The 288,358-nt window shown below is 26.1% G+C and overlaps 2 protein-coding genes, 2 long non-coding RNA genes and 2 other non-coding genes across 6 annotated transcripts; 2 read left to right on the top strand and 4 right to left on the bottom strand.

Annotated features, from left to right (window-relative positions):
• Positions 1 to 85,418: 85,418 nt before the first annotated feature.
• Positions 85,419 to 88,384, bottom strand: LOC129615326 (uncharacterized). The gene is made up of 3 exons (XR_008697449.1): positions 88,189 to 88,384; positions 88,007 to 88,133; positions 85,419 to 85,747 (listed from the first exon to the last, which is right to left on the bottom strand). It is a non-coding gene; the product is annotated as an uncharacterized LOC129615326 (long non-coding RNA).
• LOC129615508 (small nucleolar RNA psi18S-1377) lies at positions 85,940 to 86,037 on the bottom strand. Its single transcript, XR_008697463.1, has one exon. It is a non-coding gene; the product is annotated as a small nucleolar RNA psi18S-1377 (small nucleolar RNA).
• LOC129615509 (small nucleolar RNA psi18S-1377) lies at positions 87,724 to 87,835 on the bottom strand. The gene has a single exon (XR_008697464.1). It is a non-coding gene; the product is annotated as a small nucleolar RNA psi18S-1377 (small nucleolar RNA).
• Positions 88,385 to 92,545: 4,161 nt separating the features above from the next.
• LOC129615240 (uncharacterized) lies at positions 92,546 to 94,448 on the bottom strand. Its single transcript, XR_008697440.1, has 3 exons — positions 94,279 to 94,448; positions 94,043 to 94,224; positions 92,546 to 93,988 (listed from the first exon to the last, which is right to left on the bottom strand). It is a non-coding gene; the product is annotated as an uncharacterized LOC129615240 (long non-coding RNA).
• A 4,406-nt stretch (positions 94,449 to 98,854) lies between these two features.
• On the top strand, positions 98,855 to 247,037 carry LOC129615112 (out at first protein). The gene is made up of 7 exons (XM_055530187.1): positions 98,855 to 98,886; positions 112,201 to 112,365; positions 112,449 to 112,556; positions 186,233 to 186,266; positions 243,202 to 243,315; positions 243,898 to 244,216; positions 245,020 to 247,037. The coding sequence occupies exons 1-7, from the start codon at positions 98,855 to 98,857 to the stop codon at positions 245,307 to 245,309; spliced, it is 1,062 nt and encodes a 353-aa protein (XP_055386162.1). The 3' UTR covers positions 245,310 to 247,037.
• Positions 247,038 to 268,792: 21,755 nt separating this feature from the next.
• Positions 268,793 to 271,325, top strand: LOC129615268 (protein sly1 homolog). Its single transcript, XM_055530389.1, has 5 exons — positions 268,793 to 268,969; positions 269,043 to 269,202; positions 269,257 to 270,014; positions 270,077 to 270,720; positions 270,792 to 271,325. Exons 1-5 carry the CDS (start codon positions 268,942 to 268,944, stop codon positions 271,119 to 271,121), a joined length of 1,920 nt encoding a protein of 639 aa, XP_055386364.1. The 5' UTR covers positions 268,793 to 268,941; the 3' UTR covers positions 271,122 to 271,325.
• The last annotated feature ends 17,033 nt before the right edge of the window (positions 271,326 to 288,358 follow it).

Below are 288,358 nucleotides of genomic sequence, written 5' to 3'. Positions count from 1 at the left end.
GCCAACTTGAAGTTTTCTTCAAAATGTTTCTTAGCTAGAGTTACTTTGAAGAAGAATTAATTATAAATTTCAGTCCCAATTCCGACGCTATTATAAAAATATTAAAAAAATTCAAAATCTGATTTGTCATTCTTCGACCCTTACTTTACTCCGCAGTTCTAGTTGCAACTTTTACTTCCATGAATGTTTAAAAACGCGTTGAGAATAAATAAATCGTAGGTCTACACTATGACGAATTCTTACAATAGTTCTTAATTCATATATACTATACAATGATAAATGATAAATTGGTATTACATAAATGTTACAAATTCATTAATACCGTTATAATAAGTCCAATTTAATTGCTCTAATAATGGCTCTAAAAGAATTTTCGCGGATACCTCATACGTAAATGATTCGTATATAGAAGTGTAAAAAATTACACATTTTCCATTACAAAAAAAAAAATCTGATGTGGTCAGCACATAACCGACCGCATTGTGTATTGTCTAGTTAAATGAAAGTGTTACAGAATATTATAAAAATGTCTGTTAAATACTTTTTTCCAATTTTTAGGACATTAGTAAGCTTATAGTTAACATACTTAGAAAAATGTAAATTTGGCTCTTAGTAGAGTTTCGCTTTGTGCTACCCGAATTCCCTGAAATGCTCGCCAGTTATTTTCAGTAGCAACCAGAATTCAAATATCAAATTTCAAGAAATAAATTCTTTCCGTAGATATGGTGCAAAATGTAAAATCGGCCTGCAAATCGGTTTTCGTGCCCCGATCTTTCCAAAAAATTTACATGTTCATTGTTTTAATACGGGGAATTCATATATTAAATTTCAATGAAATCGGTTGATTATTTCTCTTTATATACACAAAAATGTATATTTGGCCCGTAGTAAACGTCTAGTTCCCGACGCCTGATTTCCTTTAAAACATAGGAATTTTCGCGGACGGTCGAGCAAAGCTTATATATGAAATTTGCAAGTAAATCGGTTGAATATTTTCTTCAAAATGTTCAAAAATGTAAAACAGGCCCGCTAAAAAGTGCAGTTCCCGAGGCCTGATATATACCAAAAGTTGATCGATCCATGCCATGGTGGAAACAAACTTACATATAAAACTTCATCAAAATCGGTTCAGCCGAACTTGAGATACACGCGTGCACACACAGACCGACAGACCGACAGACGGACAGACCGACAGACCGACAGATTGCTAAAAATAGTTTATTTACACTTCCCTACTATGGAGAAGTACGTTCCCACCGAAAACTCGATATGCAAAATTTGTTGCCATCACATAACCTACCTATTGTTTACACAATACGGTCGATAATAAACAAATACCATAATTTTATCAAATTATTTTTGCCTATATATGGTTTTCACGGAAAATTTGGTTTGCTAATTTATATTTTTGAAAACAAACCACATAAATGTGAATTATTTTTGGTTAGGTGTAAGTGACATATCAGCGTAATTTTCGAAAAACCAACAATTTAAATTTTTATCTCCTACATTTTGCTTTAAACTAGCAGTTGAGAAGTCGTTATATATAATACTTTCAAGATAGTAGGTTTTTGATTATTATTATTAATATTGCAATTGACGCTGTCGTTATCATTTCATATTTCTACGCCATATCTCAATGTGTTAGCAAATATTATAACTAGAATCCAATTATAACATTTGATATAGTCTAAAAATCTTTACAAATATTTGCATTTCTTTACATTTACAATTTTGCTTGAATGGACATGAAATTAAAATTTCGAGAAAAGTTTCATAACACGAACTATAGTGAGTATATATACATATATTACAACAACAATAATTCTTTTCTCCTTCTTTCCCAAGGATTAACCCTCGATTTTATACCATAATTCCACCTCAATCGTACTGTGCTAGCACGACGTAAGATATGCAATTTTTAATTCTAATATTACGGTGTTTACCTGAACCAAAGGAAATATGTTGTCAAATACTTAATAAAATGTTAAGTAATTCGGGAAATTCGACTATAAAATTTTCTATTTGTTCTCATATTTTCCATAAAAACAAATGCCTACATAATGCGTGATTTTCTGTGTTTTTTATGTTTTTTTTTCACATATCTAAATATAGTTTAAATAGAACGAAAAATTTTTATTTTAACAAAAAAAAATTCAATAAAATAATTTCCCTAACAAAACCAAACAATTTTCAGTTTCCAATATTTTAATACAAATAATAGACTAAAATATTATATAATATATAAAAAATAAATTAATAACCGCAGTGTAGTGTTGCATTGGCACGAAAAAGTACCAAAACCGTTAACATAATTATTATTTTTCATAAAGTAAAAATATTTTTGCCAAAATAATATGAAAAATTTCAGAATAATAGCAAAAATAACAAAACAAATGTTTGCAGGACAATAATTTCTTTTTCATTTATTACCATTCGAACAAAAAAAGAGGAAAAATTTAAAACTAGAAATTGAATAGTCATATTGTAGCCACATTGTAAACACAACAATTCTATAAAATAAATTCTAAATTATTTTTTTCCCCAAAACATTTATTGCATAATATATAAATATTTTTGTAACATATTAATATGTGTGTATATGCAAAATAATACATCTGTTATTTAAAAAAGATACACATACTAAAAGCGAATTTTTGGAATTTTAATGAAAATTTAATTTAATTCATATTTTGTATTTTGCATAAAGTTTGGGTAAAAAAGTATGAAAACTAAAGAATTTTAATTGCCAATCTAATTATGAAAAATAAAAATTAGGCTGTTAGTGAAATCAGAAAACCTGTTTCAAAAAATTACGGTTTTATTAAGATTTTTCACGAAAAACCTTAAAGTACAAGAGGAAAAAAACAAATAAGCCAATTTTAAAGTTTGATTAATGTGTTCTTTGCTGGATAAACTTACAAGTAAATTTGTATTAAGACTAGTGAATTGTTTTAAGCAAAAACTACATCTGTTTTTTTATAATAAAAAGCATTCACTTCTATTTTTAACTCTGTAAAAATACAAATATAATTTTTCAGGTCGGGGTTGTTGACGTTTCATTATCAAATATCTAAGCAATTCTGAAAAAAATGTTAATAGCACCAAGTTCCCCTTTTACTTTTTAACTTATACATAAATGCTTTTCCTCAGTCTGCAAATATAATATTGCAATAAGATCTTATTCAATAAAGATAGTATGAAGTTATAATTTTGTGCATATATTTGCCTTTTATTGAGCACATAATTTTAAAATTACGTCGTTTGCTTTTTTTTTATAGAATCGACAAATCACCAGTTTAAGTAACTTTGATATAACTGATAATAGATTCATTATAAAACAATTACATGTGGATCTTGCTTTGATTAGCAGAGATGATTAATGCAAACCCGAAACTTTTTATATCAAAAAACTTAAATAAAAAATTCAATCAAACATAAACTTTAACTTAAAACCATATAAATAACTACAAAATATTAACTATTTTTATCTGGGTAATTCCAAAACCTGATTGTTACAAAAAGATGATATAATGAAATTAATTAGAAGTGCTAAAACGAAAATTTAAAATATTTTTTAATATTTTTAACTTTAAAGTTAAATTTTTCAACATTGTCATTTAAATTTGAACTTTAAATATTTTATAAAAACTTCTATTTAAATTCACTTTCACTTGTTCTAATAAAATATAGCTTTTATATAACCTAAAATTATTTCAACTTAAACCGTTTAGTATATGAAACTTAGAACCGTTTAGTATGTGAAACTCTTTTTTTGTCAATTTGAGTCAACTCGTTCATATTGTGAAATTTCCTTTTAGAGGAGCTCGTCATTTAATTTCGTAACAATAAATTTAAAAATTGTAATAAAAAACAACAACAAAATCCTTATTTATATCAATGTACCTGGTACACAATTTCCTTTCTTGCCAATTTTAATGTAATTAAAAGATGTTCAAAAATTCTAATTATTTTATAAAACCCGTTCATAGGCATAACTTAAGTGTAACAATACTAGTTAATAATATACATTTATACGTAAGAAAAGTTCGAAAACAAATCACATGCTTTGCTTTTGCAATGATCTTTCAAAATCCATAAATTTTAGCAATCTCTTTCTTTGTAGCTGTTGGTTATTATAAACAACACGTTTGGAAATAAAATAAAAAACATAACTTTAGTTGAATTTATATCTGTGACTCTGTTTACAATTTCTTTACAATTTTGGAAAATCAAAACTAGACTTAAAAGCATAATAAAGTTAGGTCAAGCAATGGTTTGTATCGTAGCACTTTTTCCTTTAACAATTGAAATGCCACTTCTAAAAACAATTTAGATATATGTACCTTCTACACTATTAAAATTACTTTTAACATATTCATACATGAGACTATTTCTAGGATTGCATATATTTAGGATGAACGATTTATGCAGTCTTTGAAATGAAGCAAAAATAAATTTCAAGAGGTGCTAACATAAGCTCGATTTTAAGGATTGCGTGTGGTACGAAAAAAAGTTATATTTTTTAATGGCATGGAAATTACGGTTAGCTCTTTGCGTTTATATAAATTTAAAAAAGCTTGTGGTTTTGGAAATATAACGTGTCAAAAATTCAAATTTTACAAGTTTCGAGGGACTTGAGAGGGGGTATGGGTGGGGAAAATTTTTTCTAACAAAATAAACTACAAGTGTCTAAAAGCTGTTAAAATTTCAGAATTTTACAACCTGGGGTCTAAAAGAAGAAGAACTTCAAAAATTTAGATCAAATGGATTTTAGATAACGGTAAATTTTAACAGGCATTTTGTTTTTTATACTCTGCACTTCGTCAAGGGGTAGCTGCCATACAACTAAAAGAGGTTTTTTATATATTTCAAAAAGTAACAGAGATATTAATATCAAATTTGGCAAAGATGTGTTTTTCCAATGATGTGATTACATTCACACATATGTTTTGAAAATTATGGAATCGCCGTACTGGTTCGAGTAGCTGCCATACAACTCCGAAAGTTAATTTTAAATGTTTCAAAAAATATTAAAGCTAGATTCATGAAGCTATTCGGTAGTCGTGTATCCAATTACTGGTCAGACATAGTATCGGTGAAGTTTCTATTAAGTGGTTTGACAGGTTCAAGTAATTGCCATTTAGCAATCAAAGTTATTTCTAAATATTTCAAAAACAAAGTTTTAAACTCAGATTGTCAAAGTGCAGGGTATTATTCAGTCGGTTTATACGTTTTTACTTGTTTAGAGTTCAAATATAGTATGCTATGGTAGAAGAAGGAAGCCACTACATTTTTGCGTTTGCAAAATTTAAGAAAGGCTTTTGGTTTCACTGCAATAAGTGGTAAAGTGATTTTAGGATTTTAAGGGGGTATAACTTTTAGACTGGGAGACAAATAAAAATTTTATTCTAATTAAAGATCTATGTACACATAAAATTTCGATCTTCAAGAGAGTAGAAGTTTTGTAAACATGTCCACGGATTGATGGACAAAGTGAAACTAGGAAGCACTTTTTTTCAAAAATTTTTTGGAAAAATGCTTAATAAAAGAAACAACGCTTTCGCAAAGTTTCATTATTCTACTATACTTGTATATTATATCTAAGCAAAATTTCTAAAAACTAAAATAAAACATTTAGTAAAAAATAGTTGTTTTGGGCGAATTTTCTGACAACTTTTCATGATTTCATGAAATTGAAAAGATTTTGAAATTCATATATTATCCGTGACTTCAATAATGCTTTAAAAAAGATTTAAGTACGGTATTAATACGGTATTAGTACCGTCTCAGAGCTTTCAATACCTTTACAATGTAAAAAAAACTACTAAAGCTTTTGATACATTTTGGAATACAATTTTTACCATATCAATACAACTTTGACATTTGTTTGAAAATTTCAATTTAAAGTTCTGTGCAAATGTTAATTTTAAACAAGTAAAAACGTTTCAGTCAGTATAAACCGATTGAATTATACCCTGCACCTTTCGTAATTGTGTAGCAATTACTCGAACCTGTGAGATCATTATATAGAAACTTCACGGACATGTCTGACCTATCATTGGACATCCGACTGCCAAGTTTCATCAATCTGACCTTATAATTTTTCAAAATATTTCAAATTAGCTTTTGGAGTTGTATGGTAAGTACCTAAACCTGTCAAGCAATTTCATCAAAACTTCACAAATATATCTGATCTATAATCGGACACACAACTGCCAAGTTTCATGAATCTGACTTTATTATTTTTCCAAATATTAAGAATAAGCTTTTAGACTTGTATGGGATCTACTCGAACCTGTTAAGCAATTCCACCACAACTTCAGAAATATGTCTGACCCATAATTGGACACATGACTGCCAAGTTTCATGAATCTGACTTTATTATTTTTCCAAATATTAAGAATAAGCTTTTAGACTTGTATGGGAGCTACTCGAACCTGTCAAGCAATCGCATCAAAACTTAAGAGATATGTCTGAGCCATAATTGGACACACGACTGCCAAGTCTCATGAATTTGACTTTATTATTTTTCCAAATATTTAAAATAAGTTTTTGGGGTTGTATGGCAAGTACCCGAACCTGTCAAGCACTTCCACTAAAACTTCACAAATATATCTGATCTATAATCGGACACACAACTGCCAAGTTTCATGAATCTAACTTTATTATTTTTCCAAATATTTAAAATTAGCTTCTGGAGTTGTATGGCAGGTACCCGAACCTGTCAAGCAATTCCTCCAAAACTTCGGAAATATATTTGACCTATAATTGGACACATGACTGCCAAGTTTCATGAATCTGACTTTATTATTTTGCCGAGTATAAAAAATTTGCTGTTGGAGTTGTATGGCAGCCACCCGAACCGGTGCAGCTATCCCATTATAATTTTTAGAGCATGTGTAGAATATAATTGGACACATGTATACAAAATTTTATATTTATAGCTTTATTAGTTTTTGAAATATTTAAAATAAACTCTTGGAGTTGTATGGCAGCTACCCGAACCCGTTGTCCGACTTAGTCCAATAACAATAGGGTTCGTCCTTGGCACAAAAGGAAAAACTTGTGAAAGTTTGGTGTCGATTGCATTATTCGTTTTTGAGTTATCGTGCGATCGGACGGACGGACGGACGGACGGACGGACGGACGGACGGACATGTCTAAATCGACTCAGAATTTTACGCTGAGCAAGAATATATATATATGTCCATACCGCAGATGACTCCTTCAAGTAGTTACAAACTCCATACCAAAGTTAATATACCCTTCACGAAGTGCAGGGTATAAAAAATGAATGTGTTCGCAAATATTGTTGTAAATAATTCAATTGAATTGAATGGGAAATCCGGTTCTACTTCAAGGATATCATTATATATTTTGTTCCATAACGTGGATTTTTTAAAACGTTTTGATACGAATTCACTTTCGTATTTCAGCCTCACTGTAATCAATAATTTTTTCCTATCCACGGTCCATTTCTTATTATGTACTGCAAAAATTAAATGTTAAATCAATATTACATTTAATGAATTAAGGTATAACTTACTTCTCTTTTTCCATTTTTTTTTCAAATTTTAAAAATAACATATACGTGAAGGTTTAAAAAAACTTTTTTGTTTATGAATTTGAAATATGACAAATGACACTAAATTTTGTATAACTAACAAACGTTACCACACCACTGGAAAAATAACATTCTTATGCTTTATTTTGGAAAAAACTTGATAGCTATCACTTTATTGCTGAAAATATATGCTAGTTTATTTTATCGGTTATTTCTGGTAACATTTATATGACAAGGTATAAGAAAAGCGTGCTCGATTTTTTCGATACCCGATTTACTTTTATTTTACGTCTCCATTATATAAAACGCATTTTGGAAAAGTGTACAATGTCAAGAGCTTTTAGTAAACTTTTTGGAATTTGATACTTTGTAAAATTTTACGTCTTAAGCGCATTATTGAAGTCACGGTATGTTTTTTCCTCTCGCACCAAAAAAACCATGAATTTAACTTAATCCACCTCGTTTTATGGACTTAGTTGAATAAGTTTCTTATAGTTAAAATAAAATTCACAAAGAGTAAAATAAAACATTCTGCGTTATTTAGAATAAATTTTCAGAATTTCACTTTTGTTTTTCCAAAGCTTTGGTTTTTAATTTAATTCAGCAAGTTTTAGTTTTTGACTACAAAATTATGTTCAACACATATGTAATTTATTGAATTTAAATCGGTAGGTGCTTTTATATTTAGGTAGAAAACTACTCAATTATTACTTACCTTTAAAAAAAACATATTCCAACTAAAATTACCACCACACAATTTTCATATTACAGTTTGATGAAGGTCGTCCGAATCACAACACTTTATGTATGATTGTTTCTACATCTATATATATGATTGTATGATTGTTTTTATAGTTATTGAAAATTTTATTAATGTAAAATTTTTATTTGCTCTGCACCGCGAAAATGCTCCAATGTAATTGTAATTTTCATTATAATTTCAAATTTTCTGTATTATCTTTAATACATATGGGATTTTTATGCATAGGAAACAGGAAACACTTTGCTAAAAATATGAATTTTAAGTTGCGCCATAAAATTTGTTAGCGTCGCTATTATTGCATACGTACACATATGTATACGTAATTTTTTTCGGATTATAACTCAACCAAAAAAATTCATATTTATAAAGGCTTTATAAAAATTCAGATATTGTGCATGAGAAAATATCCAAATATTAGAAAAACACAAAAACAAATTTGAAATTTTAACAAAACTTTTAGGCTCCTTCATTATTTTTCTTTCGTTGCTCAATTTATTTGTACGTATGAAATTAAATATAATTAATTTTGTAAAATTAATTATTAGCATCTTTTCATTGACCATCAATGTCATTTTACAATACATATTTTACTTGTAATTAACACATACCATAATGTTCACATTTTTCCCATTTTAATTTCAACAGAATGGGAAAATGTGTATAAATTAGAAATGTAACATTTTCAATCTCTCAATTATCGTCATATCTTTTTTAATTTTCACTAAATTTAAATAATTCTTTAAAATTTTTATTGAATAAAGTGCTAAAATAAAATGAAAACTTTTTAAAGGTGAAGAAAAAAAACATCAAAAAAGAATAAAATGAACAGTCAATTGATATAAAGTTACCCAAGGATGTTATGCATTTAAATAAATACAAATAAGTGAAAAATAAATAACAAGTGTAAATGAATGAAACAACAACAATAAACAGAAAGAAACACATAGAATAAAAATTAGAACAAAACACATACATAATAGCAGGAAAATCAAATAAACTTTCCAGCTTATCTTCAGTAACGCACCTGCTTAAAAAGTCATTAAAATCCCGTTACTCATAAAACTTTTTTTGTTTGTTGTTTTTTTTTTATACGTAAATAATAAAACGTATGAACTAAGGTTACCAGGGTATATTAAATTCATGTCTTCATTTGTAACAATATTGACGAGAAATGCCATAATTTATACGAGTACAGGTACTTTCTAATTACTAAAAAATTACAAAAATGAAAAAAATTTTAACACACGCAAACAAAAATGACACTCTTATATACTTAAATAAATTCGAATAAACTCTACAAATTTTTATCTTTAAGCAAAATACTTTAAGCAAAATTTCTATAAGTCAGACGAGCCAACCTTTCAGCAGTGACAACAGCTTACGAGTAACATTGTGAAATACTTAAACTAATTTTTTTTATAATTAAAGTAAAGTGAAAGACTATCGTGAACTATCGTTCGAATATCGTGAACAAATTTTAAAACTTAAAGGATGTGTTTCCACATACCCAATTTGATGAACATAATTTCAATGATAATTATCTTGTAATTATTGTAAATTGGTCATAATTACCTTATAATTATTGTAAATTGGAATATTTCTATATAAAAATTTTGGTACAGAAACTATGTATACGTATATAGAAAAAACCTTTCTAGGAATTCGTTTTGTAAGTTTCCTGCTGTGAATCTAATATCCCAGTCCATCAATAAATTTGAAAATAATCGTGGTACTTGTTAAATAACTTGGTCAACTAAAACTTTTATCTTTTTACTCGCCTTTTATACTTTTTCATATTTTAAGGATTCTATACATTAAAACAAATAAATTTTCGTAAAGTTAACGTTTTCAAAAACAAAAATCCAAAACTAAAAAATAATAATAGGCAAAATTACGAATTAACTGTAGATTTCTTTAGGAAATATATACTTGTTCACTCATATTTTATATTCGCATTTATTTTCATTCGAAAAAATTTACCGGAACAAGTAAACAGGAATCTTTATTGTGTACATATACGCAGACTATATGCCATATATAATACATTACATATAAACTTGATAATTAAGCAGAAAAATGGAGTTGATCACGTCAACTCTGTGATATTCGTACGAATTTCTTATCCTATATACGAGTAAATATGCCATAGCTGACAATGGGACAGACTTTGACTTTAAGTTGCAACATTACCATATTAATTTATGCAAAATTTCAGAACTGTGATTTCAATATTTTCTAAGATATGGCAAAGCAACTATTTAAGTTGTATGGCAGCTACCACAAGCCCTTAAGAAATTTAAACGATTTTATCACACAAAACATCTCTAATAAGACATTTGTTTTCACGAAATTTCTGCATTATAGCTAAAATATTTTTTGAGATAATCCCAAATAATTATGAAATTGGAGTTGTATGACAGCTATCACAAGCACTCATGAGATCTCAACAACTTTTATTGAAGTAGCTGTTATTTTAGCATATTTTATTTTGCTAAATTGCATTACTGCGGGTTGAACAGTTTTTAAGATATAGCCACATAACTCGCTTGTGCGAAATTTCAATACTATAACATTTATAATTTCTAACACATAGCCCAAAAAATTTTAAAGTTGTATGGCAGCTACCCAAAACAGTATTTTCTGGCATTTACTGTAATAAATCATTTGTGAAAATTTGGTGAACTTAGCTCAACAGACAAACAGACAAACGGACAGAAGGGCAGACAAAGCTAAATCAATTCAGAATTCGACGCTGATGAAAAACGTATACTTGAATCTACTTATATCTCAAACCCTTATTTCTTAAATTTACAATCGGTAAGGCAAATTTAGTATACCCTTCGAGTATACGTTCGTACAGTTATAAAAATTATAAAAGGCTCTTTAGAAGCAACGAGAAAAAATAGAGTTGACCTTGTCAACTCTGTGATACCCGTACGAATTGGTTATCCTTTGTGCGAATAAATAAGCCATAACTGACTATGGAACAGACAATGACTTTAAGTTGCCGTATTACCATATTAATTCATGCAAAATTTTAGTACTGTGTTTTTCAAAATACTGTGTGTGCCAAACTACTATTGAAGTTGTAGGGCAGCTACCAGAAAGAGCCAAGATATTTTAACGAATTTTTTAAAGCACATCGGCCTTATTAATATATTCGCTTGTGTAAAATATCAATATTACAGCTTTTATAGTTTCTGAGATATAGTCAAATAACTTTTGAAGTTGTATGGCAAGTACCAGAAGGAGCCAAGTAATTTCAACGACTTTTATCAGACATATTGGCCCTACTAATATATTTGTTTGTGCGAAATTTCAATACCACAGCTTTTATAGGTTCTGAGATATAGCCAAATAAATTTTGAAGTTGTATGGCAGCTAGTCGAACCGGTACCCCGATCATGTCCAATTTAAATAGGGTTCTGGCACTTACTACAATAAATCATTTGTGAAAATTTGGTGAACTTAGCTTAATTAGTTTTTGAGTTGTCGTTGGGACGGACGGACAGACAAAGCTAAATCAACTCAGAATTCGACGCTGATCAAAAACATACACTTGAGTCTATGACCGTTATTTCTCAACGTTACAAACGGTAAGGCAAATTTAGTGTACCCTTCGAACATACGTTCGTACGGGTATAAAAAAGGAAAAATAACATAAAATTTGCTCGCACGAGTTACAATTACAGCACTTTCACATCTGCATTGTATATTAAAAATCGAGTTGTTGAAATAAATGAAGAGTGAAAAACAAACTATATGAGAGTATAAGTGATTTTAAACGTTACAATCGAATTTTAAAAAAGAAATAGAAAGTAGTGAAGCAAAGATTACTAATAAATACATTTGGCTATGGAAAAAAATATGTACGCACTGTACATTTATTGTTTATATGGAGAACCAATAAACAATATTGAAAAGGAAAGAACAAGAATTAGTAACAGCCATCAAAAACTTGCAGTATGTAATCGAATTGTATGTATACTCATTAATGGAAAATACGACACATTAATTTATTGATTTTGAAAATTTTAAACTTTTTGAAATTAATAGTTTAGATTTTTTGAAATTAAAAATATAGAAGATTGTCATAGAGATTTCTAAAGATTTTAAAATATTAATATTACAATAACGATCACTGCAGCGTTATGATTTGTTCTGCTTCTCGAGTCCAACACCTGAAAATCTTGTTTCTGTATATTGTGAACTCCTTATTTTTATTGAAAGACATTTGATTTGAAAATTTATATTTTATTTGGTGCATTTAGTATTTTCTGAAATTAAATACATTACTCAATTACTGATACCATGTTTCCAAAAATTTCTAATCAACCAACCAAAAGCTTTTATGTTTATTGTAATATTCTACTACTTTTAATTTTACCTTTCTTTTCCGATTTTTTTGCAAGTAAATTTAATTAAAAAGGGGTTGATTTTAATTTTTATTTATTAACCTTTCTTCTATTTTTCTTTGCCCTTTCTACAGTTCAAGGTTATAAGTAATTGAAACATTTTTATATTATACACGCACACACCCTCATACCAAACAATTATAATATTAAAAATCCATTAAAGTACCCAAATTAGTATAGGTAAAGTAAAATTAATTGAGATTTAAGAAAAAATATATAAGGGAGTATAAATGAGTGAGGAATATTGATGAAAGGAGAAAGGATTATATACCATAATGATTAACGTTTTTAACAAAATAAAATTTCTATTTTAACAAAAACCAATTTATTTTATTTCTAACATATGGTCCTATAGAAATAAATGAATTGAATTTTATATTCGAATAAATTAAAAAACATGTTTATTTTTTACACATTGACATTTAAATTTACCAAATTAAACCATTCTATTGATAACGAAGATATCGTAGATAAATTTTTATACAAACATATAAAAGCAAAGCTGTTTTATTGCGTGCAAAGCGTCTAATTTACTTGTATTTTGTGTACATACATTTAGAAAAATATCAAAAGAAAGCAAAAATTGTGTTAATTTCAAATTTAATTGTTAATAGGAAATTATTTAATTTGATGGGCTTTAAAATGTCGATTATATATACGTCATTTACACACGTACTCGTTTACCATTATAATATGAATTTAAATATCGCACACATATCCATATGTATCTAATGTATGCGCACATTATGTAGTTATATATAATTTCTATAAATTTGTGTGGAAAAATATAATGTAATTATTTTATTACTGCTTTTTTATTATTTAACAAAACATTTTTTCTATTCAATTATTTTCACATTGTAAATTTAACCTTTTAATTAATAAAACAGAGAAGGAATATTGTAACATGACTTTAATTAAATTGTTTTCCTCTCTTTATATGTACACGTATAGCAAACAGTACCTACATATACAAGTATGTTTATATTATAAAGAGTAGAACAAAAAATGAAATTGTAAGGTCGTAGTTTTCACAAGGCTCTAAATAATTTAATTATTGTGTGATATTGTGGATTTTAAAATAACAATGAGGATGTACGCAAAGCGGCAAAAAATAAAGCAAAGTTTAATAAAAACAGTATGTAACAGTGTTCATAGTACGTAAACGACTTACATATAAATATGTGTAAAATATAAATTTTATTTTTAGAAAAATCAATAAATACATAAATACATATTATTGAAAAATATTTAAAAAAAAAAACAGTTTAATAGGTTTTTTTATTGTACAAAGGCACTAAAGAATAAACATATTAAATAAACTTTTTTAAAACAAAAATTAATAACAGAAAAATTATATGTACATACATATGCATGTATTGAAATTTTGGATAATAAAAAAAAGTTTAACAACTAAAACAATAGATCTGATTTAAAATCTCTACGCTTAAATCGATTTCCAATAATTGATCCAATATCAATGATCTATAGTTCAACGAAAGAATGTTTGACTAGTAATAATTCTGTATAGAATTTTTAATTAAAACGCTAATTTCTATAATTTTCAGTTTAAAAGAAAAGTAAATTCTAGATAATATTTACAGTTTTAGAAATGGAACTTTCATTTGATCAAATTATATTTCCAATTCATCTTAAGTTTTTCTAAATTTAAGAGTTTTTTAAACGCAAACAATAAAGTTAAACAATAACTGCGAAACGCAATAGCAAAAATATATGTATTATGCATGCTAATTTCGCTATATTGTGAAAATTTAGCAATGTTTGTGAACGAATTAGGTTAGCAATATGTATTTATTTATGAAGGTGAAGATAGCGCAGTTATCTCTAAACGTGGTTTTATTCGAATATCTTTTGCTTTTAAAAAAAAATTATTTTCTTACACACTTACAAACATATCTTTTCATAAGAGATTAAGCTTAACTCTACTTTTTTTCGGAGTCAAAAGAAATTTTATAATATTAATTATAATATTAAAATAAGAAAAATCTGATGTGCTCAGCACATAACCGACCGCAATGTATATTGTCTACTTAAGTGAAAGTGTTACAGAATATTATAAAAATGTCTGTTAAATACTTCTTTTCAATTTTTAGGGCGTTAGTAAGCTTATAGTTAACATAACTAGAAAAATGTAAATTTGGCTCTTAGTAGAGTTTCGCTTTGTGCTACCCGAATTCACTAAAATGCTCCTCAGTTAGTTTCGGTAAAAGCCAGAATTCAAAAATCAAATTTCAATAAATTCCATCAATTCGTTCCGTAGATATAGTAAAAAATGTAAAATCGGCCCCCAGATCAATTTTCGAGCTCTGATTCACATTTGTTAGGTATGTTAACTAAGAGCTTATTAGTGTCCTTAAAATTGTAAAGAAGTGTTTAATACACATTTTCATAATCTTCTGAAATACTTTTACTAATTTAGACAACATACATTGCGGTCGGTTATGTGCTGGACCACATCCGATTTTTACCGACCGTATTGTGAATTAAATAGGTAGGTTATGTGATGGCAACAATTTTGCATGTTCAGTTTTCGATGTGAATACACTTCTCCATAGTAGGGAAGTGTAAATAAATTATTTTTAGCAACCTGTCGGTCTGTCGGTCTGTGTGTGCACGCGTGTATCTCAAGTTCGGCTCAACGGATTTCAATGAAATTTTACGTGTAAGTTTATTTCGGCTGTGGCACGGATTGATCAACTTTTGTGATATATCAGGCCTCAGGAACTTCACTTTTTAATGGGCCTGTTTTTTACATTTTTGACCATTTTGAAGAAAATATTCAACCGATTTACTTGAAAGTTCATATATAAGCTTTGCTCGATCGCCCGCGAAAGTTCCTAACTTTCGGAAGAAATCAGATGTCAGCAACTGGATGTTTACTACGGGCCAAATATACAATTTAGCGTATATAAAGAGAAGTAATCAGCCGATTTCATTGGAATTTCACACTTAAATTTTTCGTATTAAAACAATGAACACATATTAAAACATATAAATTTTTTTGAAAGATCAGGGCTCGAAAACTGATCTGCGGACCGATTTTACATTTTTAATCATATTTGCGGAACGGATTGATGGAATTTCTTTAAATTTGATATTTGAGTTCTGGTTTTTACAAAAATTAACTGGCGAACTAATTTCAGGGAATTCATGTAGCACAAAGCGAAACTCTACTAAGAGCCAAATTTACATTTTTTCTAGGTATGTTAACTATAAGCTTACTAATGCCCTAAAAATTGGAAAGAAGTATTTAACAGTCATTTTTATAATATTCCGTCACTCACCTAACTAGACAATACACATTGCAGTCGATTATGTGCTGACCACATCAGATTTTTTTTATTTATGTAATTTGCTTCATTATACCCGTACGAACGTATGTTCGAAAGGTATACCAAACTTACCTTACCGTTTGTAACGCTAAGAAATAATGGTCTGAGATATAGACTTAAGTGTATGTTTTTGATCAGCGTCGAATTCTAAGTCGACTTAGCTTTGTCTGTCCGTTTGCCCGTCCGTCCGTCCGTCCATCCCAACGATAACTCAAAAACTAATTAAGCTAAGTTCACCAAATTTTCAATGATTTATTGAAATGATTTATTGTAGCAAATGCCAGAACCCTATTTAAATTGGATGTGATCGGGGTTCGGGCTCGGATAGCTGCCACAAAACGTTAAAATTTATTTGACTATATCTTGGAAACTATAAAAGCTGTGATACTGAAATTTCGCACAAGTAAATATACAGGGTGATTCAGAAAGGTATACAACAACATATACCATTGGTTAGAGGGTCGAAAATGGGTAAAACTTTTATTCTGGAGTAGGTGCGAAATCTCAAGGGTTTTCGAGATACAGGGATTTTAAAGAATTTTCACGAAATTTCTAGTTATCTAAGCTTTTTTGATTATAACTTCCGTTCCGAAAAAGGTAGGAGCTTCAAACAAACAGTTTCTGAAACGTCTAGTGAAGAGCTTAAAATAAGCACCTTACTCGATTATATATTTTGTGTACTTTCGGAAGACCAATAGTTCGAACTTTAGGAAAAGTCAAATTTTTCCCCTTTTTTATTTTTTCAGTTTTTTCTAATCAGATAATTTCGTTCGAAAATTTTTTGAAACTTTGAATTTTTTTTTAAACAATTTTGGCCACTTTCCCCAGCTTTAATTTAAGCCACTAAGTGTTGAAAAATTTTTTATGGTACAGAAGATATAGCACGAAAACCTTTTCTAGGTCAAGATTTTAAATGCCCCAATAAAATCTAAAAAGCCAAATAATTTCACTATTTTTGATTTTATTGATTACGTTAAAATCCCTGTATCTCGAGATTTCGAACCTAGTTCGAAACAAAAGTTTTACCCATTTTCGACCCTCTAACCAATGGTATATGTTGTTGTATACCTTTCTGAATCACCCTGTATAAGTAAGACCTATATGTTTGACAAAAATCGTTGAAATTGCTTGGCTCCTTCTGGTAGCTGCCATACAACATCAAAAGTTATTTGGCTAAATCTTAGAAACTATTAAGTTTCTGATATTGCAATTTCACGCAAGCGAATAATATATTAATAGGAATTGATAAAAGGCGTTGAAATTGCTTGGCTCTTTCTGGTACAACTTCAATAGTAGTTTGACCATATCTAAGAAAATATTGAAAACACAGTACTGAAATTTTGCAAAAATTGAAAAGTATTACCTAACAACTTTATTAGTTTAATAATTTTCTCTAAATTAATTTTTCGAAAAACCGTTGGAAATTATTTGTTTGCCATACCATACCATACTTTATTGTCAAGCATTTACAATTAAATTTTAATAATAATTCATTTAAAATAATAAATATTCGTATTCTAAATAAATTTATATTATGTTAAACACAAATATTCATTTAATTAAGACAGCTCTAGAACTCCCATATTCAATGGGGAATATTTGATATTTGTAATTTTTAATTTATTATCAATTGTATCTCTGCAAGCAAAGAAGATGGTTTTCGTCATAAATTATAATATTGGATATAAAAACTTTTTAAAATATTAATTGCAAATAAATTAAAAATTGTAAAAATTGTATATTATTCCCATAAAATTTTACATATTTCCGTGAACATATCCAAAAAATTTTAAATTCCTGTCATACACTTTTTGAATCCAATGTCGAAAGCAGATTAATAATTTTTTAATCCAAGATCGAAACCGTTTTTTTACAATAAGTATTATGTAGGCATAAGAACTGTATTATAAATAATTTGATTTATTTTACTTGCAATAAAAAGCAGAATATAAAGCTTTAATCAATTTCAGAATCAGATTATACTTAAACCCAAAATTTCCTAATTATTTTAGTTTATTTTCATGAATTTATACGAATAATGCAATTTTCATATGCGATAACTGAACAAATAATATCCTGCTTGTTTACAGAATATAAATTAAACCCATACATATAATTATACTAATCAATCTAACATGGGAAAATGCGGATTGTATGAAATATAAAAATACATATAGACGTATTCAACATTTATATTTGTAGACATCATATTTACGCAAATGTATATCTTGCCTGGTGTGTATTATTAGAAAATTCAATTGAATTAACACTTAAATTTTGTACCAATTTTTTGGCAGAGTTTTCAATCCATATATTTTTAATATACTTACACTATTACACTGAAAAAAATGTTAGTTTGTAGAAAATTAACTTTCCTATATAGCATATTTTAATATTTCATATTTAAATAGTTTAAGCAATAAGAAGGCACCTTTTAAAAAAATAGCACCTTTTTAAAGTAATTCATGGCGTTTAATGTTTTCTTAGATGAAATTTATTGCAATCACCACCATTTTCGACACCTACAGAGCAATCATTCGCTTATACATTTAAAGTAACAATTTTTTAATTTATAATAAAACAAATCAATAATGAAATAAAATGTTTTGATATTTAAAAGGTTATAAAGATTATAATCTTTCATATTTTAGTGTAAATACTTTGATAAAAGTTGCCTTAAAAAAGAAAAATAAAAAAAATAATGTTGGGTCAACAAATGGAAATAACGATTTTAAAAGCTACATTTTATTTAGTTTCAATAATGTGATATATAAAATTATATATTGTCGCATACATTTAGGATGAGCAGAAAAAGAATTGGGAGCATCATCAATATCATGATTAAATTGGATGATTAAAGAAGATGAAACCTTAAAGTTTTTGATATGTCGTTAGCCGTTTGTAGAAATTTGAAAAAGCTTTCAGTTTTGAAAATGTAACGAGCCGAAAATTTAAATGAAAAGAAGTTCGAGAAACGATAACTTGTGAGGGGGGGGGATTGAGGTAGAAAAAATTTTTTTAAGGAAAATGATGTTAAAATTTCAAACTCCTACAACTTATCGTCTAGAAAAAAAAACGGTATCAAAAATTTGAAAAAAAACGGATTCTTTCTAATTTAAAGAACGTAAAACTTTTGAAAACATGTGTGATATGTGTAAAAATTTAAAGGCAATTGATTTTTAAAATAAAATTTTTTATCTATCAACTATAGCATTCTGATTATGAGAATATTTTATAGTGTATGCATTCAAATATCCAAAACAGATATCTTCCTATAAACAAGAAGCCGTACATCCGTTTACATATTCATTATTTAAATGAATATGTAAAATAGTTATTGGAATATTTGATTAAAAATATTGTTTATTTAATTGTAAATATCTGATTAATCCATTCTAATTTATAAAATTTAGAAATACAATTTTACATATTTTAAATTCAGTAATAATTAAAAAAGGCAGGTGATACTTGAGTCAAATTTAGTTATAAAAAAAAAATCTGTTGAATTAAATCTAAGTTCATTTTAAGATCAGTTAATACAATTCAGTTGCTTTCGAATTTAATTGTTAAAGTAAATTTCGGCAATTTTCCGAAAATAAATGTAAAATTCAAAATAACTACCCGCAAAACAACTTTTAAATTTATAACTTAATTTTAATGAACTATATGAACCTATGGCAATTATAATTTTGAACTGAAATATTTTACAGGATTCAAAAATTTGTAAGATAAACCAAATATTTTGTAAACTAAATATATGTAATTAAAAAGTTTTATATTCCTTTGTTACTTCAATGATCGACCAACTTAATAATTATTATACGATTCAATAAACTTTATAAAAAAAACTCTTCCACGATTTATTAACAAAAAAAATATAATCTTCTTAGATATTTATATACGAGTATAAAGATTTAAAATAAATGATTTACATTATGATGGCATCATTCCTGTTAATATTTGCACATACATAAATATTATCCAAATCCTTTTCAATATTTCTTTTTATATTTTCGTGTCATCCTTACGTTATAAATTAAAGTAAAATTTAAATCTATTTACTAATGATATAAAATATAGAAATAAATGTTCTTATCCTTGAAATATTTATGTTAAAATATATATACATATTACATTTGGTTTATAAGTGCCTCTATTAGAGCTTATACCAATAATAATTCATTCATTTATATGATTTGCAATGCAAGTAAATTACTTCACCTTGCTATAAAGTGAAATTTAAAAAGTCCCGTACCTCTTTGTGCACATATTGAAAAAAGTATATAAAATAACTTATGCATTTATACATTTGCACATAAAAGGTTCATATCCACATACAAATACAATTTTTCTCGTACAAGAGACTATATATAAAAACATTGATATCAAATTAAAGTCCTTAAATAATCCATTTAATTCATGGTTACTCCATTTGCACAATTGAAGATGATGATTTAAAACTTATGTTTTTAAAATATATATACATACACACTTATACATTTTCACTATTTTTCTTGTCTTAGATACTTGATTTTTTTATCTCCTTTTTTTTTTTTGAAAAGATTTGAAAGATGTAGAGGTTAACTATCATTATTTATGATCTTCCATGCGCTTGTATAATGCTATACACAAACATATACAAATATCTACATTGCATGTAACATGCGAGAATTATTGAAAGAGTGAGATTAAGTGACAAAATTAATTACATTTTTACTTGCACATTCAATTTTGTATATGTACCAACTTTTTTTTAGATTATTTTATACTTTACTTATTTTATTAAGTTTTTGTTGTCTTAGTGAATTCAAAACAATTTACCAGTTTTAGCATGAGATTATCGTTGCAACGTTTGCAAATAAAGGCAGTCAAGTAATTTTTAAACTTGATCTGAATTAATTAGGCCAGAGATTTATTTAGGGACTTGATTTGCTGAAATCGTTATCTCATAAAATAATTATTTCTAATAACTTAATTAAAAGAAAAAACAATATAATTTAATTTGTTATTATTTGTGCGACATTTATAAAGAATAAGCTATTCTTTATTTCAAACTTTTAGTTGCTATCAAAATGTTTTTCCTTAACAGTTTCTGCCTTCGATATTTTGTTAAACTAAAGTTTGACTACACGTATAATAATTTGCCTCTGACAAACAATGCAGCAGCAAAATTTAAATTTTTCTTTTTTTTTCCGTCTTGTTACATCAGTTTCTCATTACTTGTATGAATTATACATTAATAAATAATACTTTGAGTTTGCAAAAGCATGTTTAGTTTTAAACGGTTTATTTATTTGTGCAAAAAACAATCTGATTCAATACAGAATAACAGATATCAAACTTAATACCTCCAGGTTCATACTTAATGTAACATGTAGGTAAAATTAAAATGCTCTTCTTTCATATCCTGAATAAACCATCCTATTCAAACACACAAGTTAATCTAAAAGTAAACTATAAAAATATAAACATTATCGATATGCTTTCGCAAAAATAAGTTGCAGTTTGATTGCTTTTTTTATTAGGATTGAAATCAGGTTTTTATACCTGTGCCAACGTATGTTCGAAGGTTATACTAAATTTGCCTTACCGTTTGTAACGCTAAGAAAAGTTATTTGGTTAAATCTTTTAAACTATTCAACACACCCCACTCAACATACCCCAAGCATTTTCCACTGGGTCAAAAATTAGTCACACATCCGGTGTTTGTTACTTTAATGTCTAATTCAAAGTCACGAAAACTTTTTTGACACAAAAAAAAGGCCGAAAACGTAGCGAATACTAAAATTTGCGACCACGTAGTAAGAAAAAGGAAATAAAAAAAATTGGCTCTATGTAGTGAATATTAAGGAAATAATAACGTCTTTACTACCTTTAATAGCTACTTTCTCGACATAGTGATTTTCATCACATCACAGAACGTCGCAGTAAGCATAATAATTTTGTCATTCAGTACGTCGCTGTTTAAGTTCCAAAAACTAATTTTGGAACCACTACCACCTAACTTTTAATAAAAAAAAGTTTATCGTCCCAAAAACCTTTTGAATCTACTGCAAAGTACCCATTATTTAAGCAGAAGCTACTTGGAGTTCCAAAGCAGTTTTGGCTACGATAATGTTATTTTTCACAAAAACTCATTTGTATTTGTTCACACGAAACATTGCTTGGAAATTACATTATATCAATATTTTTTAAAATTAATTCTCTAATACTTAATTCCAAAAAAAAGAAAATAAAAATACATTGAATTTAATGCGCTTGTACTGATACAAAATAAAAACATAAACAATAATTTTTAAGTGTGAATCAAAATTTAATATGCATTCTCCCGCTTGCTCCAAGTATGCTTTCCTTTTTCAACTTTAGGTGGCGAAGTGGGTCAATGTGATACTAAAAACTTTTTAGTGACATATCATACCACGTTGCAGAGACTTTCCTTATGCACTTTGCCACATTGTAGTACCAAAGATTGGTTTTGGTTACCATGAAGTTGCAAAAGTTGAAGTACACATACTTCATAGATTTATGCTACAGAATATAATATAATCTTAAAATTTTTTTCCAAATTTTAGTGTATAAACATATTTTATATGCATATTGTATGAATGTATTACAATTGTACGTTTAAACAATAATCAAAAATCGCTAAATAAAAAAAAATTAGAATCGTTTATTTAATTATAAGTAGGTTAATCAAAAATATAAATTTATTTTTCAAAGCATTTTTTAGCTATTATGTTATTAACAAATATAAACTATGCAAAAACTCAAGTTTACAAAAAAACTTTGATGCTACCAATGATTGAACCATTTTTTATATTGAGCGAACGGCAACCTTTTATATCAAAAAAATGTTTGAAATTTTTTTGTTAAAAATAATTATTTCTGGATGGCGTTTGTTTTTTGGAAGTTTTATGATCATATTTATCACTAAAATTTTCTTCACAGTAGAAAAATTTGAGGAATGTCTGAGAAATAAATTTCTAAAAACCTATAATATTTATTTTACAAAATATAATACTAGTTAGACATAACTTTTTCTGACTTTTTATATTTTTAATTATACATCATAAGAGAAAAGAGTAGCTTTTTTCAAAAAATTAAAATGAATTTTTGTAATAAATATCTTTCCCTTTCATTCCTATTAGAGGTATTGCTTTTTATAAAAAATTTACATGTGTGTTTAAAGTGCCGAAAACCACCCAAAAAAGAAACAAAAACGTTTATTTTACTCATACGGGCACGTTATTTTGTAGCAGAAAGGCATTTAAAATCTGTGCCCATTTTGGTACCTGGCACGTAGCTGCTGAGTACCCGCTGAGTAGCAATAACATATCGCAATTACTTTATAGTTCCAAATTTAGTGCCAGTTTACATTCCAGTCTACAAAAATGCTGCTTGGGACAGTACTGAAATTTTGAAAAATAAAAAACGAAATTTTGAAAAATTAAATGGCTGCTATATTCATTAAAACTTGTTAAGATCTCATGTCACACTTTAAAAATCGTTGAAATTTCTTGGCTCCTTGTGGTAGCTGCCATGTAGCTTCAATGGTAGTTTGGCCATATCTGAAAAATTGAGAGTTATTGAAAACGAAGTACTGAAATTTTGTCACAGTCTTAATTTTAAATAAGACTAGTTTTAAAATAATTAAATTTTGTCATAGAACTTAAATTCATAGCCTGTTTTATAGTCAGCTATGGCATATTTACTCTCACATAGGATAACAAATTCGTAAGGGTATTATAGAGTTGACACGGTAAACTCAAATTTTTCTCGTTTGCACATAAAATTACTTTTAGACATCACAAAAGTTTTGAAAAAATATTTTAAAATAAGAAATTTCATTTAAAAACTATAAGAATAGCTATAGCATTTTTTAATTGTTTTGCTAAATAATTTAGCTAAAGCTAAATTACAACGCATTCTTAGTAAAAATTAGAAGCATTGCAATACACCTGTTTTTTAAGGGATTCTATGGAACCAATTGTATTACAAAATCATGAAAACGAAAAAATTTATTTTGCATATTTTGAGTTAATAAGTTCAATCAAAGTTATAAGAACATTTAAAAACAAGAAGTAAACCAAACATAATGTAAAATGCAGAAAAAGTTAAAGCAACAAGTTTTTCTTATTAATTTCACAACTATGATGTTGCATTAGTAAAATTCATAAAGCAACAATTTTTTTTTTGATAAGTGAATCTAACTAAATGAAAAAGAGCATGAATTGGATCAGAAAAGCCTAGAAAAAACAAAAATTTTTCTTGTAAATACTCAACTGTATCTTTATTGTACTACAATCACATGACATAATTTTTATACCCGTACGAAAGTATTTTCGAAGGATATACTAAATTTGCCTTACCGTTTGTAATGCAAATGTTTGTTTTTGATCAGCGTCGAATTCTGAGTCGATTTAGCTTTGTTTGCCAGTCCCTTCGTCTGTCCCAACGATAGCTCAAAAACTAATTGAGCTAAGTTCACCAAATTTTCACAAATGATTTATTATAGTAAATGCCAGAACCCTATAAATTGGATATGATCGGCGTACTGTTTCAGGTAGCTGCCATACAACTCCAAAATTTATTTGGATATATCTCAGAAACTATAAAAGCTGCGATATTGAAATTTCACACAAACAAATATATTAGCAGGGCCAATGTGTCTAATAAAAGTCGTTGAAATTGTTTGGTTCCTTCTGGTAACTGCCATACAACTTTAACAGTAGTTTAACCATATCTAAGAAAATATTGAAAACATTGTACTGAAATTTGCATAAATTAATATGGTGTATGGCAACTTAAAGTCATAGTCTGTTTTATAGTCAGCTAGGACATACTTATTTACACATAGGATAACAATACGTACGGGTATCGCAGAGTTGACACGGTCAACTCTACTTTTTCTGGTTTGATTTGAAAACATTAGTTTTATGTTAAAAATGTGTTTTTAATAAGAATCAAAATTTATAAGCTCTATTTTAATAACGTAAATTTATTCTTAACTGAAAATGTATTCCTTTAAAGCTTATTCACTTTATATCTAAAATTCGTCTTAAGGCTTTATAATTTTTTTAATTCAATTTTCGCAATATATTCTAAAACACTTCACCTAAGATTCAATTCAACATTAATAAAAATTAAGTTTAAACAAGTAAACACGTTTCAGTCGGTATGAACCGATTGAATTATACCCTGCACCTTTCATTGTTGTATAGCAATTACTCAAACCTGTGAAACCATTCTATAGAAACTTCACGGATATGTCTGATCTATAACTGAACACATAACTACCAAGTTTCGTGAATCTGACTTTATTATTTTTCCAAATATTTAAAATTAGCTTTTGGAGTTGTATGGCAGGTACCCGAACCTGCCAAGCAATTCCACTAAAACTTCGCTAATATATCTGATCTATAATTGGACACACAACTGCCAAGTTTCATGAATCTAACTTTATTACTTTTCCAAATATTTAAAATAAGCTTTTGGACTTGTATGGGAGCCACTCGAACCTGTCAAGCAATTCCACCAAAACTTCAGAAATATCTTTGACCTATAATTGGACACACAACTGCCAAGTTTCATGAATCTGTCTTTATTACTTTTCCAAATATTTAAAATAAGCTTTTGGACTTGTATGGGAGCCACTCGAACCTGTCAAGCAATTCCACCAAAACTTCAGAAATATCTTTGACCTATAATTGGACACACAACTGCCAAGTTTCATTAATCTGACTTTATTATTTTGCCGAATATTTAAAATAAGCTTTTGGATTTGTATGGGAGCCACTCGAACCTGTCATGCAATTCCACCAAAACTTCAGAAATATTTTTGACCTATAATTGGACACACAACTGCCAAGTTTCATGAATCTGTCTTTATTACTTTTCCAAATATTTAAAATAAGCTTTTGGACTTGTATGGGAGCCACTCGAACCTGTCAAGCAATTCCACCAAAACTTCAGAAATATCTTTGACCTATAATTGGACACACAACTGCCAAGTTTCATTAATCTGACTTTATTATTTTGCCGAATATTTAAAATTAGTTTCTGGAGTTGTATGGCAGGTACCCGAACCTGTCAAGCAATTCCATCAAAACTTCAGAAATATATTTGACCTATAATTGGACACACGACTGCCAAGTTTCATGAATCTGACTTTATTATTTTGCCGAATATAAAAAATTTGCTTTTGGAGTTGTATGGCAGCCACCCGAACCGGTGCAGCTATCTCATTAAAATTTTTAGAGCATATGTAGAATATAATTGGACACATGTATACAAAATTCTATATTTGTACCTTTATTAGTTTTTGAAATAATTAAAATAAACTCTTTGAGTTGTATGGCAGCTACCCGAACCCGTTGTCCGAATTGGTCCAATAACAATAGGGTTCGTCCTTGGCACAAAAGAAGCAACTTGTGAAAGTTTGGTGTCGATTGCATTGTTCGTTTTTGAGTTATCGTGCGATCGGACGGACGGACGGACGGACGGACGGACGGACGGACGGACGGACGGACATGTCTAAATCAACGCAGAATTTTACGCTGAGCAAGAATATATATATATGTCCATACCCCAGATGACTCCTTCAAGTAGTTACAAACTCCATACCAAAGTTAATATACCCTTCACGAAGTGCAGGGTATAAAAATCTTATTACCTAACAGTACAAGAATTTAAAATACAATAATAAAAAATTTTATATACTTTACACACCCACTTCGTGCACGAACTTGAACACAATGTACAAAAGACGAAAATTTATGTGATCACATGCTTTATAAAAGATTTTCGTTAATAATTCAATAGCTACTTGTACGTTATTACATTTCAAACATATTTATGTAGATATTTATGTACAGTTATGCGTATACACGTAACAAAGTAAACAAGTTATACACTTTGTATGTGTCGCTGCTGTAAACGGTAAAAAATTCCATAAATCTTTAATGCAATTAGTCTACAAAGGAAGGATGTATTTTAGTCGGCGAATATTTTAATTTTCTTCCAAATTGCGGTATTTCATAAAGAAAAGTATACATATATGTGTGTATTTTTATTAAATTTTGAATTTTTAAAATATATTGCGTGCGTGCATTCAAATTTCTAAATATATTTATTTACACCTGTATTTCCAACAAAATTTTCAATAAATGGATCGGATTATATGGTATTATAGCACAACTATGAAACAAAATTTAAAAGTTTGCAATATTAAAATTCGCAATATTTTAAAAAGGTGTTAATTTTTTGAAAATGCTAGATAATTAAAATGCAGCGGGACTCAATTAAAACTTGAGTGTAGACAATTTATTCAATTATATAATCAGTCCAGAGACCATATGTAAACGCATAATATATTAATATAATCAATGATAACATATTTTTTTATACAAATAAAACAACGATTTTGTATTTTTGTAATTGTCTAAACATTAATAAAGGTTAAGTTTAAAAAAATTTATTTTTTTTAATTTATCAACAGGATTGGAGTTTGATTTATTCGAGGAGGAGCTTTTCCCAATTAAAAATGGCGTGTTTTCGAAGAAAAAGGAGTACACACTTATATATACTCAAGGAATATAAAAGTTTATTTTGTTGATGTGATTGCTTCCAATCATTAAATATAATAACATACATATGTATATGTGGTTCTTATGAGACATAATAAATTCGAAAATAGTTTTCAACACCCTCTTAAACTTCAAGGGAATAAAATAATTTCTATTAGGTTTTAGTTTTCATTTATAATTTTCGTCTGATACTGATTTAAAATTTTCTATTTTCTTTTGAGTGTTTGAAAAAGTCTCTTCACAATCATTTTATCATCTGGATGACGCGATTCTTACCATTTACGTCTAGCCCTTCTTTTTTATACTATTAAATCAGTTATATCCTTAGGATAATTTGGTACAGGTTTTAATTAAGAAAATCTTTTACTTTTTCAGGCAGCTTTCTGTATCAATTTGATAAAATCCTCCACTTTAAAATCTAGTTGATCTCTAGTCTGTAGCTCAGCATTAAGACTTATTTCAGACTTATATTTATAATAACATCATATCAGAAGCTTACCCAATCCATGGTTTTGTTGGCTAAAGTGGGTACATTCCGTTTGTTAGCTATTTTCTCACTGAGGGTTAACATAACAGCAGAGTGATCGGAATTTAAATTAAAATCATCTTCCAAGTTCAAAAAATTTGCTACAATCCTTTTAGATAGAAAAAAATCAATAAAATCCAGGATTTTGTTAGCATCCGTAGACCAATAAATCGGACTGTCAGTAGAATGATAGAAACATCCAAACTCCCGAATGGCTTTCCTTAGTTCTCTACCTCTAGTTGAGGTCAATCTATAGAACCAAATACATTTAAATACTTCTCCAAGTGTGTTTCTGACAAGAGACATACATCGAAATTCTTAGGTCTGAGAAAAACCTCCAATTCATGCTTTGTACTTGAAACGTTATCAGCGTTCCACGTACAAATTCGTATTTTTTCGAAAATCGCTTCGGGGTTGCTAGATATAAGTAAGTATATCTATCAATTTTTCATAGTAGTTAGCCTAATTGAGATCCCATCAATTCTTTTTAGAACGTCTTACATCATTTGCATTATTCTACCTTCAATTTCTCTATTTTTCATGCCTTTTTTAGGTCTTTTATCTATATAATTTTGTGCAATTTTGGAAGCCACTTGCATACTCGCAATAACACCATTTTTTACCTTTTTTTATGTAAACGCATTAATCGTTTTTGGGGTCCCTTCATAATCACCTAGGATAAATTTAAGCCGATTCCTTTTCATTCCCCTTTTTTCTAATTCTTTAGTTGCTAAACAGCCTAGGTAACTAACAGAGTGTGCCTCAATTTGCACAACTTCAGGAGGAACATGCAAAGATCTTTAAGAGCTTATAAAGAGATATTTATGACATTTTACTCTGGGGTGGTATTCGCGAAAATGAATATAAAAAACGTTTACAAAAATATAAACATATAGTTATTTATAATATATATATTTATTTAGCTCTCATAAGAAGGATTAAATTCGAAAAAGAAATTTTATGTAGATAATAATTAAAAGATTTTCGGAATGTTGTTTTATAAAATATATGTACGTGTGTAGTACTAAGCATAAATTTTCACTAAATGCCACAATTTAATTCAGAAAGTGACAAATATGTGGATGTATATGGACGTATCAACTTGTGGAAAAATACGGGATGCACTTGTGATTTTCATATTTATGTACGAAATATCCTAGAAACTAAATGCAACTTTGTTTTCCAATTAAATTAAATATTTTGAATGACCTTAAATATTTTCTTTCATTCAAGGATATTTTTATTTATTTTTTGTATATGCATATACCGGAATCATATTAACATTTTTTTTAAATAGAAATTATAAAATCCTCCAAATATAAGTTTTTTCATTTTATTTTTTTTTCAAAAAATGATTTATTTGCAACTGATTTTAAGAAGAAAATTTAAACTTCCCCTAAAAAATGTATAAAAATGATTTCCACAACTTAGCAGCATTATTAAAGCAACATTCATATAATATATCAACACATTTTAATGAATATTTTTTACGATTTTGATTCTATAACGAATTGCTATGATTTTGATTTCATACCAATTAATTTATGCTTATAATTCTAATTTAAGTTAAATTTGAAAAGCAATTTGAGAAACGAAAACTGAGATCAAGGACCAAAATTAAGTATAAGATGATTTAATTTATGTCATGATTATAATATTATAAGACTTATTATAATTATAGCCGAAAATTCTGCTTAACCCTATTACGTATTTCGAAATTACTCAAGGAAACTGTTATATATTAAATAGTAAAAAAGAAAAATTTTCAATACTACACATATTAACTACCACTACTGCATCCATTTTTTGGGAATAAATTCGTTTTCCTCTACAACTGACATAATTTTTTAACATGCTTGCGTAATACATAATTGACCTTCCTAAAATTTAAAGCTTTTCGTATGCTTTTCTACATTAAAATTTAATGTCGTTTAAATATATCAAAAAGTTTTCTACTACAGTAAAAACCGGCCGAATTATACGATGCACGTTAGCAATCTGAGTTTAAAATTTGTTTTTGAAATATCTAAAATTAGCTCTCATTGTTATATACCAAGTATTCGAACCTGGCAAAACACTCTATAGCAACTGCATTGATATGTGTGACTTATAATTGGACACGCAATTGCCAAGTTTCATGAATCTAACTCTATTATTTTTTTGAATATTTTAAATTAGCTTTTGAAGTTCCATGGCAGCTACTCAAACCTGTTAGGCCATTCCATCAAAACTTCAAGGACTGATATTGGACACACGTATGTCAAGTTTCATGAATGTAACTCTTTTATTTTCCCAAATCATTAAACTTTGCTTGTTGTATGGCAACTATCCGAATCTGTCAAGTCATTCCAATAAAACTTCAGGAATATATCTGACTAACAATTGGACACACGACTACCAAATTTCATGAATCTGACTTTATTATTTTTCCAAATATTTAAAACTAGCTTTTAGAGTTCTGTGGCAGTTACCCGAACCTGTCAAGCCATTTCACCAAAATTTCAGGGTCATATCTGACCTGAAATTGGACACACGTTTTCCGAGTTTCACGAATATACCTCTATATTTTTCCAAATATTTAAAATTAACTTTCGGAGTTGTATGGCAGCTACCCGAACCAGTCAAGTTACATCTCCAAAATTTTAGGGATATGTGTGACCTATAATTACACACACGACTGATCAATATTAAGTCAATATTAAGACTGTAATTCAATATTAAGTGAAACTTCCAAAAAAGTTTTTTAGTTTTATTTTGAAACCCCTCCACTAAACATTTTTTTTCCTTAAAAAGAAAATAGATTTAACTAATGGAAAAGGTATATCTATAACATTTAAAAACAAAGAAGAAGTCAAACTCGAAAAGCTTAAACACAAAAGTCGACAGTTAAGAAAAAAGCATAGAAATAAAAGTTAAATCATTTACCATAGGAACGAATAACACGTATGATTTCGGGTTATTTTTCATATAATGCTTTTTTTTTTTATATTTTTACCCATCTTAGACATAAAAACTTTATGAATGCATTATTGACTCTGATTATTATTGACAATTTATTTATTGCATAACAGTAAAGAAAGTAAAGCAATTACTTTATTACATTAAAAAAAACGCACATACTTATGCGTGAACCTAGAATATAAAAGTATAGTGCACAGCTTATACAAAATATCCTTGTTATATAATATCCTTGTTGTGTCTCCAAAATATACGCAAACATGCATACAACATGCATATGTGTATGTAATGACACTTTTGCTATGTGAAAAATGAAAATTACATTAAAATTCTTTTAATATAGAGTAAAATTGGTCTATCTACAATTAATGAAAAGTCAATTCTAGTTATTTTGTTTTTCTATACTTCCAATTTGTGTTAAAAGCACGCAATACGTAAGTGTAGATGCTTTTGGTATAAAATTTTTCCTTTCATGTTCGTAATATTCTAAGACGTAGAATTAACAAAGAATTATGCGTTTATAAAGGGAAACTAATTTTTCAAAAATAACATTTTAACATTCCACAAATATTTCATACGAACTTTGCAATCAATGATGCAAATGATCTTTTTATTGGCAGACACATTATTGTTCTTTTTTATTTCACTAGGTGTTAGTCTTTTTACTTTGTATAGTTTCAAGAACAATATTATATTTTTTATGTTATCATATTTCTTACAATTTTCAATGAGTAGAATTATGACCATCACCATTGGCCATCGTTTATTAATGACGATCAGGGGAACTATTTTCTATATTTTTATATTTATATGTGTAATTTGACATTAATAAACTAAACACAATTGTAAGATTAGAAGTATCTTTAACGTTTAACATTAATTTTTATCGTAAAGACAAATATTTTTTATTAAATTTATCGGTTTGTTTACATAAAGAACATGAATAGATTACTGGAATATTATACTGCTACTAATGCATATAAAACCACTTTATCTCTAAGAAATTTATTGATAAATCATTGCTGCAAAAATTTATTGAAACATACGGAATAATGAAAATGTATACCTATGATAATTTTTGAATCCGCATGATTAGTCATTCTTCGATCTCGTAAAATGACAATATAGATTTTGGCGGAGGCTTTCTCAAAACATCCGGAAGAGAGCAGTTCTGTTATTGTTAATCGCAGTCTTTAGGAAAAATATTATAAATTTTTTTCCTTTTTCTCCGGAAAATTTATCCCATTAATTTTATCATGATTGGCAAGTCTTCGCTTGATTTTATCAATAAAAATGCACAAATTTTTATAGGTTTTTGTAATAATAGTTTTTTATAGCACACCCGACCGTGAAAGTGTTACAGAAGATTATAAAAGTGTCATTTTGAACACTTCTTTCCAATTTTTAGGGTGTTAGTGAGCTTTTAGTTAGCATACCTAAACAAATGTAAATTTGGTAGAATTTCCGTTTGTGACATCCGAATTCTCTGAAAAGCTCGCCAATTAGTTTCGGAAACAACCGAAGCTCAAATATGAAATTTCAAGAAATCCCATTAATCCGTTCCGTAGATATGGTAAAAAATGTAACATCGACCTCCCGTTTGGTTTCCGAGCCACAATCATTCCAAAAAATTTATATGTTTCTTGTTTTAACAATAACAAGCTTAAAAAGAAACAAAAGAAATAATTTTTATATAAACAAGTTTACATTAAATCAGCAGTCCTCGTCAAAGACATGGGGCTGTATTAATGAAATTCTTTATGGTAATAACATGCAAAAGAATAATGTTGATTTGTTAAAAGGTTTAACTGATTCACAGGCTATTATACACCGTCAAAAACAAGAAACACATATGAATTTCAACTAATTACAGAAGGGCAAGTATTCAATACTATTAAATCACTAAACAACTCAAACTCAGTCGATTCTTTAAATATGTCCGCAAATATGTTGAAAGCATGTAATGAAGCACTATGTAGCCAAATTTGTAATATTATTAATAAATCTTTTGTTGAGCGTGTTTTTCCAGATATGCTAAAAATTTCCAGAGCGGTCCCCATTTTTAAGTCGGGCAATAAGGATGACCTAAACAACTATAGACCAATTTGTATTGCGCCGGTACTGTCTAAAGTTATGGAGAAAATAGTCAACGGACAGTTGTCATTTTTTCTTGAAAGGCTTGGTTTGTTGTCAAAGAGGCAAAAAAAAGTCCAGTACCGAATCTGCTTTAGTCGACATGTTATCTTATGTTCAAAAATTTAAAGATAATAAAAGAATGGTGGCTATTGTATTCTTGGATCTGACGAGAGCATTTGGCACTGTTGACTATGACATATTACTGAAAAAATTACATAGCTTTGGAATTCGCGGAACAAGTCATAAGTGGTTTCATTAATATCTAAATAATCGCATCCAATTTTGTCAAATAGGGACTACAAAAAGCCAGAATGAGTCAATTTCTTATGGAGTACCGCAGGGTAGTGTTCTAGGGCCTTTGTTGTTTTCAATTTATATGGAGGGAATAGATCAAGTTGGCATAAATGCAGAAATATTCCTTTTCGCTGATGACGTATGTTTGGTGTTTAATGATATCAAGTATTACAGCTTAAAGAAAATCAACGAAAACCTATCAAAGTTAGTAGTTTGGATACAAAATCATAAATTGACACTCAATATAAAGAAAACGAAATATATGATTATCAGTCCCACTGCCCCACCATTAAAAATCGTTATTTCTGATGAAATTTTAGAACAAGTGGAAAATTTTAAATATCTTGGCCTATGGATTGATTCGGCACTTAACTGGAAAACACATACAACATTTTTATTTAAAAAACTGTCGTCCGTTGCTGGCGTTTCAAAAGAATTGCATACTTTTTGCCTAACAATGTGAAGACGTCCGCCTTTTATTCACTTTTCCACAGTCACGTGAGCTATGCTTTAATACTATGGAGTGTTTTCTCCAAAGAAAACAGCTACAAGCTTCAAGTCATTCAAAACAAAGCGTTAAAGAACTTGTTTTTCTATAATAGGCTTGAGCATACCGAATTTATTCATAGCCAGAATAGGATATTATTGGTACAAGATTTTATTAAATACAAACTGATCTTGTATATTCACGATATCTCTAATGGCGAATTACATTCTACCACTCAACTTACGACAAGAAGTGATCATCATGAAATCAATACAAGAAGCAAACAACTGATTCATCTCGCCAAAAAAAACACAACAAAATTTGGAACATCAACATCAATCTATAAGGCAATTAAATTATATAATGACATTCCTGAAAATATGAAGACACTCGATAATTATAAACTAAAAACGAGAAAAAAAATAGAGTTGACCTTGTCAACTCTGTGATACCCGTACGAATTTGTTATCCTATGTGTAAATAAAGATGCCATAACTGACTAAGGGACACATTAATTTATGCAAAATTTCAATACTGTCTGTTTTTCAAAATACTGTGTGTGCCAAACTACTATTTAAGTTGTATGGCAGCTACCAGCAAAAGCTAAGAAATTTTAACAAATTTTATCAAAAACATTGGCCCTAGTAATATATTCGTTTGTGTGAAATTTCAATACCATAACTTTTATAGTTTCTGAGATATAGCCAAATAACTTTTGAAGTTGTATGGCAGGTACCAGAAGGAGCCAAATAATTCCAACACCTTTTATCAAACACATTGGCCTTATTAATATATTCATTTGTGTGAAATTTCAATACCATAGCTTTTATAGTTTCTGAGATATAGCCAAATAACTTTTGAAGTTGTATGGCAGGTACCAGAAGGAGCCAAGTAATTTCAACGACTTTTATCATACACATTGGCCCTACTAGTGTATTCGTTTGTGTGAAATTTCAATACCATAGCTTATATAGTTTTTGAGATATAGCCAAATAACTTTTGAAGTTGTATGGCAGGTACCAGAAGGAGCCAAGTAATTTCAACGACTTTCATGAAACACATTGGCCCTACTAATATATTCGTTTGTGTGAAATTTCAATACCACAACTTTTATAGTTTCTGAGATATAGCCAAATAAATTTTGAAGTTGTATGGCAGCTACCCGAACCGGTACCCCGATCATGTCCAATTTAAATAGGGTTCTGGCACTTACTACAATAAATCATTTGTGAAAATTTGGTGAACTTAGCTCAATTAGTTTTTGAGTTATCGTGGGGACGGACGGACAGACGGACGGACAGACAAAGCTAAATCAACTCAGAATTTGACGCTGATCAAAAACATACACTTGAGTCTATATCTAAGACCGTTATTTCTTAGCGTTACAAACGGTAAGGCAAATTTAGTATACCCTTCGAACATACGTTCGTACGGGTATAAAGAATCTTCGAGAAACATATTAATAATTATAGTAGAGTATATATTAACTATCTGACCATTGGTGCAGTGGTTATGGCACCGGTCCTTTAACCGAAGGGTCTCGGGTTCAAACCCCGGTCAGGTCACTATAAAAATTATATTCAATATTATTATAACTTAATATACAATACTAATAAATATTATACAAGTAATTTTCAAAATATTCGTAATATTCGATATTAAAAAAAAAACTAAGAAAAATAAACAGTAAATATTAATAACCTCAAATAATTTATATACATAAATAAAAACTACGGCAGGCTAGTCACCTACCTAGTTAAACTCTATGACGCTATGAAACTATTGCATGAGAAATCATGCACTAGTCCTATGCTCCTTCTAGGAGTGAACAAAGGAAAAAAAAAATATATTAACTAATTTCTATTAAAACTAATAATTAAATTTAAGATTAGCTTTTTTTGAAAAAAAATTTTATAACTAAATTAACTTGAGCAAAGTCTAATTTTTTTTTCTCTTTTCTTTGCACTTTTGTTTGATACTTAAAAGTAAATGAAGTTTTTGTAGACTTTATATTGTTTTCATAAAGCTTTTTTATGAGACTTGTCTCTTTAGGCATTTTTGTAGTTGAAAAAAAAAATAAAATAAAAATAACACTCCCAATTGAAATATTAATTTAAAAAAGGTGGTTGATTATATCTCTTTTTATGATCAAAAATCTAAAATTGGCGCGCAAAAAAGTCTAGATCCCAAAGCCTGGTGTACTCCAAAAGTCCGTGACATAGCCAAAAATTTCATGAAAATCGGTTCCCCGAACTTTAGATACACGCATACAAAGACAGACAGACCGACACCTCTCATAAAGCATAAAAATTGTTTATTTGCGCTTCCCTACTTTGGAGAAGTGCGTTTCCAACGAAAACTCGATATGCAAAATTTGTTGCCATCACATAACCTCCCTTATGGTATGCAATGCGGTCAGTACAAATTTTTAATATATATATTTTTAGCTGAAATCTGGCAGTTTGCCCACCTGCTAAATATTGCATCTTTTGTTCGAATACATCAAATTTCAAAAAAATTTAAGTTTTAGTTTATTTTTCTGAATACAGATCTACTTTTAAGACATGCAAATTGTTTCAGTAGCTGAGTTGTAATCGTTTTTAAGAAAGTAAAAAAATATTTTATCGAAATTTTATGTAAAGCTCGGGCGGAAAAAATAATTTTTAGTTCCATTTTGGAAAGAATAGTATAATTTAACTTCTGTTAAAAACGGAATTCAGAAAAAATCTCTAAAAAGAGCTTATTTTAAATTTTTACACTTTTATAGTTTTTATAATGCCTTAATATCTAACAAGTCCCAATACTCAATTATTTTTTACGAAATATTACGAATTTTTGCCTTCGTTCCTGTTTTTTTTTCTTTAAATGCCACTGATCGTGTCATATTTCATATTATTTTTTTCTTTTTTTTACGTAAAAAGTTAGTTTAATATTTTAAAAAATCTCAGGATATAATACACAATTTTTAAAAAGCTTCCCATTTAAATTCTATTGAATGAAAAAGAAAGAAAAAATGAAAAAAAATTTCAAATTTATATTTCAGTATGGTTTCAAATGTTAATGAGGAGGGATGTACGATTTTTCATGTACATTTTTTATTTCCCAATAAAGTAAGTTGGGTAGTGTCGGCTAACAAATAATGTTAATAAAAATAATATCACACTACATTAATTTGAGTTATCTCATTTCGGTTATTCATACTTATAGAATTGTTTCAAATAATTTCAATTAGTTTTTGAATTATTAAAAATAAATATGCTTTTACCTACTTCCAATCAACTTTTTTTGTAGATAATTATTTTACATGTTATATTGAGTGCTTCAAAAATTTCTTTCATATTTTATTAACAGCTAAACAAGACTAATATATTTATAAAATGACCCTGCCTCTGTATGGATCTTAATAGTAAATGCAAACGACAAAAATTTACATGAGTACCTACTACCTGTCATTATACATTTGGAATTTTTGAGTCATTTGCTAAGATACTATTTATTTCAAAAATAAAAAAAATATTCAAATCCGGTCATAAAAATATATAATTGGCTTTTCCAAAACGTTTTAAATATTTTTTTACTCAGGTGATATATTAAGTTTTAAAAAATTTTAGAATAAATAAAAATAGAGGTAAAATTTTGAAGTTTATAAAAAATTTGTATTTAACAAATAATATATGATTGTATTTTAGATATCATTTTCTAATTCCCTCTTCAAATTTTTTCTTTACTATGTATTTATATCAATATTTAAGAATTATCTTTCATTAATTATATTTTCAACTTGACACTACAGTTACTTCCCATATCTTGAGTTAACTTACCCTATGAGAAAAAAAAGCTGTTCACTTAAAAATAATATAGTGCTTTCAGTACCATATAAAACGTTGAAGGCGAAGGTTGTGCTTGCTAAAAAAATTACATAGCTTTGGAACTCGCGGAAAAATATTACCCGCTTTTTTGTATGCATTTTAAGAGTTTTCAAATAATTGTGAATGAAAATATTAATATATTTAATTGATTTTTTAAATATATTTTGGAATTTTATCTGCTTTATAATAAGTGTGAATTTATTTTAATACTTCTTCAAAAAATAGCAACTTCGATTTAAAAAAACCCATATAAAATAAGGTCGAGCTGTCAAGTTTCTCTCATAACATTGGGACTTGTTAGATATAAAGACATTAGTTTTTAGCACTTTTCCAAAAATTTTTTGAAACAAAGTGCTTATTAGTTTCACTCTGTCCGTCCGTCCGTTCGTCCGTCAATCCGTCCGTGGACACTTTTTTTGTTTACAAAACTTCTACACCTTTGAAGATAGAAAGCTGAAATTTAATACGTACATAGACCTTTAATAGAAACTTATTTCCGTAGAACAAAACTTTTACCTATCTCCCCCCCTCTAGAAGTTATACCCCTCCAAAACCTTAAATATAGCCTTTTTTAACTATTTGTTGCAATGAAACCATAAGCACTTTTGAAATTTTGCAAACGCAGAAAGGCAGCGGCTTCCTTCCCCTATCGCGGTATACTATAGTTAAACTTTAGAAAAACCAAATGGCTGTTCAAATTTACCGTTATCTAAAGTCCCTCTTTCCAATTTTTTGATTTCGTTTTTCTTCTAGACCCCAGCTTCTAGAAACTTGAAATTTTAGGAATTGTTAACTTATAGACATTAACAAATAGTTCATTTTGTTAGAAGAAAATTTTTTTCCATCTCCACCCCCTCTCAAGTTATCGCCTCTTGAAATTTGTAAAATTTGAATTTTTGACACCTTATATTTCCGAACACGCAAGCTTTTTCAAATTTCTATAAACGCTAAAAGCTAACGGTAAATTCCATGACATTAAAAAATATAATTATTTTTCTTAACTCACACAATTAAACCTTAAAATCGAGCATTATATTAACCCCACTTTTTATTAATTTTTGCTTTATTTCAAAGACTGCATACATGCATCATCCTAAATATATGCAATCCTAGAAATAGTTTCATATATGAATGAAAATAATTTTTAATGTGTGGTGGATATACATAGACTGTATTTAAAAGCAGAATTTTCACTTGTTGAAGGGAAAAGTGCTTCAATACAAACCATTGGTTTGACCCAACTTTATTAAATCAACCGACAATTTTGTGAGCCAAGTTACATGAAAATTGTTCATTTATATATGTATGTTGTTATATTATTGAACCAAATTAGTCCCTAAATTTCTCGTGTCAAAATATTGTGATTCGTCTACAGATTTATTAAGCGGGGTAAAATTTTAAAAAACCAGTATCTAATTTATCCCACTGCACATAAATTAGAGATGTTTTAGAAAACATTAACAATATGACTTTTCTTTGGATAAAAGATACGGCTAATTGAATACCAGAAGAAAGCTAAATTTTCAAAAAAAAGCACGCTTTTTTGCTATTTTCTCACCATATCTTTTTTTTCAGCTATTTATGTACCTGTAATTTCATTTTACTCTTATTTCGTATAAAGAGGTCAATAACTTCAGGTATGATTCTTTGATCAATTTTCAGAAAAAAATTTAATGGGTGTAGGGTGGTAATGTTGTAAACAGGATTTTTATTTTGGTTAGTTAGCTATTAACACTCAACCATGGACATATGTTTTAAATTGTTTCATATACGCCATTTTTATTTTGCTTAAAACGAGTGGTAGTTCGTCAAACTAGTTGTTCGTCAAGTTTTTTTTTAATGAGGACATGCGATCCCAGAACACAGTAAGAATAGAAGTAACTAACCAAAATATTGCGACGATTGCGATCCCTCACGCCCATCATTCCCAACTTCAAAATCACCGCTTTTACTGTCATTTCCGCTAAAGGTTGCGGAATTAGTCCCAAAATCACCCCAATCTTCTTCACTTTGATTCATTTGATTTATACAACTTAAAATCTCAAAAATTAATTCAAAGTTTACAGTGTTCGTAATAAACGACGAGTCACTAATTATTGATACTTTGAGAAATGTATCATATAATTTAAGTTCAATGTATTCTTGTTGTATAATCTTATTATTCCGTTATTTCGTTGTTACATGAAAATTAAAACATAAATTTAAAAACATTTTGATATGAAAAATTCCACAATTTATTTAATATAACGATTTTCATTCAAGGTAATACATTAAAAAATTATATGTAAAAATCAAAAAATATTTTTGTATGTAGGTTTCCAATCGAATTTCCAATGAAAATAATAACATTGACAATTGAACAAATGTCCATTAAAAATCAAAATAATTAATTTAATTAGATTCTTAATCAGGTAATAATAGTAATATAATGATAATCCAATTTTCCCCTCTGATAATATCATTATTTTGGCTAATATTTATTATTATTATATATAGATATTGTATCCAAAGGATTAATTATTACCACAATTACGTAACACATTGAAATGGTATTCCATTGAAAATTTTGTTACAAGGAAGTATAATAATTTTGCTTGCATCGCAAAATTTTCTGTTACTTTTTTACTAATATAATTATATAGAAATAAAACAACATAATTATAGTACTAAACAATTCTCAATACACACGCACAATAGCAACTACAAAATGTGAAATCCAATTAAAATTAATATAATATTTTATTATACTATTATAATAAAATAATAATAATAGTATTAATAACAAAAATAATTTTCACATTCTCCTCTTTATTTTAGCGTAATAATTTAATAAATAATAGCAAGCTAACAAGCTATATTTTTTTTTATTAAATTACAAGATTTTAAAATTAAAATCAATAATGTATCCTGAAAGTGTACAATTATGTTTATTAATTTTTAAACATTTTCTTCTATAAGTTAGCAAGCTACATATATCATTTAACATATTTTTACATAAAAACTAGCTAGATATTTTAAATTATCAGAAAATGAATTTAAAATAAAATTATTTTCAATAATGTACACTTATTACGAATGCGAACACATTTTTGCAAATTTGTTGATAGTGAAATCAGAAATGGTATTACTTTTAAGGTATATTATTACCGACCGTTTGCAAACATTAAAGGAGATTGTGTAGAAATGTCCTCTTCCACTGTAGAGTAACGTAAATAAACTATTTTATATATTTAAAAAATTTATTTAAATTTAGAAACGAAACTATAATGTGCAATGAGAAACCATGATATACAATGAAACCATAATATACAAAGGAATGTGAAATATGTAAGAATCATATTCTTAGTCATAATATTTTGGAGCACCATGTTAACTATGCATTATATAATCAGACGAATTGCTTAGGCCAAGCATTAATTATCATGCAAATTAATATTGCACGAAAGAGCTAAAACAATCATCATTTAGGCCACAAAAAACATATTTTCGACTAAGTCCCGTAAAACTTAAAACAAACAACAAATAGCAAAAACAAAGAAGAGTCCAGTCACAATACTACTGATATCTAACCCACAGTTAATAATAAGCTATCTTCATGCAGCGGTAACCTGAGAGGATCGGACCAACCTAAACCACGCAATGCAAAACGAAAAAATCTTTTCTGAACGAACTCGATTCTAGAAGTATAAATAGAAAGATAAGACGCCCAAACCTGACACGTTAATACACAAAGATACTTCCCAACGTACGGATCAGCAAATTCCTTTGCCCACCTCATAAGGAAACCTATTTTAGATTTCCCTTTATTTATAACCATGCTAAGGTGGGCCTGAAAGTGCGGCCTCTGGTCTAACATGACGCTAAGATCACTTATAAGACTAACCCACCTCAGAACTCTTCTCCGAATCCAAGCGGTACATTAGAGAAACTTAGTATATATAACTCGCTTTTATGAGAAACTTAGTATATATAACACTTATCAACCAGTTATAAACCATTACTGCGAAACCACGAATTAAAACGGTTCAAGTATAACGATAACAATCACTCTCAGAAAAAAACTTCTTACTAAGTTTTGTTAGTCTTACTAAAACTTCTTACTACAGTGTTCTCTTCACTGACGGTTCCAAGGATGGGAATGGGGTCGGTGCTGGAGTATTTTCGGAGACTCAGAACATATCGGAGTCATATCGCCTTCCCAACGGATCGAGCGTGTTCCAGGCGGAAGTATTCGCCATATGGAAGGCATGCGAAATCCTGGGAAGGGATTTGGTTGTGGCCCGGGAGGTCGCAATTGTGACGGATAGTCGGGCTGCGATTCTGGCTCTAAATTCGCCAAAGATATTCTCAAAGTTGGTAGGGCTTTGCTACGATGAGCTGACGAGATTGTGCAGTCATCATAGTATCACCTTACTCTGGGTTCCGGGACATAGGAACATACCAGGAAACGAGCGGGCTGACGAGCTGGCCAGATTTGGGTCGGCATTGGACGGCTCCAGGGCCGAGCGAGTTCTTGTCCCTATAAACACCATCAAAACTGATATATACCGCTTCCAAGTGGCATGTGCGGACCGCAGGTGGAGGGGCCTGAGCACATGTGCAACGGCTAGGAAGACGTGGCCGAAATACGACCATAAGAAATCAATGAGCCTCCTGGCGATGCCTCGACCGGACATAGCTAAATTAGTGGCTGTGTACACGGGGCATTGGCCTGTGGGGGATCATGCAGCTAGGCTGGGAATTCCCTTTAATACGTCATGCCGCAGTTGTCGGGAGATAGACAAAAAAGAGACGCTTTTTCACTATCTCTGCGAGTGTCCGGCTCTTCAAAGGGCCAGGTTGTTGTCATTTGGGGAAACGGACATAATGGAACTGGGGAACATTTCTAATAAAAGTATCGGGGACGTAAATAAGTTCCTTAAAAGAACGGGGTGGCTCTGATCGCTGGCCCTGGACCAACGTACTTTGACAACCGGGTTTCACGAGGCGGTGGTAGCAAAACGGCACGTCGGTGCTAATTGGGGTGTTGGCCAGTCGGGTCGCACCGGCCACTCTAACCAACCAACCAACCAAGTTTTGTGTTATCTGCCAAATTTCTCAGTCTACAGTCCATCGTTTGTCGATACAATGAAAATCAGTGGACCCAAATGGCTACCCTGCGGAACGCCAAAGACACTTGATACTCCCTATTACGACCAAACCCATCTTGAACTACGAATATCGAAATTTTTCAATTTCAACAAAATTACCCTATGAGGAATTCTTCAATGTAAATAGTAAATGATACGACGATTGTGTACAAATAGATTCTGCAAAACAAAAACCACCTACTTGCATTATTACTCAAATAAATATATATACAAAATGTCAAATCTGAAGGTATTGAATATTTTATGGTTAAATTGATTAGAAGACATTATAATCATAGAATTTTAAAGGAGATCTAACATTTCGTGAAAACGAATTGATTTGAAAAGTATACAATATTAGGTATGTAAAGCAATCTGAACACTACATTCATACTCCTGAACAGAACTAAATGGATTTTGAAGGCTTTATTCCCAATGCAGATCATTTACTCTGTTATATGAGTACAACAAAAAATCTACATATTTAAGTATCGACTATAACTCACCTGATCCGTCTGAAGTAGGAGTAAAAAATTAATTGCTTAAATTTAATAATGTAACTTTATTTTTATAAATTAATTTTTTATTGGATGTGAGAAAAAAAGTTGTTTTTAAGAAATTTTCTACTAAATTATTAAAAAAATAAAGTTTTGTCAAACCAATGGTTTGCAATGGTGTCAAAATACTGTGACAACCCGACAACCTTCAGCAAGTGAAAATTCTGTCTTTAAATACAATCTGCATAATATATTAGATTTTAAATACATCTTTTATTCATATACGAATATATCTCAAAGATTGCATATATTTAGGATGAGTAATATCTTTAAAATAAAACAAAAAATTTGAAGGAGTCTAAATTTAAACTTAAATTAGCTCGAATATAAGGGTTGGTTGCATGAATTAACAAAAATAATTATATTTTGCAACCGGAGGTCTAGAATAAAAACCATATTAAAAATTTGAAAAAAACTGATTTTAGATAACGGTAAATTTTACCGGTCATTTTGTTTATTAAAGTTCAAGTGTGGTGCGCCGCGGTTGAAAAAGCTAGCCTCTATTTTTTTTGTGTTTACAAAATTTGAAAAATGCTTATGGTTTCACTGCAATAAATAGTTGCAAAATGGTACTTTTAAATGGGAGGGAGATAGATAAAAATCTTCTTTTACTGAAATAAGTTTCTAGTAAAGCTCTATGTACAAATTTAAGCGTTCTATCTTTAAAGATGTGGAAGTTTTGTATACATGTCCACGGACAAAGTGAAACTGATAAGCACTTTTTTAAAATTTTTTTGGAAAAGTGCTAAAAATAATAAAAACAAATCTGATGTGGTCAGCACATAACCGAGCGCAATGTGAATTGTCTAGTTAAGTGAAAGCGTTAGAGAATATTATAAAAATGTCTGCTAAATACTTCTTCCAAATTTTTAAGACATTAGTAAGCTTATAGTTAGCACACCTAGAAAAATGTAGATTTTGCCCTTAGTAGAGTTTCGTTTTCTGCTACCCTAATTCCTTGAAAAGCTCGCCAGTTAATTTGGGTAACAACCAGAACTCAAATATCAAATTTCAAGAAATTCATTTATTCGTTCCGTAGACATGGAGACACATGTAAAATAGGCCCGCAGATCAATTTTCAAGCCCTGATCTTTCCAAAAAATTAATATGTTCATTGTTTTAATATACGAAGAAAATAAATATTAAATTTCAACGAAAGCGGCTGATTATTTCTCTTAATATACGCAAAAATGTATATTTGACTCTTAGTAAACGTCCAGTTGCTGATGCCTGATTTCTTCCAGAGGTTAGGAGGTTTCGCGGACAGTCGAGCGAAGCTTATATATGAAATTTCAAGTAAATCGGTTGAATATTTTCTTCATAATAATCAAAAATGTAAAACAGGCCCGCTAAAAAGTGCAGTTCCCGAGACCCAATATATCCCAAAAGTTGATCAATCTGTGCCACAATCGAAATAAAAATGCCTATAAAATTTCATCAAAATCGGTTCAGCCGAAGTTGAGATACAGGCGTGCACACACAGACCGACAGACTGATAGGATGCTGAAAATAGTTTTTTTACACTTCCCTACTATGGAGAAGTGCGTTTCCATCGAAATCTCGAAATGCAAAATTTGTTGCCATCACATGGCCTACATTGTATACACAATACGGTCGGTAATAAAATTTTGAATCCATTTTGCTTAAAGCTAGTATAATAAATACTTAAAGCTTATTGGATAATAAAACATATTTCATTACATATGGATGTGCGCATCTAAATTATACAAATTTTTTTAATACTTTCGACGTTACATCTTCGGAGTATTTCTCTTTATATAAACGTAATCCAATGTATTATTATTATTCTATTTTATTTAAATATGCATACAATAAAAACTTTAAAAAATAGACCAAATCTTATCAATTTATTAAGCAGTTTTTCTTTTTAAATAAACTTTAGTATTTCAAAAGCACCTTTATTATACCCGTACGAACGTATGTTCGAAGGGTACACCAAATTTGTCCATTTAAATTGGACATGATCGAGGTACTGGTTCGGGTAGCTGCCATACAACTTCAAAATTTTTTTAGCTATATCTCAGAAACTGTAAGAGCCGTATATTGAAATTTCGCACAAACGAATATATTAGTAGGGCAAATGTGTTTGATAAATATTGTTGAAATTGCTTGGCTCTTTCTGGTAGCAGCCATACAAGCTCAAAAGTTATTTGGCATTATCTCAGAAGTTATTGAAATTATAATATAGAAATCTCGTGAAAACAAGTGCGTTATTAGTGCTGTTATGTGTGATAAAAGTCGCTAAAATTTCAAATAGTACTCAACTTTTACGTAAATTAATGTGGTAATACGGCAACTTAAAGTCATAGTCTGTCCAATAGTCATCTATGGCCAGCCCCGGATTTATCATACATGCAAAGTATGCATTTGCAATGGGCGATAAAAAATAGGGGCGCCATTGAAAACTTAAAAAACCCCTAAATTTAAAAAAAAAAAATTTTCACCCAAAAAAAAAGGATTCCAAGTTTTTTTTTATACATCAATTTATAGCGAAATTAACTTAATAAAATCTACCTACATGCAAACATAATATTTTGTTCCTACACATATTTTCTATTTGCACCATATAACAAAAAATGTTCATAGAATTAAAATTACTCATACATTTCTTTACTCTACACTACTCTTTCATTCTTATTTTTTATGTACTGTATATGCCTATAAACACAGAATATTATTTCACACAGCTGTATACATTCAAACGTTCATATATATAAGTGAAATCGTCTCATATAATATACATACATATATAGAAGCAATGTACGCAACAAATAAAAATATTCAAAAATACACATGTACACATAATTTATATTGTCTAATATGAATAAGATCAACACTCATGCGTACACATATAATTATCTCATAAAGCAAAATTTTTATTTTGCTGAGATTGCTCCCTATCAACACTCGCTCGTACACATATAATTATATCACAAAGCAATGTTTTTATTATGCTTAGTGGCTACACTCGTTCGTACACATTATATTTAAATTGTTTCATACATGCAAAATTTTATTTTTGCTTAGTTGGCGCCCACTCACCAAACAAACAAACACATTATTATAATGTATTACTTTTCTGTATACTATTGCATTAGTAAACAACAAGAACAAAACAAAAAAAACACAAATTAAGAATGAGAATAGAAAGAAATTAGAAAAAGAGAATGAGAGCAATATTCTTAAATGATGGAAAGCATAGCTTGATATTGAGATTGTGTATACCAATATTTTGTTTTTGTTTAACAACAAAAAATTTTGAATGAATTTTAAAATTACATGATCGTTATGAATTTCTACTACTATGTTCTGCTTTCGTTTTTGAAAAAACTGTTATCAATCACAGAATTAAATTTTAATTGATAAAATCTACTACTTATATTGAATTGAAAAAATGTTGTTTAATAATCAAGTGAATGTTAAGAATTTTTATGCTGAATTGATGTAGTGTAAGTCATCCAAAAAATAAGAGTAAAATGAAATGGCGCATAATTTGCTTCACACATTTATCTCCAAAATTAAAACAGTTAAGCAAAACGACATTCTGAAATTTCAAAACCACGAGCCTATAAATACCAGTAAATGCATTTATTTTAATAAAATCTAAAAAATATAATGAACAGTATAAAAGCTTATAGCTATGTACATGAAAAGCTTAGTTTTTAAGTCACAAATTTTAGAAGGAAACTTTGATTTTCCTTAAATTTTTGAATGCAAGTCGAAACTTTTTTTATACGCTGCTTCATTTCTCAGGCGATTTGTGAAATAAAAAGCCAAATTTTACGAATAAAAATAAAAATAATTATAAAAATAAAAATAAAATTACGAATAAAAATAAAAATAATTTTTTACTTTTTTTCATATTCAAATAAGCTGTGAAAAAGTTCATTTGATATAATTTTCATAGAACCTTTTACAATAAGTTTTACTTACGTCAAAAAGTAAATTTTTTGGTTGTTAAAATCAAAAAATCAAGTTTAAGTGATTGATATAAATCTGATCATAACTTCATAAAAAAACGTACAGTTAAATAAATTACCTTGTTTTTGAATTTATAAAACAAAAAATTGAAAGTTTAGTTCCAGACTTTAATTCTATAATTCAGCACAATAAGGTTACAAGAAACTGCTTTATGATGCACAATGTGCAATGCCTATTAAATTTTGTTCACAGTAATAAAATAGATGAAAAGGTTGAAGGGGGGGGGGGGGGGGGGGGCGCACTTTTTAGGAACCGCTTAGGGCGACGAATACATCAGAACCGCGCCTGTCTATGGCATATATATTCGCACATAGCATAACAAAGTCGTAAAGGTATCACAGAGTTGACACGGTCAACTCTATTTTTTCTTGTTTTAAACTGAATATTACGAACAAAAGTCAAAATTTAATTAATATATGTAAATTATATATCATTATTTTATTTTTTGTAATTATAAATCTTCATTTAATAACACAAATAATAAATATAAGCATTCACTAAATTTTTTTACCATTTAGCGATTCTGTTATTATTACTTACATATATAAGAACTGGACCTGGATAACGAAAGACACAAGAAGTAACACTATTGATAATTCATAATTAGCTATTTTGAAAAATTAAAAAACTTGTTATTATCAAAAAAGTAGTTTCTGCGTTTTACCGACCAGATTGCATACAATAAAGGGGGTATGTGATGGCAACAAATTTTGCATATCGAGTTTTCGCTGGGAACGCACTTCTCCGTGGTAGAGAAGGATAAATAAACTATTAGTAACCTGTCGGTATGTCTGTTTGTGTGTACACGCGTGTATCTTGTATTTTAAATACCTTTGATTTAATTCAATTGGCTTTGAAGCAAAGTTTTATGTAAAATTTCAGATTTTTAAACATAAATAACACTATACAAACCATAAATTTGCATGAATACTTATTTTAGTCTACTATTTACCTCATAGTACAAATTATTAACTATTCTAACTATAATAAATACATTTCACACAGTTTGTCGTTCGCCCAAAAAAATTTCATCCCAACAACTTATTTTCTTTTTTTTATGCAATTTTAAGTACAAAAATGTCGAACAATTGAATTTTTATCAATATAAAAACCCTTTAATTTCAATAAAAAAATTGATTTTTTTGTGTTTTTAATAAAAGTTAGTTATTTTCTTATTGATTTAAAAAAAAGTAGGTCATATAACCCCAACCTCAGTTATCCCATGTGAATGCCTATGTATATTTACATGATCGTAATAAATTCATTTAAAAAATTGAAATTGTGTCACAAAAATTTATAGATATAAATCAAAATCAACCACAATATGTACCTCTCTGCAATAATTTTTATTTACACAACCTTAAAATATAAAATTAACATACACAAAAAAAAAATCACTACTTTTACAATTTTATTTTCAAAGTCTACAATCCCACTTTTAAAAATTTTATCTATAGTTTATTAAACTGGAACAAAATTGTTTCGAATATTATGTTTTTGAAATTTTTGTTTATCTAAGTGGTCTTATCAAACATTTCAATTTTGTCCCATATTGCATATAAATGTAACACATTTTTGGTTTAATATAAATATAATTATTATACATAAATATACATACGTATATAATAATATATAATATACAAATACGTATGCTTAGTTATGTTTAATATATATTTAATAATATTTAAATTATCTTTATACAATGGTAAGGCAGATTAACAGAAAATCAAATATATTTTATAAAATATTTAATTTGTCACTTTTTGTGGTATTTATATTTACGAAAAGATTTCCATTTTAGATTATTCTTTCAAGAACAAAATAAACCGAAAATTTTTGGAAAAATATTATTAATTTACCTTAAAAAAGCTTAAGTTTAAAAATGAAAATAATTATATTGTCATAGTCGTTATTATTTTATGGAATAACTGCCTTTTTAACACATTTTGTGTTAAAAAGTTTTCAGGTATTCCATAATTTCAGATGTATTGTTTCTATACTCGTATTCAAAAGCCAGGAAGAATATTTCAAATGTATGTTTCAATGATACTCTTTCGTACGTCCTTTTGCGTGTCTGTTTATGAAACTTCAACATTCAACAAAGTAGAAAACCAACAATTTATATTTTTTGAGAAACCTAAAATTAAGTGATGAAGACAGGTAAAATTTTTAAAAAACTAAACCTGGCACTATTTGAAATATTTTTGTATTGAAAGCACAACACTTTGAATAACGAAAACCCGAAAATATTTTTCTTTTAGAATATAGTTTTACATTTTCCCGGATATAAAGAGAAATTATCAACCAATTTCCCTGAAGTTCAATATTTCAATCAATTATTAATTATCAATTAATCAATTATTAAAAACAATGAATCTATAAATTTTAGATTTTAATTTTTTAGAAAGATCAGGGCTCGGCATCCGAACCGGGGGTCGATTTTCACTTTTTACCATATCTACGAAACGGACTTATGGATTTTCTTCAAATTTCGTGAAGGGTATATTAACTTTGGTATGGAGTTTGTAACTGCTTAAAGGAGTCATCTGCGGTATGTCCGTCCGTCCGTCATTAAACTTTCACAAGTTGTTTCTTTTTTGCCAAGGACGAACCCTATTTTAAGTGGACTAATTTGGACAACGGGTACGGGTGGTTGCCATACAACAAAAAAATTTTATTTTTAATATTTTAAAAACTAATAAAGGTATAAATATAAAATTATATACATATGTCCAATTATATTCCACACATGCTCTGAAAATTTTAATAGGATAGCTGCACCGGTTCGGGTGGCAGCCATACAACTCCAAAAGCAAATTTTTTATATTCGGAAAAATAATAAAGTCAGATTCATGAAACTTGGCAGTCATGTGTCCATTTATAGGTCAGAAATATTTTTGAAGTTTTAGTTGAATTGCTTAACAGGTTCGGGTACCTGCCATACAACTCCAGAAGCAAATTTTAAATATCTGGAAAAATAATAAAGTGGATTCATGAAACTTGGCAGTTGTGTGTCCAGTTATAGGTCAGACATATCCGTGAAGTTTCTATAGAATGGTTTCACAGATTTGAGTAATTGCTGTACAACAACGAAAGATGCAGGGTATAATTAAATCGGTTTATACCAGCTGAAACGTTTTTACTTATTTATATTTGGTATTGCTACGCACTCACATTATATTTCAAAATAGTTTATTTAAGTTATTGTAATATAACACTTAAATGTATCAAGCTTTTTTTAAACGGTCTATAGTTAAAACATTCACCGCATTCGAATGCAATTTCTATAAAAACAATATTTTATTACCCAAAAAAAATGCATATTTTTTAATTTTAAAATTTCATTCATAGGAAATGTTTCAAAAAGCATTTAATTTTAGTCTTTCATATCGCAACGGACAGTCGAATTGAAAACATACTATATTGTACAAAATCTTTAATTTTTAGGATCGAATATTTATTCCAATGCCATTCAAAATATTTAGATAAACATTAAATTAATTTTGAAAATGAACTCTAATAGAATTTTTATTCATTTTAGTAAAATCTAAAAGACATACACGAAATTGTAATGAGATCAAATGGTCATATTTTATGTTACTTTGCGTATAGCTTGTATATATTACAGTATAGCCTTAAAATAACATTCTAGATTCATTGGAATTTTTCTTTTGTAGTAAAAATTATCTTGTCTCAAAGAATTTCTTATATAAGATGTTTTGTTTTTTACCTAACCGAAGTCAAATACATTTTTTTGAAATAATGGTATACTAGTAGAGGTTGTAAACTAAACGTGGCTGTTTGAATATACTTGTAACTTATATGAAAGGGATTTTTTTTAAATAGAGCAGATGCGATAAATAAACAGTCTCATAATTTTTTACGTTTTTTTTTAAATCACTTAAGTTTTAGCTCTTTCGTGTATAACGCCAATATTTGACGCAGAACCCATCGTTTCGAAAATGAAGCAAATGAAGAAGGTATGTAAAGTACCAAGTATGGGAAAATACTTTAATTCCAAAATAAAATTAAGTACTCATTAATTTATAATTAAAATTAAGATAAAAGTTTATTTGTATTGATAATAGACTAATAATAACATACCTTGTAAAACTAGTAAATAATTTTCTAGTACGGACATCCAAGGCGAGCAGCCCTAATTAAAGGAATACGTACATAATTTCATATATCTTCTAAACCTGGAATGTTGAAAATTATGAAGAAAATTTCATTTAATTTGATATTCCATACCTTACTAATAAATTCAAAAATAAAACAAATTATTTATTTTACGCCATCCTGTACAATATAAATATAGCAATAAATTAAAAAATACTTATTACATTTAAAATCTAATTAATATTCTACAATTGATGCAAAAGAAATTAAAGTTTAATGTTTATTGAAGTTTTTTTTAAATATCCTATTAAAATTCAAGCACATTAGTTACGAGAACAAGTATAAGGAAAAAGCATTTCTTTCTTATTTTTGTTTTCAATGTCAATTAAATGATGGACCTTTTTTAAAAAATCCCAAAAATGAAGATTATTTTTTTTCCTTATTCTTATGATTGTTTGTTAATTATATTAATATTTAAATGTATATAATTATATTAACTAAATGAAATTGTAAATTTCTGTTACTTTTATTTATTTTTTGCAATTTTGCTTTTAAATACTTGCTCTATTAGAATTTTTCATTTAACATTCAAACGTACAAGATCCATAAATATTGTTATGTTATATATACATACGAGTATCAATATTTAGTGTGTATATTCTATATTACATTATAATATCCTTGATCCTGAATATTAAATTGAAAATCATTTCGTTTTATAAATTTTAAACAACCTAATTAAAGGAATTGATGTTCTTCATTAAATTTTCTATCATAGTAACAACGAAAAAGAAAAAGTAAAGAACGAAAAGAAATACAAAACATTTAAGATAAAAAAAGAGAGTATGAGAGATAAGGGATAAAAATTAAGATAAAAAAAGAGAGTATGAAGAGGAAGGGCAAAAAAAAACAAGATATTAAATTAAGAACTGAGAATAAAAAAAAACAAAGTTCCTTATTTAATATTTGGGTCGTGTTTTCAATGGCTAGTCACATTCAAAGAAAAACCACTAAATTCGATTTTGTGTTGAAATTTTAAAATTGTTAGAATATCTTTTGTCCTTTCATTTCAAATATATTTCTATTTTTTCTTATGAAATATTTTTATTGTATATTAAGACTTGTGTATTATCCTTTTAATGATCGAATATTTGAAATTTTTTATTTTTCTGTATATATATAATATTCGATATATTATATATATAACTTTTGTATATATGTATATTATTTTTTTATATGTGTATGTTTTGTGATTTGTATATGTGTGTAAAGTATAAAGATAAAGAGAAAATATGAACTGGGAGAAATATTTTTGTTATTTTTTTTGCAGTTATTGTTGCTAAATTAAATGTTATTTGAGCACGTAATTGTAATAAAATGGATTAACAATATAATATCCTTGACTTTTGAGGTTAAAAAAGAACGAAAAGCTTTTATATTCTCGTTTTCTGTTTTAGTTGCCAAATACGAGTATGTATGAAAATACATATTTTTGTTTGAGTTTTTGACTAACAATATAAGGGAACAGCACGTAATTCTCTATTTTCAAACTACGTTGTGCAAATCCCTTTGCACAACGTAGTATCTATCTAATATATAAAATGTTCGGGCGAGATAAAGCCCCTGCTTAATGTAGTTTTGATATGTTACTCATTAAGGTAATCTATACGGCATCTGATTCAAGTAAGTGCTCTAGTATCGTGTTTTCAAATCAATTTTAATTATAAAATTATAAAATTGCCGATTTTACCTCTCTGTAATTTTATAATTTTATAATGTTTTTCTAAACAATAAAAGCTTTATTACTTTACGAAATTGTATTCTTAATTTGTTTGATCTATATATATATTTTCTGATGCCTTTATTACAAAACTTTTCCAATTTCTTCTAATGTTTTTCAAAAGATTATCTTAATCTGTATTTCTAAAAAGTATTGTTTTGTATTTTTCAGCGTCGGCTTTTAAGACTCATATTTTACAAGAATCGCTTACTATAGATTCTGGAAGGCCAAGTTCTAGTAACCTATAAATTAAACCCTCCATTCATACGCTGTCAAAAGTTTTTCAAAATCAACTAAACATGCTCCCACCCCAAATTTTTTATTGATACTCCAATAAAACATATTTAAAATGACAGCAAAATAAGACATTTTTAATTTTTATTATCAACCTGAAATTTTTCACTAGAGTTTAGTTTAACTAAAAAATTTTAGTAAAATTCACTTATCAGTTTGACTAAAAATTGAAAATTTAATCTAAAATTTGAACACCCTTTTCAATAATTTTCAAAAACAAATATTTACCTACATAAATATTCTTGCTAAGCTATGTTTCTAATTTTCACATAAATATGCAAGGAACTAACAACATTTTTGTTAAATTATTATGAATACATCTGTACATTTAAATATTTATAGGTGGATGCCAGTTTTGTCTCCATAAAAATTTAACCAATTTTAAAAAATGAATACTGAATACAAAATTAATTTTAATCAATAAATTCAATATGAACTTTCCAAAGCAAAAAAAAGGAATATTCCTTTTTTTTTTCATTTCAATATTTTCTAAATTTAATTAGTGAAACTTATTCGCAAAATATCTTAAGATTTTACAGAGTATTCGGTACTCAATGGTATTACTGCGTTATCAACGCAGAATACCAGAACGGGGCTCAATGCATAATACTGCGGAATAAAGATTAAAAAAATTTCTTTTCGTTTGAAATTCGTTTTGTACTTTGTTTAAATCAATATTTTAAAGTTTTGACCTCAGTTTTTCGCCTGACAGACATGTTATTTTTAAAATTTTTCCTACATTATGTTACATCAAAATGAAGGTCAGAATACAGGCCTCTTTTTCCTGTAAAAAAAAACCGATAAGTTAATGACGTGGAATTATGAGTAAATGACGATTAAATAAAAATTTGATGGAAAAATTTTTGAAAATTTTGACTTTGCACCTAAATATCTCTGAAACCTTTGAGTTTGAAACTTTGAAAAGTCGTTGTAATCACTGGCATTAGCTTTAAAATGAGTAAACACAAAGTTGGACTTATCTGTCATATTTCCCGAGGCATATGCAAATTAAACGGTTTTCGAATATTGCAATTTTGAGACCCCATAACTCGGGAACCAAAAGAAAAATGTCACTAGGTGTTTTTTGTTCATCTGAAGTAATTTTATTACCCTTCTTCGGGAATACCATTGAGTCGCGGACACCCTCTATATTGAATTGACTCTATATATGAACTTCCAAGCGCGAATTACACTAAGTTCAAATATGTTCAGAAATATTGAAACAAAATTAAAAGATGGATGTAGCACCCTACGTCATTGAAGGTAGGAAGAAAAATTCAAAATTAAGTCAGGTTGCCTTCAACTTCCAAAATATAAAAATTCACTGGTTCAGACTTACAGTTTCGAAATTAGAACTATCCCCAAACACAAAAATTTGAATTGAAAAACTGAAAATTTTTCAAAAGACGTTAATTTATTATTTTAAAAGTCCGTTATTTTTACCGACCGCAGCGTATACATTGAGGTAGGTTTTATGATAACACCAAATTTTGGATGTCGAGTTTTCGACGGGAACGCACTTCTCCCTATGCATAGTAGGGAAGCGTAAATAAACTACTTGAAGGGAAATCTCGGTCTGTGTGTGCAATCGTGTATCTCAATTCGATTAAATCGATTTTTATGAAATTTTATGTGTGAGTTTATTTTGGCTATGGCATATATTGATCAACTTATGGAATGTATCAGACCTCGATAACTGGAGTTTTTTGCGTGCCTATTTTACATTTTTGCATACATAAAGAGAAATAATCAACCAATTTTCTTGAAATATAATATTTTAACTCGTTGTGTTAAAACAACCAATCTATAAATTATTTCGAAAAATCAGGGCTCGGAAATCGAACTGGGAGCCGATTTTACATTTTTTTACCATATCTACGAAACGAATTGATGGAATTTCTTGAAATTTATTATTTGAGCTCTGGTTGTTGCCAGAATTTACTGACGAACTTTTCGTATAATTCGCACAGCACAAAATGAAACTCAACTAAGGTCCAAATTCACATTTTTTAGGTATGTTAACTAAAAGCTTATTAATGTCCTTAAAGTTGTAAAGAAGTGTGTAAAACGCATTTTCATAATCTTCTGTAATGCTTTCATTAAACTAGGCAATATACATCGCGGTCGTTTATATGCTGACCACATCCAATTATTTTTTCGGTCGATACGCTACATCTACTTCTACAACTTTGTTGTACATAAATTTAATAGCACGCGTGCCGTGTTTCAAGCAAGGTGATATTTAATTTAATTGATATTCGTCGGTCATAATTTTCTCATTTCGATTTATTAACCAAAAGGGTAATAAGGTTTTGCAGATTAATAAATTAGGAGGGGGAACGTCGAAAGGAACCATAGTCGCCTCTCCTTCACCAATGGGACTTTTTCCAGAACAGCTCCAACAAATCCCGAGAACTTGGACCAGACTAGCCTATATTTATTTCTTTAAAATGTTAAAAAAGTGTGAATTTTGTTGCGTCAGATAAACAAATAATCTATTGGATCTATTACGCATAGTACGTAGGTATGTTTTCCTTTTTTTGAAAAGTATTTTCTGGCTACTTAAGTTCACGAGTAACTTTTTTGGCTACTTAAGTTCGCTAGTAGTAAAAAAAAAAATAAAAAAAATCACTCTGCTCTCACCTTTTAGTATACCCTTATCTCATACGCGTTAATTATGATTAATTTTCGAATCAAATAAATATTTTCTTGCTGATTTTATTAAGTTTACAGAAAATTTCTAATAACAGCCCTTTTTATAAACGCAGTATGTATATCCCGACATATTGCGGGAACTGTTGTCAAATGTTGCTAATCAAGTTTGTTCATAAACATTGCTAGCCTATCACAAAAATATTTAAATATTCTTTAAATAAGCTGTACTTTGTTTTTACTAGTTTTTGCAGTTTTTTTTAGGAATTCGTCTGTTAATTGTTGTTCTTTAAAATAACAAAATTTCTTTTTGCTTCAGTTTTCTTTTTTTGTTTTTCTTAATTTTTATTATCACATTAATTTTTTATGTATTACATTATTGTTTCGCAATATTGTGTTTATGAAAATGTCTAACTTTAAAACAATATTAAGTAATAATAGTTGCTCATCCTAAATTATGCAATCTTTGAAATATATTCATATATTTTGTTCCAACTCCGGAACAAAAGTTTTACCCATTTTCGACCCTCTAACCAATGGTATATGTTGTTGTATACCTTTTCTGAATCACCCTGTATATGACTCGACACTCATAAATGTCATAAGCCTGCCGTATAATACAATAAAATTAAAATATTAGCGGATACTCTGAGATTCTTGTTTTAGAAATGGAAGTTAGTTTTGACAATATTGGCAACATAACGTATCTGGGTCATCACACTGAAAATAAAAATATCAGCTTTAACTTTAGACTAATGGTGAAATTAACTTTATTTAGCGAAACGACGATTAAAGAAAAAAATTTTTATAAATTTTTACTTTTCAACCAATATCATAGTTCAAAGTACCATCAGCTTCAATTATTCTTAACACGAAATTCCATAGATTTTAACTCGAAAAAGACATGTTTGCTATTATTAGCCGACTATGACTTTAAATTGTGGTATAACCATATTTATGCAAAATTTCAGTACTGTGTTTTGAATATTTTCTGAGATATGGCCAAACTACTATTGAAGTTGTACGGCAGCTACTACAAAAATCAAGAAATTTCAACGATTTTTATCACACATAGCGGCCTTTATAATACCCTTGTATTCTAAATTATAGCTCCTTTTTTTCTATACATATATAATAATTTCTGAAATAATGCCAAAAAACTTTTGGAGTTGTATGGCAGCTATCACAAGTGCTCATAAGATCGCAACAACTTTTAATGAATATAGCTGCCATATTTATCATATTTTATGTTGCAAAATTTAGTAGAGGGTTGAACAGTTTTTAAGATATGCCATACCTAAGGCATATACAATAAAAAAAATTTGCGAAAATTTAGTGAACTTAGCTCAATTAGTTTTTGAGTAATCGTTGGCACGGGCAGGCGGACAGGTGGACAGACATAGTAAATCGACTCAGAATTCGACGCTGATCAAAAACGGAATAAAATATTTTTTATTTTTGCTAACACATTTCGTGCACTACATACACACTTTATCAAAGCTGATTTTCTTCTGAAGAAGATAAAATATTATATTATATAATAAAAAAAATATTTTATTCCGAATAAAAGGGAGTTTTCTTTTCATACACCTAAAAAAAAAATTATATTCGGAAAAATTATCAACCATTGAAGAAATTTTTTGAACATTATACTTGAGTCCCTATCTCAGACCAATATTTCTCAGCGTTACAAACGGTAAGGCAAATTTAGTATACCCTTCGAAAATATGTTCATATTTGTATAATAACAAAAAACTTGCCTTCCACCTTTTTTTTTCAGAAATATTCTTAATAAGTCAAAACACGTGTTATGTTCCCGCACTACTGTGTACATTTATTTATAGTCTTTGTATTTAATTATCATATTCTAAAGCGTGAAAAATTTTACACACAAATATACATTTTATATAGAAATAATATTACTGTACTTAGATACATAAATTCGTATATTCAAAACACTTTATAAACAGCAAGTAAATATAATATTGTTCAATATTGTATAGCAATCACCTATTCTATCACTGATTGTATAATACGAGGATTATATTAAATAATTATTTCCTAAATAATTTTATTCTATTACATAATTATATTGTAAATATTATCAAATCTATTAAAAATTATATTAAAACATCACTGTAATAAGAAACTCAAAAATTAATTTTTCATTTGAAAAATTAATTGAACTGTTCAAGATAAATTTCATTAAATCAAAATGTTAACATTTTATTAAAAAAAAATTGAAATTATTAAAATGATTTCAATTGCTATTATTATAATATATTTAAAATTTTTATCGATTTTATAGTTGAACAAAATTAATTAAAAACAGTAAAAGTTAACTTGTTTTAAATTTGTTGAAAGTTTGTATTTCAGTTCTCTTTATACACATTTATTTGAATAATTATATAATTTGCTCAAAGGAATAACAACATAATTTTTAATGATTCGTAATCATACAAATATTTGCTACATTGTTACTCTTCATAGTTTAAAAAAAAAAAAAACAAACCGAAATAATTAATTAAAATAAAACAAGAATTTACTCGTATAGTAGTAAACATAAAACTGAAATATTCACAGTTGGGATACAAAGACAAATCTAGCTATCTACATAGCTTATAAAATTAGAATGTAAATAAAAGCATTATGGAAATTACACTGAAGGAAGTTGACTCATAGACCGTATGCAAGAAAATCCACACCTAATCATCATGAGGGATGTTAGGGATATTGTGTTAAATTTAAGAAATAATAAAGCTCCTCTTCTAGGGAATATATCAAATTTAGTAATTAAATAACTACCCAATTCTGGCTTTATTAATTATGTTACTTTTCTAAACAATGAAAACTAATTAAGCCCATTTGAAAACCTAATAAGCCTATGCAGCTAAATGCTAAGTGATTAAGGCTAAAATTGAAAAACATTTAAAAAATAATTTTACATTACCAAATCAATAATTTAATTTTAGGGAACATCATTATACGTCCTTTATTCAGATTGAAAAAGAATGAAGGATACTACTATCTTTGAGAGTAGTTCTTTAGCTAATACTCGTAAAATAATATCTAAACTACAACACTTTTTAAATAAAAAATTAAAAAATCTGCTTAACAAATGGATAATAAAAATAGAACATACTAAGTTCCAGGAAATTCTTATACCCGGTAGGAAAAAACCATATTCTCTTCTTCAAACAAATTTAAGGTAGGAGCATAGTTAAATTGAATGGTACAATAAAATTAAGTATCTTGGCATTATACAATTCTTAATAAATTTAATATTCCAATCAAGATCTTATACCTTGTCTTCTCAATAGAAAATCAAAATTTAGTAAGGAAAATAAACTACTAATTTATAAAGTTGTTTTTCAGGCTATTTTACTTTATGGGATACCTGTGTTGGAGACGCAGTGCAGTTTTTTACTTCAAGAAAAGTTCAAGTTAAGCAGAATAATTTACTTTAAATCATGCTTCATTTGCCTTTGCGGTAGTCTTCTTCTTCCTTGCAAGATGTGCCTTAAACAATTTAATGATCTCGTAAGTACCATAACGAAAAACCTATAGTTTAAGTCTAGATTTAGAATTTTAGTTTATAAAACATTAGTTTTAAGTTTTTATTTAAATTATAAAAAAAAATGTTTAGTAGGTTTTTCCTTAATATTTTCCCTAAAATTTTCATGAATTAAATAATTAAATAATTCACATTCTTTTTTGTCAGAAATGAACGATATGTGCAAAACTATTTGCACTATAGTGATGCAAGTCAGTTTGACCAATTTTAGAAGTTTATGGCCATCCAGATGCGTTGGGTTAAAGTACTGCACTGTTGATAGGTCTGATGATAATTTGGGTTCGACTATCTTTATCTTTCGATAATTTTTAACACCTATATTTAAAAAAGAATGATTTATTTTATTGAAATGGTTATAAAATTTCACAAATAATACAAAATTATCTCTTAATGAGAAAAACATAAATTGTTTTTAAAATCAAGAGAAAATTTCTCTAATTTATTTTTCGTTCTTTTTTTTCATAAAAAAATTTAATTTATTTTAATTGAAAAATACCTTTTATGTCATCATCGTCTTCATTCTCTTCGTCATCGTATAGTTTTGATAGTCCTCTTTAATTAATTAGTTTTCAAAACTTTCTTTACTTTTCTCATTCGATTCTACAATGATTGACAATTAAATAAATTTTGTAGTCGAATTTACTCTTCCCTTTTCAATAATATTTATTTAAACATATTATCATATATTTTAATAAATATAAAATTTATATAATTAAAATATATAGAGAGCATCTAAGAAGGTTAGTTTTAGCAATTTAATATATTGTAAGAAAATATCGACAACACTAAAATTGATCCATATACTGAAAATCACAAACCGCAATTAAAAATGTAATTTACTCCGTAAATAGTTCTGTAGAAGCTATAAAAGTTCTCAGCTCTCACATTCGCCTAACACTTATGCTACCGAAAAAGTATTTGACGAGTTTGGTTATAACTTTCATGTCGATAGGTAGTTTCAATATTTTAAACTAGTATTTATACTATTATGTAACATAATTTTACCTCTGAATAACGAAAACCTCTGATTGAATTTGTAAGTTAATCTTATTTATAATTTTGAATAAAAAAAACCAATCTCACAATCTTTATTGTATAACTTACTATACATAATTTTTATAATGTAGATAGTCTATTTTAAAATGATAAATATAAAATTATTCAATAGAGTATAGTCATGTTACTTCGAACATTTTGTATTGGATTTCTCCCCAATTTAAGCGAAATTAAATGAGATTTAAACCCATTTCTAAATAAGTATAAATTGATAAATAATAAAATAGGTCAAACTAATGATAGCATTTTTCCCTTCAACAAAAGAAAATATTGTTTTTAAAAGCAATCTACGTATACCTACGACACTATTAAAATTATTTTCGTTCATATGCGAAAATATTTCTAGGATTGCATATATTAAGGATGAACGACTTATGCAGCCTTTGAAATAAAGCAAAAATTAATTAAGAGGGGCTAACACAATACTAGATTTTAAGTGTTAATTACAAATTTACTATAACTTTTTGGGGGGGGGGGGGAGATTATTTAAAATTATGTTCAACGAAAATTAGTTTCTAGTAAAGATCTATGTACATATAAAATTTCAGGTTTTTATCTTCAAGGGTGTAGAAGTTTTGTAAACAGACACACAGACGGACGGACGGACAGAGTGGAACTAATAAGCATTTTTTTTCAAAATTTTTTTGGAAAAGTGCTAAAATTTATTAATTAAATTTCATTTAAGATTGAATTTATTTATTTAAGGTTGAATTTGCTATAGATATCACAAAATTATTAAATTTAATAGAATTCAAGTTCAGCTCCAAATGCAGTGATTAATTATATTATAAGGCAAGGTGCTCATTAAATAATAATTATATACGTAGCCTAAACAAAAGTTCTACATTGTTAGATTAAATGAATTGCATCCTTTCAGGTTCTTAAACAAATTTTATGTATTTTTATAATGGAATGTATTCGTATTTCAAAAAATTACTGTTTGAAAAACAAAAACAAATTCCAAACTATTTTCCACTTTAGATTAGGTTTGTTTTCCTTTTTTTATTCATCATTTTCTTGTTTTTATATACTTTGGAATAGACGAATACTTTCGAACTGAATGACACTTTTTATTTAAATAAATGTCATTCAAATGCTTAAGGCGAATTCTGTCTTCTGTGTCCTCTTCTTTTTCAAAAAAAATATATCTCTTACTTTTTCATTTAATATTTTGTTTATTTTATTTTCCGAAAACAAAAAAGAAACAAAAAAATACTCTTCTTTCTCCTTTCATTCTCTTTTGTTATCCTGTGCATAAATAATACGAAAAGCATTGTTTTTTTGTATTTCTGTTTCTGTTACTTCGTCTCCTTTTTTCAAATATGAGTTGCTCATCCCTAATATTTTCATTTTTATTTTTCGAAATTTTACTGTTGAAATCTGTTAGTATATTGTCCATATCCTTCAAATAAAAAATAAAAAAAAAACCAAAAAATAAATAAAAAAATAAAACAAAAAATAAGAAATTGATTGAAATTTAGACAGCATTTAAAAAAGGACTAATATCATTAAGGGCATCGATGTTTTGTATTTTGGGGTATTAGAAGAAAAAATGGCAAAACAAAGAAAAACATAAAATAAAATAAAATAAAAATTCTTTTGACCTTTCAGCCAAGACTAATCAAACAAAAGAATAGAAAGACAATAAAAATAAAACGAAAATATCAAGGAAAAACAACCAAGCTTAATAAAAAAAGGATACAATATAATAATAAAGTTGGATCAAACTAATGGTTTGTAATGTAGCAGTTTCCAATTTAACTAGTGAAAATGCTTCTTTCAAAAACAAACTATGTATACCACATTATTAAGATTAATTTTATTCATAATCGAATAAATTTCAATAGTTGCATACATTTAGGATTCAATCTTTTAAATAAAGCAAAAAAAAATGGAGTTGAAAAAAAATTTTCTTCTAATGAAATGTACTATTCATTAATATTTAAAAGTTGCTAAAGTTTCAGACTCTTACAACCTGCAGTCTAGAAGAATAGCGATATCAAAAATTTGGAAAAAAACCGATTTAGAGGGGGGAGATAGGTAAAAATTTTTTTCTGTGGAAATAAATTTCTATTAAAGATCTAGGTATACATGAAATTTCAGCTTTCTATCTTCAAGGGTACAGAAGTTTTGTAAACATGTCATCGAAAGGGCGGACGGACGAATGGCCGGACAGAGTGAACTAATAGCATTTTTTTTCGAATTTTTTTTTTGTAGCCATGTAGAAAAGAGTTCGATTTTTACTGGTTTTTCATCCCTTTTCTATACACATATGTATCTATGCAATAACGAATGTTTTTTTTCTACGAAAAAAAAATTTTTAGGGTTACAATATTGATGTTTATCGTATTGAAGATGATGATATTAACGATGTTATACTGATGATAACGGAGATAGTGAAGAAAGTAATTTTAAAACACGAATACTCGTATAATACAGCGCTCTTCTCTCTTAATTCTATTCGTTTTTTTTTTTGAAAGATCTTTCACGAACCAAATTAAAAAAAATTATTAAATCGATAAATCGTTCGCAATGTAATTCATAAAACTTGTTTCCTATAGAGCAACTAATTCCTATATTATATGAGAAAAAATGTAAATCCATCAGCCAATCTGTTTAAAAAACTTCTACTAAAACAAAATAATTCATTTCATGGATTTTGTTAAATGTACGCACTTTAATAACAAAAACCCCTATTATAAGTTTAATGAAATTTAATAAAATATTTATACAAAACTGATACAAAATTTTAGTTTAGAGCTGACAGAATAAAATTGTTGAAATTTTCGAAAATAACTTGGCTAATTAAGATAAAATCATGTTTTAAGTAACTTTTTTATTTAACGTCTTTTACTTTTATTCAAACTTTCTCCATTTGTTTGTGAAAAATTGTAATGAACGAAAAAACTATAAAATATTAACATTTCAATTGATTTTTAAAAATAAACTCGAGAAAACAGGTTTACGAATTAATTTTAGAGTTCGAGATCGACTTCTAAAAAGAGTTATTCTTATAATTTGGATATTAACAAGACTTTGAAAGAAGTAATTAATAAGACGTGACTGTATATAAAATTATTGCATGCTTATTTACTCATTTGATCAGTTAAAATTATTTTATTATAATAGAAATTAAAATTCAAAATATCCTGCGTTATATTTCACTAAGTATCCTACTTCATTACTATACATTTTTATTAAATATGCACTGGATAGTGAAACTATACTAAAAAGTGTACATACTTTGCATTCGTTTTAGGCATTTTTCCTTTTTCCCATTTAAGAAATATGAGCTAATACAATTCTGTTTTTTATTAAGAATATTTAATATAAAAATACAAAGTAACTCAAAATTGGTGAAATCATATAAAAATTGAAAAACCTTTGCTATCGTTATTTTCTTGGTAGGTTTCAAAATGCACATATACACATACATCATAACATACATACATAGAGAAATTAATAAAGATTAATGAAGGAAACTGATGTTTTAAAATCCTTTAAGTTTTTCCCTTATGTTATGCTGATTTTAATTTTTGCTTTTCTTATTTTATAACAAAATATCCTGATCCTTTAAAAGACAATTTCATTTATAATGTATTGAAAGAAAATAAAAAACAAAAATGAAAATGAATTTTTGAATTTATTTTTTTTTAAGCGCAGGAATATTTTTAAAATTTATTTCAGTGTCGGTTTTTTAGCACTTTTTCAAAAAGATTTTAAAAGTGCTTATTAGCTCCACTCTGTCCTTCCGTTCATCCGTTTGTCCGTTAGTCGGTATGTCCGTGTGACTGTTTACAAAGCTTAAATTATAAAGCTGGAAATACATCTTCACTAGAAACTAATTTCTGTAGAAGAAAATTTTTACTTGTCTACCCCCCTCTAAAAGTTATAACAATTCAAATTCCTTAAAAGCTATTTTTAACCACAAAAATTTTTTAAATTATGCAAACATAAGAAAGTATTGGTGAGCTTCTTCTATCACTGCTTTGTTAACCTTAAAAAATAAATTTGCCGTTACAATTAACCCCTATCTAAAATCCGTTTTTTTTTTACATCGTTTTTCTTCTAGACGATAAGCTCATCCTAAATGTATGCAGTAGTTTTATATATAATTTGTTGTATCAAGTGCTTCTTCACAAAACATTGGTTTGACCTATTTTTATTCTTGTTTTATTTATCTCCAAAAGAAAGTTATACATTACATTTCCTAAAAAGATAATAGTAAATGATTTTTAAACATAAAAAGATTAAGATTTTTCAAGAAATGTATAATGTCCTTTAGTCTTGATTTAATTTTTTTTGTCCGCTCTTAAATATAGTTTTTTAATGAAATAATGTTTAAATTCATTGAATGAAATCAAACAATAAGAAATCGAAAATGCAGAAAATTGATTTACGAAATTTCTTCAATAAATATTACTACGTTATTACTATTATTACACAATAAATTAGATAACTTCTCTATGAAAAGCAAAAAGTCTTATTTTGGAAATTGGAACACATTATTAAAAGCGAATATTAGCTTGAAGTTAATTTTTATATCTTTGCGAATAAATATTCGAAGATTAAATAAATTTAACCCCTTATTTGCTAGAAAATAGAGATAGACATATTGCGCAGTAAAATCAAATGATATTTAAAGTGAGCGCAAATCATTTCACAGATCATTTTTTTGCTTTGCAAATAAAATATTTGATAACTCGTAATATTTTAACTCAAAGTAGAAATAATTTTTATCTTTTTATAACACAAACATATTTCAATACTTCTTATAGTAAAAGGCGCTAAAATTATTTCAATATGGCTGTATGGATAAAATAAAACTACAAGGAATATAATATAGCAATTTCTTTGACAATTAAATTATGATATATGAATGTGTAATAAAAGTATATAATTGGCTTTTTTGCCAATAGCTCTTTTTGGTTTTTCAAAATAAAATATAGCTGAATAAAATGTGTTTTAATAGATACACGTTTATCGGCATTCGTATAAAAACATTACCAAATGAGAAAGAATTTATTTGTAATGTGCTATGAATATTTTTCAATTCGAAAATATTTTGAAATTTAACTATAAAGTGTGGTTGTCGTGATTTCGGATATAATTTGTATCTGTTCTGTTTAAGAAAAATATCATTAATTTGCAAAAAACTTTTCTCAGTACGTGATATTAAGAGATATCTTATAACCTTTTGACAGCGCGACATTTTCCTATGGTCCTGTTTTGAGAACATTTTACATATCAATGTTTTTATGGTACTAGAATTTAAAAAACCGGAAACCAATCTAAACTATATAAAACTTAAATTTCACTCGAACTAGTTTAATTGGCAACTCGTTCACTTAACTTCATTTTTCTTCGTTTAAATTGCGGGTGCAATTTGATTGTTCGTTTTTATTATGTAATACATACTTATGAGACCACCAAACTCAGAGAGTAAATTAAAAATAAATTCTAAATTTGTATGGAATCTATATGGAAGTGGTGTCGGAAATTATTTGTGTGAAAGAAAGTGAATAATATTTTTAGCTTTACTGATTTTACATACTTTTAATGGCATGGAATTTATCGTTAGCTCTCTGCGTTTATAGAAATTTGAAAAATCTTACGGTTTCGAAAATATAAGGTACCAAAAATTCAAATTTTACAAATTTCAGGAGGCGATAACTTGGCAAGGATGGAGGTGGGAAAAAATTTTCTTCTAACAAAGTGAACTATTTATTAGTGTCTAAAAGCTGTTAAAATTTCAAACTTTTACAACCTGTGATTAAAAGTATGCGGTAGTTGAACAAGCCAGCCACTATATTTCTGCGTTTAAAAAATTTGCGCAATGCTTATGGTTTCAATAGTTGAAAAATGGCATTTTTAGGGTTTTAGGGAAGTATAACTTTTAAAGGGGAGGAAATAAGTACAAATTTTTTCTACGGAAATAAGTTTCTAGCACCATATAAAATGATTTATACATATAAAATTTCAGCTTTTTATCTTCAATGGTGTAGCAGTTTTGTAAACATCTCCACGAACGGACAGACGGACGAATGTAGTGAAACTAGTAAGCACTTTTTTTTTTTAATTTTTTGTAAAAGCTATTAAAAATTATGGTAAACACACATACTCCGATAATTTCATATATGAAATATGAAAAAAAAAAATTAAAAAAGCAAACATTAAAACAAAAATAATTTTTTTCCATTTATGTATTCATTATTTATCTCACTTTTTATATAACAATATTACCCAACCTTTCCAATTATGTTAAATAGGTATGTAAGTATATTCATTTGCCAACTTTTTATTGTTATATTCATTTGATTTCTAAACAATTTTCCAAAAGTACAATATAAAAGGTACACATAAACATAGCTAAAATAAAAAATAAGCAAAAAAAAAAAAACAACTTTTTAATTTCTGAGAAAAGCAAGAAAAAGCACATTATAAAGAGCAAAAGTTAAAAGACAATGTTGAAAAAGTTTTAATTAACCTAGGTTGAATTATTACCACAAAGCCAATTATAATTTCCAGAAATGAGTTCAAGAATAAAAACGAAAGGAGTTTTTTATATAATATACAAATTACAATTATACTAATATACATATTTATGTAGACATTATCTGTACACAAATAAATTTTATATCTAAACTGTATGTCATACAATGTATTATGTGACCCATATAAAATTATAAATATATATATGTATATAAATTTACAAAAATTATTCAATACAATTTAAAATATGCAACAAAAATTAATTCCAACAATTTCGAAAATTTCAAATGAATAAAGATGTTATGTATACATATTTATTAGCTATATTCCTATATCATGTATAGAAACAAATCTTAAAAAAGGATATTTTAATAAATCACCAATAAAATTATCAATATAAAATAACATTTTCGTTTTTAATCAAATGTCAGTTTTGATAATTTTTCAAATCAACAACCATACGAGTATATATGAATAAGAAATATTTGTTTCGGATATGAGCTGCCAAATATTGTAATAACCTAAGGAATAAAAAAAATTTTTTTCTCTTTTACTGAGCATTAAAATTTCAAATATTATATTACTGTTATACTGTTATAAAAAAAAACCATATTTTCACTCTCTTTCTCTTCCTGACTGAATATACATGTATTTATATATTTTTTCATCCTGTATAACAAATTTCAATGCTTGTAAATTAATATATTCTTGCAATATTAAGAACGGAGTTTTTTTAAGTATAAAAATTTTACAAAACCAAAGGAGACAAAGACGAATTCAGCTATTATTTTATAATAAAAAATTCTTGATTAACCAGCTTTATACAATTTTAATTCACAATTTTTTTTTGTTTGAGAGGGAAAAATTCCCCTTTTCCTCTACAAGTTTTTTTCAATCACTGCAATTTGCAAAATAAGGCGAATTCATAAATTAAGAGAAAATTCAATAACATTTTCAAAGAGAGGAACAATTTTAACTCACATTTTCCATCATTAGGGTGACTTTCAAAAACAAAAGAAAAATGAGAGAATTAATTTTTTTTGAGATATCAGAATTTCTTTAAAGAGAATTTATAGTCCTGCGCAAATTAAATTAAATCCCAGCCGAAAGCGTGATGTTATAATTTTATTTTTCTCGTTTATTTTATTTTTTATTTATTTATGTACACACAATCATTGTGCATATAAAACACAAGTTTATATTAAAATATGTCCTTATATTAATACATAATTATACATACTTATATATATATATTATTTGTAATTGGAAAAGGGGTATAAATTTTATTTCAGATTTATATTTATATGTGTATTAAATAAAAATTTTATTATTCTTATTCATTCCTTTTTCTTTCTCTTCATAAATGAATTAGGAAAAAACGAATATCGAAATGATTAAAATAAAAGAAATTAAAAAAAAATATTGACTTTTAAATATTCAAGATTAAAGTGCGAAAAAAAACTGCACGTATGTTTACATATATAAATATATTATATTCTGCAATCTAATTTAGAGGGCCGGGTGTGAAAGGAAATTAAAGTCATAAGTAAAGGGAATTAAGAGAAAAAAAATGTTCTCAATAAAGAAAAAATACGATAAAAAATTATTACAAAAAATTAACATTTTATTAAAGGTGAACAAAGAAAGCATAAAATAACAAATAATCAAAAATTTCAAATTTATTTGGAGAGCAATCCGATTCGTACATTAACATAAATAGAAATGTGTACATTTTTATAATAATAAGGTCATAATAAAAATAAAAAACGTAAAGGAAAATGCAAAATAAAAATTATATTTAAAAATTTAATTCATTTTCTAGACTAATTGTTTTTTATTTAGTATAATATAACCTTATTTTCCTAGATAGTAAAACTAATTGAAAAAGAAAAAAATCACCTTCAACCAGATTTTGTAAAATTGTCTAAGTCTTTACAATGCAAAATTTTTTTAAAAGATAAGAAATAAATAAAATCGTTATAAATAACTGAAAGTATCTTATATATTGACAGATGAAAATGGAATATAATCAAAAAAATGTTTAAAATATGTTTCTACTTAATTAACGGGTCCGTAGGATACTATACAGTTTGTAGTCTACATGTACGTACAAATATATATGTTTACGCGTGCTTCATTACAGTTGTCTACGCCAAACTTCATATCCATCATGAACAAGTACACATTAATTATGTACAAACAAAATATATGTAGATTATGTACAAACAAAAATCCTGTAATCAGTAAATCGCCATTCAAAGTGTTATGGTTAATGAACCATAAAATAACTTGCCCAAAATCCTTTTATTTACCAAACAATTATTTTTAATGACTTAAATAAGTAAAATTTCAATATTTTCTCTTGTAAACAAGATTACTACAAGACTTGTTGATAGATAGACATAGATGGAACTAAACATAATACCAAATGGAAAAAAGTGAGATCTATCACAACATTATACGGGTATTAAATTACGCAATTCAAATTTTAAACTTAACAAAAAAAATGGTTTTCAACCGACTCTATATTTATGGTAAGAAACACATTAAATATTAAAAAAAATCATCGGATGTGTTCAGCACATAACCGACCGAGAGAAGTGCGTTCCCACATAATTAAAAATAATTATTATTAAAGTTACTGATGCTCATGCTTATAAATATATTATTTTTTGTCTTGAACTCTGATTTTAGGACTTTGTGATTTAACTTTTAAACTGCTATAAACTAAAATAAACTAAAAAATGTTACGATCAATAATAATGAAAACATAATAAATATTGCAAACTTTACGGGAATGCAATATGAGTAAATTATAAAAATATTTTCATTTATTGCGGATTTATCGAATACTCACGATATAAAATACAAAAGAAAATATTTTAAAATTAAGAATGATACTCACTGGACCATAATGGGTAACTTTATATTACTTTTTTACGGTTGTTCACCTACCTCGTAAACTCAATGACGTTATTCATGAAACTATTTCATACTTAGTTCAAACATTTACAATTACTTGACTTACATATGTACGTACAATTACTTAACTTAATTTAGAAATTAGATAAAACGAGAAAAAAATAGAGTTGACCTTGTCAACTCTGTGATACCCGTACGAATTTGTTATCCTATGTGCAAATAAAGATGCCTTAACTGACTATGCGACAGACGATGACTTTAAGTTGCCGTATTACAATATTAATGTATGCAAAATTTCAGTACTATGTGTTTTTCAAAATACTGTGTGTGCCAAACTACTATTTAAGTTGTATGGCAGGTACCAGAAGGAGCCAAGTAATTTCAACGATTCTTATCATACACATTGGCCCTACTAATATATTTGTTTGTGTGAAATTTCAATACCACAACTTTTATAGTTTCTGAGATATAGCAAAATAAATTTTTAAGTTGTATGGCAGGTACCAGAAGGAGCCAAGTAATTTCAACGACTTTTATGAGACACATTGGCCCTACTAATATATTCGTTTGTGTGAAATTTCAATACCATAGCTTATATAGTTTCTGAGATACAGCCAAATAACTCTTGAAGTTGTATGGCAGGTACCAGAAGGAGCCAAGTAATTTCAACGACTTTTATGAGACACATTGGCCCTACTAATATATTCGTTTGTGTGAAATTTCAATACCACAGCTTTTATAGTTTCTGAGATATAGCAAAATAAATTTTTAAGTTGTATGGCAGCTACCCGAACCGGTGCCCCGATCATGTCCAATTTAAATAGGGTTCTGGCACTTACTACAATAAATCATATGTGAAAATTTGGTGAACTTAGCTCAATTAGTTTTTGAGTTATCGTTGGGACGGACGGACGAACGGACGGACGGACGGACGGACGGACGGACGGACGGACGGACGGACGGACGGACGGACGGACAGACAAAGTTAAATCAACTCAGAATTTGACGCTGATCAAAAACATACACTTGAGTCTATATCTAACACCGTTATTTCTTAGCGTTACAAACGGTAAGGCAAATTTAGTATACCCTTCGAACCTACGTTCGTACGGGTATAAAAATTTAGTATACCCTTCGAACCTACGTTCGTACGGGTATAAATATAATACATTTCATATTTATATTATCTTAATTTACTTAAAAATAATTAAATAAAAAGATGCTTAGTTGGCAAAAAGTTTAACTCAAAAATACTTAAGAAAAACAAAAAAAAAACATTGCAAAGTCAGTAAATTATTAATGTAGGTCAGTAAATTATTCAAATATATAAAATATTATATAATATATATTATATTTACATCTATAATAAATATTATATTAAAAGCTAATGACCTTACAAACTGTACAGCTAATGTTATTTTGTGAAAAGGGTGCTCTTAAGTTGGACTTTCGTTAACGCTAACGCTTCCCGCGAAATGTATTCGTTTACAACAGTTAACATTCTAGAAATAGGTTCATTCTTCCCAGGCAGATTGAAAATTGTATTATTCCGAAAACGCCTAACACAGTTTAAGAGAGAGTTTAAGATATTTTTAGCATACTCAAAGTTTATATGCGATTTAAAAACACCTGTAAAATAAACAAAATATCTGCAAGAATTCTTCGACTTTCTAGCGTTTTCATTTGAAGTAATAACAATCTGTTTCGGTATGATGGGAGAATAAGAGGCTTTATCTACAATATCATGAACCAGTCTAATCTTCCTCACAAGAGCAAAGCAAGATAAAAAAAAAATATTACATTTTTATAGTATCTTATTAAGCAAATTTAAATACATAGTAACTCTAACAGTAACTATACAATATTACTGTTAAAGTTGTTAGAACTACTAATTTTTTTTGAAAACGCAAATTTTGATTTAAAACAAATAAAAGAGAAAAATTATCTTGCCGGGATTTTTCTTATCGATTTTATGTCATAAAAGCTTAAGGAAAAATAAGCATCGTTAATAATGAACTTTAAGGTTAATTAAATATGTTGTTTAAATAAATGTGAAAATAACAAAATTTAGCTTCAAGTATTTTATAAAAAATTTACGCATGTTTCTTGACGATATAGAATATTTTTAGACTGAAAAACAAGCACATTTTATGTGTAAACATATACGGTCCTTCGTAGATATAACTTAAACCTTCATTTCAACTTTATGCACTTGATTTCATTTGTTTTAGATGGGCATGAATCACGTTTTTCTTTGATTAATTAAAATTTAAAAGCAACGTACATATGTAATCTTTTATATTTAATTCTGAATTTATTCAAAGACTGAAAATCTCTTTGATATTACAATTTACAGTTTGGCTACTTAATAAAGTACTTACATAAAGTTATTCATTGATAACGTAGAATTTAAAGTGTGGGCTTTTTAGAAAATTGTAAAAATTAAAAAACATCTTGGTATTCAATAAAATAGAAAAGGTGCTTTTGGTTTAACGAATATCTAGTTTTTCGTATGTAGTTTAAGTTTTCAAGTGGGTTCAATACATTATTAAAAGTCTCGACATATACGACACTGTCTCGACACAGTGCATTTCGATTTACATATATACATACATGATTAAATTTTTAAAAAGTATTTCGACTTTTTATAATTATAAATTTACATTATATATGAATTATTCACATTATGTATATTCATATTATATGAATATATTTCAAACTAGTTTATTGATATTTTTTACTACTCGCTTATAATTAACCTTTAAATATAGATTTTAGAATTTTGATTTGAATAAAAAATACTTAAAAAAATTTGTTCTTGAATCTGTCTTGTTTATTGCGTCTCTTATCTTTCAGTCGAATTGACTAATTTCTTTCTCACGCAGATTTCAGATATCCTCCAAAGTCATTTAACTGAAATAGAAAATTAAAAATTTTACTTTCTAAATGCATTGCTCCTTTGTAAACTAACCTTACAAAAATGAAAATATTGAACAAATAAAACAAACACTTAATCAAAAGCAACTTGTGCTTTCTCATTAATACAATGCGTTTTTAAGTGAACGGTATTTATTTGATGAAAGTAATAAGCAGAAAAAAAAGGAATGTTAAATCAATGTATAACAGTATTTAATTTGAGTATAACAAGAAATGGTATAAATATATAATAAACATATATTTTGCGAAACCGAATATATTTGATAGGTATGTACAGCCTCAATTCATTATTCTTTCAAAAATTATTACTGCCTAAAGATTTTTATTTTACTTTTTATTTTTATATAATGATTATTCTTGTACATATAAATTATACGCATGTACTCATATTAATATATTTTCACATCTACACAAAAATATGTGGCCACTGGAAAAATTTGCGGTCCGTTACCATTTTTGAAAATTGTGAAATTTAATTCTTATAATTTTGTTACAAATATTGATTTAGATAAGTAAGGAAGTTTTAAAACTAGAGTGAAAGTTCTGCGGAGGTTTGTAGCACATCCAAAAACAAAACTTATGGCTATGCGAAAAATGCACAATTTCGAGAAGATAAAAGCGACTGTTTAATAAATCAAACACTTATATTTTATTTGTACTAGTTTAATTTTCTTATATTTGTAAGCAGTAGACCAGTGAAGTAAGTTTGAAATTTTCTGAATAGTCTAGTTAGAATAAATTATTAAAAATCGAATTTTAAAAAAGATGTTTAGATTTTAATAGATGTCAAAATGAATTTAACTTATTTATTTTTCCATTTTCTGTTGATATTTAAACACGTGATTCAAATTTACAATTTAAATCGAAATGCTGTGCGATTCTGTACTAAAAATAAAAGTTTAGAGAAGTGGAAATTACAAAATTTTATTATTATTTACCTATAAATCAATTAACCGTGTTTTTGCCATGTTCGAAAGCACATATTTATGTGAACAATTATTTTCGATATTAAAAAATAATAAAACGGCTGAAAGATCAAGATTAACAGATCAACATGTTCAATCATAATATTAAAAATATTAAAAATTACCAAATAGCGAAATGAATTCAACCAAATTTTGAAGGTTTAATATCTGTTATTGCTAAATTTCTTTAAAAATATGATTTTGTATTTTTTTGTATGACTGTATTATTTGTATATTTTATATTTTTTTATATTGATAATTAAAATCAAAAATAATTGAGTATAATTTAGTAGTTTAAGTTTTTTTATTGTGGGGCCCGAAGCAATATGCGGAAACCCTAAATTTGCCCGTGATGATAAATCAGTTTGATATGCTTGGTGTAGATGGTTGTAGGAATAATAACAAAATCAGCATAATATCTCTTAGACTCAATGATTTAATAAATTTCATAGTTAATTTTTGACAAGGGACGCATTATGACTTTAAATTCTAACTGAGAGATGCAATGACTGAAAAGGACGTTTTAATCGTCCTTTTTGATTTTTCTTAGGCGGCAAAACTAATTTATTTTCAAAAAATTAATTGGTTTTGCCGGGTCGGTTTCAATAGCTCTTGTGGGACTTTTGTATGCAATTTTTGTAAACAGTTATTATTTTTTTAAGAGAAGTTTCAAAAGACACTGAGGTTAGTACAGCTTATTGCAGTTGATTGAGAATGCGTATAGAATGAATTACATAAAAATTTGAAAATCGAAACAAAAACATCTATTTATGTCGCTATTAATGAACGCTTATTCAAAATTCTAAATGAAGCCAAATTATCTTTTTACTGCATTACTTAGGGCTACATAAACTTCACCTTTATAGGAAATATAGCATTGTTTTTGTTGAACTGAAAAAGCCTCTGCTTCTGTATTCTGTAAAAATATTATATTGTATATTATAAAAATTAGCTTACACTTATCCTGACTTTACATATTCATACAATGCAATGTATAGTGAGTCACACAATATTATTATATGTAGAAATGCTTTAAAGAGTTAAAATTTTCTCGCTTATACGTGAAAAGTGTATAATTAAGCTTTCATAAAAAGAAAAATTTATTTATATTTTGAATTTTTACAAATCAAATACTTTTAACTTTAACGTAAAAGAAAGCGAAAAACGTTATTTAGAAAATGTTCAAGTTCAAATATATTTGTTTGCTTAGAATCTTACATTTGTAAGACTGTTACAAATTAATTTCAAGAATTTTTATGATTTAATATATGCAACACACTGACTTTATAATCTTTTAAAAATGTAAGAACTAACTAGAAAAAAAACTATAAAAACCTATTTGTAAGCGCATATAAAATGTAATATAACTGTGATTAAAGTATTATAAATTCGTTTTCATTAATATTACAATCAAATTAATAATTTTAATATTAAACCTAATAATTCTCTTGTGAATTATCTATTAATGACTACAGTGTAGAGTCTAGACTATAATGGTACTTCGTACAGATTACAATATCAAACAAATGAAATCAATACACAAAAGATAATTTTGATAATTTATTCACAATGCCTAAGCTATATCGTATTGGTAATAAAAAAATAACAATAATAATTATACAATAACTTCAAAATGTATTTTTTTATATTTCACAGAATCTTAATCGAACTATACATAACAATATATGGATTTATCTATTTCAGTATTATTATACGAGTAGTAACTTCCTTTTCTTCACTTAGTCCTATATAATTTCACAGTAGAAAATTAAATACAAATTTACTTTTTATATGTATACTTTTATCATCTTCAATCATTTTCATTGCATGTATATATTTTTGTACCGTGCAATAAAAATCAGTATTATAGTATACACAACTTAAATTGCAAAATAATTATTTCAAATTAAACTTCATAGCACTGGTTTCTTTTCTATTTTCTATTTTTTTAAGTTATACATAATTGTACATATATAAATATGTATGTGTATGGACTCATAATACCATATTATTATGTCGTATATGTATATCAGTAAAAATACATTTGAAAATCCAAAATAAAGAACAGAAAAAAAAATTAGAAAATTTAAAAGAAATATTACGATCGAACTTGATTCAAAGTAAATAAATTTTCTTTGGCTTTAGTTTTTCCAAAAACAAAAATTAACAAAAACATTGCAATTTTCAACATAACGGCAATCTCATCCATATCATACCACAAAAATTATTTCAAATATACAGAAAAAGAACAAGAAGTAATCTGGTAAAATATAAAAGGCAACATTATTTTTTTGTCTCAACACACTACAAAAGAAATCATTTACAACATAATATAAAACGTATATTTACATGCATATTTATGTAGTTACATAAACGTACTAAAATATTAAAAAATAAAAAGAAATGCCTATAGATACAAAATAGGGGATATTTCAAAAACAGGTAAAAGATTATAAATCCCCATATAATATGATCGTAGTATATTTTACCTGTACAAGTAATCAGGGTCCTTTTAGGATTTTAAGCTCTGAGTATCGATTTCATCAAAGAAAAATGTAACAAAAAAAAGTTAAAGAAATTTTAAAGGAATACAAAAATTATAGAAACAAAAGACTAGAAAATTTTTTTCTCTTTTTTTTTTTTTTTTTTTTATTAAACATTATTTACACACAAGAAACAAAGAAAAGATAGGTATTCCAGACAAAAAAGGATGCTCAATATTTGGGTAACAATATTTATTATTTTAAAGCTTTCTCTTATCAGGATACTAATAATCCATATACTTTACTATTTTTTGGAATATATACGCGTATATGTATGTAAATATGGGTATTTTTGATAATGCAATGCTCTCTCGCATTTTTACCTTAGAACTTAAATAAGTTAATAAAATATATAAATTGCACTATTTTATTATTTCTAGTTCACTGAAATATACAAAGAAACTTATTCAATTTAATCTTGGCACTCCGACATTATTTTTTTTTAGTACAAAATAGTTTCCGCAGCAGTAAAACCAAAACTAAGTAGTTGCGCGTATATTTTAAAAATTTTAACATGCGTTATACTTATAAAACAAACTGCAAAAATAGTACCGGATTATTAAAACACATTTTTATGACACATTTTACTTGAAGTACTTTATTATTAAACATGGGACACATTAAGTACTAAGTTAGAACTAAATTTATTATCAAAAACGTAGTATACATAATATATACTTATAATGACGTACCTATTTATCTTACATAAAGAGAGCGCACGCAAATAACGATGTCACTTTTTTATAAAACGGAAAAACTTGCATTTTGAAGTTTCTAGGCTCTAAGATCTTCTACAGATGTTATAAAAATCATGAAAAATGAGGGTGTTGGAATATTAGATCGGTCTAGTATAAAACTAAAAATAACTTTAAAAATAGACAACAATGACGTTATTTTTCCCAAAAAAAAAAAACATTCTTATTTCAGACACCAAACCGAAAGTTGAAAAAACCTTATAAATATCTAAAGTGATAAACATAAAATTTTAAAATTTTTATCAAACATAAAAAAATATCTTTTGGTTATAAAAAACTGGAAATTTTAATTTTGGATTATAAAATAATGAAATTTAGAAAAAACCATTTGTTAATTTATTTTGTTTATTTTATTTTTAATTAAAAAAATTTTGAAAAAAAAATTATTGTTAATGAAAAACTTTTTTTTGAAAAATAAACCTTTTGACATAACCAAGAAAAACATATGTCTTGACAGCTTTAAGATTTTAAAAGTTTTTCAAACAAATTTTACTTTACAAACTTGGAAAAACTTGGGAAAATGAAAACGTCATCATTTTCTCTCATTTTTGTTCAAAACGTAATATAACAGACGCTTTACATACAAAAACTTTATGAAAGTTTTTTCAAGTTCTATAAAGTTTTTAAAAACTGTGTCGTACTAGACCAGTGATTTCCAAAATCGTCTATATAGACCCAGAGGGGTCTATAAAGACCAGCTAGGGGTGTACGAATGTAAAAAAAAATTGGGGGTCTATCATCTTCATACCTTGTAGAAAAGAGTTTCACCAAAGTTATGAATCCCATAACAAAAAAAATAAACGCCCTCGACATTATTAACCGAAGGGGTTTGAGGTTAAACCTCACTAAGTTAATGCCAAACGTTGATAATTTATTATCAAACTATCAAATTCATCCATCCTATTCATAATATTGACTGAAAAAGGAAGTTATATGTATAAGATTGAATTTATTTTTTGTTTAGTTTTGTTCATGCAAGAATTACTTTACTTTTATTTAAATATGATATTAAATGAAATTAATGAAATTTATCAAATTTATTAAAAATTATCAATTTAATTAAATAAGTTAGCATTGAGAAACAACTATCTATTTCAACTATATGCATGTATGTATATAACTAGTTTAAAACAATAAAGGTAAAATAAAAAATGTAATACTTAATTTATATCTTTCAATTGACATAAAAAAATTTATCATCCTTTTCAAATATTGAATTTAAAACGGCTATATAGCTCATTAAAAAAGTGCTGTGCTTCTTCCTTGCAAAAATTTTTAAAAACACGTGAATCCTTGTATGTACTTCGCTAAGGAAATTTGAATTAAGAATTGTAAGATCACTGAAGTTCATAACTAATGTTATTACCAAGCGGATCACGAATTATATAAGACTCAAACAATCCATTGTTATCAATACGTTGTTATTTATACATTGTTCTTATATGTAGAGTAGGTTGTTTTTATTCCTGCTGTAGTTATTATTTATGTATGTGAATTTCCGAAATTGTCCTTGGAAAATAAAGATTTCTATTTGTAGTTTAAATCCGCAAAATATTTTACTCATTTTTTAATAGTATATCCTGTTGGCTTTCAATAACATTAAAAGGCGATGGTTCAGTTCTAGAGGATCTAACGAGTTCATTCAACTCATTCGGCAGTTCAACACCGACGTCCTGTTTTATCAGTCCCATATTTTTGTCTCATTGCGTGTAACCATGGCCTCGGACAGGATAGATTAGTTTAATTGAATCAAATCTTTTAATAACATTTACAACGGAATGTAAATATCTTTTGACTTTTGCTTCAGCTTAACCAAATATAAACCCGTTTAAAATTTAGCCCCGTTAAAATAAAATAAACAAAACTAAACATGATGAAGGATTTTTTTTATATTCTATTTATTGAAATTGATTGTTTTTTTCTACAACAATTTGATATCGATCGTTTTTTTGCGTTTTTCGATCATTTGGTTTATATAAGATGAAAGGTCTCGTGCTAATCTTTCAGATGACACCAAAATGCAATTTAAAAAAAAAGTTTCATGTTGGCTTTTTTCCTTCATAGAAATTTGGAAAACATGGCAAATCGAAAATTTAATTTTTATAATAATTTTCCTTATAACAAAATTTTCAATCAAAAATTGGAAAAATACTGGCTAGAAATAACAGTTGATTTTAACAATCATTTTGTCATTTTAATGTTTGACTATGCGATTTTGTAGAAGAGAAGTAAGTTGTTATTTTTTTTCTTTTTCGGAATTGTGAAAAAGTTGGAAACAACATTTAAAATAAAGTTAGTTCAAACCCATAGTTTGTAATGTTTTAGAGGGGAGGAAATGAGAAAACATTTTCTCCTACGGAAATTAGTTTCTAGTAAAGATCTATATATACATACGTATGAAACTTCAAGGAATAAAAGTTTCGTTAACAGACACAAGCTAAAAAGCACTTTTTTCTTCAATTTTTTTTTGGAAAAGTGCTAAAAATAGCATTTTTAGAATTTTTAAGGATGAGTACAACTTTTAGAGAACCAATCTCGAAATCAAATTTTCAATTTTGTCTTTTAAAGAGTACATGTTTTGTAAGCGCTAATTTATAAACTTTAAATATATGTTACATGCATACATACATACTAATGTCTTTATATCTAACAAGTCCCAATACTCAATTTTTTTTACGAAATATTACGAATTTTTGGCTTCGTTGCTGGTTTTTTCTTTAAATGCCACTGATCGTGTCATATTTTTTATTATTTTTTTCTTTTTTTTTTAAGTAAAAAAGGGTTTAATATTTTAAAAAATCTCAGGATATTATACACATTTTTTGAAAAGCTTTCCATTTAAATTCTATTGCACGAAAAAGAAGGAAAGGTAGGAGGAAAGAAAAAATGAAAAAAAATTTCAAATTCATATTTCAGTATGGTTTCAAATGTTGATAAATAATTATTTTAAAACTATTTCAAACATGTTATATTAAGTGCTTCAAAAATTTTGCTGTGCTCTTTTTTCATATTTTATTAGCAGGTAAACAAGAGCAATCTATTTATAAAATGTCCCTGCGTGTGTATGTATGACCTATCTTAATTCTAAACGGAAAGAATTTTAAAATACCTGAACAAAAATTTTAAAATACCTGTTATTTTACAGTCGGAATTTTTGAGTTTGAGTTTGACTTTCAGTAATTATATTTTCAACTTGACACTAAAATTTTTTCCCATATCTTGAGTTAACTTCCCCTATGAGAAAAAAAAAAAGCTGTTCACTTACTCGTAAAAATAATGAAATGCTTTCAGTAACATATAAAACATTGAAGGCGATGGTTGTGCTTGTTGTTTTTCCGCTGTTTCAAGAATTTTAAAATAATTCTGAATGAAAATATTAATATATTTTCTTGATTTTTCAAATATATTTTTAGAATTTTACCTGCTTTATAATAAGTGTAAATTTATTTTAATATTTCTTCTCAAAAAATAGCCACTTCGATTTAAAAAAAAACCATATAAAAGGTCGTGCTTTCAAGTTTCTCTCTGAGCATTGGGACTTGTTAGATATAAAGACATTATACATACATACAAATGTACATCGAAACAAGGACAGTAAACTTTAATGCAACTAAAATATTTCATTAAAAATAGATATTAAAGGTAGGCCAGGTACCTGATACACATTCGTAAATATACAGTGGCGACCAGAAGTGTTCAAATAATTAAAAAAAAATTTTTTTATTTAATTTTTTTTTTATTTTAATAACAAATTCAATTTCATTACATAACATAAATTTTACTTCAATATTAATCTAATAATACATAAAATAAAAAATAACAATTCACTAAAAACAAGAACAAATAAAGTTGGGTCAAACCAATGGTTTGTATTGTAGCACTTTTCCCTTCAACAAGTGAAAATTCTGCTTTTAAATACAGTCTATGTATAGCTATCAGACTATTAAAATTATTTTCATTCATATACAAAACTCTTTCTAGGATTGCATATATTTAGGATGACGCATATATGCAGTCTTTGAAATAAAGCAAAAATTAATATAAAAAGGGGTTAACATAATGCTCGATTTTAAGGGTTAATTGTGTGAGTTAAGAAAAATAATTATATTTTTTAATGTCACGGAGTTTACCGCTAGCTTTTTATGTTTATAGAAAGTTGAAAACGTTTGCGGTTTTGGAAATATAAGGCCCCAAAAATTCAAATTTTACAAATTTCAAGAGGCGATAACTTGAGAGGGGGTGGAGATGGAAAAAAATTTTCTTCTAACGAAATGAACTATTTGTTAATGTGTATAAGCCCCTAATTTCAAGATTCTACAGGCTGGGGTCTAGAAGAAAAACGAAATCAAAAATTTGGAAAAAAAAACTTTAGATAACGGTAAATTTGAACGGCCATTTTGTTTTTCTAAAGTTTAGCTATAGTATATCGCGCTAGGGGAAGCAAGCCGCTGCCTTTCTGCGTTTGCAAAATTTCAAAAATGCTTATGGTTTCATTGCAACAAATAGTTAAAAATGGCCATTTTTAAGGTTTTGGGGGGGTATAACTTCTAGAGGGGGGGAGATAGGTAAAAATTTTGTTCTACGAAAATAAGTTTCTAGTAAAGATCTATGTACGTATTAAATTTCAGCTTTCTATCTTCAAAGGTGTAGAAGTTTTGTAAACAGACACACGGACAGACGGACGGACGGACGGACAGAGTGAAACTAATAAGCACTTTTTTCAAAAAATTTTTTGGAAAAGTGCTAAAAACAGTTAAAAATTCATAAAAGTCCCATTTGAACAGTTTTGCACGTTTTTGCATGTTTGAAAATTTTATGAAAAAAAAACCGGTTCAAGTCCGGTCTTTTAAAGCTGCATCATTAGGAACAGTATTATTTAGATTTAAACAGTGTAAAACCTTTGTCTAGATGTAAATTTCTTTATTTTCCGGAAAGAATTTCATTAAAATTTGCAAAATGAAAAAGATTTCTATAGAAACCGAAAATAATATAGTTTCCATGATAAAGCAGGGCTATTCAACAAGGAAAATTGCCGGATTATTAGAAGTGTCTCTTGGGACTGTTTCTAACATAAGAAAAAAAAAGAATTTAAATGAATTAAAAAATGTAGGAGGTCGAAAAAGTTTATTATCTGACGCGGATGCTCGCTTGATGTATCGCTCTCTGAAAAATAACAAAGTTAAAACCCCGAACGAGGCAGCTAACAGGTTGGGAAAAGATGTCAGCGAGTGGACAGCTCGAAGAGCTTTGCATAAAATTGGTTTAAAAGCTGGAATCAAAAAGAAAAAACCTGCGATTTCTGAGAAAAACAGAATAGCCCGCTTGAATTTTTGCCAACAACGCCAGCACTCGAACGTAGAGCACTGGAAGCGTATAATTTGATCCGACGTAACAAAGGTAAATAGATTTCAGTCCGATGGAAAGTCATATTACTGGCATCGCTCAAATGAAAAAAAGCTTCAAAGGCATCAAATTCAAGAGACTATGAAACACGGCGCCGGAAACATTATGGTATGGGGTTGTTTTACGTGGTGGCACATAGGCCCATCTGTGAAAATAAATAAAATAATGACAAAAGAGTTATATCTGGAACTCTTTCAAACTTATTTGCCTACATTTGTAGAAGAATGTGCTTATCCGGTCGAAGAAATAATTTTTCAGCAAGACAACGACCCCAAGCATATGGCAAAAATCGTTCAAAGTTGGCTGAAAGATCAAGATTTTTCCATGCTAAATTGGCCAGCGCAGAGCCCGGACCTCAATCCTATTGAGAATCTTTGGGCTATTGTGAAAAAACGTTTACATAATTATGCAGAGTCTCCCAAAAACATAAATGAGCTATGGGAACGATTTTTGAAGGAATGGCAAAACTTAGACAAGGAAGTAATTCAAAATCTCGTTGAAAGTATGCCGCGGAGGATAAAGAGCGTCATTAAGAACAAAGGCCTATGGTCAAAGTACAAAAACCGCATTTATATTAAAATTTCGTTTAAAATTTCCAAACGTGCAAAACTGTTCAAATGGGACTTTTATGAATTTTTAACTGTTTTTTGTTCTTGTTCTTAATGAATTGTTATTTTTTATTTTATGAATTAGTAGATTAATATTGAAGTAAAATTTATGTTATGTAATGAAATTGAATTTGTTATAAAAATAAAAAAAAAATTAAATATAAAAAAACTTTTTTAATTATTTGAACACTTCTGCTCGCCGGTCTTTATATTATAATATACATATGAAAAACTTCCGTTGAAAGTACATACATATAAGTACGTACATATATTCACTATGTACGAGTATAAGTGCTGTTTTTACAATATGAAGAGAATCGGTTATGAAGAAAATCAGTTCCTGATTTTTGCAATCTACATACATACATTAACAGCTCTATTTATTTTTACAATTTCACGAAATTTTAGGACGTCCATATGTATGTATGTATGTCAGTTAGAAGCTTATTTGTTTTCTTAAATTTAAAATTATGAGTAAAAGAAACCGCAAATTCTTTAACGTCAAAATTTTGTTTTCAGTCTGCAAACTGTCTGACGTATAAGACTTTTACGGACAGAAATGTAGTAAACTTTTTACCCGTAATTGACTTTGAATTTTGATCATCCGTAAACGTCAAAACAAAAAAAAAATTTTTTTTTAGATTTAAAATAATTTTATACTTACATATTAAAAATTAGCAAAAAAAATATTTTTTATATTATTTTTAACATAATGATAGTCACTCAATACATCAAATTTATTTACTGAATTACTACGTCAGACTGTCTGCATGTAAAAAAAAATCTACAATTTTGACGCTTAATTGACTTTTTTTAAACGTTTGAGAATTTAAGCTTTGACTGAAATAAAAACGCAGTAGAGTATTTGTAAACTCAAACAACTCAGATTTTGTTAAATTTGACGTTTAAGAGTTTACCAAAATGGCTCCATTTTTTGCGAAATATCTCGCTAGACTAGTCGGAATAAACTTATTGGAATTTATACTTATTGTTACAAAAAATAACAAATTGGGTCGATTATATTTAGAATGATCAAATATTCTTCTACATTATGCGAAAAATGTAACCGATTATAAACATTTTTTGTGTTCTGTAAAATTTAAAATCAAATCCACATACAGACGCATAGGTATTAACACAGATTTGTATTGCCAACGATATATAATTCATTGTTGCCTTATTTTTAGTTTTGGTTAACTTTTTGCATCAAATTATCACAAAATTTAAACATCAGAAGAAATTTTTTTCTTCAACATGTAATAAAATAAACATACATATGTATGTGTTCATTTTAAATAAATTCCTTTTTTGAATTTTGAAAGTATCGATTTTTCGTCTGAGAGTTCTACCGCCAAATTTTTAAATTCTAATTTTCAAAAAAAAAAAACTAATTACCGGGTGTGTTAAATATGAAAATACATACGCAACACTGGGTATTGCTTTCATTAACGTTTCTTGAATATGAGAATCTCTGCAAAACTTACGCTTTGAACGCATGTTAAAAAAATATAAGTTATAATTATTTCTGCTACAATAAATACCTACTAAAGTATTTTTTAGAGGAATGTTTTTGTTTTATTTCGTATTCTTATTATGTATCGTTCATCATCATTGAATATTGATCACACACTTTAGTCAAAAATAAAATTTATAAATGAAAGTAGATAAATCTTTAAATGGCATAAATATATGTAGATCAAATTTTATTATTTTTGTTATTTTTTTTTATCTTTTGTTTTAATAATAATTAAAAGTTGTTCATTAAAGACGTTATTTTTCTTCATATATTAATGTATAAATAAATTATTTTAAATATCAAATTTAGTTTTTAATTATACGAAACTTCGTGTAGATGCATAGATTTTTTAATTATACATTTATTTTCCCTAGTTTTACGAGAAAATAATATGATCCCATGATGTTCAAATCCAGGTAAGCTTATGGGTATATTCTTCTTGGTTGTCGTCAAATTATATTATATCGTCCACAGCCATTCTTTTCTTGCTCTAAAAACAAACATAATTTTAATATATGTATAAAGTTGTGGCCAAAGTTTTTATTTTTTGAAAAAACATAAAATTGGAAATTTTAGTTGTTACTTATAGCTTAAAAATTTAAGTTATAGCTTATAAATACATACATATATGTATTCCAAAACTGAAAGTGTAATCTTCATATGGAACAACAGTTCAACAACATAATGTTGAAATGGATAACGTTATAAAGATATTTTCTATACGTCCTTTTTGACAATTATAGTACCATGACATGAGTACTACAAACAACACAAGGACAACCATTGAAAAAAAAAATTTTTTGAAAACACAAGGACAATTTGTATCCACACGTTATTACTAAGTTTATTACAAACCCAATGCAATATTTCTAAATAAATATGAGTTTTATGCAACTGCGAAAATTCCTCACCCCTACAAATCTTACTTTTTTCAATATTTCTAAATAAATATGAGTTTTATGCAACTGCGAAAATTCCTCACCCCTACAAATCTTACTTTTTATACGAAAAATTTTAACGCGATATGACTCAAAAGGTTCCCAAGATTATAATGGGTAAAAATAGTAAACAAACCATACGTGAATTATGGAATTCTTAAAAAAATAAATTTTAACATAACAGAACGATCACTAAACTTTTCATAAACCTAAAATGGTTTCCATATTTGTTTTGCATTTACAGATACGATTTGATCATAAGTATTATCAAAATTAATTGTGCAGCAAAAACTGTACAAGAAACGGATGAGTATTTGAATCCCAACATTGGAATATGTATGCTTTAGGCATATTCTAGAAACAGAACTAAAATACATCTACTATTTGCTTCTACCTTGCTTTTAAAAAGATCTGGTAACACAAAGTTTTTTTTAGCTCGCTTGGAATATAGTTTGAAATTTTTGTCATCCTCTATGTGGAACACACTTTAACATAAGATTTGTTTAAGTGAATAACGAGAAAAAGATATTTTATATACGTCCTTTTTGACGATCACAATGTTAAAATATATGCATTGCAAATAACACAAGGACAATTTAATTCATGAAGTTAAATGTTTATTGTATATAGGTTTATAGGTATTTGAATTTTGAAGATTTCTCACTTTTTAAATGTGAATTTAAAGTGTAACACAATCCTGCAGCAAAAATTGTGCTGGAATTAAAATATTAAACACCAATTTACTGCAATATTACTGGTACATCAGTGTTTATCTGCTTTTGTTATAAAGCTGTAAACTAATATATTAGCTTACTTAACACAAATTCTTTTATATGATCTTAACAAAAGCATCAGCGGAACGTTTTAATCATACTCCAACAGTAAAAACCAAAACTAGCTTTGAGTTTTTTGTACTTACCTATATAGCTAAACTGCACCTAATAGTTTTGTTTTAGTTTAAACATGATGCATAAATTGAATTTTTTGTCATCCTCTATGTGGAACACACTTTAACATCATATTTGTTTAAGTGAATAACGAGAAGAAGATATTTTATGTATGTCCTTTTTGACGATCACAATGTTAAAATATATGCATTGCAAAGAACACAAGGACAATTTAATTCATTAAGTTTAAGGTTTATTGTATAAAGATTCGTACATATTTGAATTTTGGAACTTTCTCACTTTTTAAATATGAATTTAAAAAGTAACACAATCCTGCAGCAAAAATTATGCTAGAATTAAAATATTAAACACCAATTTATCGTAGTATTACTGGTACATCAGTGTTTATCTGCTTTTGTCATAAAGCTGTAAACTAATATATTAGCTTACTTAACACAAATTCTTTTATATGATCTTAACAAAAGCATCAGTGGAGCGTTTTAAGCATACTCCAACAGTAAAAACCAAAGCTAGCCTTGAGTTTTTTGTACTTACCTACATAACTAAACTGCGCCTAATATTTTGTTTTAGGTTAAACATGATGCATAAATTGAATTTTTTGTAATCCTTTATTTTGAACACACTGTAACATCATATTTGTTTAAGTTAATAACGAGAAAAAGATATTTAATGTATGTCCTTTTTGACGGTCACAATGTTAAAATACGTGCATTGCAAATAACACAAGGACAGTTTCAGTAAGCTAATTGGTATTTTATAACTTGAATATTTGAACACTAAAATTTGATGCAGTACAAATAATTTTGTTACAACGTGTTCACAATTTCTGAGAAATTGAAAAACAAAAGACGAACTCTTAAACTTTACAAAACATAAATTCATATTCTTGCATATTCTACTTACCTTGAAACAATGTTTCATTCTTTGCTAAAACGTCCATTTTGAAGTTTCCCGAACTTCTTCAAAGTTCTTGTTTCATCCTATTACGTAAGTCACATTTTTGATTGAATTGATTTCAGATCCAAAAGAACTAAAATAAAAAATCTTAAAAAAACTTAAAAAAGAACTAAACATCCAATACATACTTTGCAAAAAACCTCAGTAAAAACTTGAAATAATATTGAACTAGATTTATTTTTGTGCCCTTGCAACTTATTTTTCATTTTTTGGTTTTCTTTTTACCTTCTTTTCTTAAACCCTCTAAATTAACTACATCATAATGACACTATGGCAGAACTATAATCTATAAAATTCTTGCACACTTTGGTTATGAAAATTCATTTTTTTTATGCCAGGGATGTATCAAAAACTCAAAAGTAATCTTAAAGTGACTAAACAAAGGGTATTATACCAAAGAGTGTTGTCGCATCATTCAAAATTTATTGAATGAATATCTTTATTTTGAAATATTTATTATTGTGTAGAGCAAAAACATGGCAAATTGAACTCCCTGATTCTTCTTCTTTTAAAGTTGTTTAACATTAATTTGTAAATATAATGTTAGTTATCCGTAAATTCTTTAACGTCAAAATTTGTTTTCAGTTTCAAACGTAGTAGAGTATCCGTAAACTCAGATAACTCAGATTTTGTAAAATTTGACGTTTAAGAATTTACCACAACATTGTATCCGAAATGCAACAGCGTCTCACATTGAATAACGTTGTTCTAACATTATCATTACAGGTAAACACCAATTCAATGCAAAATATCAAAAACATATATTCAATTCAAGGAAAGTTGGATAATGTAATATAAAAATACATACATATATTAAAATGAAAAAATGTTTTGAAATATTTTTTTACTTTAAAAAAATTTTCAACTTATCTTGTTTTCAAATTACACATATTTTATACTAGAGGCCAAACAAGAAAATAAAATGATTACGCTTCTGTCACGACTTTGACAATACGCGGAGCAAAGAAAGAAACAACCAGAAAAATTTTACATCATTGTTTTTTAAGATGCTCCTCCCTTTAGTATTTCTAATTCGTTGGTTACGAATTTTACAATAGTTGGAACAAAGAAAGACACAACTAAAAAAGAATTTGTCTCTAATTTTTTTTTAAGATGTTGCTTTCCTTCCTGTAATATTTCTAATTCGTTATGCGTGATGATTGTGAGCTTATAAAATTCTTGATGCAAATATCTATTCCAAAATAAAATTTGTTTATAAAGAAAAAGATGTGAGGAGAATAAAAAAAGTTTTGGAAATATGTATGCTATAAGCACAGCTGTTATAATTTGGTAGATGATGATAAATCCTTTTGGGTATAAACCCCCTCAATAACTGCACTTTTCGTATTAATGAGTTATGATTAAACAAAACTATACGATGGATCACAGCAATGTTCGTTACATTCGTAACAAATAAATTTAAAGCCCAGACAGTGCCATTTTTTGGTTTTTTGTGGTATAATATTCGAATTAAGCATGCCAGAATTTCTTTGAGAAGAGCGAAGGAGAGTGTCTATTGATAAATAGTTATAAACCTATAAATAAGATGTTACGAAGGTACTACTTTGAATAGGCATTTTTTAGTGATGTTGGCCAGCTTGGCAAAAAAGCTTCAAGGGTATTACATATGTCTATATACGATTATTTTAATGTCTTTTTATCTAGCAAATCCCAATGCATAAAGCGAAATTGGAAAGCACGACTTTATTTTATAGGTTTTTTTTTTTTAAAATCGAAATTTATATTTTTTAAATGAAATCAATTACGTAAGTAAAAAAATATTTAAATTGTTTTGGAAGAGACAATAATATTCAAAAATTTTTTTTTTTCCAATGGTTGATAATTTTTCCGAAATATAATTTTTTTTTTTTTTTATTGGTGTGAAAAGAAAACTTCCTTTTATTCGGAATAAAATACTTTTATCAGCTATTATGAAGAAAATCAGCTTTGATAAAGTGCGTATGTAGCGCACGAAATATATTAGCGAAAAATAAAAGTATTTTATTCCGAATAAAAGGAAGTTTTCTTTTCACACCAATAAAAAAAAAAAAAAAAGACAATAATATATTTATTTGAATTGAATATGAATTTTACGGGTTTGAATATTTTTTTTTTTTTTTGAAATACATAATATCTTAGCAAATGACCCAAAAATTTCGATTGTAAAATGTCAGGTACTTATGTAAATTTTTGTCCGTATGCACTTAGTATTAAGATAAGCTATACATACACAGGTAAGGTCCTTTTATTAGTATTATGATATAAACCATACATACCCAAGCAAGGCCATTTTATAAATAAATTGCTCTTGTTTACCTGTTAATAAAATATAAAGGAAGAAGCCATATATTTTTCAAGTACTATATATAACATGTTAACTAGTTTTCAAATAATTATGTAAAAAACAAATGTGGGGAAGTAGGTACATACATATTTATTTTTCATAACTTAAAAATTATTTGAAACAATACAATAAGTATCTTTTAAATAATTGAGATGAGATAATAACTCAAATTGTTGGAATGAACCACATTATATTACTTTCATTACCACTTTTGGTAAGCCGACACTACTCAACTTACTTTATTGAAAAATACAAAATGTGCATAAAAAGTCATATATCTTTCCTCATTAATATTTAAAACCGTACTGAAATATGAAATTGAAAAATTTTTCCATTTTTCCTTTCTTCCTTCTAGTGTTCCCACTTGGTAAAAAGAAAATGTATCCAATTTCGAGAAAAAAACAAAAAATGTATCCAAAATGTATTCCTCCTAAAATAGCATTATTATACTAAGTCGTCTTATTTTGTACAAATTAACCTGTAATTAATATTAATTTGCTTTATTCCACAATATGAGTTTTTTTATTTATAGTAAACTCTTTAAGAAAACACATACAACCTTTATTACATTTTAAATGTAAAAGTTAAGGTAAGCAAAAACATATGTATATGTTGTGTACTTGTTGAACTATGCGGTAAAGACGATTCACCATGAAAACGGATAAATTTTAAAAAATATGTTCTATTACACCTAGCTTACACTAAAATATTTCTGGTACATTCTTGTATAAATGCTCTAGATTTGAACACAAGAAGTGGCAGTTAATAAAGTATCTTTTTTACTTTCTTGTAAAAAATTCGGAAACCTGCTTAGGGAAACCAACAAATAACATTTTTTGAAGATAAAGCAACTTCGCGATTTAATATTAGCAGCATTTTAACTGTTTTGTAATATTTATTTAGTGTTTGAAAAAAAAATGTATCCATATTTTAGCAAAATTTTTATATGTAGCCAATTTAGGCATTTTAGCAGATTTGAGTATCTTTGTATTCAAGCTCAAATTTAAAGCAAAATTATATTCAAATGGATACAATTGTATCCAAGTGGGAACTGGAGTTGCCTCCTGTCTTTCTTTCTCTTAGGTTTAACGAAATTTAAATGCGAGTTTTTTGAAAAATTTGTACAACATCGTGATATTTTTTTAAATATTCAACTTTTTTTTAGTTAAGAAGAGAAAAGAAAATAAGAAATGTAATACGATTAATGGAATTTAAAAAAAATTGGAACGAAGGCAACAAGATGTTATCAGCGGAATTCCACTCAAGCAGCGGAATTTAAAGCCTAAATCTTAGCAACGGCTTTTATTTAAAAAATTCACAATTTCAGCGAAATTTCATATTTTCTTAAAGAATCAAAATTATTTCGAAATTGAAATTTTTTTAAATAATTTTTGTCCCAAAAAATGTTTAAACGTATTCTTATGCGAAATTTTCATCTCTCATTGTGAAAATTTTTACGTTAGTTAGATTGAAATTTCACGTTAGTGAAAAATAACTTTTAGACAGGTCTTTCACGTATATCGACTAAGTGTAAAGTAGGTTTAATGACATTTAAAGACATTTTGTTTTGACTTGATATGTATAGACAAATTAATGTCAATCAATTTTTTTTATATTTTCAAAATTTCGTTTTTAGGCTAAATTTTTTTGCTATAGATTTTTAAATTATAGATTAAACTACCAAAATTGAATGCATTTTTATGTTACATACAATTTTTATATTTTTATCAATCTTGTAAGAAGTAACCAAATAAATAAAATAGCATAATTTTCAGCAATAAACTGCTGCTTACTAAATTTCTTTCGAAACATACAGCATAAAAGTGCTATGTTTTTAATGATGTAGCAACGTTTATTAAAAATTAACATTTGCAACTCGACATTACAAAAAATCATTTCTGCCAGCCGCCAAGTATAGCTGTCAGCCGTGATTTGCAGAGAACTTTAAATTGAAATTTTTAAACAAACGCCAAAGTACACATATATTAATACTGTAAAAATTGTATTCAAATTTTTCAAAAGCTTTAGCAGTTTTTTTTACAATGTCAAGGTATTTAAAGCTCTGAGACGGTATTACTATTCTATTAATACCGTACTTAATTTTTTTATAAAGCTGTAATAAAGCTGTTGACATTGTACACTTTTCCAAAATGCGTTCTATACGTAGTGGATACGTAAAATAAAAGTAAATTGGGTATCGAGCACGCTTTTCTTATACATATCATATAAATTTTACCAGAAATAACCAATTAAATAAACAAGCATTAATTTTCAGCAATAAAACGCTAGTTATTAAGTTTTTGCATTCCTAAAATGTATCATAAAATTACTATAGTTTTAGTGATGTGATAAGTTTTGTTGAAAGTTAACGTTTGCACTGAACTTGATGAGCACGGAAACTTTGTGACCTCCTCACGGAAATTGATGATCATGGAAATCTTGCAAATATTTTCAGTACATAATTTATATCCTTGCTCCAGATGTAAGCGCTGTTTTTAGTATCAACATTGCTTCTTATCTTTGAATTCATATGCATCATAAACATACACGGCATAATTAGTTAACGATATTATTGATTTGTATTCCTTATCTTTTACTTGTATCTTTTAGCGGCAAACACTTTATCACAAATTTCGTATGTGAAAGCATTTTGCTTTGAGTTCTTAGTACGTATATGGTTTATTAGAGACCTCTTTCTTGAACATTTTATATCACAATGCGGACATTTGAAAAATCTAATCTTTTTTTCTTCAACAGATAAATGTAATTTGTGATATTTTAAACTTGCGTAAGTACTAAACTTTTAGCTAGAAATTTCGAATTTACAGAACTCTCTTTCCTCAACGGATAAATGCATGGCACGATGCAGTCTTAAATATCAGTTGCTTGCAAATCCTTTACCACATATTTCACACAATGATTTTTCTTTAGAATTCTTATTACGAGAATGATTTATCATTGTCCAATTTTTCGGATATTCGAGATCACAATGTGGGCACTTAAAAAAAACATGCAATTTTTTATGTTCTCTTAAATGCCAACTACTTGAAATGGTTTTTCCACATATATCACATCCTTTTTTTTCTTTGATAAATTTTTAATTTTTTTTGTTTAAGAATACTTCTCCACTCTTTTTTACTTTGAAACTATGTATTGGCGTTGATTAGTTTTCATTTTTCGTTTCAGTTTGATATGAACTTTTAGTACAATCGTCATAATTTCCAGTTTTGGAGTTTCAATAATGTTTTGATTTATTTCCTGAATTTGTTAAGTCTTAATAATTGTCATTAGTTGCAATTTCAATAAAATATTGGTCCAATTCATTATCTGAATTATGATTGTCATCATTAATCCCATCTAGAAAACCTTGGTTGTTTTCTACTTCTATTATTTCTAAATTTTCATGATTATTTTCTTTAATTATAGAATTATATTTTGTACGTAAATGTACAAAACTTATTGGTATACTTTTCTTTTCTTTTTAATTTTTGTGAAGCATTGTGGACTTGGTTGCAAAATGCACAAATTGATTGTATAAAACTGTGACATTTTAGACAAATCTTGAAATCTTTCATTATATTGGCCTACAAAAATTAATACATATAAAGAATATTTTCAAAAAATATAACACAAATTACCGAGAAAGAAAATAATTTTTCAATTATACGTAAAAAAACTTTACTAGTGTCCAAATCCACATGACGTAGCTCACCACAAAATGGGCACTGGAACTTCTTAATTTTGTTTTTTATCTTTTTTCTGATGCATTTTTTATTCAATATAAACTTATTTAGTTTATTAACAAAACTTGTTTATTGGCCTACAAACATTAATACATATAAAGAATATTTTCAAAAAATATAACACAAATTACCGAGAAAGAAAATAATTTTTCAATTATACGTAAAAAAAACTTTACTAGTGTCCAAATCCACATGACGTAGCTCACCACAAAATGGGCACTGGAATTTCTTAATTTTGTTTTTTATCTTTTTTCTGATGCATTTTTTATTCAATATAAACTTACTTAGTTTATTAACAAAACTTGTTATGATGTTAAAAATAACTAAGAAAATATAGGAAATGTCAAGGGATCTGACGTTTTTCATAAAAATGTCATATAAAATGTGTACCTACTCTTTGACAATAAACATTTAAGGCTTTCGTTGCTGTGCACCATTTGAACTTTATTAAATTGCTATTGAGGAGTATAGCAATGTATTTTGAGCATAAGGGGAGCGATTTTTTTTCTAGTATAACTCTGGCGAACTAAATACAAAACATGACAGATGTATGAGTCTAACGTTTCCAAAGAAACGGGTTAAGCAAAAAAAAAATTTAATGAGGAATTTTTTCTCCTTAAAATTTACTCACATCAGTAAGCAAACGCTTTCTTTTCAAGGCTGGCACTGTATCGTACTAACTGAGCTACACAGATATAAAGAAAAGAAATTATCGTCATATTTTCCACATTGTCTTCTACAGCAATCGTTCAAAATGTATCGTTTACACATTATCTATTCGATCGTCATTGAAACACACAATTACGTAAATTTATAATAGTTTATAATTGTCTCATAAAACAAATTTAAACTCAGTTTGTCTCTCATCTTAGTAAAAATTAATAAGCTTTGTCACATGAGCGTGTTTTTTTTACCAGGAATTATTATTTTTTTAAAAGCCGTTTTAATTTTAACATATACTTGGACATTGTCAAAAAATAACTTGCTTTTTTTATATCTATCCTCGAGGTTTATTATTTTTTAAAAGTTTACTAAGTTTTATTAATTTTTGTCTCGTGAGGGGGTTTAAAATGTCTTATATAAAACATGAAATTAAAACAAAACTTAATTAATTGTAGCATACATGACAATAACATTTTATTTAAGAATATATCAAACAAAACAGGCACCCATTCTTGAAGTAAAAATAAAAGCACTATTGTGAAGTCCTATTAATTGGTGATAACCTATTTACACAATTTAAATTAATGTTTTAATTATTGAATTTAAAACTTTTGTGTTTCTTCTTGGTTTATGTCAATGATAATTATTGAGTGTCAGCGTCGTAAGAGTTTTAAATAAATTATATCTTCTACATAGAATGCATTTTACTTTATTTACTTTATAATTAGTACAAGCAATTAATATCATCTCCATTTGCAGTATTAATGTATTAACTTATGCACAATTTACTTTTAAAAATTGCACTTTGACAATTAATATATTAAATTGCGTTTCCTCGTTTAATTCTTTACATGAGTCGTAATTAAATTTCTTACCACAATATAGCACGTTAATATTACCACATGTAACAATATTATTAGAAAATTATCTAATGCAATGCAGACTACAATTTAAGTTATAGGATAATATATGACAAACAAGAACGGAACTTTCTTTTGAAAAACATTCTATGGCATTGAGAAATATGTATAGTTTAATTTTTGTACATACGATTAAGTGCTTAGCAGTTTATAAGGCAGGTAGGATTGTTTAAATCTAAAACAGATAAGATAATTCTGATCAAACCAAAAAGAAATTGTTTACAAAATTATTTACAAATAATAAAGAAAATGTAAAAGCGATAATGATATCAATTAAATACTTTAAAAAAGTAAACATAAGCAATGGCATTAACAACAAAAAAAAATTATTTCGGCATCACCATTTATTATGATTGGTAAAATAAATTTACTGCTATTCTAAATTTCAAAATGATAACTCCAAAAATATTGTTGAAATTAATTATCGAGTATCGAAACAACAAATTTTAAAACAAAAACAATCAGAAGACAGTCGCATGACAGTGACATTTTTGTTATTTTTTAGAGTACTAGAAAAATATAGTTGACTTTCATATAACAAAAACTTATCAGTTCAGTTGGTATTTTCATATTGTGCAAAAGTAAATAAAAATGATAAAATTTTGTGCGGATAAAATTCATATTGCAAAAAAATATTAAGGGAAAAAAGAAAAAAATTGAACAATTTCATTAAGAGTCCATTTGGACAAAAATACATCAATTAATCAAATAAATGGGATTTTTTTATCAAAAACTAAATTTTAATACTAGTTCTTCCAGTAAAAATATTTTTAGTTTTGTGTATCTTTTGATAAAATGTGTGTAAATTTAATGCAACCAAGTCATTATTTCTTAATATTATTAATTTTTCTACATTTAATAAAAAATTTCCAAACTCAGCTAATAATAAATGTACAAAATCAGGTAAATTTTTTTTAAGTTAAATAAAAATTTTAATTCATAAAATATTAAAATATATTTAAATCATCCATGGTTAAATTAGCAGATAATTAAATCATTATAATATGTACAAAATAAGAAAACTTTTGCAAGTAACATAAATGCATTGAATCAATATTGAGAAAAATTAATATAATACTTAATATTTCTAAAATTATACTTTAAAGTAATAAAAACCAAATTATCTTGAGTTAACACTAATTTTTCTTCTAAAATATACCCAACATTGTACAATCCACATTCTTTTGCTAACAATATAGCTTTTAACTCAATACTATCTATGTAGTTATATTAAATATAGCTATACCAGTAAAAAGATAGATGATTGTCAAGACATAATTTCAACTCATTTATTATTCTCCTTATCGTAGAGGCGAATAATATTTTTCATAACTACCTACTTATATATTTTTGAAAGAGGCAAATATTTTAAAAATAAACCAAATAGAAATATTTTCCACTTTATGATGATATTCATGAATTATTGGCCTTGACCCCACCGTTTGGAGCTGCTGTTATTATATTTCCCTTACTTAACAAATTGAAAACAAAAAATATAAAATAGATAGAGCAGACATTAAAATTACACTAGGGTATAGTTGTGTAAACTTAATAGCATGGATTTTGTTTTTCGAATAAAAAAAATACATATTACAATTTTTTAACTTATAAAGTAGATAAAGTACCTATATTTACATCTTTTTTAATATGTATATTTGCACGTCTTTGTTTTGTTTCTCCTTCCTTTAGATATTATTTTAAAACATTGAACTGGTTTGTTTTTGATTACAAGGATTCGATCTAAAGGGATATTAAAAATAAATAGCTATTAAGAATAAAACGTTATATATATGCACTTATATATTTACATGCTACAACGAACATACAAATATAGACGTATTTTCTATCTATTATATGTATCTATAATGTACATTTATATAAATACGTTTATAAAAGAAAGGACTTGGTTTTAATGCTCTTAATTGTGTTATTGATTTTAATGTGAGTAACAAGAAGTTTAATTTTAAAATAAAATTAATTTTCAATTAATTTTCTCATAAATCAAGATAAGAAATTCGAATAAAATAAATAAAATTTCAGTTACATTTTCTACATTTTAATTTTTCTCTAGTTAGTTATTTCCATTAATTTTCAATTGTTAAGTTTCTCTTTCCATCCATAGACAAATTCAGGAAAACAAAAAAAAACCAGCAAAAAAGAAAAACTCTATTTAGGTAGGTACATACAGAAAATTTGACATGCAAGATATTACGGACTCGCTTTTTTGTAATAAACGAAAATATATTTTAGAAGCGTTACTTATTTTTCAGGTAACATAATTTTTTTTTTTCATTTAACGAACTCCTTTATTTGCGTTTTTATTATTTTTTTTTCTTTTGAAGAAGAAAAATATACATCCTTACACATTTAAATATGCAAATAAAATTACAAAAAAGAAACTTTATTTTGCGTGTTTTTTTCTCACCTTTCCGCCCATTGATAATTTTACGGATGGCATATACTTATAAAAGACTACATAAGAATGAGGAGGTATATAAAATAAGAGAGAAAAAAAGAAAATTTGTTTTATATATATGTATATGTATAGTTCATGTACAAATGTAAATATACAATAAAGCACCACATGCCTTCACCTAATTCAACAGGATGAAATGATAATTTTACTGCAGAGCTCGTTATAATATGCTACGTCATATCAGCTGATAAACAACTGTAGCTAATTTCTAATTATCGATACCTACATATATTTATACATATCTGTAAATATATCTGTGTATGAATATTTTGGAAATGATGTAGATAATATCTGCAATGAAACCTTGTACTTAAGTGTATACTTAATACATATATTTTTCTTTATTCGCTATTGCTAAATTATTCTGGTTTATAATAAATGTAGATTAGTACGTATGTATTTTCAGTATAAAGTATAATATTATAAAAAAGAAACTGTGAAGAAGCGAAATCTGAGATGGTATTGCAAGATTATTTCATCAATATTACTTATTATGTTTTTTTCATAAACTTTAGAGTAATCATGTTTTTTTAATCAACATTTATTTTACTAATTATCCTTAAATCTTTATTTTTTCTTGCTTATAAGAATATTTAAATTTTTTTTCTTCATATTATGTACTTATAATGAATAACTGTTATTTAAAATATGGATAATTTAATCTTATCTTTGACAATGAGGTATGATAAAATTACTTCTTGATCAAGCACTTAATATTTAAACTTATTCATAAAAATTTAAGAGTTTAAGTATAAGTACTGACTTAATTTCAACTTTCGTAAATTGTTGTAAAATTGTATAATTCTTAACACTTTCAATCAAGCACTCATTTATTTTGTGCACCATTTCTAAAAATGAAACAGCCTGTCAAAAGGAGTAATTACTTATTATTAATTATATTTAAGTATTCGAGTTTAAGTATTTTAATTTTGTTTAAATACTTACGTTTAATCTTTTTTTTTTTAATTTTAACTTTAAAAAAGGATTCAGCTTAAATTTCTTTCTTTTTCTACTGCTCTTAAATATATTTTACTTTTGACTGTTTAAACTCTTGAATTTGTATTTTTTTTGTAATTTTATTACTGCATCTTCCATGTTATAATATGGCTGCACCTTTTTATATTTGAATACCCATAGAAATTTGAAGTAAAAATTCATTATAATTCAGATCATTAAACATATTATTCATATATATATATATATATTTGCTTTATATGTGTGTGTATATATATATATGAACGTATAATAACCTGTATATATACTATTCATAAAATAATCATTATATGCACTTAAATGTGTAATTACGATTTATGTCAATGTCGGTATAAAATCATGTACACGAAATCTCTGAATTGCGTATTTAATACTCATGTAAAATGAATTGAAAAAAAAATTTTAAATCACGATAAGAATTAAATTAATTAAAAATGAAAATTGTTTTATCTTAGCTTTGCATGATTAAAATAGAGATGTGTAAGTATATAAGATTAAACTAACATAATTTCTATATAAATAAGAACTTAAAATTAATAATTGCTAAAAACTTGGTCTAAAATAAGTATAATTTGTTATAATACATAAACAATAGCACAGTTATAATTAGATGTCGAATCATTACGCAAACAACACAGAATTTATAGAGTTTTGAAACCGAAATATTTGGTTTGACGTGGAGTTTTATAAAAGTTTTGCATAAGGATTAAGAACCCAAACTATAGAATACTGAAATAGACGAACCTGTTTATGAAACTAACAAAAATCATCTTATAATATGCATACATAATAAAATGATTAGTGAAATTTAAATGAAAAATATTAATTTGTATGTAGCTTTATTTTCATGGCTTACACTACTATGATTTGGGTGTAGGTATATAAGCGCGCAATAGTTAAGAACCATAATTCCGGCTTTATTTTCATAAATTTTTAAACAAGATTTTTATTGGAATTTATCTAAAAGTATGACGAATGAACAAGCTTCTTGTAAAAATCGATGCCTGCAATGCAACCGATTATTTATTAAGGTCCCAAATTAAAATTTTTTGACTAAATCTAAGAAATAATTAACAAAATTTCTTAAATAGCTTTTTGTTTGATCATACAACCGAAGTTAACGTATATACTCGTAACAACGTTTGGCAACAAAAATAACTAAAAAACTTTTTTAAATAATGTTAAATTTCAGAATCATTACTAAGCTTACATTTTTTGAGGTTTGTTATGTATACAAGTGCTTTAAGTAAGTATATTTGCTAGATTTCTTAAGAGTTGAAATGAGCGCTATATAACAAATTTTCATGACTACATGCGGTTCTTTATATAATTTATAAGAATGAATTTGGTTGTATTCCTTTATTTAGAAGTATACTTAATATGAAACAACGCGCTCGATGCAGAGTTTAAGTAAAAAAATGGCAGTTTTCATTTTAAATCAGTGGTTATGAAAGTTTTTTTTACATATACGTATTTAAGATTATTTTTTAATGTTTTCAAAGTAAATTTTTTATTCAAAGTAAATTTCTTTTCGAATGATCAAATATTAAAAATTGTACAAAATTTTTTGTATTCAATTTGCAAAATTGTTGAACAATTCTTATAAAAGGCAATTAGTCGATTGCTTAAAGTTTTCTTCAAAGTTTTTTTTCTATTCGTGTTTATTGAAAATGAAACAAAAAATCTAAATGGGTTTTTTTCTATAATAAGATAACTTTTTTATATGACAAATCATAAATGCTACGTTTCTATTTAGTTAAAAAAAAAGAAGTTGTTTTTTTTTATTCTTCATCTTTCGTTCAATATAATTTCTGTTTTTTTAATCTTTTAGTTTTTCATTCATCTCTCTTTTCATTGACCTTCAAAAATTTTCTAATTTTAGCAGAAATGTTCAGCAAATTGCTGAGCAGCAGAGCTATTATTGTTCAGCAAATTTTAAAATTATTTTAATATATAGAAATATAGAACAACATTCTTGAAAACCTCTACTTAAAGCAGTAGTAATAATAAAAAGAAAAACTAACATGAATCGAAGTATTCATTTCGTACTGTAATTACATAAATATTTTGCATTTTAAACAGAAAGACTCGTAAAATATAGTCTTTCAACAGTAGTTCCATAAATGAATTTTTTTTCCCGCCCCTATATGTATGCAATTTTTAAACAAATTGAAAAAAGTTAAGCAACTATGTTTTTTTCTATGAGTTGACAAATTCTATTAGCTATAAATCTATAATTTATTACTTAATGCTGTAAGTTATTGCTATCAATTTTATATAGTATACTTACCTCAATTTTGTTAAATTTGCTTACATTTTAGAAAGCTTTAAAAGGAATATACTACAATTGTCTATTTATATTACTGTCAAATACATACATATTTTAGATATTGCTTCTTAAAAATAAAAGCGGAGATTTTTTTAAAAATATATACAACAACTGGAACGTGAATTAATTCAAATTTTTCCAAATTATAACCAAATGTGAATCTTTTTCACAATTCTGTCTTTAATCAAATACATACTATTAACTGCTATACTATTAACTTCTTCACAAAATTGCAGAGAAATTTTTTTATTTCTTAAATTACTACAAATTAATTTTTTTTATTTTTACCAAGTTATTCCCTATTTTACACGCGTTTACATACGAGTCATATTTAAATTTAATAATGTTAAATTGAAAACAGCACAGTATTTTTATTATAAAAAAATATTATGTATGGAAATAAAACTAAATATATTTTTCTTCCAAAATAGAATCTTATTATAGTAGATGTACTTAAAATGACATAATTAAGTTCTATAGAACCAAAATCAAAAACGAAGGTCATAAATTACCATTCTTGCAAAAGTAGAAAAAGAAAATAAAAATAAAAAGTACACAAATAAAATAACTAGAAGGTTAAAGAAAAGTAAAAATAAAAAACAGAATGAACCAAATTGTACTCGTAAATCAAAAACAAAAATGTAAAAAATAAAAAAAAAATTCATCAAGTTAAATTGTAAGTATTTGTAAATGTTTATGTATAAGTACGACTATACTTCCTCCATATATTTCAATTTTGTTAAAGAATATTAAATTAGAATTAAGGATAATTACATCAGAAAGATTTAATTCAAAATGATTTGATTCACCCGAAAAATGGCACACACAATATCATTTCCTTATTATTTATATTTAATGAGATTTTTTCTTTGTACTTAACTATGCACAAATAATATTACACAGGGTGTTTTCTTGTAAATAATTTTTTATTTATTAAGTTTTAAATATTCATTTCATAAGATCATTAAAGAAAGTAAATTGATAAAAATTGTATATGTATGTATGTATATATATATAAAAAATAAATTGCAATTTACGCTTATGAATACTAAAATGCGGGTTCCGATTGCAATATACCCTTTGTATTACTCCGTCTTTGTAGGCTTCATATTGAACTGAAATAAGTTTTAAATAAATTTTAATTCTGTTAAAATGTTTAGGTAACTTAATTTTTAAATTTACCAATTTTATTCCTATAACAGTAATTCTCGAATTTTAATGTAGAGTGTACTACATCGTCATCTGTACCACAAGATTCAAGGAAATATTGTTGAAAGTTAGATACAAACTTATTGACTATAAATTATTTTTTTTTATGTTGCAAGTAATGAAAATTTTCATTAAACTTCGGATTTATAGATATAAAAGTTCAAATTATGGAAACATCCTGTTTGTATAAAAAAATAAATGTACATTTTATAATATCTCTGTATATAGAATATATTTATTTATTTATAAAATAATGCATATGTACCTACATATGTTCAGTACAAATACTAATATAATATTATACATACTTTTATTTGTGTTGACAGTTGACAAACGATCTATTGAAGTTGAAATATAAAAATCTCATAATGTATGAGAAAAGTTCAATTAAATTTATACTGTCATTCTAAAAAGGAAAGAAAAAAAGAGATTGGAAATTTATTTTTCTTATTTATCTGTTTTATATTTTTTTATTTTTATATTTTATATTCTTTTTGATTTGTTATTGAAATTCAAATTTGATATTCTTTCCTTCCATCATCACCATCTCATTTAAATTGAAGTCCTTATCAAAAAATACTAAAAAAAATGAGAAAAAAAAGTAAAATAGAAAAAATAACAATAATATTTTTGTTATAAAAATTATAATTGATCAGTTAGAGGTCATAACAACAAGATGGATAGTAGGTGGTAGCCATTTTTATTTTTTTATATATACTTATATAAACACATAATTATTTTTTTACTTTGCATCGAGGTTGGTAACTTTAACAAAAGGATAGTGCTAAAGAAGATATAATTTAAAGAGAAATTTTTGTTTTAAAAACAAGTATAAATGGATGTGCAGTGCAATTACTGTGGTGGTTAAGCTGCTATTTGAGCAGGACAAGTGTATATACATGTATGAAACAAGAAAAAGATTAATGTATAATTTGCAATTAATTGTAGCTAAGTGAACGCAACAATAGAGAAATGAAGAAAATTTTCCAACGACAATAATTTTTCGGTTACGCGAGCGAAAAGTTGTAAACTATTGATTCTCTCGATTTTTTTGTAAAAGTAATCAATTAATCATTGTATTCATCATCGTCAACATGCTTTAAAATCTAAAATAACAAATTTTTTTCTTTAGACTGAATTCAAATTATTATGTCAAATACACTACTAAGCTACATAAGTAATATTACTCGTATAAGTAGGTAGATAGATATGTTTTCGAAAATAATGAAAAATCATGCAGAAAACACTGATAAAAAATAATGAATAAATTTATTATTTCAACTGAAAAAATTGATATACCTACCTGTTTGTAAATAGGTAATAACAATTTTGATTTCAAAATTCTGGAAATTTTATTTTAATGGGGCGACTTAGAATGTTGTCACATATATTATAGATTTTTTCAAAGAACAGAACACTAATTGAGTTTTTTTTCGAAATGCCAAGTATTTGTGACAAAGCATTTTCACAATTACGCATAAAAATATTTACATGTACATAATATTTATATAGAGGGAGGAATTTAGAGCTGCGTATAAATATACTTTGAATAAAATGTTTCAAATAACAGTCAAAAAAGGTAGTTTTTACAAAGTCTTTCGTGGTTACAAATTATTTTATCAATGCTTAAATTGTAAAAGGAATATAATTGTATCAATTCTGTATTGAACTAATATTTATGCATATGTAAAACAATTATAGAATCGAAGGAATACGTATACGCACTTATTTAAAATAATTCGATATAACTTTTTCTAAGTTATATCAATTTTATAAATGAAATTTCAGAAACTGGTTGCAATTATAAATTTTTTTTACAGCTCTTGTTTTAAATTCTTGAAAAACAAAACAACCTGATTTAAGAAATATTCCTTTTAATATTTTTTAATAAAACTTTGTTGCCAATTGATTTTCAAAAATTATCATAAGAAAAACTAATGCCATTTATATCTATCAGGCCACCAAGTTCAAAAAGCAAATCAAATTAAATTCCAAATTTATAGGAAGTTTAAATAGAAGGGGTGTCGGAATTTATTTGTGTGAAGGAAATTGATAAATATTTTTGGCTGTACGGATTCTATATTTATGTTTTTTTATGTTAGTAAATTCCATCTGAAAAATGCTTTCAAAAAAACAAAATTGCAATTTTTAGCGCAGAGTAAAATTTTTGAATAAGAAATAAAATTTAAAAAGAAATTAAAAAAAAAGCAAAAAAATAATAATTGCAAACTAGATGGCTTTTACAACTATACTAAATAAAATGAGAATTATAAAGAATGTTAAAAAATTTAACAAAAAAAAATATTTCAATCGGCATACTTCGAAAACATTAAAAATTGTTTTTGTATTTTTTTCCGATTTAAAATTTCGGAAAATATTTTCAGCGTGGTGGCCTAATAGATATATATGATATTATGAAAAACATTATGTTGTTATTAAAATAACTTGATTATTGTGTAGGTTGTGTTTGAGTTATTATAGAATCTTTATAAATAAAATTGTCTTATTTTCTTTCGTGCTTATTATTTGTGCGTAAAAACAGGTTAAAAAAGTATAGATTAATAATTCAATAAACTTTGAATATATTCTGCGAAGAGGAAATTTGAAAATTTACATTTATTATAATATTTGCGGAAATTTTATAAAACAAAAAATATTAATTTAATAATACTCATATTTTAAAAGTATATTTAAATATAAATGACAAAAAAATGAAACCCCTCACTCTTAAATTACAATTACATTGATAGTGTTGTTTAAGTAGTGAATGAAATAATTATGAATAATTCATTTCATTCTCCAGGGGTATAAATTTTTCGACATCGTTCTGAGAACTATTTTTTTTTTACTCTGTATTGACGGCTTTAAATAAAACAAATTAGTAATGTAGATAAATAATTGTAATATTCGAATGTTCATTTAAATTGCTTTCCCGGGAAGGAAAATATATTTACTTCAAACAAAAAACCTTTATTTCTAGAACAACTATGTTTGACCTTTACACTACCTTATTTGATTAAATTTTCGTTTGACTTCAAAAGAAGTTCTTTAATGTAAAATGAAAATTGGAAACAAATGCGAATTTTTATTTTCTTTTGCGAGGAGAATTTCAATATAAATTTATAATAATAAGAACACCCGTTAAAAACGAATATAATAAAAAGATTTTACTTACAAGTAAACATTTGTTTATTTTTAACAATACTTTTACAGTAGAACTTCGTTTAATTGGGCTAATTAGATGGCGAATATTGTCAGAATCGGTTGTGTGTAAATATTAATTTATCCGACTTCCAACCTATAAATATAAGTTAATTGTATATTTTGTTAATTTATATTAAATTTATTGGATATTAGTTTTACATATATATATTACATTTTGCAATTAATGTAACGGTTGTTGTATATTACCTAGTGTATATGCTTACATCTTTTATCCTTTTTGGATTATTCTATTTTTTATTTACAATTGTTATTGTTACTGTTGCCGTTATTATTATTTTTTCTTATAATAGCAGAAAAATGTATGTATATGTGTATATGATTTTTTGTAATTGCCTTTTATTTTACTTTTGATTTTTCTTCTTCATGCAATAATTATTCCCTCGGAAGTAGAAAAGCGTAAAAACAAAAAAAAAATAAGAATGCTAAAATACTTAAATAATGAACTAAATAATGGTGGAAAACAAGATGTCAAGAGCTTTAATATTATAAAAAGTTAGAATGAATGAATAGTAGCTAGGTGTTGGGCGAAATTTTATAAGTCATAATGTATCATTTTTTATATTTTATTTTTTATTTATTTTTTTTTTGTTTTTGATTATATTTTTTGTTTTTCCCTTGATTTTATTATATGTTCATAGAATATACATATAGTGGGTATGCAGCACAATATAGCAAAGATTGTAAGATATGACCATGTGCGTATATAATTCAGCTAACATACATATGTGTATGTGTACATATTTTCCTTTATTAGATATTTTTGAATTTATTTCGTATGTTTTTGTGTTGTAAATTACATTCTTATATTCTTTATTATTATTTTTTCTGTTTTTGACACGAAATACAACAGTGTAAACTTGTTAGATTTTAATAATTTTCGGGTTTTCTTTTGTAACTCAAACTATGTGTATATTTTTCTGTCCTATTCCTTATTCTATATTCGTAATATACTGATTATATTAATGGTTCTTCTTCTTGTTTACTCGTTTATATACGAAATATAAATTATATAAAATATGTTTTATATTTATAACAATATCTGTATAAAAATATTTTATAAAGAAATTTGTACACAAATATACGAGTATATATTTACATACATACGTATATTTATAGGTTTATGTTACTGACAATTTATGCGCCAATTTGATTTTATTAATTGAAATCTTTATAGTATATGTATAAGTGATAAAGATTGATTACTAAGGTTTTAATAAAATTCTAATTTAATTTTTGTTATAAAAATTTTATTTAATTTTTATATAAACGGTGAAGATGATCTATTCAATGTGGCTCGTTTGAAATCAATGTTTTATTTGCGTGTTTCTCAATGTAATTTTCTATATATTCACACAACTTTCTTGATGGTTTTCTTACAATTTCGTACTATACCTATTTACTGCAATAAATAACTGATAGAAATTTGTCTGAATAATGCAAATATTAAAAATTATGATGTATTATAGATGCAGCGTTTTGTAACATAGCTAGTATTAATTATTACTAGCACATTTACTTAATATAATAGAATAGAAACCTTTCATCTATAGTTTGCACCTTCTTCTTACATTTTCTTTTTACGTCCCCGCATATTATTTTTAAGGAATTATCCTTAATTGAAATATTTTATTTCAAAAAAATATTTTCTGAGAGTAAATTTCTTGTTATGTTTGCAAAAAATTATTTGAAAGACACTTCTCAAATTTCTATGTAATTTATCATTTTTTTATTATTTAGAACTTTAAACATTTAAATTTTTATAATTTTGATCAAAATTTTTAATTTTCTTTCTTAATCAGGCTTTTTAACGAAAAATTTTAATGTTTGCGTAACGTAATTGAATATCAGTTGCCAGTAACATAATTTTTACAAACTTATATCATTTTAGTTTTGTAACATTAGATTGATTGCTATCCGGAAGATTATTTTTATTTTTAAGGATTGCCAAATGAGTTGGGCAATTCTAATGTTATAACTCTTGAAGTAAATTAATATTTTTATATAGATTTTGGCGTGTTAAAGCCATTATTCTGTCATCACAACACGTAAAATTTGAAGTATAATTATGAATTTATACATATTATATCTATTTTATTTATGTACAAATATAATATGTATACCTATATATATGAGGAATTAATTTTTCTTGTTTTTTTCTGTTATTACGGTCTTATTTTATGAGATTGCTTCCATTTAAAATCAGAATAAGCTTTACTTTTTTTGAATAATCTTTTGTAAATGTATAATGTCATAAAAATTTTTATGCGTGTATATATGTGCTTGGTTTGTAATTTCGTGAAAGTGAGTGGCAAGTAATTCAAAATTTATGACATAAAACCTGAGAAATAGTAAATAATACCAATTTTTACATTATTTCAATCCGAAAATGAGAATTGTTTATAAAATTCTAGGACAAGTGCTACGGTAATAACCTAGAATAATCGATTCTTACTTTATATTGTGTCGAACTACAACAATTTTTTTTATTGTTTTGAGGAACACGATTAAAATTCAGAATTAATTAAAATAAAAAATCTGATGTGGTTAGCACATAAATGACCGAAAGTGTTATTTGCTAGTTTAGTGAAAGCGTTACAAAATATTATGAACTCGCATTTTGAAAAGTTCCTTCCAATTTTAAGGAAGTTACAAATCTTTTAGTTAGCATACCTAGAAAAGTATAAATTTGGTTCTTAGTAGAATTCTGCTTTGTGCCACTCGAATTCCCTGAAAATATCATCAGCTTTAAGCTGGCTTTAAGTTTTAATAACGAAAGCGAACTATCGAATAATGAAAATAAGTTTTTTCAAAGTTTTTTTTAATGAAAGACGCGATTTTCTTGACCTTTCTATGTTCACAGAATTAATAAATTACGCTTGCCTTGAACAGACTCGTTTGCTAAAATTTTAATTTTTACGTATTTGGAGAACTATAATTTGGAGGAGAGTTTAGATACGCAAAAAAGCTATGCAGAGAAATAATAGTTTTACTATAAGATATACATAGTTTTATTATTTTTACATTTTTAACAATGTTGGACAAATGGATAGACGAGCGAACGTTTACCGGAATGGAAATGATATTGGGCAGATTTTTTTAATTTTTTTTCCAAATTGTGCCGAAAAAGATTAAAAGTCAGAAATAAGTTTTGTATTGAAAATGAAAAAATTTCTTTGTCAAATTGTCATTTTTCCCATAATTTTTATTTTGATAAATTAAATTAATTTATAAGTTTAATTAAAATTTTCGTTAAAAAATGATGTTTTTTATTAAATAATAAATTAAATATTAAAATAAAACTTTTCCTTTGTTTTTCTTCGAATAAGTATGACTGCACAAGTATTGCTGCCCTCTTCATTTGAATTTAGTCTTCAGTGCCAAGAATGAAAAGTTTAAATTTTTTTTTTTCAAATTAGTTTTCTGTAATTTTAAACTTCCTGAGATTTTTTTTTTATTTTTTGGTTTTTTTATTTTGTTAAAATCCTTGACACGAAATTAAAATACTTTTTCTTGAAATAAGTATATAATGTAAGTACTTACATAGTATACAATATTGCATTCAGTTTTCTATACAGAAATCTTGTGAACAGCTTCAGCGACAATTATCAAAATTACTCCTTTCTTTGCATGCTCATATTTAAATAAGCATATTATATAATATGTATACGTATACATTAAAAATCTTAAGAAAGGAAATTCATATTTATAAATTTTTTTCTTTTCTAACCCGTTAAAACCCAACTGAAAAAGAACTCAATTTTGTAAAATAAAAATTATTTTTCTGTTTGTTATTCCTTGTTTCTTTATAAGTGTATATTTAAATTTCTAAAAGAACTTTTAATATATATTTAATTTAAAAGATACTTAACCTTGAAATAACTTAATGTACGGTTACAAAATAAATAAATTACTACTCGTATGTGTATTTATATACATGCACATATGGATGTGTATGGTAAAGGATTTCATTAAAAATTTTAATCTCAATCATTTACAAGACTTAAATTGTAGTGCAAGATTTCACACTATAGAATACAGGACAAACATTTAATGTTTTTTTTTTATAAATTTAATAAAAAACATTTTTATATATTTAAAGAAATCTTAAAAAAGGCGAATTAATATTGTTAATATTTAATTTGAAATGTATGTACATACTTTAATCGTACATAAAAATGATCTCTAAAAATTTTCACACCAATAAAAAATGTTTCCATTTGCGTTTTGCTTTCAGATTCCAATAGTGATCCTTAAATTTTTATCCAAAATTTCGTAAAAAAATTTTTTTTCGAATTTTTTTTGAAAAATTACCAATCCCGTCAAATGATTTCCTTGTTGTAACTTTTATGATAAAAATGAAAAATTTGATTATAGATTAATTTATTCTTTCGTATATTTTTATTAAATTTCTTTTTTAGAATTTACTTTTTTCGTGAATCCAGGTTTCTTGTCACATGATAAATACTTTGCAAAAAATCTGATATGATCAGCGCATAACCGACTGCAATGTATATTGTTCAGATTCCAGATGATTATTAAAATGCATTTTAAACACTATTTTAGAATTTTTAGGACACTATAATGCTTTTAGTTAACGTACGTTGAAAAATGTAAATTTGGCTCTTAGTAGAATTTCATTTTGTGCCGTCCGAATTATAAGAAAAGTTCGTCAGTAACTTGTGGTAACAACTGGAACTCAAATATTAAGTTTTAAGAAATTCTGTCAATATAGCAGAAAATGTAAAATCGGCCCCAGTTTGGTTTCTGAGTCCTGATTTCTCCAAAAAATTTATAAATTCATTGTTTTTACATCTGGAATTAAAATATTAAAACATCAGTTCACTGCGTCATACGTCGCGCCAGAACGGCAACTGAAATATGACTAAAAAACATTTTTGCCACTATCATTGTTATTAAATTGAATTTGGGGTACAATTTGATAGCATCAAAAGTTTCTGGTTTGCATTTTTAGCGTACCAAAATAATTAAAAGTAGTTTTAACTTTTAATATCAAATATATTGATGTAAACAATAAGAAAACTTTTAAAATATATATTTACATATATGTTTATATGTTAAAATGCTGGAATTATGAATTATTAACCTTCTTATATTAATATGAACTTATGAGTGGTAACAATGTGAACTGTCTTATGAATTTATATACATTCTCTGATTCCTCTATCGCAAGCTTTGAATCTAGGTAAATAAGTTCTGAGCTATTGCTTTGATGGAAAGACATTGAAAGACACATGCCGAAAATGTAAAACATATATCTCTAATCGGAAAGTTATTGAAAAAATGATTAAAATCGAGTTACAAAAAATTTAGTAAATTTATAGAAAGAATTTTTTTGTGTAAGTATTGGCATAGTCTAATAATAAATTTTCAATCAAAAAAAATTTTTTTTTTGCAAGAGATGCCAGAGTTTCTGACACACACAAAGGTTTTGTCAAAGAGGAGCTAAATGTCTTAAATCGTGCTGGTAATCATATGACAGCAAAATGTAATAAAAAAGATAATTTTCAGGCTGGGTGTCAAAACTACAACAAGGAACACCTTGTCAGTTTTCGAAGCCCACGGAAGTCAAAAAAAACCCAATCTGTGTTAGGTTTTAAACATGATGTTATTTGAAACATAAAACTCAATACTGAACTGCAGACCAAAGATCAACTAGATTCTGAAGTGAAGGGTTTTATTAAATTGATATAGAAAGCCGCAAAAATACAAAAATTCTCTGAATTGAAACCTGTATCGAATAATTATCCTAAAGCTATAACTGATTTAATAGTGCAAAAAAGAGGGGTTAAACGTAAATTTCAAGTGTCGTGTCACAAAATATGTTGTAAATAGATTTTCTAAACACTCAAAAGAAAAGTAGAAAATTTTAAATCAGTATTATACGCAAGTTATATGAGGGGTTTATTGGAAACTAAAAAAACGATTTATTCGTTATGGAAAATTACGAAGAGTACCCAAAACCTATAAAGCGAATCCCCACACTCAAACAATCAGATGGATCATGGGCAAAAAATGATATAAAGCTGAAATATTTACAGTTGACTTAGAAGGAATTTTTCCCCCAAGTTAACTGAATTTTAGTAATTCGATAAAGTTTGTTCCGACTGTTTAATATTTAAAATTAAGAAATTGAAACCTTTGCAGTTCGTGGAGTTACTTGAATCAAATTTATCTGACAGGCTTTTTCGAATTAAAAATGACGAGGAGTTCTCCTCAGAGAAACCGTGTGTGTCTCAGGACAGTATTCGGGGCCTACATTATACGTGCCTTATACAAGCGATTTGCCAGATTTTGAGGGTGTTACTGTGTCTATATTTGCCGACGATACAGCAATATTGACAATAGGATCTGATGTTGAACAATCGACAAAAAATTACAGGAAGCAAGTAAATGGACAAATACACGGAAAATTAAGCTAACTGAAAGTAAATCTGTACAATGCATATTTCACAAAAAAAAATTTAGTAAACCCACAACCACTGCATTTCAATGGTGTCAAAGTATCAATCCAAGGAACAGCGAAATACCTAGGTATGACTTTGGATATCAAGCTCAGATCGAAAGAACAATAAGGTATTAGCTCCTGTCTTACCAAAATTGTCAACCTACAATAAGTTGTTGAAATATTACCAAATCATAAAGACTATATGGATGTATAGCTTGCAGCTCTGGGGCTGTGCAAAGCAAATACACATCAAACAAACAATATATGGTTAATGCTCCTTGGTATGTGCGCAATAGTTACAGTTGTAGGGATCTGGGTGTTCCCCAAGTAATTGAGGAAATAAAGAACATAGGGCTCGTTTGGAACAGTATGTATATTTCGTGGCCTCTCGACTTATAGGGGAGAGGGTATTGATTTACAGGAGAGACTGAAGCGAACGAGACCTCTCGATTTAGTCTAAAGCGCTGTGACAGCAGCTCCGTGCCTTCCTTTACGGAATGTACACACAAAAATACGATAGAGCCGAGCTAATGGTTAGACCGTTTGACTAGTCCGTCCGTTTCGGCACGTGGTCGAATTTCAGTAGAAATAAATTTAACCTATTTTTTTGATTGATGGTTAAGTGAATTGGTATTTTTTTTTATCTCTTTATATTTAATACAATATTATTACTTGTATCAAGTCTAAATGTAAGTTTGCAAATACGTAAATTATTTTAAAACTTTTTCTTAATTTTACATATATATATATGTTTTGGTGCACCTGTTTTACACTCTTAGACTTATAATTTGAGTTATTAGACGGATTATTAATAACTTATATATAATATGACAAATATGATATATAACTTATATATTAGATTATGTATATGCATAGATATTTTAATTTTATTTTGTATGATTATATTAAAGAAGGTATAAAAAATGTATATATGCTATATAACCATTGAAAGCCTTTTTTCAATGTAAATATATAATTATAATTATAGCTCAGGTGCCTTATGAAAATCCTCTTAGAAATATGCAAGCAAAAAGCTCATTTTATATAATTGAATTGGTATACAAATTTTTCTGCAAAGTATTTGACCTACGAAAAGAATAAAAAGTATATTTTTGTTGAAATAATTTTGAAGAAAAATGAAATTCTAAGTAGAAAACTTTTATGTTACTGCAGTATAGGGATTTTTTTTAGTAATTAAATTTAATAAAATATTTAATTTTTTAAAATAAATTTATGATTTAAAAATTTTGGTTGCATTATATTTTTTAAATATTTATTAAGGTAGATTGAGTTGTAGTTAAAAGATGATAGTTAATTATGGTAGATTTGAGTTATAGATAACTATAGCTTTTTCATTGTAAAATGAAGGTTATTATTTTTTTACAACACAAAACTTAATATAGTTGTTTCAAACTGACTTTGGGTTAAAATTCGGATATTAATGTTTTTGGGCAAAATATAAAAAAATAGCAAAAAAATTAGTTCATTTGTTGAACTTTTCTTCTGTCCGCCTTTGTCCATGTTCGCAAACCTTCTGAACTCTCTAAAATTGAAATTTCATACATATAAGTGGGTGAATATTTTAAGAGATTTATACGTAAGGCATGAAATTATTCAAGTTTTAACAAAAGTCTAGTTGGTTTTCATAATTTCAACAACTTTTTATTTGACAGCTTATTACAGAAATGAGAATATATGTATATATTTATACAATATCAACCAGCTGCCGCCGTTCTGTAATCAAAATGAGCTGCAAAATCTACCGTTCTTTTGTCATGCCTATTGCAAATTTGCATGCAATGATACAAACTGACAATGTAAATTATTGTTTTACTATAAATAACCTCATTGTATAAAAATTGAATAGTATATCTGCTGAGTCCAGTTTTACTGTTACTGTTTTATTTTTGACTACTTATAGAAATTAATTAATGGTTTATTTTATTAATTTTTTTTGTTCGTTTTCTAACTATAAATGTTTTACGATCAAGAAATATAATACATAATTAATCTTTACTCCCCTAAATAACGGTCGAAATCGAAATTTATGTTAACGTTCAGCTAAAAAGTATGCAATGACTACATATTTATGGCACGATATAAATTTGATGTATTAATGGGAATAATAGATAAGATTTTTTTTTTAAATTAGTTTCGCTTGTTTAGCAGAATTATGTACTTAAAGCAAAACTGTCTTAAATTGTTTTTATCTAAATTACATCAAATATTTTTTTATGCGCCTGATTCCATACAAAAAACTCTTATATAAACAGCTAAGTACAGGAAAAGTTAGGTTCTGTTAATGTTCAGTAATATTTTGAATTAGGATTTATTTGGTATGTTTAAAAGCTCATTGTGATATAAACTTTTTCCGCTAATAATTAAAATTAGTTTGTGGAATGCAGTTAGTATAAGGAAGATGATACGTTTCTTAAAATGAGGCTTTTTTCAACAATATAGGCTAATTATTTTTGACATTTAATGCCTCGGAAAATTGGATCCGTCAAACATTCGTATACATGAAGTAATTACCATATTTGAATGGGTAATATTTTCAATTATTATTAGGTATAAATTAGAGTATGTACGTGTTCATATAAACATACATGAATAAGTAAATTAAAAAATTTGCAATTTGTTTTTAGCAATAATTTATTAAAAAAAATGCTTCCTTTGTTTTTGGAAATGTTTCAAGTAACACATATATGCTTTTGGAAATCTTTCATGTATAATACATATAACGCATACATGTACATATATGTGTTTACAATGCATATATTAATTGATATACACTCACACGTATAAAAAGATATTGCGCTGTGCTTTTTAATTTTTCGTTGTTTCTATTTTTCCTTTTATAAAAAAATTTATATTATTAAAACTACATCTTTTTTAATATTAAAAGTCACGTTTCTATGATGAATATTTGTATTTAATCCTCAAAAACTGCTATTTTTAGGACTTTTCCAAAAATTTTTTGAAAAAAAGTGCTTATTAGTTCCACTCTGTCCATAGTAAAATAGTTAACTAGTGTAATAAATAGTTTATTTCGTTGGAAGAAAATTGTTTTCCATCTCCACCCCCTCTCAACTTATCGCCTCTTGAAATTTGTAAGATTTGATTTTTTGACGCTTTATATTTGCGAAACCGCAAGTTTTTGCAAATTTCTATGAACGGAAAAAGCTAACGATAAATTTCATGACATTAAAAAATATAATTATTTTTCTTAACTTACGCAATTAGCCCTTAAAATAGAGCGTAATGTTGACCCCTCTTTAAATTAATTTTTGCTTTATATCAAAGATTGCATAAATCGTACATCCTGAATATATGCAATCCTAGAAATAGTTTCGTATATGAATAAAAACATTTTTAATAGTGTAGTAGATATACATAGACTGTATTTAAAAGCAGCATTTTCACTAATTGTTGAAGCGAAAAGTGCTACAATACAAACCATTGGTTTGACGCAACTTTATTTTATTTTGTTTATGAAGCAAATTACAATGCGACAATTTTAACAGTTTTTCTTTTTTTTATTTGGAATTTCAAAAACCAATTTTGTTTCTCTTAAATTATTCTCTAAATTTAATTTTTTAGGGCAAATAATAATGTGCTATGCATATATTAAGTCATCATAATAAAACAACAATGATCAACAATTCAATATGTCAGAATTTAAAATCACAAAATACGTGCGTCAATATTTTTTGATTGTCCAATATTACCACAATAATTTTATTAGAAAATAAATTTAGATCCAACTAAGGGTTTTTAAGGGAGCACTTTTCAGTATTGAAAAAGCCAAAAATTTAAAATTATTGCATACATTTTCAATGAAAGAAAAAAAAATTGAAAGAAGCGTTAAGATAATGGAATTCGGAATTGAGAACTAATTATATGGTAGTAAAAAAATGTTTTTCTAATGAAATACTTTATTCATTAGTATCTTAAAACTGTTAATTTCAGTCTTCTAAAATGTGCAGAAGAAAAATGATTTAAAAAAAAACGACGAAAAAATTTTCTTCTACATAAATGAGTGTCTATTCGTGTATAAAATTTCAGCTTTATATTATGGATGAACTAAATAAAACTAATAAGCACATTTTATCCAATTTTTTTTTTTGGAAAAGTGGTAAAAATTAAATTAAATTAAGATGGTTTTTTATTATGAAATATGCAGTTACGATTTCCCAAATCAAGAGATTTTGTTAGGAGACTATGCATTTTTCTTTTTTGTTTAAATTTGTTATATTCATAGAAACTTTAAACTCAATTGCAACGATTGTAACTATGTTGTAGATATTAATTTATGATTTACACCTCAGATACCTAACATAATAATATATAACTTACTTTACTGCAGATGAATCTTGGATAAATTTGAAAAGGTATTTCAAAGGGTCTAGCGTCGCTTTTTAAAACTACATAAATTTACGATGCTTGGCTTAAACTATTAAACAAGAAAAAGACTTATTTCAAAAAGAAGACTTCAATATCTTTTTTAAATTTCGAAGAACTTCAGTTTGCCGTATATTCTAATTTTAAAAAATTAATCCAATTTCTTGCTACTTGAGTTTAGTTATAAGTCTTTTCATATAGTAATTTTACCGATTAATTAAAGTAATTTAGATTACTGAAAGTTGATAGTATGTACGTGTATAATTTGTAATTGACAATAATAGAATAATAGTAACATGGCAGAGGCAAATATTAACATTCATATAACGTATGTACACATATATTATATTTAAATTATAATAATCTGCCCAATATGTTATAGAAGGAAAAAAAGGGAGCCTTTATAATTGATTTTTTTTTTAAATCAATTTGTTCCGCAAGTCTTTTCAAAACTTAAGGTTTATAATATTCTAAAAAGTCTATTATATACCATACACTGCCTGTGTGTTATGTAATGTATGTATAACATTAGAGATGCTTAATACTATACTTTGAAATAGAGTAACCTTGTCCAAATTTCATTCAAATAACTAAATGTGTATATAGTCGTATGTTTGGGTATATATACCTTGATATATAGGTATATGTTACTTTACCAGTGTATAAAACGCCTCTATATATGTAGTTTTGTAATTCAAAGGGCTTATGACAACGTTAATTGTGCAATCGCTTTCAATAACATATAGAAACGAGAAAAAATAGAGTTGACCATTTCAACTCTGTGATACCCGTCCGACATTGTTATCCTATGTGCGAGTTATGAATATTCCACAGCTAACTATGGGACAGACTATGCCGTATTACTATATTAATTTATGCAAAATTTCTGTACTGCGTACTTTTTGTGTACAAAATTTCAGTACTCTTCAATATTTTCTAAGATATGGCCAAACTACGGCTGAGTAGTTTGGCTCCTTGTGATAACAGCTAAGTACGGCTGTTATCACAAGGAGTCAAGAAATTTCAACGATTTTTATCACACGTAACAACCCTAATTATATACTTGTTTTCACGAGATTTCTATATTATAATTCCAATAATTTCTGATATAAGGCCAAATAACTTTTGGGGCTGTATGGCAGCTACAAGAAGGAGCCAAACAATTTCAACGACTTTTATCAAACACATTGGCCCATCTAATTTATTCGTTTGTGTGAAATTTCAATATCACAGTTTTTATAGTTTCTGAAATATAGTCATATAAATTTGGAAGTTGTATGGCAGGTACCCGAACAGTACCATCAGAACCAATTTAAATATTGTTCTGGAATTTACTATAATAAGTCATTGCTGAAAATTTAGTGAACTTAGCTCAATTAGTTTTCGAGCTATCGTTGGGACGGGCGGACAGATGGTGAGACGAAGCGAAAGATTCAAAATTCGACGCTGATCGAAAACAAATAACATCTATATCTCAGACTATTATTTCTTAGCGTTACAAACAGTAAGACAAATTTAGTATACCGTTCGAATATACAATCGTACGGGTAAAAAATAGAACAGAAAATTAAAGCTCTTAAGAAAAACTTGCTTTTCCCCGAACAGCAAGAAAAGAAAAACTAAATAAAGGGTACATGTTGGAGTTCCAAACTAAAAAAAATGTAAAAAGAAAAAAATGAATTAAATCCTCTTTTTTTTTTAAAGAGCTTTGACTTCATTTAATTTTTTTTCCTTATATTTTATATTTCATTTATTTTTTCTCCTTTTTTAATTTTCAAACAATTTTATCGCCGAAAGCAATTTTATCATTAAACCGACATCATAAAATACAATTTAATTTTGCATGCCTTTTTCAAATATTTATTATTGATTCATTCATACGTTTATATTTGTAAGTATATGTATATATATGCAATAATCGGATTGTATGAGTGCATATTTCATATTACACAGTAAGACTTCTGTAACATGGCCTATGTATTACGACTTTGTGTAAGTTTTAAGACACAAACTCTTAGAATGGTAGTCTTACCCTTTTTGAAATTTTAATCTTGTCGGAAAAATGAAAAAAATAATTTTAACTGTGCACTGTGCAGGTTTTTTTCATATTGCAATAAAAGTTAAACAATTTCATTTATTACAAATTATTTATTAAACCAACTAGTGATTATAGGAGGTAAGATTAATTTTAATCATTTAGGCACCTGGCAAGGAATAATTATTATTAAAATTATTTGCATTAAATTTCAATGGTCAAAATAATTTTTTAAGATCAACACTAAATTTTAAATTTTTAACAAAATTACTTTTTGATTGCTCCGAAAATAAAAGTTTAACTGTACATGCCCTTATAGTACAAACATATACATTTTTATGAATAATGCTGCGTATAAATTTTCAAATATACACACATATGTATTTGTATACACAGATGATTCTTTTTGATGAAATCAGAAATACAAGGGACATACAAATCGTCTCAAAACAAAGTTTTGTTACAGTTTATGTTTTAGTTTATATTTTGATGTTTTGGATCGCTACCTATTTTATAAAAAAAAATAAATTTAGAAAAATTGTTAAATTTTATATAAAAATGTTCAGCTGTTCGATTTGCTGTTCAGTTGTATACTATAATGTTTTGAAAGTTTAAGTAAAGTATGCCCAAATTCTTAGATGCACGGTTTGCTTTATCCTTGCTTTGATTTGGCGTTTATAAAACATTAGTAGTGTCAGTAGACATTGTAAAAATTTTTAAGTTTATGAAAAATTTCAGTTTGGATCATAAAACTTGGGTGTCACAGTATCATATGCGTTAGGTGTATGAGTATGTAAGTATTTATGTAAGTAGAATAAATTGAAAACACGACAAGGTTGATAAAAATTTTATTTTTACTTTTGCTTTTTTTCTTTTTTAATTTTTTATTTATTTTACACTATACCTTTGGAAAAAAATATTAATACCTACTACATACACACTTGCATTTCTATAAGCAAACAAATTTATTTTTATTGCTAAGAGTGTATATGTGTTTGTGCTGCGAAAATAAAATCTCTAACAGAGTATTTAAAAAATATTAAAAAAAAATAGTACGTTATGTTGTATGAAAAATACTCGTATACTTGACATTTCGTTACGTTATTATCAGTTTTCAAGAATCGCAATAATAAATCAAGCCTTTAAGTATGCAATATTCAAAACAAAATAAAATTCTTTTTATAAAATACCTAATTGAAATATTACTTGTAAACAATATTTTGGATATTTGTTAGTGTACGTACATAACTAAGTGCACACTTACGTATACGTGTATGTCGTTTTTCTTCAAAAAAATATTCAACACCAAAATTTTTACATTTTTGCTTATTAAATTTGAATTAAATTAAAACTTTAGGATAACTTAAAGAAAAAAACAATTTTTCTTTTTTTCTGAGTTTTTTTGTGAATTTATTCAATTTTTTGTTTTAAAATAAAAAACTTTGTACAATATGTAAATTTAAAGTTTATTAAAGAATTCAATTACCCATGAGCACTGATACTTATAACTTTGTACTTATAAATTAATTTATGAGTAAGTTTGATTAATTTTTCCTTGTTTTTTTTTGTAATACAAGTTTTTGAAACGCAAAGCGTGACGAAATGGATCAAGTGAATTCACAAGTTTCTTGTTTCTTATTCACAAGTTGAAATTTGAAAACAATAATGTCTATGCATCTACAGAAGAATGAGAGTTTCTTTTTGTTTTTAAAACTGTGCAATTAAACATGATTAGATATTGGTCTCCAATCCACAATGTTAGATTAGTGATTCATTTCTCAAATTTTGTGTCATAGCTTACATACAAACGTATTTTATATATATGCATGCTTTGTTTGTAAGCTTCACGTTTAAAATTTAATTATTAAATTTATATTCAATATAAATGCAAATATTCATGTCCTTAAAATTTTAAGCTAGTCCTTCAAGTTTTTCGGAAATTTTGATTAAATGTAAATTTACAAAAAGTAATAAAAGGACGAAAAGTTTCCTTGCTATAGAAAACGTGAATGAACCTGAATGGCGCCAAGTTTGGCAGTCTGCTTTATACTGAATGTATAGTATTTTTCATATATTTACAGTTTTATAGCAGTCACTGTGAAAATGCAGGAAAAGGAAACTATTATATGTCATGTCGAATTTAACCCTTAGCTTGATATATGTTCATAATATTTATATTTTAATATATTTTATATTTTACGATTCCTTTTAGATTCTTTATGTTTTTGAATATATACAATAATTATAAAAACTTTTTGGAAAAAATAAAAGAATTCACTAGATTTTTGCTTACAATTTTAATTAAAGAACACTATTTTTTCATAATTTTCTTATATTTTATAGAAAATTAAATTCGTTTTCTCCTTCAATTTAATACGAGTATTTATAATGATATTAAATTTAAAAAATTTTGAAAACATAAAAATATACCCATATTTCAAATATTTACAATGCAATCATTTAAAAGCGAATGGTGCGAAACAGAATTATGTATTATTTTTAAAAAAGGAAAAAAAGAAGCCAAGGAAAAAAAGAAAACAAAAATTTATTTTAAGACAGCAAGGAACTGAAAATATTTAAGAAAAAGAATTACAGCATGGAACCAACATTGAATATTTTTATATATATATACGAGTAAATATACTATGTATATTATATAACAGTGATAGTGAACCTTTCTTAACGACGAGTCAAAATTATTATGGAAAACATTTTTAATTAGAATTTTAGATTAAAAATATTTCTCTGGGAATCTTTAATTACTTACCGAGTGTATTAAATATGTAATTTGTATATATATATATCTTTGATCATCATTAGTACGTAAAATTAAATAAAATTAATATTATGCTTTATATTAATTATAAATTCTTTAGATTCTTTAAATAAAAGAAAAATTTTTTTTATTATATACCTTATTACCTCTGCACCCTTCCTAAGAAAAATTAGAAATGGTAACGAGAATAATGTATAGAATATTAAGATTATTTTAAGTCTTACTGCATGTTGTTCTGTAAACTTGAAATTTAAATTTTAGATAGCAATATGGAAACGTAATTCAGATTTATTAGTTTCAAATAAATTAGGTTTATACATTTACTTTTTTAATAAAATTTAAGAACTATTCGGTAGAAGTTAGGTTAATATTTTTAATCAATAATTTTATTTTTTGCTTGGTTTACAAAACCCTTTGATTTGAGTTATTATTAATATTTTTAGGAAGTTCTTCCAAAAAGTAATTAAGAAAATTTTTTAAGTAAGGTTTTTCTCTTCTTTTGTCTACAAAACATTACACTCTTTAAAATATGAAGTTGAAATTGTATATTTTAATACATCTTTACGAAACCCATTTCCGTAGAAGAAAATTTTTATCTTTTTCCACTCCTATAAAAGTTATAACTCTCAAAGACCTAAAAATGCAATTTTTCTTTGGATTATTTTTTATGTGAAACTACAAACATTTTTTAAATTCTGCAAACACAGAAAAGTACGCAAATTACTTTAGTAATAAGTAGAGGTCTTTTTTATGAATCTAGTCTTAGAAACAATTATGTTTGTTTTTCAGAATATTGCAAATCTGTTCTTTTAGCATTCCAAAATTATTGATTGAATTTTTAATAAAAATGTAGTCTTATACTGTTTAATTAATTTAAATAAATAATTTCATTCGTTTTTAACTGAGTAAAACTTTCACTCAAAAAATTAATTTGGTTTAATATTGAATATAATTTGCTTACATGAACTACTTATTTTAGCTTAATATACTCGTATATTGCACTATATCACATGGTCATGAAAGTTGAATTTTTGTTTCTGTTCGATGAATTAATATAAAGTAGCTTGTTTTCTTTTTCAAAAACAAAATTACATTTTCACTTTTTTATATTGGATAACGAATCCCACTACATTTTCAAATACGCGAATAATGCAACCCTTAAGTTATTTTAAATATTTTATTTCTTTTTTTCCACTTTTATGGTTTCTTTGATTGTCTTAAATTTTTTAACTGTTCTATTTAAACATTGCTTTTTTTTGTTTTCATAAAATAAATTATTTATGTGTATTGTACTTTTTTTAGAGGGTGAACTTTTGTCCTCTTTTTCGATATTTTAGCAACAAATAGGATGTAGACAATAAACAGAAACCGTAAGGAATTCGATCAAATTATATTTTTTTTTAGTATTTGTAGTAACATTTTTTCCATATGTCATCAAAATGTGGAGAATTTTTGCATAATAATAAAACACTTTACTAGAATTCGTCTGTCATAATAAATTTTTGTTTATTTTTTGAATTTCAATATTAATTCATTTTAAAATAGTTTTTTTCATTAAAAATTTATATATGTATGTATGTATGTATGTATGAATTAAGTTTTTTATTTCAAATGACTTCATTTTTCATTGTTTTTTACATTTTCGTAAGTACGAACACCCCAATTAAATGTAAAATAAGAAAAAAAAATGGTCAAATTGTTTCAGGTGGAAAGATACATGAAAAAAGCAACATTTATATGTGTTTGTATGTTTGGATATAGAGGATACACAAAATATTTTAAACGTATTTTATATAAAATTGCTTTTTTGTTTTATTAAATATTTCAGTAAGTTTTTTTTAAAAGGAAAATAAATGACTAAATTCTTAATAAACTAATCAAATACATGGTATTCACGGAAGAATTTCAGGGATGAGTCTTTCATCAATTTCCAGCAAAAACATACAAAAAAAAAAACAAAAAAACAAAAAAATAACAAAAAAAAAAAAAAAAAAAAAACAATAATAACAAAAATTTTCGAAAAAGTTCGCGTTTTGTAAAAAAAAATTTCAAAAAAACAAAAATTCTGACGTCGACGAGTTATATTTTGTAAATTCGGTACATTTTGTTTCAACAGGCTTTAGTTCGAAAACGAGCATATTTGCGCCCTCTCCACCCATACAATTTTTTGCTAGAAGTCGATCGAAAAATCATCCCTGAATATATTTGCGTCTTAAGGGAAACAGTCTGTATAAGAAGAAAGGTGTATATTGCACACACATATGTATAGATTAAACAAATAGTATAAGAGAAAATTATCTTTATTAATGAAAAAAAATTGTGCCTAAAAAACAAAAACTTTTAAGAATGTTGTGCAAAAAATATTGATGTTTTTTAACAAGAGGTTTGAATGATTTATTTAATATTTTAGCCTAAAACTATTATTATTATTAATAACAAAATTAGGTACGAAGTATAATAAATTGAGCTATTTTGGCGAGTATTTGTTAAAATCTCAAAAAATTATAATATAGAAAGCAAAACATTTAAATTTTATCTAGAAATCTAGGGTTTTTGTTTCAGAACATGAAATCTACATGTTTTGGCCGAAAGAATTTTTGGCTGAAAGAAAAATAATTATTTTTTTCACTAATTTGAAAAAAAAATGTCCTTGAAGAACCTTATAACTAAGCAGTAGTTCCAAAAATTTTTCTGACAAAATGTATTTTAGTTTTTTTACCGTTTCGCTTGAAGTTGAAAATATTTACACTAATGACAAATAAAATGATAAAATATTTACACAAATTATGTTCTGAAAGAAAACTCTAGAAATGTTTATATTTAAAGCCACTCAAAACTTGCATAGACTAAACAGTATATTAAATTTTAAATTGAATTTATATACGTTTTAATAATACTCAAATACATTGCGATTTGTTCATATTTTTCTTGGTATATATGTACGGGGGGCAAGTGATTGAACATTTAAAAAATTTGATGAGAATAATTTTTTTTTTTATTTTGTCAGTTAATAAATTTCTAATCTACGTAATTTTCTTGTAAGATACCTGATATTAATTCACTGCCGCATGTTTATATTTAAATTTTCCATTGCTGGTTTTAGATTGAACCTTGAAAAAATATATGTATTTTTTTTAAGAATAAAAAATTTTAAAATTTGTTTACATATATGTATATGTTTATATGTATGTGTACAAGTATAAACGAAATTGTGGCAGTATCTTTGAATATCTAATAAAGGATCTTTATTTTCACCCTTAAGAAAGGAAAAAAATTTTTTTTTTTGTTTTCTTTTTTCTTTTTACTTCATTCATATTGAATAAAAAAAAATTCCAAATATAATATATAATGACCGATTTTTTTTTTCTTTTCTCTATAATTTTTCTATATCATGATAGTAGATGTACATTATTGTAAATACCATGATAGTAGATGTATAAAGATGTACATATGTGTACATAGAAATATATATTAAATACATTTATTTTTTATTCTTTATAGTTTTTTTCTTATAAGCTATTTATATACTTATTTATATACACACATACATACATATTCATGTACACTTATATCACTTAATTCTTGTGTATTTTATATAGGTATTTATATATATCTATGTCTTTATTATAATAACCATCTTAAATTTTTTAAGAATACAAAATATATATATATTTATAAAGTGTGTTTACAAAAATGTGTTGTTGTATGTACATAACTGTATGTGCTATATAATATGACATCCTTCAAGATTTTTTTCAAACTTTTTATATTACTATAAGAATCGAAATGAATAGGATATTTTCTTACATTTTCTCATTAATTATACCCTTATATGCATACATACATTCTTACATATTATTTATATAATTATTGTACACCTACATATTTAACATTATATTATAGAGGTATTTTTCTAATATGAAAAATATGTTTTTTTTTTTTTTTTAAATATACCGGGTGTCTCGCTTCTCAGTAATACCCGCGAAATAGGAAGGAAAAAGTAATTTTCTTCATCTAAATTTCGTAAACTTAAATAATTTTTTGATACCGATAATACATATGTACGTCGCAGTAAAAAAGTGAAAATTAAATACTTTGGGATTTTGTAACTAGGAATTCTAAGAAATTCTAAAAGGTGTTGTAATTAATAATTGTGTAAACAGGAATATAATTAAATTTCGAACACTCTGTATATATAAATGTGTACGTATTATAAATACTTTTCCTATGCTTATATGTTGATATATGCGTTTATCCTTCATGTATGTTTAGTATATTGTATTGCACACTATTGTAAAAGAGAAATTCTTACATATTATTGCGATCTGAGTTTATAATGTGGTGTGCCTTTTATTCTATTTTATTATTTTTAGTTTACATATGTATTCACGTATCTACTCATATGGAGAACACATACTTAAAAACGATTTTTCACTTTTGTCAGCTCTTTATTGTTATTTTAATAATCACTTTACCTGCTTCTTTATTTATTCGTTATGTTTTTTTTTGCTTAAATTTTTTTTTTATTTTTTTGTATTTAATTTTTTTGCTTCTTGCCTATTAAAGTTAAAAAAATAAGAAGCAGAAAAGAAAACGTCGCATTATGTAGGCAAAAAATACTTTTTTTTTCTCGTTCATTTATTTTTTTTTATTATTTGCTTTTTTGTTAGATTATGTGTGCATTTATAACTAAATTTCTTGTATCAATTCTATAAATTTTGTATTTTTATGTATGTATCTTGTATGGATCTCTTCATATGTGTAGTTGTCTATACATATACAATACAATACGTTTACAGAGTAATATTTTAATAAAATTTAATACAGTGTAGTAGCTTTCTATATCCTTTCTGCAATGTCAAGTAAAAAAAAATAACCAAGTGAGGAAATACTACACATGTGGGAATTTAATTAACAAAATTGTTAATAAAATCGAAGGCAAAAATTTTTGTTATGAAAAACAAATTTTTCAATATTTTGGAAAACCTATAAATATTATATTAGAGATAATATTTACATAGTGTAATGATTTCAGTTACTTTACTTACCTTGATTGCTTGATAAATTTCTACAAAATCCGAGCACTATAAAAGTAAAAACAATTTTTTTTTTCATCATCATTAAAAGTATTTTTAAACTATTTCTTTTAGTTTTCCACTTATGTATTAAAAAATTTTTAAAAAATTTTCTATATAAAGTTTTTTTGTGAAATTTTTCAAAATTTTGTTTTTTAAATTTTGTAGAGAATATTTTTGCATCTTTTTGATGTTTTTTCTTTTTTAATTTTAAGTCAATTACTTTATGAGTATAAAATATGCTACCATAAGTACACAGTTTTCCCTTTTATAAACCTATTTTGAAGTCCTTAAATTAGTATTTTTTCATGATAATTAGAGACCAATTAATGAAAAACAAGAAGATAAATTTTGGTTACCTAAAAAAATTAGCTAAATACGTAAGTACCGTACATCTACAATTTCATAAAATATTTCTCCAAAACAAAATGAAACCGAAAACTACAAGAACAAAATTTTTCTTTTACAAATGCACGTGCACTCTCTTTAATTAGTCACGAATTATCTTCAAAACGGTAAGAGTATAATACTGTAATATTATTCTTAAGTTTTAAAATTAAATATAATTCTCTAGTGAAATTTACAACGAAAATATATAAAAAAAATATAATACTTAATTTCATTGCTGCAGTGATGATACACTGATCTGAAAGTGATACCCAATGTATTTTATACAATATATTTTTAATGTTATTTTAGTACATATATTTGAAATGATATAGTAATTATGTACATACTTATTTAAATAAAGACGGAAAAGAATAAAAAAATGAAGTACGAGCTGAAATAACCCAAGTACGAGCCACTGTTTTTTTAATTTTGGAGAAAAAATTTTTTTTTTTTTGGTAATTTTTAAAGTTAACGAATTGTCCGTTTTTTTCAATTCTGTTTTTTGTATACAAACTAAATTTTCTTATTATGTGTATTCGGCAATATTTTAGTAATTAAGTATGTTGTACAATATTTTACAACCACGAAGTTAAGCATAAGTATGTAAAATATAAATTTCTTATTTATACATTTAAGTTTATAATATTATTAAACTTTTTACGAAAAAATTTTCAAAAAAATTTTGATGATAGAAATTTTTGCTATATTTGAAGATTTGAACATCAACATTCATGTACATGCATACGTATATTTATGCAGTTTTATGTGAAATGTTATAGTAACTGAATAGAATGTATAGTCCGCAAGTAATTTTAATTAAAATTTTAATTCACAGTGAGAGCATCCTTTCATAAACATTTGAAAATTAATTGTATTTTTCCTGAAAAACCAGAAATATAAGTTCAATCTGAATTCCTAGAGTAAAACACCTTAAGTGAATCAGGTTATTAGTGCAATAAAAAAGTCAAGGAATATGTAAGTTTCCTAGAAGAATTTATAAGTTCACAGTTTGGTAGAAAAAAATTTGAAAAGAGAAATACAATTCAAAATCGACTACTTGTAGTTAGAAATACGTGATAAAAAGACAAATCTATATAAACTTAGTGTACATATTAATTTTTTCAGAAACAGAAATACTGTATGCAGTAAAAGCTATTTATGATTCATTTAGCAAATTGAAAAAAAATATTAGAAAATTGCATATTTTCAGGCGTGCATTTATTTTTTCGTCTTTAATATTAACAATAAAATTATGAATAAGTAACTTGCTCATAATAATTGAATAAAAATAATTGTTCACTCATATTCGATCTGATATTGTATTAATCTATAAATTCAGTCTTCGAATATAAAATCAAGGCATGTTGGAAAAACTGACATAAAAACTGACAAATTTTAATTTTATTTTAACCATTCTTAATTATTGTATATTAATATTTAGTATTTTAAAATTAATTAATTATAATTTAAGCCTACTCAGAAAGGCCATTATTTCAAGACAATAAAATTTTGTAATAAATATTTGTTTAATATGAAATAACATTAAAATTAATGGTTTATTATAACAAATTCCCTTAATAATGACTTAATTTACTTTGGCGCAAAAGCGGTTTTAATTTTCTTTTGTTGTTTTTCAACCAAAAAGACCAAGAGAGAAGAAAAAACAAAAATAATTTAAAATTGTAATCCGATTCTAATTAATCTAATAAAATTTTATTAGGTATTCTTCAAATACCTTTATATATTAAAAATATTTTTGTATACAAGTGTTGTACTCGTACTTATCTGAATTTGATATACTTACATACTCTCACCTTAATATAAAAATCTTAAAATGAAGATATGAAAAGGAAATTAGTTAAATGAAATTCTATACATACATATGAATATATACACAATTAATGTTTCAGAACTAATAGTGACAATGTTTTTTATTTCTTTTGGTTGTTTTAAATTGCTTGAAATATTGTTCCATAGTTCTCGCGTTTTTAGAAGAAAATTTAACGTAAAGGTATCAATTAAGCATAGGAGTATGCACGTAGGAGTAAGTGTTACACTGTTAGAACCCTATCAATCACAAACAGAATAGAAATGTTATTTTATTGAATTTTATTTAATGAATGTGCTATTTGTATTTGATGGATTTGAAAATTTGTTGAAATAGTCTGTGAATAAAAATATTTTATGTTGTATTTGAAAAAATGGATCAAAATGAACTTAAAATCATCCTGTACTTAAAGAAACGTAAATTGTTCTATTAATTTCTTTTTAATTGAAATTTTGATTTTACAGAGTAGATGGATTCCTTTATACAAATTAGTACAGCTACAAAACATAAATGTTTACTTATTTGATTATGTAGCGTAAGTTACTAAAAATAAAAACGGAATTCTGATTTTCCGAAAACATTATCAGCAATTTAGGATACATAAAAAATAGCATATTTGTTTAGAAATTTAAGTATAATTTAACTAAGTATAATTTTCTGTTATAATTTATTGTTTAAAGTATGAAGTAAATATACGTATATTGTGGCGTAATATTAGCGTAAAGGATTTATAAATTTGCTTAATGGATTTTTTTTTATTGATCCTTTTTTCAAAAATGTGAGAAAGTGCCAAATTTTAGCAAGTTTAATGTTTGCCAGAGTGTCAGCTTTTTTGCGAAAAAAAAGTTTTCTGTTTCACTGTTTAATCTATTTTATTTATTTTATGTTATTGAATTTTTGTACCAGTCATGCTTTTGTAAAACAAATCAATTATTAAAATGAAATTGTATATTTCTAGGGTTTGCAGTTAAAAGTACAGAAAAAAATTAAATTATAGATAGGTAGTTAATAGTTAATCATGTAAGTTCAGTGAAATTTTTCTATAAGGATTTTCTGTCTTAAACAAATTTTAAAAAGCTAAAAAAGTTGCAGAAAAATTCAAAATATTATGTTAAAAAAGTTTACTAAATTCAAAGTCTCTTGAACGCCAATATCAAATGTCTTTGAATTTAGTAGAACATCAATGTTCGAATATGTCTGAATTTGATAACGCTATGCAATCGAAATTTGTTATTTATTGTCAACTAATGCATTTGCGTTTTTTCGAAGGAATAATCAATGAATTTAAAGCCCAATTCTTAATGATCAAATTTAATTAGATGTTATCTTATAAACAAACAAATTTTTAAATATACAATTATGCATGTAGTTCATCTCTAAAATCGCTAAATATGTTTGTAAAATTTTTATACATATATAATTGTTTCTGTTTCTTTTATATATTATACTGAAATCCCCTTCAAAATGCAATCAATATGTAAAGAAATTGGTGTAACTTTATTCTTGTGTATGCATAAGTTAATAGTTCCTTTAAGTTCTTATTCAAAATTGCACTGTGTCTAAGGCGGCCTCACCTTAGAAATAACATTGGCTTGGTTCACAGTGTTTGAATAAAAAAGAATGTTTAAGGTTTAATGTTATCTTTATTCTGCCTTTTCTTTAATAATTACAAGCTTTTTATAATAAAAATATTGCATATTAAGCAATTTCAAATATCGTGTGCGTTTAACATAAAAAATCAATTTTAATAACAAGTTTATCGTATGCTAAATTGAATAACAAAAATATTGCAACCTAATCAAATTTGGAAAATAAAATATTATTGAATACTTTAGGTGGCGTGTGTTAACTTATACGTTTAATTAAAAATATTCAACTTTGATTTCATCGTTAGAATTAAGAAATTAATCGTTATACGAAATTCAATAATTAGCTTATTAATGAAAACTATTTCATCATAATAATACTACGAAAAGAGAAATGAAACCACAAACAAAAATTTTATTGTTATAATAATCATTTATTATTAATTATTTATTTATTCCAGTTTAGCTATACATATATGAAATTAATTGAACAATATTTTAATAAACACTCTTTATAGTATATAAGGTTACCCCATCTTAACCTGATTCTTCAATAAACAATAACGTACGCATTTAATAATTACCCAATTGTGTTGACATATATATATTTTAATATCTTCTAAGATTAAAAATAATAAGGGACCACCTTAAAATGTAACATCACGTATTATATTTGAAATATGAAAAAAAATATTTTGCAAGCATGATGCAGGTGTAGGTGTTTAATGACAGTATTGTGGAGTAAATAAAGTTTGGTTTCAAATCTATATTAAGCTGGAAGCGCCTTCATCTAATTATGTATTACAGAATACGTTCTGCATTATATTTGATTATTAAATCTTCGGATTGCTTAAAGTGCGATGGTTCTCCCAGAGCAGGGTAATAGAATTTAAAATGAACTGAAATTTTAAGGGGCATTACAAAATTTTTGTCACGTGCGCTATATAAATGAATATTTCAGAATATCAACTTTCACTCTGTGCAAAACAATTAATAGCTTAGTCTCACGAAATTGTGAGTAGTAATGGTTAAAAAAAATTGTTAGAATTTTTTTAACTAATTAAAGCAAAATTAGCCGGTGGTTTGTGGGGACAGGTAGCCGAGTGGTCTCAGGTGTAGAAATATAACGACCAGGTTCAAATCCTAGGAGGAATCATAATTAAAAAATCGTTAATTAATTACAAATGACAGCGGATCTAATATTAGCTAAAAAATGTCCAATATTAGTATAGCATTTTTCCATTAAATTAAACCATTTTTGCATTAACTATTTTTACTGGAAATTAACCTTTTTTTACTTTAAAACTTTAAAATAAGCTTTTTTTTTTAATTAATCTTTTTTAAAATATTTTCATAACTTTTTTTTTCAATTTAACATATATTTTTTTTAATTAACGTTTTTTTTTTTAATAAACTTGTTTGCTTTCAAATTAAATTTTTTTTCCCCGAAATTAACCCTTTTATAAAAAGTTTAACTATTTAATGAAAATTAATAAATCTAATGATAATGTATTTAAAAAATTAATAAAGGAAACAAAAAATAAAATTTGCTAATGATAACGAATAAGCATATGAAAATATGTATGTATACTTGTGCGTTATTACATATTATTATTCTTCTTATAACACAGGTAAAGGTACAGGATATGCTCATAACCTTGTATTCAATAATAGTGGAAATGGATAATTTTGATGCCTAAATGTTGTTATCATTTTTTAACGCTAAAACACAGCAGACGAAGAAATGAAAGATGAATTCCTCAAGCTTATGTCAGTCATGAGCGATTGCCCATAAAACCGATATTGTAATACTGATGAACCTTAATGCAAAAACTGGCTCCAGAAGTGAGTTCGATCCGAGAGAAACATGTATTTATGAGGGCTCTAAGGTATAAAAGAAGCTGTTCTTTTCATCATAATAACATCCTTAAATATGTTTAGAAATCACCAGCCTGTCGCACAAAATATTGGATAGAAAGTCGTGGAGGTCATTTGCCCATTATGCTATTCCATATATAACCGTATACTGTATACTACATAAATCAATAAAAAATTTACAATTTTTAATTATAAACCTGTGTTTTCTATCAAAATTACTTCTTGCATGAATTTTGGGACAACCTTCACTTGTGTTACTTGAGAATCTTTCAAAAATATGTTACAGATTTAAATTCAGAATTGGCACATAAAATCCCTACTACGGTCAACAGGTGTAATAATATTACATTCATTCATGTTTGTAGACATGAGTAGGTGTGATATCCAAATCATCTCAAAACTAATAGAAATGAATGTTAGCTAAACAGTACGTTGTAAAAAAAATTTAAAGTTTATTTTTATGTTTTGGATCACTATTTTCGATAACGGAAAAAATACATGTTACTTAAATACATATAAGTTTGGAATTCAAAAAAATACGTTCAGTAGAAAATTACATTTGAAAATGATTTAAATTTTAAATGCATTCTAACGTTTTAACAGTTTAAAAGTATACTCCAATTTTTTTCTTGCTTTTATTTGGCGTTTATTAAACATCTTGGATCAGTTGGCGTTGTAAAAATGTTTCAGTTTACAATTTCGATCATAAATCTTTGAAAAGTTTGCGTTTTGCTTGAAATTTAGATGTTGAAGTAGTTCAAACGTTGAAAGAAATTGCTATTGTTGTTGTATAAATGTAAAAAAATTAACATTAAATTTTTATTAGTTTAAGATAGGAAAGGATATCTTAATTTTGTTTCCGTTTTTGTTTCAAAAACGTATATATTCCTCTAAAACAAATAAATACATATATCATTTTTTCAAAATTTTTTTTCAATTTGTTGAAAGTATGCTAGAACCTAGAAGCATATTTAAATCAATTTGCTGAATATTACAATCTGTGCATACACACACGTGTACACGTTACCTGTACACGTACACGTAGCATATCTTGATAAATCCCTCAATTTTTATTTTCTTTTTCATAACTACTTATATTAAAAGTTTTGCTTATGAAAATGAATCGGGACGTAAATTTAAATTAGGATATGACGAGAAGGCATACTTGTCATAACATATAAAACATATAATTAATTATGTATTATATTATACTTGACATATTCAACTTATTTCTCAGATTGAAATGAATTAAAACTTTTACCCCCATTTTGATTTAATTTTACTGTATACATACGGTGTAATATATAAATTAATGTTTTATTTCAATAAAATTTTAACAATATTAATATTTAAACTAAGAATACTATGTATAAAAACACCTATAATTGAAATTTTGTAATAATAAGAAAATTCATACGTACATAGTTCTTTACTAGAAACTTATTTCCGTAGAACAAAATTTTAACCTATCTTCCCTCCTCTAAAGTTATAGCCGCTTAAACTATAATTAAACTATTTATTACAACGAAAGAATAAGCATTTTTAAAATTTTGTAAACGCGGAAAAATAGTGGCTACACCACCATACCAACTTGAAGTTAAAAAAACAAAATGGGTGTTAAAATATCGTTAACTAAAACCCGTTTTTACCAAATTTTTGATATCGTTTTTCTTTTAAATCTAAAGGTTTGGGAGTCTGAAATTTTGGCAGGTTTTAGGCTAATAACTAGTTCATTTCGTTAGAAAAACAAATTTTTTTTCCTCCACCCCCTCTCAAGTTATTGTCTCTCAAATTTTGTAAAATTTGAATTATTGGTAAGTTATATTTCCGAAACCGTGGCTTTCTATAATCTAACGGTAAATTCCATGCCACTAAAAATACGATTATTTTTCTTAACTCAAGCAAATAAACCTTAAATTCGAGCAATATGTTAAGGTTTCTTTAAATTTTTTTTTGGTTTCAAAGATTGAATACACTGCTCATCCTAGAAGTATGCAATTTTGAAATATATTCGTCATTTTTTTAACGACCTAACACTATTATTTTAAACTTGCTGTTAACACATATATTTAATACAAGTAGTGAAACCTTTGACATCTATAATATTCAGCTCGGAGATGAATTTTATAAGGTTGAAATTATACTTAACATAATATTAAAATAAATATCAAATAAATCAATAAACTGAAATAAACACAGTTTTTCAATAAAAATTGATTTGCAGTTGCTCTTTTGCATTAAAAGAAGTGCATAAGATTTGTATAATTTCTAAGGAATATGTGAATATGTAATTTATTAATTTTGGTGGGAAATAAATTGAAGGAAAAAGAAGATGTACAAAATTTCAAATAAAAAAAAAATTAATATCCAAACAATTTATTTAGTTTGTTATGTCTAACTGCTATAAAAATCAAAATTCTGTAAAAAAATTTTGTCGACAAATTATAAAAGCTTGTGTCGAAGTAACGGAAAGGAGAATTTATACTTTTAATGAATTGTATTTTCTATAGTTATTTTAAATTAAAAATAAAATCTAAAACTTTCTTTAAAAAAATTGAAAGGCTAAAACTTTAATTATTTTATTCTTCTTCATATTTTATAATTTTAAAATTACTCATTGACACATTTTTATACCCTGCACCTTCGTGAAGAATATATTCACTTCGGTATGGAGTTTGTAACCACTTGAAGGAATTCTCTCCGGTATGGAAATGTATATATATTCTTGCTCAGCGTAAAATCCTGCGTTGATTTCGACATGTCCGTCCGATTACTCAAAAACGAATAATGCAATCGTCACCAAACTTTCACAAGTTGTTTCTTTTCTGCCAAGGACGGCTGCTATAGTAATTGAGCCAATTCGGACAACGGTTCGAGTAGCTGCCATGCAACTCAAAAACTCAAAGAAAGTTTTTTTTAAATATATTAATATCGAATTTTACGATGATATCTCCAATTACATTTTTCATATGTTCTGAAAGTTTTAATAGGTAGCTGCCGTACAACTCTAAATGCTAATTCTATATATTCGGAAAAATAATAAAGCTAGATTCATGATACTTGGCAGTCATGTGTCCAGTTATAGGTCAGACTTATCCGTGAATTTTCTATGTATGATGCAGGGTATAATTTGGTTGGTTTATATCGACTGAAACGTTTTTACTTATTTATAAAAAAGTTATTGTTATTGTAAAGAATTTTAAGCTTATACATTATGCTATTAATCAAAAATCTATTATCTAGATTAAATCAACTTATTCTATATTCATTTATTGATTTATATAATTTTATTTACACAAGTTCTCTGTAAAATATAGCGTTGTTAAAAAATAATCAATAATGAATAAAATGGTCAAATAATTTACATTTTTTTTTCGTTTTTTTTCTGAACAATGCTAACATTAACATTTTAAATTTTTTGTTGAAAAATAAAAAATAGAGAATTAATAACTTTTGTTTATAAACGCATACACTTAAACTTAGATAAATCTTAGTATATTAAAGTGTAAGATTTTTCTTTGTATTGCTAATAGATTTCTGTTAGTATTTTTCGGTATTAGTATAGAAAATTTATTTTCAGTTAATTCAAGTCAACGGTGTAATAACCCAAAAATTTAATTTAATTTTTTTAGTTCAAAAATGTTTCTAGTTTTTTTAAATGATAATTGCGTGCTACCATAAATTCTATAAGTAAAGTACATTTTTAAGTACGATTTTTTAAAAATGGGAAGAAATAAATATTCCTTTTATAATTTGTAGTATTGAAAATTCATGTAGTTGTAGTTGCAAAAATACTTAATATTTTTAGTTTTTGAATATTGATTTTAAAAGCTGTAGAAAGTGGGAAAAGATTAGAGCTGTTGATAAGAATTGTGATTTATTGGTCATTATTCATAATTGCTGGTTATGGTCGAGAAACGTGACTATATCATATGTTTTTGTGATAAAAGCATATGCCGAGTCCGGGTGTTTAATATCTTATTCTCTTAATAAACGTATGTGGAGAGTTGCTACATAAATACTACAGAATAAAATATAAAAGACTTCTCAATGGCCTGCTGATTATATTATAGTATGGATATCTTTCTGCATTGAGCTTGTAAGTCGGTACGGTATCTTGTCATTTTTAACTAATTTTCGTTTAATTACGGCTCGAGCAAATGCATTTATTCTAAACTTGATAATGAAAATAGATAATTCTTGTGCTTAAGTTGAAGAATTTCTTTCAATGATTTTTCTCAGATACAAAAAGAAATACCAGTATAAAATACGTATTTTGAATGGGTCCCACGAAAAAAAATAACTATTTAAAAATTTTAGAAGCAATTTTAGGATATGCATATTCAACTTCCACAAATTCATAAGTCGCTTAATATTACTGAAAAATACTTATCATATTTGATGTGAAAGTAAAAAACCATAGCAAAGATGGCCAAATTGTTTTGTTCAGTCTTTATACTGTTGTGTTTATATGACTATTATAAATAGTTTGTAAACCCTGTGTTTTTGACAATCATTCGAAAGCCTAATCTGTATAATAACTTCATTAGTTTTAAATCTTCAATTAATTTGTTTTCCTCTTATGTACCTGTTAATACAATAATCTATATATATTGTAAGTAATATTATGAAAATCCTATTTTATGTGCTGTAATTATTCCTATATTAAAATATCTTTTATTTTTGTTCACCATACGTACACATGCAATAATATAGGCTACGTTTTTATTACGTTATTATTAATATTATGTTTTATTTTTATACCGTCATTTATTTTATCATAAAAACAAATCGGTATATAGTTTCAAATCTGACCAATAATATTAACAACATTAACGGATAACAACATTATTTTAAATAACTCATACCTAAGTTAAAATTTAGTGACTTTAGTTAGAAGGCGGTTTATTGTTATCTATATAACCAAAAAAATCATTTAGTGTTTATTTTACTAACATGATAAATTTTAATCAAATAATATTTTAATCAAATAAAAATCAAAAGATCCTGAGAAGGAAAACAAGCCGTAGTTATATATGTGCTTATAAATACAACATAGAATTTTAAGCATGTTTCTGATAAAATTGAATAAAATTATTCTTATGAATTTTACTACGACCGTTCTTAGATGTTAATAGAAGATTAATTTCATCAAAACGAAATTTCATTCTTTATCTTTCCATCTACTACAAAAATTATCTTTTTCCTCTCGGGCTATTATAACTGAAAAGTATCTATATTTCGGTTTTTAGTTACTTATTTTTAAAATTACATAAAAATAAATACATTATTAATACATATAGTAAATGTTGAATATTAAAAAAAATAACAAGTATACATCACCGAAATACAAATAGTACTATTTTCTTATAAACAATACCAATATTTTTCTACAAACTCGTTGAAAATACGAAAAATTTTGAAAAACAACCTCATATTATTCTCATATGAAATTATTTAAGATTGTAGGTAATATGGCTTTGTTACCAGCATAGAAGTTTAATATTATATAGAAGATTTATGTGTTTAACTATAAATTGTAGTAAAACTACACTGAAATTGTAGTAAAACTATAAATTGTAGTAAAACTACACTGAAAAAAAGGCATATATCTAAAGTGGTCATAAACCATTTCGAAAATCATATTTCTGCTTGGTATAAATAACACATTTGGCAACACAAACAAATTTCAAAATTTCTTATAGTAAAAGGCGCTAAATTTATTTCAATATGGATGTATGGATAAAATAAGACTACAAGGAATATAGTATACAGCAATTTCGTTGGTAATCCAATTATGATATATGAATGTGTAATAAAAGTATATAAATGGCTCTTTTGACAATAACCCTTTTTTGATTTTCAACATAAAATGTAGCTGAATAAAAATGTTTTGATGGACACAAGTTTATTTGTATTCAAATAAAAACATTCTAATGTGCTATTTGTAATGTGCTATGAATATTTTTCAATTCGATTCGAAATATCGAAATAAATTCGAAATATTTTGAAATTGACTAAAAAAATTTACGAAATTATATTGTAATTCATTCTGAAATTTGTTTCATTCCAAATAAATAATGCTTTTCATAAACGACTCAGAAAAAGAACTAATGTGAAAATAATTTATTTCTAAAACTGTTTTATATATGTTCAAAATAGAAACAAAGGGGCAGGAAATACATTTGTGGAAAAATTAACTACAAAGAATGGTTATAGTGATTTCGGATATAGTTTGTGTCTGTTCTCTTTAAAAGAAATATCTAATTAAGATAATATTTTTCTGAGTGTGAAGCAAACTTCATACGGAGAAGGTAATGGTAAAATTTTTAAAATATGTATATATTCTAACATTTTGAATCACACAAGTCAAGATCCAAAATTTTTCCATAAAAAATTCTTTTTATGAAAACTACTATTTTTTTTTGGTAATTCAAATTGAAAAATGGAAATGTGCTACTTTAGAAATCATTTGCTAAATTCCATTTTATTTTTTTTATTATTGTTCAGACTATTAAATAAAAATAAAAATCCAAGCTTCTAATTTTATATCTAATATGTATTTTTGTTTAAATGTATTTGTGTGTGTGTGATTTGATCTTTTTCTAAAAATCATTATATAAAATTGTAATTTTCTTTATTAGAGCTACTAAACACCCTATAATCGCATACATACCTATATTAAACAAGTTTATATAAACGCATATATACATATATATATATATCCTTATGCATATGAAAAACATAATGTAATTTTACTTTTTTTGTTTTATCAAAGAGTAATAATAATCGTCATAATAAAAAAAAGAATAAACGAAAAAAACAATACCATTTCTCATTTTGTCAGCTAAGCAATTCGTGAAGGAATCGAAATAACGAACATTTATATCAATAAATACGTTTATATATATATATATGTATATATGTTAATATGTATGTGTTTGTATCTTATTAAACATTTGCATTCCAAATAAAACAAAATCAGGAGAAAAACTTACATACCTTACATACCAAAGTCATGCATATAATAGTAAAATAAATAAACATGTTTTAAGTACTGGGTGCATTCTTGAAAATCAAAAGCTAAAATTTAAATTTAATTTTGTATTATGGTGTTTTAATCTTATATAAAGTATATTATGAACTTTTGAATTATAAACTGAATGAGGTGACATTCATTTAAACTTACTTTCGTTTGTCTTTCGCTTATTAAAAGATGAAGAAGATCTATATGTATCATTAAAAAAATCTAATATGAACAGTTGCATTTTATCTAAATGAAGCGTGATTTTCAGTTTTAGCACTAATTCTCAAGCGTTTCGTCCCAAAATTTTGAGAAAACTTGCTCAATAAATTTGTGTTATTTGCGAAAATTAACTACCTATCAGAATGCAACTTAATTTTATAAGCGAAAGATTTATCAGTTTGTTCTCAAGGTTATTGAATTTGGTTTTGTTTTGATTATTTTCTGTGAAGCCAAATCCATAATGGTAGTCCTATATCCTCGGAGCCATTTTTAAAGTTCATGTTGTGATTATTAATGTTAGCGTTAAAAATTTTTATTTAATTTTTTTAGAATATTCTTTGAATTTTTTTAGAACTATTTAATTGATTATAATAATTTTTTAAAACCCTGTATATAAGGAAATAAACAAATAAAGAGACATACTATACAATATAATGTATATAAATTGTAATGAATGATGTATACACATATACAATTGTATTACACAAACGAAAAATAAGAGAAAAGAAAAATATAGAATTTGAATTAAAGATATGCTTTACTATACGAGTACAACTAGCCAACCACCTTTATACTGTTATTCATTTTCGTATTTTGTTTTCCTTATACTTTTATTATTTGCCCTATTCATCTATATATTCACATTGTATATTGTACCTATTTAAAGATATATAGGACATTAAATGTACATAAATATACCTACTGGTATCATATGATAAAAGATATTTAATAATAAAACTGAAAATATTTAATAGGTATGAATAGGCTTTATTTTTTATTTCCAAATTATATTTTTTGTTAACAAGGATAGCATATTCATGTGTAGATATATTATGTATATTCGTACATATATGAATAGTATATAATACAAGAATATCTCTTTATTAATTATTCATTTTTATATTCTTCCTAGACAATACTTAAGGTCGTTTTATTATTTTTTATATTTTCACTTTAATTTTTTATTTATTTTCATTGTAATATCCTTATTTTATCTTTTTACATATATATATATAAAATATTTCAATTAGTCATTTGTCTAAAATATTTTTAGTATATTAACAATCCACGCATCATTTATTTAAATTTTAATCTGTAATACAACACCAGAATAAATAAAATGTTTAATACATAAAAAATAACAATATAAAGAAAACAAGAAGGAAAAGAAAAAAGGGTCAGTAAATATGATTACGTTGGGAAAAATCCTTAATAATAACAAAAAAAATAAAATCAAAAATAAAAAAAAATAAAAAAGGTTGAAAAATAAACAAAAATTTTCGTAAATAAAGAAAAAAAAAGTTCTCGAAAAATTTTATTTCCTAACCTTTTCCATTTTTTTTTCTTATTTTTCACTCTTTACATTTATGCAAAAGTAAAAAATAAAAGAAAGCGAGTGAATTTTTATTAAAATTAGAATATAAATAATATGATGTTTTGATGGTGCAGTGATAACCATACACACAATACCCTTTTAATGTGTGAATTCATGGATTAAGAATACATAATACATGTATTATACATCATCCATTTAAGTGTACATAACAAATATTCTTCCATACATACATATATACATATTCAAATAATAAAAACATTTTTTCTGTTGTTGCCTGTAATGGACCCTAAATTATAAAAGTGTACATATATACTTGTATGCAGAACACACAGAAAATCGCCCGTAAAAAAATTTGAAAAATTCTATCGTCTACATAATAACATTTTATTTGGGTTATTATTATTAAGTATGTGAAAAAAATTAATATATTAGCCGTAAAGTATGCAATTTCAGATAATTTTATTACATTTCAAATAAGTATAACCAACACATTTATAATAAATAGTTATATTGATAATATGATATAATTGTTATAATATTAAGTATAAAGGCTATACTTAAAGTATCTAAAATCTGTCCTTATATAAAGATGCGCAAAGCGTATATGTATAGGTTAACCTAAAATGCAGTCAGCTCTGGAGGAATTGAACAAACATCGGAAATTTATTAAAGTATCACTCAGCATAAAAATTCTGCTTACATTTAACCTAACTATGTATTTTTATATATTGAGCAAAAAATTTTGAAAAAAAAAATGAAATATAGTTCGTATAAAGTATAATTATAGTCCAAAAATACAGTATTGCGCTTTGTACGTTTGATGTGTTGTGCATGTATAAAAATGAAATATATGTGTACACATAAATGTATTTAGAAATTTGTTTTTTATTATTATATAAATATTATTTTATGAATTCAATTCGTACGTTAATTGTATTAAAATTTATGGTCAAAAGTATTCGATAGTTATTCAATGTTGAAAAAAGATAGTGCTACAGACCTGCACAAAGTCTGTTTCTTTCAATATTTAATCAATATTCTTTTAAAAATGTAATTCAGACTTGATTAAAAATAGAAAAGGAATATAGGAAATTTTAAGTTTAGAGTTAAATTAGAAAACTATTCTGAATATGTAATTGGTGATATTTTATTTAAAATGTGCGGAAAAGTTCCAAAAATTTGGAACTAAAAAAACTAATGAAAAGGATTGATTTAACTGTTTGAAATAAGAATTTTTACAAATTTGCTAGTTTTTCTAAATTTTTTTTCAAATTTAAAAATAAAATTGTCAAAAAAATTGAAATGAGAAAATGGCCGTTGAAATTAACAGGTATATAAAACCTATTTTTTTTAAATTTGATATTATTTTTTTTTAAGCGGTAAGTTGAATAAGTTGATTTCTTAGCTGTTTTAGTCACTAATAGATTATATATTAATTTCGTTAGCAGAAAATTTTCCCCCACCTCCATATGCTTCCATGTATAACCTCCCGAATTTTGCAAAATATTATTTTCGGCGAATTATATTACCGAATCTGCAAGCTTATTTATATCTAAAAGTTGTCAAAATTTCGTGGTCCTGCAGCTAATGGTTTAGAAGAAAAACAATATCAAAAATTTGACAGAAAAAAACTAATTTTAGATAACGATTAATTTTAACGGCCATTTTGTTATTTAAAGCTTACTATTTTTCTGTGTTTGTTAAAATAAAAAAAGCTAAAAAAATTGTAATATATTGACAAATAAAAAGGTTTATAACCGGTATAAACCGATTAAATTAAACCCTGCCCTTTTCATTGTTGTATAGCAATTACTCCAACCTGTGAAAACATTCTTTAGAAACTTCACGGATGTGTTCGGCCTATAATTGGACATACGACTGCGAAGCTTCATAAATCTCACTTTATTTATTATTTTTCGAAATATAAAAAAATTTGTCCGATTTAGTCCAATTACAATAGAGCACATCCTTGGTACAAAAAAAAAAACAACTTGTGAAAGTTTGGTGTCGATTGCACTATTCGTTTTTGAGTTATCGTGCGATCGGATGGATGGACGGACAGATATGTCTAAACCAACGCAAAGTTTTACGCTGAACAAGAATATATATATATGTCCATACCGCAGATGACTCCTTCAAGTGGTTACAAACTCCATACCAAAGTTAAGATACCCTTAACGAATGTGCAGGGTATAAAAATTATCTGAAATTGATAAAATTAATAAATAAAATAAAAAAAAAGTGTCTTCATACTTCACAAATCATTGGTTGATCCAAATTTTTTTTCATTTTAATGATTCTGAATTATCAAACATTATAACTAACCCAGTTATAATGTTTCTAGTGTCCCCAGCTTTTCGGTTAAATTTTCTCAACAACAATTCAATGGTCATGTTTTTTAAAGTCAACATTTAATGTTCACCTATATTTGAATTTTGTAATGTTCTTTTTACTTCTTGCGTTATTAAATAATTCTGGTTTTCTTTATATAATGAAGTGAAATTTGTGCTCGTAAAAATGTAATGTAATTAGCCTTCAATTATAGACTAGATCAAATAAATTATAGCGTTTAGGTGCAATTAAGGAAAAATAAAAATGAATGGTATAAATAAATTTCAATGAATGGTTTTAAAAGTTCTGTAGAAGTTACTTCACAAAAGAAATATTTCACTTTGTTATTTCATTGAATTAGCTAAATTTCTTCCGGGAACAATCTGTTTTTAGCACTTTTCCAAAAATTTTTTTGAAAAAAGTGCTTATTAGTTTCACTCTGTCCGTCCGTCCGTCCGTCTGTCCGTGTGTCTGTTTACAAAACTTCTACACCTTTGAAGATAGAAAGCTGAAATTTAATACGTACATAGATCTTCACTAGAAACTTATTTCCGTAGAACAAAATTTTTACCTATCTCCGCCCCTCTAGAAGTTATACCCCCCCAAAACCCTTAAAATGGCCTTTTTTAAATATTTGTTGCAGTGAAACCATAAGCATTTTTAAAATTTTGTAAACGCAGAAAGGCAGTGGCTTGCTTCCCCTTGCGCGGTATACTATAGTTCAACTTAAGAAAAACAAAATGGCCGTTCAAATTTACCGTTATTTAAAGTGGTTTTTTTTCCAAATTTTTGATGTCGTTTTTCTTCTAGACCCCAGACTGTAGAAGCTTGAAATTTTAGGAGCTTTTAGATATTAATGAATAGTTCATTTTGTTAGAAGAAAATTTTTTTTCATCTCCACCCCCTCTCAAGTTATCACCTCTTGAAATTCATAAAATTTGAATTTTTGACACCTTATATTTCCGAAACCGCAAGCTTTTCCAAATTTTTATAAACGCAAAAAGCTAACGGTAAATTCCATGAAATTAAAAAATATAATTATTTTTCTTAACTCACACAATTAACCCTTAGAATCGAGCATTATGTTAACCCCTTTTTATATTAATTTTTGCTTTATTTCAAAGACTGCATATATGCGTCATCCTAAATATATGCAATCCTAGAAATAGTTTTGTATATGAATGAAAATAATTATAATAGTGTAGCTATACATAGACTGTATTTAAAAGCAGAATTTTCACTTGTTGAAGGGAAAAGTGCTACAATACAAACCATTGGTTTGACCCAACTTTATTTTTTTTAATTTTTGGAATGTTTTCTACTTGCTTGCTCCATTCAATAAAGAAATTTAAAAAATCGAAGCTTCCGCTCATTGTTATGTATGTTTTGTTTCCTGTCGAATCTAAATCTTAAAATCTTTTCACTGAAAGCAAATTTTGATATTAAGCTATTAAGAAAAGTACTTGAGATCGTACATATCTCTTTTATAGTCCTCTCATAGCTCCCGAAGTTATTTATTAGTACAAGGAGGCCCAATCAACTCATTCCATTTTTCTTTCTTTGATTTGAGAGCACCAATTAAAATCAAATTTTATTTCTTTTAAAAATTTAATTTAAAATTCTAAAAATTTTTCTTACCATTTATAAAAAAAACGTTTTTACTCAATCCACAATCAATACATACATGGTTCCCTATTCTCCTATTTTGAAATAATGTGTTTTCTTATTATGCCCAAAGAAGTCATTTTAACTGCTTTTTAATTTCAATTAGAAAAAAAATTATGTATGCAATGATATAATTTCATAAAATTTTATGACTTTTTGTACAACATAAAATTGCGTTCATTGATAATTGTATTTAAACTATTTTGACTGCTAGTGAAATTTAAACTAATTAAAAACTTATTGAACTGAGTAAACTCCTTATATGATCATTCCATTTCGGTTCTGTATTGAAATAACGTTTATTTCGATGACCGTTATAAGTATATGGCATGCAAGTATATGATAAATCGCCAATTTGAACGTGTTCTAACTAGATAACTGGCAGTGGCTCAATAATTGTTTTTCATATCTTTATTCAGTGATACTTGTCCTAACACTAAAATAAATATTAAAATAAAATAATAAAATATTAAAAATTTTGAACAAATTTTTTTATACATAAGTTATTCTTACTCAATGTAGTCATTTTGACTGCTTTTGGGCAACCTAGGTATATATACAAAATTTTAGTCTTTCTAATGTTAAATATGTCATTTATGAAAAACGTTATTAGAATTGATTGGGATTGAATAGGTTAAGGCATTATATATATGTATATAGCACATAATTATATAGATGATAGGAGTAAATATTTATACCGCTTATTTTATAGTAGTTTTTTTTATCACACATTAGTTTGAGCGTTCACATATACATATATATCAAATAAATATTTTTTATATTTTATGATTTGTTTTTAATAATTTTATTTTTAGTTGTAATTAACAATGTTAAGAGTATATCAATATAATTAACGTGATTTTCATTTTCTACGACTTGTAGCGTGTACATATTACCTGAATTTTTTAATAAGTTGTAAAGGATCGAAAACGGTTTGCTATAGGCATAATTATTGCTATTTATAAATCTAATATTATGTCGAACGTTTTGTGAAAAAACTTCAGAAAGAAATTTTTAAATTTAAAAAAATTTTACGGAAATTCCGTAGAAGTTTTAAATAAACTTTAAAAAATTTATTGCGCAAATAGAAGTACACATAATGACAACATTTAGCTACACTATGCAAGATAAATTTCATTGTTGAATATTTAAAGTGAATTGAAAATTTACAACTCACATACATTTATGCATATTTTAATATATAATTGGAGACTAAATAATTCGCTTTTACTTGTATACATACATACATAAAATTTTGCCCATGAGTGTTGAATTTAATAGGTTTCACTGTTGGTATTTTTATAGTATATAAAATTTTTTTAATATAGATACAGATATATTACATACATACATATTTACTTTTATATAGAGAACCTTCAGATGTTTTTATGGTTGCGGTAAAAAACGTTATTATTTTAAATGAAAATTTCAAAAGACACCTGATTTTTGTTGTACTTATACTTGCAATATAAAATTTTATAATTTAATTTAAGTATTGCAATAATTATAAAACATGATTTGCTTAAAAAATTCATATAAAAAAAATTTAATTTAATTAAAATGAACTGAGAAATGCATTTTTATTTTGAAACATGGCTTAAGGTCATTAAAAATTTGAAATTCAAATTTTAAATTTTGTATTGATAATTTTTTAAATTACGGAGCAATTAATGTCAGTATCTCTTTTTTTAAATGTGAATTTATGTGTATGTAATATGAAGCGACGCACCTCACTCTAAATTTTACTTTACATATTATAATTTCGAAAAAAAAAAATTTTTTTTGCTTGTCTCAACCTATACTTTAAACTTTCATTCACAGAAGTCCCAGAAATACAATATTTGGCTGTTGGTTTTGCAACTGTATTTTTTTTAAAATTGTTAGTGTATTCACAAAGATTGAAAGTTGTTACGACTTATATCATCTATAGGTATGGAATATATTGTATCGCCTCTAAGATACATGAATAAAAAATTGTAAAAATTGGTTAAAGCCATCACGAATTCATACAAACCATTTTTTTCCTGAGAAGGAGGGCCAGATATGGCTACATTTTTATTTTGTAAAATATGATAAATTTGTTATTATAAATTTGGGCATATTTATAATTCGGCGCTAGGTGTGTTAATATATGTATTCGGTGTTAAGTATTCAAACGGAAGGGTAAATATCTAACAGTTTTTAATAAATTTTTGGAGTTAGTCTTAAACTTCTGGAGTAGTCTGGAAAAATTTAAAATTTTAAAATTTCGACCAAACCAAATTTATTTCTGCGTCCTCTTCTTGATTTGTAATTTGTGAAATTTTAACTTTTGGTTGTTTATTTATTTACATAAACTGAAGAACATAAAACAAATTTCAATAAAAATTAGAATGATATATTTTTAGGTTTAAACTACAAATTGATTCAATTGATCTAGCTCTTACTCTAGGGAAATATTTTTTGAAAAATTATTGACTTCGAATTTTACTTCTAAGGTGATTTAAGTAGAAATTTGATACGTTAGAAGAAAAATATCAGGAGAAAATTATTTTTGATATACAAAGTCATAAAGTTTCATAAGTAAAAGTTGGAAGAAGTAATAAAATTGTTTTATTATATACTTCAATTTTTGTATAAGATTTACATTTCCTTGTGAGATCTCAAAATTATTTCCGCACACATTTGAATTTTTTCTATGATCTTATAAAAACACGAATTTTTTGCTCTGAACTCTTTAAGGTAAAACATGGGCGCGGATCTATTTTTGAAAGATCTGAACCGGCTCTGGGCTAAAACACTAAAACGCCGTTTTATATTTGTTAAAATTTGAAATTGAATTGAATTTATTTCAAATTTTAATTTTCGCAAAAGAATGTATATATATAATAAAATATATTGAAAGAAATTGCTAAGAAATTTTGAATAAAGAAAAACATTATTTCATGTGTCAAAAGTTTTGCAAATTCATTGAGTTTCACTGCAAAATTAACGCAGTAGAAAATTTGCAAGGATTTGAAAAATAAATTAAATTATTATTTGAATTTAAACTAATACGAGTAACATGTAAATAAGTTTCTTTTCTTTATTTCTAACATATTTTTTTGTTATATTTTTAGGTAATTGAAAGACAAAAAAAAATGTGAACTTTGCGCTGACTGACTTCAAATAGGTACGATCAACTTAATATGATTTATGCTTTTGTGTGTAAGGTATGATGAATTTGATTGAAATTATATATTTTTATATAACGTTAGCGTAAAACAAAAATCTAGAATTACTACCAAAAGTATGCCAATAAAACAGTTGTTTCAAATGATATTCGAATATTTAGAAAAATTGCAAATCACTTAAGGGCAATTTAATTTATTAAAAAGTATACTAAGACTACAAAATCTTGAATTTTCTTAACTTTTTAAGGTATTTGAATGAAATTCAAAAATTGATTGTTTTGGAAAAATAAATATTCTTGAAAATTATAATAAAATTTCAATTTACTATACTTACATAAAAATGTATTAATATGTATACATCGTAGGAACATGGTTATTTTGTATAATAAAAAATTTTGCTGCTTATCATTACAAAAAAATTTATGATGCCCTAAAAACTGTATACATTTCAGTTACATGTAATATAATTTTAGTAAAAATTGTTGAATATTGATTGTGCTCTATAAAAATGTAAAGTATACTTTAAAATATTTTTGAATTAATTTTAAATGTATATGAAGAACATTTACTTATAACTATAAGTTGCACTTAAAATTTGTTATTAAGTTCAACAGATGATCAAAGCTGATAAAATTTTTAAAGTTACGAAATTTTTTTTATGATTTCCCGTACTTAAGTACTGAATAAAATAATTTTCAATATAGAAAAATATTCTTAATTTTTAGATGTAGGTTGTACTGACAATTTAACATTATAACGATATCAACTTATTGAATAGCAAGTTAGTGTTGATAGCCACTCATGATTAATACTTATACTATACTTATGACTAATGCTTATACACTATTAGTCAGGACTTAAAATTCACAGGCTTTGATTGATTTTATTAAATTTGATTAAATATTTTGATATGGAAAAATTTGTGGGTTTTCTTTTGGTTGGAAAAATAAAACGCTATCCAATTCTTATCAAACAAAATTCATTAAAATTTTTGTAGCATTGTATAATTATGTATAATTTTTAAAAGCTAATATGTTTGCACTGCATATAATATTGCTCGAATCCTGAATTCGACTTCAGTGTTCCACGTTTCTTAAATTTTAAAAAGTGAACTCTAACCTTCTAATTCATGATCATACTCGAATTTATCCCAACCACATTTGTATGAAATATAACAGTGAAGTATTTTTTTTCAAAAATAATTTTTCTCTTACAATTGAAAACTTTTTGCCATTTAAAACATTGGACCTGAAAATATGCGAAATTGATGAAATAACGTTTTCTGAACATTTTTTTTACATATGGAAGGGTATTTTTTAACTTATTTTATTATTTGAAAAGTTTACAACAGAACAATGCAATAATTTTTTTTGTTCAAAACCGTGCGGGTCTTTGAATTCCCAAATGATTTGTTATTTCATGGTAAAACTTATTTTTTTTTTAAATGTAAATTCAGTAATTCTCGCGATATAACATTAATGTTTGCAGTTTCAAAGTTAGAATTTTCTCTTTTATAAACATTTGGTTAAACTTTAAAATTTTCCAATCTTTTACTTAGTACCAACCGGAGTCAGTTATACTATAAGATGGGCACTATTTGCGGTAATTATACATATCCACTTAATCTAAAATATTCCTCGCTTTTTTATAGAAATGCACAAAGCAAAAAAAAAAAGTAAAAATTATTAAATTTGTTTGTTTCTCAGTTTCGTCTATACTTAATGTTTCAATAATTGCGGTTTAATGCTGTTCACGTCAGATACTTTTAACAAAATATATTTAAACCATTTTTCAATATAATTACTTATAACTAGCACTTAAATTTTTTGCTTTGGACCATTTTTACTTTTTAAGAACATTTTTACTTTTTTAGACCGTTTTTACAGGTATTTTAGAAGTGCGGCAGTGATTAATTTGAATTTAAAATTAAAAATTTACATATGAATTTTATTTCACTTTTTGTTTTTTTTTACTGCTTTATGGTTAAGATCCTTTAATAAATTTTATGTACATGAATATATATTTTATAAATTATTAAAATTTATAAATAACTGATGTATAGTTAGAAATATATAAACGAGGTCGGAAAAAATACAATAAAAATGAGTAGAGAACCTGTTAAAAAATTCACTCAAAAATTAGTCTCAAAATTACTTTTAAACCTTAACTTTACTAATTGAAAAATAATAAGAACTTTACGGCTTTTTTCAGAACTTTTTTATTTTATTCTTTTGTATTTCGTTTTTGTAAAGGAATCGGAGTGTTTATCAAAAGAAAGGAAAGCGAAAATAAAAAGGAAGAACAAAAATGAATAAATAAAAATGAACGCAAATAGTAAAAACAAGGATTGTTTTTTATTTTATTTTCTACCGGATTTTATTTAACTGATTATCGAAATATTGAATTTTTCTTTCTTTGTTTATTTATAGAAATGACGTATATACGGCTATAAAATATTCATATATACATACTTACATGTATATAAATATATTCGGATATATATGCCCATAAGAATATAATTTTCAAGTAGATAGAATTACGTTGAAATTTTATGATGATTCTGAGAAGTTGCTGTTGAAACTTTTCTGAGTGTTGGAAAAAAATATGCAGATATAAAAAAGGAGAAAATTAATCCTTGACATTAGAATGGAAAAAAATTTCGATCTCATTTTTTTCTGCTTTTGTCTATACTAATTCGAAGTAATTTGAAGAGAATTTTTATGGAATCATCATCATCTTCAGATTAAGACAAATTGATGTACTTTTTTTATTTTATATTTTTCACTTTTTGTGTTATATAAATTTATCCTTGTTTATTTTTTGTTGTTGACATTTTCCTTATTAAAAATAATAGATTTTTTTTCCTTCAATTTTATATTAATTTGAAAATTGGATATAATATCGAATTTTCTAATATTCTTTCAAGGATAAAATTTTAATTAATGTTATTATCTTTAATTATTGTTTCAAAATTTTAGATTTTCCATTTATTGAACGGGCTTTGTTATTATCGCAAATTCATATAGATTCTTGCGCTAGTTGTTGTTATCATAATTTTCAATTTCTATTTATATTCGTAGAAGTGAATAATGCTATTTTGTTAATGCAATAATTTTCGTTTGCATTGTATACTCCTTTGTAATTGAATCTGCACAAATAAAATAATAAAGTTATTTGCATATATCTTTTAGTTTTAGTGTATAGCAATAATTTTTTAAAATTAACTTAATTTCACGGAAAATTGTTTATAAAAATTAAATGTTATTATAAATTGTTTTTGTTGTTTAAATAATATGTCTTTATATATTATCTAATGTATGCGTAATATGGAGATGAACTTGGACTATAATTTTTATTTTTTAAAATTATTTTCTTGATTTCTTGAAACAAACAATCAATTGTAAATTCTTTGCTTTAATTATGTTATAATATCTTTATCAATTGTATAAAAGCCACAAATTTTCTAAATTTTTCTCTCTATTTTAGTAAATTCTTTACATATTTGCTGAACATTTTTATAATTACTTTTATAAAATGAACAAATATTTTATTCTTAAAATCTTTAAAATTCTCACTTAAAATCAAATAAATGAGTAAGTGAAATTCTGCAGGTATTGTAAGTTAAATATATATTATTTCATAGCAAAATGGAGAATATAAATCACCTACGGATTTTTTAATTATAAAAATGGAATATTATTATTTAGTCAGTTATGTAGGCTGTAGGGTTTAAGAAATATTTATTATATTAAAATAATTGTGCTTTTCAATATAAATAAACAATGTATTTATAATACAGTTTCAATAATAAGTTAGTGGGCAAATTAATTAGTACAATGATTATATTATTATTTAAATGAAATTAGGGTATTTAAGATTTAATGTTCAGTATGAGATTTTTATATTATATATAGGATAGGATTCTTTCCTGAAATAAAAGTACGAAGTATACAAATTTTTAATGGTTATGAGAAATTATGAACGGAAGGTAACTAATTATAGTATTTGTAAAAGTTATTTTTTATTCTTTCCGTAGTAACTTTGAAGAAAGTTTCTTTAAATATAAAGCAAGATCAAATTGGTTGTTGCATTATTCAGTGCCTGTTGCATCATCTATCTCATTTTCCTTTATGCTTTATATAGAGTTTTTTGATCTCCAGGATAGTCTCCCTCAAACACAGCACAATTCAATATATAACTGGTATAATTTGCAATAACTGCCCAGGTTGGGGTATCTCCACCCTTGGTCCATAAACGTCAGATAACACCCAAAACTCTGCCCTGGATTCATCTATGTATTATCCCAATGAGCCTGGCCGAATCGTGGCACATTTTTCTGCCAGCCCACTTGTTTTGGCAGTATGGAGTATATAAATTACTGTTCATTTACAAATTTCAATAAGTTTATTCTTATATTAGTGTATGTTCTGCAGCATTGTTAAATTTCAATAAGTTTATTCTTATATTAGTGTATGCTCTGTTTATTATAGCAGTGTTTTTTAACCTTTTTGGTACACCGCAGCGTTTTCAATGTGAAAATGTTCTCTCGTACTTTACTCCTGAACATTAGATTCTTTTTTTACATATAAAACCAAAAATAATTCAAAATTCAGAATGTGTACGTATATTTATTGAGATAAATAAAACCGAAATATTCAAAATAGTATAAAAAAAAAAATTTACCAAAAATTCTTTTAATCTTGCGCTTAATCACTTGTCTTAATCTTATGTTTGTGTGTACTACCAAAAAATTATTTTCTGTTCAAGTTGGTTCATTCTTAAATCTTTTAAATAATTGCACCGAAAACTAGAAGTCTAATAAAGTTACAAATATAGTACATATACACACATCTGTATAATATACATATCTATATTTGACATACATCGCATCTTCCTAAACTAAGGTAATAATGTTTATTTATTACCTTAGTTTAGGAAGATGCGATGTATGTATGTACATATGTATGCAGATTTGTTTATATTTTTCTATTCTAATGTCTTGTTCGAGTCAATTAATCGTAGGGTTACTGTTATTGAGAAAAAATAGTAAATGCAATTTATGTACATTTGTATAAATTCCTTTAAGTTTGGATGTGTTTTCAGATGTTAGTTTTAAGCGCTTTTCCAAAAAAGCTCCCCCCTGCTAGAAGTTATAGCCCTAAATCTCTTTTTAGACATTAAGCTTTTAGACATTAACAAATAGTTCATTTCGTTAGAAGAAATTTTTTTCCATTTCCACCCCCTCTCAAGTTATCGCCTTTTGAAATTTGTAAAATTTGAATTTTTGACGCCTTATATTTCCGGTAAACCTCAGCTGTTCCAAATTTCTAAAAGCGCAAAAGGCTAAAGGTAAATTCCATAACATTGAAAAATATAATTATTTTTCCAACTCACTCAATTAACCCTTAAAATCGAGCATTATCTTAACACCTCGTTAAAGCTTTTTTTGCTTTATTTCAAAATTTGTATAAATCGATCATCCTTAATGTATGCAATCCTTGAAGTAGTTTCGTATATGAATGAAAGTAATTTTAATAGTGTAGGTATGCATAGATTGCTTTTAGAAACAGTATTTTCATTTATTGAAGGGAAAAGTGTTACATTACAAACAATTGGTTTGACCCAACTTTATTACTGAAAATTTAAAAACGTTCCTCGGACCTCTGAAATTGCCTTCTCGTTAAGAATCGCTGCTCTATAGCAAGACTGTAGGAGGAACATGTATAAATTTTCATTACAATCAAAGTAATATTTGTAGTTCACTCTGTAGTATGCATGTAATGTTGTGTACACTGTTCAGATAAGAATTATTGAAAATTAAGTTTTAGTTATAAAATTATGAAGTTAGAAGATGTTGAAAACATGTATGTAATAGTTTAATTTCAAAAAAGACTGTTAGAAATTAGTTAAGATTACCACAAAAAATTCTTTAAAATTTCCTAAATGCTTAGTCGATTGCATGACAAATATCAATAGAGGCATCATTGTTGAAAATACGTAAAATTTAGGCTGCAGAATTAGAAATTATTATTATGCAAAATTATTTGAAATTTTATTTACATGTAACAAATACAATATGCAACTGATGAGGTAGAGGGCAAGTCTGTTTCCGAACGTGTCGCACTAAAAACTAATATATTGCATTATTTTTTGTCCTCAAAACGACATCGCACTTCGCATTAGATTATCTATCAAAAATTTAATGCTGTTAAATTAACACTAGATGACCGCATTTGACACTAAATTAAATGTAAATAAACAATTTGAAGTAAATAAAAAAGTTAAAGAAATATTTTAAGGAAAAAGTGTATTTAAAACTAGTAAAAACGTTTCAGTCGGTACAAATTGACTGAATAATACCCTGCACTTTGACAATCTGACTTTAAAAATTTGTTTTTGAAATATTTAGAAATAACTTTGATTGCTAAATGGCAATAACTTGAACTTTCACGGATATTATTTCTGACCTGTAAGTGGACACACGATTGCTGAGTTTCATGAACCTAGCCTTAACATTTTGCCAAATATTTAAAATTAAGTTTCGGAGTTGTATGGCAGCTATCCGAAGCTGTCAAGCAATTCTACCAAAACTTCGAAATATATCTGACCTAAAATTGGACACACGATTACCGAGTTTTTTTAATCTAGCTTTATTATTTTTTCAAAGATTTAAAATTAAATTTCGGAGTTGTATGGCAGCTACACGAACCTGTCAAATCATTCCATCAAAACTTCAGAAATATATCTGACTTGAAATCGGACACGCAACCGTCGAATTTCATGAATCTAGCTTTAATATTTTTCCAAATATTTGAAATTAACTTTCGGAGTTGTATGGCAACTATGCGAACTTCGGATGGACGGACGGATGGACATGTCTAAATCGACCTAAAATCTTATGGTGAGCAGAAATATATATATATATATGTATGTCAATACCGGAGACGACTTCTTCAAGTGGTTACAAACTCCATACCAAAGTGAATATTCCCTTCACGAAGTGCAAGGTATAAAAAAAAATCTGATGTGGTCAGCACATAACCGACCGCAATGTGTATTTTCTAGATAAGTGAAAGTGTTACAGGGTATTATAAAAATGTCTGTTAAATACTTCTTTCCAATTCTTATGACATTAGTAAACTTATAGTTAACACACCTAAAAAATGTAAATTTTGCTCTTAGTAGAGTTTCACTTTTTGCTACACGAATTTCCTGGAATGCTCGCCAGTTAGTTTAGGCAATAACCAGAACTCAAATATCAAATTTCAAGAAATTGCATCAATTCGTTCCGTAGATATGGTGAAAAATGTAAAATCAACACGCAGATCAGTTTTCGAGCCCTGATCTTTCCAAAAAATTTATATGTTCATTGTTTCAATACGAAGAATTTAAATATTAAAGTTCAATGAAATCGGTAGATTTTTTCTCTTTATATACGCAAAAATGTATATTTAGCCCGTAGTAAACGCTCAGTTGGTGATGCCTGATTTCTTCCAAAAGTTAGGAGGTTTCGCGGACGGTCGAGCAAAACTCATATATGAAATTTCAAGCAAATCGGTTGAATATTTTCTTTAAAATGTTCAAAAATGTAAAACAGGCCCGCTAAGAAGTGCAGTTCCCGAGGCCTGATATATACTAAAAGTTGATCAATCCGTGCCATGTTGGAAATAAACTTACATATAAAATTTCATCGAAATCGGTTCAGCCGAACTTGAGATACACGCGTGCAAACACAGGCCGCCGACAGGTTGTTAAAAATAGTTCATTTACACTTGCCTACCATGGAGAAGTGCATTCCCACCGAAAACTCGATATGCAAAATTTGTTGCCATCACTTAACCTACCTATTGTATACACAATACAATCGGTAATAAAATGAGTAATTCAATAAATCGTAATATACGAGTAATAAGAAGAAATTTAATTAGTAATGTTATCAAAATAATATTCGCGTATTGTTATATGATTCCGAACAAATATACGATTTTAATAATTAATGATATAGTTGGACATGATGATGGGTAATGACAACAAAAATAAAATAGATTTAGAGTTGCTTATTCAATGCTTTGAAAATTGGTATGCGAAGTCGGTTCGATAAATTATGGTTGGGGTAATGTGCTGGAAGCGTTAGAGTTTTTACCTTGGTCAGGGTGTGGTTGTACCTACAGAGAGTAAATAAAATATGTACTGGAGTTTCACAATCAATTGTCTTTGATATTGTAAATAAATTTTTAAGAGTTTCTTATGGGAAATGTTTCCAAATATATTAAATATCCTGATTAAATAGTAAACTTTCCATAATTATTTTAGAATTTTTAAGCAAAAGTATATTGATTTTTTTAAATATAAACCAATGACATATAAATTTGTTTATTTTGCAAAAACAAGAGTGACATATGATAAGTATATAATAATATTTATTCAATATTGCCATAACCTTCATAAATATAACCGAATAATGCCAAAAAAATAGATTTCAAGTCAGATATATTTCTGAAGTTTTGATGAAATGACTTGACAGATTCGTGTGGCTGCCATACAACTCCGAAAGCTAATTTTAAATATTTAGAAAAATATTAAAGCTTGATTTATTAACAAATTTTTAGATCGGAAAATACTAAAAAAATAATGTGCATTAAAATATTTGCAGGAAGTGCCATTGCAAAGTCCGAAGTGGTAGTGCGATACCTTCGAAAATAGCCTATTACTCTTAGGCTATTAGAAAATTGTTTTATTTAAAAATAATAAACGCAATATAAATAATATGAAAATAATTAAAAATGTAAAAATTATTAAAGACTGAATGAATAATTTCAATAATTAAATTTTGTACTGAATTATACAAAAATCTAATTATTTTAATAAAAAAATTATTTTTACATATATGTTGAAGTTGAAATGCAAATTTTTATAATTTATTTTGTTCAGTTTTCAACAAGAAATGCTAAGGTAAAAAAACTTGCAAACTAATCTTGAGTTATCATGATGGAGTAAAAGTACTTCCCATTAAGTCTCTAATAAAAATTAACTCGAATTTTTTGCAGTGTAACATTCTATAAAATATATAAAAATTAAATCTCGAACTATCAACCTGAATATTGTATCTTGTTAATAAGCAACATTAAAATTCAAAAATTAATATTAAATACGATATGTACGAGTATACAGAATATTTCGTTCAACATCATTGCACAATCTGGAAATTTAAAATTTTTAAGTACATATAAATTTTGCGAAAGAAAGCAAATTTGACAATGTTTATTTAACGTTTCTTTACTCTACATACGCTGTCTCTGCGTTCGTATTATAATTAGTAAAGTATTTTATCTTCAAGTACAGGTAATGCAGAATATCAAAAACTTGATTGGAATAGTTTGAAAAAATAAAAAAAAATATCCTTTAAACTTCTAAAGTGAATGATTTTTGAAGCAGTTATGCGTTTTTAGTTCAAAACTAGTTTTTTTTTATCTAAGTACTATCTAATTAAATTTTCTTTTGCTGATTTTAATTATTTATAAAATGAAGTATTTATTTATGTTTAAGTATTTATTTTGAATTAAATAAATATTATAATTACATTTGTATGTCAGTTAACATAAAAAACATTCGCTCTAAAGTGCTATTTGTATATATAAATAAATTTTCATTAACGTACATTAAAACTGATATTTAATGACCATATAAGATGAATGCATTAATTCATTTTCCTTCTTTTTTTTAAAATTAAATTAGGCCATATTATTTTATATGAATCATTATAAAACTGAATAAATTATAAAAATTTATAATGGTGCACACATACATACACATATACTATAACGTACATAGTGCACTTTTATTTTTGCATAAGTGTGGTTTATTCACTCAAAACTTATAAGACATAATAATATGTTAAAGTAAGGTTTTATTTATTATACATATAAGAGAAGCCTATTTCTACATATGTAGATTTATACAATTACATATTTATGAAAACAGAGGAGAAAATCATTCTAATTAATTAGCTTTCTGACATTTTTTTAAGTTCCGAATGTATAGTGCATCATTTAAGTTGTGAAGGTAAAGTGCGTCATATACCTCTCTAAACACTTTGATGAGAATTTCGTAAAATGTACTTTTTCTTAGTGGAACTTACTTTTTATGAAGACAAAATTTTGCAATTAAAGTGTATAATGAAAATGAAGACAAGACGTAAAAATAAGAAGAATATTAAAATGTCTTTTGCTTTTATATTAATATTTTATAATTTAACTATATTATTTGAGATAAATATACTTAGCTTGTAAATATACTTACCTTCAATAAGGTATTATTTTAAATATTACGAAGATATTTTAATTCATGTGCATTACATCAGATTTGCTACCTCTTGTAGTTTTTCTGTAGAATACATTTTTACAGACTTCGAATTTTAGGATAAATAAGAAAATATTATATAAAAAATTTAGGAATAAGTTTTCGACGACCTGGAGAATGGGGATATTTGTTATGTTTTTGTAAGAAGAGCTCCCAAGAATTTCGACATTGGATTTTTTCGGGCCTAGAATATCTTTCAAAGTTAATTTTGTTAACAGTCAAAAAAAGCAAAATTGATTTTCAAATTTTTTCGTATGAATTTGGGGATTATTGAGATTGACAGAAATTCCTTTACGATATTGAAAACATTAATCTTGTTGAACATTAGTCTTGAAACAGACATAAAATTGTAAGGACAAGATGTTATATTACAAAAGACGATCTTATACAATATAAAATGATTACGTACATATTTTAATGTGTACATGTATTCACATGCATACATGAATATTCTGCAGGTATGCAGTTATAATTTAAAAATGAGACCATATCTAAAAAACCAACTTTGGTTTTACTTTCATTTGAAAACAAAAAAATTTTTCTCTCGTACCTGCTTATTTTTGATTATTAGCAGTTTTCCAAAAAATTTTTGAAAAAAAGTGCTTATTAGTTTCACTCTGTCCGTCCGCCCGTGGACATGTTTACAAAACTTCTACACCCTTCAAGATAGAAACCTGAGATTGTACATAGATTTTTACTAGAAACTTATTATGTAGAACAAAATTTTCACCGATCTCCCACCCTGTGAAAGTTATACCACCCCCCCCAAAATCCTAAAAATGCCATTTTTTAACTATTTATTGCAATGAAACCATAAGGATTTTTCAAGGAGTGACTTGCTTCTCCTATCGCGGCATACTATAGTTAAACTTTAAAAGTACAAAATGCCCGTTCAAATTTACCATTATCTATAATCCGTTTTTTTCAAATTTTCGATGTCGTTTTTCTTCTAGACTCCAGGTTGTGAGAGCTTGAAATTTTAACAGCTTTTAGACGCTGATAATAGTTCATTTCGTTAGAAGAAAATTTTTTTGCATCTCCACCCCTCTCAAGTTATCGCCTCTTGAAATTTGTAGAATTTGAATTTTTGAAGCCTTATATTTCCGAAGCCGTAAGCTTTTGCAAATTTCTATAAACTCAAGAAGCTAACGGTAAATTCCATGACATTAAAAAATATAATTATTTTTCTTAACTCACGCAATTAACCCTTAAAATCGAACCATATGACCCCTCTTTAAATTAATTTTAGCTTCATTTCAAAGACTGCATAAATCGTTTATCCTCAATATATGCAATCCTATAAATAGTTTCGTTTATGAATGAAAATAATATTTTAATAGTGTGGTAGGTATACATAGACTGTATTTAAGAGCAGTATGTATTTTGCAAACACTTGTTGAAGGGAAAAGTGCTACAATACAAACCGGTTCGATTTAACTTTATTATAATTTCATTTGGTTTAATTTTATTTTCTTTGATTTTTTGTTCATCCAGTATTGTTCCGGTTCAGGCCACTGAAAAAAATTCACGAAAAAAAACTATTTGAAAAAAAAAATATTTCTTTTCGACATTCATGTACCTCTATATATGTTGATTTATACATCTTTTATATAAAACATTTGCATATACACTTTTTTATATCCTTTTTATCTGAATTATTATTTTTTTCCTTAGGTTTCTTTTTTAAAAAATGCAACTAATAAATTTTATAGCAAAAAAATAAAAAACAAAGAAACATTTACAAAGCATAAAATGTGAAACAACAATTGACAAAAAAATTAAAAAGGAAACTACCATTTAAAAATTATATTGGGGATTCTACATTCCTACGAATACAGAAAAATAGACATACATACATTATATAATATACATATGTATTCAAGTACATGTCCGTTTATGTTTTATGAAAAATGTACTTATGTATGTTTAGTACTTGTATTGAAAAACCAATTCTCACTCCATATTTGGCATTTGTTTGGTATCATGTATGCATAAATACCTACATACGTACATAACGTGTACATTTGCTCTAATACATATTGATTTTGAATAGATGCACGAGGTAGAGAAATTGAGTAGTAGAGATGAAAATTTAGTGTAGAAGAGAATTTAGTAGAAAAGAGAAATAATTAACAAGTAAAAACGTTTCAGTCGGTATAAACTGAATAATACCCTGCAGTTTGACAATCTGAGTTTAAACATTTTTGAAATATTTAGAAATAACTTTGACTGCTAAATGGCAATTACTTGAACCTGTCAAACAACTCAATAGAAACTTCACTACTATTATGCCTGACTTGTAAGTGGACACACAACTAGGATTTGGGAAGACTCGGTTTTCTTCAGACTCGGCGAGTCCAAGTTCTAATAGGTCAGAATCGCCGAGTTCAAGTTCGAGTCCAAGTAATTATTTTTTTGTTATATTTAGACTTCTACTATTTGAAAAATTTTTTTTTGCATAATTTGTTTTTAAATTTTATAAAAAATTAAATTGTATAAAAAATATATTTATCTACTTCCATTGCTTTATTGGAAATTAATAACAAAACAAATTCTTACTAATAAGTATAAAGAGAATATATTATTACATAAATAAATATATCGTTTAAATATTACATTCAGATGAAAAATGAAACAAAATTAAACTACAATATTTTTAGTACTACGATTGCGGTTTTATATTTCGGGCGATCGATTATGCATTAATTAAAACCTGTTAGCGTTTCTTCTACCTATAAAAATAATAGCACTTCTCATTATTTATAGAGATTGCTAAATTAAATTAATTTTCAAAATTTAAGCAAAATTATTTTATGATTTTGTTAAAAAAAATATTATACATGCATTTTCAAATTTGTAATTGTAAGACTCGGACTCGCCGAGTCTTTCGAACGAGTATCGGGTCCAAGTATTTTACCATAGACTCGGTGAGTCCTGGTAACCCTACACATTACTGCTGAGTTCCATGAATCTAGCCTTAATATTTTTCCAAATTTTCCAAAACTTTCGGAGTTGTATGGCAGCTACCCGAACCAGTGCAGTCATTCCATTAAAATTTTTTAGAACATGTGAAGTGGAAATGGACATATTTTTGTAAAATTTCATATTAATGCCTCTATTACTTTTTGAAATATTTAAAAAAACCTTTTTGAGTTGTATGGCAACTACACGAACCCGTTGTCCAAATTAGTCCAATTATATTAGCAGGCGTCGTTGGTACAAAAGAAAGAACTTATGAAAGGTTGATGCCGATTGCATCACTCGTTTTTGAGTTATCGTGCGTTCGGACGGACGGGCAGACATGTTTAAATCAACGCAGAATTTTACGCTGAGCAAGATTACTTATATGTCCATACCGGAGACCACTCCTTCAAGTGGTAACAAACTCCATACCAAAGTTAATATACCCTTCACGAAGTGCGGGGTGTAAAAATAAAACATAAACAAAAACACAAAAAAAGCAAAGAATGCTTATATGAATGCTTAATGCTTCATCCGTAATTTTTAGAAAAGGGTAATCTCAAATACACTGTTTCTAAATTCTATCTATATACTCGTACGATGGAAATGTTTCTCAATTTCGAATTCTTGGCAATTTCGAATTTTTGTTTACAAGCATTCATTCAGAATAAACTTTGAATAAGCAAATCACAGTGTTACCATTTAAAACCGAATGAAGAAAAACGAGAAAATAATTTAGATTTGCAATTATCACTTGAAATTTACGCAAATAAAGTGTTTTGTATTAACACAAAGGTATACTTATATTAACACTGTAGTTAAAACCTAATAGTTAAAGTGTAGGTGAAAAATTTGTTGGAATTTGTAATAGAAAAAACCAGGGTGGGTTGATGTTCCTAAAAACTCAACGTTAAGAAAAGTGATTTGTTATCTGTCAGAAACGTCAATAAATTGCTCGTGAATGATTTATGAAATATTTAAAATAGCCAGAAATTTTTGAAAATAATTTTCGAAAAAATTCAAAGAACAAAATTTTTTTTTTTTCGTTTCATCAAAATTAGCGCATTACCACATTCATTCAATTTCATTCTATCGGCTGTTCATGCATTGAACATTTACCTCCTTTATGACAAAAAGTTGAAATTGAATACAAAATAATAAGAAAATACTTATCACCTTTGCTCATCTATAAGTTATAGCACTTCAAAATCCTAATTACTATAGAAGATCGCTTTTAAGCAATTTCCCAAAAAATTTTTGAGCAAAAGTGCTTATTACTTTTACTTTGTGCGTCTGTCCGTTTTTGGAAATATGTCAACCAAACTTCTGCACTTTTGAAGATAGAAAGCTGAAATTTCATATGTACAAAGACGTTTACTAGAAACTTATTTACGTAGAAGAGAACTTGTACCTAGTTATAGTCTCTTAAAACCTTAAAAATGCCATTTTTTTATCTATTTACTGTAGCGAAATTATAAGTATTTTTGAAATTTTACAAACATAGAAAAGTAGTGGCTTTTTTAACCGAGTCATACTATATTTTAGCTTTAAAAAATAAAGTTGGGTCAAACCAATGGTTTGTATTGTAGCACTTTTCCCTTCAGCAAGTGAAAATTCTGCTTTTAAATACAGTCTATGTATACCTATCACACATTCTAAAAATTATTTTCATTCATATACAAAACTCTTTCTAGGATTGCATATATTTAGGATAAACGATTTATGCAGTCTTTGAAATAAAGCAAAAATTAATATAAAGTGGGGTTAACATAATGCTCGATTTTAAGGTTTAATTATGTGAGTTAAGAAAAATAATTATATTTTTTAATGTCATGGAATTTGCCGTTAGCTTTTTGTGTTTATAGAAATTTGAAAAAGCTTGCGGTTTCGGAAATATAAGGTGTCAAAAATTCAAATTTTACAAATTTCAAGAGGCAATAACTTGAGAGGGGAAGGAGATGGAAAAAAATTTTCTTCCAACGAAATGAACTATTTGTTAATGTCTAAAAGCCCATAAAATTTCCATTCTTACTCGCTGCTTTGGAAAGTATACTACTTATTTGATTCAGGGATGTTCTTATTTTGATGCTTTACGAACTTAATTATCAACACAATATTCAGTAAAAAATTTTCCTTTTAATATTATTTTTATTTCAAAAACAAAAATATGATTTTTTTATATACTTGTATCTTACTTTCAGATCTATTAAATGTTTAATAGATTTATTGCCTTTAATTATAATTGCCATACATCAATTAGAAATACTTACGGGCTTTTAGACTCAAATATTTTTTAATAAAACTGATTATTGATAAACTTGAAATACAATTGATTGTAGTCATTGATATTGAAAAAATTAATTTTAAATATGAATTGAATTTCATTGAAGTTATTTTATATAAGAGTGTCTTACATAGTATACGTGTAAGTATGCGTTTATAAACGTACACTTCCTACGTACCAAATTCATAGGTACAGGGGTGGGATAAAAAAAACAAATAATTGGAATAAAGAATTTAGAAACATTAGTCAATTAGTCCTTTGATGGACTTACTGATAAATACTTTCATTTAGCTTTTTTTATATCGCAACAATAATCATAATTTTGAAGGTGATAATACGAATATATACATATACTTAAGAATATTACATTTGAATGTAATTGCCATTTGAAGTCTCAATTTTTCAATTCAATGTAATTTTAGTGGTTACGTTTATATTTTTACCTTTTATTTTGCTGACGTCTTATAAAAAAAGATTATTGATTGTAATTATTACACTGTACAAAAACTATTTGTATTTTGAACTTTACTAGGTAATTTGACTTTTGGTACAAAATTATTTTCCAGGTAAATAGAAAATTAAAGTGTTTACAAAATTTTACTTATATTAAAAAATTAGTTTAAAATTTTATATGCCTTAGGTTTACATAAGTTAAGTCAAAAGTTTAGATATTTAATATGCATTGTACATTAAAATTATGATTAAGAAAGTTTTATAACCAGAAATAATTAACTCATTTGCTATAAAACTATGCAAGTTATAAGTAAGTAATACATAATACATTTAAGGCACATAGTTGATTTTTACCAAATAAACTACGAATTTACTATAGTATGCTTTATTAAGTTAGATATCGAACTGCGATTTGTATTGCGTTTTCTGCTGGATTGCCCTTTATACAATGGAACGAATACTTACATGAATATTACCTATGTATGTGTAATATCTGTTGCCTCTAAACATAAATGAACTAACACTTGACTATTAGCAATTATATTATGTATACAAACATGTATTCAATAAAATATAGATATGTTATTGCATCTTAAGAACGAAAACAAATTCTCAATGGAATTTGAAATTATACTATGTATGACATACGTATGTTGTGTATTATCTTTTTAATGTAAAAAATGCATATTTTGTTTAAAAACTTTTTAGCAAGGTCAATAATGTATTTTATACAGAAAATGATGTATGTGTCATTTATGCGTGCATTGTTCCACTTAATTTTATATAAGAAGAGAATCATACACAATATGAAATACAACATAATTTAATATGCTTTCTATGTTTTATCAGTTTATCAAGTTTATTATAACAAGGTCAATGAATAGAATTTTATCTAGAAATAATTGTTATAAATACGTGCATAATTGTATAAAATTAAAATATATATACACAAATACATATATATACACAAATATATATAAATACAAAAATACAAAAAATACATAAATTCATATTTATATAATTACAAATAGGGGTTGTTTGACAGTTTTCTGTCACGGTCAATTTTAATTTCAAATTTAATATAAAACAAGTTATGAATCATATAAAAGTCAGTAAAGTGTATAATATACTCGTATAATAGAAATTTTCATCAATTAGAATTCCGCCATTATAACTTTCGCTGTTATTACCTTCTAGAACCTTACAGAATCTAGTTTAACATCAATAGAGGTTTTATAATTTAATTTTAATAATAAGTTCGATAATTATCTGACCATTGGTGCAGTGGTTATGGGTTCAAACCCCGGTCAGGTCACTATAAAAATTATATTCAATTATATGCAATACCAATAAATATTTATATTTATATAAATATTTATTGGTATTGCATATATATATTATTGGTATTGCATATAAATTATAAAATTATTTATATAAATAATTTTCAAATATTCATAATATTCGATACTAAAGACTAAGAAAAATAAACAGTAAATGTTAATAAAACTGAAATATTTAATATAAATAAAAACTACGGTATCTAGTTAACTCTCTATGACTATAGAAACTAGAGCATGATAGATATCATGCACTAGCCTAGGAGTGAAGAAGAAAAAAAATAAAAAAAAAATAAGTTCGACAATTATTGCACATGAATAAACCACTTCTTTGTTATTGACAATTTTATTGTACATTGATAAATCACTTACAGTGAAATTTAGAAATTAGGCAAGTTATGACTGAAGTAGTTTATTTTCTGTTTTTTTTTCTTCAAAGGTTCTTAAAGGCTGTGGGAGGTAATGTCAGGGAAAGTTATTTAATTTTCCCTCAATTGGAAATATAATTTATCTCTAAGAGAAGTTTTACGATTATGTTTGAACAAAAAAACAGCCTTAATAGGTTTTCTAATAAGTTGTTCTCATTTATTTAAATCTATTAATGTTGCTATCAGTTTATCCAAATTAATAGATTTAATTTTGAAATCACAAAAAAATAAAATTTGATGGAATAACATTTGATCTTCAAAATTGACAATTGGGCGATAGTTTTAAAACTTATAAGTTTTAAAACATCGGATATTTAATAAAACACCCGTTATAATATATGTATTTAGGCTTTTGTGCGTATTTTAAGTGCGCATATTATTTTTTTTGTACATATATGTACAAATATGTATTGGAATTGCAAAATAATGATTATCGCATAGAAAACAAATCTGTTTCTTAGAATTCTATAGAAAGAAACCAAAGGATGATTACAAAAACTAAAAAAAAAAGAAAAAAATTCGTTTATGTATAACAGATTTTATGTGTAGAATAAAATTCCATATATAAGAGTGTTTGTGTACGTACACGAACTTTAAGAGATCTACTTTCCTTTTTACCGACCGCATTGCATATAATAAGGGAGGTTATGTGACGACAACAAATTTTGCATATTGAGTTTTCGGTGGAAACGCACTTCCCCATAGTAGGGAAGCGTAAATAAACCATTTTTAGAGAGGTGTCGGTTCTGACAGTGGTTGCACGCGTGTATCTCAAGTTCAGCTGTGCCGATTTTCATATTTAAAATATTAGCTTGTTTAAGCTATGTCACGGATTGATCAACTTTTGGGATATATCAGGCCTTGGGAACTGAACTTTATTGCGGAATTTTACATTTTTGCCCTTATAAAGAGAAATAATCAAACAACTTGAAATTTAATATTTAAATTTGGAGTATTAAAACAATGAACATATAAATTTTTTGGGACGATCGGGGCTCAGAAACCAAAAGGGGGCGATTTCATATTTTGTATTTTACGGAAAGTATTGATGAAATTACTTGAAATTTGATATTTGAGCTCTGGTTGTTAACGAAATTAATTGGCGAACTTTGCAGGAAATTCGGATGAGACAAAGCTCGGATGATAAGTAGAGTTTCACTAAGAGCCAAATTTACATAGTTCTAGGTATGTTAGCTAAAAGCTTACTAAAAATTGGAAAGCCCTAAAAATTGGAAAGAGGTGTTTAAAAGGCATTCTTATAGTAGTATAATAAGTGTTACTTCTGTAACACTTTCATTAAACTAGACAATATACATTGCGGTTGATTATGTGCTGACCACATCAGATTTTTTTTAATTGTAATTATATAGCCCAGTTTTGTTTTGTGTTTCAAATAAAAGAAGACGAAATAAAATAGAAAAAAAGAAAACAAACAAGAAAAGTATATGGAAATTTTAACATTTTTATACCCTAATAACAGAATTTTTTTTCTATCCATTTTATCTGGTTTTCTATCTTTATTGAGTTTTTTTTTAATATTATGCAAAACATAACAATCAGATAAGTGATGTTTTTTTTTTTGGGCTTCTGAATATCAAAACACATTTTTGATTCCACATAGCAATATATGAATATAAAAATATATGTATTTAACATTAATTTTTCAAAATTGTGATACAAACTGATTTATGCAATCTGTATTCTAGCTTTAACAAAAACTGATAATTTAAATTCATTTAAAATTAAATATTTTACGTATGTAACTATAATTTTCTTTCGCTTGAGTTTGAATCTTTGAATTACCTCTGTAAAAAATAAATTTAAATTTTTAGAAGTTTTAAAAGTTCTTATTATTAAATACTTAACAGGTTTTTTTTATTAAATTGGGAGAAAAAAATTAAGGGTGAAAGAGAAATATTGTTATACGAGTAATTAGTTGAAATTCAATTGTTGTACTACCGAAGTGTAATAAAATTTTTTGAATTTTGTTTTTACAACCAATACGGAATTGATTGCGTAGTGTGTTAGATAAAATCGTTTTTCTTGAAAAATCTGGGTTAAAGTAAAAAGTTCATTTTATTGTTTATTTTTGCACAATAAACGTTTAGTTTAAATATTGAAAACAAAGTTATAACTTTATCATTATCATCTTATTTCTTGTTCTCTAACTTGCGCGATAAAAATATTTAATTTAGTGAACGTTGGGTAAAGATATCTAACCTAAAAAGGTAATCTGCTTATCAGTTTGTGATATTGTCTTTCCAGTTATTTAAACTAATTTTGAAATTCAATGGTTAGTAATTTAAATATCTCTAAAAAGATAAATATGTACATTGGCTCTTCTGTTTTTTGTAGTGCTCCAATATTTATCGTAAATCCTTTAGTATTCATTTATAATATCAATTTATTCATGATTGTTGATGGCATTAAGCTAATTTTCATAACCATTAAATGTTTGTAATTTCTGTAATATAAAAATATTTTTTTTTAAGAAAATTTTTTCTAAATTTATAGTAAAATTTTTCAAATTTTATTTATTATTTTTTCCACTGAATGTTTTTTACCCAATCATGTTTAAATATCCGAAATTCTCAAAAAAAGGATATTTTAAACCCATCACAATTCTTTATTTCAAATAATTTGACAACTCTACATAGGTAGGCTATAGTATAAAAAAAATTTGTATCTTTTCTCAAGTATTTTTTGAACTCTCTAAATTGATAATAAAAACAAATACTAATATTAATGTCAGTCTCTGTCTGTCTGTAAATTTATGATATTACATAAATAATAGTAGGGTACTGTTTCGTAGTTTTGACATAATTTATACTGAATAAAAATAATTTTTTGGAAACGTTTTAAATGCAATTTTGTATGCAAAACAATTCACATTTTGTTTTTTTCTTCATTTTTCAAGTACGTTTAAACGAACATAAATTTTATTGTCACTATATTCTAATTTTAAAATGTACATATAAAAAATTTTTTGTAAATTATTGCAACATATGCGATATAAATTAAGTTATATTTATTATTTGATAAAAATGAATATATTATTAGAAATATATTGTTAAAAAATATTAGTAGCATTTGTAACAATAATAAATTTTTGTTTATTATGCTAAAATACAAATAGCTACATATATGAAGAAAAAATAACGATTTAAAAAAATTGCAAATGTTTGGGGGAAAAGTATTTTTAAATTTTCTGGTTATTTTTATTACCGACCGTATTGTGTATACATTAGGTAGGTTATGTGATTGGAACTAATTTTGCATATCGAGTTTTCGATGGGAATGCACTTCTCCATAGTAGGGAAGTGTAAATAAACTATTTTTAGCAACCTGTCGGTCTGTGTGTGCACGCGTGTATCTCAAGTTCTGCTGAACCGATTTTGATGAAATTTTATATGTAAGTTTATTTCCAACATGGCACGGAATGATCAACTTTTCGGATATGTCAGGCCTCGGGAACTGCACTTTTCAGCGGCCTGTTTTACATTTTCGAACATTTTGAAGAAAATATTCAACCGATTTTCTTGAAATTTCATATGTAAGCTTTGCTCAACCGTCCGCAAAAATTCCTAACTTTTGGAAGAAACCAGGCATCAACAACTGAGCGTTTACTACGGGCCAAATATACATTTTTACGTATATAAAGAGAAATAGTCGACCGATTTCATTGAAATTTAATATTTAAATTCTTCGTATTGAAATAATGAACATATAAATTTTTTGGAAAGATCAAAGCTCGAAAACTGAACTGCGTGTTGGTTTTACATTTTTCACCATATTTACGGAACGAATTGATGGAATTTCTTGAAATTTGATATTTGAGTTCTGGTTGTTACCGAAACTAACTGGCGAGCATTTCAGGCAATTCGGGTAGCACAAAGTGAAACTCTACTAAGAGCCAAATTTACATTTTTCTAGGTATGTTAACTATAAGATTACTAATGTCCTAAAAATTGGAGAGAAGTATTTAAACACATTTTTATAATATTCCGTAGCACTTTCACTTAACTAGACAATACATATTGCGGTCGGTTATGTGCTGATCACATAAGATTTTTTTTTGAATAAATTTTAGAACAATTTCCTTTTTTTTTTCAATTATTTAAATGAATAGATTTTGCGGAAATTATTATTTTTGTCATTTTGATTTTAATAATAAAATTAAAAAAAAAATTTCTTTGGTTCTTTAGGTTGATTTCTTAGGTTGCTGCATTCGTAACTTTACTAAGATGAAAGTTTCATCTAGATTTTTCTAAACGCAAAAAATGAAAATTTTTCTTGAGTTTTTTGATGAGGAATGAAAAATTTTTAATAAGAAGGAAAGATAATAGTTTGAACTATAAATGACACAATTTATATACGAATTTACCTTTGGAAAATATTTTGAAACATTAAAGTTTTTCGTTTTTACCAATGGCACAAAATTCGTGACAATGTCGTATTTTCGGCGGAAATTCCCTTCTCCATTGTAAGGATGCATAAATAAACCCTTTTAAGGGCGATGTTGGTCTGTGTGTGCATTCTTATACATCAATCTTATTGAGCTGGTTTTCACGAAAATTAATATCTAAGTTTACTTTGGATATGCTATAGGCCGATTTCATATTTTTGCGTACATAAAGAGAAATTATTAATCAATTTTTTTAAAATCTAATTTTATAGCTCACAGAAAATGCAAAATGAGTTAGCAAATGTTTGGGAGTATCAGAGGTCGCAAACTGAACTTTCACTAGGGGTTGCTTTTACATTTTTGATCATAACTTAAAAACTCATTTACTTTCTCATTTCCTTGAAATTTTATATTTGAGCACCGTTTGGTACCAGAATCAACTGAGGAACTTTTCAGGGAATTCGTATAACATAAAGTGGACCTGTTTCAAGAGCCAATTATTCATTTTTATAAGTTTGTTAATTAACTCTTTTTGCGTTCTAAAAATTTGAAAGAATTCTTCGAAAAACATTTTTGATATATTTAGTATATATGTGCTGACACCTTCATATTTTTTTTGATTACATCTCATCTTTATCCTGAAAAATTAGAACAAGATATTTAAAGACGTTAAAACATTTCTCATGAACATATTTTATTTTAAACCTACCTATAATAAATTTTCTCTTATCATTTTTCAAAAATTTTCTTTATTAATAACTTTTATCTAAACGGATAATTAATCTGTTCAAGCTCAGTAACTGATATCCGTCTAAATAATGTTAATTCCTGTCCAGTTTTTGCTGTTTCCTTTTCATAATTAATGTTCCACTCTATTGAATTATTAATAAGTTATTTCAAATTCAATACAATCTATTATAAAATTTGTCATACCAGTTACAACCATTATTTAAAATGATTCAAGAGAAAAAAGTTTTCCTTTTTTTTATGTTTTTTTATGTTTAATTTTTTGTGTAAAAGTTCAAGGTGAATTTGCAAAAAGTATGTATGTAAGTAAATATTTAAATTATGGAAATGTAATAAATAATAAAATCAAAACAAGAAGATGTAACGTATTTTTTTTAAATTTTTGTATTCAGCAATATTTTGAAATAAATATTGTAATAAAAATTCATTTTTAAATTTTAACAAACTAAATGTAAATTCAAAAATGGAATTCTAAGAAAAATACATTTTCCTGACCAGATCTTAGTCTAAATGAAATTTCAAAAGAAATTTATTAATATTCAATTGTAAATATTAAACGCACATTAAGAAAATATTCGCGAACATTTAAAGCGACTGTACATATAAAGCAAGTATTTCTTCAATATACAAGTAAAATTAAAGAAGAATGACATTCACAATATAACAGTATATTATGTTGGTTATATTTCAAAAATTATAAATTCTCTTAGACCATTGTATAGCACGGTATAATATTAAATTAAAACAAAATAGTATCAAACCTTAATAGTATTAGAAAAATTTAAAAAGCAAATCCATTGATTGATGCTTGAAATTTTTAAGTTTTCTCTACCTTTCACAATCGAGATGGTCCCACGAATTGAATTTCTAAATGACAAACATGAATAATTTTTATTTACAATATCTTATAATTATAGTAGACAATATGATAACAAGAAAATAATTTAAATGAGAAATAATTTTTTGAAAAAATTTTTTTTTAAATTTTTAAAAGAAAATTTTTTACTTACATTTTTTGCGGGAAAATTTAGAAACCATTGGTTAAATCAAACTTTCTTTTGAAATGAACGTCCTTGTTACAATAATATTCGTTTTATTAAATGTATCTGATGTAGTTAAATAATTGTGCATATAAATTTTCAATTTATAATATTTATTTTATTTAATAAAATATATAAGACGCAATTCGGAAAAAGAACTTCTCTTTGAAATACAATCTCAAACATAAAATACTCATCCCAAATTTTTTACCAACCGCATTGTGTATACAATTAGGTAGGTTATGAGATGGCATCAAATTTTAGATGTCGATTTTTCGGTGGGAATGCACTTCTCCATGGTAGGGAAATGTAAATAAACTATTTGTAGCAACCTGTGCACGCGTGTATCTCAAGTTCGGATGAACCGTATTTGATAAAATTTTATATGTAAATTTATGTCGACTATGACACGGATTGATCAACATTTGGGATATATAAGGGAACTGAACTTTTTAGCGGGCCTTTTTTACATTTTTTAACATTTTTAACACAATATTCAACATATTTACTTGACATCTCATATATAAGCTTCATTCGACCGTACGCGAAACGCGCTTTTGGAAGAAATTGTCAGCAACCGGACGTTTATTACGGGCCAAATATACATTTTTGCGTATAAAAATAGAAATAGTCAACCGATTTCAACGAAATTTAATATTTCAATTTGAGGTGTTAAGATAATGAACCTTTAAATTTTTCGAGAAGATCTGGGCTCGGAAATTGATCTGGGAGTTGATTTTATATTTTTTATCATATCTACGGAACGTATCGATGGAATTTCTTGAAATTTAATATTTGAGTTCTGATGGACATCATAAGTTACTGACGAATTTTTTGTATGATTCGGAGAGCACGAAATGAAACTCTAAGAGCCAATTTCACATTTTTAACTAGGTATGTTAATTAAAAACTTATTAGTGTCCTCTAAATTGTAAAGATTTAGAGATTAATTTTGATAATCTTCTGGAACACTTTTACTAATCTAGACAATACACATTGCGGTCAATTATGTGTGACAACATCAGATTTTTTTTATAACATTGAAATAGAAATATTATAGTAATTATAGAAGAGTTTAGGTGAAGATATAAAACATTGTCTTTTATAAGATTAAGGTGTCTGTAAATTTATTTTAATTAAATAAATGTATAACCGTGCTTCTTTTCTTTTAAAGAAAACATTTTTCAGGATTTTCGAAATTAAAGTACTTCTTTATTTAACGATAAAATATGCTTAGCTTTAAAAATAGAAAATGGGGATAGTTTTAGAAATCACAATTTTTGTTTATTGTTTTTTTTTTTTTCAATTTATAAATTAAAATTTGCTTCTTTTTTATGTGAAACTTTAGTTCAGTTATTTTTTTTTCTACATAATTACGCATATGAGGTCATCTTGTATTTTTTTTCTATTTCTAGATGTTTTTTGTATGTGTTGTTTTTGTTCCATCAACATGAACAATATTTTAAATGTTCTATGTAAAATATATTTTAACGCAATGTAATCGCATTGAAGAAAAAAAAATAAAATAGCCAAAACAAAAAATATTGAAAAATGTTTTAACTACAATCGAATCCCTAAGAGCAAAAAGGATACAATTTTATTAATTACATGAGAGAGAAACTATTTTTATTTTTGTTTGTTTTGTTTTGCAAAGTGTTATTCTCTCATATCAAGGCTATTCATGTGTGTACATGAATAATTTTTTAGGTTAGAAACTGCTTTTTGTTTTTCAAGTGATTTTTGATGAGAAGTTATTAAACTGTTATGAAATCATGATCCTAATTTGATTAAAAAAAGGAAAAAAAAGAAAAAAGTTTTTTTTTTCTGAATTTCTGGTTTGTTGAGATTTTACGTATATGTTGTGAAATTTTTTTTGTCTTATATTTTTAAATACATATACTTAGTATATATTTTTAAATTTTCTACATTCAGAAAAAAACAAATTATAAAAAAACTTGAAAGGCTAAATAGTTTCCGAAGTTACGCAAGTATGAGTAAACGTACGAGTTTTTGTTTCACATAATTTTCGTTAATGTTTTTTTAAAATCTATTGAATTTTTGAAGCGTTTTTGTATTTGACTTATTTCATTTGTTTTAGTTTTGTTTCGGTTGTTAATCGTTAAAAAAGTTTTTCTTTGAAAAGTTGTTGGTGTTTTAATACAAAGTGAATGATGGTAAAGTCGTATAAATTTTTGTATGTGTAGTATGAATGATCTTTAATATTTTTAAAGTGAACTTGTTACTTTAAAAAGGCAAAGTATTGTTTATATAAAGGGTTTATTAACAAGAATTTTCTAAATTAAAAAATTAAGAATTTTCTACTTGAAATAAAAAAAAGATAAAATAAGCTAAAATTTGTTCATGTGAAAATATATCTGTATGTAACACAATAGAATTGAAAAGTTTAAATTTAATTTCAAAAACAGAATTTTATATTGTTTATTCAAATTTTTACAATAAGGTAGGTTATGTGATGGCATCAAGTTTTAGATGACAAGTTTTCGGTGGGAACGCACTTCTCCTTAGTAGGGAAGGTCTATAGGTGTACACGCGGATCTTAAGTTCGGTTGAACCAATTTTGATGAAAGTTTATATGTTAGTTTATTTTGGCTATGGCACGAAACGATCAACTTTTGAGACATATCACACCTCGGATCTTTATTTTTTTGCATTCCAATTTTAGATTTTTGCGTATATAAAGAGTATATAAATGTATAGTAATTTTGCGTATATAAATCAACCAATTTCCTTAAAATTTAATATTTAATTTCGGGGTGTTAAAACAATGAATTTACAAATTTTTTTGGGAAGATCTGTTGTGGGAAACCGATTTGAGGACTGATTTTACATTTTTTACTACGAGTATACCTACGGAACGGATTGATGGAATTTCTTGAAATTTGATATTTGAGTTCGAGTTTTTATCAAAATTTAAAAAAAAGTTCTGAGAGCCGGGAGTACTAAGAGAAATCTTTACACTTTTCTAGGTATGTTAACTAAAAGCCTGCTAACTTCTCTAAAATTGAAAGAAAGTGTTCAAAATGCGTTTACATAATCTTCTGTAACACTTTCACTAAACTAGGCAATACACGTTGCCGTCGGTTTTGTGCTTACCACATCAATTTTTTTCTTTTTAAAACTTTTTTGTTAATATATTTTATTTACTTCTCTTACTTTACTGTTTTTTTTGGCTATTATTCTATATGAACATTAGGTGTGCTGTTTAAATCGTTAAATTTTTTTAGACACCTGGAAAATAAATTATTTTAACTACATATTTTGCAAAAAAAAAACTTTTTGCAACAGTGTCTTATAGGATGATTTAAATAACTCAAGTTATCAAAATCAAATGAAGGTCAAAAGGCAGGCTGAAAAAATAAACTTTTAGTTAATTACATCGTCTCATATATACTTGTAGAAAAATAATTAATATTAAATTTCATGCTCATATACTTTTTTATTTGAATATATTAATTTAACTTCTTCGATACGATTTGTTTTTCTTAAAATTTTTGAGTAACTTATAAACAATTTTGAACGATGGTTCAGGCTGCAGTCTCGAATTTGTAAGAATGTATTAATAGATTATGTAGATTTACATTAGTTATAGTGATTTGCATTGGGAACATAATTCACTCATGCAAACTGAAGTGAAGTGGTACAAATATTATTAATTCTTTTTTCGAAAAATGGGCATAAAATTTCTCTAACTAAAAATTATTTATAATTGAAATTTTAGGTATTTTTATACGCTTGCCCGTCCGTCCCAGGAATAGCTTAAAAACTGATTAAACCCACTAAATTTTCACAAATAATGTATTGTAGTAAATGCCGGAAGCCTATTTAAATTGGATATGATCGAGGTACTGGTATTGAAATTTCGCACATGCGAGTATATTATTAAAGCTCCTGTAATTGATAAAAGTTGTCGAAATTGTTTGGCTCCTTCAGCTAGCTGTCATACAACTTGAAAAGTGAATTGGCAATATTTGAAATATTATTCAGCGCATAGTTTTGACAATTTGCACAAGCATATTGTTAGGACTTTTGGTTTTATTTGATAAGAGCCGTTGAAGTTTCTCGCCTGTTCATACAACTTTGAACAAGAGGTTGTATGAAATCGTATGTCAATTATCTGCGACATTTAAAACCATTTATTCGTACGGGTATCACAGAGTTAACACGATCAACTATATCTAATCTCGTTTACTTATGCATTCGATATTTTATGTATATTTAGTTTGAATGGATTTAGCTAATTTTTTACTACGGTTTAAAATTTACAACTTTTGGAATGAAATTAATTATTTTTAAGTATAATATAAGCACACACTGTGGTCCATCAAAATCCATATAATTATTTACTTAAGCAGATCTATTTAAGTTTTTACAAATCCTTGTGTTTTACTTGCATAATACAAATTGAAATGTTTATGGTTTTGAATTATAAAAATTTAATTTATAATGATTATTGAATTGTAAGTTCATTGAAAACAATTTCGTTAATTAATCAGAAATCCGAATTCAAAATCTAAAAATCTGAAATCTCTAAAATAAATCCATTCTTATTGTTTTTTTTTTCAATAAATTTACATTAAAAATATGATAATTGGAATTGTGATTGTTACAATTTTTTTTTTAATCATTGACACAAATTTCAGTAGGTATTTTTGCTTTTTATGAAAATTTATATATAGACATTTAAAAATCGATTGCAATTTTATTTAATTTTCATTTTATTTTGATTTCAGACAAAAAGCAAAAGAAAAAAATTTGCAGTGCTTGCAATCACAAAATTTAGCTCATACAATAGGTGTATTATGTTTACTTTGTACTCGTGTATATTGCAATAAAAAATTATATTTCATGTACAGTGAAACTTTTTGTAATATTAATTCAAAAATATTTTTCATATTTAATATCACGAATTTCTGTTCTCAAATTTTGGAAAATAATAATTAATGTGGTGAATATACCAGAATGAAATATTTTAAATAATATTTATAATATAAGTCTTATTTTGTAAACAGATTTTTCTACTTCATTGGTAAATGCTGCAATTTAAATCATTTCTTTTTTCAGTAGAATTATGTCAAATAAAAAAGCTTTTGACTTGAAATTAATGAAAATGAAAAGAGTTGTTTTAAAATATTTTGATATTATTTCAGAATTTATATTTATACCAATAATTTATACTAATAATTTCCTTACTGAACTGGATACTGAAGTTTAAATTAAAAATGCATTTGAATAAAGATCTGTAATATTGTTAAAGATTTTGTTGTGTTATTGTCTTATATAAGCATATAAAAATATGAAATACTTGTGAATTCGAATTCTGAAGAATTTTTCTTGTAAATTTTAAGCAATATGTTAATACAAAATAAAAATATTAATAAATTTGTAAATATTTTGCTTTTTTTAGTTTTTTAAAATCAAGTTTAGTCTTTTTTTAGAAATCAATTAACTTTTAATAATTTTTCATATACAGATTTTATGAAATTTGTTGCTGTTGAGTAGAATTAACAAAATGATGAAATTAATTTATCATTTTATTTACAGTTTATTGAATAATTTTTTATAATCATTGTTATCAACAGCATTGTGTATACAATAAGGTATGTTCAGTGATGGTAACAAATTTTGGGTATCGAGTTTTTGGTATTTTTAGGAACATTGTCGGTCTGTCGATCTGTCTGTCTGTGTCTGCGTGTATCTCAAGCTCGGCTGAACCGATTTTGATAAAATTTTATATGTGTAAATGGGTAAGTTTATTTCGACTGTGGTACGGATTGATCAACTTTTGGGATATATCAAGCCTCGCAAACTAGACTTTTTAGCGGGACTTTTCTACATTTTTTAACATTTTGAAGATAATATTCAACAGATTTATTTGAAATTTCATATATAAGTTTAGTGGATCTTACCCTAAACGTCCTAACTTTTGGAAGAAATCAGGTGTCAGCAATTAGACGTTTACTACCGTCCAAATATACATTTTTGTGTATATAACGAAAAATTCAATTAATTTCATTGAAATTTGATATATTTGAGTTGATTTAAATTTGAGATGTTAAAACAATGAATCTATAAATTTTTGGAAAGATCAGAGCTCGGAAACTGATCTGGGGGCCGATTTTACATTTTTTACCATATCTACGGAACGAATTGATGGATTTTCTTGAAATTTAATATTTGAACTCTGGTTGGTACCGGTAGTTACTGACGAACTTTTTGGAGCTTATTAGTGTCATTAAAATTGTAAAGAAGTGTTTAAAACGCATTTTTATAATCTTCTGGAATACTTTTACTAATCTAGACAATATAAATTGCGGTCGGTTATGTGCTGATCACATCAGAATTTTTCGGAAAGTATATGTAATGTTTTTTTTGGCAATATTACAGAAACTGGTTTAAGTTTTACAGAGTTATGTATAAAATGTATCTCATTATATTACCATTCTTGAAATAAGTAACCAAGAGTGTTTATCCGAAATAAATTTTGAATGAATTACAAATGATTACATTATATAGTGTTTTATGTATATAATAATATTTAATACAAGAAATCACTTTGAAATGAACATTTTAATGTGCCATAATTCGTCATAGTAACAATTGCAATTTAGTTGGCTAATAGATCGGAAATTAGAATTGTTTCTAATACATACTTACACCTATTGCAATATTTTTACAGTAATATCTCGAATAGCGATGACACTGTGTTTAAAATTTTTATTGTGTTAACTGAAATGACGTTTATTCTTAGTTGTACCATTATTAAATATTTTTGAAATTTGCCTAATACAAAACTTGATATGACATCTATTATCTGAAAATATTAAATAATGTAAAAAGTGATAATGGTCTTCCAAATCAAATGACTTGCAGAAGGTAAAGTAATTTAAGAAGTGAAAAATTGTAAATTAGAAATTTGTGCATTTGTAAATTAAAAATTAAAATTTTGTCAACTTTTTTTTTCAACAGAAAAAAATAAAAATCACATTAAGAGTCGCTTTAAGCATGACTTTGCTGTGTAAGTATATAGTTTTGTGAATATGAATGACTATTCTATTTTAGATAACTGTTATAAATTAAATTGGTATAAAACAGGCCAACAAAATGATTTATTTTTTTTTCTTAATTTTATTGTTTTTTTTTGTATTGTTATGCTTGAGGATATATAATTTTGGAACACAATTCATATTTATATTTGTTCGTCCTTGATCTATAAAATTTCAATAGAATACAAATCCTTTTTAGCTAAAAAAAACATAGCAAGAAAAAACAACGAAAAAATATATATATATAATGGTATAAAATCAAAAATAAATATAGAATATAAAAATCAGAAATTGAAAAATAAAATAAAACTGTTGGGGATGTAAAAATGAAATAAAAGAGAAAATAATTTTCTTAGAATTCTCGAGATGGCCTCTAGTAAGCATAATATATTATTAGATTAATTTCGACTCATTTTATAAATTTTTTTTATATTCTTCCTTTGCCTTTTTTTATTGTTATTATAATTTTGTTTGTTGTTATTATTGTTGCTATGTTATTGTTATTGCTATTCTTCTACTTGTCTTGTCTAGGAATAGATGAACCAAATAGACTAAATTTTTATTAAACAAGTAAAAACGTTTCACTCGGTATAAACCGATTGAATTATACCCTGCACCTTTCGTTATTGTATAGCAATTACTCGAACCTGTGAAATCAGTCTATAGAAACTTCACGGATATGTCTGACCTATAATTGGACATCCGACTACCAAGTTTCATGAACCTGACTTTATAATTTTTCCAAATATTTAAAATTAGTTTTTGGAGTTGTATGGCACGTACCTGGACCTGTCAAGCAATTCCATCAAAACTTCACAAATATATCTGATCTATAATCGGACACACAACTGCTAAGTTACATGAATCTGACTTTATTATTTTTCTAAATATTAAGAATAAGCTTTTAGACTTGTATGGGAGCTACTCGAACCTGCCAAGCAATTCCACCAAAACTTCAGAAATATATCTGACCTATAACTCGACACACAACTGCCAAGTTTCATGAATCTGACTTTTTTATTTTTCTAAATATTTAAAATAAGCTTTTGGAGTTGTATGGCAAGTACCCGAACCCGTCAAACAATTCCATTAAAACTTCAGAAATATGTCTGACCTATAATTGGACACACGGCTGCCAAAGCTGATGAATCTGACTTTTTTATTTTTCTAAATATTTAAAATAAGCTTTTGGAGCTGTATGGCAAGTACCCGAACCCGTCAAACAATTCCATCAAAACTTCAGAAATATATTTGACCTATAACTGGACACATGACTGCCAAGTTTCATGAATCTGACTTTATTATTTTTCCGAATATAAATAATTTGCTGTTGGAGTTGTATGGCAGCCACCCGAACCGATGCAGCTATCCCATTATAATTTTTGGAGCATGTGTAGAATATAATTGGACACATGTATACAAAATTTTATATTTATAGCTTTATTAGTTTTTGAAATATTTAAAATAAACTCTTTGAGTTGTATGGCAGCTACCCGAACTCGTTGTCCGAATTAGTCCAATAACAATATGGCTCGTCCTTGGCACAAAAGAAGCAACTTGTGAAAGCTTGGTGTCGATTGCATTATTCGTTTTAGAGTTATCGTGCGATCGGACGGACGGACGCACGGATGGACAGACGGACATGTCTAAATCGACGCAGAATTTTACGCTGAGCAAGAATATATATATATGTCCATACCGCAGATGACTCCTTCAAGTAGTTACAAACTCCATACCAAAGTTAATATACAGGGTATTAAGTGCAGGGTATAAAAATCACGAAGTGCAGGGTATAAAAATATTTCAATATATACATATGTCATTATACTGATTTTTGTTATTGTGCATATATACATATATGTATATGATTGTACGGTTTTGTTTATTTGTTATGTACTTGCTTTTTTTCATATACAATACAGAAAATCTTAAGTATGCACTCACATATACTTATGTATGTATTAATTTTTTAGCATGAGTTTATGTTCCTATACATACATACATTTATGTACATTTATGTATGCATATATATTAATTATTTTTAAAATTAATATTTTGTATTTATGTTGTATAAATTTTCACTTTTTTTGTTATTTAAGTATATACAAGGTGATTATTTTATACCCTGTACCTTCATTAAGGGTATTTGGCAAAGACATGTACTGGTTCGGGTAGCTGCCATACAACTCTAAAAGCCAATTTTAAATATTTGGAAAAATAATAAAGCTAGATTCATGAAACTTTGCAGTCAAGTGTCCAACTTTAGGTCATATATATCCCTAAAGTTTTGGTAGAATGGCTTACTAGGTTTCGGTAGCTGTTACGCAATTCTAAAAGCCAATTTAAAATATTCGAAAAAGTAATTAAGTTAGATTCAATAAACGTGGCAATTGTGTGTTCAACTATAATTACATGTTCGTGAAATTTCTATAAATTGGTTTTACAGGTTCGAGTAGTTAGTAAGCAACAATGAAAGATAATTCTAGATATTTCAAAAAAAAATTTTTAGACTCAGATTGTCTAGGACCTAGGTGCATCGACTGAAACGTTTTCACTTGTTTTTTTCTAAATTGTTAGCATTTTATTGTGAAAAGGAATCAAAATATGAATAATACAATCGATAATGAAAGTGTATGTTGTAGTGCTTGCAAAATTTAATGGTAAAAGTTGTCATTTATTATGTCACATCACAAATTGCCATTTAAATATTATAAACCTTAATTTATAATAAATTAGACAAAATTCAATTAAGTTCACCTTTGCATTATGTATTTGCATGCATATGCGCCTATATACAGGGTGACTCAGTAAAGAGTCCAATATTATATATCATTGTTTAGGGTATCGCAAATAGGTAAAATTTTTCTTTGAAAATCTTTGGAACTTGTTATCAAAATTCAACGGTTTTCGAGATACAGTGATTTTAATGAGTTTTCACGAAATTTCGACTTCGCAAATTTTTTTGCTTATAAGCTCCTCTTTCGAAAAAGATAGAGGCTTCAAGCGAACAATTTGTGAAAGGACTAGTAAAGGGTTTGTAAAGCAACACATTATTTAATTTTGTATTTTACGTACTTTCGGAATACCAAGCATTTAAACTTTGGAAAAACGCCATTTTTTTCCTTTTTGTATTTTTCTAATTTTCTTAATCCTCACAATTTTACGTGAAAATTTTAGAAGAAACTTTAAATTTGGGTAAAGATTTTTAGCCACTTTCTTGAGCTTTAATTTAAGTTAACAAACGTTAAAAAATCTTTTACGGTACAGGAGATTTATCCTACTTCGCTCCTAGGAAGAGCATAGGGCTGGTGTATGATTATTTTATATAACCATGAACCAGTTTTTGATGCATTGGGTTTACTAGGTAGATGACGAACCTACCGTAGTTTTTTCTTAATACTAGTGTCTAATATTATTGTTTTTATTTTGCTGGTACTTTTTTAGTACTTTTCCAAAAAATTTTTCGAAAAAAGTGCTTATTAGTTTCACTCTGTCCGTCCGTCCGTCCATGGACACTTTTTTTGTTTACAAAACTTCTACACCCTTGAAGATAGAAAGCTGAAATTTTATATGTACATAGACCTTTACTAGAAACTTACTTCCGTAGAACATAATTTTTACCTATCTCCCCCCCCTCTAGAAGTTATACCCCCCCAAAACCTTAAAAATGGCCTTTTTTAACTATTTGTTGCAATGAAACCATAAGCATTTTTGAAATTTTGCAAACGCAGAAAGGCAGCGGATTGCTTTCCCTAGCGCGGTATACTACAGTTAAACTTTAGAAAAACAAAATGGCCGCTTAAATTTACCGTTATCTAAAGTCCTTTTTTTCCAAATTTTTGATGTCGTTTTTCTTCTAGATCCCAGCCTGTAGAAGCTTGAAATTTTAGAGACTTTTAGACATTAACAAATAGTTCATTTCGTTAGAAGAAAATTTTTTTCCATCTCCACCCCCTCTCAAGTTATCGCCCCTTGAAATTTGTAAAATTTGAATTTTTGACACCTTATATTTCCGAAATCGCACGTTTTTTCAAATTTCTATAAACGCAAAAAGCTAACGGTAAATTCCATGACATTAAAAAATATAATTATTTTCCTTAACTCACACAATTAACCCGTAAAATCGAGCATTATGTTAACCCCTTTTTATATTAATTTTTGCTTTATTTCAAAGACTGCATAAATCGTTGATCCTAAAAATATGCAATCCTAGAAAGAGTTTTGTATATGAATGAAAATAATTTTAATAGTGTGATAGGTATACATAGACTGTATTTAAAAGCAGAATTTTCACTTGTTGAAGGGAAAAGTGCTACAATACAAACCATTGGTTTGACCCAACTTTATTTAATATTGAATATTATTAAAATATAGCAATTAGTTAATATTAATTTTTTTATTTTTATATATAATATAAAAATCCGAGACCCTTCAGCTAAAGGACCAGTGCAATAACTACTGCACCATTGGTCAGGTAACCATATATTTGCTTGTGCAAATTTTCAAAACTTTGCACTTAATCATTTTTGAGATACGGCCAAATTACTTTTGGAATTGTACGGCAGCTATCACAGTGTTCATAAAATCTCAACAGCTTCTGGCGAATATAGCTCCCATTTTAATATATTTTTTTACAAAATTTCAGTACTGTAGTTGTATGGCATAGCTAACAGAAGGAGCTAAACAATTTCAACGACTTTTATCAATCAGAAGAGCCCTGGTAATATATTCGCATGTGTAAAATTTCAATACCAATGCCTTGATCATATCCAATTTAAAAAGGGTATCGGCATTTACTACCATAAATTATTTGTGAGTCAAACTTAATTGGTTTTTGAGTAACCGCTTAGACGGACGGACATTGTCTAATCGACTCAAAATTCGACTCTAATCAAAAACATACACTAAAGTTCATATTTCAGACCATTATTTCTTAGCGTTACTATACTCTCGAACTCTATATGCGTTAATATACTCTTCGAACAAACATGCGAAAAAAAATTGTTTTAAAAAAAAACTTTTTTTTTGATTTGATTTCAATTTATTAGTTAGAAATGTGTGTTTTTGAGAACATGCGTTAAATATTTATAGTGTAACAGGTATAACAAAACCCACAATCCAACTGCAGTAGAAATAACAATCGGGATTTACGTAATAAAACATAACATACACTAAATATTTTCAATTTAGTAAGAATAATAAAGAATTTGTATGAAAAGTACAAACTATGCATTTTTTGCATGTTTTTAAGCCAATTTAACATAATATACTGGGCAAAAATATAAAGGATAAAGGAAAATGTTGCATGGATAAACTTTTAGATCTTATTGTAGCACATCGAAAAAAACTGACGCAAATTTTCGGGAAAATTCAAGTTTTTTAAAAAAAAAAACAAAAATTCTGACATTGAGGATTTCGAAAACTATGGCTCAAATCGAATTGATTGTAGAACCGAAAATCAGAGAAATTAATAACCTGTAAAACAAGTGATTATTACTGTATGTCGCATAACTCCGAAGTCGTAAACGTTTATTTATATGCAGGAAAAATCTGGTACCTTTTTTTCAACAGGCTGTAGTTCGAAAATTAAAGTTTTAAGATTTCTATGTGTTGAAAGGTAAGTAGGTGGGTTGTGGGCATATCGTTATGTTTATCTACTTTTTAAGACACGTTCTCAAGACGGGAGATGTGGTAACAAAACAAAAGATGAAAAACATTTAAAAGCTGAGCACTTAGAAGGGAACAGATTTTTGGATGCTAAAAAACTGTTTTTGGAAACCTAAATAGGTCTTAAAATAGGAAAAAAATTCTTAAAAAGGTTCTAATAAACTGCCAAAATTATACTAATAAAAATCAAAGTATTATTTTTACTTCAAGGAATCAAAATAAATTTTCAGTTTTGATTGAACAACTTTTATAAATATTAATTTAAATTTTTATTTTTGATTTTAGCTGAAATTGCATGTGGCATCTTCAATAATCTCTACCTGGGTATGAACCAAAGTATATCTATTAATAAGTAGTTCGACTCCTCGTTTACATCACACTAATGCAATAACTCACCAATATTTGTATACAAAAAATTCTCTTAGCTAAAAGAGTTAAGCATTTTTATATACATAAGAATTTTTGGGAAAGTTAAAAAGTACGCAATAGATGTCTACCTCGTATAATTTGAAAAAGACAAATAATATTAAAAAAAAACTTAAAATTTGTAATTAGTAATTGTAATTACATTTATTGTAATATAAACTATGAACTTTTTATTTCTATTTTGTTTTAAAAATTTAAAACAAATATTTCTTATGAATATACATACATATACTCGTATCGGCAATAGACATTTTTTTTATAAATTACTTAATTGAAATGAGCATAATTTCTATGCCTCGCCTACATTGCGGCTTGATGTGAAATCAACCCGAAACTCAAGCTGCGTTTTTACTATGTTAGCTTAAAAGCTCAAAAATGACGTTTAGCTATTAAATTTCAAATCATTATTAACATTTCAAAGCAAGTAAGTGACTTGAGTGAAGCCGGCTTCAGGTCAAGTAACGTTTATATAGACAATAATAAGCTCGAAGCAACCATATATACGGGGTACATACATATTACTACATCACATTGTGTATCTACCTTGAATAGGTATGTATGTGCCGTGCAATAAAGTATGAAATTTTCAATTTAAAACTATTACTTTCATACATTCGAATGTTTTTACCTAACTTTTATGAAATGAAAAATAAAATATGAGAAAAATGTTTGTTATCAAAATAAAAATAACAAAATTTTTACCTAACTTAATTTAATTTTATTTTAGTTAAATGTTTTTGATACACTCGTTTGTTTACAATATTTTATTTCGTTCTTGCCTACACAACTCTTATTACCATCTATTTCTAAATAAAAATGGAATATTTTAAGAATTTGGAAGCAAAATGCAAACGAAAACTATCGAAATGGAATGAGTCGAGCTACTTATTAATAGATATACTTTGGTATGAACGGATAACCCGATTAAATGAAGTGGTAAGAAAAATAATAAGCGATTAAATGAAGTGGTAAGAAAAATAAATTTTGCGAATTTGAGTTTTGATTTAAAATTTCGAAGCAGAACCTTTTTTAGATTTAGGTTAGCAAAATTTCGAAGTAAGCACGTTTTTGGATTTAATTTAAAACGAGAAAAAATAGAGTTGACCTTGTCAACTCTGTGATACCCGTACGAATTTGTTATGACTATGGGACAGACAATGACTTTAAGTTGCCGTATTACCATATTAATTAATGCAAAATTTCAGTACTTTGTTCTTCAAAATACTGTGTGTGCCAAACTACTATTGAAGTTGTATGGCAGCTACCAGAAAGAGCCAAGAAATTTTAAAGAATTTTATCAAGCACATCGGCCCTACTAATATATTCACTTGTGTGAAATCTCAATATCACAGCTTTTATAGTTTCTGAGATATAGCCAAATAACTTTTGAAGTTGTATGGCAGCTACCCGAACCAGTACCTCGATCATATCCAATTTAAATAGGGTTCTGGCACTTACTGCAATAAATCATTTGTGAAAATTTGGTGAAGTTACCTCAATTAGTTTTTGAGTTATCGCTGAGTCTATACCTAACACCGTTATTTCTTAGCGTTACAAACGGTAAGGCAGATTTAGTATACCCTTCGAACATACGTTCGTACGGGTATAATCATTATGAAAATAGGTGAAAAATGGCAAAATTGTTAGCAAAATAGATAAAAAAAGTCGAAAAGAAATAAAATAGTAGGACGGACGGACGGACGGACAGACGGACAGACAAAGCTAAATCAACTCAGAATTCGACGCTGATTAAAAACATACACTTGAGTCTATATCTAACACCGTTATTTCTTAGCGTTACAAACGGTAAAGCAAATTTAGTATACCCTTCGAACATACGTTCGTACGGGTATAATCATTATGAAAATAGGTGAAAAATGGCAAAATAGATGAAAAAATTCGAAAAAGAATAAAATAGTAGGTGAAGAAAAGGCAAAAAATATTAATAATGGTTGAAAAAGATTTTAAACCATAAAAAGATTAAAAAAGTTTTTGGCTCATTAAAGGCAATTTTATGAAACGCATTTGTATATTAGTAAATATGTTCTAATTCCTAAAGAAGCACTACCTAAAGTAGTTAAAAACCTAAAAATCCATTCCTTAGTTATTAGAATTTAAAAGTTTGGACAACAAGAAAGAAAAACAACTTCAACAAGATTCATGTATTTAATAACTTTAACTATCCTTATCATCTGACCATTCTGTTCGTGCTAACTTTAATTTTAGATATTATTCGAAATATATTCAATCAGCCTTAATGTACTAGACGTGTGGCATATAAATGTGTGGGTTGACATATTTGTTATTCCACTAACTGTGGTTCGATTTATCCTTTATGCTCCTGTAATTTATTGGGGTTCTCTCCTCATTTTCTTCATCACTTTCATTTAAAATATAAAATGCTCGAAGATATTTTTTTTCACTAATTTACCATTTGTTATTAAATACTTTTGTCACTGGTGTTTTTTAAAGCTAATTTTGTAACTTTTAACATCTAAAATTTCGAATCTTTCTTCTATCACCTCATATTTCGCGTCTTGCAGAATCCCAAAAAAAAACTCTTGTAGTAAAATAAGACTGAATAATTACGAATTTGTTTTGGTATGTTGTAAGCATAAGAAGCAGAATATCTTTCTCCTCAAAGGGCATTTTCATTTATTCATAGCAAATATGCTTATTAGTTCGATCTAAATTTACTTAAATTTGGAAGCAATTTTTTTCTCCACGAAATTATTAAAATATTTACCTAAAACACAAACATAAAATTCATCCATTTTATAAAATAATTTTCAAAAGCCAAAGTTTTTAATCAATTTTTCGAATTTCCATTTACTTAGTCTTGTGTATATTTTATTAGAGTAATTTTATTTTCTTGTGGAGTGTGGGTAAATGTATACATTCATATAAAATTTTTACTTATCATAATTGTTGTTACGAAGAGATCTTCTAATTTCATATAAAGTTTTTTTAATCTGACTATCCCATTAAAAATTTATTAACTTTCGTTAAAAATTCATTTTACCTGTAAATATGTATATATATTTAAGTTTTTACAAAAGAATTTATAAAAGTAATTCGCAACCTTCTTTTATTTTATAATGCCGGGAATGCTACAAATTTAATCTTCTTGAGAATTAGCACACTCATAAATAAATGATGAATTAAGCTTCCATGTATTTTTGCAATAGGAAAAAATTGAACAGGATGTATTATATGAAAGAAATCGAATTTTGTTCATGTGTAAGTAAAATATAATTCTGTTTCAAATATCTGCTAGTCATTCTGAAAAAATGTTTGAAATTAAATCATGAAAAATTAAATAAAAAAGACTTTTCATTTCGATTAGCCCAATTGAAAGATAAGGTTTCGATTTATTAAGATCTGAAACAGAATTCAAGATGCAAAATTATGTTCATTGAGAAATTGAGTTTTTCACATGTGTTTTATGAATTTTAATGGTAAGTTTAAAATTTTATTAACTGATTATTGAAATTTTGAACTTTGTAATAAAGGTTCAAATTAGTTAAAAAAATAATTTAGTTAGTTTTTTTTCTTTGACAAATCACAAAATAAAATTTGAAAGTTCATTCAAAAAATTAAAAACTTTTACGACGTAACAAAAAGGAAAATACACAATAAAAAATTTGTTGCGCCAAAACTTTTACAAGACTTTGAAACGAGTAAATGACAAATTTTTATATATATTTCACTGTAATCTGCTATATTTTCGAGATTTCAGTAGTTATTTAGGTACTTTTAAAATATTATATGAACTTGAATAATGTTACAAATTCTTTCTGCATTTATTCCCTTAATCCCTTAGATATCACAGTTTTGCGCTTATAAAAAATTTTATTCCATTTGAATCAAACCAAGAGGATTAATTCAATTTGTGAATACAAAATAATGTATGTACATACACCTTAAAATGTAAGTATATATTAATAAAAAAATCTGATGTGATCAGCATATAACCGAACGCAATGTATATTGACTAGTATAGTGAAAGTGCTACAGAAGATTATGAGCATTAAAAGAAAGTGTTCATTTTCAATTTTAATTAATTTAGAAAGCTTTTCGCTAACATACCTAGAAATGTGTAAATTTGGCTCTTAGTAGAATTTCTTTTTGTGTCGCCCCCGATTGGTTTCCGAGTCTTGATTTTTCCAAAAAGTTGTAGATTTTTTATTTTAAGACCCTGAATTAAATATTTATTTTCAAGGAAATTGGTAGATTATTTCTCTTTATGTACGCAAAAATGTAAAATTGGCCCACAAAAAGGTCTAGTTCTACAGGTCTGACATATCGCAAAAGTTGATATATTCGTGCAATAAAATTTCACCAAAATCGGTTCAACTGAACTTGAGATACACACAGACCAACAAAGAAATAAACCGACATTTCTCTAAAAGTAGTTTATTTACGCCTCCCTTCTTTGGAAAAGTGCATCCCCACTGAAAATTCGACATCCGTGGTTCAATTCATCAATTCAAATTTGGTGCCATCGCATCACCTCCCTTATTGTATGAAATGGGGTCGGTAAAAATAATACAATTGGATTTTTGAATGAAAAAATAAATTTTAATCAATACGTAAAGGAAATAAAGTTGGAAAATATTCCTCTCCTGCATAAAATTTTTAATATTTATGTGAAGGTGTATGTATAACGTTTAGGGTTTCCAGTATCGAAAGTTTTATTTTCCAGTACTGATATTTACAGAAAACTAAAAATATGCATTTTTTTGTTATAAAAAAAAAGAAAAATATTGCAGATCAGTTGAATTGAAGAAAGAGTCATAAATAAAATAAAAAAAAATTGCTAAATTTTCGACACATTTACTTTAGTTTATTTAACAAATATAAATTAAGAAATAAAAATTAAAATTTAACAAATAAAAAATTTTACCATTTTAATAGTACCCCGCAACATTGCTTCGGAATTCATATAAGTCGATTAATATTGAGTGAATTCGACCAATTATGTTTACTCTTCGAAAAATTTTTAATTGAAAATATTTGTCATAAAGTTAGGTCAAATCAATGCTGTGTAGTGTAACAGTTTTTCCTTCAACAAATTGAAGGAAATGGAGAGAGAATTTTCTTCTGATGAAATAAACTATTTATGAATATCTAAGAGCAGTTAAATTCAGACTTCTACAACGTATAGTCTACAGCAAAAACAGTAGACAAAAATTTGGCAAAAACGGTAAATTTTAACGGCCATTTTTAAAGTTCAATTATGCGTTTGCATAATTTAAACCATTTTTGTGTTTAAAAATGGTATTAATAGGATTTTGAATTGCTATAACTTTTAGATTGATGTAAGCAGGTAAACATGTTTTTACGAAAAAAAATTTTTGGTAAAGATCTATATGTACATATGAAATTTCAGCTTTTTGTCTTCAAGGGTGTAGAAGTTTTGCAACCATGGCCACGGACGGACAGAGTAAAACTAATAAGCACGTTTTTTTTGGAAATTTTTTTTGGAAAAGTGCTAAAAAGTGAATGAGTATTAGCTTTATCATTTAAATTGCATTTTAAATTACGCTATACGTTACCGGAATTTTCGTTTGGCTTTTAAATTTTTTGAAGAACAGTGCAAGTCTTAAATGTTATTCTAAAATGTTTTTAAATTTTTTAATAATTATGAAAATATCAATTTTAATTTGAGAAAGGTTAATTTTTAGGTTACAGAGAAATCTTAATTTTTTAAAAATATGTATTATACAAACACAATTATATATTTATACATATCGCTACATATTTGAACATATAAGCATAAACCATTCAATTAAATATCGCAAAAATAAGACTAATTACCACATGTGTAACACAGACGAATCAGCATGCATTTTAATGGTGCTACTCGTATGACTTTCATAATCATTCATCTGTGCAAATATGTTACGATTCAGCTTTGCTAAATTTTCAACCCATAATTGAAAGTTTTTTTTTTGCTGTTTGTTTTTATATATTAGTAGATTTTATTTGCTACATGGGGAAAAATGTACACGTATGTATATAGTTAAAATCAAATATTCCAAAAAGTTCTGAAAATGCTTTTTTTCTTTTTGAAAAATTAAAAGAAAAATCATAAAAAAAATTTATTTACAAAAATTTATCATTGCCTCTGCAATGGACTTATGTATTTATTTTATTATTATTATTTTTTTGTGAAACCTCAAATAGATTATTTTATTCACTTTTTTTGTATATTTTGGTATACAAAACATTAATATAATACATATACACATTAAACTTATGGAAACGTATTTATATAAGTATACATATATATTTGATTTGTTTGGAATGTGTTCATATTACATTGATATGAGTAGCAGAGGAACAAAAACTAATTTGAATTTAATTTGCAACAAATATAGTGTACATTATTATTTGTTGCACATTAGGTAAAACATAAATAGTAGAAAAAAGCAGAAAAAAATGTATAGCTGCTATCCAACATAATAAATTTTTGTATTTTTAAAATAGAAAATAATGTAGAGAGGAATTTTAATTTTTCTATTATTCTGCCTTTTTTCGTTTTTCGTATATTCCGATACATCATTCATTCATATTCAAGTACAATGTAATACATACGGTTCGTATATATAGAAAGAAAATAGGAAGTGTATTCAGGCATTTAACACTTTAATAATTTTTAACGCCAACCAAACGATATTTATATATAATTTCTGATTACTACGGTTTTTTTTTGTGTACATATTACTCGTATGTATATAAGTGTACTCATGTACAGGTACTATGTACTCATGTAATAATGCTTATAAAACGTTTTGAACGTGTGTAAATAAAATTTTTTATTTAAAAGAAAAAGGCTGGAAATCGTAACAAAAAAAATGAAAATTGTGGTTAGGTTTATATTCTTATACCGTTACGCTTTAATACTCGCATATTTAAGTTAATTTGCTGCATGATTCTCTTCAAAACCATTTGTAAAAAAATTTTTTTTAAAATATATAGAGCCACATCCATTTTTATGTTATACTCGTAAAGCGAATAAAGTATATATTATGTTATAAAGTGTGTACTTGTATATATACATTTATTATGAAAAAAAAATGTATTAAAATACTAAAAACCATAATATTATTTATGAAATAAATGTAAAAGTGTATGTATATGAAATTATCTCCTTTATAATAACAACATTTGTGGTTAAAAAGGTCAGATTTCTCTTTTAAAATCGTTTTAAATTAAAATTGGTTTAACATATTTGGAGTAAATTTTTTTTCGCTTTTTGTTGTTGGAAAAATTATTTATCATGTTTTTTTTTTGTTTTTTTTTTTCTTTTTTATAGAACACTTTTCATTGTATCACCGCGAGAATATACTGCACGTACAACTATTATTCATTTTATAAAATGCATGCTTATATAATCGTATATTTCACTTATTACTTGTGTTATGAACATGTTTTAATATTAGAAATCGCAATGATCCATATATTTAAAAAAAAAGAAGAATTTAAATTGATTTTTATTATAAAACAAAGTAATACAATAGACATAACAACATATGATCGGAATTGAATTTTTGTTGTTATGTTGACCTCTAGATTTCGATCTTAATTTTCCTACCATATAACATATAATTTTTTTCTATTCTGTTTTTTTTTTGCTCTCGGAGACCGGGACTAATGAGCCCTTCTCAGGTCGACCCATGGGAGCTTTTGTGATTCCGTTCCCTATATACATTAGTCCCATACCTAGGCCCATGACAAACCGCAGTACATCCATCCGCAAGATCCTCTCTGGGATTACAAAGCCACCTCCTCCCGATGCATCCCTGTCACTGGTGAGCAACCGCCTCAAACCTCAGAATAAGTGCTCCATCGTTTCGTCCTTCTCCAGGCATAAACGACAGACACCGTCTCCGGCCCTGTCCATCCTTTTCAGGTTGACCATGGAGAGGTAGTGTCCAGTGAAGACATCCACCTATAGTCTCAAATTTGGACGAGCAAGCATGGCCAGCTACCGTTCCACAATCACCTAGGGCCCGGGCTGTCGTTCCAATGTTCAACCCTGACCTGCTCCTCCCAGTCAGGCAGAAATGTTGCTCTTGGTACCCTAAAGCATGGTTCTGACCCAATGAAAGGAGCCGTCGTTCTCAACCATGGCGGGACCATCAACGCTCCATTCCCGTCTACACCGTTGTGTCCAGGCTCCAACACATTCCTTCAGAAGTCTGGATCTTAGCGGAAACGGCCCTATTGTTTGAAATAATAAAATAGCGAAATGTAATATTGTAAATGTAAAAGTGAATAGAGAAAATAAGCTTTTTAGTAAAAGCTTATTTTCTCTATTCACTTTTAAAATATTTGAAATTGTAAAAAATATTGGAAATTTTAGAAGTTGAGTTGTATTTTTAAGTTTTTATGTTAAGTATATAAGTAAATAGATTTTTATTTTTTTTTATTTTCAAATACGCTTTAAAAAAGTTCATGTACTGATATTATTTTTTTAAAACCTTTTAGAATTTAGTTTCCGTGACTTCAATAATGCGCTTACAGCGTAAACTTTACAAAGTATCACATTCCAAAAAGTTTTGTAAAAGCTCTTGACATTGTACAATTTTCCTAAATGCGGTTTATACGTAGTGGATTCGCAAAATAAAAGAAAATCGGGTATCTCAAAAATCGAGCACGCTTTTCTTATACTTTTCGTGTAAATGTTGCGAGAAATAACCAATTAAATAAACTAGCATATATTTTCAGCAGTAAAGTGCTAGTTTTAAGATTTTTTAATAAAGTGCAGCAGGAAAATGCTATATTTTGATGAAGTAGTAACGTTTGTTTAAAGTTACCACTTGCACAGAACTTTAAATTGAAATTTTCAAACAAACAACAAAGAATGTATTAATATTGTAAAAATTGTATTCCAAAGTGTATCAAAAGCTTTAGCAGTTTTTTTTACAATGTAAAGGTATTAAAAGCTCTGAGACAGTACGAGTAGTACAATCGTATTAGTACCGTACTTAAATTTTCTATAAAGCATTATTGAAGTCGCGGTTTTACTTACGCCAAAAAGTAAATTTTTGGTTGTTAAAACCAAAAAATCAAATTAAAATGATTGAAATAAGTCTGATCATAATTACATAAAATATAGCTAATTAAATTAATTACCTTGTTGAATTACAGGCTTTAATTCTAAAATTATTTCTGCATTCAGCATGATAAGGTTATACAAGAAAGTGATTCATCAAGCAAAATGTGCTATGCTTATTACATTTTGTTCACTGTATTAAAAGAGTTGGAACGATGGAGGGGGGGGGGGGGGGCACACTTTTTAAAATCCAATAAATGAGGACCGCGCCTGTTTCCCGCGCCTTTTTTTTCCTCGAAACTGCAACCTTTTCCAAATTTTTATAAACACAAAGTTAGGATATAAATAAAAATAGTTACTCAAATTCATATAATAAAGCGGAAAATTCGACCTTTTAGTGTTTTATACTTTCAATATAATATAAGCAATATTTATAATATAAGCAATATTTTAGAGAAACACATTCGACTTATTAAAATCCTCATTCATTGTTTGATACCGTTTAATAATTTAAAAACATAATCAATAAAAAGAAAATAAAACAACCTATGATGATTATTTTTATTTTGTTCTATTATAAATTATTTTCTTGAATTTAATTTAGATACTATTAAACAATACGTAGTGTATTGTTTGCCAATTCAAATGTACAATAATATTCTGCATACATACATACATAAGTAATTATAATTTTTTGAATATAATATATATTGTATATGTATATTTTGCAAATTAAATTTATAATAGTAATAAATCTAAAAATAAAAACAGCAAAATATTTTCTGTGCATTTTTAAATAAAATGTGAATAAATTATGAAAATTAGGAAAAACGCATAAATTTTTAATTATAAAAGTTTTTTTAAGTTGCCAAAAAAAGGATAAAAAGTAAAAATTAATTTTCCAGTTTGTTTGTAATTAATTAGATTTAATAAATTTATAGGAAAAATTTGTAAATTTGTGTTTGTGGTTATTAAACAGCTTGCTGACTAGATTCTCATATATTTTTTAAAAATATAAGTAGAGACAATAAAATAAAACAAAATCTAAATACGATTAACTTAAAAAATAGCATAAAGCACGTTAGAAACAACAAATCAGCACATCACCGACCGCAATGTGTATTGCCTAGTTAAGTAAAAGTGTTACAGAATATTATAAAAATGCCTGTTTAATACTTCTTTTCAATTTTTAGGATATTAGCAAGCTTATAATTAACATACCTAGAAAAATCTAAATTTGGCTCCTAGTAGAGTTTCGCTTTGTGCTACCCGAATTCTCTGAAATGTTCGCCAGTTAGTTTCGATAACAAGCAGAACTCAAATATCAAGTTTCAAGAAATTCCATCAATTCGTTCTGTAGATATGGTAAAAAATTTAAAATCGACCCGCACATCCGTTTCCGAGCCCTGATCTTTCCAAAAAATTTATAGGCTCATTGTTTTAATACGAAGAATTTAAATATTAAATTTCAATGAAATCGGTTGATTGACGCAAAAATGTATATTTGGTCCGTAGTAAACGTCCATTTGCCGACGCCTGATTTCTTCTAAAAGTTAGGAAGTTTCGCGGACGGTCGAATGAAGCTTATATATGAAATTTCATTTGGTTAAATATTTTCTTTGAAATGGTCAAAAATGTAAAACAGGCTCGCTAAAAAGTGCATTTCCCGAGGTCTGATATATCTCAAAAGTTGATCAATCCGTGCCACAGTCGAAATAAACTTACACATAAAATTCCATCAAAATCGGTTCAGCCAAACTTGATATACGCGTGTGCACACACAGACCGACAAGCCGACAGGTTGCTAAAAATAGTTTATTTAGACTTCCCTACAATGAAGAAATGCGTTCCCACCGAAAACTCGATATGAAAAATTTGTTGCCATCATATAACCTACCTATTGTATTCACAATACGGTCGGTAAAAATTAAGGAAAGGTGCGAGTGAGAAGTTAGAAACAAAAAATTGCGAGCTATTAATACATTCTTTAGTGAGGGGAATTTCATTCTCCAAAATTCTATGTGAGAATCTAAAAGAACATACTGTCGGAGCACTGCAAATGTGAAGCTCTTCATAAAAATTGGTATAAAAAGTAGTGGAAGTGAAATTATTATTATCTTCTGGTAAAATGGCGAACCCTTATTTACAACAAATGCTCTTATTAATAATCTAGAGAACCCTATCAGTTGTTTGAATTTTTTCGAGAAGCTGGATTTCAAAGTACAGTTATTGCGCATCCCTCGCAATTTAAGGGGAAGAGTGTATATGTACTAGTTCCTAATTGTGAGTTGTACTTTATTCTTACTTCGTATTTTTAGTTTAACTTTTATATAAAGGCAGAAACTTAAACGATATGATATGTTGATAGTTGGTGACAGCCGTTGAAAAACTGGTTTTATAAGTAAAAAAATTATATTTTAAATATCAGCCTCTAACCAATCAATTTTATGATCGTGTGATTTTATGATTATGATCTTGTCACGATCATGAATTAATTATACAGGGTGGTTCACCGACAAGTTAGGAAACATATACACCCAGGTGGAGGGTTGAAAATCAGTAAAATTTTTGTTCGTAACATAGTATTAAATCGGAACTGTTTCAGAGCAAAAATTTTTAACGACTCTAAGCGCATTTCTATGTCTGCCTAGATAAGAGAAAAGCATGCGTTCAATTTTCATAAGCATATATAGTAAAAGTTTAATTGTGTATCTGTGATTTAAATTGATTTGCTAAATATGATTTGATTGTACTGAATTATTAGTACAACGTGTAGTTGTTTAAATAATAAGTATTGTGCCTATATACACTAATAATATTAACTTAATGGAAACTTCTTCATACAACTGCAGAACAGATGAAACTAGCTAAAGACAGAAAAATTAAAAAAAAATTTCTCCTCGAACTGGACTTGAACCAGTGACCTTCCGCTTTCTAGGCGGACGATCTGCCAACTGAGCTAAAGAGGTATGAAGATATTGCCGACGAGTTATTCTTCACATTGCTTCATACTGCAATCTACATGTTACATTGAGATGCTACGTGCAATCTTCTATTTGAAAGACACAATCACAGGAACTTATACAAATAGGTATTGTGCCTATCTATACAAGTTCTTGTGTACGTTTGAAAGTTCAGTAAGACCAAAACTTAACAATAGCTATCATCGAATGTGACAAATTTGTTTTTTTTTTTATCTTAACACTTAAAGATTATAAAATCAAAAATTTATTTCAAAAGTTTTAGCTTCCATTTTTGCTTTTCCATGTAAATGTATAAAATTTTCTCTTTGTTTAAGAAATGCAAACGCAGACTTTCATTAAAAAAAATCACTTTTTATCTATTACAGTATCACTTGAATTTATTATTATTTATATTGGTTCAATCAAATATAGAATTAAGGATTGAATTTGCCAAAGGCTTTTATACAAATTTCTTTGTATGTATTTTTTTTAATTAATCAGTGAAAATAAAAATTACTTGAGACATCGAAAATTCATTAATATGCGATGTTTGACCTAGTATAAAAATATAGTGTTTGACATAATAATACGTTAGATGAATAAATAATATTTGAAAAATTTGTATAAAAATTCAAGGAATTTCTGTATAATGAATGAACTAAAATCTATAATAATTACATAAAAATAAAAGTTATAAGTATAGGAACGTTTTGTGCAATCGCATCAATTCGACGATTTAAGCAATATTAGAAAACAAAAATTATTTTTTTAAATTAGAAGTAATTTTAGAAAGAAGTAAAAATTTCGGTTCGGACAGCAAAAAAATAAATAATTTATATAATAATAGTGCACTTAGAATTTCAATTATACTACTTTAAGTCGTAGTTATATTGCGATATGCAGTTCTTTTATTTTATTAATTTTTGAAATCTAAGTAATCAAGCGGGAAAGAGAGAGACGTGTTAGCTTCTGGCATATTCAATTCGTTTCATTTCTTTAGTATTGTGAAATATGTACCTATGTATAATTTCCTATAAGAATATAAAAACTACAAAAAATTAAAAACAGTTGGACCAATTCAATTGTGTACAAAATTGCAGATTGTAAGGGGAATCTGCATTTTTACATTACATTTTTTTGTACGTTTTTTCAACGAAATTTTATTTATATACTCTTAATTATAATATTTCTTCTATTGTATACAAACGCTATCATAATAATGGAATTATGCGGTCAATATTTAATTGTATTTAAATGAAATATATTTAAATAAGATATGTAAGTAAGTAAATAATTTTAATATAAAAATTTATAATGTAAAAATAATTTTAATAATTTAAACCGAAAACAAATTTTGAAGGAGTTTTTTACTAAAGAAGAGTCGCCATTTTTCACATTTGCAGAATTCAAGAAGTGTTTTTGGTTTTGACTTTTAGTACAATTGAATGGTAAAAGATTTAATTTTAAGAGTTTATGAAAAAATGTTTCTGATTATAATCAGTTTGTGTATATGATTGCACCTTTTAGAATTATTCTGTTTTTTACCGATCGCATTTCATACAATAAGGAAGGTTATGTGATGGCAACAAATTTTGCATATCGAGTTTTCGGTGGGAATATTCGTAGGGGAGCGTAAATAAACTATTTTTAGAGAGGTGTCGCTTTGTTGGTCTGTCTGTCTGTCTCTCTGCGTGTGCACGTGTGTATCTCAAGTTCGGCTGAACCGATTTTCATGAAATTTTATATGTTAGTTTGTTTTGGCTATGTCACGGATTGACCAATATCAGCTCAATCCACGGATATATCAGGCTTTGGGAACTGGACTTCTTGCGGGCCAATTTTAAATTTCTTGCCATGTAAAGAGAAATAATCAACGATTTTCTTTGAAATTTAATGTTTAAATTTATAGTGTGAAAACAGGGGAAATGTAAATTTTTTGGAACAATCGGGGCTCGCAAACTAAACTGGGGTCGATTTTACATTTTTTAACATATCTACGGAACGGATTTATGGAATTTCTTGAAATTTGATATTTGAGCTCTGGTTGCTACTGAAACTAACTGGCTGGCTTTCCATGGAATTCACACTTTCACTTAACTAGACAATACACATTGCGGTCGTATATCTGATTTTTTTTTTAATAATAAATCGCGGTCGTAAACTATTTTTAAGAAAAATAACTGCAAGACTTTTTATTTATTTTATTTTATCTCTATTTGGTTTTATATGCCTATCTACATACCATGCATACTTAAATTTTCCCAAAATTATAGCTCCATATCCAATTTTATATAAATACATATGTATATAGCAGTTTTGCGAAATTTAAATTCACCCTGTGTTTTCATGAATGTATATTACGATATATGTAAATATATTTTATGTATGCATTTACACTATGGATGTTATTATATAAATAAATATATACATAGAACAAAATAATGTACATTTTTTCCCACATGATCAAATACATATCATTTATGTGTGCTTAGAAATATTACTACACACAAGGATTGTAAGGGATGTTTACTTAAGTTTTAATTTATTGTGTTCGTTGTTTGTTAGGTTGCTTTATCTTACATTTTTTTATTATTGTTGCGTTTTTTGTTTTTGTTCTTTTTTCTTTTTGTATTCCATATATTTCATATTGTCTCTTTCCTATTCTATTCTCTTTTTACAATTACACATTAAAGTAAGTGTGGCCAACTTCAAATCAATATGCGAACCATTTTTTGAAAAAAGTTTTCTGTGAATATTAATATACTTAAGGAGCCATAAGAGATGTAGGAAATTCATATCATATTGATGGCGGCTTTTAAAAGACCCTATATCAATTTTATCAAAAAAACATTATCCGCGTTTTATTTTAATTTTTTGAGATTTATCTTAATTTGTTTATACCATGACAATCAATAATTAAAAAGAGCCCCTAACATAAAGTATTGTTTAAACTTTCGAAGTCAAAATAGAAGAAAAATCTGATTTTGTTCTTTTTGACTAAAGAACGTCCTTTTAAATACAAGATGTACTTTTGACATAAAACTGACATGTTCTTTGAATTTCGAACAACAACTTGTTTCTTTTGATCTCTACAGGAAAATCTATTTTAAAAAAGAACTGTTAAAGTGTTTCGTCACCTTAATATTTTTTTTCATTTTGTGTTAAGTTGGAAAACCCTTTATTGTTTTAATGCAGATATTGAAATTTTTCGATATTTTGTAGTACTCGTATTATTAAATGCCTGAAAATTTTATTTATAAAATATGAATTTTAAATAAATTTTAAATTTTTAATTTGAATATAAAATTTTATTTTATGTACATATTTAAATGTATTTAATGTAATTTGAATGTATTAATTTTAAAATTCAAATTTTAAACTTTTTATTTAAAAAATTAATTTATTAATTTTTTAAATTTATTGACATTTTACATTTTAGTTCAATTTGGGTTCATTTTTGATGAGTCTTTTTTTGTATTTATTCTTTTAGTAGCTTTCCAAAAAAGCTTTCCATCTTGTTCTTCAGTTTTTCTTACAGGAAAATAAATTGTCTTTTGAAAATAAAGTTATCCTGATATTTAATCATTTTGAAAGTTTTTAAACTTTCAGAACACAAAACAAATATAAAAATCAAGCCATATGTGGCTCGAAAGCTGAGTTTTTCATAGGCCTGCATTATAACGTGGCTTATGATGTTGTGTTTCCATTTCTCTGTTTTTATTATCTTGTTTTTAATTTTTTATTTCTTATTTTTTTTATTGTTTTCTTGCTATAAGCTGAGCTGTTTTTTTTCTGTCTTTTTTTTTATTTATATTTTCTCTTTTTTGAAGATAAATTGCTGCATAACGTTGTTTTTGTATTTTTTCGTTTCTGTTTTGTTGTTCTTGTTGCTCTTGTCTTTTTTATTGTGTGTCTTCATCTCTTATAAATTTAGCTTTTTTTGTTTATTATTTTGTTTTTTATTATATTTTTTTGGTGTAATGTTACTAAGACAAGGACCCATTATAATATGAAATAATGGTATTCATGTTTGTAACACTTACATGGTTGTATAAAAATAGAAAATATAAAAAAATAGAACTTATTGAGATTATGTGATAGAAAAGGAAAGGCATATTTATATGAAGACAAAAGGAATATGAATAGAATAAAAATAGTAAAGTATTATCCTGTAAAGTTGTTACAAAAAAGAAAGGAAAAAAAGTAAAAATAACAAGAATTTATAAAAAAGGAAAGAATCTTAGCATTTTATTCTTCAAGTATTCTCTGTAAATTCTTTTTTAAAAGTTAGAATATTAAAAAATAAAAGTTGGCTATTTATCTTGTTGATCAAAAATCATGTCAACTTTTTCTCACTCATATCTTCTGAATAGAAATATAAAAATAATAGAAAAAAATGAGAAATAAAAAAGAAATCTTTACTTCAAAAGATATAAAAAAAACGTAATGTTCCTTTTGTTTTTTTTCTCTATTTTCCTTATTTTACTATTCTTTTTGTTGGTAACTTATTTTTATTTGCATTTTGCGTTTTTGCTTTTGTGTTTTGAATCATATTTTTACAGACATTATAAGATGGCAAAAAATTAATTAAAAAACATTTTACGATATTACAAGAGTTTTAAAATTAAAAATGTCAAACTTTGAATAGAAAGGAGGTCGACCTTTTTGTTTCATTTTTTTTTTCAGACAAAAACAAAAAAATGAAGAACAAAACCAAAAAAAAAGGGGGAAAATGAATGAAAAAGAAACAGAAAAGGTTTTTTTTTCGATTTTAGTTGGTCACCTGTACTGTCGGTGTGTAAACAATAATCTCCAATATTCACCTGTTAACATTTTTTTGTGTTAAAAAGTTTTTGTTACATCTCATAATTTATTTTCAAGGTAAACAATAAGTCAGCTTGCATATAACAATTAAATTAATTGTAAGTTTTCATTAAGCTTTAGTTGAATCAAAATTGAATTTTTTCAAGAATTAAAATTTAATTTTATGCAAAAGGTTTTGGGGTACATTACCTTCTCGTATAGGTTACTTTCTATGTTTCAAAGAGTTTGAAATAAATGTTTAAAGGTATTTTTATAGCGAGCTGTTTTTGAACTACTATATTTCGATTTCAGCTAAAGAAGCTGATTTCAATGAAAATTTATAGCAGAGTTAACTTTAGAGACTTGATAAACTGGTAAATTTTTTTTAGTATGTCATATGTCCCAAAGAATGGATTTACACTTTTACACATTTTAAAGTTTTTTATTCTCAACTTATTGAAACTAATAAAAATTTTTTGAGTAAATCCGGCTCCAGAAACAGAATATTAACTATAAAAGCTGATTCGCCATTTCGGATTATGTTTAAACATTTTTGATCTTTAAGTTTCAAAAATCGATTTCTTTCAATAAACATGCGAAAAACATGAGCTAATATAAATTTGTTTTGTTATACAATTTTAATAATTTTATAAAATATTATGAGCAAGTTTTGTGAGTTTTTAGATCTTAGAGAGTTCTTGAATGTTTTGCAAATTTATTTTTTCCTAAAGATATTTCCTAGCTGAGGTTGAGGATGATTAAAATTTATTTAACTGCATCGATTTTTTTTTTCTATTTTTCAATTGGTTATTAAGTAGAAATACAACTTGAATTTCCAATTACTTACTTTCTGCTTTTATAATAAATATTCGCACATTTAAATTAACCTATTTGAATTTACCAAACTTTTTAATATGAACTTATTAATATGAATTGTTTAATATTTTATTTATATTTTTGGATTTAATTCAGTTTGGTAAACTTAAAGTATGATATTGAAAAAGAAAACATTCAGAATTGTACTGACATTAAAATTCTTATGGCATCTAATTTTAAATAAAAACTAAAGTATTACTATGTATCATATGGAACTTTTTCATTATTATCAAATTTTCTTTTAAATTCATGATTTTTCTTTTTCATATGAAATTTGAGTAATGTGCAAAAATTTGAATTTACAACTTATTTTTGATCCGTAAATACTTAGTTAGAAAGGCTCCCTTTTGTTCATTTATATAAATTAAATTAATATTTTTGCTTATGTTATCCTTTGTTCATTTCTTATACTCTGCTGGCTAATTTTAAATTTATTAATATTATAAAAATTTTGTGAATTATTTTATATCTTTCAGAAAAATGTGAGAATAATTCACAAAATTTTTTTGGTTGGCATATAAAACGTTCTGCACAAGTTCATATTTCATTTTATTTACATTCTCATGTAATTTAATTTTGTGAGATTTAAAAATTTACTATAAACTTGCAAAAATATATTTATAATAATAAATTCATTCAATGAGTAATTTTGTATGAATTATGTAAATAAATAGTTGTACAAAACTATGTGTGTATAAGTATACATTACTTCGATGAAGAACACAAATGAATGAATAAATAAAATTTGAATGCCATTTATAATTTTACATTTAATTCTCACTTATTTATATATTATGGAATATTACAAATTGTGATGTTATCTTTAGGCATCTATTTACTTACATTAATCATAAAAGCTGTCTATATACAGGAAATGCTTTATATGTTTAGAAAATTACTATACACATGATGTATATGTATAATAATTTTATATATACTTTTGTATTATTTTGCATAATGTGTATTTTATGTCTATATATTTTATTATAAGTTTTTACTTATTCGTTGCCTCTTATAATTTACATGACTAATCCAAAAATTTATCATTGTACTTTTCATTTAACATCAATAATTTTGTTCAATTTAAAAATCCATTTTCTGCTTTATTATTATCATTGTTTTTTTTTTTTTTTTTTGTAAAAACATTTTTATTGATTTCATTGAAATATTTTTTAACGGAGATTGTCAATAAGCCGGTTCTACCGTTTTTTTTCGACAAGTCAGCATCAAAATGAAAAAATCTGATATGATCAGCACATAATCGACCGCAATGTATTTTGTCTAGTTAAGTGAAGGTGTTATAGAATAGCAAAAGCGCAACTGTGCTAAGAGCCAAATTTACATTTTTCTAGGTATGTTAACTATAAGCTTACTAATGCCTTAAAAATATGACAGAAGAATTTAACAGGCATTTTTATATTATTCTGTAACATTAATTTTCACTTAACTAGACAATAAACATTGTGGTCGCTTATGTGCTGATCTCATCAGATTTTTTTCAATAAAATAATTTATTTGAGAATTAAAAATCTGTTGGCTTTTGTGTAGATGTTTGATGCCGCGTGTTTGAAATTCGTCCTTTCGTTGTTCTTTGATGTTATTACCAAAAGTAACTCGTTCATTTGATACATTTTTGATTTTAACATCAAATTAATTATAAAAATTAAGAAGTTCGACTATGTGTACCAAAAAATTATAGAATTTAACCACATTATGCAAGAGAATTTTGAGAAGAAAAAAATACTTTTTACGTAAATTTTTTATTTTTTTTAAAATTTAAAAAACGGGATCCTCATGCACTCGTTATTACAGGATAGAATATGTAATAGAATATTTCTTTTTTTTGACTTTATAAAAAAAACAGAAACCCGGTAAATATGCAATCTCTACAATTTTGCGCTAGAAAAATTTTTTATTGACATTATTTCATAAAAAAATTGTCATAGAGCTAAGAGCGATATTTCTTGAAAATCAAAAATATTAAGAATAAAATTTTGAAATATTCTTTTTGTTCGTGTGCAAAAAATTTATGATTTATTTCTTCTTTATTAAATGTGACATTTTCATTTTGTATATGTGCATTTTAAATTTAGTAGTATGTTTGTGTAGGTATGTTTTTTTCCCTTTTTTTCATTTCTGATATTAAAATTTATCTAATATGCAATAAAAAAAGTCCTTTTTATGTTTAAAGAAAAGAAGGAAAAAAAACACAAAGGAAAAGTAAAACAAAAAAGAAAAATTCTGACGCAACACGTTTAATTTTATTAAATAATTTTTTGTTGATTGTCATAACTGTCATGGGGACTGTTAATGTCATTATTTAATGTTTTGTATATGAATATGTAATTGTTTTCCTTTTTTTCTCTTTTTTATTTATTCAAGGATGAACCTTGGAGAAATCTGCAAAAAAAATGAACTAAATATTTCCATTATTAAACATTTTTGTAAATCAAATTATCCTAATCAACTCATAAAAAAAACGAATGTTGCACGGAATTGAGTTAAAAATTTTGAAGTTGATGAGATTCAATTTGTTAAAATTGATTTTAGTAATGTGCTCTTAAAATTTTTATAGAATTATCTTGCTTAAGCGGATTAAATCAGTTTGGATTACTTAATACGTATAGATATAAGAACAAAAGTGGATGAGAAGAGATTGTATTAGTTAAACTTCGCCAAATTACAAAGTTTGTTATTCGTGATCTCATGCGAATAAAGAATGTGTGTTATATAGGTTTGGGCCTAAATTAAGTTATTTAATTTAAATCCCGCTTGTTTTTTTTAATTTGGAATTGTATAAGGAAATAAATAGAGGAAAACTTTTTTTTTATATTAAATTATATAAAAACAATATTAACAATAAGAATTTATTTACCTTTATGCAAACTTTAATGGCATGTTATGTTTCACATTACATAATTTTTTAAGAATAACAAATTTTTATTGTAAATTTGGCTTATGAAAATCTTTATAAATTCATTATATGTATGTGTAAGTTACGTATATAATACAGTATAATTTCGTACAACAATTATTTCACAGTCTTCTCCGCTATGTCTTATTCAAGTTTCGATTGGTAAAAAAAAACTTTTGAAATATTTAACTTTATAAATTTGCGACGTTTGTAATAGAGTAATTTTTACTGCATTTAGTATATTGTTTTGTATTACAGTTCTTGGTTAGATAAACTTATTGCTTATCAGTGCGTATTTCAATCATTTTTAGCATTTTTCAGCTTCTTCAATCGCGGCATAATATACTTGAACTTTAAAAAACTAAATGACCGTAAACCGTTATCTGAAATCCGTTTTCCCAAATTTTTTATGTCGGTTTTCTCCTAAGCCCCAGGTTGTAAAAATTTCAACAGCTTTCAGACACTAGTAAATAAATCATTTTGTTAGAAGAAAATTTTTTTCCACCTCCAGCCCTTCTTAAGTTATAGCCTCTTGAAATTTTGTGAAATTTGAATATTTGGCACCTTACATTTGGGAAGCCGGAAGCTTTTTTAAATTTTTATAAACGCAGAAAGATAACGGTAAATTTAGTGCCATTAAAAATATAATTATTTTCCTTAACTCACATAGTTAACCCCCCTTTCAATTAATTTTTACTTTATTTAGAAAATTGCGTAAATCGTTTATCCTAAATATATGCAATCCTAGAAATAGTTTCGAATAGGAAAACTAATTTTCATAGTTTGAAAGGTATACATAAGTTATTTTTATAAGCAGTGTTTTACCTTGTTGAAGGGAAAAGTGCTACATTATAAACCATTGGTTGGAACCAACTTTATAAGTTATACTACGATAATTATTATTAATTTTGTGTTTTACGTTTTTTTTTGTAAATAAAAAAATACATACTTGTATTTTTTATATAAAAAATTTATAAAAGATTGATGATTATATTTTTATTTAGTTTTACAACCAGAAACTCGTCAGTGAAAAGTATATCAAAAATTGCATACTTTTAGGTGCGTACATGGAGTGTTACCTATAGTGATGCAAATTTTATCAAATATGGCACTATTGCAACCAGTAGAGTTGCGTCACTTAATTGTGGGATCGCCTCAAATTAATGTTTGAAAACAATTACATCTTAATTACTGCAAAATCACAACAACGTTATAAGATAAGACCAAACAAAACTTAAAATAAACTATAAAAATTATTGAGGGAAAATCCCATGTCTGTACAAAAACATTTTCAATAAAGTTTTTAAATAGTTCCATAAATATTTGGTCCGTAACAATTTTATCTGGCGCGTACATGCAATTTTGAATTTTCAATTCACTCAAAAATAAATTTACATCGATTTCTTGCTTAAAATTATATGCCAACTCAAAATGAACTTCAATTTTTATCCTTTTTATGAAAACGGTGTTGTGATTTAGTAATGATGGCATTATAGTATTAAAAGTAGCGAAACATTTAAGAGAAATATGAGAACAATATAACTGGTAAGAATTAAAAATTACCAAATGAATCTGTAAAAACTTCGTTGATTTTTCTACGATCTATAATTTGTTTAACTTAATTTAATTAGAACATGAGCTATAATGCCCTATTATATTTCTTTGTGCGTGTATGAATTGTAAAGTAGGCAGTTTTGTAAAAGATAACTTTAGTTTGAAGTACGTTAGAATATAATATTGTCATTTTACAGTTTCACCCTCGTTTCGCGTCCATTCCTTTCTTGATAATAAACACTTAATGGATAAATGAAGGCGCTCATATAAATGTACTATCGAACATATATTTTTTTCATTATTTTCAAATAAAAATTCTTTTTCCTTTATTAAAGTTAACTTTTAATTATTATTAATGAAAATAATAATATAAATTAATAATAATTCTGAGTTAAATTTTAAGAAAGTTTGTGTTTGAACAGCAATTTCCTTTATTTTTTGGTGTGATTTATTCAATTTACTTAATCAAATATAAAATTTAATATAGACACATAGAACTAACCTTATTCATGAGTTCTTATGAAATTGTAGCAAGGGATGTGCAAGTAAATTAAATTCAGCAAGTTAATTGCACACTTTCATTTGAGTCAATTCTAATCACGATTACGTTTAGAAGACAAATGCTCACATTGTCATGCAATTTTTTATAAAAATATTTTGTAATTTTAAAAATCTGTTAAGGATGTAAAATTAATTGTTTAAATTTTTTGTTAAAATTGATAGTCCATAGCTACAGTTAATTTGCAATAAGACGAAGCTAGTAAAACATTTCAGAGTTTTCTTTAAGAGTGGCTTCAACAATTAAAAAACGCGTTGACTTGTTATTTGAATATAGAGTTTTATTTTGTTTTCCTTTTACAAAACAGAAATGATCTATATAGGATAAGCTGCCAAATGCAATAGTTAACCGAAATCATTTGTCAATTTCCGTTGTTGTTTTTATACCCTGCACTTCGTGAAGGGTATATTAACTTTGGTATGGAGTTTGTAACTACTTGAAGGAGTCATCTGCGGTATGGACATATATATATATATTCTTGCTCAGCGTAAAATTCTGAGTCGATTTAGACATGTCCGTCATACAAAAACGAATAATGCAATCGACACCAAACTTTCACAAGTTTTTTCTTTTGTGCCAAGGACGAACTCTATTGTTATTGGATTAAGTCGGACAACGGGTTCGGGTAGCTGCCATACAACTCCAAGAGTTTACTTTAAATATTTCAAAAACTAATAAAGCTATAAATATAAAATTTTGTATAAATGTGTCCAATTATATTCTACACATGCTCTAAAAATTATAATGGGATAGCTGCACCGGTTCGGGTGGCTGCCATATAACTCCAACAGCAAATTTTTTATATTCGCCAAAATAATAAAGTCAGATTCATGAAACTTGGCAGTCATGTGTCCAATTATAGGTCAAATATATTTCCGAAGTTTTGGAGGAATTGCTTGACAGGTTCGGGTACCTGCCATACAACTCCATAAGCTAATTTTAAATATTTGGAAAAGTAATAAAGTCAGATTCATGAAACTTGGCAGTTGTGTGTACGATTATAGATCAGATATATTTGTGAAGTTTTAGTGGAATTGCTTGACAGGTTCGGGTACTTGCCATACAACCCCAAAAGCTTATTTTACATATTTGGAAAAATAATAAAGTCAAATTCATGAGACTTGGCAGTCGTGTGTCCAATTATGGGTCAGACATATTTCTAAAGTTTTGGTGCGATTGCTTGACAGGTTCGAGTAGCTCCCATACAAGTCTAAAAGCTTATTCTTAATATTTGGAAAAATAATAAAGTCAGATTCATGAAGCTTGGCAGTCATGTGTCCAATTATGGGTCAGACATATTTCTGAAGTTGTGGTTGAATTGCTTAACAGGTTCGAGTAGATCCCATACAAGTCTAAAAGCTTATTCTTAATATTTGGAAAAATAATAAAGTCAGATTCATGAAACTTGGCAGTTGTTTGTCCGATTATAGATCAGATATATTTGTGAAGTTTTGATGGAATTGCTTGACAGGTTTAGGTACTTACCATACAACTCCAAAAGCTAATTTGAAATATTTTGAAAAATTATAAGGTCAGATTGATGAAACTTGGCAGTTGGATGTCCAATCATAGGTCAGACATGTCCGTGAAGTTTCTATAGAATGATCTCACAGGTTCGAGTAATTGCTACACAATAACGAAAGGTGCAGGGTATAATTCAATCGGTTTATACCGACTGAAACGTTTTTACTTGTTCACAATTAAATTTAGCATTCATACACTGTCAAAATCACATTGCTATCAATTTACTTTTTCGTATATTTTTTTTATAAGAGTAATATATTTTGAACTTGAAAAAATAATTTATGCGATTGTTTTGGTTCGCGAAGCGAATATGTACTCGAAGCGAATGACTTACTCGAATATTTTCCGAATGATTCGCGAACAGCCGAATTTGATATAGAAAAAAATCGTTGCTATCGAGATTTGAAAAAAATGACATTTGAAGTTCTTAAAAAAGTAAACAAACTGAATAACATAGGTAAAAAAAACATAAAAATAAAAACCTTTTTCAAAAATTTTATGCTTAATTAGTATCTTAACATTGTTAGCACTTTTCCACAAAAATTTGGAAAAAAGGGTTTATTAGTTTCACTTTGTCCGTCCATCCGTCTGAAGGTAAAAATCCGAAATTTTATACAGACATAGATATTTACTAGAAACTTATTTCCGTAGAACAAAATTTTTACCTATCTCCCCCCTCCTCTACAAATGATAGTCTCAAAATGCCATTTTGTAACTATTTAGTGCCGTGAAACCATAAGCATTTTTCAACTTTGGCAAACGCAGAAAAGCAGCTGCTTGCTTTTCCTGTTGCAGCATACTAATGTTAATTAAAAAAAAAACAAAATGAAAATTTAGCAGCTTTTAGACACTAATAAATAGTTCATTTCGTTAGAAGAAAATTTTTCCACCTCCATCCCCTCTAAAACTATCGCCTACCGTAATTTGTAAAATTTGAATTTTTGACATCCTAGATTTCCGCAACCGCAAGCTTTTTCAAATTTCTATAAACGCAAAAATTTAACGGTAAATTCCATGACATTAAAAAATATAATTATTTTTCTTAACTCACACAATTAAACCTTAAAATCGAGCATTATGCTAAGCCCTCTTATTTTATATATTATATTAATTTTATATTATATTATTTTAATATTTTATATTATACTCGTATTCTATATTATATTAATTTTTGATTTGTTTCATAGACTGCATAAATCGTTCATCCTAAATATATGCAATCCTAGAAATAGTTTTGTATATGAATGAAAATAATTTTAATAGTGTGGTGGATATACATAGACTGTATTTAAAAGCAGTATTTTCACTTGTTGAAGGGAAAAGTGCTACAATACAAACTAATAGTTTGACCCAACTTTATTATTTTATGAATTAAATGCAAATATATTTTCATCGAATTTCGATATATTCTTTTGTGATGAGTACACCAGTAACAGTAGTGAAGACGAGGAAAATGCAAATATTGGAAGGATACGAAGATGTATAAGGGAAAATCAAAGCCATTGAAGTTATCAGAAACTGAGTCAGCATAATTGATCTTTTATTGGAAGTTCTAGAGCCTTTTCTTTCAATATACTTTTATTCAATCCGAACTTAACTCCATCACGAGGTATTACCGGATTGCTTTCCATTACATCTACTAATACCGATTTGACTTTTAAACTAAAAATTTATGAGTTAGTTTATTATGTATATATACAAAAGCTACTTTTTTTGCCATAAAAACAAAATATTTTCATTACATGCAATAGGTGCTACATAGAATTATTTATTAAAACATCTTTATTTTAATTACATTTACTTTATTATAGATATTTAAAATTTAAAATTTATTTTACTACTAATTTTTACCCTTTTTTTACAATCATAAAGAAATACAAAAAAAAGCAACCAACTGACTTCTAGTCACAAACAATTTTTATTCGCCTAATTTTGACATTTCTCTCGAAATAATGTTATTATTATTCGCCTAGTTTTGACATTTCGCCTTAATGGTATTATGGTTCGGGAAGCCATTAGGATGATTTCGCGAACAGTGACATTCGCTTTGCGAACCATAATAACCCCATTAATCTAAAATTATTCTTTCTGTCTCACAATCAGTTTTAATGAATTTTTAGATACATTTTAAGTTTATTGTTTTTTTTTTGTATTTTGTACACTCCAAAAAATTTAATATTTCCTACGAATGTAAGAGTTATCTTTTGCAGATTGAAAAACCGAAATTTCGGCATCTACATTCAAATAAGTCAGTTTAATCCTCTTCACATTTGTTGAAGTATCTGAATGAAATTTGAAGATATACGAAAATGAATGCAATTTTAACACTTTTATTATGTCGTAAAAATATTGCAATTATAATTTAAAGTAATTTGTTTAATATATTTGCACATAACTTTTGGTTAAAAATAAATGAGGTTTTTAATATTAATATAATTATAATTAAAGATTGTTATTTGTATTTTTAAATTAAAAGTACACGTTTCGATATAGTTACATATATCCAGCGGTGTCATTCAAAATATTCAACAAGAGGTCCGCTTACCGGGTTGAGTCCTGACCTCTACCACTCCACCCCACAATTAACTAATAAAGTAAGTAATATAAAGCTTAAAGAAAACTACTGTAGATATTAAATTTTCTTATGAAATAATTACTGCATACTCGTATTATATTTTATTGAAATACGAAAATAGAAAAATACTAAAAAAATGTCCAAATTAATTTTTGGTGCAGGCTCGGCATAATCTTACGTATGGTGCAGCGTCAAAATCTTCCGTTGATTTGGCCATTAAACTTAATGTCATTAGTTGACTAGTTGTTTCAATTGATAAGGAATTCCTCTTATCGTAAATTATATTATTCATTATATGTGCTGAATCTCCTTTCAGCTTCTGCCGAGTTAACAGCAATTACATTTAAAATTTTTTATCTCTCGAAATTGAGCTATTTTTGAAATCCTTATCTCTTGAACCAAAAAAAAACTCTAAAATCTGTTACAGGAATGTTATTCGGAATAGCCAAATATAATATTGTTTTATTTTTTTTTTGATAAAATAGGGAGAAAAAAAATAGAAAGTTTAAAAACGTAACATAAAATAATAACATTGCAAGGCTAACTAAAATATTTAAAATTTTAACAAAGGGTACGGAGGACTCTGATATTTTTAATAAGGGGTCCAAGGATGACACCACTGCATATATGCAATAGCGAATTAATATTAAGATTTAAACTGCAAAATTATACATTTTAATTTTTTATAAAACGTTTTCATATGTAATTAATAAAAAATAATTTTTATTAACAACAATACCGTTTGAATTTAAAAAAATCATCGGTTAAATATGAAAGAAAATTAAATTTTTTTTAATTTCGTATAGAATAAATAATACATATGTAAACTTTTTAATGTTCTTGATAATTGGGTTGGTTGTAATTTTTGAGAATAAAACTATAAAATATATTATATGAAATAATTAAATTATACTTGTATTATGGTGCTGAAACTTTAAATTTAAATTTTATTTTCACATTTATTCGGTTGTATGTTATTTTTCATAAAATTCGGTTGTATAATAATATCATTTAAAAAATGAGTAATTTAAAACAAAATGTGGTATGTATGAATGCGTGAGTATACCATTGTTATAATGCTTATATAATTATTTTGCCCAATTTGTTGTTTTTGCAAAATTTCAAAATGAATAAAATAATTATTATGAAATTCTCTTTTGGTTTTCATTTTCCAAATAACATAAAATTTCCAAATAGTATGACAATTAAATCATTTTGATTTTTTAATATTATGTAATGTTATGTGTATATTTTTATATTTTACTACATATATACATAGTATGTATATTTCTATAATATAAATTTAAAAAAAAATATTTATTTGAATATATGAAAATATCACTTTATTCTATTATATCTCGGGAAATAAAAAGATTCATATAAGTAGAAGGATTTAGTATTTTATATATCTTATAAAATGGGAATTAAAAATAATGACTAATTATAATTTTGTTTATGTGATATATATACAGAATACTGTTTCATACAAACTAACTAGTTAGTGCAAATAACTAGTTTTTGATTTTTCAGTCTTGTGTCGGCTAAGGTGCTGCCTAAGAGGAAATTATATTTAAATTTATCTTTTTCAAAAAAGTAAATTTTATTTAAAGATGCATTTTTTTTGTGGAGATTTTCCAACGATAAACTGCGCAGCCTAATTTTAGTTTAATTTTTTAGAGTACCTTTCTCAGGACCTGATCTTGGAGAACCGAAGTTAAAGTTGGAGAAATTTCGGAATATTTTTACGATATGCCGTACGACAGATTCATATTTTTATTTTTTTTTTAAAGCCCCTGTCGCGACCTCCTCGAGGCGTTCCAGTTCCAACGGTTCAATCTTGTTCATTTTCAATACCAATCTCCATGTAAAAAAAAAAATCTGATGTGGTCATATCTGATATATTACTTGACTTAGTGAAGCGTTACGGAAGATTAGGAAAATGCATTTGGAAAACCTTTCCATTTTAAGGAAGCTTAGGTATGTTACTTACTTAGGTATGTTACTTTAGCTAATATACCTAGAAAAGTGTAAATTTGGCTCTTAGTAGAATTTCGTTTTGTGCCACCCGAATTCGCAAGTTGGTTTCGGTAACAGCCAAAACTCAAATATCAAATTTCAAGAAATTCCATCAATCCGTTCCATAGATATGGTAAAAAATTCAAAATCAGTCGCCAGTTCGCTTTCCGAACCCTGATCTTTGCAAAAAATTTATAGATTCATTATTTTAACACCCCAAATTTAAATATTAAATTTCAAGGAAGTGACAGCAAAAAGGTCTAGTTCACGAGGTCTGATATATCCCAAAAGTTTGTCAATTCGTGACTATGACATAATAAACTTACATATTAAATCTCCTCAAAACCGGTTCAGCCGACCTTGAGATATACGCGTGCACACACAGACCGACAGGTTGCTAAAAATAGTTTATTTACATTTCCCTACCATAGAGAAGTGTGTTTCCACCGAAAACTGGATATTCACAATTTGCTACTGTCACATAACCTACATATTTATACATATTGTATGTACACAATACGGTCAGTAAAAATAGGTAGACATAATATAATGTCTTTCTATCGTCCAACAATTCCTACATGTATAAAACTGAAAATAAGAAGGTATTCTGCATAATTCTTTTAGCTAAGGGAATTTTTTTATGTACAAATTTGGTGAGTGACTGCTTATGTGTGCTGTAAACGAAGTATAATTATTTCTTAAATGGGTATACTTTGACATAAAGTTTACCTCTTTTTATACCTTTGTGAATGGTATATTCATTCTGGTATGGAGTTTGTAACCACTTGAAGGGGTAGTCTCTGGTATAAACATGTATATAAATTCGTGCTCAACGTAAAATTCTGCACTGACTTAGACGTGTTGAATTTTAAATATTTGGAAAAATAATTAAGTAAGTTTTAAGTTCAAATTCGGTAAGAAATGTTGAAAATGTTTATGCGCGGTAAGAAATGCTGAAAATGAGGATTTTAAATAATCCATTAATGCAAAATTAATGTAAATGAGACTTAAAAGTTCAATGCAGACGGTAAGTTTTTCATCAAAATTTTTTTTACTTGTATATTTCGCTCAATAGCAAATCCACTTTTAAAGTTTTTTTTTTAAAGTTTATTCAGTCATATTACACTTTACTTTACAGGAGTCTATTCAACTTTTAATTTTTGTTTTTTATTAATTTTCAATTTCCACACTCAATAATTTTGTTTATATTTGAAATGAAATTAAAAAAAAAATTATTAATGGAGAACACGCACAAATTACAATTCTGATTTTAAACTGAATAAAAACCGAAATGAAAAGCGAACTACACGATTAAACACCAAATATTTAAAATATTCTCGCTTAGAACCCAACTCTAAGTGTACTCGATTTTGTCTGTTACAATTAATGCGAAATAATTTTGTGCAACATATTTAACATTATTGCTTCAAAGCTTTTTTAACTTAATTTTTAGAAAAGTCTAGGCCAACTAAAGTTTAGGAAAAGTCTGGGTAACTAAGGTTTAGAAAAGTTTTAGGACGAAGGATGGAAAATAGATTTTTCAACATATGGTGAACTCTCACTCAAAAAATATTAAGTTTTATTTCAAACTATTAGTCAAAATGTTATGCACAACTTCTTTGAATCCAGTACAAATTTTGCAAAATGCAATGTTTAAGTCCAAATTTTAATAGATATTTTAGAAACTACATAAAACTGAACTTACGTTAAGAAACTACATAAAACTGAACTTACGTTATTTTCGGTAAGACCATAATTAAGTTTTTACTTGTGGCTTTCAATCATATACATTCGATTAATATTAATTTGAATAATTGTCTCCGTGCTAATTTTTCGTTTTCCTGATTTAAGCTTTTCAATTTGTTTATGTTTTGTCTAAATTTTCAGTGTATGTCTAAAATTAGAAAAATTTTAATAACCATTAAACCTGGGTATTCTAAGCGTAAGACAAATATGATGTTTTTGTTTTGAAGCTCATATTTGGTTGCAAATTCTCCCGGATGTTAAAATAAAAAATAATAAATGTGGTGATGATGAAAAAGAATGGTTTCCATTTCAATTTCTCTTTCCTTGTCTTTTTTATAATTTTTTTTTTGAAACCGGCAAATAAAAAAAACAGCTTAAATAAAACAAAAAAGGTAAAAGAGTAGGAAATTCATATGAAAAAAAAAGTTGAAAACCTTTGGATTTTTCCCAGAAAAACTTTCCTCTCCCAATGATACTTTATTACTTTACTTATTTACATTTCACACGGATTTATTTTGTTCTTTTTTGTTTCTTCTTTTTTTTACTTTTCCTCGCGTTTTTTTCTTTTTTATTTTCCTTATTTCGTTTTCCTTTTTCATTATTTTATGCCTGGTTTTTTCACTTTTCTCCTTTATTTCTATCATATAATTTTTAAAATGTAAGTGAAATGTGGGGAAAAAAAATATTTTTTTTTTTATTTTCTTTGAATTTTTTTTATTTTTTAACTTTTTAACTCTTCGTCACAATTTTTGTTGAAAACACTGTTTTGCTTTCATGTCCTTTTTATTTAAAATATTGTTTTTCTTTTTTTTTAATTTTTTTTTATGTTTTTCCTTCAACAATTTTTTAATCGCACTTCCAGCTATCACCCACTTATTTCCGCTTTAATGCTCCTTTACTTATTAAGTGTGTGTATATGTGTATATACATATATATATTCGTATGTTTACACCATCATCATTACAACTTGATACTATCGTATTTTTTGTTTCTTTTCTTATTTTGTTTCGTTTCTTTAAAAAATTTGTAAATATGTATATCAATTGCATGCATATGTATATTCAAATATATATACACATATACATAAATACATGTCTTACATATCTTATTTTATTTTAATATTAATTTTGCTTTATTGTACTGAGTCTAAACACATGTATATACTTTACTGTGTATCCTTCTATATTTTTTCTTCAACGTAATTTTCAATAATATGATTTTGTATACAAAATTTTGAATTTAACTTTACCATTTTTGTAAAAAAAAAAACAAAAACCGAAAACAAATTAAAATAACAAAAAATAAAATATTCTATACCTTTTGCATAACCACATTACCACATCATCAACGTTGCCATCGTCATCATCTCGTAGTTATTACTGTTGGTGTTCTTGTCGCTGTCGCCACCATCACCATTTTCATCGCCTTTGTGTCTCTTAATCATCATTATTACGGTCGTCGTCGTCGTTGCCGTCGTCTACTTCATTTTCGTCATAATTGTTGATGCCATATTTTTACCCTTGTAACCGCTACAATTACCTTCATCATTTTTCCATTTTTACCACATCAATTTCTATATACACTTTCTAAAATATTTTACAGTACCGTATAATGGATATACCATTATCAAAAAAGCAAAAAAAAATAAAAATAAAAATAAAGGAATACAAGAAGAAAAGGCAGTGAAATTTCGACGAGTTCAAATTAGCTGTGTTATATAGTGTTAAGGAAAACTTTTTCAAAGATTAAAAGTTTGATTAACGAAAATTTAACAAGCGAAGGAATGAAAATTTGTTTGCTTTATAAGAATATTTTCGGTTTTTTCTCTTCTTTACTGTTTTTCCTTTTCTCTTTATTTCATTTTATTTTATTTTGCTTATATTTTTTTTTTAATTTAATTAAAAAAATATTTATAAAAGGTGATGTGAAAACAAAATTATTTTCATTAAAATATTTATAAACAATACTTTTCAATAAATACATGCAAGTATATTTACGTTAGAATGTATATGAATATATATGATGGATAATTATTATATGGAGGAAATATATACATTTAATACAGGGTGCTGTTCTAATCATATTGAAACATGATGTAATTTTTATAAATTCAATAAATACTCTAAAAAATAATTACTGTAATAATCAACATAATAATAATCATCATCATTCTCATAAATGTTTTTAGGTGTATAGGTGAAATCTATATTCAGATAGGTAATTGTTATTCAGATATGTAATGTGAATAATGTAAATATGTGCAACACGCAAGTACATACATATATGAAAATTATTGTAAAAATTTAAACTCGTCAAAACTTTTTCTTTTATTCTATGATTATCACGTATTTTAAAATATCACGTGCACAAAATTCAATATATGATAGGCAACAAGAAAAAAAACAAAGAAAGAACAACTTACTTTTTGTTTTTCAGTAAATAAATTTAAAATATATAATTTCATATGCCAAATTTGTATATTAGGCCTGTGTGTTCATGCGTATATGCACATGAATAATAATTTAATATCATATAGGCATAAGTGGAACTTGTAATTTTTCAAAAATTGTTACAGTATTTTTATGTAAATTTCAAAAATGCTAATATCCAAAATAACAGCTTTTTATTCGTTATGTTTTTATACTTGTTTTGAACATTTGCGTTCGAGCTTGTGAGTTGGTAATACAATTTTTTAATCTATTAAGATTAGCAGATATTCAAAGTATCAAACATGAAAGTAAATAAAAATTATGAAAACTATGTGCTTTGCTTTTCTATATATTAATTTTTATTTTTTATACATGTTTTCGTCGTAATATTAAAATGAAAATTATATTCTTTGATATTAAAATAAAGTTGAAATTTAAAGTTAGATTTTTTTTAATCCAAAATATTGTTTTCCGAAAATTTTAAAAATGATATTGATAAAAGATGTCATACATAGTAGAAAATTAAATATTTCTTTTTGCTCGTATTACGGACCAAACGCGATACTAAATGTAATGCTATTCAACAGAACTTATTAAATTAAATTTTAATGCCGGGGGAGATGAAGTTGTAGATGAATTTTGTAATACGGCAATAACTTTCTTACTACGATTTCAATTTGTTTTAAATCTTTTCCAAAATTTTTCTATATACATAGTTTGACACATGTTTAATATTATTTAAAATATGTGTGCTATCATTTAGAACATGTTTAATATTATTTAGAACATACTTTTCTAAATAATATTAAACATGAGATTAATATTCCTCTTTCATAGTTTATTGAACAGTTTTGTTCAATAAACTATGAAAGAGGAATATGTTATTAATCTTCTTAAACTAATATTTCCTTTAATATTCCAAATTTTAAAATATCGTAAATATAAACAAATTATTTGCGATTCGAATAAAATATTAGTTCTAAAATATCGGAAAACAGTGCTGTTAACTTGGTTTTGGAGACTACAATTTTTGTTCTACCTTTTTTGATGTATTTCGCAAAGTTTCCTTTCTTGTGCTTTGTAATTTATTTACGTTTTTCACAGTCAGACAGCAATTAGTAATGAGAGCTTATACAAAATTAACGCAATTTTTAATTTATTTTAATTTATGGCTTGTTTTTTTCGATGAAAAACGTGTTTTCTTTCTCCATTTCAAGAGTTTCATAAAAAATTTTGTAAAGTGTTAACCATAAAACTTTCCATTTATTTTTACATTGTATAATTTTCAAAGCTGTAAAAATAATACAAAAAGTTTCCACACTCTCAAAATAATTTTACAAACCATTTATAACTAAACATTTAAATTTTGCAAAATAGTAAAGAAAAAATTTGATAAATGTTTTTTAAATTTAAAATTAGAAGAGAATTTAGCTTTCATAAATAATTAATTTAACTACAAAAACAAAATATATTAATCAAAAATATTCTAAGAAAACTGATTTATCGAATCGAATTTAACAAAGTTTAAATACGATTAATCCAATTAAAAAATAATTTGTTTTTAAATATAAAGGTTCCAATTTTTAGTATATATGTCTATAGATGCATTTTAAGATATTCTTAAATAAAATGGAATGGTAGCCTCAAAAACGAGAAAGGTAATAAAATTTCGAAAAGTTCAAGGTTTATAAAATAATTAATGAATAAAATTTAGCAATTTTTTTTTTGGTAATTAATGCGTTACTCGTTTATGTGAATCATTACTTTATTATTTTTTATACAATAAAACCAGCTACAGTATTAATGATTCAATATGCGGCCAGACACTATGGCTTTTTTTATTGTCTAAAGGAATTCCTGCCATGTTTTTAATGTTGCCAGAAGAGATTTGAAAGTAAACTTAAGTTAATAAAGTATAAAGAATAAAAAACAGTATAAAGAATAAAAAATTTTGAAAACATGAGCAGAAATTATTTTAAGATTTTTGGTGATCAAAAAGAATTTCTGATTTTTATGATCTACCTTGCATTATGAATTTTTTAAAAAATTAAAACTTTCAAAAATATAAAACATGATTGTTACTCTATTTTAGTTAAACTTTTCAAAATCTGGTTTTAAAAGATATTCGAACCTCTGATTCCAATTTTACACATATATCATGTTTTTCTCTTTTTTTGTTTATTTAAAAATTTTCTTTAACAATTTACTGAATCACTCTGTCTTTACATACATTAATAATGAACAAGTGATGAATTTAAATAAAAAAATATGTATTCCTTTTTTTGTTTGTTTGCTTTTTCTTTTTTTTATTTTTGATTTGAAAAGGATTGCTTTTCAAAAAACAAAAAAAAAAAATAAAATAAAAAAAACGGAAAGAGAAGGAGGAAAAAAATAAGGAAAAATATAAAATCCTGATGAGTACGTGAGCTTAAAGAAATTGACACCTGTGCGAGTATTTATTGCAAATGAATAAGAAATTTAGATGATAGAAAGAAAAAGAGAGATAGCAAATTTTAAAATAAAATAGAGGAAAGGAGAAAATGATAAGATTTAATACTTTTAAAGTTTTTCGATTAGATATTGACAAGCGAAAAAATTACGTTTATTTATCAAGTAGGTTTTCTTTCATTTTATTCTATATTTTCTTGTTTTTCTTAAATTTCTCTTTTTTATTCTTATTTGCTTTGTATTTCTATATATAGAGATACTCTCTTCCATATACCAGAATAAGAAAACAAAGATCCTTGAAAAATAGTTGGAAAATTACTATAATTAATTAAGTATGTCAATAATCTTTAGAATATTTCAGAAGCGGATTAAGGGATTTAAAAAAAAAAATAAGTATGCATATGTATATGTATGGTTATTATTTCAAATAGATATAAATATAATATGTACATCTAATATCTTTTTTACTTTTCTTTATTTTTGAAATTTTCATTTAGTTTAATTGGACTGAAAAGATTTATTGAAGGTTGAATGAACTAAAATGAAAAATGAAAGAAAGATCATTTTGGTATTAATGACGATTAGTATAGTTTAAGGGATGAGAAGAATACAAATTTATGAAAGTATATTAATATAGAGACATGTATAAGATAAACTTTATTTTTATCAATGTATGTGTGAGTATAGATACAAGGTGTGTAGGTATATATCAAACATACATAGAGACGAAATTAAATTTTTTTTATAAAAATAAAAAGCAAAACAGAAGATAAAATTTTTCAGTATGTAGAGAATTTAAATTTTCAATTAGAAAATGGGAAAGTTTAAAATTATACTAGCTTTTGATAGTCATGTTCATTTAAATTTATTTACCAGGCCATCAAGCTCAGAGAGCAAATCGAAAATAAATTCCAAATTTATAGGGAGTTTAAATGGAAGCGGTATCGGAATTTATTTCTGTGAAGGAAATCGAACAATATTTTTGGCTCTGCTGATTCCACATACTTTTGTCACTTTAAAATTTAAATTAAAAAAAAATCGCTTGGTAAATTCCATCTGAAAAATGCTTTAAAAAAAAAATGCAATTTTTAGCGCAGACAACCTTTCTTGTCTTCAAAATGGAAGGGTACTGAATTACAGAGTAAAATTTTTGAATAAGAAATAGAATTTAAAAAGAAATTGAAGAAAATAGCAAAAAAATAATAATTATAATCTAGCTGTGGCTTTTAAAACTATACTAAATAAAATGAGATTCATAAAGAATACTCAAAAATTTCACAAAAAAAAATAAAAAAAATATTTCAATCGGCATACTTCGAAAACATTAAAAGTTGTTTTTGTATTTTTTTCCGATTCAAAATTTCGGAAAATAATTTCAGCTTGGAGGCCTGATAGATATATATGGCATTATTTTATTTTCCTTTGTAAAATTAGTATTAAAATTAGATTGTCAATTAATTTAGATTTTTATTTATCGGAAATAATGAAGTTGTTTTTTTTTTTGACAATAATAGGATATTTTGCTTTTAATTTTGATGATTATTTTTATAATGTTGTACTAAATTTTATATATCTTGTGTATATATGTATAAAGGTATTGAAATTTTATTATTAGTATATATGTTTATAAATGTGGTAATGCTGTTAAATTATTTATGTTTAAATCCAGAAAGCGTGGAATTAATAAATAAAATACTAACATTTTAAATCTATAATCTATAATAATTGAGTGAAAATTTTATAAATTTATGAATTATCAACGTCAATGTATACAATAAGAGAGACGTTGTGCTCTTATTGTATACATTGTATACATATTTGATCACGTTTTCTATCTCATTTGAGATTCTATCCCATTGAGTGATTTTAAATTTATGAAAAACCAAAAGTAAGTACATTTAGCTAAATTTTTCTCTATAAGTTTGTATATGTGTTGACCCATCGAACTGAAGATCTACCTTTGTTCATGAATTCTTGTTTTTTCGGTTTCGACTAAATCAAATTATTGGTCAATTTTGGATGGTGGTTTAAGAAACTACACATTTCTTGCGCACTATTTTATTAACTTGTATACATATATGTACAAGAACCTAAACATATTTAATATTTTATATAAAAAATTTCATCCATTCATAACACTCTTTCACAGATTAGATTTATTAGGTATAAATTAATATTGATAAGGTGAAATGCTACGCGATACAGTCGCCCATATCCTGTTCCGATTAGAGTATTTTCTTTTTTGTTTAATTCAAATTGTTTGTACCTGTCAATAGATATTTTATTTTGTAAGAACAAACTTTCTTAGTAAGTCTTCCTCCCTCCAAGTTATACATTTTTTCAAAAGTATACATTATATTATGTATTAGCTTAAAGATCAGCAATGCAACTCAAGCCATGTGTAAAGACTTGTTTTCTAATAAATTTCTCTTACATTCGTGCCAAATTATATTATATTTAGAATATTGTTTCAATAGGTTGTTCTTATTCCTTACACCTGTACATAAGTTAATTGCTACTTGTAGATTTAAATTTTCAAAATATTTGTTTGGTTGACTATATTTTCATTCTTAATTGCTGTGTAATATGGTGACAGAAATTTATGCAGGTTGTCTTTTCTTTCTCAATTATGTGTGAATTAATTCTATATTACAAAATTAATAGTGATATATTCAAAGATTAGATGGAGATAATAAGGGCAGTTGGAGGTAATGTTAAAAAAATTACTTAGGATGATGATAATTGAACCGATTTATTTCATTTGCACAATATTTTCTATTGTTGTAATTTTTGATACAGTATTTTTTTTAACTTTCTTAAATATACTTGTTTTTACTGTTGTACTCTCACTTCTATATCCTTCCATTACAGATGAAACGTTGACACAGTGCATTAAATAACACTACATTGATATGAAAAATTTTGCGTACACATAATAATTTTTTATTTGCATAGAATAGATTTTGGGTATGAATAATTTTGCAATATTTTTTGTTGGTTTTGATAAATTTAAAATATAATTAAAAACTTAAATTATATTTAATTATATATTAAATTTACTCTGATAAGTGCAAAATATAAGCATGTATGTGACAAAATTTTGTATTTTGTGTGATTTAACAGAAATATCTGATTTGAAACTATATTAGTCATAGTGACGGTATTGTTGTGAGTCGACCAAAAATTAATTTGAAAACCTTATTTTTGTTATTTTGGTAAAGCAGTCTTTAATAAGTTGTTTCTAAAAATCTGAAACTATGCATTACTACTCGAAAATAGTGTTAAAACGCAAATATTTTTTCACCTTTGGAAAACATTTAGGCCTGTAAATTAAGATAATTGTGCCAAAATCAAATTATTAAGAATAAGTCTCTTATAATAGACTTCCGTAAATTTGGTGAATTTTTCTTGATACACGCTTACGAAGCATCTAAGTTTTATTTCAAATCTTTTTATTTTACATACATTCTTTTTCTTATTCCAGTCATTGTTTAAATTTAAATTATAATTTTTTTTTCTATTTAAGATTCTATTTCTGTGATATTTAGAAAAACTTTAGCTGAAAATTTTAATTTAATTCATTTTAACATTTTTTTCAATATGTCTAAATTATTATATAATAATGTAAGCAGTATTAAATTTCGAAGTCACCATTACTTAAACGGAAATGGTCGATATTAAAAGGGAAATGACTACTATAAACACTCAAATGTTAACATAAATTACTAAGGAAATGACAATCATTATTTTTTGATTATACAATAGTGAACATTTTAAAAATACAAGAATTTAAGTTTTATGTGTGTGTACAAATATGTTTTAGATATACACACATATAAAGTAACAGGTTCAAACGGAAATAATCATTATAAAACCGGAATTCAAATGTTTTATAATTTTTCGGTAGATTTTTTTTTATATTTTTCACAAAATTTTAGTTTATTTTTTATAGCTTATGTATATTTCAATGAAAACTTTTTAAATTTTTTAAAGAAAACTTTCTTCTGATATCATTCTTTTTCTTTTGAGTTTCAAAATCAATCACTTTAACTTAGAAAAAGAACAAAAAAGAAGACAAAAAAATATTATAAAAAGGGGAAAGAAATCCTATTTAAAAAATTACTATTTTTATATTTTTATTTTTTTTAACTTACATTCAATATTAAAAATTGTATGTTGATTTTAAGTAGATGTTGGGTAACCCAGAATGGGGCCTGTTAACAAGAAATAAGTAGCTTATTCAAATTTGGTAGCCTGATAAAAAAGAACGGTCTATATGCCAATTTGTTCCTAATTGCTATTGTCACTAAAACAAATGTTTTCTAAATCATTTTTTTAAATTTGGCACAAAAAAAAAGTACTTTATATATTTTGTTTGTATGTACAAATATGCTAATAACTGAGTTAAAATATGTTAATAACTGAGAATGCTGGGACTACCGTTCCCTGTTTTCACCGATCGCATTGTATGCTATTCAACTGTATTGGTTGAGGTGGGTTATGTACTGGCACCAAATTTTGGATGTTGAATTTTCGGTGGGAACGTACTTTCTCCATAGTAGCGAAGCTTAAACTAATTTTAGAGAGACGTCGGTCTGTGAGTGCACGCGTGCATCTCAAGTGCGGCAGAACTGATTTTGATCAAATTTTACATGTTTTTTTGGCTATGGCACTGAGAAATAATCAACTAATTTCCTTCAAAATTTAAAATTTAAATTTTGGGTTTTAAAACTATGAATCCATAATTTTTTTGGAAAGATAAGAGCTTAGAAACCGAACTGGGTGCGGATTTTACATTTTTTACCATATCTACGAAACGGATTGATGGAGTTTCTTAAAATTTGATATTTACCTTCTGGTTGTTATAGAAACTAAATTGTGAATAAAAGCTAAACTGGTATATTTACCACTTTGTTCGGCTCGTCGATAATGTTGCTTTTACGTAAAGCTATTAAAGACAAAAGCGATGTTATCTGTGCAGTTAAATTTGTAAATTTATTCAAAACGCAAATACCATTTTTTTTTTAAAATAAAGTAATAGAAAAGTCTTCTAAATATGAAATTTCATTTGATAACCAAATTGCTGTTATAACATTGCTGTTATAACTTTCAAATAATTTTTTAATGACTATTACTATTGAATTTATGTTTTGCTGGCTTTTTATATTAAGGCAATTGAGATTGCATTTTTTATACTGATATTCCTTCATTTAGTGTCATCTAGCGTATGCAATTAATCTAATATGTTGCATGTATTCACTTCAATTGTGTAGAAAGTTTTCATATATTTTTTCTAATTTCTCATTATGTATTTGAGTTTTAAGCTCTTCAGCTTTTTTCCAAAAAAAAGTGAACAAAACTACTCATTAGTTTGACTGCATTAGTTTAGAGATATAGAAACTTATTTCGTGAGAATCAAATTTTTAGAAAATTGTAAAAAGTACTTTGAAATTTTAGCAATTTTTACCTGTTTTTATTTCTTTTTTCTTCGTTTTCCATTGAAATTCAATAACATGTTCTTAAATGTAATTATTTTTATTTAGGGTTAAAACAGGTAACAATCGGGAGAGCCGATTACAAATTCTCACTGGTTGTTCTCTTTTTTATTAGAAAATTTTTGAAAAATAACAATATTTTTTTTTTTTGTGATAAAATCAAAAATTTTCAATTTGTCTTTTTATATATTTTTGTATGTGAGTATATATACATATGTATATATTATATTATATGAATGTGTGTATATTATATTATACCATTCAAAAATTTTAAAATTTGATATTCCATGCAAATTTAGACATTATTATTATTTAAACTGATATACTGAGACTTACAAATGAAAAGTTACATTTCCATTTTTAATTAAAAATGAAAACATATTCATATGGAAGAAAAAAAAATACATGTTTAAAAATCAATTTCATTCAAAACTTCTTACATTTGAAGGATTAATTTTGTATTTTCATATGTAGTAATAATATAAATACGTACATACATACATATTATGTACATATGTATTAAGTATCTGGGTATATATTTGTTATATAACATAAATACGTAGCAATTTTAGTTAAAAACCCTTAATCGTTATATATGCATATGTAGTATGTACGCATTCATGTACATGTTATGTATTATAAACATTTATATGTTGAGGACTTATCTTAAAGTCTGATTGATGTAATTATATGTTTGAACACGTACATAAAAATCATACCCTATTATGGGATTTAGCTATATAATGTACAATTTTATATATGAAACATACACCGCCTTTTTGCTAAAGGTCAAAAACTTTGATTTCTGAGTTTAATATACAAGAGTAATAGTTGTGTAAGGGGCTTGAGTCACTCCGGTTTTATGTTTCTACCTTAAATTGCTTGATTCACTGTCCAGCTAGTTAACCTGATGAAACAAATCTCAACAAAACTAGCACTAAAAAAAGTCTTGAAGCTAGATAAACATTTTATTTTAATTACGGCTTTTGTATTACACTCGTTTTCAACAAATAAGTAATTTAGCACAGATAATCTTTCAATAATTCTAATATTTTTAGAAAACTGCTCTTGACATTTGATAGCCTGTAATAATTCATCAAAATTTTCTATGTTTATAGCGATAAATTAATTATTTAGAGGTACACAGTTATTCTTCATAATGTCAATGTTCATCCTATGAAATATATGTACAAGTTCATCTATTATACAGAAACGGACTTTTACACATTCACATTTTATTTTTCTTAAAAATTCTGTTGTAATAAAAAAAATAAATATATATGTATAAGTTAATTCGTAGATTAAGTAAATAATTTTATTGTATTACTTTTAAAATGTAAGTATTAAAAGTTTGTATACTCTATACATACTATATGAAATATATGAGAAAAACGTAATAATTATGTCTACATAACATAATATAGTATTTGTGTACAAGCATGCTGACTTTTTGAAAAGATATATGTATACATTATTTGTACATTTAAAGATCCTTTTTTTAAAGCCCTTTTTTTCTTATATTTAGCACTTTTCAAAAAAAATGTGCTTATTAGTTACTAAGCCCGTCCGTCCGTCCGTCCGTCCGTCATTACGTCTGTGCGTGTGTCTGCTTACAAAACTCCTCCACCCTTGCAAATAAAAAGCTGAAATTTCATACGTACATTGTTCTTAATTCCGTGGAAGAAACTGCCCTCTAAAAATTATTGCCCCTCAAAAACCTAAAAATGCCATTTTTTGACTACTTATTTTAAGGAAACCATAAACCTTTTTCAAATTTTGTTACCGCAAAAAGTAGTGTGATGATTTTTCTACCGCTGCATGACATAAAAGTATATAAAAAAACAAAATGACTGATAAAATTAACTGTTATCTTAGTTCGTTTTTTTCGAATTTTTGATATTGTTTTTTGTATGTTTTAGGAGATTGAAATTTAAGAAACTCTTAGATATTGATAAATAATTTAATTCGTTAGAACAAAACTTTTTTCAAAACCTCGAACCCTTCTCAAGTTATCGCCTCTTGAAATTTGAAAAATTTTAATTTTTGGTATCATACATTTCCGGAACCACAAGATTTGTCAAATTTCTATAAATGCAGAAAGCTAACGGTAAAAGCTATGTCATCAAAAAATATAAACATTTTTCTTAACTAACATAATTAACCCTTAAATTCGAGCATTATGTTAACATCTTTTTCAGTGTTTTTTTTGTTTTATATCAAAGATTGCTGACATTGCCCATTTAAAAGGTATGCAATTTTGAAATATATTTGTATATAAATGAAAATAATTTTAATATTGTAGTACATAACTGTAGATTGTTTTTAAAAGTAGTATTTTCACTTGTTAAAGAGAAAAGTGCTACAATACAAGCCATTGATTTGACCTAACTTTATTTATGTTTACTATCATGATGATTAAAAATTGTAATATTTGGGTTTAATTTAGAAACCTTTCAATTTGATTCAGGGTATATATACCATTAAAAAAAATTAATATAACATTTTTGTTTCAAATACAAATCTCACTAACACCTTAAGATTAAATATTATATTTTTCCGTCCTACTATAGTTGAATATTGAATAATTATATAGTTGTACTATAGTTGAATATTGGTTTTAATCTATATAAAACCTTAAAAAAAAAACAAAATTAATTCTTTCGATTAAATGTGGGGCTTATTGAAAAGAAAATTTTTATTGTGTAAAGTAAGTTTCGGTAACATAAAATAATAAGGGCTGCAATAAGATACTTTACTATTGGAATGAAAAATATTACTTAATAGACAATTTTAAGGATGAGTAAATTACGAAGTTGTTTAAAAAAAATAACGAAATTTTGTGCTTTTTTATTTTTTATTGATTTTACAATACCCACGTACAAACAAACGTTGTTAAGAGATTTTTTCAGTGTGGCTGACTTGATTTAATTAGATTTCACAAAATAACTTTTTGTATACAAATTTAAATTTTGTTTAGCTAATTGTTCAGAATGTTTTTAAAAATATTTTAAAAATTTGAATTAAATGACTATTAGCATATGGGAGGGCCTATATGAAACTGAGAGTAAATTACTGATTGGCAATTGATAGAATTTGCGATTAAATTTGTAAGAAAGATATTAAGAAATAAATGTAAGCCTCATGAATCAAGTAACAAGGATGTTTTTTGCAAGAGACTTAAACTAAACAGTTGAAATAATTTGAGCATTTATAAGGGACTTTGAGCTTTGATTTTTAAAGATTAAGATAATTTAATGAGTGACCCAAAAAGAATACATTATTTTTCGGTCAAAATGTAAAACCTTGGTTCCTGAAACAAAAGAATTTGTATAAGGTACAAAATACTTACGGTAATGTTAACCATCATGAAGCTTCAAATTAAATAACAAATGTTTCAAATTCCTCTCTCTCAGCACTCTTAATTAAATTTAAATTCTAAAAGATATTCATGTAAAATATCGCGTTGAAGAAATAATTTCCAATTTTTTGAAATATTTTTTTAAAAGTATCAAAGACTTTTTCTTTTTTTTACAATTTATGTTATCTGATCAGATCTTTGTCGATGAAGTGTAATTAATTATTGCGGATATTTTATGTTAGATTTAGGAACATTATTGTGCTATTGTTCAATAAATTATAAGTAATTATTATTGTTCTCATTTGTTTCCTCGTTTTTCGTCTTTCCTTTTTATAACTTTTTTGCTAAAAATAATATAAATAATTTTATTATTGCTTTTATAAGAATTTTTAATAAGTATATCTATTTGGAAAAATCATACACACATATTTGACAAAAAACATGAATATTTTTAAAATTTAGAAGTTGGAATTTGAAGATTCAAAAAAAAAATAAATTTAAAATTTAAAATTAAAATCAAAATTTTAAATTTCATATTTAAATTCTAATTCAATTTGTAAAATTTACTAAAGTAAATTTGGGGCACTGACTTGATATTATATGCAAAATTTAATATTATGGAAAAATTTATGAAAATAATTAATTTTAAATAATATTTTCATACATACATAATAAATATATATATATGTATGTATATATTGTTGGTATATATATATTTGTTCAACCTATTTTAAAAATGTAAATACATATATAAAATATTAATTGTTTTTTTATAAATTTTCAATTTAAAAAATTAAATCTAAATACATATATACAAATAGACATTCGTTTATAAGTACACAATGTTTATTTGTCCACTATATTTAATGTATAGAATTAAAATATTAATTTTTAATTGGTAAATATTAACATTGACGCCAGATGTACAACAATGTTTCAAAATTGAAAATTTTCTTTCGATTCAATAAAACTATTGCATTTTTATTATAATTGCAATTAATTTATTACAACGTCTATATATACATATACATATTTTAAGGATATCCCCTCGACATGTTCAAAAATATATTATGCATTTTATGTTCATTTGAGTTTTGTAATCCCTACGGATCTACTAAACCAATTTGATCGGCAAATGGAAAAATTGTGTATAAAAATAGTGATTTTTTTATATTATATTTTGATTAATTATTGTATAAATTTTCTGTTATTACATATTATATAAAAAGTGATTATCTTGACTGAAATTCTGTTATAATTTTCGTAAAATAAAGCTATTTAATATAAAAGCTGTAAAAAATTAAAATGAATCAATGAAATCCACTTTTTTGTTTTTCAATAATTTTTAATAGATATGTAGCTATAGATGAGTTTAATGTGTCGGTATTCACGACATTGTTTAATTGGTCATTAGGGTTTTGTTCCCAAAGGCTTCTCAACCTAGATTAATTTATGCAATTCGCCATAATTTTAAAAAAGGCAAAAAACAATCTGTAAAATTCGTGAATGCTAAACGAATCTGCAAAATGCCAGAATTTCGAATACATTATTTGTACCAACCGCATTTTGTATAAGTATACAATATACATAATTGGTTATGTGATGGCAACAAATTTTGCATATCGAGTTTTCGGTGGGAACGCACTTCTCCATGTTAGATAACCGGAAATAAACTATTTTCAACAACCTGTCGATCTCTCGGTCTGTCGGTCTGTGTGTGCACGCGTGTATCTCAAGTTCGACTGAACCGATTTTCATGAAATTTTTTATGTAAGTTTATTTTGATTTTTGGAATATATCAAACATCTGGAACTGGACCTTTTAACGGGCCTGTTTTACATTTTTGATCATTTGGAAGAAAATATTCAATAGATTTACTTGGAATTTCATATATAAGCTTCATTCGACCGTACGTGAAACCTCTTTCCAAATTTCTTCCAAAATGGAAGAAATCAGGTGTCAGCAACTGAACGTTTCCTACGGGATTTTATTGAAATTTAATATTTAAATTCGACATGTTATAACAAGAAATCTATAATTTTTTTGGAAAAATAAGGGTTCGGAAACTGATCTGGGGGCCGATTTTACATTTTTTGTCATACCTACGAAACGAATTGATGGATTTTCTTGATATTTGAGTTTTGGTCATATTTGAGCATCTCAAGAAATTCGAGTAGCCCAAAACGTAACTCTACTATGATCCCAATTTACATTTTTCTAGGTATATTAACTGAAAGCTTAATAACGCCCTAAAAATTGAAAAGAAGTATTTAAGAGACATTTTTATAATATTCTGTAACACTTTCACTTAACTAGACAACACATTGCGGTCGGTTAATATAGTGTAAGCTTAATATGTTCCAAATTCAAGAGTTCTATAACTAAACTGCTCAAAAACTTCATATAAGTTCTTGTTTAAATAAATTATTGAAATATTCTGATAATTTCATCAATTGTTACTCTTATTTATCATTTACGTGAAAACTGTTTCAATTACTTTTTTTCGTTTCCATTAAAAAGTGATGGAACGCTTTAATTTTAAATTTATAATATCAGAACGTATTGAAAAATCGGATATGAAATTTTGAGAACTTTGAAGAAACATCATTAAATTGAATTTAATTTTATTGCACTTTGTTAATCTTCAACAGTTTTCTGTAATAAATCATTTGGTAAAAATGAAGTAGACTAAATTGGTAGTGAATCTTTTTATATGTAAGCTCAAAACCATTTTGCTTTTTTGTAATTTTGCTCAAAACCACTTGCTTTTTTGTAAATGGCCAAATCTAATTATTTCCACATAGACTTATTCTTTGACACATTATGACAAAAATTTTTGCCTTCAAATTATTTTAGTCTTCTGATTTATCGTCATCAATTTACGTAGTATTTCTTTGGTAACTAAGAGTTTTTCTACTATACTTGTTTTAAGTTATCTAGGAATGTAATCCTAATAAGTAAATCTGTAGCCATAGTAATATTGAAATGTAGATGTGTCCCTATTTTTATGAACTTAACTGTCGTTATCAATCAAAATAAGACAAATATCTACAAAAAATTTTTTCTGGAATTATATTCGGTCAAGTTAAAAAACTGACTATAACTTTTCAAAAGAAAATACTTGTTAAGAAATGTGGAATCAGAAAAAAATCCACACTAACTTTTTTGCTATAAAAAGTTTTTAAATTTCCTTTTAAGTAAATATTTCTTCAGAAGATTTTTTTAATCAAAAAAGGTCGCTTAAACAGATTATTAAATTAAATTTTTCGTTTACTTTTTATTTTTTTTGGGATGAAATTAATTTAAAAAAAATCAGTAACTTTTCAAACCTTTTCTTCATGGTTTTTCCATAAAAGTTTTCCCTTAACTGGCTCTCGTTACGCTGCGTTTTATAACAGTTAAATTTGATGAATGAAGAGTTATGATTTTTTTGTGTTTTTTTTTTAACGAAGAAACGAGTTGAATTACGATTATTTTCTTAAATTATTAATTAGTGCATTTTAATATTAAGTTACAGGTGTAAAATTAATAACGTATAAATATGGGTACATTACAATATTAATCCTGAGTAACGATTGAAGTACATTTTAAACTTGGGCAATGAATGTCATGATGAACCGACCTTGTGTATTTTATATAATATATTTAATGGTATAGGTATGTAAAATGAATGTACGAACGTCTGGGGTTCCGATAATATAAAGATTTTTAAGTTAAAAGTCTCTTCTTTAATTCTGTTATCTTTCACTTCACCTTGAAAAACTAAAAATAAGTTTATTTAGATGTACGTAATAATTATATCAAAATTAATTGATTAAGCTTCGAATTTTTTAAGTAAAAAGTTATACATTTTTATAGACATTTTCCTCTTTAGGAAAACGCAGTTTCGGTTTCGTAATAATATTTTTATTAGGTGGTAGTTATTTTTGTTATCAAGCGAACAAAGCTAAGTGGAAAAATACTATTTGAAGTACATTTTCTTAACTAACATATTACAGTTATTTATTTTACACTAATAATGCGCATGTACATGACCTAAAATGTTTTATGACACTATAAATACAGTGGAATATAAACCAAAGTCTTTCACTGGGCATTACAACTTATCGCTCAGCTTTTAAGCACATATAAGAAAAATATCTGTTTCGAAGGTTAATAGTCTAACATGCACGTAATTTTGCCGTTTATTTTTATTTTAAAACATAATTGTCCTAATCATTGACTCAATAATAATTGAGATAGTGGTGCGAATATTCTAAAAATACTTGATGCACTGTAAGAAATTTACATATTAAAATTTTGGTTATGTCCATTAAAAAATTTTGTCAAAATTATTTGGTTTGTTGCCGTAGCTGCTATAAAACTTCAACATTCAAATTGGAGAGTATATCGATTTTTTTTATAATTTTATGGTGATCCTCACTATAAACATATGTGAAAACGAGAAAAAAAAGAGTTGACCTTGTCAACTCTGTGATACCCGTACGAATTTGTTATCCTATGTGCGAATAAAGATGCCATAACTGACTATAAGACAGACTATGACTTTAAGTTGCCGTATCACCATATTAATTTATGCAAAATTTCAGTAGTATATGTTTTTCAAAATACTGTGTGTGGCAAACTGCTATTGAAGTTGTATGGCAGCTACCAGAAAGAGCCAAGAAATTTTAACGAATTTTGTCAATCACATCGGCTTTACTAATATATTTGCTTGGGTGAAATTTCAATACCACAACTTTTATAGTTTCTGAGATATAGCCAAATTAATTTTGAAGTTGTATGGCAGCTACCCGAATCGGTACCCCTATCATGTCCAATTTAAATAGTGTTCTGGCACTGACTACAATAAATCATTTGTAAAAATTTGGTGAACTTAGCCCAATTAGTTTTTGAGTTATCGTTGGGACGGACGGACAGACAAATCTGAATCAACTCAGAATTTGACGCTGATCAAAAACATGCACTTGAGGCTATATCTAAGACCGTTATTTCGTAGCGTTACAAACGGTAACAAATTTAGTATACCCTTCGAACATACGTTCGTACGTGTATAAAAAATGTAGCCGGTTTACGTTAATTCAAATCGCCAAATCTCCTTTTTCTCATTTAAGTGAGAAAATGCCACCTCCATGATAAATTTTTTGTATTCCATCAATTTGTTTTCAATAACCTAAAATAAAATGTTATGTAAATTTGATAATTTGAAGATGAATGAAGCTTTCGTGTATATGAAAAACATGTCTTCTTACTTTTATTTGTACCTTATATTTATATTGTTTTTTCAATCCTTATTCGTGTACACAACATACAATTAAATTATATTATATCTAAATAAAAAAGAGAAATTTAAACTCCTCGGTTACCATACCACAATGTTAATTCATTTGAAATTAAGAGAAATTTTTTCTGGTAGCTATACCTAAACCGAAAAATATAAAAGAAAATTCAAAATAAATTTTCATTTATAATTGGTTCATTTATTTCGAAAACCTTTAATTCAAATTTTTGTAAGTTCACAACGTTTTTGTGTAAATAACCGAATTAATTTATTACATAATTTGGTTATTAATCATTAATTCCACAAAAAAAAAATTTGTTTTCCTTAACATTCGTTTATGTAGTACTTGCAAATATATACATAAGTATTATTATACACATATTTATAATTTTGTATTTATGTACAAATATTTTCTCCACTTAATTACCAATTATAATTTCATCATAACTAAACATGAAGAAACATTAAAAGAATGAAGAAGGGTGTACTAAAAAATTATTATAATTTGTACATAATTGCTAGGTTTGTTGATTTTCATACCCTTACATAATATACCAAGTTAGTTATTTATATAAATGTATACATACATTTTGTTAAGTATGGAATAAAAAATGAAAAAAAAAATTTAAGATGACAAATTGTTAACTTTTGTTAAATGTTCTTTCGCGTACAAAAATCTACATTTTATTTGTCAAATTTCTTTTATTCATAATTCACTCTGAGAAAGAGTGAATGTGGCTTCACATGATATAGGGCATAATATCTAACAAATGTCTATACCATAGAATTACTTGTATTTTTTATTAATTTTTTTAATTTAATAACATTTTAGTAAATTGAATCAAGTGTTCAATCCTTGAAATATTTTAATTGAATTAAATATTAACAGATATACATATGCCATGTACAGCAAGTAATTTAATGCGTGCTGTAATAACCCACAAATATGGGAGATTCTGAAATATTTATGAAATTTCGTTTTGAATTTGAGTGAACTTTATTTTAAATTTTAGTTAAATATTAGTTGCCTTTATAGTATATTTAAATCAAATATCTATTTGTTACTACTAAAAAAGGAAATTTAAAATTTTCGCTTCAATTTTTAATATATTGTTTCTAAAATAAATTATAACGATCGACAAGGCTTCTAGGTCTATTATTTCGCGAAATATTTATTTTATTTGCTTTTTTATAAAACATTTTAGTTGCAATTTTTATGTAGCAATTTTAAATTTCCGCATTTACACATAAATCCGTAAAATTCATTTATACTGTTTACCATTTTGATGAAAGCCCATACACTGTATAGTTAAACATGTAACTTAATTTTAAACAATAAAATAAATTATTTAGGCCCAAAATGATGATGTTGAATTATTAACGTAATACGAGGGACAAATATTTACAAAAAAAAATAGGGACAAAATAATTATAAACAGTTGAAAAGGAACAAATTTTTTGTTTGTTTAAGTAGCACAAAAACGTAAAAAAAAGCAAAGTCCTATACTCACATATATTTTTAGTGAAAATTATTACATATTCAAAGTTTTTTATTAATTAAATTTCACAATTTAAGTAGTGGAGTACTTCACTGTCTGCTGTTATACACTTTTTATGATATTTATTCACCTCCAAAATATTTATAATTTAAAAAAAAAAGTGTAAATATTTTTAAAGTATATCTTTTTCTTACTCTCTTTTTACTTCTTTCCCTTTTCTTCCCTTTCTTTTCCTATTGTTATTATTATTATTATTATAATAAAGTGAGGAAAATTCTTTAATAATTGTTTTTTTTTTCTTTTGAAAAATAGTTGAAAAATTATGTAAAGTTCTTCTCTTAATTTAAAGTTGTTGTAATTTTATGAAATGTGTATATGTATGTAGATAAAAATATAAGCATTTTTTGTATTACAAGTCTACGGGTAATAAAGATTTCATTTAATGTAATGTACGCATTCGATATTATACCGAATAAACACATAAGTTGTCTGTTATATAGTATATAGAGGAGAAAAATTATTGTGACAATTTAAATATTTCCCTTTATAATGAAAAATTCTTTTTTAACACATTTTGGTATTTGTAAAAGAATGAAAACAAAAGAACAAAATAATAATAAAAATATATATGCCTGGAAATTACGCTCTCCTATTGTATTATACACTACATAATACATTAATATATTATGTATTTATGTATATTTACAAAGTGTAAGTGTTTGTATATTATGTACTCGTATTCTCTTTTATTTTTAATTTTAATTAAATTCATTTACACGTTCTATCTATTATATGTTGCTGATGCAATATACCCTTAATTTAAATAAAAACAAAAAAGTACTAAAATAGAATAACAAAGTATTCCTTACATTATAACGTATATTTACTTATGTATCTATGTTTGTTATAATATTATACTTACTTGTTATAATATTATATGTATACATTTTCAAGTTTTTTTAAAAAATGCAAGAATTGAAATTTTGAATCCTTCTCGACGTCCTCTACAAATGTTGTAGTAGATGTATTTTTTAAATAAATTTTTAAATCAAATGTGATGTAGTTTTAAAATATATATAAGAATATAAAAAGTTTTTTTTCTTAATTATCAACTTAACTTATATAGTACTCATGTGTAAGTATTCATATACCTATACTCACTTATTCTCTTTTCTTTAATTTTTAAAATTTCACGTTTTTACAAACTCTTATAATATTTACATAATAATGTTTACTTTACTCACTATAGTTTATAACTACTGCATACCTTTGGAAAAGTGAAAAACTATTTATATATTTATGTTTGTGTATGTGTATGTACTTAGTTTCGTTGTTTGCTTTCTAAAAAACTTCTTTAGTAAGTTTTTTTTTATTTTTTAATGTGTCATAAATAATAAAAATATGTTTAAATTTGTGTATATAAGTAGTTATGGTAGCTACAGACATAAAATAATTTTTTTCTTATTCCTATTTCGTACGCTCGAAAAACGTAAGTTTGAGTAAACTTTTTCCTATTTGCCAAATTACTATGTATTTAAGGTGGAATATTAAAATATCAGATTTTTATTCCAACTGACAAATAATAATTTTTCTCATTCCTCTTTTCTTTTACTCTATATTTCCGCCAGACAAATCTAATAATACTAATAATAAATGAAATAATTATACATTAACATACATAGTTATTATGTATGAACATTATGAAATCATATTTATTGGGATCGTCAAACATATAATTGAAAATTATCTAGGATATTTAGGATAATCATTACTCGTATTATTTTGGATTTATATGGAATTGTATTATACATAAAAAATAATATAAATTATTATATAAGTATTATAATACTTATATAGTGTATACAGCACATAAGATTTATAATGAACTTTTGGTTTATTGCTGTTCTTAATGATGAAAACTATAGTAATAAAAATTGAAAAAAAAATTTTATATAATGTAAGAGTAATGTTTAGTATAAACAATAGTTCAATGATTTGAGCATTGATCATCCATAGATAAACTGTTTCGAGTTTAAATCTCAAACTGATCATATTTGTATATTTAGCTATATACACATATATATAACTTGATATTTAGTACTATATAATATAGAATTATACTTTTATAAGGCGTTAAAAATGAGTGCCGATATGACACAAAATAGTAAAGTCGAAATTAAATAAAATTGCAGCTCAATTTTGCTTTATATTTTTCAAAAACTTTATGCTCTCGCACTCTTTTTGGTAATTATTAATATTTTTCCATAATTAAAAATTTATGTTACTCTAAATATAAGGACGGTTCTATGGAAATGCTAATTTTAAATTTTGTAAATATTAATGTTCTTAATTTTTAAAAAAATTTTGAAAACTTGATTGTTTTAAATGAGTTTTTAAGAGACACTGTACTCTATATAAACGAATATCTTTTAAGTAATTATAGACTGAAACAAAAAATATTTATAACTTTATGTTATAGATAAAATTAAAGAAAAAGACCAATTATGAATTTTTTTTGCAAAGAAAGATTGCGTGCTGTAACAGAAGCTAATATGCATAATTTAAATTCGTAACGATATTATTTTAAAGAGTTTCAAATAACATAACAAATAACATAACGAGTTTTTCATTACCTGCTTCATACCAGTAATATAATTTTTCAACTAATATATTTTTGTTATGTGCTTATGTTTAGAAAAATGGAGCAAAATGGAATTTATTAGACTTTATTATAATAATGTTATTATTAAGGTTCCAAATTAACATGGTATTAAATTTGATCTTATGCTTTGACATATAAAAAAAACCTATAATTTTAAATATTTTTTATTTTTATTAGTTCTTTTCCCAAAAAAATATTTTTTTTTTTATTTTTAAGATTACAATTGCTATCCGACTACTGTCAAATGCTTTATTTCCTAATTTTAATGTCTTCATAAATTTATTTAATTTTAAGTAAAAAAAAATTGGTAGCATTCAATCTATGATGTAAATTAATAGATAAATTTAGATCAAACCAATGGTTTGTAAAGGAGCATTTTTCTCTTAAGCAGATCAAAATTTGTTTTTTTTTTAAACAATACTAGCCACTACCTGATTTATTCTCATTCATACGAAAACTTTTTTATACTTTAAAAAATAGCATACTTGTAGGAGAATACAAAAAATTAGAATTAAATATCAGGTAAAAAAAGATAAATAATTTTGATGCCAAAAAATTTACAGATAGAATTTAGCTTTTATAGAAATTCAGAAAAGCTTCGAAAATAAAAAACGGTAAATATTGAAATTTTTAAGTGGAAATTTTTTTTTCAACATAATAAACATTTAAAGATAGTTCGAAATAACTTTTATGAAGAATTCTAAAAAACCAGTGCATAATAAATAAATTCTAAAAAATAGTGCAGCTTAATAAATCTAGGTAAAATAATCATTTTACCTCTTACTAAATCAGAATAGAATCCATTCATTCCGTATCTGTGTTTTTTAATTTATTGATCAATTTCAGTGACAAAAATTGAAAAATTGAAATTTCTAAGTTATAGCTAGCTTATTTCAACTTATACATACATATTATGTTGAAATAAAATAAAATTTTAAATGAATTTATGGTAAACAGAAAATCTATACATTTATTAACAATTTCGTACTTATTCTTAACAAGGTCGTTTTGAATTTTATTAAATTTATTTTTATATTAGATAACATAACAATTTAGAGAATATGTGCATTCCTACATTATAGCTACCTTATATGTGTATGTGTATATTTGACATGATTTCATTATCCTACTTAAATACTTTCTCGCTTGCAATTTGCATTAAATTTATGATTGAATTGTTATCAATGTAATATTTTCTAATAATGCGCCACGTCCTTAAATGCTCTTTCATTTCCTTTTCAAAAATATATTATGTATTTCCTTGTTTAAATAGTTGTTAGTAATTGTGATTGCTTTTGAAATTAAATAAAAAGGAAACAGAAAAAAAAAATCATTTTCCAGATTAGTGGTAAATACATTAACGGCTGGTTTTTATCGGACAGAATCAAACATTTTCTTTTATTAAAATTCTATACAGTAGTTCTATAATTTAAATTCTATGGTAATATTTTAACAAATTAAAAAATATAAAAACATACTAAATATTTCTTGATGAATTTTAAAAAATTTAACCGCAATTTTCAATTTAAATGATTTATTAAAATTTTAAAATTTAAACCACAAACTTCAATGTAATTAATTGACTGTCTATCATTAAATTTTAAAGTTCTTAATCGGATTTAACATCTCTCCCATACAAAATGTACAAATATTTTAATATAAAAAAAAATTAAAATGTTATCTTGTCTGTCACCAAAGGAATTTATATAAAAAGTATTTTGCACTGTATTATGTAATTACTGCTATAACTATGAGGTATCTAAATATAAAGGATAAAAGTACTTTAACAAAAAATTATATTAAAAGCGATATCTGAGAGAATGGATTTTTTAGACCAATAAAACATTTCTCATGACAAAACTCGTAATTTTCCGTCTTGTATACATAATATACAATTTTATAAATAAATACACTTTATGTGTGCGTATATTATTTAGGTATACTTTTAAAATCTAGTTTTAAATGACCAATATTACTATACATTTTTATAATATTTTCATCTATTTAGAAAAAATTCACAAACGAAGAAAAATGTGCTTACATATAAGTTTTTTTTATTAAAGTTCATAAATTTTAATTATTGAAAGTGAAAGTATGGAAATTGAAAAAAAATTTTTGTTCCTGTCCTTTAAAATCAGTTATTCATATACTATCAAGTTCTAGCATTAAAATATAAATGAAAATAAGTATAAATATACAAATTCAAGTTCTAAATTTCTTTAACATTTTTTAATATCTGTATTAACAATCTTAATTTAAATATCAAATTTCAAGAAAAATGGTTAATTATTACTCTTTATATGTATAAAAATGTTAATTTTGCTCGTAGTAAATCTTCAGTTGCTGACACGTGATTTCCTCGAAAAATTAGATGGCTTGTCATACTGTCAAACGAAGCTTATATATAATATTTCAAGTAAAGCAGATCAATATTTCCTTAAATATGATAAAAAATGTAAAATCGGCCAGTTGTAAAAATTCAGTTTCTTAGACTTGACATAACCCAAAGTTGATCAAAACGACCCAACCTCAAAGTAAATATAGGCTAAAAGACAGAAAGACAAAAGACCGACATACATTTCTACAAAAATAGTTCATTTAGCCCTTTCCTAGCATAAAGAAATACGTTTTAACCGAAGACTCGAAATGCGAAATTTGCTCCCATTATATATCCTCCCTATTATTTACTTTACTATTCTTTCTATCACTACTAAATTTACAATTAAAAATATGGAAGATGAGTTAAAAGTTTTAAATAATTTCGTAACAATAAGAAAATCAGATTCTTGAAAAGTACTTTTTTTCTCTGAAAATTTATGTAATTATACAAAAAGAAATACGTTCTCCGTTCTATTGAGTGTGATAAAATCAAAAAAAAAGTGTGGGCAAAGCGAACACATTGGTCATGCTCCTTTTGACAGCGTATAAAAGTTCCCAACTATTTCTAATTGATGCAAATTACACCATTAAATAACACGTGTAAAATTATATAATTGAAAAGTAATTTCGAACATGTATGGTAATTCTAAATTGGGTTCGTATTTAGTTGAATAAAAACGCTAACACAATACTAAATAACACAAAGAGAAGATATGATATTCCAAAATTTTCATGAAATACTGTATGTATTTATTATATATTTTTTCTGTTTAATAAACTCGCCTCCTTCCATTCCAATTTTAGCTTAAAGTTATAATTTTCAATATAAATTTATTTTCTTTATTGTTTTGTTTTTAATGTAATATGCAATTTAGTGAAAGAATAAATCGAATAAGTAAATACAAAATAGAACTTTTTATTTTGTATAAATATTTTCATAGTATACACAAACTTTGTGTTATTTTTGACTCTACTTTTCTCAAAAAAAATTCATTTATTCTACTTATATTTTTAAATTAAAACGATATCGTGGCTTTAAGTAATAGAGTTTTAATAATAATGTCAATACTAAAAAAAAAACAAAAAAACATAAAAGAAAAACAAAAACAAAAATAAATATTTATGATTACCGAATTTTCAAGCAAACAAATCAAATTGATACAAGGTTAATTTCAGATTCAAATAAAAATAATAAAATATCTATTGATGTAAGTAAGTATATATTTACACATGTACGTGTATGCGTATATACTTTTATTTATGTCAATAACTTTCATTTTCTGTTTTTATTCGATATTCTTTCAATGCAGTACCTAATCTTTTCCGACCCCTCTTCTTCATATCCTCCACTGAAATTCTTTATATACCAATATTCTTCTTCAATTGTATAATTTTCTTTATACATACATACTTCTTTCCGCCCGATATAAATCAACTGATTTTTGTTTATTTTTATATTTTTCTGTTTTTATCCTTTTATATTAAAGCAAATAAAATGGTATTTTGTAACAAATGTTTTGAAAATGTAAATACATATAGTTAGTACATTTTATATTAAAATGGCAGGATAATAACAGCAACAACGGCAATAAGGGCGACAGCATATTTATAAAGAAAGCAAAACAAAAAAAGCATTTTTTTTTATTCATAAAATTATTTTGGTTTTTTATTTTTATTATTATTATTATTGATCTTTTATTAAATATTTTCTGTTTTATATTTAATATTTATGTATTTTTGTTTTGTATTCTTATATAGGGTGGCGAAGTGATTCAGGAAACAATAACGTCTAATGTTAGTGATGATTTAATCACACTAGAATTCCAAAGAACGGACGGAACACTTATAACACAATTAATCGATTTTCGAAATGTAAGTATATAATATGATATATAGATATAACTAAGAATATATAGCATAAATTATAATACAAATAAATAAATGTACATATATATGAATATATATAGTGTTAACTAACTTATTTAGTCTATGAATATAAACACGTTTGTTTGTATCTTTATACGTTTTGTATGGACATTCAAAATATAATTTCTCAATTCCCAATTTTCTTTTTATTATTATATGAAAAATATTGTTCGGAAGTAATTTTATATATTTTCATATACAAACAATAAATATATTTGCATATATATTATATTATAATAACGTACATTATATTTTATACATGTACGTTTTTATGATTTGTATGTATGTACATTTAATGTTCAAATAAGACTTCTTAATTCCACCCAAAGGAATCAACAGACATTTTTTCTCTTTCTTTTCGTTTTTTAACTTTTTTCTTGTTTTTTTTTTTATTTTTTTTTTTGTTTTTTTTTTTTTTTAGTTTTATTTAACTTAACTTTTAATTTTTTGATTTTTCCTTTTCTTCTTATTTAATTTTCCTTTTTTTTTTATGTTTGTTACTATTATTAATTTTTGTTTATTTTGCAGGAAGTTAAAATTCTTAAAGCTCTTGTTCTTGGAGAAGAAGAACGTGGACAAAGTCAATACCAAGTTATGTGTTTCGTGACAAAATTCATGAAAGGTGATTTTATATCTGCTGACGCTATGGCAAAATTACGACAAAAAAATCCAAGTACAATAAGAACGCCAGAAGATGATAAAGGTAAAGAAAGTTATACGATGACAGCATGGGTACAATTGAATCGATCTTTACCAATTACAAGGCATTTATATTCATTATGTTCTGAGGCAGCTGATTCAACTTATGTTCGTGATGCTGATTTAAAAGCATGGGCAGAATTACCAGGTACAAAATATACATAATATTTGTATTAGAACAAAAAAATATATACATAAAAAGTGAAAATTTATGATAAAAAAGAAGGAAAAGGAAAATTGTGATGCTGTTATAAAGTATATAACACGTTTCTCAGGCAATTAAAGTACAAGCATATATAAAGTAATAAAAATTTATTAGTGATATGACATTTAAGGATATTTTTCCGTAGTCTTTTCGTTTTTCCTTTTTTCTTTATTTTTCTTGACTATAACGAAAAATATTCATTCGAGTTTAAATAAAAATAACTTGAACAATTTTTTCTTACCGTAATGGGTTACTTTTTGGTTTTCTTTTTAACTTTTTCTTTTATTTTGTTTATTCTGTTTTTTTTGGTTCATGTAGCCTTAATATTATTCTTAATGATATATGATAAACGTCAACAATTTCTTTTCTATTTTAAACAAGCATATGTCTATATAAATATATTATGTAAATATATATACATGCTTAACTGTAATTTGAACTGCTAAAAACGTAAATTTAGTTATTTTTTTTGGAAAAAACCGTACTTTTGTTATATGCTTTTACAGTTTTGGCTTTCTTTCCCTTTCCTTCTTTTGTAATTTATTTATTTTTTATATTAGTAACTGAAAATATGTTATTTATATTATTTTTTTATATTTCTCTCCTTTTTCGGTTTTTTAATCCACATAACTTATTTAATATAAAATCAAAACCAAACACACAATAATCTAAATATATAAAATATAATATACAAATACCACAAATGTCAAAACAAAATAAAAAAAACAAAACATAAACAAAAAAAGGATCATCAATTTCAAGTTTAGAAGCAGCAACAATATTATTTCCTGATATATCGGCAAAACGTTGTAGTGAAATACTTAATTTACGTTCATCATGTTTATGTACATTAGAAATGTGTATTGGTTGGTATCCATGCGGATTAAAATATTGTAAAGGCAAAATAGATCCAATATCATCAAATGGAATTGGGCAGAATCCAACAAATTATCGTTGTGGTATTAAAACATGTCGGAAATGTGATCAATATATATATTATGTAAGAGAAAAACAACAATGTTTATGGGATGAATGACAACAGCAACATGATCAAAATGAATCGGGTATAACATGACGTAATTATAACGTGAATAATAAAATTAAAAATAATAATATTAATTATGTAAATAATAATTACAATTATAATAAAAGTAATAATAACACAAATAATATGAATAATAATAAAAATGGAAATAATAACTATAATAAAATGAAATATAATCATAAAAATATTGATAACAAATACAATAAAAATCTGAATAACTTAAAAATTATAAAAATAAATAATTTAACAAATTTAGAATTTAAAAAGAGAAAAAAACCCAAATTAAATATAGTAGATAAAAATAATAGAATAAATAACAATAACAATGATAAAAAACAAAGTAGTAAACATAATGAAATAACTCATATCGTTAGTATTAAGTATTTATTTTTATACTGGTCCTGGCTGTGGTATAGAATCATATGGAGTTATGAAAATATTTATACCAACGATACAGATGATAACATACATTAATCGTCAAATAATGTATATATGTATATATACAAACATATATATTATTATATATATATATATATTGAAAAAGAAATCCATACAAAAATAATATTAATGAAAATGTATAAAATTAAAATAAAATATATAAGAAAGAAAAAATTTATACAAATATTAAACAGAAAAGAAAAACTCAAGAATAAATCATGAAATTATATTTACATTTAATACAAAAAAAGCAAGAAAATGAATCAAAACAGTCAAAAATGTAAGGTGTTTTCGCGATTCTCATAATTAATTTTGGTTGAGTAGAAATTAAAATTCTAAAAGGACAATGATATTTTGTTGTATTCACTTAATAATATAACAAAATTTCTGATTTCTTTTTAGATTACATATTGCAGTATGTGTTACAAACTACAATCGAGTCGACAAAATTTTAAATAGTTTAAAAATATTTTATATAATATCACAGTTTTTAGCGTTAAAAACATAAAATTTTTGAACCTCATTTTTATATCAAAAGTATATTTGTTCATAAAAACATTTACAACCAGCCATTAACTTCAAAAATGCAGTAAAGTATTGCTATACAATTTACGCAATTACAGCTGAATTGTGTATTAAAACCGTATTATAGCCACTGTGAAGTAAGAATAAGTTATATAAGAAACTCAACCGAAATTCCAAGTTCAACATCATATCTTATAAAAAAAAATAATTATGTTAATTTCAATAAAAATTTTCACTTATATATGGAATTTTGAAAATCGCAGCACCATCTTTTATTTAAATCACAATATATTGAGGAGATCAAAAATTAAATAAACAGAAAAAGCAAAGCTTCTATAAAGTATAACAATATATTTTAATTTTTGGAACAATTAAAATACAAAAAAAGCAAGAAATAAAACATAAGTTTCATGAAATTTACAAGATAAAAGAAAATAAAATCCAAAAAATCTTATGTTGAATTTTTTGTAATTTTAAAATTTTTCTTATTTAATATTTCCTTATTTGACTTGTAATTGTTTTTTAATATTCTTTAAAATGTTGGATTTAATCGTGTTGAAAAGGACAAAAAGATCAAAAGCAAAAAAAAAGAAAAACAAAATGAATCACAACAGCATGTAAATTTTGTTCAGCAAGAAAAAGAAAAAAAAGCAACACAAATTTTTTACTTTACTGTTTTAGTTTTATTTTTTATTGGAATAAAGCAAGTACAACAAATGCAATTAATCTTTATTTAATAAACATACATATACATTTTGTTTCGTCTTCTGCGTTATTTTCTTTATTTTTTTCATTACTATAACTTTATTTTCTCAAAAAGAAAATAAAGTTATAAACAGCTGATGTTTCTACAAGTTTCACTCTTTCAGAAAGTAAAAAGAGAATAAAAACAAATCAAATGAATAAAACATTGCACATTAAAAATAAATATACTGTATAGATAACTGTAAGTACGAGTATGTGTTTATTTAACATTAATAGCTTTATTTTAGATTTTCACTATTTTTGTATTGAAAATAAAAAATATAAAGGACTTCTTTTATATATATGTGTGTATTTGCAAATATAATCACAGTAAAATTATGGAAAAAAACAAAATAAGCATTATTCCTTTCCACATTTTTTTTAAAACAAAAAACTCTATGAGGAAAGGCAGAAAATAATATAATAGTTAATATAATTTTATAAGAAGCAATATAAAGATTTGACGTGATCACCACATAACCTATTGCAATTTGTATGGTTTAATTTAGTGAAAATGTCGCACAGGATATTGAAAATGTCCTTTAAACACTTCCTTCAAATTTTAAGGACGTTAGTAAGTTTATCCTAGTAAATATTTACTATACCAATGAATGTCCTGAAAAACCCGTCAATTAGTTACGGCAATAGAAACAGAACTCAAATATTAAATTTTTGCGAAAAGTTAGGCGAAGTTTATATAAATTTTAAAAAATTTATCAATCCGTCAAAGTAAATTCGAATATAAATTTTCATCAAAACCGATTTAATCGAAATTGAGATTCTCATACCAATATCTTTTAAAAATTAGTTTATTTACGCTTGTTATTGACACAAATTTTCATTGAAAAGAACTGTTTCGAAAAGCAAATCAAAATAAAATGTTTTTGCCAATATGAGCATAAATATGTTAAGGAAAAATATGTTAATAGACAACACAGGTCCGGCAACAATTGACACGTCCATGGTCACCACCAATTGCAGGGGTCAAATTAAGCAACATTTTTTTTCTATTTTTAATGCAAAATCGAATATATTAATTTTTGTCAATGTGTAATTTAATTTAAAATAAGTTGAGAAATAATTCCGATCTTCAGGGTTTAATTTACGAAGATTCGATTATATTAATTTTTTTATGTTAACATTTGTCTACTCTGCGATGTTTTAATGTTTATTAATATGTTTTGATCGTTCAATTTTTTTATCTTCAATTATACATGTTCTTTTAATATAAGAAAAATATAACTAAGTTACTCTTGAATTAAAATTGGAGTAAGTATTCAATACAATCTTGTATGAAGAAGAGAAACTTACATATGCATAAAAGTTTTTACTTATTAACCGTTTGTATTTTCATATTGTGAACTTAAAATCACAAAAATTTTATTTGACTCGTAGTATTTTCCATAAATTTTAAAGATAAATTAAAATCTTTTTGTGACTCTTTGTCTAAGAGGGAAAATTTTTATATTTTTCTTTGTAAAATTTTTTAAATTAATAACTCGTAAAATTGCTTATATAGATAAATTTTAATTTTTCAGAAACCTTACTTCATTTTTCTTATTATACATAGTTTAAATTTTAGACCCTACACTGATCATTAAATTTAGCCCTTATCTTTATTTGATTAGAAATTTTATGAAACCCAAATTCGTGTTTTTATTAATAATGAGCTTTCGAAAAATTAAAAACTTGATGCATACTTTGATTCCATATTAGGGTAATTTGCACATAAAGGTTTCTCGTGTTAAATTTTCTTGAAACAGTAAAAAGTTCTAAAACTAGTAATTATATGGGGCAACATAATATAATAAAAATCTAATGAGTGAATAAAATAAAATATTTGCAAAAAGAAAAATATATTTTTTTTTACATTTCAATAGTTAACAACTTTTTTTTGGAAAATTTTAATTATACAAAAATTTAATATTTGATTGAATATTTAGGTAAAGGTACATACTTTCATAAACATGCCATATATATATATATATAAATGTGCATGTACAAAATTTTTCAATTATATTTGTGTAATATAAAAATTTTTAATTGAGTTTAATTTATAGCATTTTATATTAAATAAAATTTTGATGGAATATAGAAGTGCACAATATTAATTCGTTGTGTCGATTATTTTAATGTTATCATTGAATTTCATACATACATATATTTATTTAGCCAGGGGCCATTTATAGTTTTTTACCCTTGAGATTACTGATATATATTTTTTTTTATTAACATGGTGAATAAAGTGTTTCATTCGATGAAAATTAAAATAAAAAATTCATAAATTATATTATATAATATCATAGAATATTTGAATATCTCCGTAGCATACCTTTATGTACATATGTATGTGCATAGTATGTTTATTGTATTCAAAATTTGATCATTGAATATAATTCTTATTATAATACGTAATGATGAAAATTCAAAAGAATATTTTAATTCAAAAGCAATGTTTTTATTATTGAAACTTGTAGAAAGATTTTAATTATTATGTTAAAAATGATTTAAATCATTAAAAGAAAAAATAAAATCAATATCTATATATCCTTGCTTGTATTATATACAGGAACGTGCTGAAGTTACGAACAAATTTTATTGAAAAAGCAATGATTTTACTATGAATGCCATTTATAGACCTAATAGATAAACAAATAGATAACAATATAGCTAAGTTATTATGAAACATTCATCGCGTTATGGTTTTGCAATATTGCGTTTTGCAGTTGTTGTTTATGAAAATCTCTAATATTTATTTACTGTCAAAATTTATATAATAAGCAGTCACTTTCGAATAACTTTGGAAAGTTGCTGAAATTTTTGAGTTCTCATTTAAGAACATAATAAACGCTTTGAACTCGAAATATACTTTGGGCGTCTACCAAAACTGCAAAATTTTTACGTAGAATACGCAATCTACTTTTTGTTATAACATTTTTTAACATTTTTATTTTAACATTTTCCACTAACATTTTGATGTTTCTCTTCTATTCTTTTTTCAACGCATATTGAAATTTTTGTCCGCAAAAATATGTCAAATTAGTGTCAACTTTGCTTGTTTTTGACTTATTGGTACAAAGTGAATTGAGTACATTCTTACTTTCCTTAAAAATTCAAATTGTACCGATATTAAGAACGTCAAATTGACTGCAGATTTTTTATTTTGGTAGACGGGGTTTAATAAAACATGAAAATCAATAATGCAAATATCTTTGTACTCTTGGAATAAAGGGTGCATTCTTATGTACTAAGTAAGTACCTGTTATGATTGCAATATCCTATAATATAAACTGAATATTATTGAAAATATTTAAATTATTAATCGCTTAAAATATTTTTATTAATTTGTTTTTGTTTAATTTATGTTACATTGAATATTAATTATTTCATCTGTACTTCATCATAAAAAAGGGATTTAAAAATTATACAATTTTAATTAAAGTAAAAAACAAAGAAAACAAAAAATGAAAACTTATACAACAAAGGATATACTTGTATTTTATTTAAAATTGTTGCGGTATAAAAATTTTAAATCATATTCTTTATTTACTTTTTTAATTATAACTTAGAAAGGTAATAAATAAATTTTCGTTGCAATCTATTTTATACAGAATTGCAAATATATAATTAAGTGCGTGTACCTTTAACAAGAAATTCACCACCTGTTTAGTATAGGAATTTTTCCTATTTTTTGATTAAGGAAAATATGATTTTTTCTTTTTTTTCTTTTTCAAAATTTTATTAGAAATTGATTATGTAAGTGAATAGTTTTAAATTTTGTATAAAAAACAAAGAAAAGAAAAAAAAACTGTAAAAGAATATTAAATAAAAATAGTTAACAAATTATATTGTAAAAATAAAAAAAAAGAGTGTATTATCGGCTTAATTAGTTTTTAAATTATATACTAGAATTTTTAATTTATATCAAAAACGAAAATAAAAAATTAAGAAAAACTCAGTGGTTAACAAAGCATTCATGGAGTTTTCCATTCAATTTCATTAAGGAAAATAGCAACAAAACAAAAAAAATAAAAAATATATGAATTTATTAAGAAGAGTAAAATTAACAACAAAAAAGAAAAGAAAATTGTCTACAATTTTTGTTTTTCATTTTCTTTTTATGTTTTCCTTAATTAAAGGCTTAAAAAAGGACAAGAAATTCATAGAAATTAAAAACGTAAAAAAAGGAAAATGAAATAAAGAGAAATTAAGAAAACCCACTTACTAATAAATAATAAAAAGAAAAAACTAAGAGTACTTGTAAATAAATTAAAAAAAAAAATAATAATAATAATGAAAACAAAACAAGAACAATAATAAAAATAATAAAGCGGCAAAGAAACCAGAAATTTAAGCAAATCATACGCGTATATAAATATATGCAGATACATTCATACAATAACATACATATACGTAGCATTAAATTAAAGAGAAAACAGTTCTTGGAATTAAAAAAGAAAAAGCAAAACAAAAAATATATTAAAGCTTTTGAAAGTCAATATATTTCTTTTTTTCTTTTGTTTCTTTTTTAGCTTTTGAAACAATAAACCCAGAAAAGTATTTATATATGTGTACATGTATAATAATTTTTGTATATACATATATAAATTCCATATAAATATACTTAAATAATATCCGTGCATATAGTACATAAAATAATTAGCAATTAATGTTAGTAATTTGAAGCAAGAGATATAATTACAACAAATTTTGTTATCCTTTTATTTCTCATTGTTTTTTTTTATGGATACATACGTGAATTAAATTTAATTTTATTTAAAAATAAATTTACATTGTACTTATATTTAGTATACTGGAATTGATTCTTTATGATAATTGTACTAAAATACTTAAACTATTTTACAAGTCGTTTGTAGTGGATAAGACATATGCGATTCAAAAATTGTGTTATATAAAAAAAATCTGATGTGGTCAGCACATAACCGACCTCAATGTGTATTGTTTAGTTAAGTGAAAGTTTTGCAGAATATTATAAAAATGCCTGTTAAATACTGTATTCCAATTTTTAGGGCATTAGTAAGCTTATTGTTATAACATACCTAGAAAAATGTAAATTTGGCTCTTAGTAGACTTTCGCTTTGTGCTACCCGAATTCCCTGAAATGCTCGTCAGTTAGTTTCGGTAACATCCAGAGCTCAAATATCAAATTTCAAGAAGTTCCGTCAATTCGTTCCGTAGATATGGTAAAAAATGTAAAATCGGCCGCAGCTCAGTTTCCGGGACTTGATCTTTCCAAAATTCATTGTTTTAATGCGAAGAATTTAAATATTAAATTTCTATTAAATCGGTTAATTATTTCTCTTTATATACGCAAAAATGTATATTTGGCCCCTAGTAAACGTCCAGTTGCTGACACTTGATTTTTTCCAAAAGTTAGGAGATTTCGCGGACGGTAGAGTGAAGCTTATATATGAAATTTCAAGTAAATCTGTTAAATATTTTTTTCATAATGATCAAAAACGTAAAACATGCTCGCTAAAAAGTGCAGTTCCCGAGGACTTATATGTATATCTCAAAAGTTGATCAACCCGTGCCATAGTCGAACTATATTATTTATATATGAAATTTCATCAAAATCGCTTCAATCGAACTTGAGATACACGCGTGCACACACAGACCGACAGGTTACTAAAAATAGTTTATTTACAGTTCGCTACCATGGAGAAGTGCGTTCACATAACCTATACGCAATGCGGTTGGTAAAAATTGTTGAAACATTTTCGGAAATTTTGCTTACTACAATTTTGTTAATAATAAAGAGTTGAGCAGAAGAATAGTGAACCATCACTTTCTGAATTTCGGCTTTTCTTCTCGCAAATGAATGATAAGTAATAAAAGCCCTAACAATGATAACAATGATAAAAACGAAAGTTTGAATTGAATTTGATTTCAATTCCAACCAAAATTCTATTAACATCGAATATATTGAATTTAAAGGTAAACATCGAGTTCAGTCATAAATTTAGTGTGGTTAAATATGCTTTCTATTATTTAGTCAGCTCATGTTATAATCATGTATACGAATGTTCATTTGTACGAGTATATAATAATTCAATTTGATTTTTAACAAAGTAATATCGCAATAGTGACAGTGCATAAAATATAAATAATTTTCTTAAAGTATAAATTATTATCTGTGCTAAATAGACATTGTATATGTTTGCATTTATAAAGTACCCTAATACAAAACTTTATTTTACTTTAATTATAGTAAATACTTTAAATTTCGAAGAACTTTTATAAAATTTGTTTGAATAGAAACAAATTATTTTTGCTGAATCCATTATCATTTCTGGATGCCTTCCAGTGTTTTTCAAAAATATTCTGGATTTTTATTCTGAATTCAATGGCAAATTATTAGTTTCTTATTTTGGATTCAGTTTGTTTTTGATTCAATAAAATACAAACATCAAATTTTCATCACAATTACATCATGAATTTTACTATAACCGTCCGTGTGGCCGTTGGTTTATACATATAGACATATTTAATATTGGTGAACCGAATATTACACAGTAAAAGATTTACTACTTTAAAAGTTTAAGAATCTCACGGTTTTTAACATTATACTTTGAGATGAAAATACCTTATAGTTCAACTTTAATTTTTAAAATGTTTTAAGGTTTAATTTTTGAATAGGTTTGAAGTAGACTTGTCACCTTTCAAACTAAAAGTAGTGAACGACCGTTTTAATGAAAAATATTCTTTCTTCTTATATTCATCTAAGCCGGTGTGTTTACCGATGAGATAAAAAATGAAGCCCTAAAAAAATTTATATGTCCAGTAAAAACTCTATATTAAACGACTTAATCAATATTGAAAAACACATTTCCAATGGTACAATCTTTTACACAGGTTGTTTTTTTTTACAAAAAGTTTTAAGTCTTAAGTTATTTATAACGAACCACCTGTTAAATTGTTTAACATTAATGATTTTTATCAACATAGAAGTATGAAAATTCCACATAGAAATACAATATATTATTATGTTGTATTTTACACTCCGTGCATGTAAAAGAAAATTTTTTATGTCACTATCAGGTATTCGTATATGAATTTTAAACTATCAAAGTTTAGGTTCCGACGTATTGATGTACATACATAGAAATACATATAATTATACATAGAAATATAATAGAAATAAATATATGTATGTATATAAGAAACCAAAAGAACAAGAGGCTAAGGTATAAAGTTTGTTGCTACTTCTAAAATTTTCAACTTTTTGTTGAAACTTTTAGCATTTTATTGAAATTAATCCTACATAAATAAATTTTAGTTTTTGGTATTTGTAAACAATTTGCTGCCTTAGAAATAACGCACATAATGTGAATTTATATGATACATACATATGTATTTATAAAAATTAAAAGTTAACAAAAAAAAAAGTAAGAAAATGTTTATAGCTTCTGATATACTTTAACAAAGTTTACTTACAGAAACATACATATTAGTGTTATTGATTTATTTTAGTGTTATTAAAATGACATGATGTTTATAATATAATATGAATCAAAATATTCTAAAAAGACTTATTTGGCATTCAAATGCGATTCCCACTTATAATCGTATTTTAAAATAAAACCGTTCATTAATACTGAAATAGCTTTAGAAATAAATAAATATAATTGCGCAAGTTTTATCAAATAACAAAACGATTGCTTATGAATATGAAAATTTCAATGATTTTATGTATAACTTTTTCACTATAAAGATTATTATTTTCGAAATTTGTAGGAAAAATACCGCACTTATTGTGCTTAGTTATTGTATTCCTAAGAAGAAAATTTCCAAATTAATTGCTTTGAATTTTTAAAAAAAAGTCAGTGGTGAAAAAGCGATTGCAATGATTGAAAGCAATTGCAAGGGCAAATTTTGGAAAACTGTCCTGAACGTCTTAATAATTTATTTTAATCAACTTATATTATTAAAAACTATAATTCTAGTGCTTCTCATATTATTTTTGTTCATTTTTAGGACTTTTCCTTATTAGCTTTACTCTCTCTATCCGTTCGTACGTGGACCCGTTTACAAAAATTTTACACCCTAACATTACATATTTGCATAGACTTTTTTTTGAAATTTATTTCGGTAGAAGAAAATTTTTACCTATCTCCTCTAGAAACATAAAATTAAATATTAAAAAAGTGAAATTTTTTCAAAATTTTGATATCGTTTTTCTTCTAGACTGTAAGTTTTAGGAGTCTTTAGTTTTAGGAAACTTAAGCAGCTTTTGGATATTAGTAAATACTTCGTTCCATTAGAAGAAAATTTTTTTTCCACTTCCACATCTTCTCAAGTTATCGCCTCTTGAAACATAAACGTCACATATTTCCAAAACTGCAAGCTTTTTCAAATTTCTTAAAATACAAAAAGCTGGCGGTAAATGCCATGCCATTAAAAAATATAATTATTTTTTTCACTTACGCAAATAACCCTTAAATTCGACTATTACGAGTATGTCAACGAGTTTTTCAATTTTACTTTATACTTTCTTATCTTAAATGATAAGGTAAAACACTTTGAAATTTTTCAGTATACCAATGAAATTACCTTAAATAACATAAAAGCCAAATTGTTTTTAACTAGAAGGTCAATAGCTAGATTGTATTTTCACTTGGTAAAGGGAAAAGTTTTACTTTACAAATCTTTGGTTTGAGCTAACTTTCTTAATTATATGTTCTATTCATACAATCAAGTGTTGAATTTTTGTTCTTTTAGAAACCATTATTTTCCTAGATATAAGCACTGATATAATTCGATTTCAATCGTAGATGCACTAAAATGGCAACTTCGTACAGAATGAGATATGTATATTGTAGTTGGCGTCCTATAAAACTGCGCAATATGCAGCGTCTTTAATAGTACAAAATAGTTGGCTCATATTCGTAGCGACAAAGTAAAAAAGGCTTTCTTTTATTTTAGATTAAATTGGCTATTAAAATTTTGCTTTTACATTAGATATTGTTGTGTTACGTAAATTAAGTTTAGAATTGTGAAAACAAAATTTCGCACATTTATCTTCATTTATTTGCAAATTTGAATTTAATATTTAAAGTTATGAAAAGAATCTCATTTTGTATCTACATATTATATTGTATAATTATGTTAATATTTTTATTTGTAAATCAAAATATTTTGTTTAAAACGAAGTTAAATTGTCTAATGAATTATTAACAAAAGCATATTTGGAATAGAAAAAAATTGTTTTTTGTATTAGAAGTAATAAAGATTTGGTATAGGAGGAACAGTACTCCGCTTTTGTTAAATCCATTTATGGAAAAAAGGGCGGAAACTTAATTTTTATATAGGAGTTGGCTGGTAAATGCAGTTAATTACAGGATTATGATATTTTTATATATGAAATTCTAATTAAACAAACATACAATTCCGTAATTGGAATTGTATGTTTGTTCTAATTTAAACTGGAGTTGTATGGAAATAATTGTAAATGTGTTTTCCATTGCACAAAAAATTCAAAATTTCTAATTTTCTTTTTTTTTGAGTTTATAAGTAATCTGGTGTATTTTTGTAGGCCAACAATGCTGAGTACAATGTAATTATTTTATGTACATAATTTGTTTTTAGTTAATTCTATAATATTATGTATATTTATTCATAAACAGGCTACGCGCCTTAATATTAACTGTAAAATGAAATTTTGAATAATATTTATTCTAAAGACTCATATATACATATACAGGTACAAACTGTTAAAACTTATTTGAAAAAAAATAATATGTTTTTTTTTTGCTTTTTAAACATTATAATTAAAAAATTATGTTAATAATTTTAAAACTAATTATAATCAATTTGAAACAGAAAAATTTAATACGAAATTATTTGCAAAAGTTTTTTCAATTTTTCATTTTCCTTAAAATCAACTGTATTGAATATTAAATGAAAAATAAATATGAAAATAATGTAAATATCTAAATTTAAATATAACTTAATATCGAACTTAATGAAAATAATTTAAAAATAAAATTAAACGTGGGTATTTCAAATCCACAAAATATTTTATATTTGAAATATTAAATATTGCAATAATTTTCTTTATAGACAACAAAACAAAAAACAAATAATAATAACTGCCAAGTAAGTAATAAAGATGATGAACGAAATTTCAGAAAAAACAAAACAAAAAATTTTTAAACAAAAAAAAAATTAATAAATAAAACGAATAATAATTTCTTCCCCCCTCCTCTTAAATTTTATCCACAATATATAAACGTATAAATATATGTACAGTATGGGACTAAAACGGTCGAGATAATCATATATGAACAAAAAATTTCATAGTATCAGATTATTTCTTTTATAAGTTTTTCCCTATATGTATTAAGCGATGTAATCATTTATTACCCTTACGATTAACTTGCACCTATTTGTTTCAATTTGTATTAAGTTTATTTGGATGGGTTGATAAAAAGCAATAACTCTTGCTAAGATCATAACTGCAAGATATGTACTTGTTAGCCATATATTTTGACCCAATGTTGTCAAAATATTAATAAGAGTGTATGCCTCCATATTTCTATATGTACGTGTTGTTACAGATAGAGATCAGCAATGCAAAAAAAAATATTTTCATTAATTAATAGAATGTTGAATCGATGGCTATAAATATTCTATAGAACACTTATTTCTTGAGACTGTATTTTTCCAAAATTGATATTAAAACAATATACATAACATAGCTCCACATATCCATATATATGTACCTACATATGTGTGTATATATCGCAATTACACAAAATAATTTCGATGTTCTAAAAAAATTGAAAAACATTAAATTGAAAAACATTCCATAATTCTATAGAATAAGCAACAAAAAAATCCCCTTACTTATTTTGAATTTTTTGTTCATAATGATCTTTGATACTCTGTCATATATCCTCCAAAATTATACATTTCATTTTATATATAGGCATTGTTCATATAATATAAAACACTATAAATAAAAAACACAAAGAAAAAACCAAATAAAAAAACAATTTTTTAATAAATATTAACCTTGACATGCTCAAATTGAATTAAAATTTTTTAAAATTGCGAATGTATACCTACATACATATATTCTTAATATCTTTAAAAATCATTTTCAATTAATTTTTATAACAATCTTAAATTTACTCTAAAAATTGATTACATTTTGTCTACACATAAAAAAATATACTTATACATATTTATTCAATTCAAGACTTCAAGTTTTTTCACCAATTATTCTATTTCCATATACTTAATATAGATGTAATAGCCTAAATTCAAAGGATTCCTACGTTTTATTATCCAAAAAATTTAATTGTGCGAAATATTTATCTTAACTTTAAATACATTTTAACATATTTCAATTCGACATATATGACATATATATATATATATATATATATATAATTATTTATTATGTATAAGCTTTTCTATATATAAAAAAAACATACATTAAGTTACATACTGAAACATGCTTTATGTAATTGCATGATAAAAACAAAAAAAAACCTTTCCTGCCTTATTAAATTCCAATTATATATATATATATTTATATATATATATATATATATATATATATATATATTCTATCTACTTGTAAATAAGTATCTACTATAATGAAAAATGAAAATAATAAGAAAGCATATTAATTCTTTTTATTTCAAAATATAGCTATATAGGATAAAAGAAAACAGAAAAAAAATAACAACAAACAAGTTAAGGAATATTAGCGTAGAAAACAAAAAAACAGAAAATTTAGCATAAAATTCTAGAATAATGTGGCCTTAGAATAAAAGTTGTATTTAGGAAAATTAAAATATAAAGAAAAGAAACACAAACACACATTATAAAAGTATTAAAAGGTCTGCTCTTACAGTCCGCATCAACATTAAATGATGTTATTTTAAAAAAAATGTGTCAGTGCGAAATTAAATTATAAAATGCATTAATATACAGTTATGCATTCACTTATTTTCGTGAAAAAACTATAGTTTTCGTTTCTTCTTAACACTGCACACTATGACTTTCGTAGCTGAAAAATACAGCTTAAGAATGATTCAAGAAATTCAAAGTAGATTTTCTCATTTTAACTAGAAAAAATCACTGTAATTTTAATTGCGTATAAAATATAGTTGCAATCAATTAACTTACAACTTTAATCTATTTGGATTCATATGTTGATGTTTTTGATAAGTGGTTTGATTTTAAATTTAAAATATAGAAATTAAATATGAGTGTAATAGCTAAAAGTTTTCATTTACATATTTGATATTTGTACGAGTATCAAAGGAAAGTTAATATTATTATCAATCTTAATAATTTTAGTCATCCAATTTTAAACTGTTTACAATAATATTCACTGCTTCACCGGACAAAAAACTGAACTTAATTTATTGAAGCATGCATATTGCATTTGTTTATACATATATAAATAGGTTTAAAGTTTCGTTTTCAAGTTTTTTAAGCTAAGGTTCAAATTGAATAAACAGTTTTGAGGGAAACCAAACAAAATTGTACATTATTTTTAAAGCAAGGAATCCAAAATAAAATTTTCAGTTTAAATTACGTAAAACGAAACAGTGAGTTCTGCTTAACATTTTTACTTTGCTATTCCGTATTTTCAAAAGATACTTTTTGGATATTTCATAAAATATACACTTTAGTGTAAAAAAGATTGTAAAGTTATTTTTAAATGAAGTGCATAAATCATTTCCACTGATTTTTCAAAAACATCGATAGATTTTCAAATTGTGGACAGTTAGTAAAATTGTCGGATTCTTTTTCTCTAATTTATTATCTAAAATAATCCAATTTAAAAAATTTGATTTTTTCTTCGACTTTTTTTTGCTATTTTCGGATATCTCAATAAGTGATTTCCATTTAAATATTTAAAGAGCCACATTTGAAAATCAATTATTTTACAAAGTACAAAATACTTCTTCTTTATTGTTGCAACAAAAAAAAAATCATTATTTAAAATTCTTAAATTGAAAGTTAATTTTTTCATTCATTTTGTTTAAAATTCAAAAGTAATGCACCAAAATAATGTAAATACAAATTTATGCAAAAAAAAAAAAGAAATTATATACTAATATTAATTACAATACCTTTGAGGATAGAATAATTCAATAATTTTATTTAATTTATTTTAATTTATTTTTTTTTACATTTCATAACAAAATAATCTTTTCTTAAACAACAATGCTAAAAAAAGGAAGGAGTATGTATTTATATTAAGAAATTTAGTTAAACGAGATAAAGAGCTTCCAAATACAGTTTCCAAAATTAATGATGTTCTTTTAAAAATAAATTATATAATGAAATAATGAAAGGAATTTGTATCTCTGTACTAGTTGTAGATCTTGCTCTAATTACAATTGTTTACTTTTTAATATTTCAAAAACTTGAATATAAAAAAAAAATATTTATGTAGAGTGAAACGGCTTTGGAAAATTTATAAAAGGAATATTGAAAGACGAAATTTTTGTTTTTGAATACGGTAATCAATTTTAATAAACGAAACATGCACACACTTATATGCATACATAATTTCAATCAAAACTTAATACTTATCCTTCTTCCTTTGAAAAATGTCGTGAGCCTTTAAATATATTAAATAAACTTCTTTAGATTCAAATTTGAATATACATACAGTAAGAAAATAAAAACACAAATTTAAAATTTTGAACGAAAAAAATAGAATGAAAAATAAACAAGTTAAAAAAAGCCGTGCTTATAACAATAATTTTTAATGTATTAAACAAAAAATTTCTATGATAGACCAAACAAAAACAAAAAAAAAATAAAAGAGCGAAAAAATACTGTTTCAATAACTAGACTTACAATTTACATTATTATTTATTATTTACATGTACAGTAGAATAGAATACGAGTATATATAATTTAATTATATATATAGTATGTAGTTATATACACATAAACATAAATATGTGTATTTGCAAGAAGTATAATATTAAATGCAAGTAAAGAAACAACTAAATTAACAAAAAATAATCATGAAAAAAAAAATTAGAAAAAAATTGTAAAAAAATGTAAAATTTCCACTATACAAATTCATCGGAAGTATTTCACGATAAAAAATTAATTTTTACTTTTATATAAATTATTTCGCTGGTATCTTATTTTTTACATAAATATGTACATACTTTTGCTTGTGATGGATGCTTTTGCGACTCAAACTATAATTTTACAAATGAACCTAAAGAACTTAATCTGAATTAATCACAGGTTTGTCTAGTAAAAGATATTAATATATGGAAACATTGGTTTCCTCATTTCTTCCGAATATATCAGTTTTAAAATGTAGGTTATAAAACGTAAACATATTAAAATTATCATTTATTTACCACTCGGTGATATATATATGAATAAAAGTGATATTTCAAGAGAAATGCTATATTAAAAAAAGATGCTCTGCGACTGCAAATGTACAAAGGCCACTTGAATCAATATTAAAATAGCAAAACTTATTATAAGTATCCAGTTTCCTTTATGCTGTTTGAATCAAATGATACATACGGTGTCTGAATTACACCGGATGTATCATTTGATTCAAAAAATGATACATACGCTGAATTAAGTAAACAACTTATGATTGCTATAAGTCTGCAAAATAAATTAGAATCCTTTTAGTGGTCGTCATAAAATATATATACATACATAAATATTCTCGTTTCATTCTCATTTTAGTTTTTGCTTTTCTGATTTTTACAGGGTGTTTTGCATAAGGTGGCAAATAATTTTAGGGTTGGGTAGAAGAGGAGGGGTGCAGGGTACCGGACTTTTCCTGCATATAAACAAATGTTTATAACTTCGGAACTGTACAACATAGAGTTATCATTGAGAGGTTTTTTCACCAGCGATTGATTGTTCTTTATTTTTGATGTTATAATTAAGTTCATTTGCGCCATAGTTTTTGAGATACAGCTCGTCATAATCAGAATTTTTGTTTTTAACTTTATAACTTATACTTTTTATTTCATTAATTATAACTTTAACTTTTTGTTGTTTTAACTTTTAAAATAATTTTATTTTTATTGTTTTATTATGATTTTATCCATAAATTTCTTAACAAAATAACTGTCTGTTTTAAATTTTCCACATTATTATTTACAAAATTTACATAAATGATGCAACTATGTATGAAAAGCGATGAATTTGTAAATTCAAATAAACATTTAAAATCAATAAAATGTATTAAAATTGTAAATATTATATTTAACATGAAAAATTAAAAAAAAAATGCAAAATAAAAAATTTATTATTATATAAAAATATAAAAACAGAACTTATGAATTATAAAATTGTAGTGAGATGACAAAGAATGAAAATAAAAATATATAGGTACTTCACAATAAAACTAGGAATATAATATTTATTAGTTTCCTCAAAAAAATAAATAAATAAAAAGAAAATTAATGAAAAATTTAGAAACATTTTGGTAAACATAAAAACACAAATCACAAATTTCTCATTCTAAATAAGACAACAAAATCAATTAAAATGAAAAAAAAAAACTTTATTAGATTGAACTATTTGCCCGCACTAAAAACGGACATTTACCCTACACACTTTATTACTACATATTTCCAATTTAACTTTCCAAATTTTTGGAATTTGACAATTAAAAAATTTTCAATTCAAATTTGCAATGTTCATAAATTTTTAAATTATTACTTTCTTTACAGAATTCTTTATAAAGTTGTGACAAAACACTCTCATTTTTAAAACGTTTTTAATGCTCATATATGATATTTCCAATTGATTTAAAAAATATTACTTGTGTGCATAATTAAAACTTAATAATTGAAAATATATAATACATATGTACATAAATAAACAATTTTTTTTAAATACAATCATAAAAAATCAGAATCAATTTTATCAAAATGGAGATACTTCCAAGTAAAACAAAATTTTTTATCCTTAAATTAATAAAACATTATTTACAAGAAAGGATTAAAAGTATTAAAATTTTTAAAATTCCAAAAGTTATAAAATAGATTTTTTTAAAAACAAAATACAAAATAAAACAAAACATGAAAAAAAAACATTTAAAATATAAAGAGTAAAAAAATACAAAAAAAATTATTGAGTTTCATTAAATTTGAAACAATTTTCTATTGAAAAATATTTTTACAAGTTCAAAATAAAAAAAATTACCTTTTATATAATTAATGTTCCAGTTCAAATCTTACATAAATTTTTTTCCTATATAACAATTTTCTCATCTTCTTAAACATGAACAAATTACATATTTTTTGTATTCAACGAAATCAATGAATTTAATATTTTTAACTAACATTCAATAAAACTCTTACAAGATTTGTCTTTGTCCAGATACAATCTACTTTTAATAATATATTAATTATATGCAATTATCTATTACATTTTTCAGCATTATTTGATTGAACACGGTTATAAAAATTTTTGATACACTGTTTTGATATCAATACAGTATATTACTGCAATTTTTAAATCGCAATATATTTTGGAAATTTTAATAAAATTAAAGGAATTTACCAGAAATACACTTTCAATACATATATGCATGTATGCACTATAAACACCTTCAATTAAATTACTAAATTTGTATCGTTATTTATAAACTTATATCTAAGCTAATTTTTAAAGAAATGGTAATTTTATTTATTCTGATTTCAATTCAAATTTAGGGTATGGTATTCAAAATTCCAGTGGTTTTTGCAAAATTCGTTATTATATAGATTTCGTAAAATCTCTAATATTTTCAAAATTTATTATCTACGTGAAATCAGCAAAAATTGCAAAAACCACAAAATTAAAATTTCCAAATTCGAAAATACTGCAATAATAATGAATAATTTAACAATTGAACCTCGTATGCAATATTGGATTAATAGAGTACCGTATTAGTACACAATTCAGTATAAGAATTGTATTAATTAAATTGTGCATTAACACAATTTTTTTTAATATTATGCATAATAATTAATGAGAACTCAAAATACAATCCTTAGCTGGATTTATAAAGACAAGATTTGTAAGAATTTTTTTTTTTAACAAAATCCAATGTCTGTTTACATACACAAAATATAATCTTCATTATTGTTAAATTGATCAAATAAAATTTTTTATTGCCAATTTCTACTAATTAAAAATTTTTTCAACAAGTAAGTAAAAAATATATAGAAAAAAGAAAACGGAATAAAATTCAAAACCTTTAACAAAAAAAATTTTAGCCCTTTTATATAAACAATGTTTACAGATTATAAAACTTTACCCAATTAAAAAAAATCAGAATTTAAGTCAAAAAAAAAAACTCAACAAACCAAATTTTGTAATATATTTAAAATGAATTTATTTAGTCAATGGATGGAAATTTAAAATTTTATATAATGATATATTATAATATATATATATACATAAACGTGTATATGTATGTAAATACACATATATATATACATTAAATATAAAAAATAAAGATATTGAAAAATAAATGTATTACTCGTTTTAATTAAATAAACCTAACGAAAAAAGTAAGTAATAAATGCCAAAAAAATCATAGGTTGTGATCCTTACTCCTATAGGTGACTGAAGACAATATTTTAAAACTATTAAGTATAAAAAAGAAACATTGAAATCGGAAATAGGGCCTCTACATCGGAGTCGAACTTTAGCTGATTTGACTTTTAATAAAGTTGGGTCAAACGAATGGTTTGTATTGTAGCACTTTTCCCTTCAACAAGTGAAAATTCTGCTTTTAAATACAGTCTATGTATACCTATCACACTATTAAAATTATTTTCATTCATATATAAAAAAATGCAATCCTATTTCTTGGATTGCATATATTTAGGATGAACGGTTTATGCAGTTTTTGAAATAAAGCAAAAATTAATATAAAGTGGGGTTAACATAATGCTCGATTTTTAGGGTTAATTGTGCGAGTTAAGAAAAATAATTATAATTTTTAATGTCATGAAAATTACCGTTAGATTTTTGCGTTTATAAGAATTTGAAAAAGCTTACGGAAATGTAAGGTGTCAAAAATTCAAATTTCAAGGGGCGATAAGTTGAGAGGGGGTGGAGATGGAAAAAACTTTTCTTCTAACGAAATAAATTATTTATTAGTCTTTAAAAGCTGTTAAAATTTCAAGCTCCTACAACCTGAGGCCTAGAAGAACGACATCAAAAATTTGGAAAAAACGGACTTTAGATAACGGTAAATTTGAATGGCCATTTTGTTTTTCTAAAGTTTAACTATAGTATACCGTGCTAGGGGAAGCAAGCCGCTGCCTTTTTGCGTTTGCAAAATTTCAAAAATGCTTATGGTTTCATTGCAGCAAATAGTTAAAAAAGGCCATTTTTAGGATTTTGGAGGGGTATAATTTCTAGAGGGGGGGAGATAGGTAAAAATTTTGTTCAGCTTTCTATCTTCAAGGGTGTAGAAGTTTTGTAAACAAAAAAAGTGTCCACGGACGGACGGACGGACAGAGTGAAACTAATAAGTATTTTTTTTCAAAAAATTTTTGAAAAAGTGCTAAAAATCGATCACGAAAGATCACGCTATTGCCTCAGTTGAAAATTTATAATTTACTTGAGTCACAGACATATCTATGAAAAGATAAAGTTTGTTCAAACCAAAGCTTTTTAATGTAGCACTTTTCCCTTCAACAAGTGAAGGTACAATACTTTTAAAAACAATCTATGTACCGTATTATAAAAATTACTTTTGTTCATATATAAAATTATTTCCAGGACTGCATACATTTAGGATAAGGTTAAAAAAAAATTGGCGTTAACATAATGTTCGAATTTAAGAGTTAATCGCGTGAGTTAAGAAAAATAGTTATATTTTTTAATCGCATGACATTTACCTTTAGCTTTCTGTATAATATAGAAATTCTGAAAGCTTGGAGTTTCGAAAATATAATGAACCAAAAACTCAAATAACACAAATATTTAGAGACGATAACTTGCGAGGGGACGGAGATGGAAAAAAATTTTGTTCTAACGGTTTGTACAAGAATTTCAGACTCCCACAACATAGATGAAAAATTATATCAAAAATTGGCAAAAAGACAGGTAAAAATTTTCTTCTACAGAAATAAGGTTCTAGTGTAGATTGTAGATATGAAATTTCAGCTTTCTATCTTCTAGTCTGAGATGTTCACAGACAGTCGGATTTGAAAAAAGTACATAATGTATATAGAATTTTTCACTAAACTAATGTCTTTATATCTAACAAGTCCCAATACTCATTTTTTTTTATGAAATATTACGAATTTTTGGCTTCGTTGCTGGTTTTTTCTTTAAATGCCACTGATCGTGTCATATTTTTTATTATTTTTTTCTTTTTTTTACGTAAAAAAGAGTTTAATATTTTAAAAAATCTCAGGATATTATACACATTTTTTAAAAAGCTTTCCATTTAAATTCTATTGCACGAAAAAGAAAAAAAGGTAGGAGGAAAGAAAAAATGATAAAAAATTTCAAATTCATATTTCAGTATGGTTTCCCAATAAGGTAAGTTGAGTAGTGTCGGCTAACACAAATGTTAGTAAAAGTAATATAGGTTGACACATTTCAACAATTTGAATTGTCTCATTTCGATTATTTATACGTTACTTATAAAATTGTTTCAAATAATTTCAGTTAGTTTTTAAGTTATTAAAAATAAATATGTATCTACCTACTTCCAATAAATTTTTTTTTAAATAATTATTTTAAAACTATGTATTTCAAACATGTTATATTAAGTGCTTCAAAAATTTTGCTGTGCTCTTTTTTCATATTTTATTAGCAGGTAAACAAGAGCAATCTATTTATAAAATGTCCCTGCGTGTGTATGTATGACCTATCTTAATTCTAAACGGAAAGAATTTTAAAATACCTGAACAAAAATTTTAAAATACCTGTTATTTTACAGTCGGAATTTTTGTGTCATTTGGTAAAATACCATTTATTTCAAAAATAGAAAAATATTCAAATCCGGTCATAAAAATATATGATTGTTTTTTCCAAACATTTCAAATATTTTTTTTTCTTAGGTAATTGATATAAATGATAGTAAGTTTTTAATATTTTTTCAAATAAAAATAGAGGTAAAATTTTGAAGTTTATATAAAATTTGTATTTAAAAAATAATATTTGATTGTATTTTAGATATTATTTTCTAATTCCCTCTTCAAATTTTTTTCTTTACTATGTACTCGTATTTATATCAATATTTAATAATTATCTTTCATTAATTATATTTTCAACTTGACACCACAGTTACTCCCCATATCTTGAGTTAACTTACCCTATGAGAAAAAAAAGCTGTTCACTTAAAAATAATGAAATGCTTTCAGTAACATATAAAATGTTGAAGGCGAAGGATGTGCTTGTTGTTTTTCCGCCTTTTTTTAAATTTTAAAATAATTATCAATGAAAATATTAATATATTTTTTTGATTTTTCAAATATATTTTCTAAATTTTACCTGCTTTATAATAAGTGTGAATTTATTTTAATATTTCTTCTCAAAAAATAGCCACTTCGATTTAAAAAAACCCATATAAAATAAGGTCGTGCTTTCAAGTTTCTCTCTGAGCATTAGATATAAAAACATTAATTAAACTCTTTTTTACGTAAAAAAAAGAAAAAAATAATAAAAAATATGACACGATCAGTGGCATTTAAAGAAAAAACCAGCAACGAAGCCAAAAATTCGTAATATTTCGTAAAAAAAATTGAGTATTGGGACTCAAGTTTGCTACTTTTGTTTTATATTTGCTCCAAAAATGCATAATTCTTAAAAAATCTATGTACATACATATGTATGTATATAATTTTCATGTGTATACTGTATTAATTAAATTTATATGCTTCATTTTTATCCTACTTCGCTCCTAAGACGAGGGCTAGTGCATGATTATTGTAAATAATCTTGAACCAGTTTCTGACGTCGTTGAGTTTACTAAATAGGTGACTAATCTGCTTCTTGATTTATAAAAATTATACATGTATGTATGTATGTGAATTCATATGTGAATTATGCATATGTGAATTCTTTTTATATTGAATGTCCATATAATTTTTTAGATATATGTAAGATATGTGATTTTAGTTTTATTAGGAAATATTTTCACATTATTAGTAAGGCTAATTCACTAATTTACCTCAACTAGCGTATCTGTACCTTTAAAACATATAAATTTCTTTATATTTTTATTATGTTTTTTTTAATATAAGGGACAACTTGAGACGATACATTTTTTTATAATGATTACAAAATTTTAAAAGCATTATCATAATTATAAAACTTAAAATCAAATAATTACAAACTTAAATTCTAAATTTAAACCTAATAAAATTAACTTAATTTTAAGCCGTCTATTTTATACTAAAACATATACATACATACATACATATGTATGTATGTGGTACTAACTTTTTATTCAGTGTATTATAATTTTTTTTAAAAATAGGCAGAAACCATAATTTTTCCAAAAAAAAACAAATCATTCTTCAGAAATTTCATTTCGTCAAAAATTCATATGCAATTTTACAAATCCATTCACAAAAAAAACAGGGTCCAGGCCTTGATTTTTTGTAATGTCAAGATACCTATGTAATATTCTATGAAATTTAAGAAAGAATATCAAAACCTAAAAAGTGAAAACTTAACATAACGTGAGAGTTGTCAATTTTTGTAAACGAGTCTCGAATATAAAGAGTGACATTAAATATAGACGTTGTATTTTGACGTGTCTGAATAAAGTTTTATAATTTGCTTACCAATTTAACAAATCTGGAAATATTGAAAAAATTTAAAAGTTAACAAAGAAGTTTAAGTTGATTTTAAAGTTTGATTTTAAAATTTTTTTATAAAAGATTTTGTCACAAAAGAAACTTGAAAAATGTTAACACTCCGGGAAAGGCAAATAAGTAAGAAAATAACACTGGTTTATTTGTTTATAAAATAAAAATGGTCCTATTAATGTATGTACTATAATTACAGATGCGATAAAACAAATGCTAAACTTGAATCAACCACAAAGTAAGTCGATAATTGCAGAACCTGTCTGGAAAATATTAGTGTATGATAGAGTTGGCCAAGATATAATTTCGCCACTAGTTTCAATTAGAGAACTGAGAGAATTGGGTGTAACATTACATGTGTAAGTTGTTTTTCTATTTCTTTTTATTTGAGTAACTCAAGTGAAAAATTTCAGTCAGCTGCATTCTAATCGAGATTCAGTGCCGGATGTTCCAGCCATTTATTTTTGTGCGCCTACCAATGAAAATTTAGACAGAATACATCAAGATTTTCAAAATGGATTGTATGATATATATCATTTGAACTTTATATCGCCTATTCCTAGACAGAAAATTGAGGATTTGGCAGCAGCTGCTTTGCAAGCTGGTTGTGTTGCTAATGTTCATCGTGTATTTGATCAATACGTAAATTTTATTTCATTAGAAGATGATTTTTTCATTTTAAAGCATCAAAATAGTGATGATATTTCATACTACTCCATTAATCGGGCGAACACTAAAGATGAAGAAGTGGAAGCAATAATGGACAAAATAGTGGACAGTTTATTTTCCGTATTTGTCACATTGGGTAATGTTCCAATCATAAGATGTCCAAGAAATTCCGCTTCGGAAATGGTTGCAAGAAAATTGGAAAAGAAATTAAGAGAAAACCTTTGGGATGCAAGAAATAATTTATTTCATATGGATGCTGGACAGGTTGGTGGATTATTTAGTTTCCAAAGACCCGTGCTTCTAATAGTAGATAGAAATATGGATTTAGCAACACCTTTGCATCACACATGGTCATATCAAGCACTGGCACACGATGTACTTGAGTTGAATTTGAATAGAGTTTTCATCGATGAAGATGCTGCATCAGAAAAGACTGGAGCCAAGAAAAAAGCGAAGGCTTGTGACTTAGACAATAATGATAAATTTTGGATGACACACAAAGGTAATTAAAATGTACTTGTTTTATACTATACGTTTTTTGGTTGATTTCAAAACTTATTTTAGGTAGTCCTTTTCCAACTGTCGCTGAAGCTATTCAAGAAGAGTTGGAAGAATATAAAGCATCTGAAGAGGAAATCAAAAAAATGAAATCATCAATGGGAATTGATGGAGAAACTGAAGTAGCATTTTCAATGGTTAATGATACAACAGCTAGATTAACCAGCGCTGTGAACTCTTTGCCACAGTTGATGGAAAAGAAACGACTTATAGATATGCATACAAAAATTGCTACATCGATTTTAAATTATATCAAAGCAAGACGATTAGATTCATTTTTTGAGGTAGAGGAAAAAATTATGTCCAAATCAACATTAGATAAGCCAATATTAGAATTACTCAAGGATTCTGAGTTTGGTAAACCAGAAGACAAAATGCGTTTATATATAATTTATTACATCTGTTCTCAAAATGTACCCGAATTTGAATTTGAAAGAATGAAGGAAGCTTTACAAGAAGCGGGATGCGATCCTACGCCGTTAGCGTATGTTCAACGTTGGAAAAGTATTATGAAAGGGTCTTTAATAAATCAACAAATTAATCCTTACGAAGGAAGTGGAACCAAAACTGTTTCAATGTTTTCCAAATTAGTGTCACAGGGTTCATCATTTGTCATGGAAGGTGTAAAGAATTTAGTAGTAAAGAGACATGTAAGAAATTGTTAAACTTAAAAAGTTAAAAAATTCTTACATAAAGCTAAAATTTTAATTATATATTACAGAATTTACCAGTTACAAAGATAACTGAACAGGTAATGGAATGTCGAATTGGGGGTGAAATTGATGATTACCTGTATTTTGATCCAAAACTATTAAAAGGTGGCGATGTTCTCCCGAAAAGTCGTGCTCCTTTCCAAGATGCGGTAGTTTTTGTTGTTGGTGGAGGAAATTATATTGAATATCAAAATTTAGTGGACTTTATTAAACAAAAACAAACCGCAAATGCAACTAGAAGAATAATATATGGTGCATCAACCTTGAATAATTCAAAACAATTTCTAAAAGAACTGTCGTTACTAGGTAAAGAAATTCAAGGTTCTGCTTTGACTTAATTTGAATATTGAAATTGAACGAATATTTTTTGTTACTAATATTTATGGTTCTTGGAGTTTAAAAAAAGGTAAAATAATGTTTTCAATTACATTTCTATATAAAGCTTTATTATAATAGAATAAAAGTTGTATTAATACCACTATAAAAAAATTTATATAATTTTTCTTTTTAAAAAATATCAGAATTTTGTTTCGAAATTCAAAAATAAAAAGAAAATATAAAATGTAAACTGTTTTTATGAATCTGGTGTAAAATTGCTATATGAAAAATTATTTTTCCATGTCTCAATATTTTTGATATAAATTTATTAAGAAATAAAATTTATGAATAATTTCATATTTTGCTTGATGTCTGGGATATAGAAAGGTAAATTGTAGACTAACTGATATATTATATGTGTGGCTAACAAGCTCAATATTTTTATATCAAATTTTGTTTACGCGTGTCCAGTAATATATTACATATGTACGTTAAAAATTTTAATGTAATGGCTGCACTGGTTCGGGTAGCTGCCGTACAACTCCAAAAGCTAATTTTAAAGCCAAATATGGAACAATAATAAGGATCTACAGAAACTATAACTATTTTACTTTTCAGATCTTGAATATTTTTGAACCATCTAAAAAATATCTTTAAAAATTCTTAAAAAATTTAAGCATGTTCGATTTTCAGACATGTTTATATTGTAATAAAATTTTTTCGAACAGTCTAAGTTTGAAGATTTCGTAATTTTGATTCATAGAATATGCTTTATGTTTATGATCAAACTCAGAACTGAATTCTCGAAAATCCCCTTATTTTGAGGTTTAAATGTTGCGTCCCGTAAATTATTATGAAATACGAAAATAATATTATTATTTCTTAATAGGTTTCCTTTCAAAAGCTCAATGTTGGTTAAAAGTTTCCTATTGTGATTTGATTGAAAACTTTACCATATCACTTCGAATAAAAGTGGTTTCGTATTTTACAAATTTTTCTTTAAAAAATCTTTGATCAATAGCGTTTCAACATCAGCATCGAAATATTTTCCTATAATAATTTTTATATTTCTTCTAGCAAACATATGTTCAAGATTTCTATTAAGTCTTAAAATAACACTAATTTAATATAAACTGATATTATCTAATAGAGCCTTTTTGTGTATGATTTTCATTTATCTGGTGTAATTAACAATTATCTTATGACCAGACCATTTTGCCTATTCAAGTTATATAAACAAAAGGTTACCTTTAATTAAGGTAATTTGTCATTTATAAATTAAAAATCAAATTATTGATTTCACATTTTTTATTACAAAAAGGTCAATTTTGTCATCTCCAAAAAACAAACTTTTAAATGTAATTTGAGTAGCCGCGTTTACAGAAAAGGTAAACCATATATAAAAAAGGACTGATAAATAGAGTTAGACGTCTAATACATTATGTAGTTTAAATAAATATAATATACTTATTAAGAAATATTTATGTAGATTGTATATTAATATAATTTAATGTGCGGTAAATCAACCATGTTTTCATTCATCTAACCATAATCAGTCAGGCAGTCAGTTATGATCGTTTATTATAAATGTTGATAAGTTCTTTGCTTAAATATAGCAGCTTGTGTATTTTCTACATATAATTTATGCATTTGTATTATTATGATGTATATTGATTTGGAATTTAGTAGCATATAAGAATATATATTTTGTGTTGCAGCATAATATTACAATTATGCATTCACACTAATGTACATTTTAATATGCGTATGGTAAAGAACTTTTAATAGTACATGTGTTTTTTTTTGCTTGCCAAAGATATTTGTATACTGTTATTTTTATGGAATTCCGTTTTAGTTATGAAAGAGATTGAAAGGTTACCAACATAGTGGGTTAAGAGTATATTTTTATATAATATATGTATGTATATAGTTAAGTGCCATGCAATATAATGCGAGATTTTAAATATTAAAGTTTGCAGAAGCGTAAATTAAGATTTTATTGATTAATTTAATATTAATATAATATTTACTAATAATTTAGGAACTACAATATGTATATATGTGCTTATACAGATTTGTTTCACATTCTTTACATTTTGTATTTTTCAAAACTATGTTTATAAAATATGCATATGTACATATGTATTTAAGTATGTATGCATACATTTTTATATATATCTACAAATGTATGCACAGCCTTAAATATGTCTGGAATTAGTGAAAACAGAAAAAGCTAGAAGTACTTTATATCAACCTCAAAAGAAATGTGGTTTTGCATAAAATATTTCAGATGAAAAGCAATTGAGAAGAGTCTTAGTTCAGTTATGGATTTATAAATAAATAGTTTATTTTTACCTTTATGAGATTATATTTTGTGTCAATAATGAATTTTCATAATATTGCAGTTAAGAATGAAGTAAATCAAATAATTTATATTTTGTTTTAAAAATATAGAAATAGTTATGGCTCATTAATCAAAGTTATTTTAATTAACTACATAATCTAAGTTGTTATAAATTAATTATAGGAGAAAGCGATGATATTTGAAGCATAAAAGTAATTATATTAAACAATACAAGTAAAGTTTTTTTAACAAGAATGTTTTTAGCACTTTTCAAAACCCTCTTCAAATAAATTCATGCTAAACTGATAGTTCTGAATTGAATTTGCAGATGCTTATATTAACAAGCATTTTTATATATCTTATACTAAGTTCATTTTGTTGTATGCTTGTAAAATTTGACCATCATATTGTGCTGTCGATAATTCTCGCATCGAAGTAGTTGTGAAACGATTTGAGCTTTTTCGTTTATAAGTTCTGTGTTGGCTTCATTTTTACAGGTTGCACCTTTATAAAAATAGACGGATCGATTTCAAGTCATTGAGTAATGGCTTCTGGTTTAATTGTTTTAGGGTAAGTAATAGAAACTTGAGGTACGTTGAATTTTTTTGTTCGTTATATTTATACCAATTATGGAAAAAATAAAATGTTAATGAGAAGTCACCGGTATATAAATTCTAATTCTTTGTATTTAAATTCTGCTTTAGTAAGTAAGTTCTTAGTGCGAGACTTTCTAGAAATTTAAATGTATCGTCAGTTTATAGGACTTATATTAGTTTTTCTTTTGAGTACTTTTAGCGTACTTTTATTTTAAATTTTTTATTTGAGTACTATAGAGTGATAATAGTCACCATTTATTTATCTATGGCCATTATTTATTTATTTTTACTATTCCTCTTCTGATTATTGGTTCAAATAAGAAATTAAAAAAGGTACAAATTTTTAGTAAGAATTCAGTTTTCGAACTCTGATATGCACACCTAGAACACAAATACAAAATTTCAAAAAAGTTGTCAAAACAAAAAATCTAGATAAAAGCTCCACTTGCTGATGCTTTGTTTCGCTAAAAATCTTTATTTCATGGAAATCTTTCATTATTCTCTTGAAAATGAGCAAAAGTATAAAATTAGTTTGTAGTTGCGTTAGAGTTTTTGAAAACTATATTCTCCGGAAACAAATGAGTTGATCAAATTCCTAAAGCAAACTCAAGTAAAAATTTCCAATAAATCCAGTTATACAGACCTTAATTTAGAATTTGTTATTTCAGTTATTTTAACCTATAATTAATAAATAACTAGTCTTCGAAATATGAAATTTGCGCAATCACAATATTCGTTCTATTATTTTACGCAGAAAAAGTTAAAATGCCATACAAATAATAAAAAATAAAATAAAGTTCATAAAATTGTGTAAACTTTGGTGACTAAAAATCAATAAAAATCAAAAATAGTGACAATTTTTTGAGTTTCTGCAGTCTTTCTACAAGATTTTTGTAGTATATTTCCTTTACTGTAAAAGGTTTTTAACGATAAAGGACGTAAATTAAAGCTTAAGAAGCTGAGCAAAAATCTGTAAAAGAATTTAATGTTTCCAAAAATTTCATACGAAATTATCGGGGTAAAGAAAAAGGAAAAAATACAAAATGGAAAAAAGTGAAAAAAAGTTTCAAAAGTTCGAATGTTTGGGTTTCCAAAAGTCCATAAAATACGAAAAACTGTAAATCTTGATTTGAAGTCCTTTACTAGTACCATCAAAAACAGTATCTTGGAACCGCCTATATTTTACAGAACGGAAGTTATAAGCAAAAAAACTTGGGCAAGTAGAAATTACGTGAAAATTCATTAAAATCCCTCTATCACGGAAACCCTTGAGATTTTGCACTTACTCCGGAATAAAAGTTTTACCCATTTTTAATCCTATACTCAATATGTACCCCTAATGGTACATATTGTGGTACACCTTTCCGAATCACCCTATGTAAGTATAAGGCTTTCCGATACAGTATAATAATTTCAATTATGTTTACTCTTAATTTTAGTAGACATAGTGGAATTGCCAAACAATAAATAACGACAAACAGAAAACTATACATTACACTTGAAAAGATTGCCATTGAGTTTACGAACATTGAACAAAGTTTAAAACTTGGGTAATCCAAAAATTAAATTGCACTGAAATATTAAAGAAAATCTTCAAAAACAATAATTCACGATAAATATGTAGGTAAAAGTGTTCATAAAGAAAATTGAACACATTGAACAAAAGAAGGAGTTACACTTTGCTTCCGCCATTTCATATTATCTTCAATATTGTAAAATTGCAAATTAATTACATAAATTATAAATTTTTTACATTTTTTCAATTGTTTGAAGTATAAAAGCTCTAATATTCTAGCATTAAAAAAAAAACAAAAAAAAAATCAAATATTTAAAATATTTATGTAATTGAGAAAATTTTGAAGTAGAATTGTTAAAAAAAAACAACAAAAGTTGAAAAATTCTTTAAAAATAAATAAGCGATAATAATAAGGTACTTTATAAAGTATAGAACGTTTCAAGAGATTGCTGAATCTGGAGAAGAAAATTAACAAAGCATTGGATCTTGTTAATATTTTTTTTTTATTTTTTTTTTTGAAAAAATAAGCGAAAAGTGAAAAAAATTAAAAAAGAATGAAAATAACGCAAGGTATAAGGAAAAAGAAAAACACTAAACAGGCCTGAATTGTAACGTGGGACACAAAATTATTTTCAACTTGGGCGGTAAAAATCCCACAGAATTTCGTGAGCGCGATTCATAAGTCTTCACGTTTACTATATCACAAATGCATAGACATTTATATATATACATATATATATATTATGCACTTATTACAAATTTCGTAAATAAATACATACATGTACATAAACTTATTTTATTACAAAAGTAATAAAAAAAAGTGAAATGAAAAACAAAAATTTTTTTGAACAACTTTACAAATTTATTTTTTTCCCTTTTAGTCTTCGTTTTTATTTTTGTATTACCCTTTATTCTTGTGTTCAAGTTTTACGCGATGAATGGTAGTGTATAATCTCTATATTGTTAAACTATGTATTGAAAACCATTTTTCCTATAAATATGTACATGCATATTATGTGTAGTCTCTATCCTCCATTTATAAAAATTATATTCTTAAATCATATTTTTATTTATTTTTCATTTATTTTCGACCAACCACAAAACATAATTGTGTGTAACTTAAATGGTCCATTTTGTAGCACTTGTAAAGTAAAAAACAAAAAGCTAAATAAAAAACACAAAATTGTAAAAAAAAATCACAAAGAAGATTTTTCGGGAGATTTCATTTTTTTTTCCTTTCATATAAACTTTTGTTCATAAAACGCTGTTCTACTCCATGCACTCTTTTTGATTCGTTTTTTTTCTTTAAGGAGAAGAAGAAGATTCATGAGAAGATTTCAAAAAAAAGGTATAAACGATTTCGCGTTTTTGTTATAATTTTTGTTACTCCTGTATTATGTATTGTTGTTTTCTCTATTAAGTACCGAGTATACTTTCGTGGTAGGTTACTAAGTTAGCAGGATGTGATTTTACAGAATTGTACTTAAATCTATCGCGATGTAATATATTTCTTCTTACTTTTATATAAATTTCAAAATGTTTAGAATATTAAATAAATATATTATGTAGGTATGCAGTTAAGTTAATTTTGAAATCATTTTATTACGTGATCGTATCATAAAGTTTTGTTATCTATGACCCTATAATAAGAAGCAGTGCTTGGGCTCTGTTGAGTAATTTCTAGCAGAATCTTTTAAAATTTTTTCTTATAATTTCCCAAATTAACACTTTTGATGACACTTTACTTTAGGTGAAGTTTTTAAGAGTTAGTTGGCGTCCCAAAGATTCTATGGTAGAAAAGAATACCCATCACAAGGTCCACATGGGTCTACAATTGGTTCGCTCCCATAGAATTTCCCTCTTTTTTCCTTTTTTTGTTGTTATATATCCCTAAATTTTTCTAATACGGTTGGAGCATAGATCAATTTATCAACACGATACCCCAACCGACCCAATTCTCGCGAGTTCATCAAGTGCTTGGTTCCCTTTTACAGAACTATGTCTGCACATAGACTGCAAAGCACCCAAGAATATAAGATCTGTGAGTTGTAATATCCACAAAGATAGTAACACTCTCTGTTCTCGACCTAGCCACATTCAACTCCGCAGTAATAATAAATGGTTTGAATATATCGAAGTTCTTCAAAACTTTTAAAGGCAAAGTTTAATGTTAAAATATTGGTTAAAAGTATGGTTTTAAATTTGAAGAAAAAAATTCAATCACACCTTAAAAGCTTTTACACCATATTTCAAATTACATGACTTAAGATTTAGTTCAGAACACAAAACAAGTACAATTTTAATTTAACTTGATTTGAGATACTCTGTATACAAATGTCGAGTTTGTTGTAAATGGATTTTTTTAAATCAAAATGAAGCATTCAAAATATAAATTTTTCGTATATGATTGATTTTAAAATAAAGAAAAAAGAGACAAACAGTCAAATGTTGTAGTTGCTTTTTTTAAACCTTTATTGTAATTGTTTTAACTCTTCCCGATGCTCGATGATGATTACGTATTATGATTATTATGTTCAAATTGAATTGTAAATAGTGGTAAATTTGTTGTTCTTTATCGTTACATTTTGTATAGATTTTTTAATGTAATAAAATAAATATGATTGTTTATTTTGTTTACTCATGAACTACAAAAATTGTACTTTTTTTAAAATGAATGCTATAGAAAAATAAAGGAAAAAAAATATTTTCGTTAAGGGTGGTCTTTTTATGAGCAAATACACATACCTCCCCTTAAAGGAATCAGAAAAGAAGAACAAGAGGTATGCTTTATGAAATAATCTTTTTGATAATTTGGCTTTTAGGATTGTAGCAATAATTTATTTTTTTTGTTAAAAGAAATAACATTGAAATTTTTATGCTACGCAATTTAGATTATAATCAATTTTCATTAGTAACAATATTTTAATTGCCTAATTGTAGTTAGGATTAGTATTATTAACTAAGTATTATTCTTATATTGCGCTAAATATAGTATGCTTACAAAAGGCTTACATAAATTTTGGTCAGAGAAACTCTGTGTAGATACATATATTACAAAAACATTTATACATATATGAACATACCAACAACATTTCCAATTTTTATTTCAAAAACGACAAATTAGGTGTTATTTTAGGACGCCAGTTAGCGTACGTTTGGATTTTACTAGTATTTTTTAGAAAAAGAACCAAGTAAAGCAAATTAAAGATAAAATAAATTCTAGAGTAAGGGTGTATGAAATTTCAATATTTTGATGTCTTTGTTCAGATGAATGGAAATTTTCAAAATGCAAATTCAGAAAAATCAACACATTTTAAATTCAAGTTTGGTAACATAGTTTAGTAATTTTAAATATTTTCATATAAATACAAAGTTCTCATAGAAAACTGTTAAGCAATTATCATTTATTCTCTAGACATTTGAACATTGAATGTATGCGAAAAATAATTAAGATATTACAATTTCCAAATTTAAAGGAAAACTTTCAAAAGGATACTCATTTTAAATGTTATTAATTTGAAATTTTTATTAATATAATTTATATTATAATTATATATAACGTTGTGTAATAACACTTTAATTAGAGTGTAAAAATAAAAGAAATTCTAAAGGACGGAATTCCATACATTATTTGTTTTGTCAATTTTTTTCTTAAATTTATGTAGTAATAAAATAAAAGAATAATATGCTCAATAAATAAATTCATATTTTTCATGAAAATTTGTTCTTTTTGCTTTAAATTTGATTTTGACCTCCTAAATAGATTTTTTGTCATGATCTCTAATTATGTTTATATTCTGTTATATTGATCTAATAACGTATATAAAACAAAAATAATGGATTTGTATACTAAATATTATGAGCATTCGTTGAACAACTTGCGGAAAAAAGGAAAAGCAAAGTAAAAATTAACTGCATATAATGAGCGTTTAAAAATAAGGCAAAATTCTAAGAATTTTTAATATAAAGTGATCAAATAAAAGACTTAAACGAGAAACCTTTTTTATTTGGTTTTTATTTTTATTTTGTAAATTTTTTCGCTTATTCCAAAAAATTCTTTTAAGCATTTTTTTTTCTTTTTTCTATATAGCTTAAAATTAAAATAACTCGAAGTAAATCAAATTGTCTACTTGGGTGGCTGATAAAAGCTTGCAAATTAACTTAATTTAAGTCTTTTTTACCGACTGCATTGTATACATTGAGGTAGGTTATGTGATGGCAACAAATTTTGCACATTGAGTTTTCTGTGAGAACGCACTGCTCCATGGTAGCCAAGTGTAAATAAACTACTTTTAGCAACCTGTGCTCTGTCGGTCTGTGTGTGCATGCGTGTATATCAAATTCGGTTGAACCGATTTTGAAGAACTATTATATGTAAGTTTATTTCGACTATGGCACGGATTGATCAACTTTTGGGTTATATCAGGCCTCGGGAATTTCAGATTTACTTGAAATTTCATATATTAGCTTCATTCGACCGTACGTGAAACCTCCAAACTTTTGGAAGAAATCAGGTGTCAGCAACTGGACGTTTAGTACAGTTCAAATATACATTTTTGCGTATATAAAGAGAAATAGTCAACCGATTTCATTCAAATTTAATATTTAAATTATTCGTGTTAAAACAATAAATTTATAAATTTTTTTCCATATCTACTGAACGGATTGATGGAATTTCTAGAACTGACGAATTGTCGTATAATTCGGAGGGCACAAAATGACACTCTACTAAGATTCAAATTCAAATTTTTCTAGGTATGTTAACTAAAAGCTTATTAGTGTCCTTAAAATTATAAAAAAGTGTTTAAAAAGCATTTTCATAATCTTCTGGAATACTTTTACTAATCTATACAACATACATTGCGGTCGGTTATGTGCTGACCACATCAGATATTTTTATATTTGTTTTGCTTTGTAAATTTAAAAAAATTTTATGTCATTTTTAATTATTTTTGAAAAGGTGCTCTTTCATCACCTATATTATAATACAAAAAAAAAAAATAACAATGAAATGTGAAACGATGATCAGCAAGATGATCTAGATGTCATTATCAAATTAAACAAAAAATATTTTTTTTTAATTTATAAATTTGTCTTGGGTTTAAATTGCCTTTTTAGTTAAATTTATTCTTAAAACATTAATTCTGCTATATTGATTTCAGTAATATTCAGAAGATCTTTGTCCTTTTTTTTCTCTTAATCAATTTGTATAACTAATTATATTTGAAAAAACAAAAAAAAAGTAAAACTCAACTATAGATTAGGGAAAAGGTTGATTGGTGAAACTAAATGCTTTAAATTAAATATAGAAAAAACAAAATAAGAAAGAAACATAAAAACAATCAGCACCTTATTTATAAAAAAACATACACACATACGCACAAGTGAGAAAAAAACAAAAGTGATAATTTTATTTCTTTGTTTTTTTTTACTTTTTGTTCTCTTTTTGATTGTCCGTGTTTTTTCCCCTTTTATGTGTTTATTTTGGTTTCTTGAGGATTCTATTACAAATTTATCTGATGATATCTGTATCCGTGGCATTTAATGCCGCTAATTAGTTAATTTTCATTTAAATTTTTCGTTTTATGACTTTATTTTATTTCTACATCGAACGATTAATGTATCAACTTAAGTTTTATTTTATGCTTCTAATTTATTTTTTCATTTAGTGTTTTTTGTTATTTGTTTTTTGATTTTCAATTCTGCTTATTTGTTTATTATGACGGTTAGTAAAACTGATATCGTTTCAATAAATTGATGATGTTTTTTTTTTACTTAGTTTCTTGTTGTATGAAATTGAAACACGTGCTTAGTCCCCGAAAACCGGAAAATTGTTGTTTTTATTGCATCTATATTATATTACTGCAGTGTTGATTCATAAAATATGCTTGTAACAAAGTGCAAAAATATTCAAAAATTAATTATTCCTTATCGTTCCTTAAGAAAAATTTGCTAAGCTTATTCAATTTCATTACCATGTGACATCACAATATTAGAAATTCATTATCGCTATTTTAATGTTTTAAAAATATTAATATATACGTTAAAATATTTGAATTTGTTATGGGATTTTGAAACAAATTGAATTATATAAAGTTTTTTGAAATTGAAATTTATATGCATTAACCAAGTTTAAACTAAAAAATAAAACATTCTAAGTCAATCTTAACTTAGGATTATCAATCTTAACTTTTCGACTATATCAGAATTTGCTTTTCGCACTTATCAAAGCTGCCAATGATTCTATAAATGCGAATTTGATTATTGCGGGCTTTAGATCCGCCAGTGCATATATCTGCATTGAAATGCGCAAAATATTAGTCCTTTAAACCTGCAGGTTGGTATCTGCCTTCCAGCCATGTTTTTCAATTTTAACGTTTATTAATACCTTCCAGAGGTCTACAAAACCTGAGATGTTGAAAACAACTGCATTTTTGATATAATAATAAAAGTATACAAGAAACGTAATGAAGGCAAGTAATAAAATGTGCAATATAACAAGCTTATTTTTCTTGTTTTTTTTTTATTAGATTTTAAATTTTTAATAGCATGCACAATTTTCCTAAAATTTTTTGGAAATTTAAGTAGTGAAACAAATACCTGTCTTTTTGGAAAATAAAACTTACCTGTTTAATAATGCATAATACTGTGTGGTAAACCTTAAAATTTATTTTTGTTCCAGTTACTTTGTAAAATTTTTGATTTTAGTTCTTCTCTTGATGAATATGTTATTCCTAAAATTTTTGATATAATTTGTTACATCGAAATGTTTTAGACATTTCTCGTAAAAAAAATTTAGGTTATTAAAGTAGAGTTTAGTAAGCTACAGGTTATTGTAATAAAATGATGATTTAATGAAAATTTATTGAAAAAAATTCTTTTAAACTAAAAAGCCTTTGGAGAAAATAATATACCGCCAGAAGCGGAATTTTATGAGCTCTATAATGATTTTTCGCTATACCCAACTTATCAGTAAAAATGTAAATATTGGACAGTTTTCAAAATTGCAACTTTGAGGCCTCATAACTCGACGAGAAGGTTGCAAAAACTGAAATGTCATTTATTTTTTTTTGTTCATCTAGACGTGTCTTATCACCCTGTTTCGGGAGTACCATCAAGTATCGGATACCCGAATTTGAATGGTTTGATATACAATTTTGATGCCCTAATTATGTATGCTATTGACTTAGACTTCGAATATTTTGTTTATTGTAGTATTTGAAAATAAAGCTTAGTTTGTAATTAAAACTTAAATATATTTATGTTATTATTAATAAAAAATAATAATAAGTTTTAATTATGACAGGTCTGAGTGTTCTGCATTCGATGAACAGTACTAATAGCAATGTTCACAAAAAGGGTTTGGAATATTATTCAAGACCATTTTTTCCCGTAATTACAAATTTCTAAAAATTATAAAAAATTCTTCGGCTTTTATAAGTTTTTATTAGAATAATCTATGAATGGAAAAAAAATTAAAAGAAAATACTACATAAAATAATCAACAAAAAGCCCACCAGGCGGCATTTTTATGAAATAGTTTAAAAGCTCAACTAGATGTGTTTTTTATTTAAAAATAAGTTCTTCAGAAGAATAAAATGAGTTGATAAAATTGAAGAATGTGATTTTTGAATACGGAGAAAAGAGTCTGATAGATTTCATTAGAATTTGAATTTTTGTTTTAAAAAAATCTGCACAATATTTTAACGATAAGAATAAAAACTAAAACAACAACTAAATATTTTAATTGCTCAAAATTTCGAATGATTTTCCTTGGAATTTGAAGAAAACCAAGAATTAAATAAAGTTGGGTCAAACCAATGGTTTGTATTGTAGCACTTTTCCCTTCAACAAGTGAAAATTCTGTAACAGTCTACGAGTATGTATACCTATCACACTATTAAAATTATTTTCATTCATATACAAAACTATTTCTAGGATTGCATATATTTAGGATGATGCATACATGAAGTCTTTGAAATAAAGCAAAAATTAATATAAAGTGGGGTTAACATAATGCTCGATTTTAAGGATTAATTGTGTGAGTTAAGAAAAATAATTATATTTTTTAATGTTATGGAATTTACCGTTAGCTTTTCGTGTTTATAGAAATTTGAAAACGTTTGCGGTTTCGGAAATATAAGGCGCCAAAAATTCAAATTTTACAAATTTCAAGAGGCGATAACTTGAGAGGGGGTGGAGATGGAAAAAAATTTTCTTCTAACAAAATAAACTATTTGTTAATGTCTATAAGCCACTAAAATTTCAAGCTTCTACAGGCTGGGGTCTAGAAGAAAAATGACATCAAAAATTTGGAAAAAAAGGACTTTAGATAACGGTAAATTTGAACGGCCATTTTGTTTTTCTAAATTTTGACTATAGCATACCGCGCTAGGGGAAGTAAGCCACTGCCTTTCTGCGTTTGCAAAATTTCAAAAATGCTTATGGTTTCATTGCAACAAATAGTTAAAATAGGCCATTTTTAGTGCTTTGGGGGGGTATAACTTCTAGAGGGGGGGAGATAGGTAAAAATTTTGTTCTATAAAAATAAGTTTCTAGTAAAAATCTATGTACGTACAAAATTTCAGCTTTCTATCTTCAAGGGTGTAGAAGTTTTGTAAACAGACACACGGACAGACGGACGGACGGACGGACGGTCGGACGGACGGACGGACGGACAGAGTGAAACTAATAAGCACTTTTTTTCAAAATTTTTTTGGAAAAGTGCTAAAAAACAATAAAAACCAAATTCACTTCAACTTGTTGCAATAAAATTACAGAAACAAAATAAATATGGGAAAAAATTTACAAGCACACAAACTCTATCTATTATTGATTTTTGTGTTAACTCCACTTGTCCGGTTTTTGAGCTTTTCCTTTTCTTTAACGAAAATTAAAATAAATAGCAAAAAAAAAATCAACGTTGAGATAAAATAAAATTCAATTCAATAAAGCTGAGATTTGAAAAGCAAAGATAGGAACAAGAATGCGTCCTAAAAACAATCAAAACAGGTAACATTTGAAAACAAAATTAAAACTATGCAGTTAAAACAAATAAAATGCAAAAAGAAGAAAGAAGCAAAAAAATAAATAAATAAGTGAACGCTCAACATTAAGAAGCACGTTAAACGCATAGTAAAATAAAATGTTAGTGATAATCGGGAGAGGTCTGTGAGACAATTCGGTCAAAAGGATATTTCAATATTTGATTCCGAGAAAAAATTATTTGGATCATAATAAAAGCATATGTTTCAGTTCTAGTTCTCCTTCTTCAAAAAACTAATCTATTCTTTTACATAGGTTTGCAAACGAAATAACAAATGTGTTTTAAGTTTGTTGTTTTCAAAATTAAATTAAAGTATTTGCAATGCCAGATTGCCTATGGCGTTCATGTTAACAATTTTTACTTTACTGAAAGATCTGCAGGTTTTTGGCACATTTCCAAATGTACCAAATGAATAAGTTGGATTTGTCTATCTTCATTAGGAAATGTAAGTTTCGATTTTTCTATCTCATAACAAAACTTTTACGCCATTTAAGGTAGAAAGGTTTGTAGATAAATTGATCTTTATAAAAACATTATTTTTTATAGAATAAAATTTCTTTCTAATATTTCCCCCTCACGATGTATTACTCGTATTTTTAAATTTAGTAAATTGTCAATTTTGATCCCTTACTATAATAGTTTTATTAACTATTTATTAAATTAGAACATGAATTACTCGTAGTTCAAAATATTTTTTTAAGACTTGGTTTTGATTTTATTATTCCTCTTGACCGAGTTTTGTCATACATTAAACCCTACAAAATTAATAGTGATGATAGTGATTTTTTCACTTTATGCCATCTTAATCGTGGTACCTTTACTATATGTATGTAGTTTAGTCATTGTGCAATTGTATTCCGTCTTTGCTTCGCTGTGTTAGAGTTAAGTTTTACCATTTCTTTTAGTATATAATTTAAAAATAAAAGATTTGTTAAGGCTTTTAGCTGAGTCTGAGTATAAAAAAATCTAAAAAAAAATTCCTTGAGTTTCAACAAAGTGTATGAGCGAAGTTTCAAACTTTTGATTCCCTTTATTTATAATTATGCTTGTTGATTTTTTTGTATTTTTGTTATTTTGTGTAACGAAAATATTGTAAATGCATAAAACAATAAAGATATAAATTACTCAATCTTTGTGTGTTCACATTTTACAAGAATTTTTCGTGCAACTCATCACATAACATTCCATACTAAAGCCAGCCTCATTATTAACAATTTTATCACATATATTTGACATATTTACATTTATATATTTTATACAATTACTTGCATAAGTATGTGTATATGATGTTTGAATTTATATGAATTTGCTATCGTACAACTGAAATAAGATATGTAGTGATGTTGCTTTATATACGAATTACTTTGTACAGTTATTATTGTACATTTACATATATATATTTTGATTATAAACATATGTAGTATTGAATATCTATATGTACAATAAATAAATGTCCAGGTAATCATTGTTGCTTTTAATACATTAAACCAAAGATAAGAAAATGTTTTTAAGTAGATTTGAAATTTTTAAAAGAATTTACAAAAGTACAGGTATAATTATTTATTTATGTAGTTATGATAATAATTATTAAGTATGTATGAATATATTAGCGTTTATGAACAAAAAATAGAATAGATAGGAATTGGCAAACTTTTTTAATTTCGAATTTCAATTTAGTAACAATAAAATTGAAATTGAGGTTCCAGTTAGTGTTTCGATTCGCCAATTAAATGAAGTACTCAATGAAACAAAGAATTTTTAGTACCTACATAAAAAACGGATATTAAGCGTTGCTATCGCGAGTGAAATACTATGAATATTTGCACAAAATTGTTTTTGCAAATATTCATAGTATTTCATTTTTGTAATTGTGCTGTGTTGGCAGCTTTAATAACTTTGCTTTGTTACGAAATAAGAGAAAATATAAAAAACAAGAGTAAAACAAAAATTATTTTTGAAAAGCAATGTAGGGTTCACTGCTTATGAAAATTCACGAAAAGGAACTATTCTCTTTAACTGAGGATATGTTTAACTGAATGTTTTAAGCCTTACCTAATACGCTGTTCTGCGTTCACTTTTGGCGATATAAAAAAGTTTTGTGTGCAAATTTGCACTATGTTGATTGTGTACATAATTTCTGAACTTTTTTTTTTTAATTTATGTGTTTCAATATGTATTTATTTTCCCATTAACCTACTACACAGGGATGAAGACAAATTTTAATACATTTTTATAAAATTCATGAGATTATAGAATAAATTACAGGGACGAAACTGTAAAATTTAAACTGGGAAAAATGGTTTGACCAAAGTGTAAGAGGAAAAAGAAGGAATGGAGAAGAATCAATATCTTACCACAAGTTCATATTTTAATAACAAAAATAAAGATTATACAAAATATTGAAGCACTTACGATGTATAGTGGAGAGAAAAGAATCAACAAAAATGTTACCGCATTTTGTTTTGGTTTGATAATCATTTTGTTCCTCGATATTTTTTTTTAGATGAATCATAAAGTTGTAAAGGTAAAACAACAATCGTTATTGGATATAATTGGGCTTTTACAGACCACCATCATATAACGTGGCGCAAATAAGAATGATTATCAATATCAAAATTTATTTTCAATACTACTATTAGCCATATTACTTTTATACAACGGTTCATCAACATTACCATCACCAATATCATCATCTTGTTCATCATCATTTATAGCTTTTTTTTTTGTTGGTGCTCTTTATTTATGTATATTGTATGAAGTAGTCTTTTTTTGAATTTTTATTTTATTTAAATTATAACAAATGGTCATGGTTGTGGTAGAAATATTGTAGGTATTGTAATCGTAAATGTGATGTTCCTTGTTTTTGAAGCTACTTAGTAAAAAATCATAAAAAGCTGAAAATTTGTTTGATAAAATTGTGTAGATTTTATTATTATTCTTATTCCTTTTTCATGGACGATAAATGATAATGCGGTAAAAGCATTAAAAATGTTTTATTTATTTTTTTTTATTTTCCGTCTTTAGCTAAAGAATTATACATACAGTTCGTTGTTGAACGTGAATGAAGCGAATATGTGTACATTTTTCATACAAATTTTGAACTTAATATGTATAGTTTCAAGCTTTTAATATTTTATGATGTCTAGTGTAATTTAAATATATTTTATTAATTACAAAAATATTAAAATATTTATGTGCTTCAATTAGAGTAAACAACAGTCACAATTTTGTTTCATGATTTCTGCATAATTTTTTAGTAGATAAAATTCTGAACTTAGCTGCGAGCTCTAATATAATTAATTATTTTTAAATTGTGTACAAAATTTTTATAAAAATAGTTGAAATAATGAACAAATAAAAAAACGTTACTGTTATATAGTTAATAAAGTTGAGTTCAACCAATGGTTTGTAATGTAGCACTTTTCTCTTCAATAAGTGAAACTACTGCTATTTCAAGGATTACATACATTTTGGATGAACGATTTATGCAGTCTTTGAAATGAAGCAAAAAAAAATTTAAAGAAGCGTTCACATAAAGATCGATTTTTAGGGTTAATTAAGGGAGTTAGAAAAATAGAAATATTTTTTTTAATCACTTACTAATTAAGAAAGCAAGAAAAGTAATCACTTTTTTTAATGGCATGACATTTACCGTCAGCTTCCTGCATTTAAGAAATTTGTGAAAATTTGCGGTTTCGGAAATATAAGGTGCCAAAAATTCAAAGTTTACAAATTTCGAGAGGTGATAATTTGGG

Source organism: Condylostylus longicornis, unplaced genomic scaffold (assembly GCF_029603195.1).
Source record: "Condylostylus longicornis isolate FDR11 unplaced genomic scaffold, ASM2960319v2 ptg000135l, whole genome shotgun sequence".
NCBI classification, from domain to species: domain Eukaryota; kingdom Metazoa; phylum Arthropoda; class Insecta; order Diptera; family Dolichopodidae; genus Condylostylus; species Condylostylus longicornis.
The sequence above is the reverse complement of the archived record's forward strand: the minus strand, read 5'-3'. Positions and strand labels throughout refer to the sequence as shown.

Coding starts and splice junctions, on each gene's coding strand:
- LOC129615268 (XM_055530389.1), top strand. CDS start 268,942: ATGTTAACACTCCGGGAAAGGCAAATAA. Junction 269,203..269,256: donor TTGGGTGTAACATTACATGT/GTAAGTTGTTTT, acceptor GAAAAATTTCAG/TCAGCTGCATTCTAATCGAG. Junction 270,015..270,076: donor ATTTTGGATGACACACAAAG/GTAATTAAAATG, acceptor AACTTATTTTAG/GTAGTCCTTTTCCAACTGTC.
- LOC129615112 (XM_055530187.1), top strand. CDS start 98,855: ATGGATAATTTAATCTTATCTTTGACAATGAG. Junction 112,366..112,448: donor TCGACAAAAAATTACAGGAA/GCAAGTAAATGG, acceptor AAAAAAATTTAG/TAAACCCACAACCACTGCAT. Junction 243,316..243,897: donor AATTAATCGATTTTCGAAAT/GTAAGTATATAA, acceptor TTTATTTTGCAG/GAAGTTAAAATTCTTAAAGC.